This window comes from Chelonia mydas, chromosome 1 (assembly GCF_015237465.2).
Source record: "Chelonia mydas isolate rCheMyd1 chromosome 1, rCheMyd1.pri.v2, whole genome shotgun sequence".
Classification (NCBI taxonomy): Eukaryota; Metazoa; Chordata; order Testudines; family Cheloniidae; genus Chelonia; species Chelonia mydas.
In genome coordinates, this window is record NC_057849.1 from 162,380,720 (window position 1) to 162,669,077 (window position 288,358).

The 288,358-nt window shown below is 41.3% G+C and overlaps 5 protein-coding genes and 2 long non-coding RNA genes across 33 annotated transcripts in view; 5 read left to right on the top strand and 2 right to left on the bottom strand.

The window, feature by feature from the left end:
- The first annotated feature begins 469 nt into the window (after positions 1 to 469).
- On the top strand, positions 470 to 35,517 carry PAXBP1 (PAX3 and PAX7 binding protein 1). The gene is made up of 18 exons (XM_037905122.2): positions 470 to 964; positions 1,976 to 2,104; positions 4,336 to 4,512; positions 7,020 to 7,241; positions 7,882 to 7,985; positions 9,392 to 9,612; positions 10,578 to 10,767; positions 18,528 to 18,651; positions 21,502 to 21,601; positions 22,152 to 22,267; positions 24,278 to 24,477; positions 25,910 to 26,054; positions 26,206 to 26,327; positions 27,156 to 27,232; positions 27,559 to 27,625; positions 31,519 to 31,665; positions 32,165 to 32,319; positions 34,011 to 35,517. Exons 1-18 carry the CDS (start codon positions 472 to 474, stop codon positions 34,126 to 34,128), a joined length of 2,907 nt encoding a protein of 968 aa, XP_037761050.2. The 5' UTR covers positions 470 to 471; the 3' UTR covers positions 34,129 to 35,517.
- An 8,281-nt stretch (positions 35,518 to 43,798) lies between these two features.
- Positions 43,799 to 152,065, top strand: SYNJ1 (synaptojanin 1). 18 transcript variants are annotated; one of them, XM_043538277.1, is made up of 33 exons: positions 43,799 to 43,950; positions 45,450 to 45,595; positions 58,393 to 58,479; positions 59,169 to 59,436; positions 62,694 to 62,919; positions 64,212 to 64,295; positions 64,461 to 64,522; positions 65,019 to 65,115; positions 68,183 to 68,352; positions 70,165 to 70,246; positions 74,636 to 74,788; positions 77,655 to 77,820; positions 79,048 to 79,071; positions 85,303 to 85,494; positions 85,621 to 85,705; positions 88,638 to 88,778; positions 89,226 to 89,418; positions 96,091 to 96,249; positions 98,302 to 98,458; positions 98,860 to 98,977; positions 99,105 to 99,320; positions 110,683 to 110,761; positions 112,064 to 112,223; positions 115,404 to 115,616; positions 117,259 to 117,396; positions 118,031 to 118,069; positions 126,196 to 126,243; positions 127,990 to 128,028; positions 128,128 to 128,198; positions 136,143 to 136,251; positions 137,661 to 137,884; positions 146,748 to 146,771; positions 148,985 to 149,120. In XM_043538277.1, the coding sequence occupies exons 1-32, from the start codon at positions 43,856 to 43,858 to the stop codon at positions 146,766 to 146,768; spliced, it is 4,062 nt and encodes a 1,353-aa protein (XP_043394212.1). In that variant the 5' UTR covers positions 43,799 to 43,855; the 3' UTR covers positions 146,769 to 146,771; positions 148,985 to 149,120. The 18 variants fall into 18 exon arrangements, with proteins under 18 accessions (XP_043394212.1, XP_043394213.1, XP_043394214.1 ...); XM_043538278.1 differs by having other exon boundaries at positions 146,751 to 146,771; XM_043538279.1 differs by having other exon boundaries at positions 77,664 to 77,820.
- Positions 152,066 to 155,277: 3,212 nt separating this feature from the next.
- CFAP298 (cilia and flagella associated protein 298) lies at positions 155,278 to 168,608 on the top strand. 3 transcript variants are annotated; one of them, XM_037905147.2, is made up of 8 exons: positions 155,278 to 155,391; positions 155,988 to 156,171; positions 157,482 to 157,649; positions 159,164 to 159,231; positions 163,150 to 163,308; positions 163,915 to 164,046; positions 167,938 to 168,033; positions 168,160 to 168,608. In XM_037905147.2, exons 2-8 carry the CDS (start codon positions 156,033 to 156,035, stop codon positions 168,268 to 168,270), a joined length of 873 nt encoding a protein of 290 aa, XP_037761075.1. In that variant the 5' UTR covers positions 155,278 to 155,391; positions 155,988 to 156,032; the 3' UTR covers positions 168,271 to 168,608. The 3 variants fall into 3 exon arrangements, with proteins under 3 accessions (XP_037761075.1, XP_037761069.1, XP_043394217.1); XM_037905141.2 differs by having other exon boundaries at positions 155,281 to 155,527; XM_043538282.1 differs by having other exon boundaries at positions 155,281 to 155,527; positions 156,031 to 156,171.
- A 17,580-nt stretch (positions 168,609 to 186,188) lies between these two features.
- Positions 186,189 to 249,035, bottom strand: EVA1C (eva-1 homolog C). Of its 7 annotated transcripts, none has more exons than XM_043538288.1 (8): positions 248,868 to 249,035; positions 221,865 to 222,061; positions 218,405 to 218,528; positions 215,321 to 215,473; positions 202,106 to 202,249; positions 193,614 to 193,694; positions 190,997 to 191,086; positions 186,189 to 186,706 (listed from the first exon to the last, which is right to left on the bottom strand). In XM_043538288.1, exons 2-8 carry the CDS (start codon positions 221,934 to 221,936, stop codon positions 186,303 to 186,305), a joined length of 1,068 nt encoding a protein of 355 aa, XP_043394223.1. In that variant the 5' UTR covers positions 221,937 to 222,061; positions 248,868 to 249,035; the 3' UTR covers positions 186,189 to 186,302. The 7 variants fall into 7 exon arrangements, with proteins under 7 accessions (XP_043394223.1, XP_043394220.1, XP_007070773.2 ...); XM_043538285.1 differs by lacking the exon at positions 248,868 to 249,035 and adding an exon at positions 248,201 to 248,772 and having other exon boundaries at positions 193,623 to 193,694; XM_007070711.4 differs by lacking the exon at positions 248,868 to 249,035 and adding an exon at positions 248,201 to 248,772.
- On the top strand, positions 211,262 to 245,922 carry LOC114022116. The gene is made up of 5 exons (XR_005226259.2): positions 211,262 to 211,355; positions 211,766 to 211,843; positions 226,794 to 226,892; positions 237,961 to 238,044; positions 245,068 to 245,922. It is a non-coding gene; the product is annotated as an uncharacterized LOC114022116 (long non-coding RNA).
- Positions 249,036 to 255,135: 6,100 nt separating the features above from the next.
- Positions 255,136 to 261,261, bottom strand: LOC122464088. Its single transcript, XR_006287956.1, has 2 exons — positions 261,160 to 261,261; positions 255,136 to 256,769 (listed from the first exon to the last, which is right to left on the bottom strand). It is a non-coding gene; the product is annotated as an uncharacterized LOC122464088 (long non-coding RNA).
- A 439-nt stretch (positions 261,262 to 261,700) lies between these two features.
- Positions 261,701 to 288,358, top strand: part of URB1 (URB1 ribosome biogenesis homolog) — a 70,628-nt gene continuing 43,970 nt past the window's right edge. For both annotated transcript variants that reach the window (XR_005226260.2, XM_037905183.2), the window contains exons 1-15: positions 261,701 to 261,932; positions 263,574 to 263,713; positions 265,476 to 265,627; positions 268,875 to 269,007; positions 271,170 to 271,266; positions 272,436 to 272,521; positions 274,457 to 274,582; positions 276,481 to 276,611; positions 278,061 to 278,256; positions 279,689 to 279,826; positions 280,247 to 280,420; positions 281,102 to 281,246; positions 283,097 to 283,219; positions 286,921 to 287,033; positions 288,283 to 288,358. The exon at positions 288,283 to 288,358 is cut by the window's right edge and continues 44 nt beyond it. Coding sequence is in view for 1 of the 2 variants with exons in the window: in XM_037905183.2 (XP_037761111.1) it covers positions 261,803 to 261,932; positions 263,574 to 263,713; positions 265,476 to 265,627; positions 268,875 to 269,007; positions 271,170 to 271,266; positions 272,436 to 272,521; positions 274,457 to 274,582; positions 276,481 to 276,611; positions 278,061 to 278,256; positions 279,689 to 279,826; positions 280,247 to 280,420; positions 281,102 to 281,246; positions 283,097 to 283,219; positions 286,921 to 287,033; positions 288,283 to 288,358 (1,960 nt within the window). In the remaining variant the exon portion in view is untranslated. The remainder of the gene's footprint in view (positions 261,933 to 263,573; positions 263,714 to 265,475; positions 265,628 to 268,874; positions 269,008 to 271,169; positions 271,267 to 272,435; positions 272,522 to 274,456; positions 274,583 to 276,480; positions 276,612 to 278,060; positions 278,257 to 279,688; positions 279,827 to 280,246; positions 280,421 to 281,101; positions 281,247 to 283,096; positions 283,220 to 286,920; positions 287,034 to 288,282) is intronic.

The window sequence follows — 288,358 nt, forward strand, 5'->3', positions numbered from 1 at the left end:
TGACCCCCACCACCACCTACCACTATGCAGCCAGAGGCCCCAGTGCTCCCTACCGCCATGCTGGCGCCTCCACCAGCCCCTCAGTGACACAAACCCGCAGAGGTCAGTCCCCTCCCCCACCCCTAACGCCCTAGCCAAGTCATGGGCAGCGCCGAGCGCCGCGGGAGTGAAGTTTCCACTGTTCTCAACAGCGCTTCCGTCGCGCCGCCCGCCCAGCCTCCCGAAGCAACGGCAGCCGGGCCGCCACTGCCGTCACGTGATCGCTCCCCCCTTCCCTTGTTTCCCCGCTCACACAAGATGGCGGCGGCTGTGCAGTCGCGGGTGGGCGCTCTAGTCCCCCGCTCTCTATGGTTGCGCGAGGCACGCTAGCCCGGCGCGGCTCTCTATGGTGCGGCGCGTCGTCGCTTCCCCTGGCAGCCGCTGGGGGCGGCTGGGCGGGCCAGCAGGTGGCGCTGTGACTGCCCGGTTATCATGCTCCGGGGAGGGGGAGCTGGGGCTGGGCCGCGGCGCGCTGCTGCGGGGCGAGTGTCTGGGCTGCGCGCTGCCGGGCCCGGCGGGATGTTCCGCAAGGCGCGGCGGGTGAACGTGCGGAAGCGGAACGACTCCGAGGAGGAGGACGACGAGCGGGAGCGGGACGAGGAGCCGCCGGAGCCGCTGGGGGCGGACGGGCCCGGCGAAGCCGCCATGGCCCAGGCGGCCCCGCTTCTGCCGCTCCCCACCGGCTGCGTCCCCCTCGCCGTCCCCGCCCTGACGGGCTGCGGGGCGGGCAGCGGCCTAGGCCCGGGCTTCGCTCCCGGCCTGGCCGCGCTTCTGCCGCCGCCGCCGCTGCCGCCGCCGCCCCAGCAGGGGAACGGGCTGCCGGGGGCCGGGCGGGCGCGGGAGCGGGAGCGGAAGCGGCTGCGGGAGAACAAAGAGGCGCCGGCGCCGCGGGCCAGTCTGCTCAGCTTCCAGGACGAGGAGGAGGGTGAGTGAGTGGGGCCGGGCGGCGGCGGGCGGGCGGGCCCCCCTAGCTGCGCCTAGCCAGCCCCTGGGAGGCCGGGTCCCCGTCGGGAGCTCGCAGCTGCATGACGGCGTGTGCTCGCGCGGGCCCCGGTCCCCCAGCGTCGCTGCAAGTCAGGAGAGTCGGTGTTAGGGGGGAGGGGAAGAGGCCTATCGGGCCATCGGGTCAAATCTCTTTCCCCCCGATATAGGCCCTGGTTCTTCCTTCCCGGGGCCACGTGTGACTCGCAACTTACCTGCTGCGGTTTATATTAAGGCAAAATGTTGAATGTGTGGTTTCCCCCAATAAGGACTAAGTGGAGAGGAAAACTAGCACTTAAAGAGGGGCTATCACAGCGATTCACAGTATATTGTTTGGGTAATAAAATGAATAAGGTGTCTTCAATTTTTGATTTAAAAATGGTATAAAAAGTGCACGTCCGTTCTTTTTTTTATTCGTTTGCCTTCTGTTTTTGAGCCTTTAAGATGCAACGAGGGGCTTATTTTTATATTTTAATCTGCAACCGGGATAGTTAGGTATGTTTTTTTAAAATGAAAGATGAGATTCTCATATATTGGTAAAAAGAAAAGGAGTACTTGTGGCACCTTAGAGACTAACACATTTCTTTGAGCATAAGCTTTCGTGAGCTACAGCTCACTTCATACAGACTAACACGGCTGCTACTATGAAACCTGTCATATCTTGATGTGATTCCCGGAGTTTGGGCTTCAAGAAGAACACCTGTTATCACAAGGCTTATGATAAAATTATGAGCGTTTATAGCACTGAAAACATGCAATTGCAGTGCCTACTTGTCAAAACTTGTATGTTAAATTTTGAATTTAGATTTCTGGGATACTTTTGTTAGTAACTCTACTATGAAGTTGTGCTGTGCACCACGTGAAAAGACTTGACAGATGGAAACTGTTGTTGTGAGTTGTAGCTGACCAATCTATTCCCAGGTCACTTAATGTTTTTTGATTTTCTTTGTTAAAGAAGCTGAAGAAGTTTTTAAAGTGAAAAAATCAAGTTACAGCAAAAAGATAGTAAAACTACTGAAGAAAGAATACAAAGAAGATCTCGAAAAATCAAAAGTTAAACCAGAAGTCAATTCTCCAGCAGATGGTAATTGCAAAACTACTACTAGTAGTAACTTGTATTAACTGAAAGATTAAATACTGTTCATAAAAATGAGTTGTGTTAAAGATGCAGTGTCAATTCTGTAGGGAGATTGAGCATTTTAATACTTAGATTGCTCTACGTATTCATAGCGGTCTGTATAAGCATTAAGTTAATCCTCATAAGCACCCTTCTGGCGTAGATGGAATTTATCCCCATTTTATGGTTATGGAAATAGATATGGAGAGGTGGGGACAGTTACTAGAAAGCTACACAGTGAATCCTCATTAGAGTTGGGATTAAAGCTGACTAGTTCTTGACTCTCAAGCCTAGGCTCATTTCTTTAAATCACGCTGTACTTCTGCTTTCTAACAGCTAGAGTTTGGATCTGCATCTAGCACACTCCTCTGCCAGGATGCCCACTCAACACAGGTGTTAAAAGGAGAGCATTAAAGTGAGGGAGAAAATTATTGAGGGGATTGGTAGAGTTGAATTCCATATGTTGAGATCCTGTGTTAGAAGAAGTGACCTACATCTGTGTGTTCCAAACTAAGGACTGGATCAATGAGCATGGGGAGGTGAGGCAGAGACTGAGATGAGAACAGGCTGGAAGAGTGGTGGGCAAAAAGCTCTCTAACCATTTGAGTACACATCCGTAGAACCTGGAATAGAGCCTAGGGGTCCTGAGTTTCACCATTCCTGCTGTCAGCGAATAACTGAAGCTTACTGGCAAAGTGTGTGCTTCATCTCCCTCTAACAGCTGGACCACATATAGGATGGCAACCTACTACTGCTATCAGTTACTGTTAGCTTAGATGGAGCGTCTGTGTTGTGAAGGTTCATGGCAAGCTGATGAATAATGTGAGACTCAGTATGGTTTCAAATGATGGCATTTCTATTTTTTTCTGTTTGCTATTTTAAAAAAAACCTAGGAAATTATATAAAAAATTCCATTAAAGGAATGTTAGTTATAAAGTCAAGCACTCAAAAGTGAGAAAATGCCAGAATGAAGGTTGCATGTATAACCTTCATTTGGCCACTGTATGTATCTTGTTATGATCGTTTATGATCATGTAATTAAAGACTAACTTTGCCCTCTGGGATCCCTGCCTCTCTCAGTGCACAAAATGTATGTTGCTCAGGGAGTCAGTCATGGTTGTGTAGGACCCCTGTTGTCTTTAGGACCCCTGCCTCACTTGTGGCAGAAAATCTGGGCCGGCCCAGGGATGGGATGTAGAGAATGAGGCAGAGGACTGCAGGAAATAAAAGGATGGTTTTGTAGTTGAATAGAACTGTGAAGAACTGGATTCTATCCCTGCCTCTGCCATAGAGTACCTATGTGATGCTGGGCAAGTAATCTAAATCAGACTTTTCACAGGTGGCTACTGTATGTTCCTCCTTTTTTTCTTGGTATCCATCTTGTGGCAGTTGGGGTTGGATTTGCAGAAATGCTGAGTGCGCTTAACTGCAACTGAAGTCAATGAGATCTGTGCTCTGAACAAATAAAGAGCTATGAAATGTTAAATTCTTGGAAAATTCAGGACGTGGGCATCTCACATTGGGCACCCAAAATTAGTGTGCATTTCTGATAATGCCTCTGTGCCTGTTCCCCTTTTGTAGAATGGAAATAATGTTGCCTTACAGGAGTATTTTGCAGATGAATGTAAGTTTGTGAAGCACTCAGATGTTACAATGGTGATTGTCATAGAAAAGCCTCTGTTGAAATTAATAATTGTTTTCAAAGCAGTGTTTGAGTGGTGTGCAGTAAATCAGGTCTGGGGCCACACACTGATTAATGAGAATAAAATAAAGTATTGGGTAGCTGCTCATTCAGTGGGTACTGTCCATCTTGTGCAATGAGTGAGGCAGGGTTCCGGGGGGGGAAGGAGTGTGTTCAGTCATTGAAGACTGTCATAATGCATATGTATGCAGGGCTACAATAAGGTTGCATAGGCAGCCTTAATTCTGGCATTTCCTGACTCTCAAATGCTTGACTGTGTGAACTTAATATTTAATGTTTTCTTGGGTGCATTAGTCTTCCTATCTGAGACTGGTCAGACTGTATAGTGTGAACTTGAGAAGATTTCAATGTTTTTTATTGAAGCCACAACATGTGTTCTTCTCCTTGTAAGTTCAGTAATTAAAAATTAATGAGATTGCTGTCTTAAACGTAAGCATATCTAGTGCTTTTAAAAAATGTTCACAGAAAGAAACAGATATAGACTTTTCTCTTACAGCTGAACAGGCCATAGAGAAAACAGGACAGGTTAAGGAAGCAAACCAAGAAGATGGGACTGCGAACAGTGAACAAGGTGAAGAAGAGATGGAAGTCGAAAGTGAGAAGGAAGAAGAAAAACCTAAAACCGGGGGAACTTTTTCAAGTGCTTTATCATCTCTGAATGTTCTCCGTCCAGGTTTGTACTTTATAGTAAATCTAGTTTAGTGGGTTTGGAAATGCTGTCTCTAACATTTGTAATGTAAGTACTGATATCCAGTCAGCTGTATGCACTCTTCCCAAGCTTAACACCTACACACCCTCGAACAGTGACTAGAAATGAAAATTTTAAAAGTAAATGGAAATGTCCACTTTCCAAGGTTCATCCATATTCTGCTGGCCTGTGGAAGAGTATAATTGCACACTGTTTTTGAAGAACTAGGAAAACTGAACTGATTCATTTAAGAACTAAAATAGGACCATTTAATTACCACAGTATCAAATAGCAGAGTTTAATATGCTGAAAACAAAGGCTGTAACAAAATGTTTTGGTTTTTTTAAGTTAGGTATTTATATGAATTCCTTCAGGTGCCAAGTTCGTGGGGTGATATTTCAAAATGAAGCATAACTCAAACTGGAGTCTCTGGTCTTTAAAAAACTAAATAAACACCCCTTCTAGTTACAGCATTGGTTTTTCTAAAACTCTGAAATATTGAATGTCCTCAAAACCCACCTCTATTTTTGATATTCTGGTAATTCTCCAAGTAACCTATCTTGTGGTGCAGGTTGGCATTTATCCTTAATTTAGGCACCAGAAAATGTTCTTACACTTTTGACCCCCTATTTGAGTGTCTTGAATGCTGTTAACTTGGTTAAATAGACTAAGAAATATTTTCTTCAGACCCTAAGGGCCAAACAAATTAGTTTGAAATATTATTCTTCATGAATTTAATAACTAGCAAATTTGCACATAAGGAAGCTTTTTGTCTGGGGAATAAGGTTGTTGCCTTCATGCTCACAATCCACAGAAAACCATGGATCCATCTTAATTCCCTCTTAAAATAATGTAACTTGGGTACATAAAGCAGACAGACTGCTTGTACAGATTTTTCAGACATGTCTGCCACCTTGTTTCCCTTATTCACCCATCTTTCCTTACTATCTTTGTCTTACTCTGTCAAGTTCTATGGTAATCTCTCTTTCTGAAGGGACTAAACTTTGAGCAAAATGAGAGAAGAGCTGCTCTCAGTTCTTACCTTCTCACACAGCTCCAGACTCTATTAAGAAGCTACCCTTTCTCTGGGAGCACCTCCCTAGGGGAATCACCCTCCCTCCCAGCTAAATGGGCTGAGGGTAGCAGAGCAGGTACTTTGTTCTGCTGCTGCTGGCTGTTACTGGGGGAGAGATGTCCAACCGGGACTTCTGGCTCCATACCAGTGACTCCAGGAGGGAACCCCCAAGTGCTTACCACAGAGGCTGAGGGAAGCAGAACAGAACCTCTTATGTTAAAGATATTCAAGGCACTGTCATCAGGGATGGACTATGGGAAGTTATCTTTTGGAGGGGAACTTGATGGATTTGGCCTGCATCCAATTTATTTTTTAACATTTATTATCTGCATTGATAACTGCACTATGAGATGCCTTTTCAGAAAATGTAAATTAAAAAAGAATCATGCAGGAAGGGCTTTCTGCAGCATATACTGTTCACTAATTTCTGAACATGATGTAAAGGTAGGAGCATTACATTTAATGACTCTAAATCATTAAATGTGTGCATTGACTATATATTGCTGGTTCAAAACTGTATTTCTTACATGCTACCAGAGATTTTTAGCTTCATGAACTTTGAGAGTATCTGAAACATAACAAAAATCATGTGAGATGATGATATTCCATTTAAATAGTGCACTGCTTACTCAGAAACAAAAAATACGTTAGTAATTGTATTGTGCCTACACAGCCTCCAGAGTCCCAATCTTGTTTAGCACTACTGTAATACAAATAATAGGAATTCTAGATTGAGGAACCTTTCATTGCTGTTTTATTGGAAGATTAGTACCATTTTGGCTCCCCTAGTCATCAGGAACACATGAGAAAGGGAAAAGAGCTGCCACCAACAATAGTTTGTCTAAACTTAGACAAGAAAGAATTAAATCTAGAAAACTATCTACTTGGCTATATCTGTTATATGCAAGAGGTGACATTATGCTGTATGTATGCAGCTTGTATATACTGCTGCATTTTCTGAAAGCCTGTGAAATATCTTTCAGGGCTTGCCTATCAGAATAGTTTCTTTTGGATTTTTTTCTCTGGTTTCCTTAACAGGGAGAAAATATGTTTGCCCTTCTTGCCCCTGGAATGTATTAAATAAGGCCTGAAACATATATATTTTTAAACTTTCTTCTGTTTTTTTTTGTGTGGAATATCTTGTCTTCCCTGTCTTTGCCGGAGGACTCTTAAGTTCTTACGAGCAGAAAAGGGAGCTTTCTTAGGCCTCACTGGAAAGGGGTGAGAGTGCTTTAACCATTAAAAATCTTTTCTGCTTGGATTCCTCTGTTTTCCTTACTGATAAGAAATACTGACGGATTGATGTGTCTGCAGTACCATTTTTCTCAGCTGATATGGCAGTAGACAAGTAGCAAGGAGTCTCACTGAGTTCGGATGCAATCATTGGCTGTTTAACCTTGTAAACATATGTTTCCAGGAGAAATCCCAGATGCTGCTTTTATTCATGCCGCTAGAAAAAAGCGTCAAATGGCTCGGGAACTTGGGGACTTTACGCCTATTGACAATGAGCCGGGCAAAGGCCGCCTTGTTCGAGAAGATGAAAATGATGCCAGTGATGATGAAGATGATGATGAGAAGAGAAGAATAGTATTCTCAGTGAAGGAAAAATCCCAAAGGCAAAAGATTGCAGAGGAAATAGGTAAAATGTTTTTGGAAGGATGATAGCATATCTAATAAATATAGAAACTATTTTCATTGTAGGTTACTCACCCTGACCTTTACAAGCCCTTAAACAAAATGTTCTGCATAACTAATAGCAGTTTTGGTTTACCATAATCCACATTGTAGTTTGGTATAGAATATTTTATTTGAACTCAATGTCATAGAACTTTAATGATCCATTTTAAGGAATTATGGTAAAGTAGAATCTAGCTAATAAACACATTCAGTTTGCACACAAAAATGGCCCCTTTCTGCTTTTGAGCAAAGCTTTAATAGTATAGTGCTTTCCTGAAGTTTCATGAAAACTTAATTATACAAAATATTTGTGGTGAACTCTTAAGTATAAACTAATTAAAGCTATGCTTGTCAACTGAACAAAATGTATCGTGCCACATTATTCTTTTGATTATTTACTAGCTAATGTGTAAAATGAATTTACGGCGGATCTCTTGGTCATGGAAGATTAGCAAGGTTCTGGCTTGTAATAAGCATTAGGTGTTTTTTCTTACTCTAATGATTACGTAAATTTAACTATTGGAATTCGGAATGAAATATCCTTGATATAAATCCATTATCTCAATTTTTATCTTGTCTGCTCATTTCCTTTGGGTGCCCAGGTATTGAGGGAAGCGATGACGAAGCTCTCGTGACTGGGGAACAGGATGAAGAACTCAGTCGATGGGAACAGGAACAGATACGAAAAGGAATTAACATACCTCAGGCATGTATTCAAATAGTTCAAAAAAGATGGTATATTTTTTGGGAAAGTTATAGGATTTTTAACCTTTCAGTGCATATATTGACTAAAACTTCCCCAAACTCAAAGCAGTATTATGCTGGTTGGTATAATTTGATCTGGTGAGATTAGTGGTATAACTTTAATTTATAAAGTCCTCTCATATGGAAATAGGTGGTGTCTTGCTCCTGCTTTCCATCCATTATGGGAGAGTAATGAGCACTGTGGTAGCATTGACTAGCACTTACTAGCTAACTAGGGCCAGTAAGTAATGAAGCTTTGAAGTGAACTTTGTTTCTGTTCTTCCTGTCCAGAAGTTGTTAGGCATGTATGGCCCGATACTACTGCGACTAAAGTCAATTGGAGGTTTTTGCCACTGATTTCAGTGGGAGCGATATCAAATCCACACTGGAAAGACATGCTAATAAAATCTAAAGCCTTAATGAATGTACATGTTCATCCCAGATGTACCAATGCCTGAGCCTACTTTTGACTAGAGCTAGGGGAAATGTTTTGGCCAAAAAATGGAGATTTGGGTTGAATGAAAAAATTTTCAAATTCATGTGGGATTTACCAAACTCACTGGGGGGGGAAGGGGGAAACATGAAAAAATGTAAAGGGGGGGGAACTCCCAAAAACCTCAGAACATTTAATTTTGACACTTTTAAAAACAAAACATTTTGATTTTTTAATATTCAAATCAACTTTTCATTTCAAAACTTACTAGTTTTATTTTTTTTTAAATGACATTTCATTTTGGATTCAACGAAAACTTCGTCTGACTCAGAATTATTTTTTTTTATTAGTAAGGTCAGCAAACTGAAAACTCATTTGTACAGCTCTACCTATGATCTCTTGGGAAGACTCCGTACCTGTGTAGGATTATGCCTTGTGGTAGCTGCGATTCTTGGCTTTGAGCAATGGTGAAGTAGCTGGCCCAGAGTTGGAAGGGGACACTAGTTGGCCTTGAAAGCTGTTTTCTAAAATTAAAAAATGTTTGTAAGGGTTTTCATGGCACGTTGTTAATATGTATTAACAGCAGAGATTAGTACAGTTTAGGATATTTAGTAATTGGGTGTTGCAGGCTTGCTGCATTCAGTAGTATGCCATGAGCTATTACTACAAATAATGATAACCATGCTAAGAAATTCTCCATGGAAGAGATTGCTTCTGTTAATTACTGTAGACCATAATTCTGCGAACACATCTTCGCTCTGTTTGTTCCCATCTATCTTTCATTAGGAGGTTATGAAAAGTGATTAATTTTAATAACCATTTTGATTTGAGTAACTTCTATCTGTGCATATAAAATGTCAAAACTAAGTTACAAAGTAATGTTTATAAAAGGAGTGACATTAGCATTTTGAGTATTACATGTCGTCTTTCTATAGGTTCAAGCAAGTCAGCCTACTGAAGTGAATAATCTGTACTACCACAACTCTTACCAGACAATGTCTTATGGTTCATCGTATGGCATTCCTTACACTTACGCTGCTTATGGATCATCAGAGACCAAGTCTCAAAAAACAGATAATACACTTCCTTTCAAAACTCCCAGTAATGAGATGACTCCTGTTACTATTGATTTGGTAAAGAAACAGCTTAAAGACAGGTAGGGCAGACCATCTTTTTTAGACTTAAAAGACTTGTCCTCTAGCTTTCTATTCCCTCAGGCACCCTTTAATCTCGAGCAAATGCAGAATTTCATCGCTGGAAAACCACTGACTTGGCACATCATTTTAAAAAAAAAAACAAAATGAAGATGACATTGAAACTTTGTTCAGAAGTCTGCTTGGATTTCTTCTGTGGAAGTGAAGCTTTTAAAATGTGGCAAATTGATCTTGTTGAAGACAGATCTGAGTTGCATCTTCTGGACACTGAAAAAAATCTTGTAGTCAAGAATTGAAAGGACAGTGAGATGTTTAGCTTACGAAGTAACATAAAGTGTGTAAATCAGATTTTTTTTTCCTGAATACATAACCATCTTACATTTTAGGCTAAAATCTGAGGGTTTTTTAGGGCTTAAACATTGTAATCTCCTTGTTAGGTATCAAAAAGATCCTACTGTATGAACAATCCAATTGCAATGAGAAATATTTTAGAATGAAGAGCCCACACTTTTTGTAATGTCTTCAAAACTGGTTTGTATGCCCCTTGTTGTAAAAACTTTCCATTAGCTGAAGTGCATCTAGTCAGCGCAGTATAATAGAGGCTGTGTTATAGATTATATTTCTTGCTAGATATAGCATAATGCCTTTGCTTCTATTTTAATTTCTTAAGGCTCAGTCTTGCAAGGTTCTAAGCGCCTTCGACTCCTGTTGGGATTAACAGGAGTTGACTGTACTCAGGACCTCGCAGAGTCTAGCTCATGTAACTTAAACTACTCTCCTTGCTGATAAGAACTGGAGAAGGGAGAAAGCATTGACAAACCACAGGTAGTGAATGTACCTTGAAAATATTTTCCTTATAGAGATTTGGTACTTGTGCTCTCTCACCCTGAAACAGATTAATATCTTCAACAGTTTGCGTTATGTAGAGTTTATGATGTAAATTTGTTATCTATCCATTGTCCCTCAGGTTGGACTCAATGAAAGAATTGAACAAAGCCAATCAGCAGCAACATGAGAAACATCAGCAAAGCCGAGAGGACTCTACCAAGGCAATTGAACGATTAGAAGGGTCTTCTGGGGGTATTGGTGAACGGTATAAATTTTTGCAAGAAATGCGAGGGTATGTCCAAGACTTGCTTGAGTGTTTCAGTGAAAAGGTAAGGATGCAAAAACATTAATCTCTTTTCAATAAAACAGAAGTAGGGAAGCTTAGTACAGGCCAAACCCATGCCTCCTTGTACTTACTCCTGCGGCCCCCGCCCCCCAAAATATCAAAAAATCTGAGAGCATACTCAACAGAAGGTTTGGTTTTAGAGGTGATGAAAAGTCACTTTTTCATCATACTAAGCTTGTAAATAGAAGTCTCACTTTTACAGTATAACAGATCTCTGGTGTACTTCCAGTTGGAATGTAAGTGCTGACTTGACTGAAGTGTGTGTGTGTGTGTTTTTTTTTTTTTTTTTTTTTTTAGAATGGTTTAAGAAATTGATTGAATTTTTTTTTTTAAATATTTACTCAAACACTTCCATATACACAGATTGGATGCCATGTTAACGGATAAAGTTAGTATCCATTATTGGTGAATTGTTAGATTGCATTGAGGTAAAAAGGGTTGAGGTGCAACACTGACTTTTTCTGGAGCATTTAATGAGTGCCACATAACACACTTCTACTTTTTGCTGTAAATTTTCTGCTAGTAGCTTAAAATATTTGGCAGTGTTCTGATACCTATTTGGCTGGAAAAGTTTTAGAATCAGCATAGCTGGCTGAAGATTTCAGAATTTTTTAGCTTTTTTCTTTTTAGGCTACTCTGTTGTATACTTCTAACTTGGAAGAATTAATTTTATTTCCCATTTAAGATAATTGAAATATCCTTTATACTTCAATTCTGTAAACATTAGTATTAGTTAATTTGTATGGTAATCTAATCCAATTTACTGTAGTTAAATTTGGTGAAAAGATAAGATGCTAACAATCTTATGGGTGATGCGTACATTACACAAGTAAATTGCAATACAGAGGAGAGAGCATTGATGTAGGATTTCATATGGAGTATTTAGGATGGGGAAAGTGGCAGCTTTTACTTTTCTATCTGTAGGCTTCCCTTCACACCTACCACACGTTCAGGTTGATAAAGCAATTGATTCTTACTATAATGAGATTAGCTGCTGTCTGTTGCTAGTGGAGCTTTCAGAAAATCCCCCATCTGTACTCTGAATCTTCACCACTACGTATCAAGCAGAATGCCTCTGAACAACCTCTGTGTAAGCACTTGAAACACGTTACTCTCGCTAACTTTTTCTCTGAACAGAACAATGCCAGTTGAGACTTCATCTGATCTTTTTAATGTTAACAGTCAAACCAGTGATCAACCATTTAGGAAAAAATTTGGGAATAAATAACTACCATGGTTCTCAAAACTGAGCTGTGTGGAAGGTGGACTGTGTTTTTCATTTGATCCACTAGCCATACTAAATGCTGCTTAACTGAAGAAGCAAAATTTTTGAACCTGTAGCATTGTTAGCTGACTATATAGGTAATGAAGTTGACAATTTATTACTGCCTCATTTTGTTGTGTGTCTAAAGTACAATCCAGATAAATTATGAGCTTGGCTTCTTTTCTCAGACCTTGTCTGTATTCAAAAATGCACCAGTTTAAAGGTGTGACTTTTTTTTAAACAACTGCAAAACAGTGTGGACATTTAAATTGTTTTAAACCAGGTTTATTAAAAAAAATAGTGTCCACACTGGTTTGCAGTTTAAATCAGTCTTAAAAATCACACCTTTACATTGGTGCAGTTCTGAATATGTAAAAGACACTGGTCTACACTAAAAAACTGACTGACCAGTAGTGGACCAAAACCAGTTCTGATACTAACAGTTCAGTTATTTTCAACATTGGTTTAGGGGATCTGTTGCTGACAATCACTGGCAAAAACTGGTCAGTTTCCTCTATAGATGGAGGTACTTGAGACTTGAATTTGTTAAATCTGCCTTCCTTTAATATGTCATTGTCTGCTCTAATCTCTCTCTGGATGTTCTATAGATGACTTATTAGGGGGGAAAAAAGGCCTTGTGCCTATATAAAGAAATACTTTCAATAAGTTGCCAAAAAATTACTTGTAAACTAAGCCCTTGATTCTACAATTGACTGCACCCAAGCATACTCCTGTATCCATACAGAGCGACTTTGGCTTCAGTTGAAGTCCACAGAGATACACATACACAAAGTAAACTGTAAAATTGGGGCCTAATACAGACAATTTGACTGTAATATTTAAATACAGCATGAAATCTTAAGTATTCTCAAGGTTCTATGTATTCCCTAATTCTGTGGCCACAGAATTTGCACTGAAATCCACTGCCTGTTTTTTAGAAATCTGTAATGTGTTACTACAAAGATCTGTAACCCCTCAAAAGGTAAAACTGTGGGGCAGCATAAAATAACATAGAGGCAGCCACACTGCAGAATTTTCATATTAGGTCGTTAAAACCTCTTTCATTTTATTTTCATGAAATTGCAGCAGTAGAATTTCCTGTCTGAATTTAGAGATGCAGAATTTAGATTCAGGTTGCTCTGGGCCTTGGGTATCTCATGTTGGCTTTAGTTTGTTTTAAATTTACAATAATGCAGTTCATTTACCACTCCCCTGTAGAAAACTTCAGACTAAAAATTTTATTAAAGCAAATGTTAAAAAAATTATATAGTGCACAAGTTAAGAAAATAGCATCTGTACATCTGGTTATAGTGCTTAGATTATCCACAAATACAAAGTTTGTCTTAAAAGTCATACATATAATGCATAATCAGCAATAACCCAAATTTAGGTGAATAAATTTAACAATACAGTTTAGATACTAGAATCCGAATACTTGGGTACATCATTCATGAAAAGTTGTACAGAGAGATGGTTGTGGAAAGCAAAATTATATCAGTGAGTGAACATTGTCCCTCAGTAATTGAGATATTAGGGTAGGTTTACTGCTGATGCATTTTGTTCTATAACACTGAAACTGGTGAGGATTGTGGTTAGTCATTTTCACAATGCTGGCACTAGGGGGAAACTTTGCATGAATGAGCACAAATGCGTTCATGACAATACATTTTTCTTCAGAAAGAGATTGAGCAGAGGGATGTGGAAGTTCTAGTGGTGTATAGACTTACTCCTGGAATAACGAGAACGTTTTAGTTCTATAAAATCTTGTCTCCCTGCTATCCCTGTACCTCTCCCCTTTCTGAATTTAGTTTTTTTTACTTAGCATATTTTTAAGTATCAAACAGGTTTAGATGTGTGAAATACAATTCTTTCATAACACTGAGTTGCAACCTATACTGTAGTAACTGTTATATAGGTTTTAGAATAAAGTAGAATTGTAGGACTGGAAGGGACCTTGAGAGGTCATCTAGTCCAGTCCCCTGCACTCATGGCAGGACTAAATATTACCTAGACTGTCCATGTCAGGTGTCTGTCTAACCTGCTCTTAAAAATTTCCAATAATGGAGATTCAACAGCCTCGCTAGGCAGTTTATTCCAGTGCTTAACCACCCTGACAGGAAGTTTTTTTTTCCCTAAGTCCAACCTAAATTGCCATTGCTGCAATTTGAGCCCATTGCTTCTTGTCCTATCCTCAGAGATTAAGGAGAACAATTTTTCTCCCTTCTCCTAGTAACAACCTTTTATGTACTTGAAAACTGTTATCATGATCCCTCTGTCTTCTCCTCTCCAGACTAAACAAACCCAATTTTTTTCAATCTTCTCTAATAGATCTTAGATAATTTTAGTTGCTCTTTTCTGGCCCCTCTCCAGTTTTTCTACATCTTTCCTGAAATGCGGCACCCAGAACTGCGGCATCCAGAACACTGCACACAATTCTCCAGTTGAGGCCTTATCAGTGCAGAATAGAGCGAAGAAGTATTTCTCATGTCTTGCTTACAGCACTCCTGCTAATACACCCTGGAATGATAGATAGATATTATTTTATTTTTGTAACAGCATTGCACTGTTGACTCATATTTGGATTGTGATCCACTATGACCCCTAGATCCCTTTCTGCTGTACTCCTTCCTAGGCAGTCCTTTCCCATTTTGTATGTGTGCAACTGATTGTTCCTTCCTAAGTGGAGTACTTTGTATTTGTCCTTATTGAGTTTCATCCTATTTACTTGAGACCATTTCTCCAGTTTGTCCAGATCATTTTGAATTTTAATCCTATCCTCCAAAGCACTTGCAACCCCTCCCAGCTTGGTATTGTTCTCAGACTTTAAGTGTACTCTCTATGCCATTATCTAAATCATTGATAATGATATTGAACAGAACTGGACCCAGAACTGATCCCTGCAGGACCCACTTGTTATGCCCTTCCCGCTTGACTGTGAACCACTGAAAGCTACTCTCTGGGAACAGTTTTCCAACCAATTATGAACCCACCTTATAGTAGCTCCATCTTGGTTGTATTTCCCTAGTTTGTTTATGATAAGATCATGCAAGACTGTATCAAAAGCATTACTAAATTCAAAATATACCACATCTACTGCTTCCTCCCTATCCATCAGGCTTGTTACCCTGTCAAAGATAGCTATTAGGTTGGTTTGACATGATTTGTTCTTGACAAATCCATGCTGACTGTTACTTATCACCTTATTATCTTCTAGGTGTTGGCAGATTGATTGCTTAATTATTTGCTCCATTATCTTTCTGGGTACTGAAGTTAAACTGCCTGGTCTATAATTCCCAGGTTGTCCTTATTTCCTTTTTATAGATTGGCACTATATTTGCCCTTTTCCAGTCCTCTGGAATGTCTCCTGTCTTCCATAATTTTCAAAGATAATTGTTAATGGTTCAGATATCTCCTCAGTCAGCTCTTTGAGCATTCTAGGATGTATATCATCAAGCCCTGTTGTCCTGAGGACATCTAACTTGTCTAAGTAATTTTTAACTTGTTCTTTCCCTATTTTAGCCTCTCCTACTTCCATTTTCCCTAACATTCACTGTTAGACGTCCAATTGCTACTAACCTTTTCGATGAAAACTGAAACAAAGTCATTTAGCACTTCTGCCATTTCCACATTTTCTGTTGTTCTCTCTCCCCTCCCACCCCCCCAGTTGAGTAACAGGCCTACCCTGTCCTTGGTCATTCTCTTGCTTCTAATGTATTTAGACTGTTTTCTTGTTACCTTTTATGTCTCTAGCTAGTTTAATCTCATTTTTGTGCCTTGGCCTTTCTAATTTGGTCCCTACATACTTGTGGTGTTTCTTTATATTAATCCTTTGTAATTTGATCTAGTTTCTACTTTTTGTAGGACTTTTTTTTGTGTGGGGGAATTTCAGATCATTGACTTAACCAGGAGATCTTCAATGTTAAGGGCCAAATCCTGCATTGTCTTCCATGGATAATTACATTGATTTCGCTGAATCTACTTGCATAACTAATGCTCACACAACTAAAAGTTTGCAGAATCATGCCTTAATACTATTTTGGTTTAAAGCACAGGGAGAGTTTTAGGCAGAATGTAACAATTCCTTGTCCTAGCTAACCGTCAATTCAAGTTAACACCTCTTGTGTTACATGCAGTGCTATAAAATCTGGAATGATCACAGATGATCAGAATCCTGACACTGCATCTCATCCAAGTGAAGGCAACTCCCACAGCAGAGTGCCCCACAACGCCATGCTGTCATTGGGATTTAACTGACTAAGTTGGGTTGAAGAGTGCCACCTGCTGATTTGGTGCAATCACTTCTTGCAGGAGCTAGGTGGTCTTTTATTCTAAGACTGTTGCCTTCATGCTGCTTAGTTTGTGAGACTTTAGAGGATCACAAAACAAGGTATGGCTTTCAGCCGTCCTACTACCACAATTAACACAACACTGTTTTTGGCTCTCTTAGAAGGTAAAGATATTGGCCATCATACCTTGCTTTTATTGTATAGATATAGAAAAGATGTGGGAGGGTGAGACTATTCGTGGACGTCCAACTGTATAGTTAGTTAAATTGTATTGTAATCTTAATAATCCCAGTATTGATATATCACCAAACCACACTTTGGAAATGTAGGTTAAAAACTGATGCAAATGGAGTGAGATACTGTGCAGAAATCTCTGCACATTGATTTTTTTCCTGTTTTATTTTTTTGAGAAAAGCGTGTAACAATTAACCAAATGTTAATGGATTAAAGGATTAAATACATATGATTTTTAAAACTATAACAATGTAATAGGTAGTGAGAGCCATCAAGGTTGATCACCAGCTGCAATATTGTGGATGTAAAGAGTACTAACTCCTAAATTTAGTTGGTCTCCAGAAGGAATCTATTTTGAATGTATTCAAACACTCATGCACAAGTTTAGCTTTTCTTTTGATGTTCAGACACTGATTGGAGGAAACCTATGGGGACATTTTAAAACATTCTTTCAACTCTTTAGTTAAAATTTGTAGAATAAACTGCTCACAGGAAGAAGCTATTCTCTTTATGAACAGAAACAACAATAATGCTAGGATATGTACTTTACCCTTCAGTTAACACTACTGTTTGGTTGCATCCATTTTTGAAAAGGAGTCTTGTAAATCTGAGTTCAGAATTTATTTAATTCTAGAAAATCTTTAAACTTTTTTGTATCCATTTGCAATTAGTTCAAGAAGCTGTTCTGACCTGTTGGTGCTGATGTTCTCAGGCCAAGAATGCTAACATGAAGAGCTGGCACTTTTTTCCCTTGCTATCAAAGAAAACCTGACTTGTAGTTCCTTTGGGTACCTGCAGTGGCCATTTCAGCTACAGTACCTTTAGTGTTAAGCTTTGTTGGAGGAGTTTTCCAAATACTGACTCCAGTCCTAGGTTAGTTCAGAAAACATTTTTCTGAAGCCTTTCTTTATTTAAAAAAACAACAAAACCTTGGATTTTAGGTAGCAGTAAAATGTTAAAGAGCTGAAAGATTTTGGACTAGACATATCTCAGAGGTAAGGAGGCCATATCATAAGTGTTTTAATGCCAGATATGAATAAATTACAGGAGGTGTCTTGCCAAATAAACTGAGAATTACTGTCTATTGTATTTGAATAGAAATATGGCCAGTTTTAATTCCTTGGTGCCAGGAACTGGGATCACCCAACATAAGCTATGATGCTGCTGTCCAACACAGTAAATTCTAGTTGCTGTAACATACCTTTACTTCTAAAGTAATTGTACAACTGAAATACATCAGTCATATTAAAAAGTGAGTAGCAGATCATCACTGACTTAAACTCCAGTCCTGCAAAGATTTACCCAAGTGCATAGTTTTCCTCACATGTCTCATACCACTGAAGTGAAAATTATGCTCTTGAGTAAATTTTTTCGGGTTTGGAGCATCAGTTGGCATACACAGTAGCATGTGAATGATGTTTCAGTGATAAAATTCAGTAATAGTAAGTGCGCTATCAATCATTGGCATTGATTTAGTAAGTTCAGTATATGTTTTGTTTCTGTACTGCTTATTGTCAATAGCATACTTTCTCAGTAAATTAATTTTGAATCAGCATCTAGTATCTACTGTTGTAAAAGTGAGTTCTGTTAATTGTAAACAGTAGCACAAAACATTGCTTACAAGTACATACAGTGAAGACAATCCCATGGAATACATTTGTGGCATTTATACTCTAGTTCTGCATCTCTTTAAATCAGCCATTAACTTACTGTTCAGGCTTTTCACACTGCTGCTCATCAATGAAACTACTTGTACAACTTTTGTACTATAACTGAAGGCCATTATCATAAACTCTGTCAAATGCATGTATTGGCTCCAAAGATATCAGCTGGTAAAAGAAAACAACTGATGTATCTAAAAACCGCAACAGCCTACATTGCACCTTGGAATAGTATGGTACCCCAGACAATTAGGCACCTGAAGAGTTTGATATTACGTAGTGTGTTATATTTTTACAGGTGCCCCTGATTAATGAACTCGAGTCAGCAATGCATCAGCTGTACAAACAGCGAGCTTCCCGCCTTGTCCAAAGACGACAAGATGATATTAAAGATGAATCTTCGGAGTTTTCAAGCCATTCAAGTCAGTCCATCTTGAAGGTTTTTATTATTCATTAAACAACCTTGTTTACTTAGTATGGTTTAATTTAAAAATAAATACTGCAGAGCATGATTGACTTAAAACTTATCTTTTGTGATGACTAGAAGCAAATTCAGGTTTAAAGTATTCTGATCTGTTTTGTTTAAATACTGAGTCATTCTTACTCTCGAGACTTCATCTCTCCTATCTGCTAGTCTTAACTATATATATGTGTGTTTTCTCTCTTTCCTAGCATTCAGGATATTTGAGAGTAGTGATGTTTGGCATGAAACTATTTCCCTATGTCAGGCTCTCTTTTGACCTACTTACGTTAATGTAGATACAAAATTCATGATACATCTACTGTTGATTTCCAAACAGGACTTTTTAAATGTTGATACTCTGAAGACTTAAAGTACAGTTTATTCTGTTAGCAATAAGTGTTACATTTCAACAGTGTAAGTTTCAGACTCTTAGAAAAGAAAAAGCATTTCAAAGCTAGGGAGGCTTTCTTCTCTTAGCCAGATTTAAGTTGTAATATTCAGATACTAACTCTATAATATTATAAATACTTTATACACAATAGAAAGCCTCCTTTTGAGACCACTGCTCCAGAAGTGGAAATCAATTTAAAAAAAATTGGTCAGTATCTCCGTTCTGGTGATCAGTGTTAAATGTGTAAAATAAGTTCTGCAAAAAAACCAGATATTCATATTATCTATATTTTATTCTACACACTAATGATATCATGTAAAATTTCACTCAGGTGCTTTTGAAAACTTTCCTGAAATTGGTAGATCTGGTTTCCTGCTTTTAAGGAGATTTCCATTTAAAAAGTTTTCATTGCCCTCAGTTTTTTTTTTTGAATATGTAGAAAACATGTCCTGTGGGCAATCAAAAGTCACCTTCGTCCCCGCTTTCTGGTATCCACATCTATACCCATTACCCATTTGTCTATTTAAGAACTATCGAAAATGGATTTTGTACCTAGTTACAAAACTACATTCTCCTGCCCACTGCAAGTCCCTTTTGAAATAATATTCAGCATGTGAGCACAGCCTAATTAATTCTAAAGTTAAAATCACTCGCCCTCTTTTGAGAGCTTAGTTGAGCATAGACCTTGTGCTGGCTCTCCCATTTACCCTGGGTGCATTGCTTTGAGGCTTAGGATATGCCAAGTATACTCTGAGCAAATTACTTAGGGAGCCTATAGTGGGGCATGTTGGATTAGAATGTTGTTTTGGGGATGGGAAGAGTCCAGATACTATCATAAAGGGAACGCTTTATCTGAAGCATGGGAGCCCTGAGGATATATTCTGGTAAATAGATATATTCCTGAAATGTTTCAGTCCTGTCGTCCTCTCCGCTGGGACTGGTAATGTGGTCAGTCAGTTTCTCGGTCAGAGGTGCACAAACACATTAACTTGACAATCAGCTCACTTTACTACTTAAACCAAAAAATTATTACCTTTGGAAAGGACTTAAACACATTCCCCAAATGGTTACTTTACTCTCTCTTGTTACAGTCTGTAACATAACCTTGACAGATGTAACATATTGAACAAGTTACAACTTCTCCTATGCTCTAAAGCAGCTGTTCTCAAACTATGGGTCGGGACCCCAGAGAGGTTTGCAACCCTGTTTTACAGGGGTCGCCAGGGCTGGCTTGGACTTTCTGGGGCCCAGGGCCAAAGCCCGAGTCTCAACACTGGGGCTGAAGCCTGAGGACTCCAGCCCTGGGTGGCAGGGCTTAGGTTACAGGCCCCCTGCCTGGGGCTGAAGCCCTTGGGCTTCAGCTTTGGCCCTCCCACCTGAGGCAGTGGAGTTTGGGTTTTGGTTATTGGCCGTTCCCCTGGGGAGGCAGCAGGGCTCAGGCTTCGGTCCCTCGTCCTGGGGTCATGAAGTAATTTTTGTTGTCAGAAGGGGGTTGCGGTGCAATGAAGTTTGAGAACCCCTGCTCTAAAGCTTTCCTTTTCTGAAAGGATTTACCGTTTCTTAAATAGGAACACTAAGACAAATCATCATTAACATTCTTAAATGATGAATGATTTGATAACCTGGTTTGGTAAGAATGCATAACTTTATTTTTGTGTAGTTTGAGGCTATTGTTGAAATCTTGTGATGTTTATTCTAGTGGGTGGATCTGGTATCAAGTAATACTTGTGAGAATTTTATCGCAAAGGTTAGACAAACTGGAGACTTGTGTTAATTTCAGTCAATGGCTTATCACCGGCTTCACTGATTAAGAGCAGAATTTAATGTAGCTAATCAGAATGATCTATCATGGAATTGCTGTTTTTAAAAAAAAAAATGGAAAAAATGTAGGCTTTATTTCCTAGGAGTTTCAGATATATATCAAAACCTACACGTAACTTAGTGAACTTGATTTTGTTCCAGGGAGCAAGACTAGATGAATAGGAGTCAGATACTGAATCTTTGTTACAGGGCTGCCTTTCTCTTCCCTCCCCCTCTTCTCTGTTCACTCACTGTGTTTTTAAAATGTTGCATGCTGAATGCTATATTTATAGCAGCAGTACAGTTTTTTTCCATTTTTGTTGGTACCAAGCAGTTTAAACATTTGCTGCTTTAGGCCATGGAGTGTTGATAACTTGTGAGTACCAGTATTAGAGGGGAAGACTGAAGTGTGATGAAGCCAAATTCGTATTTGAATAAATTTGGAGTATCTTCAATTTGAGATTCCAACTTCCATCACTACTTCTCTCAACCTCTAGTAGCTACAGATTCAAACATTTGGGTTTGTCTGTTTTTAGCTGCTTCAAAATACTGGACAACACATTATTCCCTGTTACTGTAGATGGAAGTGTTTTAATTTCAACCAATGTAATCTTGCAGGTAAAGCACTGATGGCACCGAATCTTGATTCTTTTGGACGAGACAGAGCACTCTATCAAGAGCATGTAAAACGGCGGACTGCGGAAAGGGAAGCTAGAAGGTACAGTACTAAGATTTCCTGAATGTATTGGGGTAGCACCCAAAGGCTCCATGCAGTATCATTACATCACGCAGGGATTTCCATAACATGTAGGAAAGCGCTGTCCCCACCCTGGGCAACTTAGAGACTATTTGCTTTGTGCAGTAATGGAGAGAACATTTCAGTTAAATGACAAAAGTACATATCTGGTTAGTTACAGTTCTCCTTCCAACAAAACTTGCTCCTTTCGTCCTAATCCCTCTGTCCAGGTGCCTCAGGCCTCAGCCCACGTGCTTGCCAAGGATATCCTCAAAGAAATATTTAGGCTTAGTATGTGGAAGCAGCCAATCAGATGGTGCTTGCTAAAGTTACTGAAAATGCCTATAAGCCACTCCAGTCTTGCTGCAGTCCTTACTGCTTTCTCCTAGCTCCCATGGTGAGGGATGGAGAGACTATCTTTACTTTGGCTCTCCTGGGGTCAGGGGTAGGACCAGCATGGCTAAAACTGTTGTTCATTTGTACAAAGATCTTAATGATTGGTTTATACTGTAATTGTATTGCTGCCTTATAGAGCCCGTCGTAGGCAAGCAAGAGAACAAACTGGGAAGATGGCAGATCACTTTGAAGGCCTTTCTAGTGATGATGAAGAAACTTCAACAGATATTACTAATTTCAACATGGAACGAGGTTAGAAAAGTCACTCACTTATTAACTGAACATGGAAATCCTAAAAAAAAAAAAAATGTATATTACACAATATGGATTTTTTTCTAGACTCAGAATGACAAGATAACAGAATCACAACAGTGACTTGAAGTTGTTTTTTTAAAAAGCATTTAATAAGAATATGGAACTTGATGGGGACAATATCAACTCTTAAAACCAAGTTTAACAGACCTGTTCTAAAATCATGTACAAATTCAATTTATTCTATGGAGATAGTCTAGCTAAAATAGAGGAATTGCTCTTCCTCCCTTCTTGCAGAACAAACTTGCATAGTAAAGTGTAACAACATGCCTCCTTCCCCACGCCACCATACAGTTTTGCACAGATTCAGTGCTTTATTTTCTTTGCAAGTCTGAGTGGTTTCTGTTGCATTATGAAACACATGCTCCCTCTAATGACAGAGTTAAACATTTAAGTTTGTGTGGATTTTGGCAATTCTTTGTTCAGTGGGACACACTTGAACTCTATCTTCTAAAAAAAAAAAATATATATTTTGGGGTGATTTTTGGCAAGATATTCTATTATCCCCAAGAATTCTGAAGTCGCAGACTTTGGTAGGTGAAAGACAATGTCTTTTCTGAAGTTCTGCATAAGTGTCTATAAGCTTATTGACAATTTGTATGGAGCTATGTTGCACTAACAATTTGAAATTTAATATTTTTTTCCTTGCATACGTGTAACTAAATGGGCTGTGTAGTGACTTAGCCCTGTAAGCCTATAACCCTAAAATTTCCATTGTTTTAATTGGCTGTGGTTTCACGAAAACTGCTATCCGTGCATAAGAATAATCTGTTTGAGTTTTGTGAAGCGTCTGTTTAGGTTTTTTTGCAGGTACAGTAAAACTTTTGTTAAAAACAATATTAACCTCAACTATCTAGTTTAAAAACTTAGAACCTGAACTGCTGTTTTAACGTGGCTTCTTGTGCATATATGAGATTTAGAAACAGATACTATGCCTGCTCAGTATCTATTAAAGACTTTTAGTATATTCATATCATACACACCATTGATTCATTTTGGATTGCAAGATGCACAGATGGCATACATATAACTGGGATATAATGGCAGTTAAAGATTGCTGGGACAATTTAATATGTTCTTAGTTTAGGTATCACTGTTGTGGGAGACCAGTATAAAAGATACAGTTATATGATGCTCCACTTTGTAACGCCTCCCATTTGTTTCTCTTTTGGAACTGAAAAGCTATAGGAAGGGCCCTTTGAAGTTTGTCTCTTTATATTCTTGATGCTCTAACTCTAAACATTGTTTACAACAAAGAGAACTAGAGCTGCAGGAAGAAGGAATGACTAAAATGAAGAGAACGTAATTGTGTAAGAAAAGGGGTGAGAGGGAGTAAAAGGATAAAGCAGGAACTTAAACAGCTGCTAGGCTAGTAAACTATTAGTACAGTAAAAAGTTCCTGGTAATTGTAATGTTCACTAAATGTGATTGATTGATTGATTGATTGATTTTTATATATATATATATATATAAAATAAAATTTTCACATTATCAACAGTTCAATACGCTCTAAGATCCACATGTCCAAATCCACACTTTCTGGAACCCTCATTTGACTGGCTAGTGTTAAGGATGCCCCATCACACTTAGAACGTGGCCCTTAGTTCTTCATTTTCACCCTTATTTATCATTATTGATACAGTCCCACTTCTGGCTACTACTGGAACAAAACTGGTGGTGCTACAAAAGCTTACTAGATCTTAATATAAAACATATTTGCATGATAAAACAGTATACCAAATAGACACTTACAGCACCCAGGCACTGTTTGTGTTGCAGAGTGAGGGAAGAACAGAGGACAAGAAACTAGAAAACTGAATTTTTTTGTTGCTTTTGTCAGTTTCTAAGCTGAATCTCATTTAATTTGCTTGGGTAAACCACCTTATGGGAGCTCTTGTAGACAATAGAACATCAGCTTGTTACCTAGTTCTCTAAACTTTTTCCCCCTAGATCGCATTTTGAAGGAATCCAGCAAAGTTTTTGAAGATGTACTAGAAAGTTTCTACTCAATTGACTGCATTAAATCACAGTTTGAAGCCTGGCGTTCCAAGTATTTCTCCTCTTATAAAGATGCTTATATTGGCCTCTGTTTACCAAAGCTGTTTAATCCTTTAATAAGACTTCAGCTCCTTACCTGGGCTCCTTTGGAGGTAAGATACTGTTACTCAAATTAAGTGAACTGTTGTGCAGTAGAGCATCATTTTTTCAAAACAAGGTGAACTACCCTTCGGTTCTTTTCGAGTATGCCACTCTCAGGTCTTGGGCCTCAAGCTCTCAAGATTATAAGGGTGTAAGCTCTTTAGGGCAGGGACCTTGTTTTTGTTCTGTATGTACCACATCTAGCACAATGTGGTCCTAGTCCATGGTTAGGGCTCCCAGGAGGTATGGAAATATAATTAATAACCTTTTTTTTTTTTAAATGGAATCATATGATTCTTCCATGCTCAGACTGGGCTTTGGGCTGCTGTCCCCTGTGGTTAGCACAGCAGGTCTGACTTAAGTTCAACACCTGCAGTTCTCTTTTCTTTGGGAGCAATGACAGTGGTATCCAGTAACCACTTCTTAAAGAAGTAAACTTCTTAAAGCAAAGTATTTATTTAGAACAAAAGTACTTAAGGGAAAACAGATCTTAAAACAATTTAAACTTGTTTATTGTTGAGTGTACCTTCAGAATAAAATGAGCTATTTTATTTCCCAGTTAAGCATATAGGTATGTTGAAAACATGCCAAATAGCTTTCCACTTACTATTTTTAATGATTTGGCTATTCATTTCACTTACGTTGGAATATAGAAACAGGGCTGATGCCAGGAAGGGGATAGGTTATAAATAATGTTAATAGAGGTCTCCCAATATCTGTCTATGTGGAGTAGAATTACAAATATAATAGTGTGTGGACACATGAGACATTTTGGTGCTCGCAGGTTTAACCATTTATGTTTCATAGGCTACAAAATGGGCATATAAGAAAACCACATTTATATAAAATAGGCCTTTTTCATCAGGATTCTGTAGTTAGTGTGGTATCACTAGTGTATTCATGCTGGGGTTTTGTACAGAGTGGTAGTCAATGATTTGTATGCCACCAGTGTAAGAAAAGAAAATACTTTACATCGCTCTGAAGTAAGTGAATACTATCCCCATTTTGTTAATAGGGAAATTAAGGCAGAGTGGCTTACCCTCAGTCATGCAGAATCAGTTGCAGAAATGAATAGGCCCTAAGTGATTTGTGCTTAACTAAGGTATTTTGGGCCAGATAAAAATGCAGACAAGTCTGCATTGAATTCCGTGTGGTTAAGCGCCTTTTGAAAATCCCATTAGGCACCTAAACGCCTCTTAAAAATCTGGCCCTTTTTCTAATGGCTAATGTGCCTAATACTTTTAGGATGTCTAGGATACTTGGCTCATAATTCCAAAGCTATTGTTTTCTTTTTAAAAGGAGGGAAAAAAACTTTGGCCTTCAAGTGTATTATGCTGATGTTTTAGGATGGCTAAATAAGTTGTTCAGGCTCTTTAAAACCCTGTTGGCTTCAAACAAGGTTTAAATGTATGGGACTAACATCTGTCCTATTAATTTTAATAGGGCAAGTGTCAAGATTTTGAGAGCATGTTGTGGTTTGAATCGTTGCTATTTTACGGCTGTGAAGAACAGGAGCAAGAGAAGGATGATGCTGATATTTCACTATTACCTACCATTGTGGAAAGAGTTGTTCTCCCTAAACTAACAGGTATGACTTAAATGCTATTTTGTAACTTTTACAAATATTAAACCATAGTAAATACAGAAGAACAACTTTCATGTGATTTAACTGTCTTAATACCTACTTTTTGAGCACCTGCAAAGAAAACTGTGTAGTAATTCTTAATTATTTTTACTAGTACTTGCTGAAAGTATGTGGGACCCTTTTTCTACAACACAGACATCTAGGATGGTAGCAGTTACACAGAAACTAGTAAATGGATACCCTTCAGTGGTAAACGCAGAAAACAAAAACACACAGGTAACATTTTTTTTCCTCAGTCATACTAGTTTGGAAATCTATTTTATAGAATTTCTGCAGCATAATGAGAAACATTACACACATTGGAACAAGAAAGAGAATCTTACAACTAATGGATGTGCCAGTGCCCAGTTCCGTAGTGCTAAAGATCCACTGGAGCAGCTGGGGGAAGTAAACTAGGAAGGATGCTAAGCCATTTGAGTCTGTACAAAATGTACAATAGGATTTGAACAGAGTGATTCAAAATGTACCAAACTTAGTTATGGGGCTATAATTTCACTTTAAGGTTCAGTTGGAAACGCCATTGCTTCTGTTTTCATAGCATATTGTATTGCTAGAACCTCTAGATTGAGTGCCACGTAATTCATTTGCTTGTCTTTTATGACAAAAGAATGTCTTTGACAACTTACTGATATTTTGCAGTGTCGTAGCTGTATACTTACAGTATAGAAGTTAACGGAGTATGAATGCAAACCTTAAAATAGGCGATAACTCCCAGCAGAGTTGATAGATTAAGACTGTGTAAGACCCTGATCCTGCAAATTGTTAAAAATTTGTTTAAAGTTAAGCACAGGAATAGCTAAATTGACTTATGTTCCCTTTAAACTGAAGTCCAGTATTTTTACTGACTTGTTAATTGTAGCTATTCCCAATATTTGACTTCAGTAGGACTACTCGCATACTTGAAGTTAAGCATGTTTATGTACTTTGCTGAATTGGGGCTTAAAGCACTTTGCATTTTTAACTTCTAAAGAGGTCTTTAATTTAGCTGACAACCAAAGCAGGACTGCAAAAATTTTTAGCATTTTCATCTCTTAACTTTTTCAGACACTGTTGAAGGCCCTGTTACTAAGAATGAGAAGAACGCTAGATGACGATGTGTTCATGCCGTTGTACCCCAAAAAGTAAGTTGCTTGTTTAAATGTGCAAAACAGCCATAAACATCTTGATTGGCAATACCAGTTGCCTTTTTGTCTCGCATATGGTAGCTGAGGCTTTTTATAGCTCTGGGCTCATTCTTGGGTTTGGGTTTTAGCGATTTTTTTTCAGGTTTAATAATATACTATAAGAATGTAATGAGGCGAAAATGATGAAAAAAGTTATTTGAAACTTTGGAATTTTACTGTAGTCTGCCTTCCATTCATGAAAATAAGAATAATCCACAACCTTCAGACTGAAGTTTTTATGGTTACCTATTAAACAAGTTTAGAGAAATCCTTTTATTTTCCAGCGTCTTAGAAAACAAGAACTCTGGTCCTTATTTGTTTTTCCAACGCCAGTTTTGGTCCTCAGTGAAGGTAAGCCAACAAAAATATCTGATGAGGCCTCAAGCCAGGTACTGCTACAATAAAATACACTTAAATATTTTAGAGAATTATTTAAAAATGCATATGGTGGAAGGGAGGTTGTGGGAAACTTTTGAAAAAAATTTAGCTCTGTAGACTAATGAAATTACTATATTCAGTACTTTGAGTGGGGTATATAAGTACAGATATAGTGAACATTTGTAATTTTAAGATAAATTTTAATTTTAAGTTAAAGTAGCACTGTAAGGTTTAAAGGAAATTCTCTTCTGACAAAATTTCATCCCCTTTTAAAACCATCTCTTATACAAAGAACAGAGAGCTTGGACAGATCACTTTGTAAATGACAACTATTTTAAAATTATGCATTACATATTTATTTGACATACAAAGCAGATCAGTCTTGATAGTCCAAATGACCAAAAAATAAAATCTGACAAAGTCTAAAAGTGTGCAGGCAAAATATAAACAGGGTAGCTGAAATGAAAGGTCTTGGTTGGGGACAAAGGACAGAACAGCAACTTCGGTTGTTTATTTTTAACTTTTAAAAAAAGTAGGAAACATCATACTCATTGTGCACAAGTGACACATTTATTTATCCCTTCGGCTTTCAGTCACTGCTTGCTCCAGAGTTCTAGAACAATTGTAATTTTGGTCTACTTGAGGCAAGGGGGTAGAAAGAAGATGGAGGAAACACCTTATCTTCACATATGCATAGTCAGAAAGTGGCCCTCTTTTTTTTTTTTTAATCTTTAGCGACTGTTGAAATTAGACACAATGGTCGCTTGCCCTTTCATTTGAAATAAAGTATATGAACTCAACAAATACCAAACTTTACAGACTTCTGCAAACAGTAGTAGATCTAGGATTTTCCAGTGGTGGGTGTAGGGACTGAATTGGGGAGAAATGGGATTGTTTCTCCAACTTCTGGATACATTTGAAAATCTGTTCATATACATAACAATACTTGTAACATTTTGGCAACAAACATTTCAATTTAAAAGTGTACAATTGGCCACCCTTAAACCTTTCTTTCCTTTTTAATTTTTTTCTTGGGTGTGAGTGGGTGTGTGTTCTAGAGGAAAAACTGGGCATGGCTCTCAGTTCTCAAACATTAAAATGAAAGTGATTTGTAGAAGACCAAAATTGGTCATATGTTCATGACCTTGCTTTTTTTTTTTTTAAATAAAGTAAATTCAGCTGCATCTTGAAAGCAGTTTTCATAAATAACCCCCTCACTTCATTATGATATAGTAGGAAAATGTCATTTTACAGATGGGGAAAATGGCACAGAGTAATTTTGACTCAACAAAGCCATAGAAGTCTGCGAGAGTCAGGATTAGTATTGAGTTCCTGGCCTTTCCAGTTCTGTGCTAAACCAGGAGACCAATGGTGTCCAACCTGTGGTCTAGGGCGGTGGTTTTCAAACTCTTTCTGGGGACCCAGTTGAAGAAAATTGTTGATGCTCCTAACCCAACGAAGCTGGGAATGAGGGGTTTGGGGTGTGGGAGGGGCAGAGGGTTGGGGAGTGGGGGTGAGGGCTGCAGGGTGTGACCAGGAATGAGGGGTTCAGGGTGTGGGAGGGGGCCCTGGGCTGAGGCAGGGGGTTGGGGTGCAGGAGGGGGTCAGGGCTCTGGGGTGGGGCCAGGGATGAGGGGTTTGGGGTTCAGGAAAGGGTTCTGGGTTTGTGGGGGGGCTCAGGGCTGGGGCAGGGGATTGGGGCGCGGACTTACCTCCGGCAGCTCCCAGTCAGGGACGCAGCTGGGGTGCAGAGGCAGGCTTCCCGCCTGTCCTAGCATCGCAGACCATGCTGTGCCCCAGAAACAGCCAGCAGCAGGCGTGGCTCTGGTGTGTAGGCATTCTTCCCACCCCCCCCACCCCCCAGCTCCCATTGGCTGGTACCCGGCCATTGGGAGTGCGGAGCTGGTGCTCGGGGCGGGGGCAGTATGCAGAACCTTGTGGGCCCCCTGCCTAGAAGCCGGACCCGCAGCTGGCTGCTTCCGGGGCACAGCGCGGTGTTGGAACAAGGAGGCACTAGCCTGCCTTAGCTGGGCAGCACTGCTGATGGGACTTCTAACATTCTGGTCGGTGGTGCTGACCAAAGCCACTAGGGTCCCTGGGTGCTGAGCAAGGCAACCCAGTGCCTTACATGCCACGACCCAATACTGGATTGCGACCCGAACTTGGAAAAACACTGGTCTAGGGGCTCTGAGGCTGAGCCCTGAGTCCTGACTGACAGCCTTGACAAAGGGTCACACACCTTGCATGATACTTCCATTTGACAGCCGTGTTACTTATTCTGTACAACCTGTGAGAAATCTTAGCAAACTGCGGAAGTGACTTGTAATATTGGTGCCACTGGTTGCCAGGAGTTACTGTGGCACCTGCTGAGCAGGCAGCCAGGCCTCAGTGCTTCCCCTGCTGGACCAAAGTAGGGAAGGAGCATAGTAGTGGCAGCAATGGCAGCACATCGAGGCAACAGAGAGAAGGTGAGGGGCCTACCACTGATCCCAAGCTCTAACAGCTATCTGCACCAGCTTTCCCCAGGTACTCCTGCAGAGCTTTCCACCCAGACAGCCCCAAGTCACCTACCACTGAAACCATCCCATACACACACTCCAGCACCCATTTATCTCCCCACAGCAATAGCTGTCAAGTTTAGTGGAGCTGCATGTCCTCTCCTTTCACTCTTTGGGACAGATTGTGTTGACTGTAAGTTGAAGTGTCTGGTTATGTTAAAATTTGCAAACATGCAAAATAGCTTATTAAATCTACATAAAATGTCTCACACTGAGCAGCACAATTTGACAGCTATGCTGTTAAGAAAACTGGTATTTTTATACCAAGAAAATTGATATAAAATGTTGCTCCCTGTAACCTTTTCAATGAAATGTTTTGCATCATCCTGCTGCTACAGGGAGGAAGTAGGAGCAGGCACATCCTCCCAAACTGCCTTCCACTACTTTCTTTGAAGCCCCAGCTGGAGCTTTTGCATGAATTGGGAGTGCTCTGAACTGCTGCTCTCACGCTGCAGGGTAGGGTGGGGAGAGTAGCCCTGCTTTCTTGCCAGGCTATGGGAGCTCCAGAGAACAGGATCTGGAGATTCACTAGCTCTGCCTGTGCTTAGGGGAGTACCTATCAAAAAACATCTCTTAAACCCCACACAGCCACTGACTGCAGCACAGGAGACTAGAAATCAAGGAGAAGCTGAGAACCAACAGCTCCCTTATTCTTTGCGTCAGCACTAGTCTGCAAGATGCTTTAATTTGTACCAGCTGGCATTGGTTCCCTGTGGTCCATATTCCAGTTGGAGATAAAACACTTAGCCACTCTCCCCTGCACAACATGCCTTCTGCACCAATGGCTGATGGGAGTCAAGTGTAGGCACTACCCATGCTGTCTGTACGATAACGGGATTTTTCCCATGCCAGGGTTGTTTGCAGGTGGTACAAAGGAAGCAAGAACAGGGCAGCGTCTGCCCCAAAGTACTGATTGTGGTTTGGTTTGGTTTTGTTGTTCAGCCCTCAGACTGAAAAGTTCGGACATCACTGCACTAGACAACACTTAATGGACTTTATACAACAAATTTTGGCTGTAAAAACCTTGATTTGTTCTTGTTTCTTTGTATATATTTTCCATAGAATGCTCTGTAATCATCATCTTTGTACAAATCCAATGTTGTCATTCTTCCCAGTGTTATAACATCTCACTGATTCTATTTAGTCATGTAACTGATCTAGAAGTTATCTTCTTTACCTCACTCTGATGAGTACATTTAAACATGTCTTTTTACCTTCTTAAAAATTAATTTTTTTTCTAGTTTATCAATAGTTGCTTATGTTTTGCCTTCAAATATTCAACACTTCCATTGTCTCTGGTGTCTTTAGTTACTAGGAAACTTTCTCCAGTGGTATGGAATCCTTTCAAACAAAACTCTACAGGAGTTATCGATAGATGGCCTGCTAAATAGATATATCCTTATGGCTTTTCAGAATTCTGAGTGTGGAGATGACAGCATTAAAAAAGCTCAAAGTGTAAGTAAAATGGAACAAAATATACTTAGAAAATATTATACATAAAAACATCTTCTAACTCTTGAATTTCCAGTCAAGTAAAACGTATATTTGGAGCCCTAGTGGGAGACTCTTCAGTTTCCTGTGTTTAGCCTAAGATTTCAAGTGTTGCCCATATCTCTTTACGAATAAAACAGTTACTATGTTTTCATAGCAGATAACTTTTTTTTAATAAAAGATACATTATATGAAATTAGAAATTCTGCTTATTGCTATCCTTGATATTGCTGGTGATTTTTTTAAAGATATTGATTAGTATGTGTTGCTAGCATCTTAATTCTCACATTGGTCTTTAATATGTTGTTATAGTACCCTCACAGTGTATGCCTTATTTTTCTTAGGCCTTACCATTGCCAATACTGGCATCTTGATGGCTTTCTAAAACATATTAGACCGTAGGTATTAGTCATTTTTCTTGCCTTTTTGCTGTTAACACATTTTCTTCTTCCCTCATCTCTAGGTAATTGCTTGCTTTCCTAAACAGTGGTTCACTAATCTAAAAGGGGACAAGACTATTTCCCAGCTAGAAAACTTGTGTAGATACCTTGTTCATCTGGCTGATACAATTTACAGAAATAGCATTGGATGCTCTGATGTGGAGAAAAGAAATGCAAGGTAATTTTATTTTGAATCATGTACTGCAATAGTATCTCATGCTGCTGATATATACAACACAAAAGCACATGTGCCAACAGACATACGTACGTACGTGTGTATGTGTGTATATATAAAATTTTTGAGGCGTTCCCCCTTTTTTAAAGTTTAAATAGGATTTTTAATATGGTATCAATGGCTTTTGGGGATGGCTAGTGTATTGTATAAAGGTTACATTTAATCTGCTCCCATTGTGTAGTTCTGCTCTAAACAATTACTTGAAAAGTGGCATTTTGGGATTTTGTTTGGTTTTGCTGGTTTCTTTACAAATTTGCTGATGCAGCTAATTACTTGCCATGCAAATTCCCGCCACTGTCTGCAATAAAGATTTCTGTAATCCAAATTGTGCTCTTGTCTTAAACACACCTGGACAACCCACTGGAGAAATTCCTTACGTTCTGAGATAACATTGTTTAATCCCTGCTCATGAGAATCACCACATCTAAAAGCATAAATGGGATTAGACACTTAAATACTCACATGTGGCTACTAGAGGTGAATTGGAGGAGGTGAGGAGAGAGATTCCAGTAGAAAATGAAAGTCTTTCGATAGTCATCCTAGTTTATAAATTGGTATTTTCTTTCTAAACTAGCTGTTTGTCTGGCACACTCAAACTGGAACTGTGGATTAATACTGAAAGGGTAGATGGATATTGAGCCAAAAAGATTTCTTCCTGATATTGTAGTTCCAATTAATTTAGTCATCTTTGCTCTGTGCTGATAATAGTTCCAATTAATTTAGTCTTCTTTGCTCTGTGCCGATAACTTTTATTAAGTATATGGAAGTATACAATAAATCCCAAACTTTCCTGGTAACAATTGTGCAATTGGCCACTGATCTATATTAACTTCATTTTACAAAATTACATAAATGTCCTTACTTCCCTTTGCAACACAGCTATTCATCTAGGCTCCTCCATCCCATAGTCACTGGGGAAATATTACTCTAGTACATTGTTTTTGCTTTGAAATAGAATCATCAATTACTTGTGCCAAGAGGGAAACAAAACATCATAACCCATGTTTGCATCTGTTTGTCGGACACCACTTCATAGTTCAATTTGATAGTCCCGTTTAGGGTAGATTTTGGATTTCTGTAGTCATGAACATTTCTTTGGATAGTTAAATTTCTTTTGTGGGACTTTTAAAATTTTCCTACCAGACTTGTACCTCCTGGATTGCTAGGATTTTGTTTACTGTGAATCTGTTGTTCCTACCCAATCCAGATCAATCTATTATAAATGTGTAACAGTATTTTTATCTCTTGAGGCATGCACAAAAACTGCTCATTTTTTAGATGTTTTGGTTCAAGCTGTGTGTGTGTGTGTTAGTTAAAGGGAGCTGCGACTGACTTCCTAACACCACGTGACCCAGTAGTTTTTCCTGAGACTATGTCCAAATAAGCCAAACATAGGCATCTTGTCTTTCCTTCCTGTTTCTAGGATTGCTGTCACCAAAAGAGACTTTTTTGTTTTCATATTCAGAAACACACTACTTTCAATGAGCCATATTTAAAAAAAAAAAAGTTATCCACAAGCTGGCTCACTTGCTGTGAGAAAAAAGAATAAGTAGTGAAACATTTCTAAAATATTATTTGACTTGTGCAAGGTTTTGATTTCTAGTTTTATTAACTTATTTTTTCCCTTCATTTAGGGAGCATATAAAACAGACAGTAAAGCTTCTAGCAAGTATTCGAGCGCTGGATCATGCTGTGACAGTTGCAAATGACCATAATGTGAAAGAGTTAAAGGTTTTAATTGAAGGGAAATAACTCTTAGATGACTCCTTTTGAGCTTTAAAACCATTCCTGATGTGTAATTTATGTACATATGTAAAGTTTTCTTAAACTGTAAAATATTGATCCTTGTTTTAATACAAAGTGCATTGTTACATACATCATCCTTAATAAGTATTGATTTCTTTAAAAAAAGAAAAGGAATCCAGGAAGACCATCTTTCCAGCAGTCAGACTTCCCTTAAAATCTCTCAACACATTGTTTACAAAAATATTTTGTACCCCATGATAGCTAGTCATCTACTCAGTTAATCGTCCCATGGTTAACTGGAGTATGTGTAAATATATAATGTGTAATATACAGTATGCTTATATTTATACCACCGTGTTACTTTCACACTGGATATAGTGGTTTTCTGCTGTTGAAATAACTGTTTCAGTTGCTGAAATTCACTTCAATAAACTGACTGCATTATTGGTCAAAAGGGCTGGCAAAATATACGAGAATCATTTGACCTAAATAGTAAAGAAGCTTTCACATAGCACCTAACATTACAAAGTAGCTGTGCTTCACTCAGACTGAAATAGCTTAACTTTACATCTTGTATTCAGAGTTAATATGGATCTTCCTTCAGACTTTTTTAAAAATCATCATTAGCATAGTTTTTGATGCAAACAGTAGTCTGACTTAAACATGTGGTAACTTATGTTTTTTAAGGTAAATGGCAACACTGTGTGATGGTGTGTGCCTCCTTCTCTCCCCCCCCCCACCCCTACTCATCTTGAAGGGGGCAGCATTTCAGTCATGGATCCTGGACTCTCATCCCTTGAACAACTCTGCTAAATCTACTATTTGTGTTCTGTTGCACAATTTATAATATCTTTGATGTAGATGTCAAATATAGTTGCTCACACATGGATATTTCTAGAGGTGTAAAAGCCAAACAAAGGAAACAAAGATTTGTCTTATGAGTCAATATAAATATCACACAGTGAATATTCAAACAACTTTAAATTTAACACTTCCTGTCAAGTAAGACCATTTTAAAAAATGGACTAGCTTACAAAACAAAATGGCCTTTTAGGTATAAGAGCTGTTTTTTGTCAGAACACTAGTGACATCTTAGAGTCCCAGGAGCACTAACTTGCAGTCACTGGCTTGGACAAGCTATTTCCAGGTGTGCCCTATGTTAGTTGGGAATTGTAGCAATAAATTGGCATACTGAGTAACATTATAATCGTATTTTATGCTCATGTCATGTGGTATAAATGAGGATATTAAAAATGTACAATTTGTAACATGCACACATCATTTGGAAACCAAACAATTTGTTTTCTGAACTTGGGCTGATGGAGCACATTCTGAGTATCTGCTTTTAAGAATCCTTCCAATAAACTTGTCTGTCATGGAGCTGTCCCAGTGAAACCTGTGAAGCTTATTTTGTTTGTTCTTTGGGAGTGAGTTAAAGGAAGAAATCTGCATGCTTGTTGACTAATTCTTTAAAAATGGAGGAAAAACTTGAATTGGAAGGAGGATTTTGAAATATACCAAAGCCATATTGTTTTGGGATGGGATCTCTTTATATTATTAGGATCCAAATCCACCTTTTATAGTGGAATTCTGGTTGCAGTCTTCGTTATGGAGAGGCTATACCTCTTAATTACACACACCTGCGGAGCTACAGCAAGAACCCTGGTCCTGAAGTTCCTAAATTCAGAGTTTTATGACTACGGTTATTGCTAGTTAAAAGCAACAGCCATGAATATTCAATGGTACTTTATTTGCTATTGAGTGTAAATAGCTAACATTTTTCATTACTGCAACTGCAGAAAACATACTTGACTCCTTTTTAAAATCTTGTAAAACTGAGTGCTTCGAATTCCATTTTAATCAAAGGGGTTTAAAGACCTTACCAGTGTAAGTATATTATTTTATAGTACATTAGGATAAAACTATTAAGTACTCAGTCAGCTCCAGTTGAGGTAGAGCACTTATCCCCAGGAGCAAGACTTCCTGGATAATTGAATTGTGGGGTTTAACAGGCATTATATGAATGTTATCCAATTTTCTGTGGCCAGAACAATGGCTGCAATTTAATACCTTATCTGGAAAAGGAATTCTTGCAAATTCAAACACCTCCACTGTGGGCTAGAATGTACTGTGGTGGGGGCAACGTGGGGAAATGTAGACAATTATTTGATATGGCCTCCATGAATATAATAAAACCCACAAACAAACCCAAATAGCTGTATGAGCTATGGCTGATGCACTACTATATTATCTTGTGAAGGAGGCAGCGAGAAGCAGAGTGGAACCCCACCAGTGTGTCTGGCTGGTACTTCTAATGGAAGACAAGATCTGTAGGAACAGCTGATTCTATTATGCCCTATGAGGCTGTACTCTGTTTTGGCCTTGCTCTGCTGTCCAACTGTGTCCACCTCCACGGTATAAATGTTGCAGAGGGGAATTTTGACTCCTAAGGGAAGCAATATCTCACTATGCTCTTTACACTTAACTTTCCCTGACAGGGCACATGCTTCACAGAGCAACTACACTCCCAAACTCTAACCTTCTGGTTGTCTTTACCCTCCCTGGAGCTAAGTTTCTATTGAGGGAGTGGCCACTTTTCCTCTTCTCTCCACCCACTTACTCCCGACTGTACCAAGTAGCAGTAGGAGGTGTTATGCCCCTTAAAAAATAAAAATGCAGGCTTGCTGCTGACCACATTAATATAGTACACAGATTTAACCAGTGAAATAATCAGGCTGAACATTTGCAAGACAACTTTATTAGAAAGCTGCTGCTACTTACAAAGCTACAAGTTACAGTATCTTACATCAATTTGGGTTGTCAACAGCCCTGTAAATATATTAAAAGAATAACTTGTTTGGGTATGACACACACACACCTGCTTTTTCATTACAGTAGAGTGATTTTTCTTAATAGATTGTCAATTATAAAATGGCACTTTATCCATATGAAGTTAACTATAGCTAACTTACATCTTTAATGAACATCAGTTTGTGCTGGCATGCTAAAACGGCAAAACAAAAGGAGTAAAGGTCATTCTAACCTCCTTTCTTAAGATGCACGTAGGAATGAAATATTTGAAACTTTGCCAAACTTTTAAGTTTAGTTAGTGAAGGATGTAGAAACAAGTACTATGTTCAATTTCTGTTGCTGGAGGATGCAGTGAAACAACTGTATACTTTTATACTTTTTTTTTTCCCCCCATAATGTATGTGGCAATTTTAAGAAAATCATAGAATTTGACAAATGCAAAACACTGAAATCCAGCTATTTATCATTTAAGGGGCTGCTTGATAACAGGATTATCCATCTGCCCCATGTTGGTAGTGATCAAGTTGCTACATTCTGATGGTTTTCACTGCCAGCTGATGGCCTATATGAAATGAATTCTAGGGTCTCAATCCAGTTTCCTGTTATCCATATTACACTTGCCACCTTCGTTGTTGTAGCAGAGAGAGCAAGGACTGAATGCAGATTGAGATGGAACTTTTTCATATCTTCAGGAGGACCTTTTGAGATTAAGATCGCTGTATTTGGAGGATAAGTGCAGAAGCTCTGATAGTGCTGATTTTCTGTTGACAAATAGGGAATTTAAATTTGTACTGCAGTCACCTTTACAGAACTGCAAATAATTTGAGCTTTATAAATACTTGAGCACACAATTCAGCTAGAGAGAACCTTATTTGTTTAAAAGTGTTGCATCTTTAGTGATAAATTAACATTTCATTCATGTAGCATTTATCTCAACGCACTTCATAAACTACGTATCTTTATGCAAGAATCATTTACTCAGCAATTCTATACAGCTATCTCTAGGGTGGGATATAATTGCACAGCACCATAGTTTAGGACATGAAATAGGACAGTATTCAATTAAAATCGCTAGCTGGATTTAAGAAAGTCCCAAGTAAATAAATACCAAATTGGCATTTGGCCAGAAAAACCTGCACAGCCTAAATTTTCCAGTAAATGTTATGGGGTCTCTAGTGACCACAGGTCATTAGACCCTAAATTTTAAATTAACTGGAGGACTGTCAGGGCTGCTGGACTATTAAATCAGTAATGACTTGGGGCTAGGGGGAGATGATGTCCTGTTGAATTACTAATTCAAGCCCTTGAGCGATTATTCGATTATTCTGAAAAGGAGCCTTTTTGTAAGATTAGAGCAAAGACATTAGCAATAAGAAAAGGACCTAGCACCCAAATAACATAAAGGGAAGTGAAATTTGACATTGAAAAGTTGGGGGGCGGGGGGTGGAATTTAGCATATGATCTTTTCTCTCCTTCAGGTACCATTCTTTGCATGAGTTCTTAATCTGAGATTTCTCTCTCATTTACCCCAAAACTCATTCCACTAAATCTTTCAGAATGTTAGAGCCTCAAAATTATTTTAGGGAACCTGCATGGAAACATGCTGCTATGATGTAACAATGCTTTTGTATAAAGACTTTAACCTCATTTAGCTACATAATGTTGCAGTGTGCCACTACTGCATGATATAAATTTTGAAGTTATATTTTTTTTCTTGAAAGGCAAACAATTAAATGTGGCAACCATACCTGTCCATTTCATAGTCACTCAAGTGGAAATTAAATATCCCATGATCACGTTTCTAAAAAATGGGGAATAAACCCAGTGTCTAAGATGGCAATCTGGTTTTAAATTTAAGTGCACAAAGTAGTCATCATTCTATTTTAGAGTTAATAGTTGAGCCATAGGAGCCTGAGAGAAATGAGAACTATGACTAGGAGGCTCCATAAATTTGTAGCTGCAGATAGAGGGATAGTCATGTTTTACCCGAAACTGAGCCTCATGCTAGTCTAGTAAAATGGATGTTTTGTTACGAGAGTTGAGCATCTTTCTGCATCTAGCACACCTCAAAAATAAATTCTGCAGTGGCATTAGCTGTGTTAGTCGCATTAGTGTGTTTCCATTAGATTGTTTAATGGCATTTAAACATTTCTGTATTTATAATTTTAAACCTATCATTTAGAGTAAAGATGTACAAAATACATTAATCAAAGTAGAATAATAGCAGAGGGGCAAAATGAATAATAATAAAAAAGTTGACAAATTAAAAACCTGATCCAACAAATCACATAAGAATATACTCTGACTTCAGTAGGACTACTTATCTGCTTACAAATGTGTGCTTAGATGCTTTGCTGGATTCATGCCTGTGAAATCTGGTAGGGCACTCTCCATTTTGACTAGTGTTTGATGTATTACCATAGCTGCACAGAGATGCCCCAGCTAGGATTGCACACCATCTAGCTCAGTGGCAGTTCAAACACTGAGGGCTTGGCTACACTTGTGAGTTAGAGCATATTAAAGCAGCCCTGGGTGTCCACACTGGCAAGGCACATAGAGCGCACTGACTCCGTGGCTAGAGCGCTCCTGGTAATCCACCTCGGCGAGTGGAATAACATTTGATGCGCCCTGGCTGGAGCGCCGCAGCGCCATTGTGGACACCCTAGCCTGTTAATGCGCTCTGATTGGCCTCCTGAAGTAACCCACAATGCCTGTTCTAGCCACTCTGGTCATCACTTTGAACTCTTCTGCCCTGCCCTCAGGTTACCAACCGTCAGACCCTTTAAATTCTCTGAGAATTTTGAAAATCCCCTTCCTGTTTGTTCAGCCAGGTGTGGAGTGCTCTCAGTGAATCTTTCCAGGTGACCATGCCTCCACGCGCCAGGCGATTCCCAGTATGGAGCAATGGCGAGGTGCTGGACCTCATCAGTGTTTGGGGGAGAAAGCTGTCCAGCCCCAGCTGCACTCCAGCCATAGGAATTATTATACCTTCAGGCAGATATCAAGGGACATGATGGAAAGGGGCCATGAGCGGGATGCACTGCAGTGCAGGATTAAAGTGAAGGAGCTGCAGAATGCCTACCGCAAAGCCCGCGAGGCAAACAGCTGCTCCGGTGCTGCCCCCACGACCTACCATTTTTACAAAGAGCTGGATGCGATACTTGGGGGCGACCCCACCTCCACTCCAAGCACCACCATGGACACCTCAGAGTCCAGTGCAACAAGGCAGGAGGAGGAGGAGCAAAGCAGGAGCCAGGGTGCTGAGGAGGAGGGAGACACCCAGGCATCCCTAGATGCATGCAGCCAGGAGCTGTTCTCAAGCCAGGAGGAAGGTAGCCGGTCGGAGCAGCCGGTGCTTGTGGAAGGACAAACACCAGAGGAGGTTCCCGGTAAGCGGCTTTTATTTTGGGAATGAAATTATTCGGTGCAGGCTCTTGGGGCGAGAAGGGCTAGGGCATGCATGCTTAGATGCAGAATAGGGTGTTGATGTGCTCTCACATATCGCAGTAATTGCTCTCAGTGATCTCTTCAAAGGTCTCATCCAGAAGTTGGGCAATGTGCTTGCACAGGTTTCTTCGCAGAAACCTGGTCCTTGTCCCAGTCAGGCTAACATGTCCGCGCCACTGTGCTGTGAGGGGCGGGGGGACCATTGCTGCACATAGGCAAGCTTCATATGGGCCAGGGCGGAAGCCACATTGTATTAGAAGACTGTCCCTTGCTTCCCAGGTCACCCTCCGCAGCGAGATATCTTCCAGGATGAACTCCTGTGGTAAATGTGGGGAGAGTGTTCAGTATAGGGGCCCCTGCAGCTGTTGGCTCTCCCCAAGGCACAGAAACCTAGAGGACAGTACGACCATGAAATAATCAGTCCCCCTTGACCCAGTGCTTACTCACCATTTTGGGGCTCCCATGGGTTATGTTCGCTCGCTTGGGGACGGGCAAATTGTTATTGTGTAGACTGTGCTTGCCCTTAGGTACTGGGAAATCATAGCTCTGTCTGGTGTGAACAATGCTCCCTCTGTTAAGTGTTGCATTTTGCCCAGATGCAACCTTGAGATCTCAACCGTCCGTGTTATCACCGGCTGAAAGACTCCAACGAATTAGGAAGAAGCCATGTAAAAGCAAAGAAGACATGCTACATGAAGTCATGCAGCAGTCCCTTAACGAGAATAAAAAATTGCAGGAGTGGAGGAAAAGCGAAAGGAGGATCCGCCAGCAGAATGAGGAGCGCTGGCACAAAAGCACAGAGCTCCGGCAGCAAAGCACAGAGCAGGGGGTCTGAAAAATCACCCCCCTGAGCACGGCAAGTCTGAGCGCTTTAAAGCGCTAGTGTAGACAGGCTCCCAGCGCTCAGAGCTAATCCCCTTGTGGAGGCGGATTACCAGGATTGCTGGGAGAGCTCTCTCCGAATGCTCACATGCGATCACACTTGCACTTCAAAGAGCTGCCGTGAGAGCGTTCCCGTGGCAGCGCTTTGAAGTTTCCAGTGTAGACATACCCTGAGTCCTTTGAGTTTAACAGGATTACTCATGTGTAAATGTTTGCAGAAGAAGGGCTTGAGAACAGTGATAAATGATGGAAGGGCACCCAACAGACTTCTAATTTATAGTGGTAATAAATTTTTTTAATAAAGTGCATGCCAACCTTCCCTAGCCACATATCACACCACCAACAGACCTTGAGGAAGACAGGTCTTAAAGGACATTGTAAATGTGGTTGGACGTGGCCTGACCCAAAGCCCACTGAAATAACTGGGAGTCTTTCCCTTGACTTCAGCATGCTTTGAAGCAGACTCTGGGAGGCCACTCTGGACATGAGGGCATCATCCCATTAGGGGGCAGAGGACAAACTTTCCATCACCCATGAGTAAGGATAAGATTATACCATGGAGGTCACAGAATCCATGACTTCCAGAGACCTCTGTGACATTTTCTGCTTCAGTCCCAGGGTGGCATGGCTGGAGCTCCCAGCTGCTGCGGGCGGTGGTGAGTGCTGGACCCCCGTCCCCATTTTGTCAGTTATTTTTAGTAAAAGTCAGGGACAGGTCATGGGTGTCCCTGAATTCTTGTTTTATTGCCCATGGCCTGTCCTATCCTTGACTTTTAGTAAAAAGTTACTGCCCAAGTTTTCTCAGCAACCACCGGGCCAGACAGCTGTGGTGGGTTTTTAAGAAAAGCAGATTCTCCCCTGATCCCGGGACTCCAGGAGACAAGGTTTTAAAATGGGAAGAGCTGTCAACACTGCTGTAGGCTCCCCTTGATCAGGCTGGTTTCCCAGGCCCCTCAGGCCTCAACCCCCAATCCAAGGCTGGGCTAATACCACCCAGCCCTGACCACTCCCAGTCACCTCAGGGCTCAGCCGGCCTGAGGGGGCGGGTTCCTGGCACAGTCGCTCATTTTAGACACAAATTTACCTCATATTCCCCTCCCCCCACGGCGACCACCCCAGCCCCCTGAGTGTCCCCGCGAGAGCTGTGGGGCGGCGCTGACACTCTACCCCCCAGGTCCTGCAGGCAGGGGCGGCAAGTTATATGGGCTCATGGTGCCCGGGCTCCACCAATATTCAGGGCCCGGCTCCACCAGTGTTTGGGGCCAGGTCTCTCCCCCGGCCCCGCCTGCCGCTGCCATGCACCTCCCCCGAGTGTTCCCCGGCCCCCACTTGCTGCCCCCGCTCACCGCTCCAGAGCCTGCAGCTCATTCTGACTCTGCTCTGCTGGCTTCCAGCATCAACTGCTGCTGCAGGGATCTAGTGCCCCCGTCCACTGGGGCCAGGGCAGGCTGCCGTTCCGCCCTAGCCCTGAGCCTCTCCAATGCCCCAAACCCCTCATCCCCAGCCCCAGACTGAGCCCTCACATCCCCCCGCACCCAAACCCTCTGCCCCAGCCCTGAACCCCTCCCACACCCCAAACCCCTCATCCTCAGCCCTCACCCCTGCACCCCCTCCTATCCCTAAACTCCATCCCAGAGCCTGCACCCCTCACCCCCACCCCTTGCCCCAGCCCAGAGCCTGCACCCAAACTCCATCCCAGTGCCTGCACCCCTCACCTCCCCTGCACACCCACCCTCTGCCCCAGCCAGGAGCCTGCACCCAAACTCCCTCCCAGAGCCCGCATCCAGCACTCAAACTCCATCCCAGAGCCTGCACCCTGGACCCTTCCTCCACCCTAATCCCCAGCCCAGGGCCTGCACCCCAGACCCCCTCCCCCACCCTAATCCCCAGCCCAGGGCCTGCACCCCAGACCCCCTCCCCCACCCAAACTCCCTCCCAGAGCCTGCATCCAGCACTCAAACTCCATCCCAGAGCCTGCACCCCTCACCCCCACCCCTTGCCCCAGCCCAGAGCCTGCACCCAAACTCCATCCCAGTGCCTGCACCCCTCACCTCCCCTGCACACCCACCCTCTGCCCCAGCCAGGAGCCTGCACCCAAACTCCCGCCCAGAGCCTGCACCCCTCACCCCTTCCTGCACCCCAGACCCCCTCCCCCACCCAAACTCCCTCCCAGAGCCCGCACCCAGCACCCAAACTCCATCCCAGAGCCTGCACCCTGGACCCCTCCTCCACCCTAATCCCCAGCCCAGGGCCTGCACCCCAGACCCCCTCCCCCACCCAAACTCCATCCCAGAGCCTTAGGCAGGTGGGGAGGCGGAGTTTGGGAGAAGGGCGGATGGGTGCTGGGCACCACCAAAATTTCTACAAATCTGCCACCCCTACCTGCAGACTGAGGCGCGGTGGGTGGGGGGGCACCACACCCCGCAGGGATGTGAGGGGGGGTGTCTCGCGCGCCCCTCCACGTGGAAGCTCGTGAGCGCCTACATACGTGACAGCGAGGCAACGGCCCCAGCTCCCCGCCTCGAGCACCCACCGCCACGCGCAGCTCAGCTCTCCCTCGCTCCCCCCCCCACTTCCGGTCCCGGGCGGCGCAATGCGGAAGAGCTGGTCGGGCCAGAGCGGAAGTGAGGCAGCCGCTGTCGCCGGCAGCCGCAGCAGGAGGCGCCCCTGGAGGTGGCGGCGAAGCCGGTGAGGGGCTGGGGCCTGCGGGGGACGGGGACGGGGACGGGGACGCTGTCGCCCGGGGCAGGGGCAGGGGCGAGGCTGCGCGGCTCAGCCCCCGGTGCGACCGGCGCGGGGCTGAGGGAAGTGGCGCCGCAGCAGCTGCACAAGATGGAGGATCCTTGAGCATCAGCGCCACCCGCTCGGCCTGTCTGTCTGTCTGTCCGGCGGGGGAGGTGTTTGGGTCTGTCCGGGTCCGTCCGTCCCCGGGGGAGGGGCAGGGCCGCTTGTCTCCCAGCTCTCGGGTTTGCTTGTCCCTGCCTTGGGGGCTCTGCGTCCCTCCCCCGCGTGAGGGACGCATTATCCCAGGGAGCCCCGAGGGGGCCGGCCCGGGGTGAGCTCGCCCGTGTCTCGTCCCTTCCCCTCCCCGCCGCTCCGGCCCTGCCGCTCTCCCTCCGCGGCCCTGGGAGGGGAATAATCCGAGCTTGGGCTGCCGCTGCTGCCCGGCGTCCCATCCGAGCATGGCAGCGTGCTCTGTGCCCGCTGGCCCCCTGTGAGGAGACAGGTAAATATCGGGCCCTTTCGAGAGAAGGGAATTGAGAAATGGAGAGGCCCAGGCGGTACTGCTAGGATAAAAGGTAACCCAGATGTTTTTAAAAGGCCTTATCCTTGTTACTAACAAGACCTTAGATTACTAAAATAGAGTGTTCTTTATTTGCTTTTCCCCTTTTGTACTTTTCCCCCTTTCCTTTTTGTTTTGTGTGATTAAAATTAGCCTAATGACTCTGAGTTCACTTTTATTTATAGTCTCATCTTCTGGTTTCTAGTCAATTTCACTAGCCCAGTGTCATAGTGATTGAGTCATAGTAAATACTGTTGGGGAAGGTTTAAATCCAAACAAGCAACAACAAAAACCTGCATCCGTTAAAACGACAGTAGTACCAAAAACATGTCTGTCATCACTAAGTTTTGTAAAAATAAACAGCTTTTGGCCTTAAACTACTGGCAGAGTCCCTTTGGTCAGAGTCACTAATAGAGCTAAAAATTGAACCTGTCTGGGCTCCTGGTCGCCCACTTTCATCATTAGGTAGTTGTCACTCTTTTTGTTCAGTGTGGTATGTTTGTCAATGACTCCCTCTTATCCAAGAAATCATAGTCTGTTAAATAAATGTTTGTGAAATGGTTTTTGTTAACCTGGTGAAATCTGCAAATGAGCTCTTTTAAAAGTTGCTTATTTAGGTGCTTGTGTTCTAAAAGCCAACTCATTGTAATGCTTGTCTATAAATTATCCCTTGAATACATTTTTCTGAGCAAACTGAGCTTTAGCCGAAATCATTCAGTCCTTGTGTGGGTTCTGTCTGTCTTCCTCATGACATGACACGTCTTCACCCTTCTTCTCCACACCACCCCCAATTAGATACTCACTCTCTTAAAATACCTGAGTGAGGCTAAGAATTGGGACTGCTTTCCAGTGAGAACACTGAAGGTACAGGAAGCTTTCACTAAGATGGTCTTGTATTGGACAGGGCTGCCTCTGATAAAGGAAAAATGGCTTTCAGCAAAGGATATCGTGTCTATCACAAACTGGATCCACCTCCATTCAGTGTGATAGTGGAAACCAGAAATAAGGAAGAGTGCCTCATGTTTGAGTCTGGAGCTGTGGCTGTCCTCTGTAAGTCAATATGTTTTATTAAGTACAATGTGAAAAGTTGACTGACATGAAAATGCATTCTATCAAGTATATTTTTATTTTTACTTAACTCACAGAAGATGACTTGTTACATCACATAGTCTGTTCTTTTCCCAGTGTTAGATGATTCTCTTTTATACAGGAACTAGTGTTCAGTCTGCTTTAAAATGAGTAAAATGGCAAGGTTTTTCTACCTGCTTAAGAGAGAATTCTACAGTTTAAATGACTTTACTGTCAGTTTGTGTTGCCTGACATTTATCCTACATTTTTCCTGTATTAATTTAATCCCACTACTCCTAGTTATATTTTGTTCATCATAATACAAATTCCTCTTCCTCTGAGAGTATGACATGCTGTTATTTTTCCAACTAATCAGCTGTATTTCCTCACAAAAATTCCATATTTCTCATTTCTATTTATTTTCTAAATTTATTTGTTCTCTCTGATCTCTGATGGTTTTCATTTCTTCATCTTCAGTTTTGTTTGTATTATTGCTTTGTCTTGTTACATTCTATAATAATATATTGTCCATTTCCATTTCTGAGCCCTGTTAAGAAATCACAAACTTGCATATATGCAGTACATCTTAGATTACTAGTAAGTAAAATTTTTTTGAAGAAAGCTATTTTTACAAAGCAGTTGCTTTTATAAATATTCAGTGAAGACCATATAAAATGATCAGTGTAATTTTCACATGAAAATATTCACTGATTAAATGATTCAAAAACAATCTCTTATGAGTGTTTGGCATCTGCAGAATGACTTTCAGTAGATGCAGTTGTAGGTCTATAAGCCATTTCAAGGCCTCTTTTGTGGTATGCCGAGTATCATCCATTTCACTTTTGAATCCATGTTTGGGGCACTGAATTATGATGTGTGTGATGCTTTGGATGTTCTCATGTTGGATGTTGCATGAAAGTGAGTCTTTGATTTTACACTTGTGCACCAAGTAGTTGTGTCTTCCATGGTTTGTTCAGATGCAGCTCGGTGTGGTCCAAAGTCTGCATGGCAGGTTGAAACCGGGAGGGCGGCTTGTTGAGTCATTAATAATAAGCTTGGTTGGAATGGTAGATGGGGTCCAGATGCTTTGTCGTTCCCAGGCCGGATCCCTAGACATGAGGTGGTCATGAGTTTTCATGATTTCAGGCATTGTTGGGGCATGTTATCCATAATCTGCCAGATGGGAACGTCTGGGTAGTTTTTGGTGCATTTAAGTTCTTGTGCTGTGGCTATGTCTCAATGGATAACTCAATGGATGTTTGCTAAATACAAAGCCATGGTAGAGGTTTTGATTTTGGAGTTCCCGTGATGATTCACATGGTCTGATTCAGCTGCCTGTCCACAAGTTGGGTATGGAAGCTTCTCGTCCACACTGGTGCACAGTACTCTGCAACTGAGTATGCCAGGGCCCAGGCCAATGTTTGTTGTACTGGGGCAGCTGATCCCCAGCTTGTTCTCACTAACTTCTGAATAATGTTGATGTGAGTCTTGGCTTTAGTGTAGAGGCTACTTTTTAAAGATAGTCATGAAAGGTGAGTGTGTGGTCAAGAATGACACTGAGATATGTTTCAGAGTAACAGCCGTGTTAGTCTGTATTCGTAAAAAGAAAAGGAGTACTTGTGGCACCTTAGAGACTAACCAGTTTATTTGAGCATGAGCTTTCGTGAGCTACAGCTCACTTCATCGGATGCATCGGATGCTTGGCTTTTCTCCACACACGGGGGAATTCACTGGTCTTCAGGATGTTGGTGAACAGTTGCATCATCTATTTCCGTGCCAGTGGACTCAGGATGGATACCGTCTTTTCCTGTTGCTTTTCCCAATTTCTTGGCTGTATCGATCTCCTTACTTGTGAATGGTCCAGACCATTGGAATGCTGGAGGGCATGTGGATGTCATCTGCCAAAGTCAATGCTGGACTTGTCTGCAATACTGTTTGTTCACTGGGTGTTTTGATGTCCACAAAAGTTGAGCAGTGAGGGCACTGGTTTTTCATCTGCAGCCTAGTGGCATGTGGGAATTTGCAGCCCCCAGGTGTCTCAGCAAGTACTAGGCATGTCTGCTCGAGCGTGTGAAGTTTAGACCTATGCATTCAAGCCATTGTTTCTGCCTTGCTGGATCCAGTGATGCCAGGAGGACTTTTCCAATTTCTAGGTCTCTACAGTCATCATAATTGTGGCGGAGCTTGTGATGCTGTGTATCTCAGGGGAACACCCTGTACCCCCATGTTCATCCCTATAATATGGTTGTGTGGTATCCAATGCAGTTTGTCATGTCAGGTGTCTTCGGAAGGCTCATGATGCACTGAGCATTGTTGTTACAGTAATGTTATAGGTTGTAATTTTATGTATATAGTTCTGAGACTGAAAATGTGTCTTCATAACTTAAAACAAGCCCAGGCAAAAACTCTCCAGGGGCATTTCACGCCTCATCAGGACATGTATGGGACAAACCCAGCCCAGCCTCAAAGGAACAAAGGACACTGGCCTAGGCAGCAACAAAGGATCTGTTGGACTCTTGAGTGAGTCACCCCCCGCCCCCCACTTCCCTTGGTCAATTTGGGACTAAGATGAGGTAATGCTCACCTGAGCCTGAAGGGGGGGGGGGCACAAAGCCAAGAGGGAAGAAAGGACATGATAAAAGGGAGAGAGGTTTGCCATGCTCTCTCTCTCTCTCTTTCTCTCCCACCTCCATCTACAAACACCACCACCAAGCGACTGAAGCACTGATCAAAGGGGAGAGCCTGGATGAAGAGCAACGAGCCAGCCTGTGGTGAGAAGCATCTAAGTTTGTAAGGGTTAAGATCAGCTTAGAATGCATTTGCTTTTATTTCATTTGACCAAATCTGACTTGTTGTACTTTGACTTATAATCACTTAAAATCTGTCTTTGTAGTTAATAAATTTGTTTTTTTATTCTACCTGAAGCAGTGCATTTGGTTTCAAGCATGTCAGAGATTCCCCTTGGGATAACAAGCCTGGTGCATATCAATTTCTTTGTTAAATTGACGAACTCATATAAGCTTGCAGCGTCCAGCGGGCATAACTGGACAGTACAAGATGGAGGTTCCTAGGATTGTGTCTGGGACCGGAACTATTGGCTAGTGTCATTCGGTTGCACAATCCAAGCAACGGCTGGCCAAAAGCGCACATTCGCGTAGCTGGGAGCAGTTCGCATGCTAGAGGCTGTGTGTGAACAGCCCGGGAGTGGGGGTTCTCACAGCAGAGCAAGGTAAGGCTGGCTCCCAGAGTCGAGGATTGGAGTGACCTAGCAGATCACTGGTCCAGATAACACCAGGAGAACATCACAGAGCTCCTGGCTCTCTGCAGTCCAGCATGGAGTGTACGATGATTTGAGTCCCTGGGGGATGTTCTTCTTTGCGGTGGAGATTAAGAGTGCAGTAAAATGGTCAAAAGTCTTCAGCGTTGGGAACTGTGGGAGATTGTGTTGTCCAAGGTCATAGTAAGAGCGGCCCAGTCTGCTTCTTTGGCGTTCAGGCACAGTGCTGGTTTTGAGTAGAGAACATGCCAATATGGTTCAGTATTGGTCAGGGCTGGCTGTTCTGGAATTCACTGAAGATCATCTGTGATGCAGGTATCGATGTGCCTGTATCATCTTTAGAGATGAATGACAGGTCAGGGCAATATCGTCTACCCCAGGGATCTCAAACTCAAATGACCATGAGGACCACTTGAGGACTAGTACGTTGGCCCGAGGGCTGCATCACTGACCCCCCCCCACCCCCGCTGCCCGGCCCCGCCCCCACTCCACCCCTTCCATGAGGCCCCATCTCTTCCCACCCCTTCCCTGCCCCCATTCCAACCCCTTCCCCGAAATCAATGTTTTGTTGCATGGCTGGAGTCTGCCCGGGAGCTGCAGCTCTGGGCGTGAAACTGACACCGCAAGGAACTGAGTTCTCAGAAGCTGCCCTTAAATCCCAGATGCTGGCCCTTCTCCCCAAACGCTTGCGCTCCCTCATGGCCCTAGTCCCCTGAAACCCTCTCCCCACACCTGTTGGTCTCTTACCTCCAGTGGCTGCATGTAGCTCAGTCATGCAGCCTGCCCTGCCCACCTGCCACCGCGGTCCTAGTGCTGGAGAGAGCCTGGATTCCGTGTTGTTGTTTTGATTCTGTGATTCCATCCGTGTTCACGTGAATGAGGATTTTATAGAGCCCCACCATGGTAGAAAGTCCTCCTTTGCTCATTGCAGGCAACTGAAGAGTGGAGACAGCCTTCCACTCACTTCCCTTGTTGATTCACTAGAGCGGTGCAGGGAGGGAAGTCATCTTCCTGATCAGATTGCTGCTCTCACTATAATGCAAAAATATTTCATGAGAACTCTTATTTTAAAAAATTGAAATGTATAAGTGCTTTTGTTTACTAAATGGGATATAATTATATGGCAGCCTCCAACTAAACTCTGAACACAGGAGCTGTAGATATGCTGATGTTTACTGCTAAAGCTCTGAGAGCAGTGGTTTTCAACCTGTGGTTCACAGACCTCTGGGGGTCTGCAGACTATGCCTCAGATTTCCAAAAGGTCCACGCCTCCATTTGAAATTTTTTAAGGGTTCCCAAATAAAAAAAAGGTTGAAAACACTGTCATAGAGCAGCAGTTCTCAACCAGGGGTCCACAGCTGGAGTCCTGGCGCTCCCCCCGCTGGGCCCTGGAGTTTTTATAGTATGCTGGAGGTGGGGCCTCCGAAATAAAAATGTTGAGAACCTCTGGTTTTGGGAACCTTAGAGAGAGCATGTTTGTGGGCTCCCTGCAGAGCAATACAAGAGAGTGTGATAGCTTCATGGTAATGAATGATTAGAACAGGGGTTCTCAAACTAGGGGCCGGGACCCCTCAGGGGGTCGCAATGTTATTACATGGGGAGTCGCGAGCTGTCAGCCTCCACCCCAAACCCCGCTTTGCCTCCATCATTTATAATGGTGTTAAATATACAAAAAAGTGTTTTTAATCTATAAGGGGGGTTACACTCAGAGGCTTGCGATGTGAAAGGGGTCCAACTGAAAAGCCTCTGAGTCTTTTAAACCCTTTCAGGTGGCATTTTAAAGGTAAATTGGATGGAGAAGGTTAATACTTTTATCCCTTCCTTTCTAACTGGGAGGGTGATGGGCTTCTGCTAAGATGGCATTTAAAGGTGTCCAGTAGGTTTGCATACCTTTCTTCTGGTCCAAGTTCAAATCCTATTTCAAAACCTGTGTGTTCTGGAAGGTGCAGTGTACTGTGAGGCTGGCAGTCCTGGAGCTTGTAAATTTCTTCTAATGCTCAGTACATTTCATTTGAATGTGTAGTGCAGGGGTCGGCAAACTTTCAGAAGTGGGGTGCCGAGTCTTCATTTATTCACTCTAATTTAAGGTTTCGCATGCCAGTAATACATTTAAACGTTTTTAGGTCTCTTTCTATCAGTCTTTAATCTGTAACTAAACTATTGTTTCAGAGTAACAGCCGTGTTAGTCTGTATTCGTAAAAAGAAAAGGAGTACTTGTGGCACCTTAGAGACTAACCAGTTTATTTGAGCATGAGCTTTCGTGAGCTACAGCTCACTTCATCGGATGCATAGCATCCATCTATGCATCCGATGAAGTGAGCTGTAGCTCACGAAAGCTCATGCTCAAATAAACTGGTTAGTCTCTAAGGTGCCACAAGTACTCCTTTTCTTTAAACTATTGTTGTATGTAAAGTAAATAAGGGTTTTAAAATGTTTAAGAAGCTTCATTTAAAATTAAATTAAAATGCAGAGCCCCCCGGACTGGTGGCCAGGACCTGGGCAGTGTGAGTGCCACTGAAAATCAGCTCACGTGCCGCAGGTATGCTACACCAGGGGTAGGCAATCATTGACACTACACATGCCCAAAAGTTATGGTTATTAATGGAGTTGTGGAGAACATAAAACTGCATTTCCTATTGCTGTGCATTTTAAATCCAAGCCACAACCATGTATTCATGTTTAATGTATCATAATTTGGGATTATGAGGGAAAAATCCTTTTCTACAGTTTATTCTGCAGTGCTGCCTGCTATGAATTCTACAAAAAGTTACTTTGTCAGTAGCACCCAGCAAAAGTATAGTGTGTGCTTTCTGTAGTTTGAGCTGATGCTATACTGGATTTAAATGGGAATGTGCTTTTGATTTGGCTACACCTGCTAGTTGTTTCAGCTACGCTTTCCAGTTGTTTAGGCAGCTTTTCTGTAGACACTCTTGCAATGAAAAAGACTGTCCTTTCTTCTGTTTCCCTTGCTTGCATGGTGTGTGGAACATCTGGAGGCTTCTGGATTGGAATGGAGAGCTTTTGCTTATTTCCTTTCTTGTGACTGGAGATTTGGAGTAGTAGTGCATTCCATAACTTCCCCCAAACATAAAGAGCGCACAATTGCTGCTATTTCTGAAAAATTAAAAAAATATACATTTTGAGGAACTGCTGACTTGTGGATAAGAAGAAGCCTTCAAAAGAGAGAAAAAAAAATGAAGGTTGAGGTCTGGAATTGGATTCTAGTTCTCTTCTGTTTTCAGTTCAAGGCTCACCTCCAAAGCTTCAAAAGATTTTGATCCAGCAACTTCAGTGACCATCTCTATTCATGACTAGTCATGACAGCTACACTTTCCTTGGACAGAGCTGCTTGCAAAGCCCACGACAAAGAGCTTGAAAGATAAAACATTCTCAGTTAAGAGGATTCACCTATAGAATAATTTTCTGGAAGATATCTGATTGATACTCTTCACAATATGCTGCAAGATGGTTCTTTTTGACAAAGCATTTGCACCATAACCAGGATAATAATTATAGATGACTTCTAGAAATTTTATTTTCCCAATAGATGTTCTGTTAATCAGGAAGGGAAGAAGAGTAGAAAACTCCAGTAGGTCTGCTAAGTAACTAATCATGCAGTTTTATTTTTGGAGGGAAGGGCTCAGATCTGTGTTGTACGCTATACAAAACAAGAAGAAGAAAGATGGGGTTAGTTCTTAAATTGAGACATAGTTTCAAATTCTTAGGAATCAAACAAGACTATTTAACATTAGGTCACTTGTTCTGATTAAATAATGAAACAGTGATAACTTATAGATTTTGAATCTGTAGTTATTTTCTTTATCTGGAAGCTTCATGAATCCAGATTCATTTCGTATCTACAGTTTAGAGGGATTAAATTATAGATGCAGCCAAGAGGAAGAGAAATACTTTGCATTAATGGATTTTCCCCCTCGGACTTAAATGTAACTATTCAGAACGAAGAAAAATGTTTCTTTGAGGGATGAATTAAATAAGTAATATAGGTGATGAGTCTATGCACTGTGAAGTTATGGATGACATAAATATATTTTTTCATGTGATTTTGATAGCTCATTTTAAAGAGCTCCTAAATCAGTTAGTTCAGGGGTGGCCAACCTGTGGCTCCAGAGCCACATGCGGCTCTTCAGAGGTTAATACGTGGCTCTTTACCTAGGCACTGATTCTGGGGCTGGAGCTATAGATGCAAACTTTCCAGTGTGCTGGGGGATGCTCGCTGCTCAGGCCCCTGCCCCTTCCCCCGAGCCTTGCATGCCCTCGCTTCTCTTCTCTTTCCCCCAAATAGCCTCCTGCGCATCTGAAACAGCTGATTGATTTTGGGGGGGCAGGGGGAGTAGGCGCTGATTGGTGGGGGCTGCCGGCAGGCAGGAGGCACTGGGGGCTGGGGAGCGGATGGGGGGCTGCTGACCTATTACTGTGGCTCTTTGGCAATGTACATTGGTAAATTCTGGCTCCTTCTCAGGCTTAGGTTGGCCACCGCTGAGTTAGTTAATGGATTCTGATGTTGGTCTGCTTGAGATTGGTGCTTAAAGTTAGAATCTCTTGCTCATTTTATATAAATTTAATTCAAAATTTGGGAATATTTGCTTGAGTAAGATCCTTTGGTCCATTTCGTCTTTGCTCTTGTTTTTCCTGGTATTTTTGTCTAATGAAAAGAGCTTAAAACAAAAACAAATCAGTAGTAAGTGTGGAACTGTATGTAGCTTTCTCAACTGTGGTTTTTTTAATTGAATAAAATGCTAATATGCGGTAGTAGTTACTCTTCCCGTCTCTTTCCAGTTATTTGTCTTAAGCTATTCCTTACATACATTATGGTAATTCTAAGAAAAAAATTGTAAATATCTGATTGTATCTTATGCACAATCTATCGTTGTATCACCTTTAAAACTTTTTTGTGAATGCTTTTCTCTTCTTCACTGTACGATGTCTCTGCACCATTGTTTTCTCTAAATTTATACCATATACAGAGTTTGCTTTTTTACTTGTACAAAGCATTTTAAATACAGGCTGTATGAAAGATACTAAAATCCAGAGGGATGAAAATTATATTAAGAGTTAAGGTTGCATGGCTAAACTCCCCAGTCAGAAAATGACAGTTAAGGTTGTATACTGAACTTCAATCTTTCCCCTTGTGTGGATTCATTATGGTTAGGTTTGGAAGAATTCAATTTTTATTTTTTTAATAATTTTGATGGATATCAATATTTGTTTTTAAGCATTTTTTTCAATTTTAAATTTTCACAGGTGTGCAAAACTATGGGGGGGGGGTCAGAATATTTAATGATTGTAGATGTTAAAGTTAAAACTTTATAGCTGTTGAATTGTCATGTCAGAATATACAAAATAAACAACATTAAATCAAACTCTGAATTCTCAAACAGCATTTTTCTTACTTTACCTATCTGTAAATTTTGATGGTCATTGGTGGAAATTTTTTTTCCGTTGGTTTGTATGTGTACCATGAAACTGACATTTACCAATTAAAATCTAATCCCTTCCAAGCCTGATTATGGTGCAGTATTACATGATCCTGTGTTAGGTTTGAAATAACACAATATAAAAGTTTGTTTATAATTCGTTAGATACAAAATGTGCAGCGTCTCTTAATATTTTCTTATGGTTTTCTACTTAGATTATATTTGTCATAATGTTTCAGCGTATTTGTATTATCTTAAACGTTTTATATAAATTCCTTTTTATTTAAGGTATGTGTTCTAACTTTATAAGAATCCATGTGATAATACACTTTTCAACCAGCCATTCAAATTTGCTTAGGTACAATGCAGAGGATAAGGCATTTAACAATAAAAGTAATTTTGGTGGCCTGTATGTTTCATCATGTAATCTGACAACTAGACCAAGAAATCAAAATTGCTGAAGAGGTGGTTTTTGTTGATTGTGATAATATAAAGTAAAAACCATGTGGTTGATCTGCATATTCACTTGTCTGATTGTGGTTTTGTTTCCACTGTAGTGCACAGTAGTTGAAATAATTTAAATTTTCCAGATTAATGAACTGTAAACTTGAAGTGGTATTATTCAAACAGGTATCTTTTTATGCACTTGTCTCCGATGTATCTTTATTCAGAACTCAGTGTTTTTACTGGTTTTCAGTATTAAAATGTAATGGCTAGGACCTGAAAATATTTGGGGTTTTTTTTTATTTTATTTTTTTATTACTGCATTGAGATCTTTTTCCTATTTGACTCACTCCTCCTCCCCACAATCTCGAAATGTGTGTGGGCTGTTCTATCATTTAAATGTCTCCGCAATGAATAATACCACCACAATGTACTGAACTATGAAAGTGAAACTAAAAATCATGCCTAATTAGTTCCAGAGTGAAGATACAAACTACGCTCCAAATTGCTCAATCTGTTATTTCACTCTTTTAAGCAAAGCATTAAAGATAACCTGCAGATGTATTCCTTAATGAAACCCATCCTGCTCCCATTGAAGAGGAGCAACGTTGCCAACTCTAATGACATTTTTTCTAAAGCCTCAGCTCCTTGAGTCACTTAATTATGTTAGAACCTATGCTGTAATTCAAAAACAAGTGTTTCTAGTCCTCATAATTACAAAGACAAGCTTGAAAACATAAATCCTAAAGGCTCAAAAACCTGAAGATGCACAAAATGAACTCTAAAATTATTAAAGCTCTCATGATTTTTTTGTAGTTCCACACGTAATTTTTTAAACCTTTTGAGGTAGTAATACTGTGAGATTTGCCATTGACGTAAACAGGAACAGTACTTGGTCCTAAATGAACTAGATGCAAGGGTAAGAGTTACACTTTTTAAGGCCACCAAAGTATCTATCTTCAGAAACTGTCAGCCCCTTGCTACATAAATGTAATGCTTCTTACCTAATTTACTATAGACCTCTTTCATCCTCTCCACGCCCAACAAATTGCATGGAAATAAGTTGTGTATTTGTAAACTGCAATAGGCTGCTCTGTGGGCCCAGTGGCCTACTGCTTAGCACACATGATATCCAGCCCCTTGGTTCCCTGACCAGGCAATTGTGGTTCCTGGTTCCTGATCTTTGGCCAGGAATCTTCTGGCGTCCACTTGCATCTGGGCTTCAGCCCTGAAGGGGATGTGGTAAGGGGACCCCGGCCCTCCCTCTCAACTGGGTCCCAGCCCAAGATCCTGTATGAAGCAACTACCACAGGGTCCTTCCAGCACAGTTGAAGTTTACTGCTCCGCGATATTTCCTACTTACATCCCTTCATAGAATATCAGGATTGGAAGGGACCTCAGGAGGTCATCTAGTTCAACCCCCTGCTCAAAGCAGGACCAATCCCCAATTTTTGCCCCAGATCCCTAAATGGCTCCCTCAAGGATTGAACTCACAACCCTGGGTTTAGCAGGCCAATGCTCAAACCACTGAGCTATCTCTCCCCCTTCCCTTCAATTTGGGGTAGTCCATACAGTCTGTAGAATTATATAAACTTGTTTTGAGGTCCAGAAGGAGGTAAGAGGCAAACCAGTTGAAAGTCTCTGGGTGAAGATGAAAGGGGGATGAGGGTGGAAAACATAGGTGGCATGATGGTAAGGGTCTACCATAGCCCACCAAGTCAGGAGAAGGAGGTGGATGAGGCATTTCTAAAACAAATAATAGAAATATCCCAAATAAGAGACCTGGTAGCGATGAGGGACTCTAACTACCCAGACATCTGTTGGTTAGGTAATACTGCAAAACATAAAGTCTCCAATACATTCTTTGAATGCTTTTTGTATCAGAAGGTAGAGGAATAACCAGGGGGACAGTCATTTTACACTTGATTCTGGCTAACAGGGAGGAACTGGTTGCGACACTGAACGTAGGATGCAATTTGGATGAAAACTATAATTAAATGATGGATTTCATGATTCTAAGGAAAGGAAAGTGTGAGAGCAGCAAAATAAGGACAATGATCTGGATAATGGTGTAGAAAGAATGCTTATGTAACCTGCGAATGACACACAGCTGGGGCGGGGGCAGGTTACAAACACTTTGGAGCACAAGATTAAAATTCAAAACAACCTCCACAAATCTGAAATCAACAAGATGAAATTCACTAAAGACAAGTGCAAAGTACTACACTTGAAGGAAAAATCAAATGCACAAATACAAAATCAGGACTAACTAGTTAGGCATCAGTCTAGCTGAAAAGAATCTGAGGGTGGTAGTGAACCACAGATTAACTGAGTCAGCAATTTGAAGCAGTTGCAAAAAAGGTAATATTCTGGGGTGTATTAGCCGGAGTGTCATATGTAAGACACGGGAGGTAATTGTTCCACTCTACTTGGCACTGGTGAGGTCTCAGCTGGAGTAGTGTGTCCAATTTTGGGCACCGCACTTTAAGAAAGATGTTGCCAAATTGGAGAGAGTCCAGAGGAAAGCAACAGAAATGATAAAAGGTTTAGAAAACCTGACCTATGAGAAAAGGTTAAAAAAAACTAGGTATGTTTAGTCTTGAGAGAAGAACGAGGTAAGTCTTCAAATATGGTAAGGGATGTTTTAAAGAGGACAGTGATGAATTGTTCTCCATATCCACTGAAGGCAGGACAAGAAGTAATCGGCATAATCTGCAGCATGGGAGATTTAGGTTACCTATTAGGAAAAATTTTCTAACTGCAGTTAAGTACTGGAATAGCTTATCAAGGGAGGTTCTGGAATCCCGGTGATTAGAGATTTTTAAAGAACAGGTTAGACATCTGTCAGAGATGGTGTAGGTATACTTTGTCCTGTCTCGGGGAGGGGTCTGGACTAGATGACCTCTCAAGGTCCCTTCCATCCCTTCGTTTCTGTGAGTCTGTGATTATGGGGTTGAGTGTGTTTGAAACTTCTTCAGGGTGCGACTGCTGCTTTGATGGCAGCGAAGTGACGGTGGTGTATTGTTGAAGAAATTCATTGTCTTGAATCTAGTGGCCTGTTTTTTCTGCCACTGTGCTAGTTCTGTTTCTTCCCGCTTTTTCTGTTGTAGGTCATCAGAAAACAGCAGCAGTTTGTTTAGGTGATAGGATGGGAAAGGGTGCTTTGGTCTGGTGCTTGAGTAACACCAGTAACTGAAAAACTGTAGTACTTCACTAGTTCTATTCCCCCCCGCCTTTTGTGTCTTGGTTCAAGGTTGACTTTTCTATAAGTAAGTCTTAAAATTTGGCAGTGTTCGCTATTTTAAGCACTGACTTGCTAAAGCTTAGCAAAGATAGAAGGCATGTTGTTCATCTTCACATAGCAACACAAGTAAAATATATTTTAATCCCCAGAAGACAGAGTGGCTGTTGTTTTAAAATGTCACTAAATGCTGTTAGGAGTCCTTAGGAATAGTGATATAATTGAATGTTGTAACTTTCTAAGAGCTTCAGATACCTTAAGCATTATTGCTGTATTTTCTTAAATTTCCAGTTCAGAGTGGAACTGTTTTCCGAGCTACATTGTTAAGTCAAAAGGGTTTGTTTTTTTTTTAGAATAGTGACTTTATCTTCTTTTTTTATAGTATCTGCAGAGAAAGAGGCAATCAAGAGCACATACTCCAAAGTAATGGATGCATATGGACTTTTAGGTGTATTAAGGTTAAATCTGGGTGAGTTTAAAAAAAACAATGAAAAAAGTGATTATTTATTACTTGGAGAGAGCCTCTTTGTCTCTGTAAGAAACCTTAGTGTAATATCTTCAGGACAAGCATTATGCCTCCTTTAGTGTTTGTACTGTGCCTAGCATGTTGTGAGTATTACCAGAAACAAAGAGTAAACAAAAATAACTTCCACTTTCACAACCCTTCTTGCTTTCAATAATACCCTCCCCCTGTTTGCAATCCCTTGACTTCCATAGGGGAAGTTGAGAGCTCACAAATTAGGGGTGCATGTGTATACTTGTTCAAGAAGAGAACACCAGTATCTTCCAACATCACCCACATGGCAAGGTTCACTGTACTGCCTCTGAGTTCAATTTTCACTGTTTAATGAACAAAGTTAATCTTAACCCAAAACTAGATATAGTACTATGTATAGTTGTTTTATGACTTGTAAAATTATCATATTGCTATGTCAAAATATTCATGCAAAATAGAATACCAAAAGAAATGGCCTTGGTTAAAAATTAAGAGTAAGTAAATTTTCCCGAGCTATGGAACGAAGCTTGGTGGATGTAACCATTGGCTATATTGAAATGGTAAATAGGGTTTAGGACGGGGGAAAAGGCTGAAAATCACTAGTTGTCTTTAAAACATTTGTAATTAGAATTCATCACTCAACTATATTTTTGGTTTTACAGGAGACACTTTGTTACATTATCTGGTTCTAGTCACAGGATGTATGTCTGTGGGAAAGATTCAAGAATCTGAAGTTTTTCGAGTTATTTCCACTGAATTCATATCATTACGAAGTGACCCTTCAGATGAAGATCGTATTTCAGAAGTGCGCAAAGTTTTGAACTCGGGGAATTTTTATTTTGCATGGTCTGCTACTGGGGTCAGTTTAGATCTTAGTCTTAATGCTCATCGTAGCATGCAAGAACACACCACTGACAATAGATTTTTCTGGTGAGTTGATAATGCATTTTGCCAGACCTGACATAATGTAATGCATGTAAAGTGTGTGTACATGTTGATCTACGGCAAGTTTTGATCATTGACTCTGTCCTGAAAATCTTGATTGTTAAAATGGGCTCATATATAATTCCATGTTATTTTATTTCAGACTCCTATAAAAGTGAGTTTGAACATTTTCTACAGTAAAAATCCGACACAGTTTGGCGTGTCGTCTTCACTAAAAGATCAAGTTGTGAAAACTCACAATACTGTACTTTGATCAAAACGCTTGTTACGATGTAACATTTTGCTTTTTTTGTTGCCTGAAGAAACTGATTGAACCTCTGTAAAATGTATCATTGCTTTTCTATCGAAAACTGGTATTGGATGGGAGATTCCAAAGGGCATTTCTTACTTCTGAGCACTGTTTCTAAAACTGTGATACTCCCTCTGTCGTTTGGAAGCTACATGTTGCTTTCACTCTTCGTTTGCAGCTCTTTATTACACAGTTTACTACATTGTGTTCTTCCTTGTAGAAGGAAGTTTTAAATAAAAGGTATGTGGCTTTTTATATATGTAATTCTTGATAAAACAAGTACTATTGCTTTCATTTCTGCTGCGACTGCAAACCAATGGGTCAGTTAGTGCCAATGATGAGAAATTATGGACAGTATTACAACTCTTAAGAGTAAATCTTAGAATTTTTGAACGTTAGTATACTTGTTCTTATGATTCTTAGGTGAGGTTCTGCTTCAGTTTCTATTCTCCCCTGCCTTTAGCCTTCCTTTCTTCCATTTCTGATGCTGCATGAATATAGGTAACCCTCCTACAGCTACTGAAAGACTCAACACTGCCCCATTGACGTATGTGCACATTAGAAGAGGTGAAAAGCTACTTGTTTCCCACCTGCTGTAACTTTTCCACTGATGTGGCACCTTCAGCTGAGAGCAGCTCTGTTTCTGTGTCAGTTCTGTCCTACCCTTTGCCACTCCTTGGGAACTGGGGATAGAGGGATGACAAGGAAGAGCTGTAGTATGAGGTCAAGCATAGAAAACATGGGGCGGGGGGGAATCGGGGCTTTGGGGAGATGGGTCAGGCCAGGAGTGTCTCCACACACACATTCCAGTAGAATTCTTATCTTTGCGTGCCAATACCCCAGGAAATTGGCTTTGGCTATATGAATAGGCTAGTAATTTAAGGCTTAAGATCACCATGCTAGAGGACCATCAAGGTAGTTGATATTATTCAAATCACCTTGGTTTTAAATTTTCTGTGCATCCTTAACTTTCTTTTTTTTATTTAAATCACCTGCTTTTTGTGCCTTCAGTAGCTAGCCAGTAAATCACTAGTTACAATGTGAAATAGATTAAATGACCCAGATTTGCATATCCAGAAAATTAAACGCTAAAAATCAGTTTTAAAAAGTACTATTCTGTATACACATTTTAATCTTGCCAAGAGTTTTGTATATAAAATCCATTTGTCAGATTCCCCGAAGAAAAATGTTGTTTACGTTCCCAATCTCCTGTTTCAACAGAGCATATCTTTGTACTGTATTGCAAAATAATACATACCCAACCCACAGAATTTTTGAGGTTTCATTAATAAATACTTGTAAATTTCTCTGGAATGCTTGCTAAAAGCCAGGTATGCATTTTGAAAAACAATGGTGACACTATTAAAATAAACAACTAAACTAAAAATAAACCACTAATGCATTGAGAGTGTTAAGAGAAAAGTTCTTAAGAAATTAGTTGTGGTTACAATAAAATATTCTGAGAACCATCTCTCTTACTGACCATATCTTTTTGTGCTATTCAGTAAACTTTCTCTCTCTTGTTATAAGTGAATCTCTCACTCCAAAGGAGTACAAAAGCCAAACACTAGCTGCAAACTATAATCTTATTTACCAGATACTGACAATTTATTTTTTTTTTAAAGTGCTTCCTGTTGGCTCACAGACCTATCCAGTTTATGATTTTTTCATTTGAGTTGTACTTAATTTTAGAACATTGTGAATGTGATGTTACAACATGTCAGCACTCTGCATTATTACCCCTCTTTACCTTTTCTCTCCTCTCGTCCCCTATCCCCACTTATACAAACCCTGCTTCAGTGTTTAGAAAAGTTGTTTGAATTAACTAATGAAATGCTGCTATTACCATTGTGACTGTCATATTAGTAATTTAAAATACTACTTTAGATATTTTGTTTTATGAGAATTCTTATAGTGTCTATACTATTGCTTATAAAACACTTACTACTGTAATTACATTGTTTTTGTTACCTGTAGTTAACACTGAACATTACCTGGAGTATGACTAAGTGAATTCATTTTTTGTTACTCCTTTAGTTTTATACTTCATACATTAACACAGTAATAACACCAAAGTTATAGTTTTTGACTTGTATATCTATTACAAAATCCCATAACCAGTAGTTTAACAACCTGGATTCACTTCATAATCACCTATCCCGTTGTTTGGATCAATGAATTTCATCATTAGGTTGTAGTGTTGACTAACTGGCGGTAAACTGACAACGTCATAGGGTGCTTCAAAGAAAACAAGCACTGTTAGCTTAAGCGAACATCATTTGAACAAAACTGAGATGCCCCAAAGCCTGTTGAATTATTCTTTCATTTCAGGATCTCTGACATGGTAACATGTTCCACGGTTTTAAAATAAGCTTTTTGGGGGTGGGAAATTGTCTCAAGAAATTGTTAAAGGAGTACACGCAGATTTTTCAGTTTGTAGCCAGTCCAAATTCTGTCGTGGTTAGCAGTGTACCAATTGGTTATTGGGTGGCCTATATGAAATGAGTTGGTGGGTCACACATGACACACAAAATAGCCCCACAGTTGGCATTCTGGTTTTATTTCTCTGAGACTGACTGAATGACCATGAAAACTCTACTTGCTAATCCATGGTTTACTAGGAAAGGATAATCACATTACTAGGAAAGGATAGGAGAATCTGCAGTATTAACCGAAGATTCTGGGTTGTCAGTTTTTATGTCCATTAAAATTCACTATGCACAATTTTGTCCTACAGACATCTCAGCTACTTTCTCGAAGGTTTTGGTATGTCAAGTATGTTTAAATAGAAGTTGTGGATGAAACTGTGCATCTTATGGAAAGCTTTCCTCTTTACGTTCCTTATACTGAGTGTGGAATTTCAGAAATAAGACAGCAGTTGCCTAAACAAAATGAGCCATTTTTTTATTTCTCTCTCATTGTCATTAATTTGAGTCCCTTCTATTTCTGATAGGAACCAATCACTGCATTTGCCTCTTAAGCATTATGGTGTGAACTGTGATGACTGGCTATTGCGTCTCATGTGTGGAGGAGTAGAGATTAGAACAATTTATGCAGCTCACAAACAGGCAAAGGCTTGCCTCATTTCACGACTAAGCTGTGAACGAGCTGGGACCAGGTTTAATGTACGGGGAACAAATGATGATGGTCATGTTGCTAATTTTGTTGAAACAGAACAGGTATGCTATATTATTTTAACTATATTGCCCATCTGTCAGTACTCAATGTGATAGTAAACAACTTATGGCTTTTTGCTCCAGGGCAGTAGATTGTGGGCCAGATTCATAGCTAATATATGTTGGTGTTCTTCCTTTGAAGTGAATGAAACTAAGTCAATTTACACTGAGGATTTTGCCCTAAATTTGGAACTATTACTATACTGTAATTCATGACAATTATAGATTATTCTGTGGTAGAAACTTTTGATTGCATTGTTATGAAGAGTCTGATCCTGCAGTTGTATACATGTGGGTAGGTCATAGCTGGGTGAATCTCTGTGCGTGCTTGTGCAGAGTCCCATTGGCTTTGACACCCAGGTGCAGGATTGGGGTCAGTATGCAGTCAAGTTTCTTGAACCATATTTTTCCAATAAGCTACTTATTAGATGATAAATCGCCGTTTATTTTTATAACATTTGAAATTTATTGCTTTTAACCTAAGGCTAAATATTAACACTTCGGGGAAATCTTGGAGTTAAATTAACTCATTACTTGACAATGTCATTTTAAAAACATGCATCTCATAATGGAAATAAAGTAACTAAACCATCGTAAGTCCCAAATTTAACTCTTGTGTTCTAAGAACTTACAGAAATAAGGAAACGTTCAGTTATGTAATAAGAGTGAATATTGAATACTGGAAGAGAAATCAAAGCTTCTTCACAAACTTTAAAAGAGCCTTATGGGATGTTTTAAAGATGAATGTGAAATGGCTCCTAGAAACTAAATTACGATAATCAGGTTAAATATTTTTGTCTGTTTTTCCAAGATTCTTACATAGGATTGTGTGTAAGAGAAATAAAATGGAAAACTTAAGTCTTATGTATGCTTTTTGTCTAAATGTTACCAAAATATATATTAAAAAGTGGTGTGAAATTAAAAAGTTGTAAATATACTCCGCCTTGCTGTCTTAAAAAAATCTTTACAGAGAAACACTTTTTATGAGAACTTGGAGCAGGATTTAATTTAAAAAGAAAAATACCCTCTTTCTAAAACCACATTAAACTTGTCCCTGTGGAATAGTCTATCTTCTTACTATTGAATACTTATTTATTCAAGTTGTGCATTCTGAGGCATCAGACACATAGGTCATTTAATATGAATTTTTTAAAATAACAAGTATTGTTACTCCTGCTTATACTATGACATATGCAACGTGTTTAGACGTATTTTATTCACTGTGTTTAGATAATGCAAAAAAGACTGCTTTGTTTCTGCAATTCCCCAGTAAAATTACTGCTTTTTCTCAACAGGTGATATTCCTAGATGACAGTGTGTCTTCCTTCATACAAATTCGTGGATCTGTCCCATTATTTTGGGAGCAGCCTGGTCTGCAGGTAAGTAGTTACAAACATTAATGAACCAATAGAAAGAAGCACATATTATGGAAGGAATAATGTATGACAGAAATAGGATTAAAAGGGATTTTGGAGAGCAGATAGCTGAACACACACACACACACAAATTCAAGTATGTAAGTAAACGTACTCTTCTTGTCAAAGGTGGGATCCCATCGTGTCAGAATGTCAAGGGGATTTGAAGCAAATGCACCGGCTTTTGACAGGTGAAATAGTGGCTTGCATTTTTCTTAATATGCTGTTCTGATCAGGTAGTTTGACTGATTTAAAGCTGTAATTCAGCAAAGCATGTGAGTAGTCCTTTTGAAATTCAGTGGGCTACTCCTGTGCTTAACAGTTCATCTTGTAATCTTTATTTGGCAACTTCTATATTAAAATTGGAGTTTAGAATTTCATTTCATACTTGTATATAACAATGTTTGGTTAAACCCCATGTAACTTGTTGGTATTGGCCAAATGTTTCCTCTTAAGTAGAATATTTGCTACCATTGAACTACATAAATAGCAGTCAATTGTCACTTGGTATCAGGGGGCTGGATCACTTCCGTGAGAGAAATTCTAATAAAAATGGCTGCCATAATAAAAGTACACTGTACTCTAGACCTTTATTCAGAAAGGGTTGATTAAGAGAAGATGATGATTTATATTACCTTCTTACTAGCCAAAAGGTGAGTAAGGATTTTTTTTTTCTTCTGTTAACAGGCATTTCCGAACACTTAAAAATGTATATGGCAAGCAAATTATTGTAAATTTACTTGGGGCAAAAGAAGGGGAGCACATGCTTAGCAAAGCCTTCCAGGTAAGTATTATGATTATCGCATGCCCTGTATGTTCTCAGAATTGGCTTATGCCTTAGGCGGGTGTTAAATAGTCATTAGAGAATAAAACAGATGTATTATACAGTAGAGTAACTGCTTATTGTTAAAATAAATCTGTTCCCATTTTGCTCAGTTCAGGATCCTAAAAGCTCACAGAGGCATTTCTTAGGATATATACAATTAAATGGATTTTAAAATAGTTTTAATGACAATCAATATGTCTGAGCATGTTAGCCAAAATAAGCATTCTTTTAAAAAATTATAACAGCAATATGGCAGCCTGTTGATAAGAAATTGTAAATTATCTTCCCTTAATACTTGTTTATGTCTAAAGGAAATAACTTCTGTATTCTAATGTTAGTATATAGGCAACAGACATTTTGGTATTTAATACTGAGTGTGCTTCAAGTAAACAATTTTTTCTCCAAATACTGCTCTAGTAATTCCTGGATGTATTTTTAGACTATCGAGAAAAGGACTTCTTGAACTTCAAATGACTACATCACTTGAGGCTTAAAAATAATTTCATAGTTTAATTGAACTTTAAACTTTTAGCACTTATTCAGAAGACCAGCATTTTGGTTGTAACTGGCCAGTCTCAAGATTTCTTGCTGCCGATTTATATAGTTGAATAAGATTCTCCTGGATTCCAATTAATTAGAGAATAGCCTGTAATATCAGTCCAGTTTCTCTCATATTATCTTTTTTTCACAGCAGAGATAATTTTCATTTCAGTAATTATCTTTATAATTACTTACAATTAATTTGTAAATAAATTTTATATTACCAATTTAGACTATGAAATCACCTGTAAGATGCTCAGTTATATCTATAAAATATATTTAACCTTAAAATAATACCAAGAAAGAAATTCCAATAGAAAGAAAACTAAGCTGAAGATGACAGTATTGTGTGTCTGGGGTACAGAAAATTTTATTTCATTGTAAATGTCAGTTGAGTTATTTTTTTTAATCTAATTTTAATATAGGATGCTGTTAATACAGTATAAAAGTTTATTTTGATCATCCTTTTTTACATAGTACTCTTAGAGAGAATTGTAAGGAATGTAGGAGCTGCCTTAGTGGAACAGAAAAATGGTTAGTTTAGTCTATTTAACAGTATCAATGCCATGTTTCAGGGAGCAGCATAAAACTTTGAAGTCCACCTCAGTAGTGTGCTGTGGGGAAATGTTTTCTTGGACTCAACTGTTGTTCTGTAGATACCCTACATAAGAAGAATTTTGCTAGTCTTTATTTTTATTCTACCTAGGTTTCTCCTAACTACAGATGCTCTTCATTTAAATGTCTATTGCTTCTTTTTTGTTTGTTCCCCAGTATTACCAGGATACATTTATATTGATTTAAGAATAATAGGCATTGAATTTTGAATAAGTTTAAAAAGGAAACACAATTTTTCTTCTTATAAAAGCCATTATTTACGTACGATGACAACTATAGTATTCGTTCACTGCTTCTACCGTTGGACTTGCATATTAATAGTGCTGGAAATGATGTCCCATTTAATTGGTATACTGTCACCAGCTGTGATCTCAAAATGGGCATTTTTAGTTAAAAGTGTTGCAAGTGTATTTTCACTTCTGAAAAAATTGCATTTATCTTTGACTACTTAATGAGCACGACTTTTAACATTCCAGACTTCTGAACAACTTCACACAGACAACTTAGTTGTCTCTTTTCCGAGCTGAACAATCCCAGTCTCTTTACTCTCTCCTCATATAGAAGCTGTTCCGTACTCCTAATGATTTTTGTTGCCCTTCTCTGTACTTTTTCCAATTCTAATATATCATTTTTGAGATGCGGGACCAGAACTACATACAGTATACAAGGGGTGGGTGTGCCCTGGATTTATATGGTGGCATTATGATATTTTCTGTCTTATTATCTATCCCTTTCCTAATGGTTCCTAACATTCTGTTTTCTTTTTTGACTGCCACTGCATGTTCTTGGCTAATATTATTAACTAAGTTCCAATGGCAAAGTTAAAATTTGCTCTTGGTTAAACTTCTAAACTCCATTAGAACAGTAGAGTTGTCCAAATGTGACTGAGATCACAATTTGGTTTGCAGACTCTTTTATTCTTTAGTGGTGATGTGTGGGCAGGAAAGAACCCAGGATGACTTTCAGATTTTAGGACGAATTTTCAGTCTGGTACATTTAAAAAAAAAAAGCCATTGTTTTACTTGTAAAGAGAGCAAATTTGCTCAGAAGGCATTGAGACAAAAACATGGAACTCCCCCTCAGTGCCACTTATACAAAGTCACTTTTCAGAGCAGATTGGCAATTTAAGATCACAAATAAGCTATGTGTAGAATTAAGCTGCAAAGAAACAGTCTATGGCCTGGGATCTCAAACTTTTTCAGTATCGGTCACATGGGTGCATCTCTTGGAGTCACTCTCACATTTGCAATCCTGCAGGCTTCCTCCCCATCTTTTTGTGATCACATAACATGTGGCAACTACAGCAATTGTTTACGTGCAAAAATAATATTAGGAAATCAGTTACTGTACTTTAGCTGGATTTTTTTAAATGTAATTTAACAGCTGAAAACAAGGAGAGTAGGCATTATGTGACCAACCAGCTCCCCGCAGACTGTCACTCGTCCATGGGCCACTGTTTGCAAACCTCAGTTCTAAAACCAGACAACTTGTCAACATATGGTTTTTTTTCCCTGCCGTGGTTGATGAGCTTACTAATACCTTAACTTGTGGAAGAAGCTGCAATACTTACACTGCTTTAATGATGTTAAAGTAGAAGGTAGAATCTAAATCTGATTTTGGTTTTGGAAATTAAAACACAAAAATTCAGTTGTAATCATTTAGAGTCTTGGTTTATATTTTATTAGAATGATTTGGGTTAGTATATCATAAAGTGTCTCATTTTATTAGAAAAAGTGATAATGTAAAGATACTGAACAAATGGAGTTAATAACTTCCTTAACATTGGTGGCATATTTGGCTTATACTAATCCAACACCCTGTTTGTTGCTTGGTATATTTATACTTTTTCCTCTCTCTTTCCTGATATCAGAGCCACTTGAAAGCCTCTGAACATGCTATTGATATCAAAATGGTGAACTTTGACTATCATCAAATGGTTAAAGGCGGAAAGGCAGAAAAACTACACAGCGTGCTTAAACCTCAAGTCCAAAAATTCTTAGAATGTGGATTTTTTTATTTCGATGGAAAGGAAGTTCAAAGGTTTGACTATATGACTTCTGTAACTTTCCTACAATCAGAATATGATCGTAATTTAATTTTTCACTTTTAGCCACAAATATAGAAGAAAAATATTTCTGGTTGTTTGTGTGAAGACACTGTTTTTATTTATCTAGGATGGTGACCTAAAACTGAAATATGAACCAGTTATTTTGTGTTTATATGTCAATGTATGCCATGTTTTCTTGTTTCTGAATAGTTTCTAAAAGTCCAGGGTGATACTAAATTCATACTAGTATTAATGGAGGCTTACTTCAGATTCAAGTCTTTGTTTTGAACTCAACCATTTTGGCTTATTTAATGCAATCATCCTTGTTCCTTTTTAGGATAAGGAAGTAACTTTTGACAGGGAGAGCAGAACCAGTTTTCCCTGTTCTTGGTACTAACACTGTCTAAATTATCTTTGGTGATGGAGCATAGCACTTAGACTTAATGACTGACAGCTGTTTGCCAATGGAACTAATTCCCTTAAATTGTTTCTGCGCCTGGGTTTCCCATGTGGTTGCGGAGGGCTGTCCACAAAAATTGACTTTTTTTTTTCTACTGAATAATAAAATATCCTAAAATCTACTCCAACACACGATCACATTTTAATATCTTATTAGCCTTAAAGCCATATCAGTTTGAGAGTTTTTTTCTTTTTAAAAAAACTATAATTTTTGACATTGAGAGAACTAGAATTAGAAGTCTGTCTTAATTGTGATGTGTGGGTAAAAATGATTTATTAGGTTGTCCTCTTGGAAAAACAAACAGCCCTGTTTTTTTCTCTCTTTCTGTCTTGTCAAATTAGATTTACTACTACCCTCTTTATTTTGACCAGTGCAGTCTTTTTTGTTTACTACAGTAGAAGTAAATATGTATTGTCACAATAAGTGTCCATTCTAGCATAATTAGGAGATGGAAAACAAAATAAAACCCAATTTAGAGAGGTTTGTTCTTGGAGGATTATAGATATTTAATTGTCTCCTAAGATACATTTTTCCAGTTTTACCAAAATATTGTTTGTTTTAAGCTTTATTAAAGATAAACAAAATGATTGACAACACACATTTTTTTTAAAATACCTTCTATATTTGTCAGCTTCTTAATAGTTAAGGGAGTACAACAGAGCTAAGACATGTTAAGTTATGACTTGCAGTAGGTATACAAAATTTTTTAAGTTTTGCTATAACTTTTTAAAATCTGTTCATCCTATTTGTTTTATCTCTTCTCAGTAGGTAAATTGTTAATCTAATATAGACAATAAGTCTCTTCATTTTTCTTTCTTCTTTTATTGTGTCAACCAGATTTCTATAGTTGTTTTTTTTCCCCAAAGATAGTGTTGAAATAATGTATTGGATGCAGTTTTATTACATTTACAGTTTACTACAGTCTTACTTTAATTTCAGCAAATCAGGGCACTTTCCTAATGCTTTGTTTTCTAATGTTTGTTTTGTTTTAACTAGAAGTGAGTACCCCTGAAATACTTAGAAAATGCATGTTGTATTTCCTGGGTTGTTTAGAAAGAGAGTTCATTCCAGCATTACACTTCAGAAAACAAGAACCGCACCAAAAAATTGAAGGAAGACTTTGTTTTATTTGCTGGAGATAAATTGCTCTTGTCTAAAGAGGTGTCAGTCTTGTTACTGTTGGTGGAGCTATAGCTGCCAACGTTATAAATGTATTTTTATAACAATAACATTGCAATTACAGTGCCTTGATTTACTCGTCTCTTAAGACCTTGGTGTCCTTTGATGTTCTTTTTCTTACTGAGTTATTTCAGTGTTTCTCTTTATTTTGTTGTACTTGGCACAGATATCAAAGTGGTACTATCAGAACAAACTGCTTGGACTGTCTGGATAGAACAAACAGTGTGCAGGCTTTCTTTGGCTTAGAGGTAGGAAAATAATGTAGATTTCTTGATGTAGAACTTGTAACCACTGATTGATTCTGATGCTTCTGTAATACTTGAATGATAAAATTGCCATAATTGTCAATAGGCAAGATTAATTACAATATGCTCAAGTTATGAGTTAAAATCTGATTTGTAGCATGGCCCTGTAGTTCAGTGGGCTAACATATCTTGGTAGCTCACAATTCTTAGTACAAAAATTGTGGTATACCAGTTTTAAGGAAAGTATATTTTGGACCACTACCACTGATGTATTCCCCTTTCTTTGTATGTCCATCTGTTTTTCCTTTCAGTTTCAGGCTTTCAATTCCAAAGGAGGAGTACCGCAACAATCCCACACAAAAGCACTTTATTACCCATAGCACTTGCTGTGAGTTCAGCTAAGATTCCTCAAATTGAACTTATAGTAAGCGCTGTGGATAAAGGTCTTTGGTGCACATGCTACTGTCCTAAATGGTTACCAGTACTGCTGTCAAGGAAACATCATTAGTCCATGAGTTTTGGATTACATAGAGAATGTTACGGTTGGGCCCCCAGCAGGGTGGATTTGATTTAAATCACTAGTCGGGAAGACTCTATTTAATCATGGATTTCTACATAAAAGTGCATTCTTGTTGGTTGTTATAACCTTAATACATATTCTTCACAACTCCGAGAGATGAGACCCAAATTGGATCTCTTTTACGGCCTGCTGCCGTTATGGGTTTTCCCTTCTAGTGAGAGAATGGTATGGTAGATCTCAAATCAGTGAAGGCTACACTCAGAAAGACCTCAAGACTTCTGGAATATGCTGCTCAAACAGTTTCACTTTTGTTTCTACTATCTGTCCCTCCCTTCTCACATTTATCTCCAGACTTCTCCTTGTCCAGATCTATTCCACCCACAACAATCTTCTATTCATTGAACTTTTTGAAACTTTGCAATTTTAGAGAGAGGTAAAGGACTGACTGTGTACACAGCGGGACAATAGGGTTGAAGTCTTTTTTGCTGTTAACAAGCATGTTATCTCTGGAGACACAAATCCACAGTTTGAGAACTGCAAAACTAAACATCTCTGATGGTATCTTCTAGACTTAGCACTGAGTCCCACTGGGTAGATAGAAAGATTAACCTAAATAATCTATACGGAAGCCCCTGGAATCCCATAAGATTGGGTCTGTAATCCATGAACTATTGGAACTCATTTACAAAATTTTTCTTAAACATTACATGAATATATTGTTTCATACTATAGAATTAGAATTTATAATCCCTATTCCATGATGAGATATCTTTGAGCTATAATGTATCTTAATTAAAATAATCTTTAGATAGGTTTTTTCCTCAACAAGCATTTTATCAAAAAATCCGATTTAAATAAAAAAAAATCTGATTTTTTTTAATTTTTTTTTTTTTTAAATAATTGATTTTTATCCACCCTGGCCCCAAATCTGTGGTTGTGAATTCACTCTAGAATTCAGTATTTTCTGAATTGTGCTCCAGGATATCAGCTTTAATATTTAAAAAAAAAAAAAAATTTCTCGTGTTCAAGGTTATAAAGCAAAGCTTGAAAACATGAACTGAATGTAAACTGATGCAGTGATGCTTGAGTTTGTAGACAGCCTGAAATGATAGCTTTGAGAGATTTGCCGTGCTCCGCTCATCTTAATAAATGGTTAATTCTGAAACCTAAACATGAAAACCTGCAACATATTTAAAAATAGAAATGTGTGGACACTGAAACTAAATTAATATAAAAATAAACAAGACTACTGTACTTAAGATATTTTTTTTTCTTCTAATTTAATAAAACCCTCCGATTTTAACATCTATATGAAAATTCTGCAGAATTTTGAATGGAAAGCTGTAGAATCCAGTGACTTTGAAGCAAAATTTAAGTTGAATTGTCTGCCAAATACATAGAGCTTTGATTATAGTAGTTTGCCTGTACAATGATGTTCTAGTCAAATAGTCCACTGAATTGAAACTTTATCTGATTTTTTGTTTTCTTCACTGTTAACGTGTCCCGTCCATAGGTAGATGGTGGATCTAACCAAAGCTTGAAAGATCTAAGGTTTTGTAGTGTTTCAGCTGCCTGTACTGCAGGGAATTATTACAATGTTCATGTTATAGAACTCTGAGAAATAAAGGGAAAAACATGCCAGTTGGGGTCTGTTATTAATATATATTAATCTTGGTTGGTTTTGAAATTCTTCTCTTTCTGTATGACTTAATTCACAGTGTGTACTGTAAAAAAGAATTTGATTACTTTAAGTATTCGTTCATCCATATATCTATCCCATATTGATCTTGTCATGGAAAAGATGCAGAGATTGTAACCTTAAAGAAGATCATTTTTGATCCTAAATCTGTGTCCATCATAGTTTTGAGCTTGACAGTTCATGGTAGACGGATACTCAGGTTCTGAAGTAGTCCAGCTGGGTGAGCTAGGAAGACCTGTATGGAATAATCCTTTCTCATGTTTTATATGCATTTCAGTTGTCTGTTTTGTAGAAAACAGACACCTGACACTCACTTGAATCAAAATATATAGCAATTTTATATTTATAGGTCTACGTTTTGTTCTCTTGTACCAGTGTAAATCTGGAATAAAGTCACTAATTTCATTACAGCAGAAATGTCCAACTCATTCTTGTTGAGGGCCACATTACCTTTTCAGTTAAAATTCATGAGCTGGGAATATAAAGCTCACCAGCAAGTGGCAATTTTTTCAGTCTTCTCCAACTGTTGAATGAGCCTCTTTAATTGTATTTAAATGAAATACTTTTAAAAAAAATCTTTATTTAAGGAAAATTTAAAAAGACAGTGCATGCAGGAAGCCTGTTCTTCTCTTCCAATTAGCTTACCTCTAGTTCCCGCTGTGTTTCCATAGCCACATTGTGGTTTTTTTCCTCCAACCGCTGCCCCACTTTGGACATTTCTCTTCTCCCTTCACCCTAACTATACCACTTTAGGATTCTTCCCCAAATCTCTTTTCTATTTGCATCCTTCACAGCATTGCCAACCCCAGGTGTTCAAAAATCATGATTACTTTAAAAATCACAACATTTAAAAAAAAATCCTATTTGCCTTCTGTTTTTTGAACATTTAATGTTTGTTTTCAAGCTTATATCCATATCCATAACCATAAGGGCTAGAATCTTTCTTTTCCTTTCTTTTTTTAATGAAAGAAATTCCCATGTGATTGCATGACTCGAGAAACTGGGACTTTTATAAAAATACCAGATGTCATGAGACTCACGATAAAATTGCAAGAGTTGGCATAATTCTTTCCCTTCTTCTGGGGATTTGTCCTATCCCATTTGCTGCTCTCCCTGCTTCTTTGGGAATTTTTCTCTACTCTCTTTTCTCAACCTCCTTTCCTTCCCCCACCCCCTTTTCCTATCTCCATGAGTTCTTTCTCCCCCACAATTTGGAAAATGTCCCCCCTTCTCCTTTTTGGTATAGGCAGCGAGTGAGGAGAGAGAACATAAAAGAAGCTGCTTCCCCAAACCTGATATTGGGTAACAGCAGCTGGGTACAAGAGGAAGTAGATATCCAGCTGAGTCTGTTGCAGTAGGGTTCAGTGATTACATCAGGGATTGGACAGCAAAAGAAATATCTGTTCCTCTGAACTTTTATGTGTGGCATTGTGGAGGTGGCAGTGGCGTCTATAAAAATTGCTGCTAGGGCCCAGTCAGGCAGATCTCCTCCCACTTTATCTCCAAATCCTTCCCAGACCTTTTCAGCTATACCTGGCAGGTAGACACCTTTGAGAAGGCTGTCTAGATGGAAAGATCCTAGGAGCTAGATCTGCCTGTGGGACATATATGTCTGACACGGTTTTAAACTAGTGCAACTGTAACTTATAAAGCTTACTTGATAAATTAACATCCTGCCTACAGTGAATATAAGAATAGTGATTTGAAGTTTGCTTCTTGACTCTTAATAGAAATTTGAGGGAAGATAAAGTGAACCACAAAAGACATTGCTGTCTTACTCATTTTAGTATCACAGAGCTCTACATCCATTGCATTCTGTTAGGAAAGGTCAGTGATACTCTGAGACTTAGCTGTGGCTCTGATAGGAAGAATGTAGAGTAAACTCCATTTGGATACTAATGCAGAATTAAACACCTGGAAATAAAAGGTAAGGTTATGATATTACCGTGACATTTTTAGATTAAAACATTGGAAGACCACCTATATCTAACTAGCTTTTTCTGGTTTGACTTTTTTTAATATGTTATGCTGCTGTGAAAGACTTTAACATGACATAGTGTCATTTTCTCCTGAATGCAGAGTTAAAGTAAATGCTTTTTTTTTTTAAAGGGAGAATTTGACAATATATATTTTAATGTATTCACTTCATGAGCCTTCTCTTGAACTGTTGCAGATGCTAACAAAGCAACTGGAGGTTTTAGGGTTAGCTGAGAAGCCTCAATTGGTTACTCGCTTCCAGGAAGTTTTCCGGTCCATGTGGTCTGTGAATGGTGATTCCGTCAGTAAAATATATGCAGGAACTGGAGCTCTTGAAGGAAAGGCTAAGGTAAAAGCACTTTTTAATAATAAACATTTTAGCAGTATTTCAAGTGAGTGTTTCTTTTTACCATAAATGCCATTACTGTGAGGGTTTTCCTTTTTTAAATGTACTTTTGTAAAAAGTAATGGTGTAATCAAAAAAAGATAAAATTGCATTAAAATAAAAAATAAGTCCTACTTAACAAACAAATAATGTTTCAGTAACATCTTTCTCAGTTTGAATTTTCCCCCTATTCCTGGTTAGTACTCTCTTTAGAGAGTGGAGAGGCTTAGAGAAGACGCCCAGGTCAATTGACATTGCAGCATCAGAAGATATATGTTCAATCCACACTAGTTTCTTTGCATAGTTTGTTTCCTCTCTGGGCCCTTTCCTTCAACTGCATTAATTTCATCCGACATATCAACTTTCAGTTGAACATATTGTGAAATAAAGTAATAATTCTTGCATTTACTCTGGTTGGTCTTTTCTTATCTCTTCTATTCACCATGTTAATTTGACTAGATCATGGTTTGTGTTCCTTCAGCTGTACCTTTTCTAGTTTTCTGGTTACTGGGAGGAAAAAAAACAGTTCCTTTTCTAGTTTTCTTTGTCTCGTAATGTGCAATTTTGTGCTGTTTCCCCGCGTATGGTTCATTTTATTTCTTCAGCCTATTTTGTCCCAGTTAACACACAAGTTGTTCAAATCACCAAATGCTATTTTTTTCTTTTCACAAATGTTTTTTCTTTCTTTTTCTTATCAGGTGATATATAGCAAATGTTGAACCATAACAGTTATACCCCTCTCTTAATTCCTCCAATGTGTCCTTTTTCACTCTCATGCAATTCTTCATGTACAAGAATACTCTTCTTTGCAGTCTCTCAGATTTGCATTTCTATCTTCATTGTGTCATTAATATTTAGACCTTATTTAACTATTTTGTTTTTCCACCATACTTCAATTAATCCTCCATAATGTCAGAAATCCTGTGTACATGTAGCTATCAATAGCAATAGGCTGCATAAAAATTAGTTAACTGATAGATCAGATTCTGCCTTTTAGATTGATACATGCAAGTCCCCTTGATTTGATAATTGTTTATGTTCCTCTGAGGGTAGAATTTGGCCCAGTATTTTTAATTCTATTTTCTGTGCTAGCAGTGTGACCCAAAACCTGGAAACTTAAGGGTTTCTCCCCGTTTCCTGACTTTTTTCTCCTTAGGCCTTATATGTTTGTTTGTTCAATTAAATTAATGCTTCTCTGTCATGCTTCTGATTATTTAGCATTTCATTCACTTTGCTGGTTTCTGTATAGGCACGCTATATCTTGTTCCTGTTTGCAAGTTATAAATATTCCTTGTACAACGTTACCTTCTTTGCTAGTTCAAAAGTACTCTTTGGTCAGGTACAGCTCATTCTGCCTGGTAAAGGTCCATCTGTTCTAAAAGAAACAGTAACACTCACAAAGCACTGCAATATATGACATTTTTGGTAACACATCTCAATCACGCGTGAACTATCATCTGCTTCAGTGGTGTGTTGTTAATATACATAAAAATATTGCTGGTAAGTTTCTATCCTGACTTCTCAAAGCTTGTTTGTAATCTGTATAGTTGTCATTTGTATGTAATTTTGATTCTTCAAGGTCCAAGAGTGCTTAAAAGTTTAAAAAAAAAAAAAAAACCCACCACATTTTAAGATATGAAAAGATTCTACCTTTAAATTGAAATGTATAAATATACGATAGATAGAAGAATCTCACTTTAAGGACTATTATATTCATTTAAATCTAACACCTTAACTACTCTTTCTTTTGCTTTCTCTGGGTTCCTTTCAATTAATTGCCTGAAATGTGAATGGTGAGTGTTTTTTTAGATCATGTCATACATTCTGTACATTGTCTGATAGAGAGGAAACAGCCTCTTATTATTAAAAAAAAAAAAAAAAAAAGTTATAGTAAAATAGTGAAACAACTTTACCACAAGAACACTTCATCCATAAGTTTTTAAAAACCATGATGCCAGTTCACTTCCTTTTAACCTTGACAACAGAATAGCTTCTTTTGCTATTCTATATTAAGCTCCACAGACCTAAATAGTGGGATGATTTTGAGCTTTCTTAAAACTTTGTTTTTAAGTATAGTATGCTCTGAAGTGTCCTCTGCAAATAATGCAAGCCATAAATTTACAGTTCTGTAGAGAATATAATCCCATGCAACATCCGTAAAGGAGTATAGTCTACATGCAGTACTGACTGTGCGTACACCACTGAATGAAATGTCAGGCATGTGACATCCTCTCATGTCAGCTGACTCGGGCTTGGGCTATTTAATTGGCGCTGTTTAATTGTGTTGTAGATGTTCAGGCTCCAGCCTGTGCCAGATGTGTCTGCTGCAGTTAAACAGCCCCATAGTTAAACATAGATATTTCATAACATTAATTGTGAATGCATACATCCCTATATATATATATATATAAATAAATACAGTATTTATAAGAATGTTTTGGTTTCATGTGCTTGTTCATCTCCCATTATTTGGGGAAAAGCCCAAAATTCCATCGCATGGTCTAAACATTGCACTGTGTGAATTTATTTTGAAGACCAAGAACTTAGGTAAAACTAATATTCTTCTCCCCTCTTTTACTGGAATAATTTGGTTTTTAAATGTGCCTTGACATCTCAGAATTGTTGTGTGACTTTTGCGGAAGGAAAAAATTACATAATGCAGACATATTACGGTAAAGCCGGAAGTTGGAGTTATTTTAGCATTTAAAGTAAATCAACTCACTAATGGTAAAAATTAGAAATTGAAATTTCAAAATATGTGAATGAATATTGCCAGTGTTTTAGGAGTTATTTCCAGTGTAAAATATTTTGTAATCTTCCTCCCTAACAGGCTGGAAAGCTGAAGGATGGTGCTCGTTCTGTGACCAGAACAATTCAAAATAACTTTTTTGATAGCTCCAAGCAGGAGGCCATTGATGTTTTGTTATTGGGGAATACCCTAAATAGTGATTTAGCAGATAAAGCACGGGCTCTCTTAACCACCAGCAGTTTACGTGGTATGTGCATTTCAGGATTTTACTTTGATAACTCTTGATGCTAATAAAATTACGCAGATTCTGTTTCTAAGCATTATTTAAAAGTATAAATGTCAAATAATCTGTTTATTTAAAAGTATAGATTCTTATGTTTTCCTAATATTGCCAGGCTAACTTGCAGTGATGGTTTCTGTGGCTAGTTGTAGAGGTGGGATGGTACAAGGGATAAATATTTGTAAACTACATTTTTTAGAAAGTAACTAGGTTTGTCGGACAAGTACTGTACTTTTAATAAACAGCTTATAGATTTAATTATTTTTCTCAGACTTTGTTTTATAACAATTAAAAACCCAAGTAACTACATATCTAATTTGAGAAACCAAAATTCCTGGTTTATTAAAACTTTCTACCTTTTTTTTTCCGGTTGGGAGCTGGATGTCTTCATCTATCATGTCATATTCATAGAGAAGGGAATTCCCAGTTGGAAAATATATTCCCAATAAATTTTGTTAAATTGTTTGGAAAACACCTCTTTTTACAGTCAAGTTTTATTTCAGAATACTAGTGTTTATTGCAATGTCAGTTTTCTAAGGCATTTAACTGAACAGTTAAAGTAGTGCATTGATTAGGGGAAAAATAAAGTTATAACTCTGGATGGTTTATTTGCTGCTTGAATCCCTGAAAGTCTGCACCCCTTGGCCCCCTCTTTTTTTGCCCTGGTTGATACACAGCAAGACTCCGTATCATTACAATCTTATGTGCAGCTGAGGAGTGTTAGATGAGTCTCCTAGAGCAATTCAGTGTCACCCTGAAACTGACTGAATGTTGTTCTGGATTGACTCTGGTCGTTTCTCCTCAATCCTACTGCTGAATGCAAGCTGTCTGTTCAGTGCACACAGATGCTGTTAGCCCAAGGAACAAGAGAGTCTGTTCAGAAAATGTGGATTTTTTTTTTTTCACATGATCATATGGCCTATTAACAATAGGGTTACCTGGCCATCATGCAAATCATTTTAAATTAAAGGGTTCACCAGAATAGGAATATTAGTTAATGACCATTGTGGAGCTTTTTAAACATCGAGATGCAAGTGTTGGGATTTTTTAGCACACATAAATATATGTTTGAACTGATAAAGCCAAAAAATTGTTACAGAAGTTATATTTCAGAATATATTCTCATAGCACTACAGTTTTTAAAGCATAATTGTTTACTAATTTCTTCTTGTTTTCTTCTTGCTGCATCCATAGTTTCAGAGCAGTCATTGCAATCAGGTATAGTATAGTAAATTTAAGCCAGAAACATCTGAGCAATTATTGTTCTTCCCTAGCTTCTTCTTGGGTTCCTGATTAAGAATTCGCTCGTTCTCTGTTTGTGTAATCTTAGGCAAGAAACCAAATCTGCTTTGCCTTCAGATTTTCTGGACTCTGCACTTATGTACCTACCAGAAAGTTGGGGATGGTTGTGTAATATGGGGAAAAGGGAAATAAAACACATTTAGTTTGTGTGGGAGTGTAATGACAAATTTAATGGCTATTTTTCAGAGACTGCTTCATTCAAGTTGCAAAGGAAACTTTTGTTTTTAGTCAAAACCAATATTTCAGCTAGGATAAGGAGTAATATACAATAGCAATATCTTTAGAACAGTCACAGTTTTAAGTACTGTTAACGTCGGCTAACTTGCTTTTAAAGAATATCTCTTACTGGTTTTGTGTTCTTGCACACAATTAACTAAGTTCAGAATATGTCACAGGTAAAGATCTAATTGGTTACCCACTCTCTCCACTGTGAGATATGTGATGTATTGTTCAGGCACAACTTTCAGTTATACATTACACTTAAAGCTTAGAACCCTACTATTTAACAATAATACATTGTAATTAGATATATGATTTCTTCTATCTGAAGGATAAAACACAAAACATTTTACAAACATTAATTAACATTAAGCCTCACAACTCCCTACAGTATTATTCTTGCTTTACTGATGGGAAATCTGAGGCACAAGAGACCTTCAACATGTCCATACAGAGACTTAGCATACAGCAAGCTGGGAGGTAAACTTAGAGCGCGCTAGCCTGCTGTGGATCCTGTTGCCATGTGGACCTTGCTGTCGTGCACTAAAAGTTCCCTAGTGCACGTGACCAGGGTTCACATGGCCAGTGATGTGCAGCAGGCTAGTGTGCTGTAAATTCATACCCTAGCTGGCTGTACACTGAGTCTCCGTGTGGACAAGCCCTAAGTGACTTGCATAGTTTTACACATTGAATCATCTGCAGAATATAAGAGAGAGGCAGAAAATATGGTATGGAAACTGAAGGCTTCAATGGGTCTTGTAACTCTGCCCAGCCTCAAGAACCTGACCCCGGAGGTGGAAGTGTACATACAGTCATCTTGTTCATTAACTACCTAAATGCAGTCATCATATTAGTAAGTTGTGCAAGACATGTTGCTGACTTGGTAGGATTATCCTGTAAAGTGCTTACATATATCTACCACAGTACTGTTTCTGCATGGGAGAAATATTGTGAATTCACTTGAGTATGCAGCCTCTGAAATGGGGCTACTCCTGAATATGTAAACAGGTGATGTCTATACTTCAATGAAACATCCCTGGCTGGCCCATGTCAGCTGATTCTGGCTCATGAGGCTTGGGCTATAAAATTGCAGTATAAACATTCATGCTTGGGCTGGACCCTGGGCTCTGGGACACTATAAGATGGTAGGGTTCCAGACCCAGGGTTCCAGACCCTGGGCTCCAGCCCAAGCCCAATTGTCCACTCTACAATTTTATAGCCCTGCAGCCCGAACCCTGTGAGCCCAAGTCATCTGACACAGGCCAGCTGTGGGTATTTTATTGCAGTGTAGACATACCCTTAATGTTTAGTAGCCATCAGTATTCTCGAGTGCTTGATACACAGACAACAGCCTACTGCTGTTCCAAAGCTAATCCGGCTACTCCTGTAGCTCATTTGCATTGATAATGCGTGGCAGGGGTCATTGTAGTTGCACGTGCCTTTTTTTCCCTCTTTTTAAGAACTCAGAAATTACATATTAAAAATCCACATTAAAAGAATGTTAAGATTGCAAAATCAAGCACTCAGCATTTAGGAAATGCAATAATTAATGGATAGTAATGTAAAATGCTACTGTATGTAAAGTACAGAATAAAGACCTGGTGCTGCAGCCGTGTTATTGTCAAAACTCCCACTGACTTGGCTTGAGAGAGAACTACATAATCAAGCTGACGTCTTATAATTTAAATCACCAAAATACCTTGACTCATGGGTGTGATGGTTTGCCTGTAAATTAACAGATCCTAATGTTATTAAAATGTCCTTGTGGATTATGAAAGTAAGACACTTTTGCAACATTCTGAGGAGAAGGAAGAGGGAATACACAGTAGTATATTTGATTGGGTAGGTGCAGGGAATAAAAAGGTTGGATTTTATCTTTAACTTTTTAAAAATCCTTAGATTGTAATTGTTTTGAATGATTTGCTAGTATACTCATTTTTATCTGAAAGCCACTTTCTACTGTTGTGCAAGCAATATAAATATAATAAAGTTGTGCCGTTCTTAATCTGTTTTATATATTAGGGGACAATTTAGAGCACTTGCTATCTGCCTCTTGTGCAATGCACCATCTCCCTCTTCCAGAAACCCTTCTTTAAAACAAATTACTCACCTGTAGAGATGTTAAACTTTTGTTGGACATCTAAAAAGTTTGTACAACTGTTTCTGGGCCTTAATCTTACAGGACTTGATCCAACACCAGTTGAAGTCAGTGGCTTCAGTGGAGCATCCAGCTCCACATGCCCTTAGTCCCTGGGTGAGGAGAGATTGTAGACTTAACCAGTGAGAGAGTCCATAGTATTGTTCAGCAGAGACCTTTTGACCACCTTTGGGGCATTGATAGGTAGAGCTGGGCAAAAAAGTTTTATCAAACTTTTTCTGCAAAAAATGTAGATTGGGTGATATCAAAACATTCTGAACGCTCAAGTTGGTTTTGTCAAATTGTTTGGTTGGAGGGGAGGAGGGGGACCTAAAAAAAAAAAGGTCCAACAAGTAAAAATGTTTTGTTTACTTTTTGTAAATGAAAGGTTTCCATTTTTTGACTCAAAATGACTTTTTATTAGTTTCAAAAAATCTTTTAATTTTAAGTCAAAGTTTTAAAATCGTTTTTCAGTTTTGTCCAAGTGAAAGTTTAGTTTGACCCAAACTAATTTTTTTATTTTTCGTAATTGCCGGCAAACCATTTGTTCACACAGACCTCTCGACAGATTCTGCAAGGCATCCTATTGAACGCTTTGCCTAAAGCAGTGGTTCCCAAACTTGTTCTGCTGCTTGTGCAGGGAAAGCCTCTGGCAGGCCGGGCCGGTTTGTTTACCTGCCACGTCCGGGTGATTGCAGCTTCCACTGGCCGTGGTTCGCTGCTCCAGGCCAATGGGGGCTGCTGGAAGCGGATGTTATAAACATGCATATTGAGAATAAACATACACAGTAATTTTACTTTGAAGCAAGATATTTGAAGTATCTTAAATATTTTTTGTAAAAATAGTCTAAAATGTCTCCAGAATGTACACTGCAGTTAAATTACTTTTTTTTTTCCTGAGATATAATTTGAAAGGTTTGTGGAGTGATGGAATAAAAGACATTTTTATTAAAAGAAGAAAAAATGGAGGAGATATAAATGTTGATAGGGAGCTATGAAAGAAAATGGGTTCATTAAATGTTTTGGGAATGAGAGGCACAATCTCACATTTTTTATTTGTTTTCCTTTTCATATATTTTAATTTAGAACAATAGTCATGTGGTTTAGAAATCTTTCTGGTTTAAAACATTGTTGATTTGATTTCTGTATTAAGCATGCTGCTAGCAATCCCCTGAAAAATTAAACCCCAGTCCTGTAAAAAGATATACCAAAACGGGCTCCTTGCAAAATCAAGGGCTAAGTGATCAAATATTTAATTTTGTGACACTTTTAAAAAGCTATGTGGTATCAGAGCACTGCTTTTTAAATCTAAAATAGCCACTGTAAATAAGGATGCAAATTTGAGTTGAATAGATGAGAGAATTGTGGTACTTTTCCAAAATATGGCTACTTGTTACCACTTGCAGTAGATTGTGCAGATGTTCAGAATATGACCGTGCATAAGTTGATGGGTTCCTTTGGTCCGTCTCACCCTCTTTGGGGTTTGGATGGTCTCATTGGCTCTACCAGTCTTCTTGGGCTTGGTTTCCCTTCAGAAAGGCTCAGATACTTTGCTTGGCTTCCCTTCAGTGGGATTTGGGTACTTCTCTGGCATCTGTTGGGCTCCTTGACTTGGCTTTCCCTTAATGGGGTGTGGATTTTCCACTAGTCTCTGTTTGGCTCCCCCTAGGTGGGCTCAGATACCTTAAGCTCTATTCCTCCCTCTGGTTTGTTGGCCCCCACAGCCCAGGTTGGGGGAAGGAAATCGGAGGTGTTCTCCCAAGTACCACCCATTTGTGGTACTCGGAGGAGATGTCAGTTAAGTACTTTGGGCACATCTTGCATAATGGTAATCATCCCTCTCCTTTCTTAATGTTTTAATCATCAGTGAAATAGTTAAACTCAGATAAACTATATTGGTTTACGCTCAGTTGACATTTTGAAGATTTTCTTCCAAACCATAAGGGCTAGAAATTTACTGAGGGTTTTTTCTCTCCCCATTTGAAAGCTGAGATTCTGGAACAAAGATGGTAGCTTAAAAAATAAGTACTAGCTCGCCAAACTGCCATGAGTTGACTCAGTCCGATCTCTGAATAAATGGATTGTGATCGGTTGCCCACTGTTTCTCAATGGGGAGTACAAGGCTAAGGGAAAAATACAATCAGGCTGTTTGCTTTTTGTAATTTCGACAGCACACATGCGCCAGGATAGTGGTGTTACAAATATGTAAAATAACTATTAATTGGTAAAGCATAATGCACATAAGACTTACTATTAATCTGTTGCATTTTTTTCTCACTTTGGTTAAAGGAAAACTGCTATGTTAATATAAAAGTATCTGGATCTTTAATCTAATTAATCTAATTAGGGAGAGGTATTGTTCACTCTAAAAGAGTGTCTTCATATATAATACAATTAATCTAACAGGAAGATGTCACATTACTGATGTATCTAAGAAACTTAGTCCCCCAATACCATGGCATCAGAGCATCTCGCTGTCAGGAGTGGCTCACGACCATGAGTGCCAACCTCAGGGAGACTGTCAAAAAGTAGAGCAGACACCCCAAACTGGCTCTTATGTTCTATAATTAGATTTCCCCAATCCAATAACAAGTGTGAATTCCTAAACCATGCAGTCACAGACAGTCCCCATGGGCATTTGAGTATATCTTGCCACCCAGGGAAGCTGGACTATGTGATAGATGGTCACTTTACACCAAAAATCACAGTAGTGTTCTAGTTACTCCCAGTCCCAAAGGACTCCAGGTTGTTTGTACTTGGATCTCTCCCCAAAGACAATGTCTATTGCCAATCCTGTTATAAATTAAGTAAAGGTTTATTAACTAAGAAAAGAAAAGTTATTTACAAGGTTAAAACAGGAAACATACACACAAATAAGTTAGTCTTAGATTTTAAAAGATAATATGAGCTTCTGTAATAAGCAGCTCCATATGTCCTTTAGGGCTGACCCATGCTAAGCACCATGGGGGGGTCTCTTGATTATGTTTAGGAATCTTTGCCACTCAGAGTCCAGACAGCGTGAAGATCTGTTTCTCCAAGTCCTAGGCTAGTGCCCTACCCATTGGTGAATCTTTCCTCGTCTGATATGGAGTTGGATTTTGGGAATTCATCTCCCATTATACACACACACACACACAAAATCAGATTTGTAAATTTCTATTATTGTAAATTAGTATGATTAAGTTATAAGTGCCTAACCAAAATAAATAATTCTATTAAAATGATAGGGAAGGTAAACTATTTGTATAGATGTATTTATTTAAACTCTCCACATTTAATCAAGGTAGTTTTAAGTGATACACATTAACAAACCTGAAAGTCATCTTTTGTGTGCATTTAAACGGGAACTGAATTTCATTTATTAATCAACATAATCAGAGAGGACTTCATTTTGGGATGAATCATTGAAAATGGTGATTTCCATTGAGAGAAATCATTCACAGATTAGAGACAGTGCAACAGTGATAATTTTCTAAACAGTTTTAGAAATATCTTATATTTTCTGTCTTAGAAAAATTAAGAATTTAACTCTAAAACATTACAAATTACTCCAGTTTTGCTTTATCAGCATCCTGCCCACCCAAGTAACATTCTTATTTTCCATTGTGAAGTGCATCACTCTTTTTCAATACACTGCAATTTGCTTTCAAAGCTGTTAATTTTCTGTATGCATGTGCATGGATTAGTTGAGTTTTCTTTATGAAGAGAAATGTGTCTTCTAGGATCTTGTTCTGTTGAATTTGTTAAAGTCTTCTTATGCCGGCTAATGCATTTTAAACCGTTTTTTACAGCATCTGTAAAAGCACTAAAGGGTATGTGTGAAAATTTTTATAAGTATTCAAAGCCAAAAAAAATTCGAGTATGTGTTGGAACATGGAATGTCAATGGTGGGAAGCAATTTCGAAGCATTGCTTTTAAAAATCAGACACTCACTGACTGGCTTCTAGATGCACCAAAGTTAGCTGGTATCCATGAATTCCAAGGTAGGATATATATTCTCTTGATTTGATTAAAACCTTGGATCATTAGAAATAAAAATTGGTATATAAGGTCTTCGTTATAAAGATAATTGTAAAGAACAAATAGCATCTTTTTATACTTAAATGCAGATCGAAGAAGTAAACCTATTGACATATTTGCCATTGGATTTGAAGAAATGGTTGAGTTAAATGCAGGAAACATTGTGAATGCAAGGTAAGTGGTATCATTATATACAAATATTGTTCATCTGGTACAAGTATAAAGTTTCAAGTTTTAGTAAATATTACATTACATTTTAGGAAAATTATAGCATTTTAAAACACTTGTGATTCATTTAAATAACTTTTGGAAGAGGCAACTGGTACCGTGACATTCTTCCAAGAGGCATGTACCTTTCCCCAGAAAAAACTGGAAAGCAGTGACCACTGGGGCCAAATGCAATATGCTCTCACAGATCCAAATAGTCAATACAAGTACATATCTAGAATTGTACCCTCACCAGCCCTAAGACCTTGTTTCTTCCTATAGTGCTGTTGAGCCAGTTTTATCCCAGAAAAATTCTTCTTCTTTCAGAGTCTTTGTACATCCCCACTTCTGGGATAGCAGCTTCTAATGTGAGCATGTGGAACCCTCTTTCGAAGCGTTGTCGGAGGGGGTATGAGGACACTAGGCAAGGATGTATGTCAGATGCCCTATTTTATATAAGGAAACACATTCCTCCAGCCTCACTGTTTCTTCACCACTGCAGAGAGCGGAAGGAACTCTTGGTCATGTCCTGGGCTAGTCCTAGTTTGCATTTAGCTGTTTTATTCCTTGTATATAGTTTTCCTAGTTAGGTTAGTAGGGAGTTATATTTTTTCCCAAGTTCTTTCAGAGTTCCCCCCAGCACTGGGACCACAGTCATCAGCATGGACGTTAAAAAGAGTTTTAAGAAGTGCACGTTATGTCCACCTTCAATCCCAGAATCAGATGCACATGTTCACTGCCTTGGATGCTTGGGCAAGTCATACTCTATTGTGTGATAGGTTGATAAGTAAAGTCAGAACTGGGATTGATAGCAGCCATCACCACCATCTACAATCGCCTGTTCTCTTCTCTAGGTCTTCCGGTGAACTGGAAGAAATTCCTCTTTGACTCACTCTCTGAGGATGTTTCTTGGTGCAATGCTGGCCTTATCACAAGCCAGAACATTCCTTCTGGAAACAGATTCCTCTGCATCCAGCAGGCCCCTGTCATTCTAAAAAGGTTTCCAAAGCAGACCACTTGCTTCTTTCGGAGACTCCTGGAGCTTGTGGCATTGACACACACCATTTCTATCACTGTCTGCATGTGAGACTTCCGCAGCATTGGGTAACTCAACTCCATGCCCCAAATAGAGACAGGCTGCAAAGGACTGTCTTGATTCAAGTGTTGCTGCAGTTGAACTGGTGGGAGTCCAGGGATGGTATTCTCTGAGGATTGTCTTCCTGTTCCCACCTGTGATTCTAGATTATCTGCTTCACCTAAAGTCTGACGGACTCTGCCTGTTCCTTGAAAGTCCATCAAACAACTATATATACCACCAGCATGTTAAAAAGAAGATTGAGTTTCTCACCTTACAGCTGTCAGATTCTTAGTTGCCTTTCCTCCTACAAAGGAATCTTCCACTTCCTGGGACTAGAATCTAGTTCTATCAAGGCGATGGAGCCTCCCAAGAACAACTTTTCTTAAAGACAGCTTTCATTTATTGCCATTACCTCAGCAAGGAGAGTTAGTGAGCTAAGAGCTCTGATGGCCAGTCTACTATATGAAATAGTCTACAAAAATTAAGTGGTATCTACCCTTCACCTTTCTCAAAGTTCTTCCCATCCTGTGTTCTTCCTTAGACTCCATTCGCAGCTTTTATCTTGAGAACACAAAATCCTTTGGAAAGTCAAACAGGTTGCTTTCAGCAGATGAGGAAAGATGCCAGGGAGAACTTACCTCAATCCAGAAACTGTTTTAGTGAATTAGGAAGCACAAAAATGCTTTTACAATATAAATGGAGTGCCAGTGCCTGCAGGATTAAGAGTCCTCTGCATATGGCCACTGCTGCCTCCAGGGCTTTTTTAGGCATCTTCCAACATTGGAGGTTGGTAGGGCAGCAACTTGGAGTTTAGTCTGTACCTTCAACATGTATTATTCCACAGACTAGACATCACGCTCCAGTGCCCATTTTGGGATAGTGGTGCTACAGTCCATATTTCACTAAGAACTCCTTGCTCACTGTTCATCAGAGAGTGCACAGCCTAGAAGTTTAAAAAAAACCAGTTATTTACCGGTAACTCCTGCTCTTTGACAGCTGCCTCTGCGCATTCGCATTTCCTGCCCATCTTTACCTCTAGCTTGGATTTCTACATGTTATCACTAGTTGTAGTTCAGGAGAAGGAACTGAGGCAGTTTGGGGGTGGGTTGTGTGTGACTAGGATATCTGATGTAAGATGCCATGCAAGAGTGATTGGTCCCTCCTCGATGGGTATGGCTTTAAAAGAGGGTTCCGCGTGATCTCTTCCAGAAGTATTATAATCTCTATTTCTGTTCAGCTGGCTACTACAGCACTGATTTTGTGTTACAACTGGAATGAGAGCTGAGGCTTTTGGTTGCATAAAGAAAAAGCTTTCCAGTCATTGCCTCGAGGGGGAAAGCAGTTCAACTGAAGTAAATGGAGTGACAGCACATTTACACTGGTGTAGCTGAGTTCAGAACTGGACATGGTGCTCTGTACTCACTGTTGCAAATTGTTAAGCAGTGATTGCCCAGTAAAATTCCTGTGCCTGGGATTTGTTTGATCCTTTCTTGACCCATTTGGTTGCTGACAAAAAGACAGCGACATCATTCTGCAGATTCAATTCTGTTTAGGCAATGTGAGATACAAGTCTGATCAGTAACAATCACTGTTACACTGTGACCCTAGAGCCCCCTTCATTATTTCCCCTCATTTCCACATCAAGTTAAATGTCTTGTCCTGCCCTTGAAGACCACTGGCAATCTCACTTTTGTCTACTTCATTATTGTGTTTTTGTTTTTTCAAGGATATTGTATGAAATATTATTTAAATGCAACACGCTGTAGATACGTAGGTGTCCTTTTTTTTTTTTTTACACTGCCTTTTTTATCTCACTGGTAGCACAACCAATCAGAAGCTGTGGGCTGCTGAACTGCAGAAGACCATCTCAAGAGATTACAAATATGTGCTGCTGGCTTCTGAGCAATTGGTGGGCGTCTGTCTCTTTGTGTTCATCAGACCCCAGCATGCTCCTTTTATCAGGTGAGTGAACAGACAGCTGTACTAAAATTGGTATGCTCGCCAGACTGCTTTATGCTGCAAAATAAAACTCAGCACAAGTGGTTTGCAAAGTGTGCATATGGCTTGACACCAGCACTTAAGAAAAGCTGTTACGTTTCCTGTTAAAGACAGTTGCTTAAATTCTGTAATCTTAGATATGGAAATCTTGTACCTTGCCTGCAAGACTTGGAAAGCATCCATATGTCCTTATCTGCTCAAAAACAGTTGATGTCTTTAAAACACTGTGTTGCAATGTGATGTTCATATTACTGATGATGAAACAATGTAAACATCCAACACCCTGTCATTATTTTGTACTTCTCCAATTTCATTCAGTGACCGTTAGAACTCTGTTTGAATGTCACTTATTGCTGCTAAATTTTGTCATTGATTTAAGGTTTAATAGTAAATATTTAAATTATTTTTTAGGGATGTTGCTGTTGATACTGTAAAGACTGGTATGGGAGGAGCTACTGGTAATAAAGGTGCAGTAGCAATTCGAATGTTGTTTCACACGTCCAGTCTTTGCTTTGTCTGCAGTCACTTTGCTGCAGGGCAATCACAAGTCAAAGAGAGAAACGAAGACTACATAGAAATAGCCCGAAAACTCAGTTTCCCAATGGTAAGCAACAATGCTGTTCAGATTCCATAATAAAAGAAAAATTAAATCCTTAAAGCCATTAGGGCAGCTGCTGAGTATGTGATACTTCAATTTTTAAAATGAGTCTAACAAAGATAATCTGTTAACAATCAAGAGCTTTACTCCTAAAACTTTAATATGGTGTACTCTGCCTTGCATCCTATAGAAATTTTAAACACAAAGTAAATATTTGCAAATTTGAACAAATTGAAAAATGTTTTCTTGAATTCTAAGCTGTAAAAAAAAAAAAAAAATCCAAGCTGTTCTCTCGGGAGGAGTTTCCTGCTGAGGTAGAGGATTGGGTGTTCTTCATCTCCGACCATCTGCGATAGGACAGCTCCCAATCCTACTTCAGATGCATCTGTTTGTAAAATGAATTCTTAGCTGAAGTCTGGGGCTATAAGCACGGGGTTACTGCAGAGGGCTGTCCATAGATCCGTGAATGCTTTTTCTGCGGCATCTGTCCACTTCACCATGTCTGGACCCTGGGCTTTTATCAGGTCTGTCAGGGGACTCGCTCTGGTAGCAAAATGGGGAATAAATCATCAGTAGTACCCCACCACACCTAGGAATGCCCGGACCTGCTTTTTCCGATTCGTCCGGGGCCAATTTTGGATAGCCTCTAGTTTGTTTAGTTGGGGCTTGACCATGCCCCTTCCTACAATGTAGCCAAGGTATTTAGCCTCGGCTAGCCCTAGAGCACACTTGGCTGTGAGGCCAGCCTGTCTTAGCGTGTCCAGAACCGCTTTCACCTTTCCTAAGTGGGTTTCCCAGTCGGGGTTGTGAATAATCACATCATCCAGGTATGCCACTGCATAACTGGTATGGGGCCGTAGGCGCTTGTCCATAAGACGCTGGAAGGTGGCAGTGCCCCGTGCAGTCCAAAAGGAAGAACAGTATATTGAAACAGACCCGCTGGTGTAGAGAGTGCCATCTTTTCTTTCGCATCTTTGGCAAGGGGAATCTGCCAGTATCCCTTTGTTAAATCAAGGGTGGTCAAAAATCGGGCATTGCCCAGGTGGTCAACTAACTCATTGATTATGGGGTATGGATCGAATTTGGATATCTCATTCAGCCGGCGAAAGTCATTAGAAAACCTAGTGGTGCCATCAGGTTTGGGCACCAACACAATCAGGCTTGACCACTAACTGTGGGACTCTTCGATGACTCCCAGCTCCAACATCCTTTTTACCTCTGCCTTGATCTCCTCCCTTTTTGCTGCTGGGACCCGATAGGGCCTTAAAGTTATCTTTGTCCCAGGGTCTGTGATAATGTGGTGTTATGCTTCGGTGATCCAGCCTGATTTGGTTGAAAACACATCCTGGTATCGGTTGATGATCTCGGTTACCTCCTTCTGGTTTGGTGTCAGATCAGTGGATATCCTGATCTGCTCCTGCATATTATTTCCCTGGATCAGGGTCTCTTGGGCCACTACACATGCCTCTCGTTGGTGCCAAGGCTTTAAGAGGTTAATGTGATAAATTTGTTCTTGTTTCCGGTGTCCTGGCTGCCATGCTCCGTAGGTTACTTCCCCCACGGGTTCAACCACCTCACAGGGCCCCTGCCATTGGGCCAAAAGCTTGCTTTCTGCTGTGGGTACCAACACCATCACCTGATCCCCTGGTTGGAACTGTCGGACTTTTGCCTGGCGATTGTAATGGGTTCACTGGGCCTCCTGCGCCTTTTCCAAATGTTCACGTACAATAGGGGTGACCCGGGCTATCCGTTCTCGCATCTGCAACACATGGTCAATTATATTTCTCCCCTCATTGGGTTCCTCTTCCCAGATTTCTTTTGCAATATCTAGTATGCGACGGGGGTGGCGTCCGTATAATAATTCAAAGGGGGAAAACCCAGTTGAGGCCTGAGGTACCTCCCGGATTGCAAACATAAGGTAAGGTAGTAGGGTGTCCCAATCCTTCCCATCTCGACTTACCACTTTCCTTATCATTGCCTTGAGGGTTCGGTTAAACCTTTCTACCAGCCCATCGGTCTGCGGATGATAGACTGAAGTTCTCAGGGTATGTATATGGAGTAGCGTACAGCGGTCCTTCATTAGCTTCGACATAAATGGGGTACCTTGGTCTGTTAATATCTCCTTTGGTAGCCCCACTCGGGCAAAGATCCCCACCAACTCTTTAGCTATCGTTTTAGAGGCCGTGTTCCGCAGGGGGACGGCTCCTGGGTAGCAAGTAGCATAATCCAGAACAACAAGTATATATTGGTGGCCCCGGGCTGTCTTCTCCAGGGGTCCCACTAGGTCCATGGCTGTTTGCTCGAGGGGGACCTCTATGGTGGGAAGGGGTACTAAAGGTGCCCTCAAGTGGAGACGGGGACTGTGTAGCTGACACTCCAGGCAGGACGCTCTGTACCTCCGCACTTCATGTACTCTGGGCCAGAAGAATCGTTGCAGGACCCGTGCCAGGGTCTTCTCTACCCCCAAATGCCCCCCAAAAAGATGACTATGGGCCAGACTTAATACAGCATTCTGGTGTTTTTGAGGTACTAGGATCTGCTGTACCTTCTGCCCCTGTACTGGTGCAATCTGGTATAAGAGGAGATTCTTCATTATGCAGTAGGGTCCTGGTCCCTGGGTTTTCCCTTCCCTGGGGACCCCATGTATTTCGGTCACCTCCTTCCTAATAAGAAAAGGAGTACTAATGGCACCATAGAGACTAACCAATTTATTTGAGCATAAGCTTTCGTGAGCTACAGCTCACTTCATCGGATGCATTCAGTGGAAAATACAGTAAGGAGATTTATATACACACAGAACATGAAAAAATGGGTGTTTTCATACACACTGTAAGAGAGTGATCACTTAAGATGAGCTATTACCAGCAAGAGAGCGGGGGGGAGAAAATCTTTTGTAATGATAATCAAGGTGGGCCATTTCCAGCAGTTAACAGGAACGTCCGAGGAGCAGTGTGGGAAATAAACATGGGGAAATAGTTTTACTTTGTGTAATGACACATCCACTCCCAGTCTCTATTCAAGCCTAAGTTAATTGTATCCAGTTTGCAAATTAATTCCAATTCAGCAGTCTCTCATTGGAGTCTATTTTTGAAGTCTTTTTGTTCTAATATTGCAACCTTTAGGTCTGAAATCAAGTGACCAGAGAGATTGAAGTGTTCTCCGACTGGTTTATGAATGTTATAATTCTTGACATCTGATTTGTGTCCATTTATTCTTTTACGTAGAGACTGTCCAGTTTGACCAGTGTACATGGCAGAGGGGCATTGCTGGCACATATCACATTGGTAGATGTGCGTGTTAACGAACCTCTGATGGTGTGGCTGATGTGATTAGGCCCTATGATGGTGTCCCCTGAATAGATATATGGACACAGTTGGCAACGGCCTTTGTTGCAAGGATAGGTTCCTGGGTTAGTGGTTCTATTGTGTGGTGTGTGGTTGCTGGTGAGTATTTCCTTCAGGCTGGGGGGGCTGTCTGTAGGCAAGGACTGGCCTGTCTCCCAAGATTTGTGAGAGTGATGGGTCGTCCTTCAGGATAGGTTGTAGATCCTTGATGCGTTGGAGAGGTTTTAGTTGGGGGCTGAAGGTGATGGCTAGTGGCGTTCTGTTATTATCTTTGTTGGGCCTGTCCTGTAGTAGGTGACTTCTGGGTACTCTTCTGGCTCTGTCAGTTTGTTTCTTCACTTCAGCAGGTGGGTATTGTAGTTGTAAGAATGCTTGATAGAGATCTTGTAGGTGTTTGTTTCTGTCTGAGAGGTTGGAGCAAATGCGGTTGTATCGTAGAGCTTGGCTGGAGACGATGGATCATGTGGTGTGGTCTGGGTGAAAGGCTGGAAGCATGTAGGTAGGAATAGCGGTCAGTAGGTTTCCGGTATAGGGTGGTGTTTATGTGACCATCGCTTATTAGCACCGTAGTGTCCAAGAAGTGGATCTCTTGTGTGGACTGGTCCAGGCTGAGGTTGATGTTGGGATGGAAATTGTTGAAATCATCGTGGAATACTGTAGCTCGCGAAAGCTTATGCTCAAATAAATTGGTTAAGGTGCTACTAGTACGCCTTTTCTTTTTGCGAATACAGACTAACACGGCTGCTACTCTGAAACCTCCTTCCTAATGTTGTCGTACCTTGGGTCTTCAGCCTGGTTCCGTCCAAAATTTCCTCTCCCGGGGCTAATCTGCCCAAGATCTAGGGGGCCAGTCTCTGTTACCTCTACTGGTTCAGAGGCGTTAGGGTGTGGGTCGGACTCGGGTGCTTCTCCCTCCTAGGTGGCCTCCTTTTCAGCTTCTTGGGTCCTCCTACCTATGAGAGCGACCAGTATTCGGGTTCCCAAGGCCTTAGCTGCCCTTCTCTCCCTTTTCGTCTTTCTACGCTGTCTGGGAGTGGAGAACAAATCTGGGGATATTTCAGAGAAGGTTGGGGGTTGACAGTCTACTGTGGATGCCTCACTACTTTCAGGGCTTCCCCCTTTCTTCAATTCCCCTACTGGGAGTAAGTCTCCAAACCCTGGGAAGTCCCTCCCTATGAGCACTGGGTATGGGAGTTTAGGGACTACACCTGCTGCTACCTCAGTAGTGTTCCCCTGAATCTCGATTTTTACTGGGATGGTGGGGTAATAACCAACTGTCCCATGGACGCATGTTATCCCCATACGCTTAGCCCACAGCAGCTGACTACGCTTCACGAGCTTCCCCGAGACCAGTGTGATAGCACTCCCCAAATCAACCAGTGCTGTGGTCTCTACCCCATTTAGCTTCACTGGTCTAGTGTACATATGTGGGGTTAGTGAGACCCCCACAAGGTGGATTAGGGAGCATGGGTCTGCCCAGTTCCCCAGGTTACACTGCATAGGCTCCTCGGCATTGGGACACTGTGCAGCTATATGTCCCCACTCCCTGCAGGTGTAACATCTGTATGGAGCCCTAGGCGTTCCCCGGTCTCTGGGTTTGGGTAGTCTAACATCACGATCCTCTTCCCCCTCAGTGCTCCGACTCTTTGTGGCTTCTGGTGAGCCTTCAGCCCCTCTCTTTATCCACCTGGGTTCTCCTGGTGGCCCAGTCACCCGCGCTCTAGGGCTTGGTGCTTCTAGTTTAACCCAGGGTGCTTCTTCCTTAACTGGTCGGGTCAGCTCCCTCGCCGTCCTTCGCCTTTCTACCAGCGCGACAACCTCATCGTAGGTGGAGGGTTCGTTCTGGCTTGCCCAGGCGCGAAGATCTGGCGGTAGTCCTCTCATGTACCGGTCGATGACCAGAACCTCTAATATCTCCTCCAGACTCCGGGACTCAGTTCGTAACCACTTTCGTGCGAGATGGATGAGGTCACATAATTGGGACCGCGGGGTTTTGTTTTCCTGGTACCTCCACTCATGATATCGCGGGGCCCATACTGTGGTCGTTACCCCAGATCTGGCCAGGATCTCTGCTTTCAGCTGGGGATAATCTGCTGCAGCCTCTTCAGTCAAATCATAGTAGGCCTTCTGGGCCTCCCCACACAGGAATGGAGCGAGGATGCCAGACCACTGTTCTTGGGGCCAAGCCTCCCGCAGGGCTGTCCTCTCAAAAGCCAGGAGGTATGCCTCTACATCATCCTACCGCGTCATTTCCTGCAGCCAATTGCTGGCCCGCATGATCTGTGTCCCATCATGGCCTCGGTTCAGCTCTGCAAAGGCCTTTACCTGGTTTACCAGTTCCCGCAACATAGCCCGGTCTTGAGCAGCCTGGTCCATCAGCAGGCGATTAGTCTCTTGCTGCAGCCGCACTGCCTCCTGTTGGGCGGCTGCCTAGACACGATGGGCAGCCGTGGCTTGTATCAGTGCCTGCACTACCTCCTCCATTGTGGTGAAAAAAATAAAAATAGACCCTCTTCTCTTTTTTTTTTTTTTTTTTTCCCCCCCCTTCCAAACACCCTCCTTCTGCTGCTGCGCTGTGGACACCAGATCCCACTTCCGACACCAGTTGTGACAAAGTTCCTCCTCTGCCTTGGTGGGTCTTGCGCTTATTGGCGGATTTGCTTGCCTTGGAGCTTCACAGCCGCCCTCAGTTTGGCCATTTTCATGAACCCACAGTCCAGGACAACTCCTCCTGTGTCTGACCAGGAGTTGGGAGGTTTGGGGGGAACCCAGGCCCGCCCTCTACTCCGGGTTCCACCCCAGGGCCCTGTGGTATTCAGCTGTTTAGAGTGCCTCCTGGAACAGCTGTGCAACAGCTACAACTCCCTGGGCTACTTCCCCATGGCCTCCTCCCAACACCTTCTTTATCCTCACCATAGGACCTTCCTCCTGGTGTCTGATGATGCTTGTACTCCTCAGTCCTCCAACTGTCCATGTTCTTACTCTCAGCTCTTAGTGCCTCTTGCTCCCAGCTCCTCACACATGCACACCACAAACTGAAGTGAGCTCCTTTTTAAAACCCAGGTGCCCTGATTAGCCTGCCTTAATTGATTCTAGCAGCTTCTTGATTGGCTGCAGGTGTTCTAATCAGCCTGTCTTAATTGTCTCCAGAAGGTTCCTGATTGTTCTGGAACCTTCCATGTTACCTTACCCAGGGAAAAGGGACCTACTTAGCCTGGGGCTAATATGTCTGCCTTCTATTACTCTCCTATAGCCATCTGGCCTGACCCTATCACAATATATAGATTTCTGTCACAAGGTTGTTTTTAATTTCAACATGTGTATTGTTTTTCAGGGAAGACTCCTCTTTTCCCATGACTATATATTTTGGTGCGGCGATTTTAATTATCGTATAGATCTTCCTAATGAGGAAGTGAAGGAGTTAATTCGCCAGCAGAATTGGGATTCCCTTATTGCAGGAGATCAACTTGTCAACCAGAAAAATGCTGGACAGGTAACTCTTTAGAAAATGGTGCATTTAATAGTCCTTTATTTTTCATACTGTAACTCTTATTAAAGCTACTTCATGGGGGTGCTTGTGCAAGATTGTTTCTGCATTGCATTGTTAACTTGTCACTTTTGTCAAGTCACCAGTCTGGAATAGGGTGGAGTGGAAAAACAGTCAATCAGATGCTTGTATCAGTTGCTCTGAAGAAATTGTTAGTAGTGCAACTACAATGACTAGCTTTGAGAATGAGATTTTTGATGTCCCTTATAAAAGAGAAACTGCATTGTCATCCTGCTAATAGTGTTTGGAGCATATTAAAGAGAAAACAGTAATGGTTATCAAATGCAGTTGTCACAGCACAGGATTTTTAAGAGAGCATAGTAAAGTCTTTTTTGGTAACACCACTTGTCTCATTCAAATTATGTAAAAAGAATGAATGTATTTGCTGTCTCCTACTTCGTGACAAGAGCAAATAGACAACTGATAGCAGCTGCAAATCAAATTATGGCTTTTTTAAGGAACACAAAGATTTTAGGGGGTTTATTGTAGCAAGGCTTCTGACATCAACTTTTTTTTAGCAGGTCGTAGTTAAAGGGACACTGGCAATGTAAAAATCATACTCCTGTGTGAAAGTGTTTTATCCCAATTGTTAAAGTATCAACGCATACTATAGTTGAAACATTAGACACACATATTTTTTTCTGGTTTTTTTTTAGTTTATTTTGTGCGCTTGGCAACACTTTATTTATAGGTAGTGTCTACTTTATTGGAGTTAGCTTTCTCTTATTTGTGTAGGTCTTTTGCACAGCAAGAGTGGAGAGAGAAACATTTTATAAAGTGTTTTTTATTCTTTAATAAAGGAATATTATAAAAACAAAAATTGCCCACCTCTGAATTTCCCTGACAAAGTAGCAGAAACTACTTAAATTGGGTTTTGTTTTGTTTTTTTAAATTAACTAGATTTCAAGTTGATTGTGTCCCTTCAAAACAAGAAAAGCCGACAAATACTCTATTTATGAGGTCAGCCTTTGGCTAGGGGATCAAAGTTAAATTCATATCTCAGGGTTCCTCTAACGTTACTGAGACTGCCAAACGCAAAACCAAGTTCAAAGTAGCAGTTGACTCAGTTCTTGCTTATGTAGCATACATTTCACCAGTGAGAGAGCTTCTCTGCCTTTTAGGGAAGTAGACTAATTGGTCTTTGTTATTGGGGAGAATTTCAAAAGTGCCTAAGAGATTTAGTGATGCTTAATAGGACCTATGCTCCTAAATTCTATAGGCATTCTTGACAGATTTCAAAGAAATCTCAGAATTTTCCTTTTCTCGTATTTTTGTGCGTTGATCAAGAATACAACAGTATTATCTTTTTGCACTTATTATACTTCTTCTGCTCTTCTGTGTCTCTTCCCTTAAGACATTAAGACATTTTTGGTTTTAGTAACTTGTTGGGAGACATTGATGGGATGCATCTTCTGTTCAGGCAAGCACCTCTCGTGTAAACATTTCTGCTTAGAAATATAGATGTTGCTATAATGGGATAGACCACTCTATGTAGATCGGTATCTAATCCTAGTATTTGTTCACACAGAGCCAGCAAAGTGCACCACAAGGATGTGATTTGTAGAATGCGCTTAGCAAGTTGTGTTCTAATTGTCCCATATAGACCCTGCTGGCGCACTCTAAAAGGTACCTAGTTCATGCTGAGGTAATTCTATTTCATACAGGACTACATTAATGCGAACTACGTACCTTTTTAGATGGTGCCAACAGAGTCTACCTGGGCAGTTAAAGCGCAGCACATTAGTGGCTTTATGAATCACACCAGTCTGGTATGCTTTGCTGTGCCATATAGACAAGTTCTTAGACTATTGCTGATGCAGGATGCATTCAAAAGTTAGAATAGGAAGATGGATTCACATTCTTCTGAGACACGTGCTTGGGCTCAGTCTTTTCCTCCAATTGAAAGAAGACAGAGTTTTGATTAATTTCCTTAAGTTTTCCACAATGATTTCCCATCTTTGTCTTTTAGTATGACTCAAAATGTCTTTGTTTATGCAGATCTTTAGGGGATTTTTAGAGGGAAAGATAACTTTTGCACCTACATACAAATATGACTTGTTTTCTGATGACTATGACACCAGTGAAAAATGTCGCACGCCAGCATGGACAGATCGTATTCTCTGGAGAAGAAGAAAATGGCCATTTGACCGATCAGGTTTGAGAGTTTACTTAATTTTAATTCAATATCAATTTAAATTATAGTAGCTTTCCAGCAGTATTCATAATTCCTAAAATGTTTCAGGATTACTACTGAATTGACACCAGAAAAAAGTAATTGTTCATTTTGTTAGATCATTTGAACAAGAAAGTATATATAGCCCTCGTTCTTCTTTATATGCCTGCCTTTGTTTTTGTGTGCAATGTTGTAACGTTGCATGGCAGTAGCCAGAGTTCAATATCAGTTACTGGCATTTGTGTAAAGTAAAAGAGCCTCCAATTTCCCCCATCCTGTTTTCAGTTTGGTTTAATATCTAGATTTTTTTTTTTTTTTTTTTAGCCTGTCCATACAGTCACTCTTTTTTTCTTTTTTTTTTTTTTCTTTTATGCTTATTATAGCTGAAGACCTGGATCTTCTGAATGCTAGTTTTCAGGATGAAAGTAATATCCTTTACACATGGAATCCTGGTACTTTGTTGCACTATGGAAAAGCAGAGCTGAAAACGTCTGATCATAGGTTTAAACTTTACTTTCCGTATTACTGTTAACCATTTAAAATGTAATGCTTTTGCTTTATTATTGTATTCCTCAGTCACTCTGATGTTTTCTAACTTTTCATATATATGTATGTATATTTCTTTAAGGCCTGTTGTTGCACTGATTGACATAGATATATTTGAAGTTGAGGCAGAAGAAAGACAGAAAATTTATAAGGAGGTGATTGCTGTGCAGGGACCACCTGATGGTACTGTAATGGTCTCCATCAAAAGCTCTTCACCAGAAGAAAACTATTTTGATGATATTTTGATTGATGAACTTCTTCAAAAGTTTGCAACCTATGGTGATGTTATACTTATAAGGTTAGAACAGTTCTATTTACCATTTAAACAATACTCTTTATTATTATTTATCAACTTTCCTATAAACTTTCTGAACTGATGTTCTTAGGATGCATTTGTGTTTTTATTTACTTCATTGTTAGAATTGAGAAAATGTCTAAATTCAGTCTGTTTAAATTGTGGCCAATGATGAGAGCAATCAGTATTAGTGGGTTGGTTTATTTTAAAGGGCCTTATTCCATCCTCCATCCAAAAGAGATGAAAAGAAAAATAAAGCCAAAAATTGGTGGTGGGTTCTATTTCTACCCCTCCCGTAAACTTAATTTCAAAATATTAACCTTTGGAAACTAATTCCTAGTTGCATTTCCCACGGAAACTTATTTGGTATCTATTTGGCCAGTGGAGGGTGGGCCATATCATGGGTTGGGAGAGAAGTGTAATCTAAATATGCGCTTAGATAGGCTCTGTGCAGGAAAACTTCCCAGCAACCAAGGGGAAATAGATGGGGACATTGGTGGGCATAGAAGGACCTGAGAGGAGAAAAGAGCTTGTGCTGAGTAGCATGGAAGAAGGAAGAGAGACTTGTTGTGATATTATTGCATTATGCTAAGAACAGTTCCATTCATCTTCAGTGTTCAAAGGGTTGAAAAGATACTATTTTAAAATAGGATCTAGCAGAAGTCACTAATGAAACACTGGTTTCAGAGTAACAGCCGTGTTAGTCTGTATTCGCAAAAAGAAAAGGAGTACTTGTGGCACCTTAGAGACTAACCAATTTATTTGAGCATAAGCTTTCGTGAGCTACAGCTCACTTCATCGGATGCATACTGTGGAAACTGCAGAAGACATTATATACACAGAGACCATGAAACAATACCTCCTCCCATCCCACTCTCCTGCTGGTAATAGCTTATCTAAAGTGATCACTCTCCTTACAGTGTGTATGGGGACAAATGTGGTGAAAACTGATAAGCAACTAAGTCCATCTGTAGTCTCTGGGTTAGGTGGCAGATGATAAAAACAGCAATTCTTACAAAACTGAATATAAGGGGAAATAGAAGATACAGAGTAGAAAAAAGTCAGTTTGTACTTTAATCTTGTTAAATAATGAGTACTCAAACAGGTCAGTTTGACTTCAGGTGGCATCTTGACAAACCTGAAGAAGGAAACCAAAATCATGGTTGTTGGCAGGGAAGTGAGACTTAAAAGATTTAGAGGAGTCCCTATATCTAACTTTTCTCTTGTCTTCTGTTTTGCTTCCTCCTTTTCGCTCCCATCCGCTACCCACTGGCTGGTGGAGGGTGGATTTGTCATGTTCCCTGCTTAATTATCTGTTGGCAACCTGGATGCATCTTTGGTGGCAACTAATTTATCAGTTACCAAAGAAGCTGTCCAGCTTAGTAGTAATGCTTTATCAATGGAGACAGCTGAAAAGGGAAATCATGAGGCTCACGTAACCTAGTCTTGTGATCATTTCCTTTTGTAGGCTTACCATGTATATATTGATCTGGATACATCAGTGAATGAGGACAGACATGGATGGATTTTAAGCTGCAGGCTGCAACTTTATTAATCTCAATGCTGGGAAGGGTTGCGCACCACCCTGTCACCCATACTTTCACATACCAGAAATTTTAAGTGGCTCTAGGGCAGCACCTAGCATATGACCTGTAACTCCGGATAAACTCTTCAGCCTACCCCAGAGTGGATAAAAATACATGATTGTTTTAATTTTAATAGATATTTTATTTAAAACACTTTTCTTTTTAAAAATAAACCTTTAAATCTGAAATTATGAAAACCTATGTTAAGACCTAAATTTACTATAATCTATTAAAATAATTTAAATTAATTAAAAAATATTATTAAGCAGAATGTGTTTGTTGCCCAAGTTTTAAAGCAAGTCAAGCTATTGAACTGGTGGAAGTCATTGGATAAGCACCTGGAACCAAGAGCTAAGTCCATTTTTGACACCAGTAGCCTCTTCTACAGGTACAAAGAGATTATTGTCTTCATTTCAGTTTATTCAGTTAGTACAGTTCAATGGCTAGTTCACTGAAAGTTGAGATAATTAGGAGTTATAAAAAGCAGGAAACCTTGTTCTTCTTCGAGTGCTTGTTCATGTCCATTCCACATTAGGGTGCGCGCGTCGCATGCACGAGCGTCGGAAACTTTTTCCCTTAGCGGCTCCCGGTGGGGCCCCTGCACCATGCATATATACCCCTGCCGCCCGACCACCCTCCAGTTCCTTCTTACTGTCCGTGGCGGCGTTGGAACAACCTCTCTCTCTTGTATGAGAGCAGTCCCTTAGCCTTTCTCATAGATAGCTGTTATCAGTGACTTAGCATACCTTTGTTGTGGACACTTAAGTGATTAGGTGCTTGGAGGCTTCCAGCACCCGCTTCGGGCCACAGGGCATGCTGCAGGCCCACAGGTTTAAGGCTTGTGCCACGTGCTGCAAGCCTATGCCAGTTAGTGACCCCCACGGCTCGTGTCTATGTTGCCTGGGGGAAGAACATCAAACTGAGCGGTGTAAGATTTGCAAGGCATTCAAGCCAAGAACAAAGAAAGAAAGAGACTTTTGTTTGAAGCAATTGTTGATGGAAGCTCCATTGTAGCCACCGGGCCCGGAGCACCCGACGTTGGCTCCGGCTTCCTCGGTGCATAGTGCCCTGGAGTTGTTGGGAGACCCGGCACCGGATAAACACCGAAAGCTGTCAGCCCCAGAGCACCAGACTAGGCCCCAGCATGGCTCATCCTCCCCGATGCGGCCCATGGCGCAGCCAAAAGGAAGGTGCGAACGTTCCCCGCATAGGAGGCCGGTGCCTTCGAAGGCCCCGAGCACAGATAAGAGTGGGAAGGCCGCTGTCCTGGCGCTGGCACCAGTGGCTTCAGCACCACAAGTCCCACCGAGCCCAGGCCTAAGAGAGCTCAGTGCAGACGATGGGCTCAAGGACTTAATGGATCAGCCCTCCACGCCTGGCATCTTTGAGGCGGCAAAGGACCTCATTCAGCTGTCGGCGACGAGCCCCCTCCCATACAGGGAGAATCCTGGGTGCCATCGACGGGTAAGCCGGCAATGGTGTGCCGTTCGAGGACACCGCCCAGGCATCGCTCCCGGAGTTGGTCCCGGTCGAGCTCCACATCTGCGGACTCCCAGTTACCTGCGGCTCAGAAGGAAGTCGCGGTACCGGGAGTGGGTCGGCTCGAGGAAGTAACGGAAGAGGGACGACGCTCTGCGGCACCGATTAGAGACTGGCACTGGGAGGAGTCGAGACAGCCCTCACTGGAGGTCTCCCTCAGATGCCGATGCCGATCCTGGTCCCGAAAACGCCAGCGCAGTTCCCTGTCCCAGGTATATCGGTACCGGTCTCGCTCCCATTCCATTAGGAGCCACTCGTCGACCTCCCGCTGGCAGAGATCATCGGCACTGCCGTGGCCTTCACGGTCAACGTCGCTGCAGTCCGGCGCCGACTCTGGCCGTTACAGTTACTCGCACCGTGCTCCAGACAGCAAGGACCCTTAGACGGGGTGGCACCCCCAATGGGGGCCACCAGGTCATTGGCCCTTCTGGACTCCTTCGACCTATCAACAGCGCCAATGGGCCCTGTCCAGGGTGAGCTACTCGGTGCAGTGGTCCTGGTCCCCGCACCGATGCCCGATGGCATCGGAAGCTACAGTATCCAGGCCTCCAGCATCCCCTCAGATAAACCGGAGAGACCAGCACCGAGTCCGGTGCCGCCCCAAGGTTTCCCGCCCTGGCTCAAGCCGGAGGCCCTCCCATGGAAGAAGGGGAGCAGGAGGACCAGCCAGAGGGGGTTGAGCAGCTGCTAACCTCCTCGTCATCCCCAGATGAGGCGGTGGCGGGAACAGCGGTGTCCGGTCCTCCACCCATAGACCACAGAGCCCACCAGGAGCTACTGCGTAGGGTTGCCCAGAACTTGGGGTTGCAGGCTGAGGAGACGGTTGAGCAGGAGGACCCCATTGTGGACATTTTGAACCCCGAAGGTCCATGTAGAATGGTGCTCCCGCTCATTAAGACCATCCAATCGAATTATAAGACTATGTGGCAGACCTTGGCCTCCAGCTCTTCAACGGCCAAAGGTGTGGAGCGCAAGTACTTTGCCCCATCAAAGGGCTACGAATTCTTGTTCTGCCACCCAAGTCTGTGCTCCCTGGTGGTCTCGGCAGTGAACGAAAGGGAGTGCCATGGACAACAGGCCCCGACACCTAAGGCCAAGGAGGCAAAACGCCTGGACTTTTTTGGCAGAAAGGTGTACTCTTCAGGGGGCCTTCAGTTGAGGATTGCTAACCAGCAGGCCATCCTCAACATAATTTTAACTCCTGGGCAGCAGTGGGGAAGTTTAAGGACAACCTCCCACAAGGTTCCCAACAGGAGTTTACGGCCCTGGTGGACAAGGGCAAGGCAGCAGCTAAGACCTCTCTCCAGGCCTCCCTGGATTCAGCAGACGTGGCGGCCAGAAAAATTACGTTGGGGATGGTCATGAGGTGCTCGGCTTGGCTGCAGGAGCCAGGCCTGCTGCCTGAGATCCAGAGTACAGTTCAGGACCTCCCCTTTGAAGGGTCCAGGCTCTTTTCGGACCAGACAGACACGAGGCTGCATAGCCTCAAGGACTCAAGGGCTACACTTAAGTCACTGGCTATGCACACCCCGGTGGTGCAGAGGAAGCCCTTTAAGCTGCAGCCTCCCCCTCGGCACCAGTACCAGCCTCGTCATAGGCATGAGCCTTACCGTAGGCGAGGCAGGGGTAACAGGATGGCGCAATAACAACAATAATAATGCGCCAGGTCAGAACCAAGGTCAGCACAAATCCCAGCCGGGCACTAAGCCAGGGTTTTGAAGGTGCACTTGAGGACAGCATACCAGAACAGTCACCGGATCCGTCCCCTTGTTTCCTGAATCTCCTGGCCCGTTTCTCCCATGCCTGGTCCAGCATTACGTCAGACCGTTGGGTCTTACGCATGGTACGAAATGGGTACTCGCTGCAATTCTCTTCCCACCCTCCTTCCCCGTCCCTCCTCAGGGACCCCTTTCACGAGCATCTCCTAGAGAAGGAGGTTGGCTCACTGCTAGAGGTGGGGGCGGTAGTGATGGTGCTGCACAGCCTAGGGGGGAAAGGTTTCTACTCCCGGTACTTCCTCATCCCCAAGGCCAAAGGGGGCCTTCGTCCCATTTTAGACCTGTGCGGGCTCAACAAGTTCCTGGTCAAGGCAGGGTTCCTCATGGTCTTTCTGGGCACCATCATCCCTTCCCTGGATCCGGGAGACTGGTACGCCGCTTTCGACATGAAAGACGCATACTTTCATATCGCCATCCACCCAGCACATCGGCAGTTCCTGCGCTTTACCATGGGCCTAGAACATTACCAGTTTGTGGTTCTCCCGTTCGGTCTAGCCACGGACCCACAGGTGTTCACGAAATGCATGGCGGTGATGGCGGCCTTCTTACGGAGGCAGAGGGTCCAGGTTTACCCGTACCTTGACAACCGGCTCCTGCCGGGTCGATCCAAAGCGGAAGTGCGGGGCCACATGGAGGTGGCCCTGAGATTGTTCTGCGAGCTGGGGCTCCTGGTCAATGTCCCCAAGTCCACTCTTGTGCCCACGCAGAGAGTAGAATTCATAGGAGCAGTCCTGGACACGGTGCAGGCCAGGGCAAGCCTTACAGTATCCCGATTCCGGGCCACCCAGCAAGCGGTGGCCTCCCTGCGCTAGTTTCCAACAACAACGGCCAGGTGCTGCCTGCGGCTGCTGGGCCACATGGCAGCATGCACGCACGTGGTCAGGCATGCCAGACTGAGACTCAGGACTCTGCAGGCGTGGTTCGCTCGGGTGTACCGCCCAGGCAGGGACCCCCTGGACTTGGTACTGACAGCTCCAAGGGATGTGCTGGACTCCTTGCTGTGGTGGCAGTCCCAGCCTGTGGTTTGCGAAGGCATCCCCTTTGCCACCCCACAACCGGACCTGACGCTGGTGACGGACGCGTCAGACCACGGATGGGGGGCTCACCTTGGGGACCTCAGGACTCAGGGCTTGTGGTCTGGAGCAGAGCGGTCGCTCCATATCAATGTGAAGGAGCTCAGGGCGGTTCGCCTAGCCTGCCAGACCATTCACGCCACTCTGACTGGTCGCAGCATGACCTTTCTGACAGACAACACTACTGCCACGTTTTATATAAACAAGCAGGGTGGGTCCCTTTCCTCGTCGCTCTGTCATGAGGCTCTCCTCCTCTGGGACTTTTGTATAGCCCACGCCATTCACCTCGAGGTGTGGTATCTCCCGGGGGTGCAAAACAAGCTGGCCGACTACCTCAGCAGGTCGTATCGCATGCACAAGTGGACGCTCTGACCGGACATTGTGCTTTTGCTCTTCCGCAGACGGGGGTTTCCCCGGGTAGACCTGTTTTCCCCCAGGGCCAACGCCCAGTGCCCATGGTTCTGCTCGTTCCAGGGCCACAGCCCGGGCTCAGTCGCAGACGCGTTTGTGATCCCTTGAGGAGGAGGCTTGATGTATGCTTTTCCCCCGCTCCCCTTGGTACACAAGGTCCTGCTCAAGGTACACAGGGACAGGGCAGCGGTGGTCCTCATCGCCCCGGCGTGGCCCCACCAGCACTGGTACACAATGCTCCTAGAGCTGTCAGTGGAGGCCCCGGTAGTCCTGCCCCCTATACCGGGACCTCATCACACAGGACAACGGGCGGCTTCTCCACCCCGACCTGCAATCACTACACGTGACGGTGTGGAAGCTCTGTGGCTAAATGCCTTGGAGAGCCAGTGCTCCATTCCTGTGCAGCAGATTCTGCTTGGCAGGAGGAAGCCATCTACCAGGGCTACCTATGTGGCCAAGTGGAAAAGGTTCTCGTGTGGGTGTGAGCCCCGACAGGTGCGGCCGTGCCAGGCTCTGGTGCAGGCCATTCTGGAGTACCTCCTGCACCTCAAGCAGCAAGGGCTAGCTCCGTCCTCACTCAGAGTGTACCTGGTGGCCATCTCTGCCTTCCATCTGGGGTTTTCAGGGGGCTCGGTGTTTTCCCACCCAGTGGTGGGACGGTTCCTTAAAGGATTGGAGAGGATGTTTCCGTACTCGCCCCCCCCCCCCCCCCCAGTCCCTCCTTGGAACCTTAACTTGGTCCTCTCTAAGCTCATGGGACCCCCATTCGAGCCCCTCGCTACGTGCTCCCTCCTCCACCTTTCCTGGAAGATGGCATTTCTGGTGGCCATTACCTTCAGCCAGAAGGGTGTCTGAGCTGAGGGCTCTCACCTCTGAGCCACTGTAGACAGTATTTCACAAGGATAAGGTGCAACTCTGACCGCACCCCAAGTTTCTTCCTAAGGTGGTCTCGCAATTCCATTTGGGCCAGGACATTTGTCGGCTCGTGTTTTTTCCCAAAATTCCATACGGACCCGAGTCACCGCAGCCTACACACCCTGGATGTCCATTGAGTGCTGGCGTCGATTTGGAGCGCACCAAGCCCTTTCATAAATCCACGCAGCTGTTCGTGGCCGTAGCCAAGAGGATGAAAGGCCTCCCGGTGTCGGCGCAGCAGATCTCTTCTTGGATTACAAGCTGCATTCAGGCGTGCTATGAGCTTGCATGTGTTCCGGCCCCAGCGGTTATGGCCCACTCGACCAAGGCGCAAGCGACTTCCACGGCTTTCCTGGCACAAGTCCTGATCCAAGAGATCTGCAGAGCAGCCACCTGGTCCTCAGTGCACACCTTCACGACCCACTACAAGGTCAACCAGCAGGCCAGAGAGGATGAGGCAGTTGGCAGAGCGGTCCTCCAATCAGTTGTTCTGTGACTCCTACCCTCCTCCAGAGGTAAGCTTGTGATTCACCTAATGTGGAATGGACATGAACAAGCACTCAAAGAAAAAACAGTTACTTACCTTCTCATAACTGTTGTTTTTTGAGATGTGTTGTTCACGTCCATTCCACCACCGCCCTCCTATCCCTCTGTCGGAGTCGCCAGCAAGAAGGAACCGGAGGGGGTCGGGTGGCAGGGGTATATATGCACAGCATAGTGACGTCACTCAGGGGACCCCGACAGGAGCCGCTAAGGGGAAAAGTTTGACGCTCATGTACATGACACGCGCACACCCAATGTGGAATGGACGTGAACACCACATCTCGAAGAACAACAGTTACGAGAAGGTAAGTAACCTTTTTTTTCTTCTTTTTCCAGTCTACTAGAGATTGAGATCTACTAGTATTAAAATCTTGAAGGTGACTAGAAGCAATCTGTTCAACTCACTACCTACAGATTCCTTTGTTTAATAAGTCAGTTAAGTTTTAAATACAAAAATGCAAAACTTCTTTTTTTCTTCCACATTTAAGATAATTTTATTTAACTAGTTAAAAAAGTTTTAAAGTGACATTTTTATGAATTTTTAATAAAATTCTAATTTACATCCAAACAGCTTATAACAAATCAAGTAAAAAAATATTAATCTGTTAAAGAAATCCATCGTTTACCATTTTCTAAAAATATAAAGAAGTAAAAATTAAGACTATGAATAAATTGTTAAGCTATACAACTGCTTAAATTGATATATGTATACCAAACTTAGTGTAAAGGCAATATTTAGTTGCAAAACAACTTGTTTTAATTGCCAAACAATGAGAATAGTTAATTTTTAAAGAAAGATTTAAAGTACCAATGCAAAGCATGATTAAAATCAATTATTTAAATCAGTCTCCTGCTTGCTGATTGAAATCATGATTAAAAGTGGTGATTTAAATCGCTTTGATTTAAATCAATCCACCCTGCAGCCAGGTGTAAGATTCTGTTTGCACAGATGAACCTGGATCAGAGCTTTATATAGTGAAAGTCTGGGGTGAAATCTTGGCCCCAGTGAGTCAGTGGGAGTTTTGTCCTTGACCTCAATGGGGCCATGATTGTTTCTTCTGCTAAGTTCTTACGAAAGGGTAGGGGTAAATCTCACTCGTACAATAATGGTACATGGAAATACTGAAGAAAGTATATTGAAATGTGGTGAGGAGATTCCCCAATTAATATTAAATACAGTACTCCCCCCAGGCCCTACACACATTTTCTGGCTTAGTTATCAGGGTTGACCAATAGTAACCTAGTACATTACCAAAAATACAAGGGTTTTTTTTTTTTTTCCCCCAAGCTTGATCTTATCAGAATCAGCAGCCCTACCTACCACCCACCCAGCTCAATAGGGGGAAAACTTGATGGGAATGGTGGTGTTTGAGAAAGCCCCAATAGAAGGGGGGAGGGAGAGGGAAGAGAACACATGTTGGGGGAAGGGGGTTGCAGGAAAATGCAGGGGTGACTCCTCTTTCCCCTTTCATTAATTTAAACCCTAGCCTAGGCCATGTGGGGCCTCTTCTTGCTGTTTTAGCAGCCCTACCCCCTCTCCCCGTAACTGTAGTTTTGGAACTGTGTTCTGCAAGTGCTGTGGGTCTTCCCATTTTGGGGTTCAGGAAGGAATTTTTTCTTCTCTTGGGGCCAAATCGGCAGAAGCCTTGTGAGTTTATTCACCTTCCTCGCAGCATCATGGAAGCACAGTTAAGTAGTTTTAGTAATAATATGTGGTAGGGATCTCAGTTCATCACAACTTTCAGTTGGATCCATTGTAATTAAAGGCTAAAAGGGATCATTCCAACATTTTTTTACTTCTGGGATTTTGCTGATGGGCCTTGTGCCCATGGGATAGGGGGAGACCTTGTGGCTTTCAAATGCCAGCATCCCCCTTTGGCACCTCTGTCCCCCTTGTAGGGTGAGGGGGGAGAAGGATGTTAAAAGGATTCAAAGGAGTGAGCTGAGTCCTAGGGCCAGGATGGTGTCCCCATTAGATTTGCCAAATTTCTACTTGCACAAAACTGAACACCCTCGCCCCACTCCTGCCCGGCCCCTTCTCCAAGGCCCCGTCATGCCCCCCATTCACTCCATCCCTCTGTCGCTCACTCTCCCCACCCTCACTCACTCACCCATTTTCACTGGGCTGGCTCAGGGGGCTGGGGTGCAGGCTCCGGGGTAAGGGCCAGAAATGAGGAGTTCAGAGTGAGGAAGGGATTCCAGGCTGAGGCAGTGGATTGGGATGCGAGAGTGGTGAGGTCAGGGATGAGGGGTTTGGGGTGCAGGAGGGTGCTCTGGGCTGGGACCAAGGGGTTTGGAGGGTGGAAGGGGGATATGGGCTGGGAGGGGGTGAGGGTTCCAGCTGGGGGTGCGGGCTCTGGGGTAAGGCTAGGAATGAGGGGGTTGGGGTACAGGAAGGTGCTCCGGGCTGGGATCGAGGGGTTCAGAGGGCAGGCGGGGGAATCGGGGCTGGGCCCAGGTTGGGGTGCAGGCTCCGGGCGGTGTTTACCTCAAGCAGCTCCCAGAAGTAGCCTCTGCGCTGCATGGCTCCTGGGAAGTCCCAGCCACCATGTCCCCGCTCCGGCTCCTACGCAGAGACATGGCCAGGTGACTCTGGACGCTGCCCTGTCCACAGGTGCACCCCTGCAGCTCCCATTGGCCAATGGGAGATGTGGGGGCAGCGCTTGGGGCAGGGGCAGTGTGTGAACAGCTGCTGGAGGGGGGACGTGGCGGCTGCTTCCCAGGAGCCACACGGCGTAGAGGCTAGCAGGGAACCTGCTAGCCCCTCTGCGCAGCGCCAACAACTGGACAGTCAGCGGCCCGGTCAGCACTTCTAACCAGAGCTGCCAGGATCCCTTTTCAACTGCATGTTCCAGTTGAAAACCACACACCTCGTCACCCTAGTCTCCATTGAAATCACAGGGAGCAGCTTGTAGGACCAGAGCTGTAGTCAGATCCTGCAAGGTGTTGAGAGCCCTTCCATTAATCCAGTAGGAGGAGTTTAGGGAAGTCAACAACTTGCAGGTTCAAGCCCTCCCTCCTTTCTTATAGGTTCTTATTTGTTCTCACATGCCATAAAGCCCAAGACATATGTAAGGAAAAGGCTTTGATGATTTGATAGTAAAATCAAACTCTCTCTATAAGATAAAAATAAAGCAAAGAAAATTGCATCTAATGTATTGTACTCATACAGACAGATAATACGATTTAAATATGCCACAATATGATTTAACTTTGAGTACTTTAGGCAGATATCTAATAATGTGCCACTATAGTGTTTCCTAAGAGGGAAATAATAATTGTACTGTATGATTTTCATTTTTACTCTGTTTTGTCTTCTGGTTTATAGTAATGACAGATTATGGAAACTATGAACTAAATCAGTAGGCTTATTTTTAAAATGGAAAATTTTAATTTATTTTTACCTTGATTTTTTTTATTGCTTCATTTAGAAAGGTTTATAAGATAGTCAATAGATGATAGATAACAAAGTTGTTCAATCATATTTTGTCATTTCAACATTTGTCAATGTATTTTGAAGGTTTGTAGAAGACAAAATGTGGGTAACATTTTTGGAAGGAAGCTCTGCTTTGAGTGCTCTGAACCTGAATGGTACTGAGGTAAAGTACAAATTACTGAAATTATCTGTAGTATGCTTAAATGTAATTCTTTAAGTACGATGTGGTTTTCAGCTGCTATACCAGTTGTAAAAGCGCCTATATCTAAGTAGATCCCAGGCCAAATGGATGAGGTTCTTTGGCTTGTGACAGAGGAGGTCAGACTAGATGATCATTTAGATCCCTCTGGCCTTAAAATCTATGGTATCTTCACTTCTATTATTTTTTCTCTGCCAATGAGCTCACTTTTTTATAGTTATAAGAATGCAAAAAAGAATGAGCTTTTTTTTAACTGGTTTATGATACTTTTCTTTGTGATTATTTGCCTAAAAAACAAACAAGTGTCCTGAGACTACAATGTGGACTAGGGTCTCATTTTTATGGTAGAGTATATTATTAATCCAAAATTTAGCACTCCTGTGCATAGGTGTTGGAACTAGGTGTTCAGGGGGTGCTACAGTACCCCTTGGCTTGAAATGGTTTCCATTATATACAGGGTTTACAGTTTGGTTCAATGGCTCTCAGCAGTCCCACTATGCAAATTGTTCCAGCACCCCTGCTCCCATGGTGCAATCCTGACCCTATTGAAGTTGTTGGGAATTTTGCCATTGATTTCACTGGAACGAGGATTTCACTTGTGGTACATAGTAACATCTATGCAGGTTTGTAATTAGCTAGATCCCTAATAAGACTTTGATCTTGTAATGTGATCTTCACAGGTAGACTCCTAGACCTTTTTGAAGTCACTGAGTCTCCACACAGGGAGTAGGAGTTCAGTTCATGGGTCGGACTGCAGGATTGAATCCTAACATTGTGTCAGTACATATTACAGAATTGTCATGATTTGCTTAGCTCATAAGTAAGGCTGACTGTCATGACAAAAAAGGGAAAATAATGCTTTTGTCAGAGTAAAGAATGCAAAAGTCGTTTTAATTTTTTTTAAATGCACACAATAGTTTTACATTTATTTTTCATTAGAAAAGCATTATGTAGTTGTAATTAATAGTTAAAAAGCAAGTGAAGATGTCAAAAAAGAAACAAATGGGTCAAAACTCTTGGAACACACTTGCTGTGTAGAAGGAAGATTAGAATGAAAAAGATCATGCCTTTTCATAAAAAGCCCCCAAAAATCATTGTTTTGTCACAAAAATCCTGAAAAACATAGAACCTTGTTCATAATATTCTGTATAGCAGATTGTACTTTCTGTGGGTTTTTTTTTTTAAATTTAGATCCCTGATTTTTAGTGCTTAGTTTTTAATTTTTGTACTTTGCATGCGTCTTTTTTTAATCATGTGGAAATTCAGGTTTTAGGAAGGATCATAAACATTAACTTGAAAAACTCAGACTGGATAAGAAGTTTGGAAGAGGAGATGAATCTAGAGAAGATGGTTGGATTGCCTTCATCAACCAGCTCCACTTTGCTTTGTGAAGATGCTGAGGTTTCTGCAGACTATGATATGGAAGGTCTGTTGAATCAAATTAACTTCTTTACATCCTAGATATATTACTTAATTAAATCTATATATCTCTTAAACAATTTATTTTAACTTTATGCCAAACAATCCAAAGATGATAAATTTAAAAATCAGAGACTCTCCAGCAACATATGCACAGCTTGCAGAGCAACATTAGTTTTGGTTTCAGTTTGCGCTGTATCTGTGCTGGTGGCTTTGATAAATTTGCCACCATATTTTTTCTAGATTTCCTGGGTATTGTTCAGAGGCATAGGAGGCACTGGGAATAAAAGCTGAGGTTTTCAAATGGTTTTAGTTAGGGTTATCGATTAATCGCAGTTAACTGATGTGATTAACTCAAATTAATTGCAATTAAAAATTAATCACTATTAATTGCATTCTTAAACAATAGAATACCAACTGACATTTATTAAATATTTTTGATGTTTTTTTACATTTTCAAATATATTAATTTCTATTACAACACAGAATACAAAGTGTACAGTGCTCACTTTACATTATTTTTATTACAAATATTTGCACTGTAAAAATGATAAAAGAAATAGTATTTTCCAATTCACCTCATACAAGTACTGTAGTGCAATCTCTTTATCGTGAAAGTGTAACTTAGAAATCTAGATTTTTTTTTTTTGTTACATAACTGCACTCAAAAACAAAACAATGTAAAACTTTAGGGCCTACGAGGCCACTCAGTCCTACTTCTTGTTCAGCCAATTGCGAAGACAAACAAGTTTGTTTACATTTACGGGAGATACTGCTGCCTGCTTATTTACATTGTCACCTGAAAGTGAGAACAGGCGTTGACGTGGCACTTTTGTAGTTGGAGTTGCAAGTTATTTACATATCAGATATGCTAAACATTCATATATCCCTTCATACTTCAGCCACCGTACCAGAGGACGTTCTTCCATACTGATGATGCTTAAAATAATGCGTTAGTTAAAAGAGCTACAGCACTCAACCCAAGGTTTAAGAATCTGAAGTTCTGTCCAAAATCTGAGAGGGATGAGGTGTGGAGCATTCAGAAGTCTTGAAAAAGCAACACTCAGATGCAGAAACTACAGAACCCGAACCACCAAACAAGAAAAACAACGTTCTGCTGGTGGTGTCTGACTCAGATGATGAAAATGAACATGCGTCGGTCCGCTCTGCTTTGGATAGTTATCAAGCAGAACCCGTCATCAGCATGGATGCATGTCCTCGGAAGGTGGTTGAAGCATGAAGGGACATATGAATCTTTAGCATATCTGGCACGTAAATGTCTTTTGAAAGTATGCAACCATTCACTGGAACACATGCAAAATCACATACTGGTTCCAATTCAGTTAAATGTTTTAACTGGTTTTCCTCCTTTCCTATAGCTTTGATAAAATGTTAAAAGGATGAATTTTGTTTAAAACTGTTTAATGGTGGACCGTGATTAGATTATGTAAACACCGTTGACACCTTTGGGTCCATTTATTCCATCTACATTAATATAACCTGCCTCACGGGAGATCATCATCCCATCATTACGTCCAAAGCCAAAGATCCCCACAGAAGATCTGTGGCACACTTTGGCTGTTTGAAGAGCACTAAAGATGTCTTTCAGGTACACAGAATTGACAAGAATATTGGGCTCCTTGTTCATCTGTTTTCATCCAAAGTGCTAAGGACTCAGAGTATCCAAACTATCCCTGGCCAGATGGATCCAGTGCTCTTGTTCCATTTGGAATCAAGGCACACTCCACAAAATCTGTGGTGACTTCACGGGGAAGGGTGTGTGGCAGCACAGATTGTGCTGCAGCTTAGAACTGCCTCTGGAAATAGGAGGGGAATAGTCCGTCTGTAGCAGCACCTTCCACAATTCTGATAGCAGAAAGAAAATGCTCAGGTAAAAGATTTACCAATCCTCAATACAGAAGATTTTACTTTCCGAGTCATACCCAAATTACACTTCATTTAACATCACATGGTCCCTTTAACAGGAAAAACACCATAAAAAATAATGCCCCACAACTACCTCAGAATCCCTCACTCACCTTTCTATGAAACATCTTAAAGGATAGATGAGCCTTAAAGCAAGTTATAAAGATTAAAAAAAAATCCAGGTCTTGACAAGCCAAGGAGGTAATGGGGTCAAGGACTTCTAACTGAGAATGCTCTGTCTGGTGTTTCCTCGTTTAAAACTAGTTAACTGTTGAATTAAGCACCTTGGCAGATTGCAGTTGCTATAGTATCACACATGGTACTGTGCCCAAACTATTTACAGTTTTATAGATTAAAAATACCATCTTAAATTCCACCTTGAAATTAATGAAGAACAAGTGCAGATCTCTGAGTACTGGTATGAATTCTCTGCTTGAAGCACTGTTGTGTAAGTAGTCAGCTGTGTTCTACACTATTTAAGTGTCCTAATTAATGTAAAGTTCTATGCAGAACATACTATTGAAAAGATTCATACACTTCAAAAAGAAAAAAAAAAAGTTTAAGACCTCAGACACCTGTTGCAATATCCCACAGGGACATGAAGGCACTCCAAAGTCTATCATGAATGATGGAAGGAGTGAAGGGACCTATGTTATCTAGCAATACCTTCAGAACAAAAAATCATAGCTATATAGTTTTTTCCCCTTATCTTTGACGTATGACTAATATATCTGGTGAAAATATTTCCCAGAATTCAGCAAGCTTTTCTCATTCCCAGCTCGGCTTTTTCTCATTCCCAGCTCATTTGATATATTTTTCTAAGTGGGAATTATTCATTTGTTCTGGGACATGGGCTCCTATTTTTAGTAACCTTTGGGTTATAGAATTACTTATTCCCCAGTTAGATAGATGTTTCACAATTAGCTTCTGGGTCCTTTAAGTACATACCTAATTAAATTTCTATTAAAGAAATCTTTATTTGCATTTTATGAACAGAACCTGGTCTTCTCTGGTGGCCATCTGAAAGGATAGGCTTTGTATACAATCAAGATTTTAGATAGTGTGATTTTCCTTTTGTACTTGGCATTTTCAATATGCACAGAGTTTGAGTATTTCCAGCTGCTCGTGAAACGTAGGATTTTTATGATTTCATTGTGAAAAGTAGACATCACAATAAATAACTTCCATGCTTGGAGACAGTGTGGATGGGACTAACATTTGTAGATCCCTTTACTTTATAAACTTTTTTCTGTTTTTCTAGGTGATATTGATGACTATAGTACTGAAGTGGAAGAAATTTTTCCTCAACATCTACAGCCAGGTACAAGTTCTAGTCTTCGAACCTCACCAGGCTCTTCACCTCGTTCCAGTCCCTGCCAGTCACCCACATTGTCAGATGGACCACTACCCACCCTTCCAGTGAGACCAAGTCGAGCACCTACAAGAACTCCTGGACCACCTATATCCTCAAAATGTATGTATTATATTACATAAGTCAGACAACTACATCTCATTCTAGTTACCTACAATTTGACCTTGAAGAATATAGTAAATATTAAACTAGTTAATAGGTATTTTATCAGGGTTACATATTATTCAAGGTCAAGTTGTAGGTAACTAGAATAAGTGAAGTAATCTGTTTTATACCTCCAGTGAATAACCCTGTGACATGGTGTATCAATATGTTCCTCATTTATTTTAACCACACTGATTAGATAAGTGTTTCTCAAATGCAGCCACAGCCTCCTGGCTGTCATTGAGGGACAGCAAAGCAGCAGCTCCTCCCCCAGGGCTGCCTGCAGGGGTTGGTCCCTACCCTCTTCCAGAGCCACAGACACTGTAGGAGCAGGCAACCAGTGTGAGTTCCCCACCTTCCCGAGTGCAGTGGGGCTCAGGCTTCAGGCATCTGCCCTGGGATGGTGGGCTGTAGGCTCGGTCCCCCAGCCGCAGGGTTTTAGATTCCATCCCTGGACTCACCCCCTGCCATCACCTCAACCCCCGCTGTCTCCTCTCGCCCCCTCCCCCCCCCTTACCCACCTCATCATCCGGGACTTAATTTGTCCCCCAGCATGCCAGAGCTGACTAAGTCTGCTGTGAAAAGTGATATTAACAAATATACAAATACCACTTTTCACAGTAGCGGACTTACTAACTAGCAATCTTAAAATTAAAATAATAATAATAATCAAAACATGCAGAGCACCTTATTTTTGTTTCTATTCTGTTTAGGTCCAGTAAAGCATAGAGACAACTGTACATTATTTTTATTACTGAGTCTGCAAAAAAACCCCTATATAAATAAATTACAATGATTTGGGACATGTATATGTGTATATTTATTTGTTTTTCCTAAAGTTAATTAAGTTACTTTAGGAAAAATTCTCAGAGCAGCCACCAGCAAGAGTTGGTGGCAGCACTCTGAGGCCGCCAAAAAATATGTTGAGAACCCCTGGATTAGATACACCTCAATTTAGTGAAAAGTAGATTTATACCAGTATAAGGCAAGATTGTTGCATGACTAACTTCAGCTTGTAGGAGAAAGAGCTTTGTGTATATGATTTTCAGTTTAAACAGCTTTGTCTTAGTGATAAGAATGGGAACAGGGAACTGTAATGATATTTTGGCACTTTAAAAAACATTGCCACACCAATTCATTTTTAAACTGTTTGTTTCTTTGTGTCACTGTAATGGGAAGTAGTTTTACAGTGATCATGCTTATCTGACAGAACACCCTCCAAATTTCCCTTTCTTAAAGGAAATAAGCAAATAAATAAAGCCTGGGTTGAAATAGAATGGAAAAGTATTTGATGAAATGTGGTTTATAAGAATCCTTAAGGTACCCAGAAAATACTTAATGATCAAACTTTTTGGCAGATATCATTCCTAATCAACATGTGAATTAATTCACACTCTCATCAAAGTCCATTCCTCTTATTCTTGCTCCCTGGAAACTTCAGTGCCACACGACAATGCAACGCGACCACAGTGTGTATATCCACAGTTGGTGGTATTGACAGAAACCTTTACAAAAAAACTTTTCAATAGAAAATCTTTAGCACTTCACTTGATATTTTTTTTAACAAGGTCGTTAAATATATGCTGATTTTCTTGATCAGGTTCTCCAGTTGATTTTCAGCCAATTACACAACAGAAAGAGTCTACTCAGAGCTTAGAGCCTAAACGTCTTCCTCCCCCTCGCCCAGTGGCTCCACCTACACGGCCTGCTCCACCACAGAGACCACCCCCACCGTCAGGTAATGTAGTGATGTATACCACATAATGGACGATCTTTTGATGTACAGTTTTATTTAAGTCTGTTTGATTTTATTTATTTATTTATTTATTTTGGCCAGGTGACTTACTGACTTTTTCTTTCCAAAGTGTGTTCGATCCACTTAACTAATTTTAAAAATTGAATTTTTTGACTAGATTTTACATATCACAGCTACTTTTTATGATTACTTTTTAATACACAATTGTGCTAATTTTTTTGAGTTAGGAATATCGGCTTCCTATGGATGTTTGTATTTAACATTTTCATTATTTACAGCATTTTAATGTTTCTTAAGAACTAGTTCTTAATGTTTTGATTTTACTAATTTAATTCAAATGTTAATGATATTCCTGTTAACTTTTGAGTAAGTACAGATTGCATATGTATGTTTAATATGGTAAAGCTAATCACTTTAGGGAAAAGTATATTTAGATAAATTGGAAGTGTAAGCAGTAGAGCATTAAGAGAAACTGGATGTTGAGAGACCATATATGAGCCATGTAACAACTAACCAAAGTGACTTGTGATGCTTGTAACTTTCTCATTCTTTTTTCTCCCCTTTTTTTATACTGATGCTTTTTCTTTAATGCTGCGTACATTTCTTATACTTCAAGGGGGTAGGAGTCCTGCACCTGCTAGAAAAGAATTTGGAGGTAATAATTTAATTTGGTTTTCAAACATGACTAATAAATAGCACAACTTCTATGGCTATTAATATAACAGTATATTTATCCTGAGAATATTTAATCTGTTGCTTCCCAAAGGCAGAAGTTGATGATGTGTTGTGGCATATATTCAGTTACTTCAAAAAAAAATTCCTTTAAAAAGCAATATATCTTTTTTTCTGAGAGCCCGTAAAATCTATCCTCTCTAGAATTACAGTTTAATCTTAGTGGGCAGTAAGTTCTGGACAGCAGCTACTACTACTTGATGAGTAAATAAGGAGCATGACAGTATTTTTCAACAGTTATCGACATGCCATAGTCCTGTCAGTTAAAACTGGTCCTGGTCTTCATAATTTAAACTTAGTCAATATGCACAACACACTTTTAAAAAAATAAAAGCTGTCTTAACTTCAGACTAGCTTTTTTTTTCTCCATGAGGAGCGTTGTAAAAAGGAGGACTGTGGTCAACTGATAGTCATGCAGGCAGGTAGTAACATTTCACAGATTAAGACTAGTTCATCCACAATACCTTCTTTTTGTGGTTTAAGGTAGAAAAACCAGTAGAGAAAATTATTTACTTTTATATTTGAAAAATTTTACTGTAAAAAACAAAGTTAAATGGAAATTAAAAGAAACCGTTACAAGAGTGAAATGCATGCAAATTGCATGAAAACTAAAAAAAAAAAAAAAAATTATAGAGGCTCAAACTAAATGTATACCCCAAATAAGAAAGGGGGGGGAGGGGAAAGTACGAGGGCCAAAAAAAGGCACCATAGCTAAATAACTGACTGAAAGAGGCAGAGAGAGTGAGAGAAATCTTTTAAAAATTGGAAGTCACGTCTTACTGAGGAAAATAGAAAGGAGTATAAACTCTTGCAAGTCAAGTGTAAAAATATAATTAGGCAGGCCAAAAAAGAATTTGAAGAGCAACTAGCAAAAGACACACAAACTAACAGCAAAATATTTTTAAGTAGATCAGATGCAGGAAGCCTGCCAAGCGATCGGTGAGGCCACTGGATGATCAAGGTGCTTAAGGAGCACTTAAGGTAGCAAAGCCGTTGCAGAGAAGCTAAATGAATTCTTTGCATTGGTCTTCACTGCAGAGGATGTGAGAGCGATTCCCACACCTGAGCCATTCTTTTTTGGTAACAAAAAGGGAACTGTCCCAGATTGAGATGTCAATAGAGGAGGTTTTGGTACAAATGGATAAATTAAACAGTAATAAGTCACCAGGACCAGATGGTATTCACCCAAGAGTTCTGAAGGAACTAAAATATGAAATTGCAAAGCTACTAACTGTGGTATGTAACATATTGTTTAAATCAGCCCCTGTACCAGATGACTGGAGGATAGCTTATGTAATGCCAATTTTTAAAAAAGGCTCCAGAGGTAATCCTGGCAGTTACATGCCAGTAAGCCTAACTTCAATACCAAGTAAATTGGTGGAAACTGTGGTAAAGAACAGAAATATCAGACACCTAAATGAACACGATATGTTGGGGAAAAGTCAACATGGCTTTTGTAAATGGAAATCGTGCCTCACCAATATATTAAAATTCTTTGAGGGTGTCAAAAAGCGTGTGGATAAGGACGATCCAGTGGATTTAGTATACTTGAACTTTCGGAAAGCCTTTGACAAGGTCCCTCATCTAAGGCTCTGAAGCAAAGTAAGCAATCCTGGGATAAAAAGGAAGGTCGTCTCATGGATCTGTAACTGGTTAAAAGATAGGAAACAAAGGGTAGGAATAAATAGTCAACTTTCACAGTGCAGAGAGGTAAATAGCGGGGTCCCCCAAGACTCTGTATTGGGACAAGTGCTGTTCAATATATTTATAAATGATCCTGAAAAACAGGTAAACGGTGAGGTAGCAAAGTTTCCAGATGATACAAAATTACTCAAGATAGTTAGGTCCAAAGCAGACTGTGAAAAATTACAAAGGGAGCTCACTATAACCAGGGTGACTGGGCCAACAAAATGGTAGATGGAATTCAGTATAGATAAATACAAAGTAATGCACATTGAAAAACATAATCCCAACTATACATATAAAATGATGAGGTCTAAATTAGCTGTTACCACTAAAGAAAGAGATCTTGGAGTCGTTTTGGATAGTACTCTGAAAACATCCACTCAATGTGCAGCAGCAGTCAAAAAAGTGAACAGAATGTTGGGAATCATTAGGAAAGAGATAAGACTGCAAATATCAAAATTCCACTGCATAAATCTATGGTACACCCACAACTTTGAATACTGTGTGTAATTTTGGTCACCCCATCTGAAAAAAAAGATATATTAGAGTTGGAAAGAGTACAGAGAAGCGCATCAATATAAGCTTCCGTATGAGGAGAGGTTAAAAAGTCTGGGACAGTTCAACTTAGAAAAGAGATGACAAAGGGGGGATATGATAAGAGGTCTATAAAATCATGGTGTGGAGAAAGCGAATAAGGAAGTGTTATTTACCCCTTCACATAACACAAGAACCAGGGGTCACTCAATGAAATGAATTGGCAGCAGGTTTAAAACAAACAAAAGAAAATACTTCTTCACACAAGGCACATTCAACCCTTTGGAACTCATTGCCAGGGGATGTTGTGAGGGCCAAAAATATAACTGGTTTCAGAAAAGAATTAGACACGTTCACGGGGGAATAGATCCATCAGGGCTAATAGGCAGGATGGTCAGGGACGCAACCCCGTGCTCTGCGTGTCGCTACCCTCTGACTACCGGAAGTTGGGATTGGATGACAGGGATGGATCACCTGATAATTGTTCTGTTCATTCCCTCTGAAGCATCTGATACTGGCCACTTTTGGAAGACAGGATACTGGGCTAGATGGACTATTGGTCTGACATATTATGACCATTCTTATGTTCTTATGAAGATGGCTATGTATACATAAGTATTCCTAAATAAATTTGATTTCAGAACTTCAGGTATAAAATAGCTGAATTGGAAGATAATTCTGGATATTCATATATGCGTGAACATACTGTGTGTCACGCTCATTTTCAAATTTCCCGTTACTTCCACAAGAGATTCTTGAGTGAGAGTTAGTTAACATGTATCTGCTTGCAAGAAAGCACATGTTCCAGAAAAGTAAAACTACAGACTTTTGGTGAGTCTTACAAAACAGGATAAATGTTGTACACAGTACATAAGTTAACAACTCGTATTTTTATTGTATTGAGCCATAGATGTACATAGCACTTAAATACATTTGAGGGGAGAGGATGAGGAAACATTTCTGTGGCAATTTTGATTTTTTTTATTTTATTTTTTTTAAATGGCAGCTGTTTGAAACTTTTCCTGGATTTGGAATGTTAGAATAAATAATGGGGGAATGGATTATAGAACAGGTGGGAGGTGGCTAAAGGCATATTAAAATTGCATTGGCTGTGCAATTCATCACATGGCTATAATTTATATATGCACACACAACTTTTGTGTGTGTGTGTGTGTTTACAGATCTATTATTCACATTTATCTCTAAATGTATATTTTAAGGTAGAACATTGTAGAACATAAATCCTTTCACTCAATTTCTCAAGTTTAGATAGGTATAAGAAAGAGTGTTTATGGTGCATCAATCAAGCTGTCAAAATCCAGTTTTGCTCTCATTTGGTAATCTGTAGTTTAAGATGAACCATTCTGGTTTTAGTTTAAAATAATTACAATTTTAGAAAGCAGCTAATACATGTTGCACTTTCTGCATATTATTATATGGTTCGCTTGTATCATAGGTCATTGCCAAGTATTTTTCTGTACAATGACAGAATCCTGTCTATCCTAGCTTCAGCTTAAACTGTGAAAAAACTAGTATCACTCAATGAGCATTGCAAATTATTATTTTATTCATATGTAACTAGTAAATAAAATTGTCATGCCGTCTTTCATTTCTCATCCTGGCCATACATTCATCCCATTCTTTCTACCTTACTCGTCCCTTCTCTACTTCCCACGCACAGCTTCATGCCTTCTGCCTTGCTGCTCCATACACTTGGAATAGACATCCTCTGTATCTTCCTTCCAATCCTTCATAAAGCCCTTTCTTCAAGCAATTCCTCCTTTCTTCCATCATTGTCCAATCCTGTGACACCTCTCCTTGAACTGTTGTCCTGTGTCTCATGTTGTTTCTTTCATCTTATTTAGAGTGTGAGCTGTTTGGATCTGATCTATATTTATAATGCATGGTGTAGGTGGTACTACATACTGTAAAAAATGTTGCAGCACATGGTATACAATAAATATCGTTCATAGACCCATGCAACACATACACTGACAAGAGTTAAGGATTGCTTTCATGTCCTCTCTAATTATAAATTGATGTACTGGTATGCATGTAAGTTGAATCCTTAACATAATTTTAAACATAGACACCTTATGTGATAGTTTTGCCCATAATAATGTTGTTTTTTTAACCTTTTATCTCAGGCACTTTACCTCTTCAGGGTCTGTGGCACTCCTCCTTGTGCCCCTGTATGCTTTGAAGACTCCTAGTGGGACTCTAAGCTTTCCCACAGTGTAATTATGTCTTGCATCTTTATTAGGAGTAGGCTAGAACTCAAGGGGTTTTTTTTGTCTTCAGCTTTTAGATATTTGCAAATGAATAATGCTTTTGCCTGGTGGTTCAAGCTATGATTGTCATTGAGTACTTTATAATAAGAATTTAATAAATAAAATTAGCTTTTAAATCTTTGGAGTTCAGGGTTCAGTTAGCATATTTTGTAGTGCCTTACATATTTATGATTTAGAAAAACATCAAAGTAATATCTTACAGAATATGAAGAAAGTTAATGATTGTGACTTGTCACCATTGTATAATATTTTTTTCCATTAGCAATACCAAGTTCTGTACAGAGAATATTTCTGTTTAACAGTATAAAGGGCTAAAAGTTGTCTTTGTCAGTTTAAAAACTATTGTTAAGATGGAGTTAAGTTTGAGGGTATGTACCAGTAATGTAGAGTGAATACATTACAGGGACGTTGCCATTATCCCAAAAACAAATATTATAAAACCAGGAAATTCATAGTTAAGGTTTATCTTAAAAGAAATACAAACACATTAAGGTATGGAGAAGCACAGTTTTATATACCCACACAACCTTTACTCCACCCTGTGATGATGTCATGAAATAACCAGACAGTTAAGATCAGTGCATAATGTTTGTACTCCTAGATTAGGTTAAACAGATTTCAAAGACCCATTCCATTTTTTAACTTTTTCCCCTTCTGGTGTGTCTATGGGGCAGAGTTAAGGTTGTCTGGATGCATTAGGATATGGCAATCATTTTGAAAATAGGTAATTCTTTGTGGAATTCTGTTTAAAACAAAAAACAAAATTCTGCATCCTTTACTGAAGAAATTTTCAGTAATGAAGAAAAATAGCAAAAAAGACTTAAAAAATAACCAAAAAACTTTGACATAGGGTGCTGAATTTCTGAAAGGAACACTTTTTTTAAATTTTCACTCAAACTAATTAACAGATTTACTTGTTAAGTCTCAGAAAATTCATTCAGTACTCAAGAGTAAGTGCTGTAATTTGGAGAGGATATACTGAATTCTTCATATATAACCAAGTGGCTACACTTTTAAGAGAAAACTTAACTCAGCCTTAACTATAGACTAGGGACTGGCACTTCCATAATTTGGCTGTATCTGCTGTTGCTGTGCTAGGATACTAGCGCTCTCAATGCTATTTCCAGAGTGTTGGGACTGCTGCTATGCTAGTAGGCTCACACTGGGGGCAAATATATAATGAAGGAATTTTGGGGGCAGCCAGTCTGGTAACTGGAAGAGAGAAAGATGGGGAGAGTAATTTTGACACTAGACAAAATATGTTTTTAAAATGTTAGGAAACAAACTTAAACAAACCCCAAAAACCCTCTTCTTAAGAACTAGTGGAAAGTGGACATTGACTAATGTGGCACCAAGATACTGTCCTTAATCAAAACGGTAATTTATGTTTGTTGTGAAAAATAAACCCACAAATTTCAACATTCTATCAGTAATAATTAAAGTGGTGGTGTTCCTTGGAAACAGGGCTGTGAAGGAAATGTGAGATACTAGAAGAATTTCAGTCATAAGGCTCTTTTTAAGATAGTCAAAACAAATGTCAAATGGTATTTTCCTCCACACTGCTATAAAACAAAATCAAGAGGTGCACAAACTACAATAAAAGTGAAAAGTGATACTTTAACCCAAAAGACCGATTTTTTTTTTTAAGAGCTTTTTCACCACTGTTAAAATAGAAATCCTGGTGTAACCTTAATTATTAACATCAAGGGTAGCATTAGTGGTGGAGTTGGAGTCGTCTGATCCAGGGGTTCCCCGTATATGGTTCCCCACATTATGATCTTTTAATTTTCAGTGTTTTAAAATCCATGTGTCTATTGGTATGCCACCACAGAGTCAGGGGTGTACTTGCTGTACATTTGGAGTTATTTAGTCCAAAGATTTCTCAAATTCAACCTCCCACAGGGAGCTGATTTTAATTCAGATTGCTCTAAAACTCACATGCACAGTGAGATTGTTTTGAAAACTTGTATTCCACACTAGGAGCGGAGGTAAACATTGGGAGAAGGGGGAGGAGAACACAAGTAGATGAACAAGTCAGTTCACACCTCTGCAGAGTGCAAAGTCCCTTCCTCCTGCACTAGCCCCTGAAGTTGAGTATGGAGTCCGGGGCTTTCCTCCACTTCTCCTTTCTGCCTCCAAATGGTAGATGTGTTCACAGCCCATCAGTTACTGCCTTCCTCGCTCCCTTGCTGAAGGCGAGGAGGGGACAGGGGAAGAACAGAATTGGTAGCTGCATGGCACTCAGGTGTTCCCAGAAAGCCTTCTTTTGCTCCCCAATCATGCCCTCTTCTCTACCACACCCTTCTCAAAAAACTAAGGGAAATTCACTTCCTTAACACAGAATTATGGTTGGTAGCAGTGCCCTGTCCCCTTCCAGAATACTGAGTGCACCTATACTTAAACCTCTGAAAACCAGGAAATACAGGATTAAGTTACACACCAGTCCCACCCACGACGTTAACAATGCTCACTTTTAGTGAGCCTCCAACCTGCTCCTGGCAGACTTTTGTAGCACTCTGTCTTTCCAGATACTATGGAACACTCTGGGAATACAGCATCTGGGTACAGAGGAGAAACCATCAGTGTGTGTCTTCACTAAGGCAAAAGTTGCATTTAACGCAGTCTTAGTGAAGACTAGCTGGCTCTGCCTGTCCTCCACTTGACCACTGAGATCTACTAATGAAAGGGACTATATAAGAGCTAGATGGTAATAATATAATATTTACTCTGCACAAATCACTCTACAGGTCCCAGATGTAACCATCCCTTGATCCATATCCTAAGGATTACCTCTGGAACATCACCTGCAGTTGGGTCTGTCTTGTAGTGCAGTGTTGTGTGCCACCAGACTACTATTTTCACAATCCAAATAACTCAGAAGAGAAACAAGAGTTCCTCATGCCTTTGGGCACAGCCACACCTCTCCTCATATTTTAGTGTGAACTGTGGGAATCTACTACAAAATATAGCTGCCCCGAATACAGCGAAGGGCAGTTGGTGTGCATACAAATGAATGAAATAATACAGTTTTGAAGAACACCATATACCTGGTAAAATATCACATGTACTTTAGTCATCTACATAGAGAAATTGACTGGCAGAACTAACCCCCTGTGTGGACACTTTATTCCAGAGTAAAAGTGACTTTATTACGGTATAATTACTCCCACATAACTATAGCAGCATAATATAATTAAGATATTTTGGAAGAGTGCAAGGCGCTGCCAGTCAACTTTAATTGTGCCTTAACAAAATTTTTAGGCCGTGAATATAGCAGAAATTTAAATTCTCTTTTAACAAAAATGTTAAACTGAAGCCATGTAATATTTCTAAACATTAACTGAATTGTTGAGTTATTACCAACTAGTGTGGCTTTCTTGTGCTGCTGCAAGTGGTAAGAGTGCAGTACGGTTAGGCCATTTAAAAATTCCTTAAATATGAAAGCTCTTTTGTATGTTATGTCCTGTACGTTTCTGCCTCTTTTCAGTCTGCTGCTTATCCTTATGCAATATACAGCTTCTCTTCTTTCTCTGAAAAGGTCTTGGAGCTCCTCCTAGTCCTGGGGTAGCAAGGAGAGAAATAGAAGGTAACATAATGATTTTTGCGTGGTAGAAATGAATCTTTAAATTAATATATGAATGACATTAGTGTCCTCACTGCTTAAAGACATTCTTGCTGTTTAAGGCCATCAATTTGTTGTGTAACTCCTAAACTTTTATGCTTCTATAGTATATTTTTCCAGACTGTCTTCTATTTAATTACTTGCATTTGTTGGTTGCTTGCAACTTTATGTTGTGAATCAAAATTCACTTATGAAAGATTAAGTGAAAAAATTAAACCGTGGTACTGAAAACTTTCAAGATTTAATCTCAGAATTGTTTAAAATAATTCAGAAGGGTGTGTGTATGTGTCGGGGGTGGGTTAAGGTGAAATCTTTTAAATAAGTGCTTATAGGTATCTGTTCTAGGCAGAAGACTTAGGAATAAAGAATATTTTATCTGACTAAAGCAGGGCTCTAGCAAGTTTGGTTTTTTTTTTCTTTTAAACAAAGAACTGAATGTCATACGTACTTTCAAGGTCATAATTTCCACTAAAATATTTTAGCACACTGACAATAAGTATTGCCACAGTGGGAGGGGCTAACTACCCTGAGTACATGCCCGTTGTCTCGAATGGGACCCTACTCAGGACAGCTAGCCCCTCCCCTGCTTGTGCCACCATGGCTACGCTCAATCTTTAGCTTGCTAGCTTAATTAGAGTTCGCATGGGCATGTCTACTCAAACTGGAAGTTATACCTTCCAGCTCTGATGTCGACATACCTGAAGGCCGTGTCAACACAAGAAAGCTTACAGCAGCATAGCTGTACCGCTGCAGCTGTACTGCTGTAAGATCTCCTGTGTAGCCGCTCTGTGCTGATGGGAGAGAGCTTCCTGTCCACATAATTAAACCACCCCCAACAGTGGCGGTAGCATGTCTCCCAGCAACGTAGTGCTGTCCACACTGGCGCTTCTGTCAGTGTAACTTACGAAGTTCAGAGGGTTATTTTTCCCCAAACCCCAGAGCAGCATCTGTTGGTACAACTTAAGTGCTAGTGTAGACATAGCCTTTGAGAGCAGAATTTATCTGTCAATTAGAGCAAATTTAACCAATTAAGAGCTGTCTGTTTTGAGATTAGACACACCCATTATTGGGAATCCTTCAAGTTACCACAGCTGACATTCTAACTGGGACCTTCATGATTGATAGGCAGTAGATCTGTCACTAGTGAGCCTCTCTCTCTTCCGGAATTCAGAGGTAGGGGTGGGTGGGTGGGTGTCAGTTGGAAGTAAATTTTTTTTTTTTTAACATATTTTGCACTTCATAGTTTAAGTGCGGCATTCAAGGCTGATAATCAGAATCATCATTCAAATGTTGACCTCATTGTCAAAATGTTGTGTCCAATAAGAGGAGGAGGTTAGATCCAGGAATCTGTACATAAATTCTTTAACTCACTGAACAATGTACAGCTACAGACAGACTTTGAGACCATGTTTTTGAATCAGATCCTCTTCCTGAAACTCATCCTTTTTGAAGACATAGCTGCCAGAGTTGCTGCATAATATGTTATACAGTACAGCAACTTCCCTCTAACAGAGGCAGTCTTAACCCTAATATCAATAACATAGGCAATATCTGCAAAAAGAGATCTCACACACACAGGTTTTTTCATCACTAATGCAATCCTGTTGTTCCCATTTCTGTTATAACATACCATTATTGCATAATATCAGTTTGCACCTGATCTGTCAATGAAAATCTCTTTTGTGACTGATTTTTCTTCATGCTTCAAAGTTCAAAAAAGCCCTGGAACACAAAGAAAAGATAATTTAGGTAATACAGATAAATGTTTGTTTTGCATTAATTATATTACAGAAAATTTCAACTTAGAAATATGTCCTAAATCAATGGTCTCTAATGGCTTTGTTACAGTTCGTAGTCAGCCTCCACCTTCAGCTGGATTCACAAGCACAGGAACTGTTGGATATAGTGCAGCCAGACCGGTAGGCATTCAAACTTTAAAGAATTTTCCTTTTGAAGTTTTTACACTGTATTAGTTTGTTGAGAGGTTTTCTTATGAATGGTGGTATGGACGAGAGATATGTAAAATTGAGTCGATATCTTGCAAGTTGTGTGAGGAGACAAAATCTTAAATCATATTCCTACTGTGTTCAGACTGTAAATACACCAATAAAGATTTTGAGCTGACTGTTTATTGCCTTGGACCTTATATAGTAATTTACACATGCAAAGTATATGTAAAACTTTATCAAATAAGAGTGATTGCATTTTATGGCCACTTTTAAATAACGACACAATGTGTGAAGCAGAATCAGACACTTTATAGTTATTTTGTATGTTTTATACTCTTGTTTAAAATGAGATGATTTGGAAGGATAGGATTTATCAGGGCTTATGTGCATTCTGAAGTCTACAATTAATTGATGTATAATGGTTGTTGTACCTTGATTTTAATCAATCTTAACACTTTGCCTGGGATCTTTGTATTACTGTGAAGGACTTGGTTGAATGAACAGTAGCCTTTAGTTCCTCTTTGTGTGGTGTTAGTGTGACCAAATTGAAATACTGCATACAGTTTTCAGTAGTTCGGTTACTTCTCTACAAGTAAGAAATAAAAAAGAAATAGAGGGTCAAGAAAAGCGCAATAAATATGATCAAAATTGGATGGAATGACCTATGAGCAGGAAAGCTTGAGAGCTAGTAGTCAAAGGCCTAAACTTGCTAACCAAAGGCTGATATGAAAAATTGTTGTTGGAGCAACAACTGACATTCAAGGTTGAAGCTCAGCCCATAGCTGGTGGCAGGTTTCAGATAAATTTGAAGCAACCCGCATCTCTGGCTCCTAGAAGGGAAAATGAATACTTGCAAATTCTTCATTTCTTCACATCTGCCTCAGAAGCCACCTAACTGTGAGAGGGACTTGACTGCTCTGTCCCATTCACCAGCAGTGAGTTGGCAAATACTTTTTCCAAGAGTTGCCTATGGGGAAAAATTAAAAGGCTTTAGATATTGTGGCAAAGTCAGACTGCACAGCGGTAAGAGTGGTGGAATCCGTACTAGAATGGTAAAAGCCCTTTTCTCCATGAGCTGAAAAGAGGCTGCCTCAGGTCAACTAGGGATGCCTGAGTCCAGTTAAGGGCTGCCTGTGACCTTTAAAAACCCTTCTTCTGGTGAGAAAGAGGTGAAGAGATGAGACACAATCTGCAGCAGGGAGAAAAGGCTTCTCCTGGGTGGAAAGCGTCTCTCCTCCCAGCAAGCAAGCTAACTGCCTGTTTGGGGAAGAACTGGCACTAGCATCACAAGGCAACGTCCCAGAGAGGGGACAGGAAAAGGTATTCCCTTGTTTTAGTGTGAATTTTTCTTTGATTTGGCTGAAGAGTACTACTCCCATGGCCTACTCTGAAGCCTACGTTGTAAATATTGGAGGGGGGGGGAATACCCAAGTGAAGAATAAAATCTCTCCTTAGTGAAACTGATTTACTCCAAGTCCTTCCACCACAACCATCCCACCCTGACAAAGGGGGAAAATGCTGAGCCCAACAAGGCAAAGGAGATGCCTTGTCACAACATATACATTTTGTTAAAAAGACTGCTAAGAGGTGATAACTGTCTACAAATATTGGAAATAATTGTTTAAAGCTTTGCTGATGCGTCTCACAATGCTTTGCAAAATATCCTAGGAAGAACCTATATAGTATTTACTGGGTTGCGGAAGGTTTGTATTTATTAGGACATTTGCATGAAAAATGGGAGCTCTGTTGCTTAGGAGATCTCTGCTCCTTCTGTTTGTTCCTCACTGCAATCACAACAATAGCAGTTTCAGAGGAAAATAAACTGCAGTAGCATATTCTAGATAGAATATTTTCATGTGCGTTTGAGGCATTAAGTGTCCATCAATTTGTGAAAGAAAGAAGTTATGGAATGAACTTGTTAAAGGGAATTTAGGCTAGATATAAAGAAATATTTTTGCAAATAAAAATCACTTAGGCTATATTTTGGTCTTCTAAAGGAAGTTGTAGGGAATTCCACCAAAAGAGCCGTTTACAAAATGCTTGGAGATAAACGGGGGTTAAGATGTTTTTTTCTGTATCGGTGTCTGCCAATACATTCTATTTCCTAGTGAACTGATGAGGAGGGAGGCAGATCCAGACCAATCACTTTTTGGCTTTGGAGTTAAGCTCTGTCTCCTTAGATTCTTGGATACTTACAGCACTTTATCTAAACAAAATGAAAGGCAGCAAAATTGAAAATGTACTTACATGTCTAAATTGACTCCTTGGGCTTTCGCTGTCTATTAGAGAATGTTGTCTCCCTTCTCTAAGGTACCTCAGCAGTGCTCCTCCTTGGATAGGCCCCCAAAATGACTGACAAGACAGAGGCCAAAGCTAACAGTCCTGAGAAATTGCTTAGGGCATGTCTGCATGGTAGGACAATGCACGCTGTGGGAGTGTGACTTCTAAAGCACTCTCACATGTTGTGCATTAATTGGTCCACATAGACTACTGGTGCGCACTAGGGAATTTTTAGGTAGTATTGTTTGAAACAGCACTATGTTAAAGAGCGCTAGAGAACTATTAGTGCATACCTGCAGAGTTTACATGGAACAATTAAGGTTTAATATGTTAATGCACTTTAGAAATCACACCCCTGTAGTGCACATTACCCTACTGTGTAGACATGACCTTAGCCTGCATAGATCTCCTCTAAAGAGGTACTGAAGGGAATTTTTGCCTTTGCTGCAAATAACTCCAAAGTTTTCTTCCATTATCAATACAGCACAAGAACTCAATAGCCTACCACCAAGTCAGAACTTAGGTTAGATCCCCATGTCCTAGGCAGGAAATAATCAGTTCTGAGATCTCTTCAATCCACATAGATTCATAGATACTAAGGTCAGAAGGGACCATTATGATCCTCTAGTCTGATCTTCTGCACAACACAGGCCACAGAATCTCACCCACCAACTCCTGAAAAACCTTACCTATGTCTGAGCTATTGAAGTCCTCAAATCGTGGTTTAAAGACTTCGAGGAGCAGAGAATCCTCCAGCAAGTGACCTGTGCCCCATGCTACAGAGGAAGGCGAAAAACCTCCAGGGCCTCTTCCAATCTGCCCTGGAGGAAAATTCCTTCCTGACACCAAATATGGCGATCAGCTAAACCCTGAGCATATGGGCAAGATTCACCAGCCAGATACTACAGAAAATTCTTTCCTGGGTAACTCAGATCCCACCCCATCTAACATCCTATCACAGGCCATTGGGCCTATTTACCATGAATATTTAAAGATCAATTAATTACCAAAATCATGTTATCCCATCATACCATCTCCTCCATAAACTTAACAAGTTTAATCTTAAAGCCAGCTTTTGCCCCCACTGCTTCCCTTGAAGGCTATTCCAAAACTTCACTCCTCTGATGGTTAGAAACCTTCGTCTAATTTCAAGTCTAAACTTCCCAATGACCAGTTTATATCCATTTGTTCTTGTGTCCACATTGGTACTGAGCTTAAATAATTCCTCTCCCTCTCCGGTATTTATCCCTCTGATATATTTATAGAGAGCAATCATATCTCCCCTCAACCTTCTTTTAGTTAGGCTAAACAAGCCAAGCTCCTTGAGTCTCCTTTCATAAGACAGGTTTTCCATTCCTCGGATCATCCTAGTAGCCCTTCTCTGTACCTGTTCCAGTTTGAATTCATCCTTCTTAAACATGGGAGACCAGAACTGCACACAGTATTCCAGGTGAGGTCTCACCAGTGCCTTGTATAACGGTACTAACACCTCCTTATCTCTACTGGAAATACCTCTCCTGATGCATCCCAAGACCGTATTAGCTTTTTTCACGGCCATATCACATTGGCGGCTCATAGTCATCCTATGATCAACCAATACTCCAAGGTCCTTCTCCTCCTCCGTTACTTCTAATTGATGCGTCTCCAGCTTATTACTAAAATTGTTGTTATTAATTCCTAAATGCATAACCTTACACTTCTCACTATTAAATTTCATCCTATTACTATTACTCCAGTTTACAAGGTCATCCAGATCTTCCTGTATGATATCCTGGTCCTTCTCTAAATTGACAATGCCTCCCAGCTTTGTATTATCCGCAAACTTTATTAGCACACTCCCACTTTTTGGGCCACGGTCAGTAATAAAAAGATTAAATAAGATTGGTCCCAAAACTGATCCTTGAGGAACTCCACTGGTAACCTCCCTCCAACCTGACAGTTCACCTTTCAGTAGGACCTGTTGTAGTCTCCCCTTTAACCAATTCCTTATCCACCTTTCAGTTTTCATATTGATCCCCATCTTTTCCAATTTAACTAATAATTCCCCATGTGGCATGGTATCAAACGCCTTACTGAAATCTAGGTAAATTAGATCCACTGCGTTTCCTTTGTCTAAAAAATCTGTTACTTTCTCAAAGGAGGAGATCAGGTTGGGTTTGGCACGATCTATCTTTTGTAAAACCATGTTGTATTTTGTCCCATTTACCATTGACTTCAATGTCCTTAACTACTTTCTCCTTCAAAATTTTTTCCAAGACCTTGCATACTACAGATGTCAAACTAACATGCCTGTAGTTACCTGGATCATGTTTTTTCCCTTTCTTAAAAATAGGAACTATGTTAGCAATTCTCCAATCATACGGTACAACTCCTGAGTTTACAGATTCATTAAAAATTCTTGCTAATGGACTTGCAATTTCGGGTGCCAATTCCTTTAATATTCTTGGATGAAGATTATCTGGGCCCCCGATTTAGTCCCATTAAGCTGTTTGAGTTTCGCGTCTACCTCAGATATGGTAATATCTACCTCCATATCCTCATTCCCATTTGTCATGCTACCATTATCCCTAAGATCCTCATTAGCCTTATTAAAGACTGAGGCAAAGTATTTGTTTAGATATTGGGCCATGCCTAGATTATCCTTAACCTCCACTCCATCCTCAGTGTTTAGCGGTCCCAGTTCTTTCTTTGTTTTCTTCTTATTTATATGGCTATAGAACCTTTTACTATTGATTTTAATTCCCTTTGCAAGGTCCAACTCTACTTGACTTTTAGCCTGTCTCACTTTATCCCTACATGTTCTGACCTCAATAAGGTAGCTTTCCTTGCTGATCCCTCCCATCTTCCACTCCCTGTATGCTTTCTGCTTTTTCTTAATCACCTCTCTGAGATGTTTGCTCATCCAGCTTGGTCTACAACTCCTGCCTATGAATTTTTTCCCCTTTCTCGGGATGCAGGCTTCCGATAGCTTCTGCAGCTTTGATTTAAAGTAATCCCAGGCCTCCTCTACCTTTAGATCCATAAGTTCTTCAGTCCAATCCACTTTCCTAACTAATTTCCTTAATTTTTGAAAGTCAGCCCTTTTGAAATCAAAAACCCTAGTTGCAGATTTATTTTTGTTAATCCTTCCCTTCGGTTTGAACTGAATTAGCTCATGATCACTTGAACCAAGATTGTCCCTTACAACCATTTCTTCTATGAGGTCCTCGCTACTCACCAAAACCGAATCTAAAATGGCATCCCCTCTAGTCGGTTCAGCAACTACTTGATGAAGGCATCCATCAGCTATCGCATCTAGGAAAATCTGGCCTAGCTACTGACCAGAAGGAAGATGTGTTGGGGAGAAACCATTGAGGCAAAGTCCTTGCTAGTCATAAAGTTGAATCTGAGTCATCTATCCTCCACAAAACCAGAAATGTAGATACCTCATTGTGGATGCCCTTCATACCACATTAGCTAGTGAGAAAGCAAAGACCCTGCCAAGAGAAAGCAGAGGTTATTTTCAATCTTCAGTTGTTGTTTTTCCTGGACAACTACTACTGAAACAACCTTCCTGCTGCCCCAGACCTGACTAGTGCAAGGATCTTGAGGTAATTTTTCAACAATCTGGCCTTCATTGTTCCACCAGAAGTGTTAAACTGGCTGTTTCCATTTCTGAGGAAACAGACACAGTTTGAGCCATGGGAGAAATGTTTTCCTGTCCCTTTTCTGGCGCTGACATGAGACTGTTGCCATTACTAACCAAAAAGGGATACTCCAAAGAAGTTGTTAAAACTGGCTGGCACCCAGCAAAGATTCCACCAATGGTTCCTATTCCAGGAAATGGCTTTAATTCAACCATTGCTGTTTACATGAATAAATCAGATCAAAATTAACATTTTGTACCACTTTTTCAAAAAGAATTAAATTTGGGGCTAAAGGCCAATTCCTGGAAGGTCCACATCTTGGCAATTGCCGGCATAATTCAGTAAAACAAACCAAATCTCATCCCTTCCTATCTGTATGTGAAGGATTTCTTAAAGACCACCATCTGAACTTCAGTCCAAAACTATTTGGTTCTTAGAGCCCTAACCCATTAATCATTCAAATCTCAGAGCTCAATTTCCTTATTTTTCTTGATTTACACGGCCTTTCTGGCAGCAGTTATTTCTGCTATAAGACTTTCAGAATTAGAGACAGCCACCGTGTTCTATTATTGCTTATTTCATGAATACTGTGTGGTTTTAAGGACGGCTTCAGCCTTTATTTCTATTCTGTTCCGATTCAGAGGAGCCTATATAGGTTTCCTAAGGAAAACAACTTCTTTTATAGATCTTGGAATATCATCCTAAATATCCAGTTCCTAAACATCCAAAGGAAAAGAAGTGGGCATGTTTCTTGGGATGAGTTTTATTCTAACAAAACTTGTTTCTAAAAACTACTTTGGGTTTTTTGGGTGTGGGTTTTGGGTTTTTGTTGTTTTTGTTTTTTTTGCCACTTGGCAGTCAAAAGGAAGAAAGCTATACGTGTTTTTGATTTTTTGATGCTTGGTGGCTTAAAGCATTTAAAAGTCAGATGGACTTAACCCAGGTATACTGGACCAGGGCCATTAAACATTGTCTTCTAAATCTAGTAAATGTATTAGGCCAGATCAAGGTTGATATCATCTTCTTCTTCTTCTTTTTAAGACACAGTTTGTATGAGGAATTATGTGTATAAGTTTTGTTCCAAAAACATCCCTGGGACATTCTCACTGTTGTTAAATCTCACAGGAGGATTGGCAACCATGGATAAATTGGGGACAGAAAACATTTGCTTTACGTGATCATTCATTTTCTTCTGGTATCCATTCTTGGTAGCATGACTCACACCACATGCAGTTTATAGGCATGTGTGTTCTTTCAAATTAAATTCCTCTTTGGAATAGTTTCATATTTCTCCTTTAATGCTCTGCTCTACAAGTTCATCAAAAAAGGATATCCAATAGCCTACATATTTACTGGCGCTCTTTGGTTAGGCAGAATGTCCCCATCCTTCCTGGAGACACTGTACCTACATGTAAGATTTGCAAAAATGGGTTCTAAAGAATAAGTCCCATGTCAAGCATAACATTTTCTGCACTGCACATCACAGGTCTTCGGGGCATGGAATGCATTATTACTGGGGTTTGTAAAGGGCTCGGTAAACTTTTATAGTGCTGTATAAATGGTTTACAATGATTGCTTGTTAGGTCTTTTCTATCCCAGAGTATCTCTGATTCCGGAAAATGGTGATTCTTCATTTCCCATCCTGCAGTACTCCTTCGCTTCTGTTTAGAAATGACCTCTGAGTGGTTTTCAACTCCACCAAATTTTTATTAGCAATTTACCAATTCTGACAAAACTACTACTACTTTCAGAATGACATGAACATATATTTCTTGAGACAGAAGAACAAAGGTTTTAAGCCACCTATGTGACGCCGACTTCTCTGGGTAAAAGACTGTCTTTTTGTTACGTGTTTGTACAGTTCTGAGAACAGTAGGGCTTCTAGTCTATGACTGGGGGCCCTTGGCATGGCTGCAATACAAAAAAAATCATCAGTCATTCAGCAGGAGATCACGTTAGTTCCAGAAGTATAGCTAAAGTATTTTATTTTTACCAATTATTATTTCAGACTGTTCCACCCCGAGCTGGAGTTATTAGTGCACCACAAAGCCATGTCCGTCCATCTGTGGGGAGGCCAACACCTGAAACCCAAACCAAGCCAGCTGAACCACCAAGAGGTAATGCTATACTTTAGAAGAAAAGGAAATGTAATGTACTGTTTAATGGCAAATCTAGGTTGGCTGCCTTATTTACCCTATCCAAACCTGTCCCACCCTTACCTTTGATTTGCTTCCAACTGAAAAAGCCATCAGTTTTCTGTGAAACAAGACGATTCTTTCATGTAATAATGTATGGCCATTCCTCATAATTAAGGCTGTGAGTTTTTCACGAAGATCACGGATTCCGTGACTTTCCATGACCTCCATGATTTCTGCAGCAGCCAGTGCGCCTGGCTCAAAGGCAACTCAGGCAGCCCCTGCGCCAGTCACACCGGCCGCTGCTGGAGCAGTCTCGAGCCCCAGTGTCCCCCTTCCCAGTAGCAGAGTTGGGGGGGAAGGGGCATGGGACAGGGTGAGGCGGGCTCTGGGCAGCACTTACCTGGGGGGCTCTCTGGAAGCGGTGACATCCCCCTCACTCAGCTCCATCCTAGATGGAGGCATGGCCAGGCAACTCCGTGCACTACCTCCGCCCAGAGCACTGGCTTCACAGCTCCTGTTGGCCGGGAACCAGGGCCAATGGGAGCTGCGGGGGCAGTGCCTGCAGGTGGAAGCAGTGTGCAGAGCTTCCTGGCCATGCCTTCGCCTAGGATGGAGCTGAGCAAGGGAAATGTCACCACTTCTGGGGTGCAGGAGTCCCAGGTTGCGCGCCGCCCTCCCCCAGCACCCGTGGGGCCCCCAGGAAGGCCATTGTCTGCCACCCCCACCCCCCAATTTTTAATCATGGGTATTTTTAGTAAATATCATGGACAGGTCACAGGAGCCGTGAATTTTTGTTCACTGTCCATGACTTTTACTAAAAATATCCATGACTAAAACTTAGCCTTACTCATAATGCATGGAATAATGTAAGTTAGCAGCTAATGCCTTAAACTGCACTTAGAAATAAACTAGCAGCCAGTGTAGATCATGGTGCCTCAAGTGTAATGTGCTTTTAGAGGGAAAATACTTAAGAAGTGTGCTGCCTCATTTTGCCCTGGAAACAGTACTACCTCCTACCTTAGATGTATTTCACAAGTAACTTTTAATGTGCCAAGAGGAATATGTAACACATTGTGTGTTGTGGTAGTCTGGTGCTCCTGATGCCTGCACCACTGGTGTCATCTTGGGATATTCAAAAGCACCTAAGTGATTTAGGAGCACACGACCAATTGACTTTCAATGGGACCACCTTCAGCCTCCATCCTAAACTGACTGATAAAACTGTCTTAAATATGTATTGTTCAGAGTGTACATCTGTACAACAGTGATTTTCAAAATACATTTTATGTTTGACCTTAGTTATCTAGATACCTATTTTATTAATCATTTTTATGGAGAAAACATCCAGAATATATTTCTAATAAAATGCATTGTAAATGTATTTGTAGTGTCACCTTTGCTTCCTGAACCACTTAAACCTCAGGCCGTAGTTCCTCTTCAACCCACCATTCAGCCACCATCTGTTCAAAAAATGCAGGAGCCTCTTATGCCTATGATGATGCATACATCTCAGACAACTCCTCCACAGAATCTGGAAGCACCACCGCAACCACCTCCCCGGAGCAGGTCATCCCACAGCTTGCCTTCAGAATCAGTTCCTTCACAACAGCAAGTAAGTGTACAACTGAATATTTTAGTGTTGTGCCTTAACACAGCCTACCTTGACTTAACATCACAGGTCACAGAAAAGCCCCAGAACAAAAAAAAAAGTACCATTAATGATTAAACTTCTGATACCTAAGCACAGCAGGATAACAGCACAGCAGTAAGATAACACTTAGGTGATTCTATATTGTCCTTGTATACTGAAAATGTAAACCCTGAATATTATTTTTTTAATTTCTTGAGAATTTTTAACTTTGATAGTTACCTAAAATATAAATTACGTATTCTTACATCTTGTCATGTAACAATAGAATTGTAATCTTGTACCTTTAAATGAAAAAATGTTTTCTGAAATTGAATACATTTCACAATAACACAAATCTGTACCTTACAGACTGGGCAACTTAATAGATACTTTTTCTTAAGAGATCTCTCTAAATCTTGCACAGAAATACTTGGAGCTTCATACTGGAACTAATTCATTTCAAGGTGGGAAAGCTGAGTCCTAATTTTAACTTAAAGTACATTTATTCTGTTTAATTCATGGTGTTCATTAAAATATACAATACTCCAAAATAATTTGACATTTTAATTCAGTAACATTGAATGCTCTGTTCTGTGTACTAGCTAAAGTATCATTTAAAAACAAACCCTTTGTTTAAGAAAAGCAATAATTCTTCGAGTACTGTCCCTATGGGTGCTGCACTTTAGATATTGTGGCACCCTGCGCTTCTAGTTGGAGACTTTTGGTAGCAGTGCCCTGGTTGGCCGCACCCTTATCTACTTTCATATTGCTTTTATTCTCTGCCCTTTTCTCAGTTTAATTTCCCTCATTGCTAATCTCCCTTCATTTTTCTTTCGTTTCCCATTTAAAAAAAAAAAAAACCTCTCCGTTTTTCTCCCCGCCTCAGGCGGATAGTCCCTGAAGAGGAATTAGACTGGGACTATTCCCATTCTTTATTCAGCTAGCCTCGGACATGCCTGGCTCGCCAGGTTTCAAGTGCTGTCTGACATGCAGACTCTCAATACCAGTGACAGATGGCCACTCGCAGTGTGTCCGTTGCCTGGGAGAGAGAGACTTTACTCATAGATTCACAGATATTAAGGTCAGAAGTCACCTTTATGATCATCTAGTCTGACCTGCACAACGCAGGCCACAGAATCTCACCCACCCACTCCTGCGAAAAACCTCTCACCTATGTCTGAGCTATTGAAGTCCTCAAAACGTGGTTTAAAGACTTCAAGGAGCAGAGAATCCTCCAGCAAGTGACCCGTGCCCCATGCTACAGAGGAAGGTGAAAACCCCCCAGGGCCTCTTCCAGTCTGCCCTGGAGGAAAATTCCTTCCAACCCCAAATATGGCGATCAGCTGAACCATGAGCATATGGGCAGGATTCACCAGCCAGATACCCAGGAAAGAATTCTCTGTAGTAACTCAGATCCCACCCCATCTAACATCCCATCACAATCCATTGGGCCTATTTATCATGAATAGTTAAAGATCAATTAATTGCCAAAATCATGTTATCCCATCATACCATCTCCTCCATAAACTTATTAAGTTTAATCTTAAAGCCAGATAGGTAGAGTCCCCACTGCAAGAAACTCACAGCATGGACAAGAAAGGCCAGGGACCTCCAATTAAAACTTCTAATGATGGAGAGATCTCTCTGACCTGCCTCTGACCCTGAGTCCAGGACACCACCTCTCCAGTCGTCACCTGCAGCTGCCTCAGATATGGGGTCCTTTTCAAAAATGGCTGCTAAGGACCCTGGTCCTAGCAAAGCCACAAAAAAGCCTCTCACTCCTCACCACACCAGAATTCGCCTTTTTAAAAAAAAAAAAAAAAAAACTGCCACGGTAAAACTAAGCCTTATAGCTCAGTGTGAAGGGAACAGAAACCTCAGCCACAGAGCAGCGCTAAGGCGCCACCTGCTGCACCAATACAATATGACAGGTCTGCGGCACCGACAACACTGGTTCCTAGCCTGAGCTTGCCTGCGCTGTCAGCACTGAGTATCCTGGTACTGCAGCAGTTTGTCAGCCCTTCAGACCTCCTTATTGCTTCCACCCCGGGAGCTCCACTCTTTGGCACCGACGGCACCCCGGCCAGGTCGGCGCCAAGTGTCATCAATATACCTGCTGGCTCGGCCCCTCCTCTCTCCAGTGATGAAGAGGAGGAAGTGGAGACAGGAGTGGACACATCTCACCACTCCTCTCCTAAACCTGGACCTGCTCAGCCACAGGGCGTGGATAGGCAACCCCCACAATGGGTGCCCCCTCCCATGGCCTTCCTGCCGCTGTGGGCATACTGGAACCCCTGGGCATTATACAGAGCCCAAAAAACCCAGTCATCCAATCCATCCAGATCCAGGACACAGCAATCGTGTCTGCCATCTGCTCCGGCTTCCCAGAACTGCTGGAGGAGGAAGTTGAGGAATCTGCAGACAGGCCAGAGGGTGTTCCCCTCCCACCTACTCAAATCCTCACTTCGTCTCCGGCCGACACAATAATGCCACCACCCCCCCCCACATTGGGAGATGACTTTAAATACTTTCAGGATTTGTTTAAAAAAGTAGCAGATTCATTAGACATCCCACTGGCTGAGTTACCAGAGACTCAGCACAAGCTGACAGATATATTGCAAGCTTCTCCATCAGCCAAGTTAGCACTACCCATTAATGCTGCCATCATGGACCCAGCAAAAACTGTAGGACAGACTCCAGCCACAGCCCCACCTTTGTGTAAGCGATCTGACAAGAAGTACTACATGCCAGCTAAAGGAACTGAGTTCTTGTTTACCCACCCTACTTCAAACTCATTGGTGGTAGAGGCAGTTAATCAAAGGGGGAAGCAATATCAAACCAAAACCAACCCTATGATAAAGATTGGAAATGCCTAGACCTCTTCGGCAAGAAAGGCTATTCATCAGTGACCCTCCGGTTTCGCATAGCAAACTACTCTGCATTACTGGTTAAGTACACACACATTTTTTCTTAGATGTCATCTTTTATTGAGCACATCCCATCTGACAAAAAAGAACTATATAAAGCCGATATAGCAAAAAGCTTCCTCATCGCCAGAACTGCCCTGCAGCCTTCTCTGGATTCTGCTGACACGGCGGTTCGCTCCATCACCACATCTGTTGTCATGTGGAGGGCTTCATGGCTCCATCTCTGTGGCTTCCCCAAGGTGGTCCAGGCGACAGTAGAGGACTTACTTTTGAGGGGCAAAAATTGTTTGCAGAGCACGGACATCTCCTTACACACCCTGAAGGACCTTCGTACAACATTACAGATGCTTGGTATCTATATCCCTGTGAACAAAAAGAAACACAGCAGATTCTACAACCAGCGATTCCGTCCTGACCCATACGCTCAGCCTCAACAACATTATGATCAATTCTGCAAGCAGCGCCCAACGAGACACCGTCAGACGCGGGACCAGTCATCTACTTCTCAGCCATCCACTTCTAGGCAATTGTTTTGAAGTGTTGGTCAAGGACACGATAGCCCCATATTCTCCAATCCCAGAGTCACCTCTAATCCCCAGCCCATTTGGGGACTGCCTTACATTCTTTTACCCAGTCTGGAGAACCATCATTACAGACAAGTGGGTTCTGGAGATTATACAGAAGGGCTATTCATAGAATCATAGAAGGTTAGGGTTGGAAGGGACCTCAGGAGGTCATCTAGTCCAACCCCCTGCTCAAAGCAGGACCAATCCCCAATTTTTGCCCCAGATCCCTAAATGGCCCCCTCAAGGATTGAACTCACAACCCTGGGTTTAGCAGGCCAATGCTCAAACCACTGAGCTATTCCATCCCCTTTCTTTCCATTCCATCTACCCACCCCCGTTCCTCTTCAGGGACCGATCTCACAAGCACCTCTTACAGCAGGAAATACACCATCTCCTGCAATTAGGTGCTGTGGAACCAGTACCGGTTCAGCACAGGGCTCGGGGGTTTTACTCACATTACTTTCTCACTCCGAAGAAAACAGGTGGAGGGAGGCCCATTCTGCACCGACGCAAACTAAACAAGTTTGTGAGAACACAGCGCTTCAAGATGGTAACCCTAGCAACCATAATTCCGGCATTGGAGAAAGGAGATTGGCTCTCAGCCCTCGGCCTGCAGGATGCTTATTTTCACGTCAATATCCACCCGACGCACAGAAGATTCTTACGATTCACTCTTGGCAACCTACACTATCAATACAAAGTACTTCCCTTTGGCCTCTCTACGGCTCCCAAGGGTTTTTTCCAAAGTACTGGCTGTGGCAGCAGCACATCTTCACACGCAGGTTGTGACCATATTCCCCGATGTAGACGACTGCCTGTTAAAAGCACCGACTTACAACGAGGCAGTTCACGCCACTCTAACCCTATTTACAAACTTAGGGTGACAAATCAACCTACAGAAATCCACCCTGACCCCAACCCAACAATTGGACTTTATAGGGGTATACCTCAACTGTGTCATGGCATCAGCATGGCTACCCCAACAATGGTTTCTTGCCTTAACAAACCTAATCACAACAGTAAGACACAGTCCACAAATGTCCGCCAGAACATGCCTACAACTTCTAGGACACATGTCGGCTACAACGTTTGTCGTGAAACATGCCAGCCTGCATATGAGAAGTCTACAAACCTGGCAACGCACTGTATACATTCCTCACAGACATTTGATCAACAGATGGCTTACAATGCCCAGCAGAGTGAAAGACTTGCTCACATGGTGGACAAAACAAACAAATGTCCGCTCAGGCGTTCCCTTCCAAAGGTAAACCCCATCAGTCACTATCACCACGGATGCCTCTCTGGTAGGATGAGGTCACACTTGGCCCACAACACCATCCAGGCCCGATGGTCCTTACAGGAGTCAAATCTCCACATAAATATACTGGAGCTCTGACCAGTTCGAAATGCCTATCATCACTTTCTCCCCCGATCCACAACAAAACTGTCCAGATTCTCATGGACAACTTGGCGACTGTTTTATATACATCGCCAAGGAGGGGCCCTCTCTTATCTGTTCTGCACAGAAGCAGTCCACCTCTGGAAATGGTGCATTTTCAACAACGTAGACATCACGGCATCCTACCTACCTGGAAACCAGAATGCCACAGCAGATGACCACAGCAGGAACTTCTCACAGATGCTCAAGTGGGAACTGGACCCACAAATTCTGCAAACTATATTCCGACAATGGGGATTTCCCTCAATAGACCTCTTCTCCACGACCCACAATGCCAAATTCCCACAATACTGCCTCCAAGCAGGACTGGGACATAACTCTCTCTGAGACACCTTCCTCCTCAAATGGGAAGCCCCACTCCTGTACGCCTTACCCCCGATCTCCCTGTTGAGTCGTATCCTACACAAGATCAGACCAGACAAATCCAGGGTCATCTTGATTACACCAACATGGCCTAGACAAACATAGTTCTCTTACCTGACCCAGATGTCTGTCAGATCATGAATCCTTCCCCTCCTGCCTCACCTACTGACACAGGATGCAGGATGCCTGCATCACCCTAACATTCCAACACTTCGTCTCAAGGCATGGCTAATCAATGGATGACAGAACTCAAAACAAACTGCTCCAAGGAGGTCCAAGACATTCTACTTAACAACCGACGTCACTCCACATGAGAAACATATGCACACAAGTGGCAAAGATTCTCCATTTGGTGATGAGACAAGCAAATCATTCCACAATCTGCCCTGTTACCCACTATCCTTGAGTACATATTGACACTCAAATCAGGCCTCTCGACTAGCTCACTCAGAGTGCACTTATCAGCCATCACCACCTTTCACAACAAGGTAGATGGACTAATCATTTTCACCCATCCACTGACTAAGCCCTTTCTCAAGAGTATTGAGAACACTTATCCTACATTAAGGGACCCGACCCCCTATGTGGGACCTCAACCTGGTTCTCCATGCCCCCATGGGCAAACCCTTTGAACCGCTAGTGACCTGCTCGTTCCTACACTTATCCATGAAGGTCGCCTTTTTAGTAGCTATCACATCAGTATGAAGGGTGGGAGAGTTGGGTGCCCTAATGGCTCAGCCACCTTATACCACATTCCTCAAGGACAAAGTAATCCTATGCTCACACACTAAATTCATACCCAAGGTTGCCTCTCTCTTCCATCTCAACAAACCCATTTACTTAGCTGTATTCTTCCCCAAGCCACATGCCAACAATAGGGAGGCATCCCTTTACATGCTAGACGTCCACAGAGTGCTTGTGTTCTATGTAGAGAGAACAAAAACATTCAGAAAATCGTCCAGGCTATTCGTATCCACAACAGAACGATCAAGAGGCCAAACCATTTCCAAACAGAGACTTTCTAAATGGATCTTTAATTGTATCAAGCGATGTTATCAAAATTACAATTTGAAAGCTCCTTCTGGACTTCGCACACACTCCACTAGAGCTATGTCCACATCCATAGCCTTTCTCAAACATGTATCCATCACTGATATTTGTAAAGCAGCTACCTGAGCATTGCCCCATACTTTCACCAAACATTATGCCCTGGAACAGCAGTCAGCTACAGATGCTCACTTCAGTCTATCGGTGCTGTACATACATAGGCTCCGAAGCCCCTCCTCTCCACCAAGGGGCACTGATCTTCAGTCACCTAAAGTGGAACACACTTCGAAGAAGAAGAGAAGGTTACTCACCTTGTGCAGTAATTGAGGTTCTTCGAGATGGTTGTCCCTGTGGGTGCTGTACTACCCACCCTCCTCCCCTCTGGTTTGGAGGTTCAACTCGATCCTCTGGGGGTAGAGAAGGAACTGGGTAGCTGTTGGCTGCGCGCCTGGGGTAGCTGCTCGGAGCAGCATGAGCACGGCCAACCTGGGCACTGCTACCAAAAGTCTCCAACAAGAAGCGCAGGGCACCAAGACAGCTAAAGTGGGGCACCCACAGGGACAACCATCAAGAAGAACCTCAGTTACTGCACAAGGTGAGTAACCCTCTCTTTTTAAACATTTATTTAAAAAAAATTAAAAGCACATTTGCAGTACACTGTGTATGCACAAAAGGCTGAAATTCTTCCCCAAGCTATAAAATACTAAAGATCAATGTTAGCAATTAGGGACTTCGCTTCCAAGTAATCAGATACTGAACCAAATTCTCCACTACCTTAAAAAAGCATCAGTGTACTTGTGCCCACTTATACCAGCAGTGAATTTGGTCTCTTAAATGTACAGTAATTCTCAGTTGTTGGACTGCTTACTTTGACTGAAAATCAACAAATAGGCATTGAAACATTTTTTTAGAAGAAATTTTCTATGGAACAGGAAATTAATGCTTTGTGTTTTATGTCAACATTCTAGATATTTTTTCACATCAAAGAATGTGTCAACCTTAAAAGCAGTTGCACCAAAGCACTTAAGCATGTGCTTAAATTGATCCCTATTCAGCACAGTGCTTAAGCATGCTTAGGATTAGGGCTGAATGGGTCTTTGATGGGTTAAAGATTTTAAATTCTAGTTGAAAGCCTATAAATATCACCTTTCCTCTTCCTTCTCCTGCACTTCTCCCTGCCTCTGAATCACTCCCTGCATTGTGCACCTTTGGCTGCTAATTTTTTTCTTCTCTGATGGAAACTTACAACAAAAAAATAGTTTTAAAAATAACCAAAACTTGATTATCACACTTTTTGGAGGGTTTTTTTTTACATAGTAGTTATGACAGTTTATCTCCATTTCACAGTATGAATGGACTCTACAAATATACTTAAATGGTTAAACAAATGTCTCAGAACATCAGAGCTTCTGCAATTCTGTATTCAGAAGTAGATATGAGTCTGCTGATAGAGGCACCTTAGCTGCCACAAGAAGTACTGCAGAATGTATTAAATATTCTGATTAAATATTGATTCTGAAGTGTCATTTTCAAAAGCCTTATTTTTAACCTTTCTGATGTAGTTTAAAACTTGAAATTTTTTGTGAAATATGTGCAGTGAATGTCCTCACCAAATGTTGTTCTAAAATTATCTGTATTAATCACAACGGAAATTTCAGATGTCTATTTTGATCTTAAAGTATTGTTCTCATCTTTCATTTGTCTTCTCTTTGTAGAATTTAATTATAGAGTGGAAACCATGACTACTTCATTTATTTAGTATTATTTGTCAACATACAGTCTTCTGAAAGGAGTTTTGGATTGAAAATATTAAGTTGACGTTCGTCTTTTGGAAGTTTATGGGTCCAGATCCCACTCTCTGATTAAAGATTACTGAATTTTTGTGCATTTGAAAACCTTAAAACTCTTGTTGTCTGTCTTTATAAAATTAACTACTGTAAAAATATGAATTGCATGGGTTCTATAACTAGAGGGGTAATCAAAATGTTGCAATATAAAAAAGTACCTTTAAAACTAAGGTGAAACTGATCATTTTAAATGTAAAATGACATTTTCTGATAGAATGTGAGATTTAACTGTAATAGGCCCTCTTTTGCTAAATGAACTACGTGGACTAAGTGCTTGGAAAAAGTATTTTAAAATAATCATAGACTGCTCCATAGGATGTGATAACGTCAAAGTAATATCTGACTTAAATTAACCAGGTAGTATGTTGTTGAGTCTTCATGATCAAATTTATAAAATCTTATGCTCCAGCTGAAATTCTACTTCAACAAAATTTTAAAATTCAATATACAGGGTATTAAGTCCACTGATATTCTCATCTCGTATCTGTTGTATACATAACATCAGACATTTTTCTTCACACGTAATATAGTATTTAAAACATTTTGGATAATAAGAATTATTGAGGTTGGTGAGGTACCTTGGATTTTTCCTCTAATTTTTTCCTTTGATGTCTTTTTTTTTTTTTCTTTCACAAGCAGGAGCAACCATCAGGGTAACAGGTACCTGATTACTTACCAATCTTGTATGTGATCTCCATCTCTTCTAGCAGAAAAGATGTATGAGTCTTTTTTTTGCTTCATACATCTGCAGTCTCATCCACATTAAAAACCACTTGTCCACATACTAAAACAACTGTCATGCCATAAAGTTTGCTTTTTCCTTTCTTAATAGATGAATATTGACAGAAGGAGTCTCTTAGCTTTATTTGCTAGCACTATAGTGAAAAATTGACTTCATCATCTTTTATGAACCAATTAAAGCCTTACACAGCTTGTTTATTTTGTAGAGAAAAATAGAGCTTTGAAGTAACATGAACCATTACCTCAAATTTAATCTTGATGAAGCTTTCAGAAAGTTTTTTTCGTGAGAAACAGATTTTACCTTTTCAAAGTCTAAACAATAGAATAGCTGCTATCCTGGGAAGTAAAATATACTCATATAAAAAATTCAGTTCTTATATGTGAATCAGTGAAAGACAAGAATTTGTTTTGAAGACTTCTGACCAACATTACTTCAATATTTCTAGTTAAAATTAAAGAATAATTGTGTTGTAGTTGATCTTGGACATCATAAAATTAAATTACTTGCCTGATCAACATGGGACTCAAGCAGACTCTGTGGACCTGTAGTTGACTTACATTCATCTTATAGTTAGCTTTACCATTTTTTTTACATTCCCCATGAAAATTAGTAAATGTATGTAGTCTAATGCGATTTTTTCCCCCAAATTACTCCTGCAATTTATGTAGTGTAGTTCAAGATGCATTATTTTTTAATTACAAATTTATATCTGTATTAGGCCAGATCTACAATAGAAACATTTGCAGGCAGAGCAGTGTCAGCTGAGGTGTGATTTGTCTGGAAAATTTCTATGCTGGCAAAAGCTCTAGTCTAAAAGTGCTTTTGCTGGTATAGCTTCTTTTGCTTGCCTAAATGGAATAAGCTATACCAGCAGAAGCTGCTGGTGTAGCTATACCGGCAAAACTTTTAATAGTAGAGTAGGCCTTAGACTTATAAAGCACATGATCCAGTAATTGTGCATTGCTGCCTACTGAGTGTGTTGCTTTATAAAACAATTCTCAGGAGTCAGAACAGCCTGAAAGTAATTATAGTAAATAAATAACACTGAGATTGTGAGATAAACAAATGTAGATTTTTTTGTAAGCTAAATTTTAGTTGATGATTGCAGTTAGTGTCGTAGTTCAACAAAACTTTCACTAACAAAATAATTTTCATGTTAAAAATTCCAAATTGAGGCTGACATAGCTATATTAAAAGTTTGAGTTGCCTATGAATTAGAGAATCAAGAACCTTGAACATAATTCCTTCACTTTAGTTAATTATGGAGCATAAAACTATCCATAATAATAGGATTAATGTAACAAATCTCATATTTGAGCTTTTTTAGATAGTGTTAGAGAGAATGTGACAGTTATACTGTACACACTTGGTCACACAAGGAAATTATAAAAGAAGGAATGTTTTTTCATAAGTTTTTAAAAGATGAGGAAGTTGCATGGAGAAAATTATTATTATTCTCATTTGGTCATATTCTAAACAATGATAACTTGCTATTTAAAATACATTTTCTTTTTCTTTTTTTTTTTAAAGGCTGGTGATCATCACTTCATGTGCAGAGAAATGAGTGCCTTAATTTAGGCTTTTTTTTAAAGTAAAATATGTACTAATACTAATTTTCCATTCATTGTGATACTTAAATATTAATAACATCACCCTTTTTATAAATTGTGAATAAACAATGACCCCATAGCACTTAAAACGTTTTCTGTGCTGTGTTATCACTTGTTTAGAATATACCATATTTACCCCAGTTCTTCAAATGGTGAAGTGTAATTTTTATAATTTATTAAATGTGGTGTACAGTAGTGCTTTGATTCAGATAGTTGCATGAAATGTATTCAAATTGTATCAGCAAATAAGAGTAACATTTTTATATTATTTACAAGAACTAAGGAGGTATTTGTCTTTGTGCACTTAGCAAATGGGATTTTTAAAAGAATGTTGCCTAGAAAACAAATAATCATTATTACTATGTGTACACTGTATACATTATAACTAAACTGCATTGAGGCTTCTGTTTAAGTCCCAAAGCTTGTATTCTTGCCACAATGGAACAATGAGAAATGGGAGATAGTAAGGATCTTAAAAGCAAACTGAAATGCTACTACTGAACACCTTGTTTTCTTTACAGATTAAAGCAAATGGAGTCTATGGCATTAAACTTGAAACACAGTTAAACAACGACCCTTTTGAAGATCTGTCATTTAATCTGCTTACTGCATCAAAGGTTCAGACATCTGTTCGAATATCACCTGTTCCAACTGTAAACCAAAAGGAGTTGACTTGGTTGCCTTCTGCAACACAAAGCAATGTTAACAGTTTGGATACTGTAAACTGCATGCCAGCAATGCCTCCTAATCCAGCCTATAGCAAATCCCAGGAACATGTACGCAGTTCTCCAAATTTATTGGTTACCAGACTGAACAGCACAAATCCTTTCACTGAAAGAACAGTTAATGCTGGAAACCCGTTTAGAACTGAAATGCAAGAACCTGAAGTAACTTCACAGCTTTTAATAGAAGGACCTGCTGCTTGTAACCCTTTCCCCTCTCTAAATCATCCAAATCCTAGTAAAGGCAAGCCTATGTTCTCTATCAGTGCTTTTGAAGACAATTTTTATTTGCAAAGTAAATCTTCTATCGTGAAAAATACAAAACCTAAAGGATGGGTAACATTTGAGGAAGAGGAGGATTCCAGTGTAAAACTGAAGACGTCCTCTGAATGTGTTACAGAATTCAAGAGAGTCCGTTCCAGGAAACCTACTGGTTTTCCAGATTTAGTGGGCACTGAACCAAATATATTTCCTGGCTCAGACTTTACCTTTGAAAATGACTGGAATTCTGCTGATTCCTTCTATATGCTGCCAGCAAGAAGACCACCTGCACCTCCTGTACCATCAAGAATAAACCAGACTATATCCCCTACAGATCCTTTTGCCTTGTTGGCACCTAAAGTGTCACCAACACAAGATTTTACAGAAAGATAGACATTCTAAAATAAGAGAGATTTTAAGTTTGTTGCTAGGTGTATCCAAAAGAATAATTGGGCATTGAGGTTATTCTATGTGCAATAATTTATTGTCAAATGCACTGAACCTTAACTCTATTCATAGCAACCACTGTTTGTGTACAAATTTTGAATATGTATATATGGTAGTGCACAAATGAATTGTCCACAATTAGTATAAATTTAGATATAGTCATATTGAAAGGATTAGTCGTTAATCCTCACAGAATGTACAACACTCTTGGAAATTTACTTTTTGTTTATGAAGCACTTTCATTTCTGTTCTTCTCAGAGGAATTTCAAAATGCTCAAGAGACTTCCAGCTGTTAGACCCCTCCAGTCCCTTTTTACTGTTTGGTAACTGATATTTATAAATATTTACCAAAGAGCAGCAAAGTTTAATCAAAATATTGAATGTGGACAGGTACTATTTAGAAAGTAATTTATAACAGAGGTTATGTAGATTAGTAAGGCTTAATTATATTTAAATTTGAGGCACAAACTAAAATAGTTACTTTCAAAATACAAATAAGACCTCATATACTAATATAGTAAATATTAAATTTATTGACTTTTTTGTCTAGTAATTTCCACCATTTGTTGATGTAAACTTAGAATAGCTATTTAGTATTCAGTTTTATTCATTTATTCATCATTCTCTTAAAGGCTTTTTTTCCCCAGAAATTGGAAACTATTACAAAATTACAATATTACAAAAGTCTTTCTCTTCACCCTTTAAAAAATAAATCCCATTTTTCATCTTTTGCTTTGATGTTTAAAACCAGGCTCCCGCTGTAAAGATGTGGGTGAGGAAATAAGCAATTATGCAGTGACTTCAGGAGTGTGTTTTGGGCACCATTTTGCCCAGTTTCATCCCTCTCTACTAACTGCTATATTTTCAAAACCTTGCCTTTAGCAGAGAAAGCAGGAGAGCAGCAGCCCTCTGAGCTGAACAGTACTGTTCTATCAGCCTTCTGTTTGTGATAAATCAGCATTCTTCCCTCCCCCAGAGGTTGTAAACACCATATTTGTGGTCCTGCTTTGAAGTCAGTGGAGGCTACATCTTTTCACATAGGATACTGTAAACATGCAACTGGTCCTGTTTCTATAGTTTTCTGAAGTTCACGGTATTTGCATAAAATGTGGTATTTTGGTATCTTGAAGGAATTTAAAATAACAAGTGTTGCTAAAGAAATCTTTATGTATGCTAAAGAAATGGTAATGTTCCTTACCATTCACCGTATCTTTTATAACATGACTTTTATATAAAAAGTTGTGTACATTCATCAAAAATGGAATGCATCAAAATTTTGTTATGAGATGTATTGGGGGTGAGCCACCATACACACCTGCACTTATTGGCTTAGCAAACAATTTATGCTAATTTTGCAACATTTGTAAGTGAATCATAGTTACTAGCATTACATTTATAGCAGCAAAAGAATATGACAATACTACTTCTAAATTCTCCAATACTATCAAAATATTCCATTCAGAAATAATCCACTCGTCCTTTAACAGTATAATTAGGAGATGCTGTTGGATAGAAGTTACAGTAGTGATTTTTATATTGTGCTTTTTTTCTGTTCAGGTCATTAAAAAGTTCTTGTAAATTTTAAACACAGTACCTGTGATAAACTTTGTGCTTCAATATGTGAGTTAACTAGTTTAAACTGTGGCTATTAATATCTATGTGATTGGTGGGTTTGGTGTACAGTCTTACATTAGCAAAACAATTTTGTTTTGGAAACTTTGCTTGTGCAAATTGCAGCTTTGTGATAAATATGTTCCTTGATGAATATTTAATTACAGTGCTTACAAACTGCTGTCTAAAATGTACTTAATATGCAGCACCTCAACACTTACATGGGATTAAGGAGTTTGACAAAATACTGCACAAAAAGATGCTAAAATATATAATACAAATAGCTAACCACTCTAATGTGTATTACTGGAAATAATTACTACCAAAAGTACTAAAATACTGAGAAGTAAAATTAGAAATGCTAAACGTATTTTCATGAATTGTGTTCCCCGTAGTAAATTGCTCTGTTAATGTGTAACAATTTTATTGCTTGTGGCACACAACATTTATGATGGTATACTTTATAAAACTGCAGTATTAAAACTCGGTGGCATACAACATTCCATACCTATCCTGTGAAATGCAGTAATGTATTATTGAAGTAAATATATCTGTCTTTAAGAAGTTTATCTTTATTCTCTTTTATTTTTGGTACTTACATGGCCCCTATTACCATGGTATGTGAGTGCCACACATATATGGTATATGACCACCATGGTATATGATCTATAATGCATTTATTCTCACAGTACCCCTGTGAGGTAGGAAAGTACTGTTATCTCCATTTCACAATGGGAGAACAGAGGCACAGAGAATAAGTGACTCAACCAAGGTCACAGGCAAAGCAGACAGTTGGATCTCAGGCCAGGGGTGCAAATTCCACACCCCTGGGTGGCATACTTATCTCGACCTAACCCTCTGTGTGGACAGCAGTATGTTGACAAGGGAGCTTCTATCAGCATAACCACCATCTCTTAGGAAGGTGGATTAACTACCCCAGTGGGAGAAGCTCTCCCGTTGGCATAATAGCATCTTCACTAAAGCACTATTGTGGCACAGCTGTGGTGCAGTAGCGTTGTACATGAAGACCAGTCTCCAAAGTCCGAGGTTAAAACCCTAACCACAGGACTGCCCTTCCTCTTCTAAATTAAAGGGTAATGTCGACCGCAAATAGAGACCCACACAGGGATCCCTCCTGCTGCTGCTTTTCAGCCGGGCCAGAGGACAAGCAGCTTCCATTGCTGCTATTGCCTCTACTTCTGAATGAGGAACAGCCACTGCCCTCACTAAACGGCCCCTTCACCATCAAATCATTCTTCCATTCTCTTACATTTCCGATTCACCTTGAATTGATAACTTTAAAATCTACTTTTCTGAATTAGTAGCGTCCTTTTAAAACATATGGTCATTTTCTGATAATCTTAGTCACAAGACTTTTTACCCATGGATAATTAATTTTCACAGTAACGTGGTGAACTGCTTTACATTACGTATATTAACAGATCTGGAAGTATAAAGTAAGTGCCCAAATTTGCAATGATCTTGGATCAGATAGGCACCCCCTCTCAGCTTTTGTAAATTATCTTAGAGGTGCAACTATTTTAGTTTGGAGTGTAGATATTTTTCCCACCAGGATCCTGTCTATTCACAGTTAATGGGCATTGATCCCTTTCATAGCCAGACTGAGACTGGCCGCTGTGCAATCACTTTGGATGGCTGCAGCCACCACTGGTGTGTTGAGGGCACTAGGAGATGTGCTATTTCTTTACGGTTATATTCCTTTCTATGTTCTGAGGTAACTCCCCACCCCTGCCCACTGTAGGCAGGGTAACTCTTGCCTTACAATACATGCCTGGAAAAAGAGAAACCCCTGAAATTACCCTCTTGACTGTTACCAGTACCATGCTGTTTGGGCTTCCTTCTGCCATTTTAAAAAGTATTGACATCTTTTATTAAAAATCAAGAAAAAATATCGCAAAAGGCTTTATATTCACACTTGTCTTATTGCTGGCCTGCTGCAGTGGCACCTTTACTAGTAAAAGTGCTACTGTAGCCGGGACTCCAGTGTTTCTTCACCACATCATCACATGCGGCACAGAGAAATAAAAATGTCAGTGGCCTGGTCTACACCACTCATTCCACTATTAGTAGCGCTGCTATTAAACTAGCAGCAGCCAAAGAGCTGTCAATTCCCAGGACAGGATGTGCAGCCAAAGGCTCTTTCGCTTCCCTTGCTGTGGTCCCAGCACCCTGGGCCTTTAAGCTAAACACCAGCTACCACAAAACCCCTGATAAAATCCTGAGAGTTGGTAACACAGCCAAGGTTAGCAACAGAGGCAACTTCTAGACAATGTGTCTGTTCTAGCCTGGGCCGCTGGGACCCCTGTCCTGTTGGGGCAGTTTGTGGCTGGGGTGCTTGGGGCCTCATCCCCCTCAAAGTATGCAAGAACATATATAATCTACATACACAGTAAATACCAATTGTGAACACAGCAGCTCCATATGGATTTCCTGTGCTGCTTGTGGTTGGTATTTAGCAGTAGGGCAGTGCTTCCATCTCTACTCCTCTGTAACACCTGCCCAAGCTGTGGCTTGAGCAATGGCCATGATCACAGCGCCCCCCAACCGCACTGACAATCATCATGACTTTGGCCACCTCTTAGGTAGATCTCCACAGGTGCCACAGGGCAGTGGTTCTGAACCAGGGGTAGGTGTACTCCTGGAGGTTCGCAGAGGTCTGCTGGGGGTACACCAACTGATTTCGTATTTGCCTAGTTTTACAACAGGCTACACGCAGTGGTTCTCAAATGTTTGTACTGGTGACCCCTTTCACACAGCAAGCCTCTGAGTGAGACTCCCTTTCTAAATTAAAAACACTTTTTTATATTTAACACTATTATAAATGCTGGAGGTGAATTTAGGTTTGGGGGCGGGGGCTGAGGCTGAGTGCTCATGACCCCTCCCACCCCATGTAATAACCTCCTGACGCCCAGTTTGCGAACCCGGGGGGGGGGGGCTACAGGAATAGACTCAAGGGGGAGAAAAACTTAATTGTTGCTCTTGCTTCACTGCTTCCCCGAACGACAAGGCTCACACTGAAATGGAAGTACAATATTTATATTCCAATTGATCCTTTTTCATTTTTGCCATACAGTTATAAACTATAAGCAACTTGCCAGCAACAGCGGGCTCTGACACTTTCGTACGTTTATGTCTGATTTTGTAAGCAAGCAGTTTTTAAGTGAGGTGAAACTTGGGGGTGCGCAAGGCGAGTCGGTCTCTGAAAGGGGCACGGGAGTCTGGGAAGAGTGAGAGCCCCTTCCTCAGGGGCTGGGGCGGGCAGGGCCGAGAGCGGGCAGGCGCTGGGCAGCTCAAAGCTGCAAGAGCGGCGGGGGCCCGCTAGGTTTGGGGAGACGCCAGAGCTCCGGGGTGCGGGGGGGGGGGGGATCTTTCGGGCTCCGTCCCCGGGGCGCGGCGGCGGAGTGCGGGGGCGTGGCCGGGGTCTGGGATAAGGGACAGCCCGCGGGAGCCAGGGGTAGCTGGGCGCGGGGCAGAGGACACAGGCGCCTGGGCTGGGGGAGCTGCTCGGCCCGGCCCGTGGCTGCTGCAGCGGGAGGTCGCTGGGCCCGGGCCTGGCGGGTATCTGGGCCGGGGCCGCCCCTGTCCTAGGCCGAGGCGCCTCGCCGCCCCGGCGGGCGGGGCTGGCTCCTACTGCAGCCCCGGGGCTGCTGCCGACTGACGCCGCCGGGGCTGGCCCTTTAAAAACCGGCTCTGCTCCGCCTCGCGCCCCGGCCCCGCCTCCAGGCGGTGGAGGTCCCGGGGCGGGCGCGCTCCCCTGGCGCATGCGCTGAGGTGTGGAGTCGGCCCGGCCCCACAGTTCGCGGAGGCTCCTGAGCTGCGGCCCGGCGGGGTCAAAGCACCGCCTCGCCCCCGCCTCCTTCCTGGCGGTTGGTTTCCAGGGACGCGGCGGTTGCTGCGGCTGAGAGGCGGCGCGTGAGGGGGCTCTGGCCCTTCCGGGGAGCGGCGGATCGGACACGCGGCCGGCTCGTGCCAGTGCGGAGCGAATCCCGGGCCCCGGGGCGGGTGAGAGACTGGGGAGGAGCCAGGCCGGGGGGAAGCCCCGTCCCGTGCACCGCAAAGTGCGCACACCGCCCGCTCCACACACCCTCCCGCCGCAGCACAGCTCCCTCCCCCCACGCACCCGTATGCCCCCCACCACTGCCCTCACACAGCAGCCCCCGTGCGCCCCACATACAGACCCCTCATCCCCTCTACACCCCACAGGCCCCCAGAGAGCCCTCTCACCTCTACGCACCGTCCCGTCCCCCCGCACATAGAGCATTTCTTAGTTGTGACAGGAACATTTTTGTTTAATCATAAACGCATAGATCTCCCTGTCTCTCGTCCTCCTTCCCACTCCTGTCTGCAGCTAACAGGGAAGTTACTTGTCCCTTGTTAAAATGTTGGTAGCACACCATTGCCTGGTTCTCAATGCTTTTGCCCTGAGATTTTTCTCTCCCTCTCTCTCTCTTTGATCTGACAGGAAATTGGAGCGAACAACTCCCATCTCCTTTCGGTCTCTGCAGAAATGGTTCAGCTCCATGTGAAGCGTGGCGACGACAGCCAATTCCTGTTGGAAACAACATGCGGCATCTCCATAGAAGACTTAACACAGCAAGTCACCAGGATCTACAATCGCAGGCTCAAAGTGCAGCGTATTTGCTCAGGTACTAGCCAAACCCATACACCACACAAGCGACCAGGGAATTCTATCTCTTGTACTTACGTAGCCCCATAACCACATCTGAAAGCCTCATAGCTATTCATGTGTAGTAGGCAAGTACTGCTATGCTCATGTCACAGTTGGGGAACTGAGGCGCAGAGAGAGTAAATAAGTTGGCCAGGGTCATACCGGAAGCCAGTGGCAGAACTGGGAACAGAGTAGAGCTGAGGGAAAATCATTCCGATTAAAATTTTTGAACAAAAAAATATGCTTTTGTAAAAATGAAATTTTTGGCAGGAAAATGTTGGTTTTGCTGAAAATCAAAATGAGGGGCTCTGTTTCCCCCCGTAGCTTTGGGAGCTGGAGAGGCAGCTTCTTTGACCCCAGAGCTTGTAGGGAGGGCTGAACTCCCTGGCTCCCCTGAAATGAAATTTAAACCTATCCTGGAAATTTTTTTGCATTTTTGATGTTTCATCCTGATTCAGGGCAATGTTTTGTTTTGTTTTAAATATTTTTCATAGAAAGGGATTTATATTTTTCAGGCAGCTCAAAAATTAACCATGGAAAGGGACCCTCATGGTAGTCGCTGATGATGATACTTTAGCGAGGCCAGAGGAACAAGCAGCCTCCATTTATCTTTGCCACCAGTGCTCCTGAATGAGTAGGAAACAGCAGCCATGTGCTGTCCTCACATCTAGCTTCTGGATCAGCACTTGTACCCATTTGTATGCATTTCTCTTAGCTGGCATAATTCTGTTGTCACTCATGGGTTCTGTGTTGCTTTTTGCGTATTTCAAAGTAGGGTTAAAACCCATTTCTTTATTTTAACGTATACTATTTTGATGCCTCGTGTTACTTTACAGTCATTAAAACAGTTCTTAAAACCTCTCAGGCCTGCCTTAACGTAGAGACAGCATTTCAGTATAAAAATCAGGATATCCTAATGTAACTACATTTTCCAGAAGCATGAAGTCTAAAAGTTGGCAAAGCCAAATTTCAATACTTTGGTGTTTTAGGTTCTTTTCCCACATCAGATTTTTAAAAAATTATTATGAAACTGTATATCATAATAAAGTATAGTTGTGCCGTTTTTCAAATTTGTTCGTTTAGTCAAAAGTGAAATTAAACAAAGGAGAGTTAGGAATTATCGCTAGAAAAAGGTGGTGGCAGTAAAACAGCAGGTGGCACTAGTGTACACGTGCTTACAAAAGTTCCTCTTTGCAGCTCTTTAAAAGCAGAAACTTAGCCTGTTCAAATAAGTGCCTTTGACGTAACATTGTTTTCTGCTTCTAAACTCTGACCTTGTTTTTTAAGAAATGGAGGAGCTGGCAGAACATGGTGTCTTCTTGCCTCCTAATATGCAAGGACTGACAGATGAACAGATTGAAGATTTGAAATTAAAGGATGAATGGGCAGATAAATGTGTACCAAGTGGTGGAAGTGTCTTTAAAAAGGATGAAATTGGACGAAGAAATGGACATGGTAAATGCATCTTAAACATGCATATCTCTGTATGAGCATAACTAAGATATAGCTGTATGAGGAATTTAAAATTATTTGATATTTTGACTAAATGCTGTTGAATTTCATAACAACAAACCTCTAATTTAATCTCAGAACTCTTAAACGAGAAATCAAGTAGATGTAAGTGTATAGTTAAAATTATCCCAATTGGAATATCTGTCAGCCAGTCCATTTCCTGTAAAGTACATAAGTATAAAGTTATTTATAAAAGGAGATTTTTTTAAAGGCAGTTCTAGTAGTATTGAGCAGCAATTAAACTCATAGAAACTGCTTGCTTGGCTGCAATCTCACAAGAAATGAGACTTGCCACATCAGTCTTGGATTTAGACTTGACTTAATGTTGATATTAATTATTCAAGAGTGAATAACACTATACTGCTTTTCCTCAACATGTATTTTAGATTACATAAAAAAAAATGTGTTAAAAGAACAATAAGGTTGCAAAGTCAGGTTTCAGAGTAACAGCCGTGTTAGTCTGTATCCGCAAAAAGAAAAGGAGTACTTGTGGCACCTTAGAGACTAACCAATTTATAGTCTCTAAGGTGCCACAAGTACTCCTTTTCTTGTTGCAAAGTCAAGTACTCAGAAATTAGGAAATTTCAGAATTAAGGTTGCCTGTGCAACCATTATTCAGCCCCTAGATATAGTTATTAATAACATGACCACATACTATTTTTTCCACAGGACCCCAGCCTCATTTAGTGAATGGGTAGTTAGTTAAGATTTCTTTTTCTCCTCTGTCATAAGATGGCCTTAGGCCTTATTTAACATAGGTTTCCCCCTCTGTTTCTTTTCTCTCCTTTTCCCTCATCTCTCTCCGTTGAAATCAGGCAGCTTCCTCCTTGTTCTCACTGCCACGGTGCCAGCAGTGTAATCATTGAGATCACAGAAGAGACAGTTTCCTTGTTCTCAGTTTCTGTGCCCCACACCATAAATGACCTTTAGCAGAAGGAAGGAGCAATGACCCTTTTGTTTTTAATTTTATTTTCTTCTTTTTCTATTTTTTAAAGTTACGTTCATGTAACCACATTTTACATTAAAGGTCAAGAAATTCAAAGCTCTAGTTCCCATAAAAGCGTAGCTCAGAATTTTTTCACAGTATAGAATGAAGAAAATAATATATACAATATGAGCCAGAGCTAATACAGGAGAGTCAAGCTTTATATGTTTCAGTATAACAAGACCATTTAAAAGGCAAAGCCCAATCAAAGTGACCTTCTGGGTGCATGTCATAAATCTTACCCTCGATTGTAAAATAGTTTTTGTTTCTTGTTTAGAGTACAATCAAGAAACTTGATTATGAATTTGTAGACTTATAAATAGTGAAACTAAGTAGCATGCCTTCTGGGTTTGTGATTTAGTAGTGTTTAAATTAACTTGCTTACAGTAGATTATATATGGCATATGTAGGCAGATTTTTATAGCAAGAAATATTAATGTATTTTATTAAAGATGCATCTATTGTTTTTAAGCTCCAAATGAAAAAATGAAAGAAGTTTTAAAAAAGACAGTAGAGGAAGCTAAAGCACAAATATCTAAGGTAAGATTTTAAAGTGACGCTGAATCTTTCAACAGTGTTATGGATGCTACATAGCTCTCCTGTTTTTCAAAAATAACAGATTAATTTTTCACTTGAGTGCAAAGGACAGTAATTTCAAGTAGCAATGTAAAATAATTTGAATAGTCTGATAAAAACTGTGAAACACCTATTCATCATTTTCTTAATGACTTGTGGCAAGATTTTTTCAGTGAGTTGCAGAATCAGATATTAAACTCTGAGTGAATGCTGGCATCACAAATTTTGCATTAAATAATTAAACCACATTTCATTCCACTCACATGCTCTTCATTTTTTATTTGTTATTGATACATTCTTTGAGTGAATGCTTGTCAGGTTTTCTAGTGGAAAAATTAACTACATTCAGAAATTTGTAGATTAATATTTACTCAATTATATGTAAAACTACAGCACACTATATTAATGAGCAATCAGTATTTTACAGTAATTGAAATGAGGTGGTCTGCAATAACAGGGGACTAGACTCGATGACCCAGGGGTTCCTTCCAGTCTTGTTATCACTTTTTCATAGCCTAGATGATTTAAGCCCCGATCCTTCCAAAGCTTATCCACATGCTTTAATTTAACCACGTGTAGTTACATTGAATTCAATGGAATTAGGCATGTGCATATGTCTTTGCAGGATTGAAGCCTAAATTATTCAATTCCACTTTAAGAATAGCTGTATATTTTATGTTGACACACTACTTGTTTATGACATAGAAGCACAAATGCAGTAATGACTTTTTATTCATATACTTTTCCTTATAAACCATGGCTCTTTGAAATTCCTCTAAAGTACATAAGTTGACAGAGAAATGTTGCAAACAATGGGGATTTATATTACTGTTTTTTAGTCCCATTAGATTTAAAATGAACATGCTAATTTTTTAGGTTGGGGGCTATTCTACACCTATAGTGGCATTATAGTGGCGACCCCCCCCCCCCCCCCGTCGCTCACTCTTCCCCGCCCTTACTCACTTCCACTGGGCTGGGGTAGGGGATTGGGGTTTGGGTGGGGGTGCAGGCTCTGGGCTGGGGCTGAGGGGTTTGCAGTGTGGGAGGGGGCTCTGGGCTGAGCCTGGGGCAGGGGGTTAGGGTGCAGGAGGGCGTGAGTGCTGCAAGCTCTAGGAGGGAGTTTGGGTACAGTAGGGGACTCCGGGCTGAGGCAGTGTGTTGGAGTTCAGGAGGGGGGTGCTGGATCTGGCAGGGGGCATGGGGTGCAGGACGGGTTATGGGGTGCAAGAGGGGATATAGGGTGCTGGCTCCAGGAGGGAGCTCAGGGCTGGGGGTTGGGGTGTGGCCTCCTGCCGGGCAGCACTTGCCAACCGGGAGCCGTCGGAGGTGGCAGAGCGTGGCTGCCACTCCCGGAAGGGGCCAATGGACCCCTGGGGGGCACATGGCTCTGCGTGCTGTCCCTCTCGGCAAGCACCGCCCCCACAGTTGTCCCGGCCAATGGGAGCTGTGAGGACGGTGCTTGCAGGCAGGAGCAGCGTGCAGAGGGAGACCCCTGGCACACACACCTTAGTGACAGCCACGCTGTGCCACCGGAGACCGCGATCGACCTGAAGAGCCTTTAGGATCAACCGGAAGAGCCTCTAGGATCGACTGGTTGGTGACCACTGTGCTGGAGCATGCTTGCAACTTGCTTACTGTATACTCTTTGCGTCGTGTTCCCAGATGCCATAATGATTTCTCAGGAACCTATAGGATTTTTGGCACAGATTGGAGAGAAGATGGCTGGAGAGCCGTCTGTAACCTGATAGTCATTGCACAGAAGACATTATGAAGGCACACTATTGCACTGACTTAGGCAGAGAAATAGTTTATCCTTGTCCATGGACATTGCCAGGTACCTTCCAGCTGAAATATTTGTTAGTGAGCAGTTTGATTAATCATGATTGACTCTTCACCCATCCCTCTCCCTGTTTGTTCCTTCAGCTTGTTGATGTAACTTTTTTATTTGTAGTATTAAACTAGAACTCAGAATTGGTCTCGGAGTCTATGACTAAGAGAGTCAGGGGTTCCTGACTTCCTATCATGTTCAGTTCATTTTCTTATTTTGATGTCTCTAGTGTTTTGGGTTCCACATCTGCATCACTTGGCTCTGATTCATTTTGGTTGGTTAAAGCAGGTGATGTAGCTATAATGTCATCGCTGACAGGGATTATCAGTGTTCCACTTAGTAAGGATGTTGACCATTTTCAAACATGCAGATCTTGTCCTCAAGGATTTGCCACTTGATAGTAGGTTTTTGCCAGTTGTTGTCCAGTCTCCTACCTCCCCATTTTCCATGATGTGATTTGAAAAACAGTGACCATTCTGTACAAGGTTTAAGCACTACTGACAGCTTACATGCATTCCAGTTTGGGTTCAGCAATCCCCTTGTAGTGACCGTGCTTACGAGAGCCATGAATTATGATCTCCTCATTTTAGTTTACTGCTGTTTGGCCATTCTGGTCGTGCTGGACATCTCAGCAGCTCATATATATGAGGCCTCTTGGCAATATGATTTCTAAGTATGAGGTAGATTATTAGTATAGTGCTGAGATGCAATTCTGTGTCCCTTGCTAAATTGAATCCTGCAGATTTGGTCTCTGCTCTAGAGGAATGCCTGCATGAAATTTGCAGCTAGAGACTGTATTTTAATTTCCTGACCATAACTATTACATAGCATTGCTGTGTTTCACCATGGAGGATGCTGCATGTAAGTAGTGGATTGAAATTATTCATATATTGTATTTTTGTGAAGTGCCTTGGGTTGCTTTTGGATGAAAGGTGAAAACATGTTTTTTATTTGTATATACATTATTTATAGTTAAGAGCCTTAAAATATGGTCAATTTACTTGGGTTTGGAGGTTAATTTGTTTTCAAATTATCAGTCCATAATGATGAGAATGAACACACACACTACTTTTCTTGCCAAGTTTGATCTTACAGATTGGGTGGGGAGCAATATATTGTACTTCCCAGCTAATGAGGCTAGTAACGGCCACAAGGAGGCATCATTCTTTTAGTCTCCTTTTTATAACTCCCTGTATTGAAAACTTTGGCGAGGCAAAATTCATTAGTGAAATATAAAAGTTTGTTTCAGCTGCTTCTTGTTTCTTCTAATCTGTGCAGTGTTGGAGCTGTGACAGTCCCAGGATATTAGAAAGACAAGGTGGATGAGGTAATATCTTTTACTTAACTAACTTCTGTTGGTGAGAGAGACGAGCTTACACAGAGCTCTTCTTCAGGGCACCAACAGAAGTTGGTCCAATAAAAGATATTATCTCATCTACCTTGTCTCTCTGTTCAGGTCATACAGCAATTAAGTGTCTGTGCTGCTACAGATCTCCGTATGAGCTGCTCAGAGTGCTAAGCATTGCCTTAAGAGCAGATCCCATTTGTGTTTTGCTCATTCTTGACTTTCATTTGCAGGTGCTCTTTTATCTGAAGTCTCAGGTCTATACGACCCCTTCTCTAACCCTCATTTGACTTTTACTACTTTTTAACTTTTGTCCATGAATCACAAATAGTCAAAATAAGAAATTTCCCCCTCCAGTTTGTGCAGTCATCGGCACGCTTATTTGAATGCCTGTGTTCAATAGACACCTACAGCACAAATTTTATTAAGTTGTGTAGCAGGCATTTAATGGATATTTGAGATTTCATTCCTTTGCCAATAAAAGCAAATAGAATAACAAGACAAAAGTTTACTGCTATATGCAGCTGTTTTATGAATCAGGATAAAGAGAACTGAGAGTGATTTGCTCTGACATAAATATCTGTTTAGCCAGTTGGCTTCATTTAAATATCACACTGTTTAACATTGTGAACTGATTGCAAAACAGATGCTTTCCTCCTAACTTAATTACTTTTTTAAATTTTAACAATGGCTCCTGTCTGTATCTCAGAAACAAGTTCAAGCTAATGTATGTGTTAATATGGAGATGGTGAAAGATGCACTGGACCAGCTCCGTGGAGCTGTAATGATTGTTTATCCGATGGGATTGCCGCCACATGATCCAATTAGAATGGAGTTTGAAGATAAAGAAGACTTGTCCGGAACTCATGTATGTAGTAACATATTTGGGTTACATACAGTGATTGGGTTCAATTTATGCTCTCCTAGGAAAGGAAGGAGAAATTCTTCATTTTTATGTGACAGTAATTATTTGATTTCTTGTACATATTCTGATTTCTTGTTGGTTTCTAAATATTTTTGTCTCTAATGGTTTTTAAAAATACATGAAGTGTCAATAAATTAATTTAAAAATAAGATGAACAAACATATATTCAGTTAAAGTGCACCATACTAATGTGAGTTCATGTAGTTTTATTTGGTTGTCCACTTGAAATAGCTGGTATCTTTATAACACCACCTGTGAGAATTAAACATTTAGAGTGATAAAACTGGAGTCAGAATTGAGGAGAATAATACTGTATTGGAGGGACCAAGACAATACAGATTAAGATCAGAGGAAGAAAGATATAGCGGTAACCCTTTTTTAATAAGGATAGAGGGTAAAACCAAGGGAATTTTAAATGTTAACTGAGCTTGTTGTTGTTACTCCCAGAGGAATCATCTTATAAACTGACTATGGAAGGTTGCTGCAAGACTCTGTTTCTGCAAAAATTACTAGTGTTGTATTTTTTCTTGCAAATTATAATTGTCACAGGCTGGACTTGAGGTTATTGAAGAGTCTGAAGCACAATTGTGGTGGGCAGCAAAGGAGTTAAAAAGAACAAACAAACTTTCAGACTTTGTGGGCAAAAATGAAAAAACTAAAATCATTGTCAAGCTACAGAAAGTGAGTATTACTGTCAATCTCTACTTATGATTCAGTGCTGACTTTTTTTACAGCAGAGAATTTCTAATTGATTTAGAAAATGAAGCTGGTTAATTTCAGCTTGGGTCTCTCAAGGTTATAAAACCAAGACTGACTTAAAGGCTTCAAATACTGTAAGTCTTCTGTTTTTATTAATTCCTTTAGTCAGCAGTGAAATCCTGCCCATACCCCCAGAATATACTTTTGAAAGAACAACCAAAAATTGCAGATATTAAGGTTTGCATTAGACTAAAAATTAAATAAAAATGCCATTTGATGGAAGTTGAGACAGAACATTTGTTCTTCAAGTGATTGTCCTCATGGATTCTCTTTCTGATACATGTGCATCCTATGTGCAAGATCAGATTCTTTTGGCCACAAGTGTCCGTTGGGGTTGCATCTGCACCTTGGATGCCCTCACCGCATCCGCTCACAGCTGAAGTCATAAAGGATGGAGTGTGCCCAACCATTCCTCCATTCCTTCTTACTGACTGTGGCTGCTAGACAGAACCCCTGGAGTGTCTGCTTCCTTGTCTGTTGTGTGATTTTCCTAGTCTCTGTGGGTGTGGGTGGGTGGGTGGGTGTGAAGGTAGGTAATGTGGTAAGCTGAATTTTTCCTCTTTTTATACCCATTGGCCCTCTTTTTTTCTTTTTTCTTTTTTTTTTTTTAAGTGAAACTTTATTTGTGCTAGGGACTTCCCTAGTACCAGGATGTAGCTAGGATTATGGCTGAAACAAAGCCCAGAGGGTTCAAAACTTGCCTCTCCTTTGATGAGGCTTTTCTGCTCAATGACAGCCACTCAGGCTGCCTTTTTTGTCTTGGTGAGGGGCACATCATCCCTAATAGATGCTCAGTGTGTTGCTTCTTCACCAAGAGGACACACGAGGTGAGAGAGGCCTGTCTTAAACTCTTCCAGAGTACTCAGTGAGAGCTTCCTCAGAAACAGAGAAAAAAGGGCTTGAACATTCTTCCTCAGATAACGATCCTCTGAGCTGTGGCTCTACTCCAACCTCGCTTCAAAGAGATCAAACCCTTCAATGACCAAGACTGTCAGCTAAGTCCTCCTCCTCCACCCAGTCATGTGAAAGGCATAGGCAGGAACATTGTTCCCACAGTGAGCACAGGCCTAGGTCACCTTTCCCAGGGCCTAGTAAAGTGAGGCAAAGATCTTTTCAGGTCACTCACCCTAAAGGCACTTTACAGCCCAGGTTGAGTCCTTAGATGTCTTAGCAAAACCTGGTAACGAAGTGCACGTGGTACCCTCTGATACAGCTGTCCACAGTTCACTTGGTACCAACTTCTCAGTACCAAACTGTATGAGTATTGGCACATGTGGTCCCGGCACCATGACTGAGGAGCTGACCCCTGTGGTGCATATGCTCCTGGTACCAGCTTTCTTGGTACTAAGTATCAGAGGGGTAGCCATGTTAGTCTGGATCTGTAAAAGCGTCAAAGAGTCTTGTGGAACCTTATAGACTAACAGACGTATTGGAGCATAAGCTTTCGTGGGTGAATACCCACTTCGTCGGATGCATGTAGTGGAAATTTCCAGAGGCAGGTATAAATATGCGAGCAAGAATCGGGCTAGGGATAACGAGGTTAGTTCAGTCAGGGAGGATGAGGCCCTCTTCTAGCAGCTGAGGTGTGAACACCAAGGGAGGAGAAACTGCTTTTGTAGTTGGCTAGCCATTCACAGTCTTTGTTTAATCCTGAGCTCAGACTAACAGTTCCCCCACCACTCAGGGTTAAACAAAGACTGTTAATGGCTAGCCAACTACAAAAGCAGTTTCTCCTCCCTTGGTGTTCACACCTCAGCCGCTAGAAGAGGGCCTCATTCTCCCTGATTGAACTAACCTCTTTATCCCTAGCCTGATTCTTGCTTGCATATTTATACCTGCCTCCTGGAAATTTCCACTACATGCATCCGACGAAGTGGGTATTCACCCACGAAAGCTTATGCTCCAATACGTCTGTTAGTCTATAAGGTGCCACAAGACTGTTTGCCGCTTTCTTGGTACTGAAGTTCTTCTCAGTACCAAGTGATCTTGCAGTGACTACACAACATGAGTCACCATTGCTCTTCTCAGCCAATAGAACATCTTTTGCTTCATTGTTTAGTAGTACTACTACAGTACGAATCAGCTCTTCAGCTCCAGTAGTGGGGGAGCTCAAGATCACCAGAATAGGGTAGCTCAAGTCAGCTCCAAGAGATCTAAATGATTTTTACACATACCCAGATCCTGGATCACTGGGAGTGACATCAGCAGAGACCCACAAAGATGATGATGGAAAACAAAGATCCCAAAAAGCTAAATTTATTTGGCAAAATGATTTATTCATTATCAAGTCTGTAGATGTGCATCTCAAATTACCAGGAGCTTCTGTCAAAATCTGGTTACCTTAATTTGGAAAAGGTAACACAATTTATAGAGAAACTCCCTCAAGAACATAGGGAGGAACTGAAATTTATTGTCTGAAGGACAGTTCGTAGCTTGAACATCAGTATAGGTTGCATTAACTGCTTATAATCTGGCAGAACTCTGAGTAGCCACTTCCATTGCCATGTGCAGGGCTTCATGGCTCCAGTCTTCAGGACTACCAAAAGAAGTCCAGATGAAGATAAGGGATCTCCCTTTTGAAGACTGTGATCTGTTCAGTGTGCATATCGCAGTCACATTCCTTGCCCTGGAACAGTCTGCATAGTGGAGCTGCCAGCCCCAGAACCGCAAACCGCTAGGAACAGCAGCACAGTGAAACTGAGTAGAATGTCAATTTCATATATTTGGTTTTGGAAACGCCATGTTTTGGTGTTTCCTAAATGAAATTTTTGATTCACCAAGAAATTTTGTCAACTTGGTTTCATTCCAATGAGGAACAAACCCAGATTTCTGGTCATATTTGTGGATATTATACCTTAAGTATTCTACACTTTAACATCCTGGGCCAAGATTTTCAAAAATAAGTACCTAAATTTAGGCGCACAAAGCCATATTTAGGCACTTTAGTAAGCAACCTGTCTTTTGAAAGTGCTGAGCAGTCATCTGCTGTCATTGAAGTAGCCTATTTTATCATTTGTTATGTAGGCCTGTTTCTGGGATGTGCAGAGATATTTATCAATACTATTTAATTTCATACATACATGTTACACTAGCATTTGTACCATCCTTAGTATCCAAGATTAAAGATGAAATCTAAGTATACTTCTGTTAAAATGTAAATTTTAATTGCTTCTCATAGATTAAACTGTTTGTGTCATGAATACAGTGTACATAGACAAACTGGTTGAACATGGATAAAACTGTTCTTTGAATTTAAAATTCAACATAATTGGGGGGAAAAGCACATCATGTGCTTCACAAATTTAGATACTAAGATTGTTATGCATATGAGGACAATAGTGAGACATCTTTGAGAATCTTAGAATTGTGGAAAAATAGAATTTAAACAAGACATTTTAAAAAATGTTTTATTATTGGGTTTGTTTTGTAACCTTAAGAATTGCACCATTAAAGCCAATGACAACTTTGCCATTGACGTCAGTGAGTACAAGCTAAAGCTTTCTGAAACATTTTGTTAATTACTTTTATAGTAGAAATTTCAATATTTTTAAGTTCATAAATAAAATAGACAGAGGCCACATCATCAAGCTCACAACTCCCTTGACTTTAATATAACTGATTGGGCCCAAAAGTGGAGGAATATTTCTCAGTTAAATTAAACCTTAATGTTGATTCTTCTGTCTTATAGAAAGCCATGAAACTTGACGACTTACTGTTTGAGGAAATATTTGTTTAGCACCTTAAGCTTCTTGTGTACTTATTTTTTTGTACTGAACGTACCATCATGAATAAATTTTATCAATTTACTTTCAGAAAGGACAAGGTGCCCCATCACGTGAACCTGTGATAAGTAATGAAGAGCAAAAACAGATGATGCTGTATTATCACAGGAAGCAGGAGGAACTCAAGGTAACAAGTGATTCTACTGTGTTACATGGCACAACAAATAGAGTGAAGCAAATATAACTAAATCTCTTTTCAGTTATTTCATAAAAGCTTCTTTGTTAATTTTATTTGAAACAATTTTATTTGCAGAAATTAGAAGAAAATGATGACGACTCCTATTTAAATTCAGAATGGGCAGACAGTCATGCTTTGAAAAGACAGTTTCATGGTGTAAAAGATATTAAGTGGGGACCAAGATGAAGCTCTCCAAACAGACTTTTTATCTTAGAAATAAATAAATAATTGACCCACCCTTGTTTTGGAAATGACAAGCACATTAGTAAACCTCAGTTAGCATTTGTGGCAAATGTTGAAATTTCCAGTTTCTTAGTAGAGGTTCATTTTAAGCTTGAGTTTTTCAATGAAAATGTCACATTTCTATTAACTGTCTGTAGCAGGACTCTTCTGTAGTATGACTATGTAGATTACACATTGTAAATTTTCATAATTCTGTTTTTACAAATGTTTGTAACTGGAATAATTAAATCTTAAATTATTTTGCGGACAGCATTCATAGCTAATAAAAATAATTAAATGGTTGTGCTGGTAGCCTTAAAGTTCTCCTTTATTTTGAAAATCAGTTTTCATGTGTACCATCTTGAATCAATGCAAATTCAGTGGTGTTCGCTATTTGTTTGTATCTTAACCCCCAGGTTCATTTAAAAACTGACAGTTTAAAATTAATGGATTTTTGTTAGCAATTATTTAAACAAAGTAGTTTTGTTCGAACACCGATAAAATGAAACTTTTTTGGTATGCCTCAGTTTCACTCCACATTTTCCTTATTTTTCACTTATTTTTCTTTTAAAACTGAAAGCAAGGAACTGAGCGCAGTTAATAGTATCTTGTTTTCATATATCATCTTCATGTGTAGACTAAAGTAAATCCAGTTGTAAATGATTAGCATCATTTCTGAATAGGATTGAGACAATGCAATAGCTGTGTCTATGTGAAGGTGAAATTTTTAAGATTGTAAAACAAGTTAGGCTTTGGAAAAAGTTACAGCGGTTGTATCAACATCACATTTTCTTTCAAACAGATACTTTTTATTTTAACATTTATTATAAAAGTGGCCAGTTATAATTGAGTTTCCATTATAAGCTTGATTTTGGCCCCTCTCTGAAATCCCCACAAATACTTATATCGCTCTCAAAGTTTATAGCAGTAAGTCTGGGATCAAGATACAGGGTGGTTGGGTTTTTTTTCGTTTTTTGTTTTTTTTTAATCAGATTTAAAGTGAACTGGACATGGGGCTTCTGAATTATGGCACCCTTCAAATAGGGATGTTCACGAGAGTTCACTTGTTGCCAAGTGGTAGAAGAAAAGGAAGATTCTGTTAGCTGAAATCCAGTGCACAGTACCAAAGACTATTTGATTACAATCAAATTTGAAAATGTAATAACTTTTTCAGTAGGCAAATTGCTGTGGATCATTGGCTGACAAATGTAGGTGTCAAATGATGGCTGGAGAGCTGTTCTTTCATTTGTTTAACTAAAATGTAAAAGGAAGTCTAGCCCTTCTTAACTTTCAGTAGATAACTCAAGTCATTTAGGGAGGCTTACCAATGGGAGAAGAATATTTTTCACCAAAACTGAAGTTAAGACAACCTGTTTGTTAATTAACCCACTTTAAAGGAAAGTAGTCTCCACAGTAACCAATTTTTATTGAGGAATCTTATGTATTTAAATATGCCAGCAAAAAGAATAGAGTACGTCTTTACAATAGTAACAAAAATTGTAGATTCTCAATTCCTTGTTCTTTTTTTGTAAAACAAAATAATATAGTGACGAAACTAGAACATTTAATTCTTGAGTGATGGAGTCTGTGTTACTGGTAGGCATTCTTTATCAAAATCAAAATTGCATAACTTTCTAGCTTTAGAACAAAATGAGACACAAAATCAGATTAACTAGGTTAATCTACTCAATGGGAAATAGGTAAAGTATGACTCCCTTCTATGATGTGTCTCTCTCTCCCTCTCCAGTTCCCTGCTAGCCTTAGTTCTCTTCTCCTGCACAGCTTCCTAAAATGCTCATTTCCCCTGGCTCTTAGTGGTTCTGTATGAGGTGTGTTAGGGGAGGAGAGCAGCTGGCAAGGGCTTGGAGGCATTGAGGATTCCAGCAGAGCAGAGGGAATATAAAAAGGGACATGGGGGGCAGCAGAATGGGGGACATTCATAGAAAATCAGGGTTGGAAGGGACCTCAGGTGATCATCTAGTTCAACCCCCTGCTCAAAGCAGGACCAATCTGCAATTTTTGCCCCAGATCCCAAAATGGCCCCCTCAAGGATTGAACTCACAAACCTGGGTTTAGCAGGCCAATGCTCAAACCACTGAGCTATCCCTCCACTATTCTTGCAAACTTTAGGAGGTTCCCCCATCTTCATGATCCTTACAACCCCATCAAATTCTATCCTTCCCCCACACACACCAGAAGTTTTAATATTTATTTAGACTTGTGCATACTAAAAATGGTCCCGTCCATACACTCTAGGTGCCCTTGACATATTTTAAGAAATACAACAAAATTATTATCCAGGTGTAACTACACTGCAGCAGTACAATTAAATATAATCCAGTACCAGCAAACCAACACAAAAGCTTACCCTCTATCAATTCCCCACCCTTATCATTTTCCATTGATTTCAAATGCCTGGGGAAAGGATGAGCTTTGCAGCATGTGCTGATCTTTGTTATTCATGCTGTTTCAGACTTAAGGAAATTAAATACCTCTTCATCACTCAACGTGCTTGGGAGCTTTATTAGGCCCAGCAATCCCCTTAGAAGCCTAAATAGGGGCACTGGGAGACTGATAAGATTGCACATGCTCATGTGTCTAATCATCCATTTTAGCTTGTTGGAGGCTAACTGGTCTCCTAAGGCTTGCAGTAGTTGGGGGCTCTCCAACTACTCCTCCAGGAATTATCCCAAAATCTGTGAGGTTGTGGAGGCATGCATCTTCTAGTTTATAAATTACAGATTACAAAGCCAGAAAAGACTACAAACTTGTCAAATGGCTGCTGAATTTGCTTGGGTGGAGCCCTGTTTCAGTATGCACCACCTAAGGTCTCAAGGAGTAGGTTTCCCCTCATGCATGTCAAGATATCCATAGGAAAGCAGGGCAATGCATGTCATTTTGAAGACATCAAGGTCCCCGGAAGGAGAGCCCTCACTCTTGTGCACCTCCTAAGGGAGGGTCTTCACACAAAATTTGCACCAAATTAATTTAAATGGGGTTAGTTAAACTGGTGCAACTTCTTGTGCATGGGCCCTTATATCAGATTAGCTTGCATCTGTACATTCACCAAGGCATACTAAACTGCTACAAACCAGGTTTAAAAAGGCAGGAATGTCCACACACAGTTGTATTAGTTTTTAATTAATTGGTATAAAATCACACCTTTAAGCTAACCAATTTATTTGAGCATAAGCTTTCGTAAGCTACAGCTCACTTCATCGGATGTAGCTCACGAAAGCTTATGCTCAGATAAATTGGTTAGTCTCTAAGGTGCCACAAGAACTCCTTTTCTTTTTGCGAATACAGACTAACACGGCTGTTACTCTGAAATCTTTAAGTTGTTACCACTTTGATTTAAGCCTGGTGTGTATACAGTTATTGACTTATAGGGGAGCCAGGGTTGATCAGCAACTTTTGAAAACCAGGCCAGTTTTATTTAGGTGTCTGTGTTCCCAGGTTTGACATATTGGGCCACAGTCAACATATGGTACCACTGTCATATTCTGCATTCCCTTCTCCCCCAGATGATATGATGTGCGTGTCACTGGTTTAGGTACATGGACATGGAATGGCAGAATAGAGGGAGGCAAATAGAGGGAGTTTGCCTGCGAGGAGTTTCCACAGAGTTGTTTTGCCTTTCAGGCTTTGTGAGTGGTAAATACAACATCTGAAGAGGCTGTTAGAAGGAAGACATTATGCATAGGGAGCAATCAGCTGTTGTGACCTGCACAGGCTATGCCATGTTTGTCTTTCTCTATCAGAGAATAGATATAGATATATCAGAGGATAGATGCAACTTCGTCTGTACGAAGTGCAAGCTGGTCTCCATAGTGGAAGAGAAGGTTAAAGGACTAGAGACCCAAGTATCAATGCTGCATTGCATCAGAGGAAAGGAAGATTTTCTGGATAGAAGTCAGCGTTTGGTACTGCAGGCACAGCATGCTGAAGAATCAGAGAGGGCAGTGCGGAATGGGGAAGAATATTGGCAGCATGTGACCTCCAGAAGAAGAAAGAGGAGAACCCAGATAACCCCAGTGCAGATAGAGGTAAGAAACCGTTTTCAGACTCTCTGCATGAGTACTACGGCAGAAAATGGTTTGGAAGAGTTATCTGAGGGAAAGGATCAGAGGGAGACCCCATCGACTGGAAGGCATGGGATGCATTGTCCGAGGGAAGGGGTTTCCATGACCACCACTCCCAAGAGGAGGAGACAAGTGGTGGTGGTCGGGGACTTCCTCCTAAGGGGGACGGAGTCATCCATCTGCTGTCCCGACCGGGAAATTCGAGAAATTTGCTGCTTGCCTGGAGCTAGAATTCAGGATGTGACGGAGTGTCTGCCGAGGCTGATCAAGCCCTGGGACCGCTACCCCTTCCTACTTCTCCACGTGGGCAACAATGATGCTGCTAAGAATGACCTTGAGCGGGTCACTGCAGACTACGTGGCTCTGGGAAGAAGGATAAAGGAGTTTGAGATGCAAGTCGTGTTCTTGTCCATCCTCCCTGTTGAAGGAAAAGACCCAGGTAGGGACCATCGAATTGTTGCGGTAAATGCGTGGTTATACAGGTGGTGTCGAAGAGAGGGCTTTGGATTCTTCAACCATGCGATGTTGTTCCAGGAAGAAGGATTGCTAGGAAGAGATGGGACCCACCTAATGAAGTGAAGGAAGAGTATCTTCGCAGACAGGCTTGCTAACCTAGTGAGGAGGGCTTTAAACGAGGTTCGCTGGGGAATGGTGACCTAAGCCCTGAGGTAAGTGGGATACCGGGAAGAAACACAAGGAGGAGGGTGCAACAGGGGAGGCCTCCTGATTCATACTGAGAAAGTGGGGCAATCGACTAGATATCTCAGGTGCCTGTACATGAACGCAAGGAGCCTGGGAAACAAACAGGACGAATTGGAAGTTCTGGCACAGTCAAGGAATTATGATGTGATTGGAATAACAGAGACTTCGTGGGATAACTCACATGACTGGAGCACTGTCATAGATGGGTATAAACTGTTCAGGAAGGACAGGCAGAGGAGAAAAGTTGAAGGAATTGCAGTGTATGTAAAAGTGCAGTATGATTGCTAGGAGCTGCAGTATGAAACTGGAGAAAAGCCTGTTGAGAGTCTTTGGGTTAAGTTTAGAGGCGAAAGCAACAAGGGTGATGTTGTGGTGGCTGTCTGCTATAGACCAGGAGGATGAGGTAGTTGTCCAAAGAAAGCCTCGTCTAACAGAAGTTTCCAGATCACAGGCCCTGGTTCTCATGGGGGACTTCAATCACCCTGACATCTGCTGGTAGAGCAATACAGCAGTGCACCTGATTGAATAGTTGTAATATGACACAAAGAGAAGGGATTTTCCGCATATTTCTACATTATCGTTTAAGTATTCCATTATATATAGGACCCTTGATTTTTGTTTTTTATTTTATTTAATTTTTCCTGGGAATTTATCAGTGTTTATTACCACAACAACAAAAACAGGTGAAAATCAGTCCAAAAAACTATTAATAGTTTTTCTGGGTAAATATCTGGGTTTATTTTGGTGGCTGGAAAGACAGGAAAAAAGCATTCAGTAGATTAATGCTTTAATTAATGAAATTCGCCGTGGTTTGCTGAAGAACTAAAACAGAACTCAAAACACAATGCCACCTCTGAATTTAAGAAAACAATATCTCTAATCCCCAAATAAAACTTTTCATTTGAATAAACAGTTTACTGCTGTAGACGTAGAACTATTAGCCTATAAATACTTACATTTAATAATTGGGCCACACCATTTGCAGTGCATATCTTCAGCTTCATCCTTTTCTCCTGTTCTTGTTTTTTAACCCTTTTTAGAATACTTCCTTGTGTTCTGAAACGTATTCAGATACAGATTTTTGGTTTCTTCGTATTTTAGTTTGTCAAATCTTTAAACAGCATCTGCTAACAGCTTGAAATGTGTACGCGGTGGGCGTGAGATAAATCACTACATTCAGATGCGCCCGCACTTCAGAGCTTGCGTGCTTGCTTGTTTGTGTATCGTGTGTATCTTCTAGACGAGTGGTTCCCAAACTTGTTCCACCGCTTGTGCAGGGAAAGCCCCTGGCGAGCCAGGCCGGTTTGTTTACCTGCCACATCCGCAGGTTCGGCCGATCGCAGCTCCCAGTGGCTGCGGTTTGCTACTCCAGGCGCATGGGAGCTGCTGGAAGGGGCGGCCAGTACGTCCCTCGGCCCGCACCGCTTCCAGCAGCTCCCATGGGCCTGGAGCAGTGAACCGCGGCCACTGGGAGCTGCAATCGGCCAAACCTGCGGACATGGCAGGTAAACAAACCGGCCCGGCCCGCCAGGGGCTTTCACTGCACAAGCGGCGGAACAAGTTTGGGAACCACTGGTCTAGACTGATACATAGCCTTATTTCAACAGGCAGCTTTGCATATACACACAGACTAATGTATTATCATAATACATATAGCTTATACAATTTATTGTATTTTCCTAATGAAAAGTTATTTTTTATATTTGAATTATACAAAAGTAGGGTGAAAATTGGAAAAAATTGAATAATACTTTTTGTAGAATCCAGGCATTTTTCAATAAAAATCGGTTTAAGCTGAAAAGGAAGGGGCTTAAGAGTTTTACCCAATGATAATATATAATTATCAGGCTACATCAAAATGTTGATTGAGCTCACATAGCTGGAACACAACACAGTACTTGTGCTACTTAATAGATTGTTAATGGTCTTTCTACTTTGACCATCAATCAGTAGTTGTATTTTTAAAAATAGTTCTTCAGTCTCACATATAAAGTTCAATTGAACATTAATGGAAGTTGTTTGTCTCAAGAATACACTATGTAGACCCTATGGTCTTCAAGTCAGAATGAAAAATGTATTGTCTTAATTGTTTAAGAAAAACTAATTTGGAATTATTTTAATACATTCAAAGAATACAGCAGGTTATAAAAGAGTTGCTAATATCTCATTTCTTCAGATGAACAGCTGCGACTTGTGATAACCCGTTCACATAGATCATAAAAAGTCTTCATACTAGAAACATAAAATCCATACTTGGTGTTACTTGCAAGGGTGTAGTGCAGGAAAGCTAGAAGTTCAAAAGGTGTAGCCATATTTGGTTCCTTGGTGCCAACAGGATCACAAGCTACAATGGTTTGGGAACATTCATGTTCCATAGCGTCAATTATTGCATGAGATAGTTTTAATCTGAAGTACGTTTTCTAAAACTTCAGATAATTGAATTTGCAAATGAATAATTCACCATCGCTGCACATAGATCTATTTTTGCCTTTTTTCTAACAATATTTTAGATCTACGCAATGTACTGGGGGGGGAATTGAAATTATTTGTTTCTTTTTTTGAGTCAGAAAAAAACACATGAATTGCAGTCCCATTACAGTTGATGTTTTTAAAGTATTTTGTAATTTGAGAGTTCTATAAAGTTTTAGGCACAGTGTACCATGTATCCAGAAGAACGTTATAGCCCAAAGGCAATGCCTTTGTACGGCTCTACGCTAAAATAATTCCTCAAAGGGATTGTCTGTGCTTCATGGTTTAAAAGGAACTTTCTTTAGTTCTGTTGTCATAACTGCCTTGAGATCAGTGTCCCTGGCAAGATGTTTCACAAATGTTTTGGATCAGTCTTAATGGATGCCTGAAAATAGCCCAATGACTCCATTCTTACAAATAGGACTTTCATCTTAGATCAACATTCTTTTGAATAGTTTGTGCTGTTAGTTTCCAGGCCTATAAATAACTGAAGTCATTGTTGGCTTATAGCCATTTCACTCATTTCTATGATACTGTGAAAGTATAAGGGAGGAAGAGGCGACATCACGAAAAAGTCAAAATATGAATAACCGTACAATAAAATGGTATCTGCACGCTACTCATTTCTGCATTTAAACTCGAGAAGATTGTACAACTACTTTGTCTGCTTATGATGGCAGTTTTTCATTAGCCATGCTAGGGTCCTTTTTGCCAAGAACACTCCTCATTACACTTGGCAAACTTATCAAAGAAGTCGAAGAAGCTCTGCTATAGTTCCATGTCTCATTGAGAGTTGTCACTTCAGTGGAACCCTGACAGAGATGTTTTAATTACCATTGTATGCTAGGAGCTCAGGGAGCACTTGAAATGATGCCTTTGATTCTGTTGTTTACAATATACTATAATTAATTTTTTTTTTTTAAGAAAAAGCAAACAGTCATTGAGCTTATGGAATAAAAGTGTGAATGATTTGGGGGTGGGGCTAAAGGGTTACTGTCAACTTGCAATCTAATGATGTTTTAAAAATGAGTTAAGCGATTTCAGGCAATATACTTGCCCTTGCATCCCCTTGCTAATTTTTATGATTTTACAAGCAGATTTTCTCTTTTGTTGTGTTAGTGTGTCTGATCTTTCACTGTTGCTGGGTGCAAAACTCACAAAAATAACAGGGGAAATTGACAGTTGGCACAATGGAAGGCTACACCGCAGTCAGCCTTGCTAAAAATAAATGTAATCCAACCGGTGCATTAAAATAAATTAGGTTAATTTTTTGGTTTAGCTGCTTTCTCTAACCACTCTTCCTCTCAAATAGTTGAGTTTAATTGTGGGTTTGCTCAGTGACCTAATGGAATGCACTGCCATTTGGGAGACCTGGATTTGATTATTTCCAGTCTCTTATTCCTTGAGCCAGCAAGAACTGGAAGCATGGCAAAGATGATTAATTCAGCCCCTAAGGAGATGGGCTCTAGTGAGCAATGGCTCTACTTACTGAATGGGGCTGACAAACTCTGAAGGGACCTCTGCCAAGTTCTACTTGCCCAGAAAATTGTGGAGATAATGCTAGGCCATGAAGGTTGGTATGAAATGGGAAGAAATGAGCAGATCTTCAGGATCCTTACGAGGGCATGAGGGACTCAAGAAGAATCAAAATGCAGGAGTTTTATCTGCTTTGTTTTACACACAGTATTTCAGGATCAGTTTAACTTGCCACTCTATTGACTGACAGATAATTGCCATTCATTCAGTCAGAAACTGGGTGAAAACAAAGGGTCCGAGTCTCATCTCATACTAGTTTATAATGATGTAAGTGAGAAGAGAATTAGGCACAAAGTCTCTGAGTGTGCAGCGTTCCCACCTCCGTGAAATATTTTCGGAAGCTGTAAATAGCAATATGTCTCTCTCTGGGATCTCCAAGAGTAGAAATGAAGACTTGTATTCCTAAAGCTCCTGCTTCCTGTCCCCATCAGGATGCTGCAGGACATAATAAATGGGCTAAAACGTAATAAAAAACCCCTTTCCTCAATAAAGTTAAACAAAATTAGTGTGCGGGGAGGGTTCCTGTGTTTTTACCATAAAACACCTACCTGTCTCCTTCAAGGACTTGACTTGTTCTCACGTTGTACTGAAACAAGTACATACTGTACAGCAGTTAAAATGTTTTGGACTTAGAGGAAGTATATAGCAAAAATAGGAAATTTGGCACTTCCTTAAAAAACTGTAGCGATTTTTTTTATATATATATTCCAAGAATCATGAGAGAGATTTTCAAGAGAGGGTAAGTAATAAAAGCCACGTATAATTATATACTATACTTAAATTATGCATTTAAAAATTCCTAGTTGCAACATTTTAGTGGGGTCTTATGAGTTTTCTTCAACACAAAAATGCTACTCGTTACTAGTTTTGAGTCTTTTGTAGGGCATTGTCTCTTCTGATAAGTGTTTTGGTACCTCAATGTGTTATGCTGGATTGGTTGGAAACATAACCCATAACATTTAAGAATTAATCCAACAGTTTTTCCATACTGCAGTAATCGCTTTTGGTACCCTCCGCTTTCCTGTCTTTCCCTCAGCACCACTTTGCCTCCCATTCAGAGCAAGAATGGCTTCCTCTTCGTTTATCAATTCTGAATAAAGTTAGTCCTGATTTTGAGAGGGTGGGGAAAAAACACAGGGTAAGGGGAACTCCTTACGGACCTCAGCTGACCTGAGGCATATTTATTTTCTTCCCCAGAATGCTCTGCTTATCTCACAGTAGTAACTGCAAAAAAAAGAAATATGGGAGAAATGGATAGAACTTAAAGGTTTCAAAAAATACAGCGGCAATTAATTAAAATCTCTCCAGCTTGGAGGGTGAATGATTTAGGATTATCTTCATCATTAGCATATCATGGCTTTGAGGGGCCATCACTGTCAAGTTTAAAAAAAAATACATAACAGAAGTCTTTGGTGGTGACTAACAAACACTTTCAGTTTCTCCCTGCTCTGTGATTTTAATAAATTCTGTATAACCTTTGTTCTGTGATAAGAATTGTTAACAGATATTTGCTATTGCATTTAATCTGAAACCATAGCTTTGTTGGGTAGTGTGAATGTCAACTTGAATTCTTAGGATCGAATTCTGCCCTATTTCATAGTCTGAACAAGCCTACTGGAGTCACGGGGACTGCATCGGCTGTAACTCAAATCAGAATTTGGCTCATAGTCTATAAAGAGTTGAATATTCTGCCATTCTCTCTGCGCTTATCTCCATTTTTTTATCCTTAGGGAATTCCTTGTTTCCTAAGGATTAAGGAGGAGTTGCCAGGAGCTCTGTGCTGGGGGGTTGGAGGGTGTCTGATGCCAAGAGTCTGGCCCAGATCAGGACTTGAATGAATCCCAACCCCCATTTCCTCATCCACTACAAAGCCGCCTTTCCTCTGAATTTCCTTTTGGTACAAGCTAGCTCACACTCGCTGTCCCTCTCGACCCTTTCCGCCCATGCTGGGAAACTAGCAGTGGGGTGGAGAGCACAAAGTCAAACAGCGCAGAAAAGAATCAGCACATTCTTGGTGGGTGGTGTGTACCTTTAAAAAAACAAAAACGAGCTGCCATACTAAACTGAAATTAAATTAGTGTGAATGAACCGTTTTGCATGTGCAGTATTTCAGATATTCATGAGTGTACAGGTATTAAGATCAACTAGCCAGAGGTGTGTATATCAGAAGGTACAATCATTCACATACACCTGTGGTGGTTACAACTGAACGTATGTACATTCATTTCTTGTAGCAACAGGTATAAGCATCGGAAGGTGCAGCCATCATGATATACACACCTGTCGTAAGTATGTGCATTAGGTTGGTAGCATAATCAAATATAGTCATCAGTGGTTGCTGGCAGGGTTAGTTAATATACTTTATTTTAATTAGGTAGCCTTCTCACAGGGCAACACAGGTCAGTGTAAACAGGGTCATGGATACTAGGATAGTAGCGGACCTTGTCTCCTAGGGTTCTGTGCGTATCAAAGAACACGGAACCCACCTCTTGTAAGGGTTATATGGCGTTTTAATGGTTTAACTTTAGGTTGCTAATATTTGCAAAGCCTCAAAAAAAAAAAATACTCTTTGCTCCTGAGTTAGAATTTCAGCTTGATGGCAGTTGTGCTATTGATGTGGTGGTTGATGTGGAAAAGCAGCAGTCATGTTACTGTTTACAAAGAACCTTAGAGCTCAATCCAAAATTCACTAAAGGCAGTGGGCAGATTCCCGTTGCCATCAATGGGCTTTGGAGGGGGGCCTGTGAGAGCCCTAGAAAATCTACGCTACAAAGACGTCTGCTTCACAAACGTTGCAAAACTGCTTTCATTGTGTGGTTGAACTGATCACTTCCAAGCTTGTCTGTGCTCAGCCATGTGACTATGAGAAAGGTTACACAAGGTTTCTACGGGTTTGATTTTTAAGCTTCACAATGTTTATACTGAAGTCAAGTCAGTTGAGTGGTTTCTAAACCTCTCTGTTTTCATTCCCTACCTCCCAGGCACTCAGATTTTTATGCTTTCTTAAGTGCTTCAGGTTCTCACTTGAGAATAAGGAAAAGCTCTAAACTATTTTAATGCTGCACCACACCTTCTGTATTGTCTTCTTCTTCATGACACCTTTCAAGCGGCAATGCACAGCTCAGCTGATCACAATAGTGTCTTGAAAACCACTGCAGTGCAGCTTCGTGCTTTTGGCTTCAGTGTCAGACAACTGTTGTACACGCACCAGCTGAATGGATTTTGATGAAAAGCCTGGGTTTCAAAAGGATTCATTTTCAATCTCTTTCAAGCCTGGCACAGGGATTTCTGATAATAAACTTTGGGCTCCTGGGTGGCCTAGTTATTTCAAAAGAGCAAATTATAGATTTAAAACAGATCCCTGCAAACTTTGAACAAAACCTTTCCACTAACTTAATATTTCATGTTTGTTGTAATTGAATGCAGTGTTTTCAAATGTAAATGTCATTCACATAGACAGGCATGTAATATAACCCTAATATGTAATGCCTTCAAGACACACAAAGTCAATCAAGTAACTTGCAAGCTCTCCTTTGTAATATTTTCTTCTTATGCAGTTCCACTGAGTAGCAGCATAGATTGTACGGCTGAGGCTTCATCTTGTTATTAACGCTGGACCATCCCTCCTGTAGTGATGCTGGTGACCTATGCCACATGGGTTAATTGTGTCTTTGCCTTTAGCCTGCAAACAAAGTAGATATGGGCTATATTTCTACTAAATTTTTCAGCTTATGCATCCTCCTGCTAGTTAACGAGTCAATTGCTTTTTCACATTGCTCCTGCAATGGTAAAACAGGATAGGAATGGTACTGAAAGTGGCTCTCTCAGTACAAACCATTTTATGTTTAATTACCCTACATTGTTATTTGCTATAAAAATTGTAAGTCATTTGTTATAGTATCTGTCAGGGTTCCCTCCCCACTCTGAACTCTAGGGTACAGATGTGGGGACCCGCATGAAAGACCCCCTAAGCTTATTTCTACCAGCTTAGGTTAAGACTTCCCCAAGGCACAAATTCTTTGCCCTTGGAGGGTACGCTGCAAGTGATTTAACAAAAAATCAGGGAAAGGACCACTTGGAGTTCCTATTCCCACAAAATATCCCCCCAACCCCTTGCACCCCCTTTCCTGGGGGGGCTTGAGAATAATATCCTAACCAATTGGTTACAAAGCGATCACAGACCCAAACCCCTGGGTCTTAGGACAATAGAGAAATCAGTCAGGTTCTTAAAAGAAGGATTTTATTTTAAAAAAAGGTAAAAATCACCTCTGTAAAATCAGGATGGAAAATAACTTTACAGGGTAACAAAAGATTCAAAAACACAGCAGAACTTCCTCTAGGCTTAGTTTCAAAGTTACAGAAAACAGGAATAAACCTCCCTCCAGCAAAGGAAAAATTCACAAGCAGAACAAAAGATAATCTAACTGGCCTGGCTTTTACTTACAATTTTTGCAATATGAGAGACTTTTGGGATGGTTTATAGGAGAAGGAGTTTTCTGACCTGATGCTCTCTGCTTCCCAAGAGAACACACAAAACAAAGCCTCCCCCCAAGATTTGAAAGTATCTTCTTTCCCCATTGGTCCTTTTGGTCAGGTGCCAACCAGGTTATTTGAGCTTCTTAACCTCTTACACGTAAGGAGGAATTCTAGGCTACCCTTAGCTGTCTGGTTATGACAGTATCTGTTACAATTGTTCCTCATTTATTTTCAGTTTCTTACACCAAATTTTGTTTTCAGCATGAGCTATAACATCAATGAAACTGAAATGATCTACTCACTGCATCTTAGTTCTACCAAAAACAATCAGGAAAAAGCAATGAACTCAAAGGTGTTGTGAAGCTTATGCTCAGATAAATTGGTTAGTCTCTAAGGTGCCACAAGTACTCCTTTTCTTTAAACAACAAACAATACAGTACTGGGAAGCAAATGAGAGACTTACTGAAACTTCATCCAATCTACTGGCTGTGAAGATTTAGATTTTAAAGAAAAATGGAGTAGCAAGTTGAACTCAACTTGTAAACAAGAAAGGAAAACTTCCCCCAAGCAGGAGTGAGTCATGGTTTCCAATCTTATGCAAAACAGTCCTTCCTTTTCTACACCAGGCAACCCTGATTTTCCTTCCCTCATCATCACATGTCACACTGACTTCAAACAAATGTATCCCTCTAATGTTTCATTTAAATACTCACACCTTAAATACTTGTATGTAAGCACATTTTCAGGGTGCAGCTCAACAGAGACAGCGGTGGATTGTGGAACAGCTGCCCTTTGTGATCCATAGAAGTGCTTTTACCCAGTTGAGGCCTTTGGATGTTATCATAATTTAAATATTTACACTTGATCTAAGAATCTGATATGGCCCCTGCCACCATCAGATCTGAGCCACCTCACAACCTCCCTGTGCGTGGGAGTGTGCTGTTATCCTCATTTTGTTGATGGTAACCTGGGGCACAAAGAGGCAGAACTTGTCCATGTCACACAGGACGTGTGACAGAGCAGAGAGTTGAACCCAACCCTTCCAAGCTCTAGGCTAAGGTCATAACAACTGGATGATCCTTCTAGTCCCACTAATACCACCAATACTGTCTCCAAGGAAATACCAGGTCCTGTAGTGTTCCCTCACATGTTAAATAGACTTTGCTGAAATCCATGCTTATATGCACAGCTGAACAAACCATACCCATCTGCCAATGCACAAGGCCAGAATTTAAAGCAGCAATACTTACCCTTTGACTCCCAAATCACATAGCTCTCCCTACGTCCTACATTCAGCAATGTTCTTAGGTGTCAGGATCCTTGGTGGTTGCCATAAGGAAGATAGAGCAGTTTAAAGCACATGCAGTCAATAGTGTTCAACATACAAAATATCTTTGAATAGGAAAACGTGTGGTCAAAAGTCAAATGCTTATGGAAGAAGTAAAAGGGACACCAGTCAGTAGTGTCAGCAGGGCTCCTTCATCTATGCTGATGCTAAGTAAAAATCTGGGCTGAAGGACTAAGCCCTGAGCTTTGGAATGATGTCGAATGCAGTCACATACAGGGCCAAACAAAGGAAGAGACACCGAAAGGTTGGGAAGTAAAAAGGTTTGAAGAATGTTCAACTGTCATGGAAAAGGTGATGGGCTGAGGGGGTTTCATTTCTAAAGTAGCCTAAATCAGTGGTTCTCAAAGCCGGTCTGCTGCTTGTGCAGGGAAAGCCCCTGGCGAGCCGGACCGGTTTGTTTACCTGCCGCATCCACAGGTTCAGCCGATCATGGCTCCCACTGGCTGCGGTTCGCCGCTCCAGGCCAATGGGGGCTGCGGGAAGCGGTGCGGGCCGAGGGACGTGCTGGCCGCCCTTCCCGCAGCCCCCATTGGCCTGGAGCAGCGAACCGAGGCCAGTGGGAGCCGCGATCGGCCGAACCTGCAGATGCGGCAGGTAAACAAACCGGCCCGGCCCGGCCGGGGCTTTCCCTGAACAAGCGGCAGATCGGCTTTGAGAACCACTGGCCTAAATTACATGTGTTAAGGAAGTGTGGGGTGCCGAAACTCTTCAGTGGGATAAGGGCCCCAAAAGACGCTGGGGCTGCTCTGAGGCAGTCTTTATGCATTGCAATACAGCAGAAAAGGACAAGGTAAGCACACTGGCCAGATCCTCAGCTGGTATAAATCAGCATAGCTCTACTGACGTCAATGAAGTTGCACTGATATATATAGCAGCTGAGGATCTGGCCTCCTGTCTTTAGTCCAAACTTTAAGCTGTTCCTGGGAACTGGTTTTAGGGCTGACTCAACTAACAACAATGAAAACGTAAACCTGGGTCCAAGCTCTCTCCTTCCGCTTGGCTGCCTGCAGGATTTCCCTGCACACTCATCTCTCTCTTAGGCCAGGTCTGCACCTGAAACTGTTATTGCTAGAATATTGTCTCTTAATGGGGATGATACGTAGAGACATTTTTATACTGGCAAAACCATTAGTGCTGACACAGGTATGCTGGCATAAAATGCTTTTGCTGGTACAGCTTATTTAGTGTGAGAAATTGGTATAAGCTGTACTGCCAAAAGCACTTTTTTGCCAGCATTGTGTGCCTCTGCACTAGGAAGTTTTGCTGGTATAGCTATACCAGAATAGCTGGCGCCAGGTATCTTTCCTAGCGTGGTGCAGGGTAGGCCTTAATCTGGTCAAAGAACTACTCCCATCTCTTCATAGGCAGGGTGAAGTTAATGAACCACAGCTGCCTCCCTGAGTCAGCTGGAATCAGTCAGCATTTCCCTGTGGGATAACACCTACTCGCAGGGTCGGTCAACAGAAAAACCTGGCCTTATTAGGCTAAAAAAAAAAGTCTTTCACTTTGCAGTGCACATTGAAAAGATCAAGTAATTCACTAAATCTTTTCCAAACCAAACCCTGTGAAAGGAATGCATTAACCATAATAACTCTGCTGTGGAAAGGGGGCTCTCCCATCCCAGCGAATGAAAAACTAGTCCTATCTCAAATTTACACCGTATTGCATGTTTAACACAACGTGCATAATTTGGAAAAGTGGCCTAGCTAAATGAAGTAGGCTAATGTCATCCTTTCCCATCTCCTTAATCTGTGTTCCTTCCCTTAACAGGACACTAATCAGTGTTCAGATTTTCCAGTTCAGCATCTGATTGCTGCTAAGCCAGCTGAGCAAGTCCCGCTTCTCTTTTCCAATTTTTTTCCCAAACTCAATTTTGAGTTTAAAACAATCCCTATTTTTTTCTTTCAGAGGATTCATACAACTACATTGTACATGGGGGCTGAACAGGGACAGCACAGTGATCTCATAAGTATTACGACTAGGAAGTGACATTTTTCCTCCTTTTGTTCTGCTAGGTCCCTACAGACTGCCGTTCAATTATTGGAGACATTCTACTTAAAGGCAGGAAGGCTGCATTTTCAATGTAGATAAATTTCTGATTTAATTTTCTGTGTGACTGAACTAAATCAAACATGATTAGTCCATGAACACTCTTGAAGTGAAGATTATGACCCTTATCAAAGAGCCTCACGGAGAATAACTTGAAATCAGATCAGCAGGCTCTAAAAATATACTTTGATATAAACATTAGCAAAAATGGCCACAATACTCACAAAAATACTTGTCTAACATGCTACCAATCCTAAAGTGGGGTGGGGGTGGGATTTATTTTGGCTCCTACAGAATTAAAAGGTTGCTAAACTCAAGGACAGACATACGTAACAACTGAATATGCCTCAGGTAAGTGTTTTATTGCACTTTTATTTTTAATCCTTTTTTCAGCAGTACATGCCACTGAAGGTCCTGATGCCAGTTTACACTTCTTACCCAGGCATATCTTCCCTGCAAGTGAATTTTTTTTTCCATGGTGAGGGCATATGTTCCTGCTACCTGCATACAGAAAAAAGAGCCCAACTGTGAAGCTCCTACTCATACTGAATAGCACCTTACTCTTGCTCTTGAAATCAATGGGACTACTTGTGGAGTAAAGCTTCAGCATACATTAGGGACTTGTCACCTAGGCCTGTGTGCATTCTGCATGAGCGTTAAGGTGGGGTTTGGCTAACCATGGTTCTGAGCGAATACACACACTTTTGAGAAAAAATGTGACTTCACTGTGGCTTAACTTCAAGGGGTCCCACACTTTTTACCTCTTTTGCATACAACCCTAAAGAACCAGACCTGTTAACCTGCCTAATGCTAGCAGGATTTTAGCTCCAGCTATACTGAGCTCAATTATATAGTGGTTTACTGGGGGGGAAGGTTGAGTTGGGATGGGTTGGAGCAATAGCAGAAGGGCCTCAGGGAGCCCTGGATGGTTTTGTCTAGCTCCACCTGCCTTATTAATAATACAAATATTTTACATTGCTTTAGCACATGGCAGTTCCAAAGTACTGTAGAAGCCTGTCCTAATTAACCTGTTAACTAATAAATGCCATGTCCTTATGGAACACAAATACCTAATCCTGTATTATGCTGCTTTATTACTTTTCTTTCTGCAAAGGTGTATGTTTTTCACTTATGTATAGGAATTCATCTTCAACTAGTCAATAAAGAACAACAACGAACTATAAATACTTGCAGAATTTGTTCCACACTGGGTTATGTAGTTAAGGGTTTGAAACAGTCCTTTTATTATTGATATATTTTTTTACTTTACAAATAATTATATATAGTTACACGTGTCCCTTCACAGAAGGTACATTAAAAACAAAAAGCTTGGATCATCCAAAATAAACACTTTGTTGTTCATTAATATAAAACGGACTGATATTTCTAGTAAGAGACATATCCAAACCACTGTTCATCCAAATTTCTTGCATTATCTGTTCTCGACGCTCTATCCTTTCAGCCAGTTCAGCTGCTTCTGTTGAATTATAACCAGAGTAAGAAGTCCTATGAAACCCTGTTAGCTCATTTGGCAAGTCTGAATCCAAAGAATCTTCCTCTTCTTCATCATCACTGTGATCATCTGCTTTGTCACTTTCCAGCACTGAATGGTCTTTCATTCTGTGCAGTTTTGGGAAGTCGTTAGTGCACGACACATGTATCACCAAAGCGCACAGTGTGAAGACCAAGCCAATACACACACTAGACATGAACAGGAGAGCAGCTCTTTCAGGGTGATCTAAAATTCAAAACAAAAAGCCAGACTTAAAACATCTGTAAACAAAAGCTGAGAAGGGATACAAAAGTCAGCGGTCATTTCCAAAGAGCCCTACGTGATGTTGGGTAAGTTTGGCACTTCTTTAGCCTTATCTGCCGTGCAACAAAAAGTCTGTATACATGTAATCTAAATCCTGTCTAGTCAATTTCTTTAATTACTGTGCAAAAAGACTTGCCCCTAAAAGTATTAGGCTGTGTGTTATGAATAGTTTACTAGCACTCTTAACAACTGGCTGGTGGCCATGCCACCTTTTCTAGCCCTCTTGCCATAGTGGGCATGGCCTGGGAAAAAGGGGGCATGGGCAGAGAGCTCCTGTGTTCTGGTGAACTCTGGTTGCCAGAATAGTCCCTCAGGCTGTTGCAGCCTTCATGACAAAGGGTACATCTACATTTGAGCTGGGAGGTGTGATTCCTAGCTAGCGTAGGCTACTCTGCTCTAGCTAGCATGCTAAAAATAGCAGTACAACCAGGGTAGCCAGGGCAGTGGCTCTGGCTCGCTGCCTGAGTACATACCTGCCCAGCCCCCCTGGATACATTTGGGGGTTAGCCCCCAGATACATGGCTGCTATCCCCAGATACACGGCTATATTTAGTGCTCTAGCATAAGCAGCACTCATGTGGGTACATCTATCTCAGCTGAGAATAGCACCTGTGAGCTCAAATGTAGATGCATTTGTAAAGCAGTCCTGAGACTGCTCTAAGTTGCCACTCAGGACCAGACCAACACATGCAGTCTGAGTATCAGGGAAACCCAAAGGTATCTTACCCATTTGCAGTTTTCCCGTCCCCCAAGCTGTCATATGCCAAATGGCAAGTCCTGAGGATCTGAGCCATAATCTGCAGTCACTCCATCTCGGGCTGTGCTCTTGTCAAATGTCATAAGTAAAAGCCAGGTGTGAGTCGAGAATGCCAATGTACAAGGGGGTGCAGAGGGGCTACCCGAACCTCCTGATTCTGGTATGTCCATTCTGGTTCACCAAAGAATGTCATGTGAGGTCTCAAATAAAAGCTGGTGTCACATTGGTCAGCAACAGCATTGTGAAATGAATGTACAGATAATATGTAAGGAGTTATGCATAGATACTAAAAATATGTTCTTGAGTTTGTGTCGAGAGACTAGTCACCAGCATAGGTGAAAAACAGGTTCTCTCCAGAAAGGTTTATCTATCTGACTGTTCTCATGTAAATTAAGTGTTGCATGTTTCACAGTGGGTCTCCTATAACCAGTCTCGCCTGAAGGCAAATGAAGGATTGCAAGAATTTTAAAAAGAAACTAAGCAGAAAGGAAAAGCAGTGGGGGGAGGAGTGGAGCACAGAGAACTCCATCTGCAGGTACACATCAAATGTTTACTCTACTATATTTGGGAGGGAAAGAAGACAGCTGGGCACCCTTTACTGAGGAAGAAAAGGATAGCACTTTTGCTTCATGAAAAAAAGGGGCCTCAATCAGACTAAGTTGAAAATGCTGGAGTGAATTTTGGGTGAGATAAGCTTCTTTAGATAGAAGGTTAAGTTTAGTCTCTAGAAAGTGTGTTATGATTTTGTTTTATATGTAACCGTTTGTTTCTGCTACCCATTATCACCTAAATCTCTGGTTTTTTTATAACAAACATTCTTATTTTCACTGTACCTACATCTAAGTGCTAGAGTGTAAAGAAAAATGCTTTCTTAATTGAATCTTACAGGCTGGTGTGTACTGTTCCTTCGGGAACAGCAGGCCTGGTAATGCTGCGAGTGTTCCGTGAATAAGGGGCTGGACACTGCTGGGAACGCTCTGAGAACTCAGGAAACTGGTGTGTGCCTGTCCCTACATGTACAACCAGACTAAGACCTGTTGAGGCCTGGAAGGCAGTGCTTGTGCTGCCAGAGGCTGTTGGTTTCAGGGAGCTGATGCACATCAGGCAGAGACGCTGCTTCATGGTGAAGGGCAAGTGATGGCAAGGTGCCTCACAACCCTGGTGTAATGGGGTTGACATCTACCTCTCACAAATGCCTTCTTTTGGTATGGTATGTCTGCAGTCTTTCCATTTATGGTGACCCATCAGTAGTGTCTCAGGTGGTTTTTTAGTGACTCAGCCCTCCGGCTGAGTCACACACACTGTCTGTATGTGAAAGAGAACAAACCCTTTCCAGAGTATACAGTCTTTAACTTGCCCCGGGCATGGTATAGGCCATACCCTCAAGGCTTCTTCGCTGGAGACAATGTCTTCCTGCGGCCCTCCCTGGGCTTAGTCCTTACTCAGTCCTAGCAGTCATCCAGGAGATCCTTCTTTGCTCCCCCGGTCCCAGCCTGCAGACTATCTTAGGCTCAGTCCCAGCAGCGAGCCAGGAGCTCTCTCTTGCTCCCCTGGTCCCTTCCCACACTGAGCTGTCCGTGGTCCTACTTCTCTTTCAGACAGTCAGGAACACAGTCCTCCCTCCTCCAACTCTAGGCAGTAACTGACTGATGCTCTGTTCTGCAGCTCCTTTTATATGGTCCTGCTGGGCCCTGATTGACTGCTCCCTGCAGCCTCTCTCATTGTTGGCTCTTTCTCCGCAATCACTCTTGGCCGCTTGGAGGACTTCTCTTCTGCTCCTCTCTGAGATGGAGTGTGGCAGGACCCTGAGGCTTCCAGTCACACCCGGGTACCCTTGAGGAGCATCACATCAGGTCAGTATTTGTACGAGAGACCTCTAAAGCAAAGGTATGCTACAGGAAGGTGTGATGGTGACTCAGTAGGGAATACTCTTGTATCTGATTCAGTAGTAAATGTCTTTCCCAGTACAGTGCTAGGGGACACTGTGTTGCAGCGGTGTCATATTTCAAATGTTATGTAAAACTAAAACTGTAATTGCTTGTGCTCATTTACAGATCCCATGACCTCTTCTGAAAGAGTAGAAATGTTGGCTCCAGGGCTGCTCCCAAATTTCAGCTTGTGGTGTTATAGTCTGTCTACCTACATTTTTTTCTCAGTTTTCAGTTAGCTGGTGATATTATTGATACGAGCTGGGTGATACCTTGTTATGGGTTGAGTTGAAAGCCCATTGAGAGTGGTAGGTGTGAACTCATCCTTCATTTAATATAACTGTACGCATAAGCCCCACCGAAGGCAAAAAGTGTGTGTGAACCCATTCAGGAGTTTTTGGCTGAATGCTGTTTTGGGTAGGGGTGTGTGTGTGTGTGTGAGAAGAGAGTCGCTGTAGTTAATCCACCTCCCTGAGAGGCAGTAGCTAAATCAATGGAAGAATTCTTTTGTCCTAGCACTGTCTACACTGAGGTTTAGGTCAGTGCTAAGTTTAACTACGTCACTCAAGGTTGTGGATTTTTCACACCTCTGAGTGATGTAGCTAGGTCAACCTAACTTTTCAGCGTAGACCAGTCCTGAGAATGAGAGACAACCTAAAGGAGCAGCTGAAAGCTGAAGGTGGCTGACTCTGGAAGAACGCTGGGAAGAGATTTTTGGGTTATGGGTGCAGGCTAAAAGAGTGCTCTTGGTGCTGGGAGCAAAAGAAGCTGTTTCTTGCTATTTGATCCCCTTTGCATTCAGAGACACAGGATTTTGTACATTCTTTGTAAATAAACAAAACTGGATCAAAAAAACTCCTATTACCAATTTCTATTTCTAACTGGAATATCTATAGGGCCCCAAACTTTGATTAGCCACTCAGGTCTAAAAGGGGCAACATTATCTTATATTTATTTTCCTAAATCCTGCTTTGTAGGGTTGCTGGGTCAGAATTCCCACATCGCCAATAGTGGACACAGACCGAACATCCAACTAGACCATCTTAAAGATCTAGCTAGAGGTTGATCTGGGTGGCACTTACTCTGCAACAAGGCCACGTCCCTTTGGGATTTGCCTTGATGATTGGTAGGGGTGGGGGTGGTGGCGGCAATGGGTCAGAATTCCTGTCATGTGCCATCCCAGAGGTGGCTGAATTTTAATTGTGCTTCAGTGATCCTTATATACACGGACCAAAACTTCCAGAAATGGATTCCTAAAGATAGGCTCCTACATAAGTGCCTAATTTTCAAAAGTGCTGAGCACACAGCGGCTCCCATTGAAATCACTCATTTTAAAAATCTTGGCTGCAGCCTCTAAAAGAGTTTGGGATCCTTCGGGATGGAACATATTACATAAATGTCAGTTGCTATGTTATGATCGTCTCATCCTCCCGGCAGCGTGGTAATGCTCTACCAGCACAATTACTAGAAGTAACAGGATTACCAAACACAGTACAAGGAGGGGGAAAAAACCCAACGTTTTCCTACCTCTAACGTAAGCAAATGTAGCCAAAGAGTTGCTAATAATAATTCCATCTTTCTTTGGAAGCCTTGATTCCCTGGGGTCAGTGTTTATATCTGTAATGTGAAAATACAAGACAAATTCAATTAGAGTATGTTACGCTTAGTAATGCTACTAAATTCTAATTTTTCTTTCAAGTTCTTTAAATCCAACAGGTCATCTAACTGAACTCGTGGAAAAATTTAGGACTGACAGTGTTATAGTTTCAGGGACTTTGCAAAACATTAGACCAAACCCGTGATCTACAAACAAAACATAACGGATAGTTAGAAAACTACAAAGTTGTTATTAAACAGCAGCTATGACCAATCCCATTTAGTGCCTGAACCAAAGCCCAATGAGGCCAAAGGAAAGATTCCCAATTACTTCACTGAGCTTTCGATCAGACCCTAAATGAATCACTTCCCAAAACAATCTCTGCAGTATCCTAGAAATGGTGGCAATAGAGCAGAGGTGGGCAAACCACGGCCCGCGGGCCACATCCGGCCTGTGGGATCCTCCTGCCCGGCCCCTGAGCTCCTGCCCCAAGAGGCTAGGCCCCGGCCCCTCACCCGCAGCCTCAGCTCACTGCTCCATCGGCGCAGTGCTCTGGGCGGCAGGGCAGCGAGCTCCTGCGGCAGTGCAGCTGCAGAGCCCGGCCTGACCCAGTGCTCTGTGCTGCGTGGTGGTGGCGGTGGCATGGCCTGGCTCCAGCCGGGCAGCATGGCTGTAGCGCTGCCAGCCACCGGTGCTCCAGGCAGTGCGGTAAGGGAGCAGGGAGTGGGGGGGTTGGATAGAGGGCAGGGGAGTTCAGGGTGGTGGTCAGAGGGCAGAGGTGTGGATAGGGGTCAGGGCAGGAACAGGGGGTTGAATGGGGGCAGGAGTCCCTGGGGGGGCAGTAAGGAAGGAGAGCGGGGGTTGGATGGGGTGACGGGGGGCAGTTGGGGCAGGGGTTCCAGGGCAGTCAGGGGACAGGGAGAAGGGGTGGTTGGATAGGGCAGGGGTCCCGGGGGGAAGTCAGGAATGAGAGGAGGGGTTGGATGGGGCGGCGGGGGGCAGTTAGGGGCAGGGGTCCGGGGGGGGTCAGGGGACAGGGAGTGGGGGTTTATGGATGAGGCAGGGGTCCCGGGGGGGTCGTCAGGGAACAGGGGGGGTTGGATGAGGCAGGAGTCCCGGGGGGGGGGGGGAAGCAGATAGGAGGTGGGGGCCGGGCTATGACCCCCCTCCCCTAACTGGCCCTCCATACAATTTCCGAAACCCGATGCGGCCCTCAGGCCAAAAAGTTTGCCCGCCCTTGCAATAGAGGATGTGTGCTAGCCACACCATTCATTTTCTCCGCTGTTCACAAAATTACATTTCAGCCTTACTCATACATGGTTATCCAGTCTGAAACAATCATATACTCACTGTTACTGTTCACATCTCTTGACCACAGTTAAGAAAGATGTACAATAGTTATGGATAACCACAATGTGCCCATGTCCCAGTGATGGAAATTTCAAAATGCAATATGTTTAAAGTTCTGTTTAAAGTGACTTCAGCGGCTTAATTAAAGATCATAGCTCATAGTATGTAGTGTAAGGGGATGGTTAGAAGATAACTTGTTTTTTATGTGCAGTTTCCCCTCTACCTTATTCCAATCTAAATTTAATAAATTAATAGACAAGAATGAAATATGCTAAGACATTAATAAGATTATACTGTGCATGGCTACTTCCCAGGGAATGAAAGTGACCAGACTGAGAAGCAGCTGAGGAGAACAGCGATGAAAATGAACAGTACAAGTGTTGCCACTCTGATTCTTGAGGAAATCTTGTGTATATAAACACATTGTTGATCAAGGTTGCTTTTTTCAGAAAATCTTTAGCTCTGTGGACAAACAACCACATCATGTAGCTTGTTTGGTTTGAACATGCAGTTTCAGGCAAATGACTTCTCCACACTTTAAGGCACCCCTTTAAATATTCAGAAGCGCTGACAGTGAACTACAGCACACATTGGGCATGTGCGTTCTGGAGCAGAGACAGAATTCCAGGCTGTGCCTCCTTAAAAGGTGGACATAACGAGGCAGCGATTGGCACACTCGGGTCCTGGAGAAAATGGGTAGCTCCTCACTTACCAGAGCCACTGAACATCTATTGAGTCAACAGGTTCTTCCACAGGAATAGGTGTGGGAAGCATGTCCTCACCCCTAAGCTGCAAGCTTACCAGCTTCACCTCTCAAATTTAGGACCAAATCTTGCAATCCTGGCTCGAGCCAACATCTTATATATTTTTACAGGCATTTGGACTGCTGGATTTGGCCCACAATAACTTATTTAATATCAGACCCTAGAATTTTGCCTTTGTTCCTGAATGGATTTCTCATTGTGAAATTCCCACATTACAGTATCATCAGAATCTAATTGTGTAGAACTCATTCTGTTGATGATAAAACATCATTTTTTTTTTTTTTTGGCAACTTTCAGCGGTCAGAGCCAGTTTTAACACATGATTTTACTATTTCTCCCTCTTTATTCTAATACAGCTATGTCCATCTGTGATCAAACATATTTCCTATTTTGACTTAAAGACAAATGATGGTAATAAAACTATAAAAATTACCATATTCACCATCGTTCTGCTTCAGAGAAGGATTTAGATTAGAAATCATTGGATCAACTGCTGTAAATATGATTTTGGGAACTAAAAAGAAAAAAGAAAAATTGTGCACTGTCAATTTTAAGAACATTACGCTGTCTGAGCTGTTATCTTAATCACACTGCAAATAAGGAAAATTCACTATAAACTATGGCCCAGAATAATAATCAAACCCATTATTAATCCATTTTAAATGTGCAGAGTCAACACCTTTATGATCACTGTAACACAAAAGACCAGGGCTGTAATTTTCTGCGGGCCTCGTCCACTAAAGAACATTCATACAAAGGCTCTAGTCCTGCAACTGGATTCGCACAGGCAGACCCTTGTGTCTGCATGCAGCTCAAGTGCAGCCAATGTGGCTGCATGAGGGTGGTAGGGTCTGCTCTTCTGGGTTGGACTAAAGGAATAGGGCCAGAGTTTGTGCTCCCAGAGCCACAGTTACCGAAAGAGCTAAATTTCTCCTGTTAATAACAAAAGATGAATCAAATGGAGAGCAGTTTTCTTTCTTTCAGGGGCAAGATCTTTCTTTTTCTGCTGCTCTTCTTATGTTCCTACTTGTAGTCAAAAGTAATAGATGGTAAAAGAAACAAGTTCTTGTTAAATCCCTTAGCTCCAGGTGAGAGCAAGGGTCTGGACTGCTGCCAAAGATCTGTCTCACAGCGCATGGTTTCCATAAGACATAACTATCCAATAGCTAGATCCAGCTTTCGGGACCAAAAGGAAATGCCAATGAACAGGAAATAATGAGGCATACTTTTGATAGACCTTAAATTGTGCCAACCACTGCTTTTGATGAGGAGAATAGATCAAGTCTGTAACGGTCAGTAAAGAAATGTTTGAAGCTCTGTGTGATGTGCTCTGTGACTTTCCTGACGAGAAGTTTTTGTTCTACTTCAAGTGGTGGACCCTACTAGTATTCCGTTGTGGGTGTGCATGCACTCCATGTGCTAGAGAGCCTGCAGTGGAATATAGAGACCACACAACTTGAAGAACTCCAGTTACGGTAAGGTAAGTAACCGGAGAGTTTTCCGGATGGAATGAGCTCTTAGGCCATGTCTACACGATGGTGCTGCAACTGTGTTGTTGTAGTGTAGATGCTTTGTACAGCGACAGAAGGAGTTTTTCCATCACTGCAGTTAATCCACCTCTCTGAGTGCCGGTGGCTACATCGAAGGAAGAATTCTTCCATTGACTTAGCCAGAGCTACACCGGGAGCTATTTCAGCTTAACTACAGCCCTCTGGGGTATGAACTTTTCACTGGAGTGACGCAGCTAGGTTGATCGAAATTTTAAGTGTAGACTAAGCATTGGTCTGAGTGGCCAGAGAACTGTTTCCTTTTAATTAACTTATTGTTCTTCTGCATTTTAGTGGATTTAATTTGGAAGCTTTCACACTCTTCTTACAGGGATTAAAATGATCTCAAAGGAAGGCACATTGTGTACATGTTAAGAGCTCACAAATCCTGTGTCAGATGAATGGGTCCTTCAGTTATACTGATCTTGGCACCTATTCACTGTACTATACAAAGACAGACTGATGGAGTTTCACACGCATTTGGAAAATGGAAGACATTTCAGGTATGAAACAAATGTTTGCCAATAAACTGTGTAAAAGAAGATTGACAGGAACAGAGTGAAGTCCAGTCCAAGGGGTTGAAGTGCAGTTTTACTCTGAAAAATCTGAAAGATCTGAAAGAGGACAGAGTTGCAGCTAGCCCTGAAACTGGGACAGATATTGTCTATGTTAAAATCCAAATCTCGAGTGAGGAGAAACCACCAGCTCAGAGAGGAGGAGGTGAGAAGAAATTCTGAGGCAAAATCAGGAACATCTCTCAAAGTACATAGTTAGTGGATTTACAATTGAGAAAGCCATCTATTTCTGAACATAGGCATTCCTTACCACTGTGATGTGCTATCAATTCAGTTCAGTTTGGCTGCAACAGGCAAATTGCTTTAGCAAAGTAAAACTTGATATACTGCCATAATCAGAAATTTCTATGGAGAGGTTTGCTTTAAAAACATACTACTGTACCTATACACTGGGAGTCTTTTATCAACAGGAGCTCCCACCCTGTGTGTGGAATTTCAAGAATTCAAAACTCTTCTTTTCTCATGGCTACTAGATGATCTGTAAAATAGTTAGAGCTGCAAATCACTTGCTAATGCTTCAGATTGCACAGTTTAGTAGTGTTTGGCAGAAAAAACCTGCAAAATGTGCCAGCAACACAGAAGAATGTTATCTACTACCTGGTTTATGTGTCTTTGCAAAACCACTACAATGATTAATATTATGAGTTATCTTACCACATACATACCCCTCAGCCCACAAATAAAGAACAAGGTGTCATAATTATTGTTAGAGTAATTAAAGGGAATTCCAGTAACTCACTTTTATAAAAGGACCAACAATACAGAATTTACTGTCTAAGCATATTATGTATTAGCTCCATGGCAAGCCTCCAGCTCCTTCTTCATAAAAATAAACATCAATCTTCGTAATTCCTCTCACCTGAAGGCTAACATATGAGGGTAGATTCTTAAAAGCTCTAAAACATACCTTTAAAAATCCCCTATTGTGCTTGCAAGGAACCTGCCTTCTAGATAATCCATAGATGATCATTGTTTTCTCTGATCTTCAGATATATAACACTGTACAACTGAAATAAGAATCAATCCCAAAATGGCTACTTATTGCCAACCATGCAAGTAAACTCTGAGTACTGCTTATTTGGGCCTCTCCAATGGGAAGACCTGCCAGAGGTAGACTCAGAAAACTCCACAGTGTTTCCCCATAGAGTTAATTTGGCATATTCCCCACAGGGAGGGGAGGAGATTGCAGCTGCAGAGGGGAAGGGGCAGGGTGCACAGCTTTCAAACCTATGAAGTCCAAAGATCTCTGGTGATATTGCCAAGAGTTAACACCTCCTTTCAGCTGGCAGCACAGATTGCTGCTTTTGGCTTTACCAGTTATACCAGTGTCTTACCTCAGTGCTCAGGCCAGGGGGTAAGAAAAAGCAGGAATGGGGGGAGTTAATGATATTATTGCAGTTTCTGTAGTGTAGCAGTAGGGGCCTGATCCAAAGCCCTCTGAAGAAGTTATTGGAAAGACTTGGATCAGGCTATATGTAAGCTGCCTACAGGAGCTAGCTACTTCCCTTCTGGCTAGATACCACCCTTACCCGGCTGCCAAAAATGCAGAGCCCCAGCTATTTGGCGCTCAGGTGCAATGACATGTGCAGGCTTCTAGGGGGCACAGAGCATGCTCCCTCTCTGGTCTGGGGGCTTTTTTGCCCCGCACACCGACCAACTGTTGGGAGCCTCTGGTGTTTTTTGAGCAGAACCATTAAAACAAACCCACTACTGGGCAAGAGCAGTTATTGATCAGGACATACAGGAGAATGAAAACACAGACACAGGGATGGAATTTAAAGTGGAAGGATGTTACGTTATTCATTTTTAACTTTAATGGAGCGGGTTAACTCTCCCCACCCCCAATACCAAAAACATATTTGGGTTCAATGTGGGTGTTAACTGACCTCTATGCCAAATATCTAGTGTTCAGGGTTGGACCTCTTCAGCCTCTCCCCTAGGATTCACCTCTCCCCCAATCCTCTGGCTCTCCTCCCTTTGAGGGAGAATGAGGGTACAAATGGGAGCACCTCTCTGTGAAGACTTATGGTCTCCCCAGTTTTCACCAGCATACTCTTATTCTTATACTTTGGGAACTGGCCCCTCTGAGACTCTCACCCACACTGGCCACTGGTTGCAAGCTGTGTCAAAATTACAAACTAATTTATAAACCTACAACTTTTAAATCTTGTCTTTGCTCTCTATTTACCTAAAACTAGGCCTCCAGGATGCTGCTAAGAAGGTGGAAAAACCCACCAGGAACCTTGTCAATCTTGCCCTGAGGGAAAAATTCCTTCCTAATCCCAAAACCCGGCAAACAGTTCAACAATTCAAACTATACCTCCACAACAGAACAGGAAGCAGCAACCACAGCAGAATTGCTACTGCATACTGTGGCCTTGGCTACACTTGCGAGTTACAGCGCAAATTCCCCGTCCACACTGGCAAGGCACGTAGAGCGCTCTGACTCCGCGGCTACAGCGCTCCTGGTAATCCACCTCGGCGAGTGGAATACCGTTTGCTGCGCCATTGCTGGAGGGCTGCGGTACCAGTGTGGATGCCCTGGCCCTATACTGCGCTCTGATGGGCCTCCAGAGGTGTCCCACAACGCCTATTCTAGCCACTCTGGTCATCACTTTGAATTCTACTGCCCTGCCCTCAGGTGACCAACCGTCAGACCCGCCCTTTAAATTCTCTGAGAATTTTGAAAATCCCCTTCCTGTTTGCTCAGCCAGGCGTGGAGTGCTCTCAGCAAATCTTTCCAGGTGACCATGCCTCCACGTGCCAGGCGATCCCCAGTATGGAGCAATGGTGAGTTGCTGGACCCCATCAGTGTTTGGGGGAGGAAGCTGTCCAGTCCCAGCTGCACTCCAGCCATAGGAATGACTATACCTTTGGGCAGATATCAAGGGACATGATGGAAAGGGGCCATGAGCGGGATGCACTGCAGTGCAGGATTAAAGTGAAGGAGCTGCAGAATGCCTACCGCAAAGCCCGCGAGGCAAACAGCTGCTCTGGTGCTGCCCCCGCGACCTGCCATTTTTACAAAGAGCTGGACACAACACTTTGTGGCGACCCCACCTCCACTCCGAGTACCACCATGTACACCTCAGAGGCCAGTGCAACAAGGCAGGAGGAGGAGGAGCAAAGCAGGAGTGAGGGTGCTGAGGCGGAGGAAGACACCCCAGAATCCCTAGATGCATGCAGCCAGGAGCTGTTCTCAAGCCAGCTGTTCTCAAGCCAGTCGCGGCGGCCGGTGCTTGGGGAAGGACAAACATCAGAGGAGGTTCCCGGTAAGCGGCTTTTATTTTGGGAAGGAAGTTATTTGGTGCGGGCTCTTGGGGCGAGGAAGGTTAGGGCTGCATGCATGCCTAGATGCGGAATAGGGCCCTGATGTGCTCTCTCACATTGCGGTAATCAGCCTCAGTGATCTCTTCAAAGGTCTCAGCCAGAACTTGGGCAATGCGCTTGCGCAGGTTTCTTGGGAGAGCCACTGTGGTCCTTGTCCCAGTAAGGCTAACGTGTCCACGCCACTGTGCCATGAGGGGCAGGGGGACCATTGCTGCACACAGGCAAGCTGCATATGGGCCAGGGCAGAATCCACATTGCAGTAGAAGACCCTCCCTTGCTTCCCACGTCACCCTCAGCAGCGAGATATCTTCCAGGACGAACTCCTGTGGAAAATGTGGGGAGAGTGTTCAGTATAGGGGCCCCCTGCTGCTGTTGGCTCTCCCCAAGGCACAGAAACTTAGAGGAAAGTACGACCATGAAACAATCAGTCACGCTTGACCCTGTGCTTACTCACCATTTTGGGGCTCCCGCGGGTTATGTGCGCTCACTTTGGGAAGGCCAAATTATACTATTGTGGACTGTGCTTGCCCTTAAGTACGGGGGAATCATTGCTCTGACTGGTGTGAACAATGCTGCCTCTGTTAAGTGTTGCATTTTGCCTTTACAGATGCAACCTTGAGATCTCAGCCGTCCTTGTTTTCACTGGCCGAAAGACTCCAAAGAATCAGAAAGAGGCCATGTAAAAGCAAGGAAGACATGTTGCATGAAGTAATGCAGCATTCAAGTAATGAAAATCGAAAAGTGCAGGAGGGGCGGGAGAGTGAAAGGAGGATCCGCCAGCAGAATGAGGAGCGCTGGCACAAAAGCGCGGATCGCTGGCACCAAAGCACGGAGCGGCTGATAAGCATAATGGAGCGCCAAGCGGACTCTATCCAGGTGCTCATAGCCATGCAGGTGGAGCACTACCATGCTGGCCCCCCCGCCCCCGCAGCCCTTGTCCCAATACTCTTTCCCTTGTGCCCCCATGTCACCTCCAACCCACTTTCCCCAACATCCAGGTTCTTACCGCCACCAGCTGCCTCCAACACCTGTAGCTTCAGCACCCAGCCCTGCAAACTACGACCCTTACCCAGTGCACTCACCCCCCATCACCATGCAGTATAGCCAGCCTGAAGTGCAGCATTCATTGCACAGCACTCCAGACAGGACATATGCAAATCTGTGATTTTACCGTTCACCACCCCACCCCCTTACCCTTTCTGTTTCCCAAGCAGTTGTGTTTCTTTTCAATAAATGGATTTTTTGGCTTTGAAAACATTCTTTATTATTGCATAAAGTAAAAGATACCTTAGCCCAGGAAAGAAATAGGCACTGCAAGTCAGCTTAGCAAACACAGATTCCTACTAACATTGGAACCACTGCACTTCACTCCTGTGCAGGGCACCAGACATTACTGGTGGCTTCAGCCTCAAATTGCTCCCTCAAGGCATCCCTAATCCTTGCGGCCCTGCGCTGGGCCCCTCTAATAGCCCTGCTCTCTGGCTGTTCACATTCAGCCTCCAGGTGTTGAACCTCCGAGTTCCATGCCTGAGTGAATCGTTCACCCTTCCCTTCACAAATGTTATGGAGGGTACAGCACGCGGATATAACCGTGGGGATGCTGTCATCGGCCAAGTCCAGCTTCCCATACAAACAGCACCAGCGGCCCTTTAAACGGCCAAAAGCACACTCCACAGTCATTCTGCACTGGCTCAGCCTGTTGTTGAACCGCTCCTTGCTGCTGTCAAGGCTCCCTGCAAACTCGTGTCGTATGCGTTACTCGCGTTGATATCGTCAGAGTCCTCACTGTCAGTTTGTAGCTTAAGGAGTAACTTGACTGCCAAACGTGATTCACTGGCGAGACTCGTCAGCATATTCCTCAGCAGTTCAGGCTCCATTCCCACAGACCAAAAGGGAAGACAGAGCGCGCAGTACAAAAAACATTGAAAGATGGCGCCAAATGTGGATGGAAACACAGGGATTGCTGGGATGCGAACTGATGCATAATGGGGCATTGGCCCTGCCCGCCCCCTTCCCACAAGCCACAGCGCCAGAATGGGAAGAGGTGCTCTGTGGGATAGCTGCCCATAATGCACCGCTCCCAATGCCACTGCAAATGCTGCAACTGTGGCCATGCCAGTGCGCTGTCAGCTGTCAGTGTGGACAGACTGCAGCGCTTTCCCTGCTGCGCTCTCCGAAGGCAGGTTTAACTCACAGCACTCTACATCTGCAAGTGTAGCCATGCCCTGTGAGGGTGAAGGGGAGAGGTAAAAAAGACAATGCCCATGAGCAGCCCCGGCCTGTGTTCCCGCCTCCTTGGGCAAGTGGAGGGTCCAAGGCTCCCCACAGCAGCCCAGCCCCCCTGGGTGGCTCTTACCACAGCCCAGCTCTGGCTTCTGGCCTCGGGGCGGGGGGAGAGGAGGAGCAGGGGGTCCCATTGCAGGTGGGAGGTGTGGGGGCCCAAAAGTTCTTTGTGCCGAGGGCCCCAATAAATCTTAATCCACCTCTGGCTGCAGGGGTGCAGCTGCACTGGTGCTCCACTGTAGTGCTTTAGTGGAGATGCTACTTCTCCGACAGGAGAGCTTAGTTAATCCACCTCTGAGGGCATGGCTACACTGAAAACTTCAAAGCGCTGTCACGGCAGTGCTTTGAAGTGCGCGTGTGGTTGCATGCGAGCACTGGGAAAGAGCTCTCCCAGTGCTCCTGGTAATCCACTTCCACGAGGGGATTAGCTCCGAGCACCAGGAGCGCGGCTCCCAGCGCGCTGAGCCTGTCTACACTAGCGCTTTAAAGCACTCTGACTTGCTGTGCTCCGGGGGGTGATTTTTCACACCCCTGAGCCAGCAAGTTAGAGTGCTATAAAATGTAAGTGTAGACAAGCCCTGAGAGAGGCAGTAGCTATGTTGGCAGGAGAAGCTCTCTGGTCAACATCACTCTGTCTACACCGGGGGTTAGATTGGTATAACTCTGTCATTCAGGGGGTGGATTTTTCACACACTTGAGCAACGTAGTTATACCAATGTAAGTCTGTAGTGTAGACCTGGCCTGAGACTTTACCCAGAGTAAGGAAATCCTCTGTAGGGGGAGGAACTTAGGTATACCCATGTGGATCATATTTCAGGATCAGAGCCTTTATACAGTGCTTTGATTATGCTGAAGTGCTTTATAAAGGCTAACACAATACAATAGTGGATTTTCTGTACTTAGCTCTGCTGTAGATGAATTATGTGGAGCACAATTTAATATCTAGTGCATTTGTCAAGCACATATTTTAATTATTGCAATTTATGTTCTGTAGATCTCTAGCTGTGTGATTGTACCTACATCTCAGGTATTTTGACATGTAGCTATAACAGGTTACAGATACTAACAGGAAGGCCAGGTTTAAGAATCCAGCTCTGGGCATGTGCGCTCATATATATATACACAACTTTGCATTATTATGCTCTGTAAGTAGAATGAGGTCTTCAAAATTATCACATATTTGCTCTTACCACATGCATAGCTGACATTAAGATATTTTTTCACTCCAGGCAGGCACGGACTTCCAAAATGGTTGTTGTTGACAATAATTTTACAGCTTTGTTTCCCATAACACCTCTTTGATAATACTTCTAAAGCTGTATAGGAGAAACAGTCTGAAAGAAAAAAATTTGAAATGTTGGTTATATACATATACTTATGTTATCAGAGACAATATCTACTACATGTGTACTTATGAACCTGAACCTGTCATCCATATTCAGTCAAAACTCCCATTGATTTCCCTGAGTAGGACTGCAAAATTAGATCTTAGGTTCATTCATTGAATATAAACCTACGTTGCTAACTTCTACATTTGCCTTGCATTTGTTAGGAAATGGGATTTGTATATTTCTGTTGCAGGTCAAAAATGTGCTCCCAGTTTCAATAACATGCCATGTGCATTAATTTTATAAAAATAAACTCATCCACCTGGATTTTACATTGAAGGTGAAATGAACTGAATAGGAAAGTTTATGTACTGTACTTACCTGCTTTAATCTACTTCAGAAAAAGCAGAATATCTTTAAATGCTATTAATTTCTCACATGCACTAAACACAAATCCAACAGGAAAAATGCATTTTTGTCTTGTTTTTTAAATACGAAACCTTCTGAAATTGCAAGTGAGGAGAAGGTCATTGTTTTCTGGAGCTCTCTGCTCCTAACCAATATTATTTCATTTCCTTTGTGGCTTTCTATGAATGATGGGTGCTTTCTTTTTGGAGTCTCCAGCTGGGGACTTTTAAGAGGTAAGAAATATATTTCACTCCTTTTGACCACAAATGTCAGACAAAGAAGGCAGCTCATTATCTTCTTCCTCTTCATTTCCATCTGGGTTGGCTAGTGCTACTTTAGAAGAAACATGCTAATGATCACAAGGAGTTAAAATAGGATTCACAATAGATTTAACACAAAGCAAAAATCAGTCACCTTTGAAAAGAAAACAGAGATTTCATATTGAGGTTTTTGACAAAAATAAAAATTCAAAATTTGAAGTCCAGAGATAGAACAAATCTGTAATGTATCGATTTAATTCTTTTAAATGCAGACCAGACTTAAGCAACTATGAGTAACTTGTAAACCTGAGTAGCTAGTCTGCGGACACTGCATTGTTTGTTTGTTTTTGGTAAATGACTTAATGACTGGTAATCTTGAGACACATATTCCCTTGAAAGCAATTCTTAGCTATAAGAAAAAGCTGGTGACTCTTAACTCCAGCACTTTTGATGCGAGTCAGAAAACTATAAGAAACAAAATACTTTAGTTTGCAAAGTCTTCTGACCACATTACATATGAAGTCTGTCATAGTGGAATTTTATAAACTCAAAGCTGACAAAGAGAAGGAAGAGTTTTGATTCAATGACTCAGCTGTTTTAGTCTCCCTTTGGTGAGCTTGAACGCTGGAAGACAGAGTAGATTAGGTGGACATTTTTAGGACTCTTTAGGCAGCAAAATAGTTTATCTTGGCAAGTAAGAAAGAAACTAAAGAACGTTCTGTAGAGGAACTATCAGATGATCCATACAGGAACTGCTCATGATAATAATATTGTTCTTGCAAGTTTAATTATATTTTCTACAACCTATCTTGCTCTGCTGTTAATTTTATTTATATGAATGGTGTCTTATATGAGGCTCAAGCCATTGGCCTGCTTATTTCATTCAAGTACAATGATATAATGAGAACATGTTTTATTTCAGTGTTTTTAGGTGTTGGTTCATGTTGCTGTTCAAGTTAATAACTCCTTTTAGTCCATATTCATGTTGACTTTGGGTTAGGCTCCTCTACCTGAGCCATTCTTGGCACATCACATAGATTGATAGGCTCTTGGCATCTAAATGTTTTGGAGGAAATTCCAGAATCTGCCTGGTTTCATGTTGGGTGGATCCATTCGAACCTTTCATGCTAATTATTTGTCCTTTTTTTTCTTTTACAGGAAGGGGTAGTTTTTCTAGGCTTTACATGCAAAGTTTTATGACTAAAGAAAACTATTTAATTGTTCCCTGTAGGCTAGCCAATGTTTAACAGCTAAACAATTCAGTTCAAAATGTTCTACAACTTCATGCATACTTTTTGTGTGTGCTTGTTATCTTTCCAGTAATTCCCCACAGCTAGAATGCTGGCAAACATGTGGTTCAGTTGGCAGGAAGTCTGTATACTTAACATTAAAGAGTACATTTTCAAGAACAGGCTCAAAATGTGCCCCTGCAATTTTGCTCATGCAAACCTCCCCAAGCAGAAATTACACAGATAAATCAAAGAGATGCCTAACCAGGTGAGCTGCATATGCTATTCTCACATTCAAATTCAGGTTTTTGAATACACAGAATAGCAGGTGCAACTTATGGGACTGGATTGAAATATCTTTGACAATTTGGCCCAAGTGAGTGAGTCCATCCTTTTCTTGATTGAAGAGCCAACTTGTAGTAGTTGGTGCCTAGTTATTCTTCTTCCGCCATGTCACACTGTATTTTGGTTGTCTCACCTATTTCCTCTCTCTCTCCACTGTCCATTCTGAGCCTTTTTCTCTCTGTGTTCTTTTTCCCTCCTGTAGATTTCTAGTAGTTTTGCCTTCTATCCTTCATTCTCGTTTTTGTTCTTTACCTCGTTTTCTCATGCTAGCCCTTTCATTCCACTCTGTCCTCCTCTTGCCTCCAAATTGCCCCACTTCGGTCTGCCATTTTTCCTCTCTCTCTCTCTGCTGCCACGGCTATATGTTCTCTCTCAGGCCTCATTTCACTGCTAAAAAAGGTATACTTTTTACCTCAGGGTAGCTAACATGTATGAGCTATCCTAAAGTAAAAGCACAGAGACTAGCCACTTTAGCTTTACTGTGCAGTGAACTAGATGAAGTCAATTCTATATCCCCAGTGGGGTAGGACCTCAACTAGTTTACCTCATGGTAAAACTAAAGTACCTTGTCTTCACTGTACATTTACTGCAGGGTTGCTCCTATCAGCATTTCTCAAACGAGGCCACTGTGGCTGCATGCAGCTACCAGCAGATTTTTTTGCGGCCTACAACAGCCTCCAAAGCCTGGGCAGAGATTGGGGGCAAAGCAACAGCCTCTCCCTGCAGCACCCAGCTGTTGCTCCGGAATAGCTGTTAGCAATGGCAGCGAGATGCACTGCCTTGGTGTTTGTGCTGGCATCGCCAGCAGGGATTGGAGCCCTGCACCGCGCAGCCTCCTCGGGGGCTCCAGGCAGCACGTCTGGAAACACGTGGGGCTGGTGTGCACAGCGCTGGCAGCGGCTATGGTGTTTGGTTGCTGGGACGCTCCCTAGGCAGCTCACCCACTCCCACCTGGCCATGGCCTGGGGAGCCTGGGATTCCACAGGCAGCCGGTGAGTTCCCGACTCACCTTCCCCAGGGTGGGCTCTTGCTGAAGGGTCACAGGAGGCAAGGACAGAGAGACGGGTTTGTCAGCCACCTGCATGAAGTGATGGCCACACTCTGAGGCCACCACAAAATTTGTTGTGGGAACCCCTGGCTCATATGCATTTGTGACCCTAGATCCCCCTTGTTTTCACACCCTACACACCTACTGCAATAATATTTGTGCAAAATATGCCTTGTGAGGTGCAATATGAAAGCTAAGAACATGCTGGTTATTAATATAATTTTACAAAGCATATGTTAACATTATATGTAAAGTTAAGAATTCCATCTGCATGATGTTACTAGAACATGTTTAAGACCAGACAGCATAGCCTAGGTAAAAGGTGATAAACTGGTCTGTCCTAGACAAAGGAATGTGGGTTTACCTCAATTTACATATTAGCAATAAACAAAGCCATTGAGCTAAACTCAAGAGAGAGAGAATGAACATAGCTTGTGCACCCCAGAGAGACGCAGGAGACTGAATCCCCAGTATGACAAAGGCATCTTTTTTGGGATATAAGGAACAGAGGGAGACTCCATCTTGATCCTTCACCTTCGGAGACAATGAAACCAAAAATTTGATCTCTGTGATGGATCCTGGCCAGTAAAAGTCTGGAAAGGAGATTGTGGGTGAGAGAAACCGTCATGAACAAAGATTATCTTGCTAGATTAAGTTTTAGTCTTCTATATAAAAAGAAAAGGAGTACTTGTGGCACCTTAGAGACTAACCAATTTATTTGAGCATAAGCTTTCGTGAGCTACAGCTGTTACCAGCAGGAGAGTGGGATGGGAGGAGGTATTTTTTCCTGCTTTATATGTATATAATAAGATCTTCTACACTTTCCACAGTATGCATCCGATGAAGTGAGCTGTAGCTCACGAAAGCTTATGCTCAAATAAATTGGTTAGTCTCTAAGGTGCCACAAGTACTCCTTTTCTTTTTGCGAATACAGACTAACACGGCTGTTACTCTGAAACCAGTCTTCTATATGTGTGTTTTCACTTTTATTTGCTTGTAACCATTTCTACCTTTCCCACTTGTACTTGGCGTCACTTAATACAAGCTCTTTTGTTAATAAACTTGTTTTGCTTTCATTATCAATCATCAGTGCTGGGTAAGTTCAGTGAGGTGTGTGCTTTCAGAAAGCTAACAGGCTGGACTGTTTTACTGTCTCTGTAAAGGCAGCAAACCCAAGGCTTTCTCTGTGAGGGTCCACTGAGAGGGACTGGTTCCTGCAGAAGGACAATTTTGGGGCAAATTTGGGGCTGGAAGGGTACTAAGGTCGGCCTGCAAGGAGTAACCAAGTTGGAAAAAGTCCAGGTGAGGCTTGTGGGCTGCTGGCAGACTGATGGGGTCAGAGTGCTGGACCAAAGCTGCCCAGCCACAAGGTACCCAGGATTACAAGGCAAACGGTGACCAAACCCCTCCCTGGCCTGTGTGAACTCCCAAATGTCACAGCGTTAGCTATCCCGAGGTAAAAAGCACACCTTTGTAAGGAGTGAAAACAAGGCCTCTCTTTCCCTGAATCGCTAGTGCTACAGGGCTCTTTGCAGTATGTCTCTTGTCACAAAGACTAGAGGGATCACCCTCATCTAGCACCACTCAAGGGAGGGGAAGAATAAGCGTAGCTTAAAGGAGGTCTGGAATAAGAGAAGTATTCCTAGGGGAGAAGGGTTAGTGGGCAATGTGCAGGTGAGTCAGTCAAAGATACATAATAAATGCAATGTATCATATTACCACATCTGTGATGGGTAGATGTATGTATAAATAAATATGTTCACTTGTTGTTCAAAGGGAAAATTTAATAAAGTCAAAAACAGTCTAAAATATATCTGCCTCATCTGACCTGTATATTATATTATATTTGAAAAATTCATTTTTATGTCCATGTTATTTAATAAGAAAAATAAATCAACTTTCCTTCAATAATGGAAAGCAGAGAATAACACACCCTTCAGATGAGAGAGATTAATTCAAGATTGTGCAACCTTATGATATTTCTGGCAACAATGCTTTAAACACAGTAGGTAGACTGTATTCTGCAAACAGGATCTGTTTTCCAGCTAAAGAGCATTACTTCAAAAAGAGTTTTTCTTTGAGGTCCCAGTTCAGCATGGAATTTAAATAAGTGCTTAACTTTAAGCATATGAGTGAATAGTCCCATGAACTCAATGGAACTAAAGTCTGTACATAAAGCTAAGCACATGTGTAAGAGTTTTACTGAACAGAGTTGAATTTAAGCATGGACTAAGGTTTGAAGGTAAGTACATACTATTCTTTTTTTCTGGAATGCCTTAATGCTTAAATTAGATATGTGCTCGCATAGGTTGCTGAACCGTTACTTAAATGTTTGAAATGAATTGCTTGTGAAAGGTGGCTGATCGATGGAGCTGGAGGCTGAAGTCTTCCATCCACAGAACACGTATGATATAGAAAGTAGCAGTATAATCGTCTCCACACTGCCAGTTTACCTCACCCTTCTCTGAAGGGAGCCTCTCTCTCGAGAGAAGACAGTTAATTCTCCAGGCCTCTCTGCTGAGATTGCCAACTAGGTGCCAACAGTGTTGGGTGGTGGGTTTTGTGAAGCGGACATTTAGCTGAGTGGAACTGAGGAATATGGGGCCTCAAAAAGGGGGTTTAATACAGCAGGAAAATATCGGCTCTGACCTCAGTTATTTAACGAATTAGAAAGTCTTGTTTCCGGAGGAAGGGCTCTTTCAGCTCGTAATTAGCTTTAGTCAGAAATGTTTTGGCATGCAAATTACACCTAGCTGCTGTAGGCATAAATCGTTCAGGATTTAATTAGTAGCAATTCTTCTGATTTCTTAAGGCTTCTCACATTTCAGCCCGTACTCTCTTTTCCCTTGCACACAAACCCTGGAATTCCATGGAATGGCCAGAGCTGGCTGAAGCAGCAATTTTAGCCAAGCCTGTGAAACAATGTTCCGTCACTCCTTACTAATTGCTGTCCAGTACTATCCCACTGCTATGCACAGAGCCGGCCTAGCAATTGTGGGGTGGGGTTAATGAGATGCTTTTTTGGGATGCACCTCAAAATTAGACCAATTTTACTTAGATTGTAAGCTTTTTGCAGGCAGGGACTGTCTTTTTTTGGTCTGTGTTTGTACAGCCCCTAGCACAATAGGTTCCTGGTTCATGACTGAGGGTGCTAAGTGCTACGATAATACAAATAATAATAATTAATACATGTGTGAATGGGAAGAGGAGGTCCTTGCCAACTTCCAACCACAGAAGTAGAGCCCAGCTGCTTGTTCCTTTCATCCCTGATCACTGGTTTTCATGACTTTATGTTTTCAAGGGTGTCTCCTCAATAAAAAAGAGCTAGTCAGGACTTGCATTTTAAATAGTGTGAAATCTCTGCTTTCAGTTTATCAAACCAGGCTGGCTCATGCTTTGCAGAGCCCAAGGTCACTCTGGGGATAGGAATTGACTGAGGGAAACAATGCAATTCTGGATCACATTAATGCTGGAAATTCAAAAAGAAGGACAATAACATGGCAATTTATTCAGGAGCATATTACATGGGGCCCAGCTTGTGCATCAGAAGACACTCAGTAATATTGTTAACTGTAGCAAATACATGGAATACATTGTGACAGGTTTCAGAGTAGCAGCCATGTTAGTCTGTATTCAAAAAAGAAAAGGTGCCACAAGTACTCCTTTTCTTTTTGGGAATACATTGTGTTCATGAAACATATTCCTGATACCTTTCAGTTTCAGATCAAAGTATGTGAGTAAACAAAGCACTAGATCGGGTTAAAAATACCACTTATGACTGAAACCATTCCTTGGATGTAAGTACAATAATGAAAGACTGATCTCTCTCTTTGCAGAGAAACCGTTTATGTGATTGTGCAGACAGCATCGGTCTCCAACAGGATTATCTCATGTTTTGGTCCTATGTTGAAGTGGACCCGAGTTCAGAATCCAGCCCTTATGGATTTAGCAAAATTTTTATCTATCTGACACACAGAAACTTGCCAGCACAAGCGTGCAGGACAGACACGTGGAGTTCCTTATTCTTTGTGGGGTGATAACAGAGTACTGATAAACTAGAATTTGTTGCTGCAAACTTCTTAAATGTTTATCACTGCACTTTGCAGAAATCAGCTACATATGTATATAGATTGGTTAAAGGGACTTCTTATTTTATTTTAAACTACAGTACCCAGAATACATTTTCAAATAGTTCAGAAATCTAAGCTTCCATTTAAAAAAAACCCAAACCAACCTAAGTTGTTAACCTTTATGGTTGCAAGGATGTGGACATTACCTGATACAACTGTGTCTGCAAGAGTCTGCAGACAACTTGAAACAAATCACTCTGAGGGATGCGATCTGCCCATCCAACTCTGGAGGTCAATTCTGAAGCCTAATGAGAAGTTTTAAATATTATCATTGTTAACTATTTTACTGCTAATCATTTAGTTGGGAATTGGTCCTGCCTTGAGCAGGGGGTTGGACTAGATGACCTCCTGAGGTCCCTTCCAACCCTGAGATTCTATGATTCTATGATTTCAGCAGAAACTTCTCCACAGTGGTTGGATGTAGCAACAGGCATTTGGGCAAGGTGCTGTGGGACACGCTATGAATAGCTGCTGGGGTGGGAAGTGAAAAAATCAATGCATTCCCCTTCTCTGCAACTTAACAAATGTCAAGTCAACTCCAGTAGCCAAAAGAGGAAGGGAAAGAGAAGATGTATCCTGTCCCCATATCAAAAGCCTCTCCTGCCTTTTGGTGGCAAATTTACATTTAATGTACTGCATGAGCCACACAAAACAGCATAGGCAATAGGAAGCTGTTTTTATATTTCTGATCTCATACATCTCTGAGAGTGCTGCAATTCAAATGCAAAATACAGCACTCTGAGATATGGTGCAGATTTGTGCTAGTCCCAAGGCCTAACCTTCATCAGCTGCCTTCAGCAAAATCAGCATCAAGATTGATTCCAGCTGCTGGAGATAGCAAACAACAGTGCTGATGCTGCAAGAAAGTTCTTTTCCTATCTCTGTCTGCTGCTAGGAGGAGGCATAAACCAAGGCACCTAGGCTAGTACAGGAGGCCATTGAAGGAAACCACTCCTTTAAATTTTTAGTCACTGGAGGAAGTAGGTGTAACCCCACAAAATCTCAAGCTGTTGTCCTCCTAGTGAAAGCCTTTATATATTAATGAAACACAATACTGCACAGCTAGCATCCACAGAGTTGAGTTGTAACCTGGGTTTACAGCAAGAGCAGTTAACCAGGTGCTCTCACCTCAGAAAGTGTGAATCCTAACTTCATAATTAAATTCAGGGGGAGAAGAGATCAAAGAGGAACTGTCTGGAAAATAAATACGTAGGAGTGTGGATTGGATTTCCTCCTCTCAGTAGTTCTGCTTGGATTGCAATGACAGTATTTTTTGAAGGGAAACATAGTGAAATACATGTATAACCAACTGAAAACAAGAAACAATATCTCTTTTAGAACTAGGGCTATGCAAACTGATTCACATAAAAGGAAAACTGGCCCCCAATTTTTGCCCATCTCTCAAACTGTTTTTGAGGTTCAAAAAGTTTGGTTAATAACTCCTCATCTCTTTCCCTCTCCAACTCCCAGCACTGAGAGGGGCGGGAGGGGATTCCAAAATGGCTGCTGCTCTCTTCCTGCCTTTGAATAACACCACTAATCTCCCTCGGGTATTGTGGAGCTCTCTCTCCCCACAACTTTCTTAATCTCTTTCCCTTTTTACAGCTTTCCCATGATTGTGGGTATGCAGCAGTTCCTGGCAGTCTCTAGACTAGGCCCTGCGCATTAAGTATTTTCCGCACTTCGTTCATGGTGAGAAATGCTACAAGAATGCTCCATGTCTATGTGTATGTAAATAATTACTTAATACATAAATTACTAGTAGATGGCACTCAAAAATAGGTTGCATGGTCCCTGGGTTTTGTAGGAGCAATAAGACTTGTGTACTGTAATTTGCTTCCCTTTACATAGCTCTGTACATCAGCTCTTGACAAGAAGTGCTTTTGAATTTGCAGCAAAACGGTTGAAGGTTTCCTTTAATACATTGAATAATCCCTGAATTGCTGGTATTTAAATGTCTAGCAATTTCCTAGATTTTGGTTGGATTAAACTGTTCATGATTTCTGGAAATTAAAAGTGTGTAGTTAATAATGGGTATAATTACAACGGTGTATGTGTATTCCTTGAGCTGCCTGCGGTGATTTGTACTTTTACTTTTTTAGGAGGTGTTCTCATCTCAGTGCACAGAGGGTTACACGTGGAAATCCCTCACACCAAGAGGACAACATACCTCTTACTATGTAAGCCGCAAGCTTTTTGACGATTATTAATGAATAAACGATTCAGGGCCAAGTTCTTCCCTTAGCAACATACACACAACGCCCACTTACCTCAGGGGGAATTGAGCACACATATCCAAGGTCATAATTAGGCCGTTAGTGCTTCAGGAAATGTATGTGTATGATCAATAAGGGAGAATAGATGTAATCTGTGTAAAAGTACATTTTAGTATCTTACCTTGAACATTTCAGCTAGGGGCTATCTATTATGCACCAACCCTTCTTTCAAGTACTTTCATGTGTTAATAAGAGTAATTTATGAATTTAGGAGTGTTTGTTGACCTGAAGCTTCCTTGCACTCTCTATGGTAACCTATGCTTTGGCACAATGCTTTATTTTCCTTTGGCTAATAAATTTTCTCTATTACATCTTGTTCCCATTCACATGTTACTAGGAATTTTAAAAAAAAGAAAAGAACAGAACATGTTAGAAAAGACAATGCTGTACACGGAAACAAACTGCTACAAACTCCCGTACTGGCTGATCCCAGTTACAGTATCTTAAAAATATCGGGCACCATGAAGGCACCTCGAGGCTTGGCAGTTCAGAGCCCTGGCATTTCTGGGCTTGCTGCATCAGTTATGAATGCAAAAAAAATTGCTTGAGCTCTGGCACCTTCTTCATTACAAGTTAAGCACTGCTTTCCTCCCTCATTTTTGAACTGACTCTACTCCTGGAACACATGAAGGGTAAGATTTTCAAAAGCACTCAGCGCTAGCTTAACTCTGCTCCTATTGAAGTCAGTGGGCCATGACCTTCAAGAGGCAGAGTTCAGCCAATGCTTCTGATGTCCCACTGAAGATGTATGGGGTATAAACACTCAGGCTTCCAGGCATAAGCCAACATCTGATTAATGGAAGCTAGGAAGAAACTTTTACTATGGGCAGGTTATTCCATAATGGCCTTCTGCAGGGTTTCTTGCACCTTCCTTTGAAGCAATTGGTGCTGGCCAATGTTGGAGACAGAATACTGGACTAGAAGGACCAGTGGTCTGACCCAATATGGCAATTCCTACATTCCCTTGTTAAAGGCATAGGAAACTAAGCTGCACTGGTAAGCATGACTTGGAGCATTCCCATCAACTCAGCTGGCCCCAAATCCTCAGAGGTCCTGACCACCTGCCATTCCTGCTCAAGTAGTGCCTTTGGAGTTGGCCCTGAGGGGGGCTCATTCCAAGAAGCAGAAGTGGCAATGGAGAATCAATAAAGGGGCTCAGCAACTCAAAGAATCAGGGCAATAACATCTCAGACTTTGGAACAAGAACAACTTTAGATCTCATTTTCATCCTTCAGGGCTGGGGAAACTAAACAATAACAGAACATTCAGCATGGCCTAGAGGATTCTTATCTTGTATTTATGTATGAGAGAGTACACTTTTTGCATCTGTTTTTAATTCTTAAAGCTTTATGTACTTTATCTGGGCCCCATTTGAATCAAGCCTCTGAAAATCAGTCAATCGGCTTTACAAGTTTAGGGAGAATTTAGAATAGTTCCATAATAGTGTCAGCTCTAAGCTGCGTCTTGTAATGAGTTACTTATCAACTCTATTCAATGGGATGCAAGGTCACCAAAACCTAGATTCTAATTAATTCAGTACCCAACACCACTGGCAGTTTGACCCAGTACTGAACAGGGGTGAAATCCTGGCTCCACTGGAATCAACTGGAGTTTTGCCATTGACTTCAGTGGGGGCAGCATTTCACCTCAGGTAATTTCTTCCCTGATGTAAACTAAAAAGTTCTCATGTCTGCACTATGAGGCAAAGAAAGTAATTGTAGGACTAAAGGTCTTAGGGCTGATCTGCACACAAACGCGTACAGAGATAACAACAGATGTCAATTAAAACTAATTTAATTATAGTGATGCAAGTCAGTGTGCAGGCACTCTTATTTTCTAATAAAAACAGCAAAAATTAATTGAGCCAAAATCATTTTGTTATCGACTTTAGCTAAATTGACTGTAGCCTTTTTTGTTCTGCCATTAGCGTAGCCACACACAGATGTGCACTGACACAACAAAATCAGTTTTAGGAAATCAATTTCATTACCTCAGTGCAAGTTTGCATGTAGACCGGGGTTCCCAGACTTTTTGCTGGCATGACACTATTTTAATGAATTATTTCCTCCCAGAATCCCAGACAGCATGGAAGATGCCATTTTGAAGAGCAAAATGGCATCCTCCACACAACATGACCTCGCTTGCACTGTCGATTTGTAGTACCACCAGAGGATCTGATCCATTTGCATAAAAATAATCATAAGCTTTTATTTGTTTTATTGGTATTGATCTTTTTACTGAGTTTTTGTATAAGCACTGAATATAATTTTCAGCTAATACACTTTTTAATAGTACATATAAAGCTAAATAGAAATATTGGCTTGCAGACAAATGGTTTTGTAGACTAATTATTGATCCCCTCTTCACGTTGTAAGTATCATATTTCTCACTCTTGGATGAAATACACCTCTGTGCAGAGGGCCAGCACGAATTCTATGCATCAGTTAAATCACACTGAACCCCTCAATACAGGGCTTCAGTGGGACTTGAGTGGTGCACAGATCTTGTGCTGGTCCTCAGAGTGAAATTCTCTCCAAACATCTTGAATGTCATCCACTGAATAGCTTTCATTTATTCAGTGGCTTGTACTCACCTTAAGCACTCACATCACTACAGTTTAAGGTTATCTAACTTAAAGGCAGCTGCAGTAATATACTTTAAATGGTCTATTTCCTGCCATGCATCAGCTGAGTTTATGCATTTGTTATTGACCGGTTATTATTTATTATTTACAGTAGCACCCACAGCTGGCCTTCTTTCTATACATTTGAAAGGGGTATAGTCACTGCCTGAAGTACTTCACAGTCTAAGGACAAATATTATTATTTATTTGTATTACAGTAGCATCTATAGGCCCCTATTATGGACCAGGACTCAGTTTTGCTAGGAGCTATACAAACACCGAACAAAGAGACGGACCATGCCCAAAAGACATTACAGTCAAAGTATAAGACAAGAGCCAACAGTGAATACAGACAGACAGGGAGCACAGGGCAAGCATAAGACAAGCATTATAAGCAGCTGTCACAGCACATTGGCTGCCTAACCATTGTCAGAAGCAGACAGAGGTTAGGGGAAAAGGGAAAGCAAACAGGGATATTTACTACAAGTTAATTAGATTCACAACAGACATCAGGAGTAGAACTTTTAAAACTATTGCTGGACCATTTTCTAGACTGCAATTATTATATCTCAGCTACACTTCTGATCTCATTTTTATTCTTCAGCCTGGACACTGTGTTTTAAAAATACTAGTTCTCATTAACAGCTGAGTCAGATGCTATTCCAAAGAACAGTGGATCTTGCATATCAACTTTTCTATCTGTTTTCTAAATTTCCACATTTCTTTTAAGAAGGCTGCATAAACACACTAAAACTTACCAAACTGAGGGGCATGGCCCACTTCCGTAGAGCAGATGTCCTTCTCATGTGCTAATCTGCCATATGTGGCAGAATAGATGTTAAGAAACTTTGACTCTTTACAGTGGAGTTTCAGTTCTTCATTTTCACACGCTGATTTGGTTTTATGTTCAGCTAAAATAGAAACCAATAACAATGTTATATTACGAGGTGGACCGTTGGACTGTTAATGGTTAATTAATGAAATGTGGCATACCTACAAGGAGGAACTCAACCAAACAGCAGAGGGGAAAGTTAACTCCTCCTAGATGGTTCCCTCATTTTAAATTAATTAAAAAATAATTTTCCCAGTCTTCTCTCCCACTGGCTCATCTTCTATGATCTGCTTTATAAAAATACTCATTAAAATAAATCTAATCTCTCTTTGCTTCTCCAGAGGACATGGCCACATTCTCCACTGCTTCACTGTTAAGTGGCTCAGCCCACACATTAATAATATAGATGGTCTGCATCACTTAGTGCCACAGCATACAGCTGAAGTGAGCGCCAAAGAATTTGAGGCACTATCGTATAAGAATGGTTCGATTTCAAATGTTGGTCTCAGCCATAACCATTTAACTCCAGTGAAGGCAATGGGTTTGCACAGATATGACTGAGCGTGGAGGTTAGCCCATTCTGTTGAACATCTTTTAAAATGAGTCATGAAAACAGGAAAAGGGGGTTACACAGCTGAAAAGGGGCGAAGGGAAACCTTATTGTTATCAGGGATGTTGACATGAAGTACTAAGATCAGACTGGAGAGAGGAAAACTTCATATCTATTCATAAAACGAACTTAATTGTTTCATCTGAAATACAAGAGACATAAATAGCTTTGATTTCCTCGGGAATAATCCAGTTCCCCACACAAGAGCAGACAGAAAGTAGTCACTTTTAAACATTCTTCGTATTGGCTCACTGATTATTAGTTGTGTAGAAGTGCAAACGGTGCTGCACAATAGGTAAGTTGTGTGAAACAAACAAAAAAAGTTCTGATCTGGGGGGCTAACAGCCTAAAACTATGTTCTGTGTTTGTACAGCACCTAGCACAATGGGATCCTGGTCCATGACTGAGGTTCCTAGAGGCAACTGCAATGCAAATAATAAAGAAACCAGAAGCTGTTATACTACAGGACAAGCCAAACCAGTTGCCTAGGATAAGAATATAATGAAGATTTTTTTGTAGCTATACCATACTAATAAAGAAAAAATAACATTCCTAAAGAGACTAAAAACTACATAAAGCTGACCTCTAAGAATCTGGAAAAGTACTTAAGCACATGCTTGAAGACAACGGGTACATCTACACAGGGATAAAAGACTCCTGGCATGGCTATGGTTGGCCCAAGTCAGCTGACTTGGGCTGTGAGGCTAAAAAGTGCTGTGTAGACATTTGGGTTCAAGCTGGAGTTTGAAGTCTAGGACCTTCCACCCTTGCAGTTTCCCAGAGCTCGGTTTCCAGTCTGAGCCCGAACAGCTACACAGCAATTCTTCAGCCCCAGTGCCGGAGTCAGCTGACCTGGGCTAGATGGAGGTTATTTATCCCTGTGTAGACAAAGGGGCTTGATATTATGCATATGCACAAGAGTTTTCCTGAATATAGGGATGTTTTCAAAAATCAGGCCTAACTAAGAATGTTAATATCATACTGAGAAATATAAATCTTATGTTGAGATAGATTAGATTGTTTGCACTCACCTTGAAACCTATTACTTAAAGTAATTCTGCAGACAGGAAACTCCATTAAATATACATTTAGGTAGCTTTTGTAAAAGTCAAATCACAAAGTCAATCATACATATGAAATATCTGTGCTACAGTAAATGAAAAATATCTAGTGACTTTAAAAAAACAAAGAAAATCCCAATCCACTGAGATCCATAAAATGAAAGAGCTTTTTAATGACATAGACTTTAATATAATATCCAGGATACATACAAATATAACAGATAGAAATCCTGGAAAGTAAGTATGCAGGCACATATTTATTTTTCTGAAGACAGGTTCACCTATTAATATCGGTGATGGGAGTCAATGTGTTGGTGCTATTTCAAAGTTAGTGATTCCTTATCTGAGCTTCCTGTCCTTGACTTTGAGGTCCTACACAATTCAGTCTCCCTTCACCTATTTGTTTCTTGTGTCACCCCGTCCCTCCCCTCTCCTGTTCCTTATTGCCAGTCTTGATGCCCTGTTTCCTTGCTCCTTTCACAATCCCCCTTGTGCTTCGATGATGCTCCCCCTATACACGGAATATCTTCTCTGTGCGGCAAAGTCACTACTCTCTGAAAATCCAAATACCTTCTTGAAGACCCATTTCCACTATACAAAAAATTAGCCAGCAAATAATGGCTCGGTGCTGGGGAGTTGGAATTCACTCTTATATTTAATAAGACAAAACTTAAAAAAAAAAAAAAAATCCAGCCTCTTGATTGTTGTTTCCCTGTTCTCCACCTTCCTATTTTTCTCTCGTATTTGTACAATGAGTGCCCATTGAGGCAATGACTGTCTCTTTACATTTGTTGTCAGAACCTACCCTCATTCGAGGTTCTACTGAAGTATAAATACTTTATCATGTATATTTATTCTTTCAGTTTTTTGTGTATATTTATTCTTACATGTTCACTGAAAAAAATCTCTGTTATGCACAATAACTGGTTATGGCTGAACTTCAAAAGATTCTGAGATTTTGTTCCAGCTATCTAGGCATTTTTTCCCACACTCATCACCATGGTATCTAGCCTTTTGGCATTTGTATGCTTTTAATACAAACCACTTTTTGTGAAAAATGGCATAATATTCCTCTCTAAAGTATGAGCTTTTCCACCTTTTTTTTTTTAACTTTGTCTTAGATTCTGACAAACTGTACAAGCAGTTACATTGGTAGCAAGCATGTGAATATTGCAGACAAGATGGAAAGCTAAGATAAAGTAGAAATACAATTTGCTATTAATCTTAAAATCTGAAAACTTCACGTAGATTTATGCAAAGCTTTCTGCACTGGCATTATAACCAAAACAAATGTAACACACACACAAAAATGAACTTGCCTGTTGTAGAAATTACTTACTAGGTTTGCATTTAAAGGAGACAAGGAGGTATTTAGTGGTTCCTGGACATAGATCAGGTCCAAAAACCCGACTATTGACAAGGAGTTGGCAGGCTCTCTGGTTCTGGCATTCATCCAGTACTTTCTAGAACAACGGGCAAAAAGGATAGTCTTGAAAACAAGATATGAAGCTATACAGCAACCAAAACTCTTAGCTGCATTTTGCTCTATACATGAAAGAAATTATTCAGTGGCACTGGTTTTTTTGGTCATAGATGCATTTAAAAAAAAAAAAAGATATATGACAGGAATAAGACCATGTCTATGCTGAGCTTTGATTGGTGGCTGAAAATCCTGGGTGAGTTCATTTGAAACACAGTTCAAACTAAGGACTTGATGCAGCAAGGTACTTAAGCACATGAGTAAACTCAATAGGGACTACTCGTGTCCTTAGAGTTAGGCACATGCTGAAATACCTTCCTCAATTAGGGCCTAAATCCATTTCAGACATAATTTGGTTAGCCGATGTAGATGTGACCAAACTACTTAAAATCTATTTTTAAAAAAGTCAGACCTTGATCAACATCAGTTTGTTTTTCTAATAATATCCTGCTATTCCTATTGTGCTGCTCCAGCAAGTAATCAGTAATTGTAAGGGTGAGAAGAGTAGAGCAGAAAGGCTTCCAACGTTATAACCATGTTGTCAACTAGAGCTGCTCTGAGCAGGGTGAAAGAACATGGTGATTGGCAGGCCAGAAGCTATTTACAGCAGCACTTACACTTTGCTTCTGCTGCTGGAGCTGTACCAGTGGTAGCGATGGTGGGAAATCTTAAGGAAAAAAGGATAGTGTAAACCAGGGATCGGCAACCTTTGGCACGCGGCCGACCAGGGAAAGCCGCTGGCAGGCTGGGATGGTTTGTTTACCTGCTGCATCCACTGATTTGGCTGATCACAGCTCCCACTGGCTGCGGTTTGCCGCTCCAGGCCAATGGGGGCTGTGGGAAGTGGCACGGTCTGAGGGATGTGCTGGCCTAGGGGAGCAGGCTCTGGGGTGGGGCTGGGGATGAGAAGTTTGGGGTGCAGGAGGGTGCTCCAGGCTGGAATCGAGGGGTTTAGAGAGCGGGAGGGGGATCAGGGCTGGGGCAGAGCGTTGGGACGTGGGGAGAGGCTCAGGGATGTGGCCCCCGACGCAGCACTCCCTGGAGCGGGGCACACCACGCGGCTCAGCCCCCGACGCAGCGCCCTGGCTGGAGGGGGGCTGAGCCACTTGGTGTGGCTCAGGGGCTGGCTTAAAAAGGCTCGCGGGCCATAGTTTGCCCACCCCTGGTCTATTTTCTAGTCAGAAGGAGCTAAATTCATCCTTGGCATAGCTCTACCAACTTCAGTGGATTTACACCAGGGATGAATTTAAACCAGGTGTTCAAATCACAACAATAGCACTAATTGACACTTCCGTTTCCACCTTCAGAAAAGATGTCAATAGCTGAACTATCATAATCCTTGGACACAGTCCCTCCAGAACAGAAATGATGCACATTGGCAGCACATCACAACGATCCTATAAAGTTCTGGCCCCTTTTTTCTTTTTTGTGGCGAAAAAGGACTTAAATCCAACACTTTTTGTGAACATTACATTCCTATTAAATTGTTTAAAAGGGAAGACAGGACTGAGAATTCAGTTTGGTCACTCAATTCTTCTTTTAAAATGTTTCAAGTCAAATCAATAATCTCTACCACCCTGGCACATCTTCATTGGAATTGCTCAGGAAAGAGTCAGTTAAACAAAATCAGGACAAATTTAGCTCTTGAACAAGTGGGCATAACTGACTCCCATTGAGTTCAATGAACATTGCATCTATTTACACCTGAGCTGAACCATCATCTGTAAATCTCATCTCTTTATACAAAGAGTGCACACATTTTGCACTGACTCAGCTGTGCAAAAACATTCAGCTACTTATATTATCATAATTAGATTGCATTATTAGTCAGGTTATTAACATATTGCGACAGATCTAACTTTGCCTTTATCCTTTCACTAGGAGGCTACTGTATAAAATGCCAGCTATTCTTTCTCCTTTCTGTAAGATAATACTGTGCTTGATTATGCAGATCTCAGACTCTGTTCCACAGAGAGGGACAGAATGAGATCATCAGAGTTCTTTTCCAAGAATTCAGTTTACAGTATGTGTCTTTTCTATTTGACAGAGTCAGAGCTTTCTGGGATGCAAAAGCCAGACACTTATCTTTCATATCTGTAGTTTTAAACAGTGAAAAAAGGAAAATATCTGTCAAAGTTTATATTATTTTACAATGCAGTTGTCAGCTGAGATGTGTAGTGTACTCAAGAAAAATTGTCCATGGAAACCTCACAGAGACCCTCAGGACTCAAGAACTCAAAGTAATGATGGGTGTCACTCCACTGAAGTCAATGAAATGACATCAAGGATGCATTTGGCCCCCACATTTTTTTAGTGGACAGCTGCACTTTCACATGGCCCCAAGGTCATTCATGGAATGCCTTTAGATATTAGTTGCAGTACGGCATGGACAAGCCACGTTTTTAAAAACTCTGTCACAACACTGTTTTTATGAAAGGATGTTATACTAAATCACTTATTAATACTATTATTAATGGATGGAATGGAAATTCCCTGCTGACATGAAGCAATGGAACAGCTGTAAGCACTAAGGCCTTGATTCTGCAAAGCACCCCTGTTCTGTAGAACTCTTAAATGCATCTTTACTTTAAGCATATGTTTAAATCCCATTGATTATGCTTTGCTGAAGCATAGCCTAACAGCGGAACTCTAGACCTCTTTCCTGTGATGAAACAAGCTCCTGACTATACTCGAAGGGTGGGCTTCCTCCACTGATGTAAAGAAATTCCCATGACAGCAAGTAATGAACTGCAGTGTAAGCCATACTCTAGTCTGTATGTAAAGCAACTCTTAGGATATTACTGGTAAACTTCAATATTCCTGTCAAATTTATGATAAAGTAGGTTGCTGTGGCCAGAGGGATTTGCTCAGTCTTGCCATGCGGGTTATCCAGGTTCAAGTCCTGTTATCTGACACTCTGGGTGATTAATTTGGCTCAGTGTGTTCAACTGCTGGGGTAAGGAGTGCCTCATGTCAGGGGTCCTTGAGACTGATTAAGGCTATTCTGACCCGATCTGCTTGGCTAAAAGGATGGGTGTTGTAGGACCTCGAAAATGGGGGTTAGATGTGGAGATTAGTGTAGAAGGAACCCTGAAAATCTTTTACAAGCCTACAGGAATAATAAAACCTATTCACCTGATATTTCTGCTGGTCTAATTAGTGCTTCCAAGTGTGCCATTTTGTGTTATATACCAGCTGAAACATTGTGGAATTCACTTAACATTGCGAATACTCGGCATTTTCATAGAATATGGGTCACAAAATTGAAATCCGATCTAAAACATTCTGCTTTTTAAAAAACATCTACAATATGTGTTACCTGCAAAGTGGTAGACGCCACACAGTTTAAGGGGTCTTTCATCGCGGTTTCAGGCTGCTGTGTACTACACATTTGGTAATCTTGCCCGTAAAATGCTGATTGGACACTTATTGTTGAATGTCGAGGACACTGCAGGCTCAAACGATCGCCATCACAGGCATACACAGAGTGATTTTGCAGAAGTTTGGTTAGGTAACCTAGAAAATATTTAGCTATGTTACAGTTAGTACAGGCAATGATAAACTCTTTAGGTAATATGAAAACCGTGGTCATCTTCTGGAAAGGGCATAAAAATCAGGATTGTAAGCATGGCCATACCACATGACACTATGAGCTTATCAGCCTTTACAACCTAGTCAGGATCAGGTCTCAAAAATATTCAGATGCTACAGGCAATCTTGTTGGTGATCCAATAGGTGACACCCTTCCCACTGAGTCAGTACTAAACCAGTGCTCCAGTAGGGGGCACTGTGCTGCTAGAGATGCCATTTTTCAGATGAGGCCTGAAGCTAGGTTATGGCAACTTGTGGTCATTAAAGATCCCAAGGCACTTTCTCAAAAGTCCAAGGTGTTATTCCTCAGTTTTCTGGTCTATTTCCCCCTGCAGTCTCAGTTGGATAAGGTATTCTTTATTTCCTGTCCTAAACTGAGGTGTAATCTTACTGTACTGTTAAATGGTTGCTCTGTTTCATCCAAGTGATGGATAAAGTGATTCTCTCTGTATAATTTGCATATCAGAGTCTAAAGTAGTTCAGGATCCTTCCTGATGAGAGATACTGTGTAACTGTTAGACATTATTAATTGTTTGCAGTGCTGTAGCAGTGTTGGTCCCAATATAATGAGAGACAAGGGTGGGTGAGGCAATATCTCTTATTGGACCAACTCCTGCTGGTGAAAGGTACACATTTTCAAGCTACATAGAACTCTTCTTCAGGTCCTTCCACCATTAGAACTTGGTCCAGTAAAAGATATTACCTCACCTAACTTCTCTCAGACATTATTAATAAAAGTTGGATATACTAGTCTGATGTGCATGTAGTTTTGTGTTTGCTAGCATATAACTACCACAGATGAAGAGGTGGAAATTCATATGCTGCTGTCATAACTACAGTTGCCAACTTTCTATTCACACAAAACCAAACACCCTTGCCCCGCCCCTTCTCTGAGGCCCCGCCCCCCTCACTCCATCCCCCCCTCCTTCTGTCGCTTGCTCTCCCTACCCTCACTTGCTCATTTTCACCGCACTGGCTCAGGGGGTTGGGGTGCAGGTGGGGGTTAGGGCTCCGACTGGGGGTGTGGGCTCTGGGGTGGTGTCAGGGATGAGGGGTTTAGGATGCAGGAGGGGGCGCCAAGCTGGGGGGGGTGGTTCAGAGTATTGGGGTGGGGCGCCGGGATGAGGCAGTGGGTTGGGATGCAGAAGGGAGTGAGGGCTCCGGCTGGGGGTGCAGACTCTGGGGTGCAGCTGGGGATTAGGGATTTGGCTGTAGGAGGGTACTCCAGGCTCGGACCGAGGGATTTGGAGAGTGGGAGGGAGATCAGGCCTGGGGTGGCGGGGTGAGGGCTCCAGCTAGGGGTGCAGGCTCTGGGGTGGGGCTGGGGATTGAGTATAGGAGGGTGCTCTGGGCTGGGAGAGAGGGCTTCGGAGGGTGTTCAGGGCTGGGGCAGACGGTTGGGGCATGGTGGTGGGTGAGGGCTCCGGCTGGGAGTACGATCTCTCGTGTGGGGCTGGGGAGGAGGGTTTTGAGGTGCGGGAGGGGTCAGAGGTGTAGACTCTGGGCGGCACTGACCTCAGGCTTCTCTCAGAAGCAGCGGCATGTCCCCCATCTGGCTTGTCCCCCATCTGGCTCCTACACATAGGGGCAGCCAGGGAGGCTCTGCGTGCTGCCTCGTCCGCAGGCACCACCCCTGCAGCTCCCATTGGCCGTGGTTCCCAGCCAATGGGAGCTGCGGAGCCAGCGCTTGGGGTGGGGGCAGTGTGCGGAGCCCCCAGGCTGTCCCTATGCATAGGAGCCGGAGGAGGGACATGACACTGCTTCCAGGAGCCACACAGAACCACAGCAGGCAGGGAGCCTGCCTTAGCCCCGCTGTGCCACCCTCCAGACTTTTAACGGCCCAGTCGGTGGTGCTGACCGGAGTTGCCAGGGTCCCTGTTCGAGTGGGCGTTCCGGTCAAAAACTGGACACCTGGCAACCCTAGTCATAACAGCTGCATTTATCATGTGATTTCAGGTAATATGCATGACCATGTTCCCTACTGTCTTAAAATGCAGCAAACTCCTGCATTTTTAAACCTTCAGCATCACACATTTGAAAGTTAATGCATGTTCAGTACTCAGCATCCCTAAGTATTTTTCTTCTCACATTTAAATTTAAAAAAGAAAATGTTATAAAATAAAATTAGGGGAATAATTCAATGAAATGGCCAAGAAATCAGAACCACAGTTGTTTTTTTAAGAAGAGTTGTTTGACTAATGCCCCATTTGCTACATTTAAAATTTATCTCTAATTATCTTCTGTTTTAATTATCCAGTCTTAACACACCCTTATGTTGATGTGTATACAACAATGGTATTTAAAGGAGCACTTGGAAGGTTGTAAGCCTAACATTTGAACTTTTATCTTGAGATGGCCATGACATTCTATATATTTGCTCCCTAAAAAAATCAAAACCTACAATCCTATAGCAACAAAATAGTACATATTCTTGACAAAAACATCCACAACATTTTTAATAATGAGTGACCTCTTCCAGTGAGTTATTTGTTTTAAACTGGGAGAAACAGAATTTTTAAAATCAAGCTAAATAGCACAACAGAGTCATTTTAATTCATCAGTACACAATTCAATTCTCTACAAACAACTTTTAAGACATTTCAGGGGAAAAACAGGAAATCCCTTACCATAATAACAGTTGAATACTCTATGTTAGTACAGTCTGATATTTTTTTCCACATTTAGATTTTTTGTTGTTAAAATTAAGGTTGGTTGTTCATATATGGTACACAGATTTGGTGAGTTTAGGCCACATCTAGCAGCTAACCCCACTTTTTATGTTCTGACCTACTTGGGAAATTTGAGAAGGCCAGAAAGTAACTGTTACAAAAAAAACTACTACAATTCTGAATCTGCACCATTAAAGTTAGTGGGAGCTTTGTCACTGATGTCAGTGAATTTAGGATTTAAATCCTTACAGAGCTCCACTTGCAGCACTAAATTTGGAGTGAGAAGAAGGAAGTTTAATTATTAGCCCATTTTTTCACATGCTTATAAATCTGAAAATAATTACCCTTTGGGTTAAAAATATTCATTTGTGTTACTAACTCAAAAGCATTTCTTTCTGTCTTCTTTCTTTCTGTAAGTTTGGGAAAATTCAGTTTGGCCATTTTTGAGTTACCAGAGCACAACAAATGGTGGATTTTACACATTAAGAAAGTTACTCAGAAGCCTTCTGTGCTCTTATATCTCAAAAACAGCTTTATTTTAAAAGTTCCCATTTGTCATGGCTCTAGATGTCAATAAGCACACACGCCTAAGACATGATTAAAGAAGTCTGGTTTAGGAATAATCAAACTGTAAGTCTCAACAGAATGTGTTGAACATGCACAATATATTATTTTGCCACTGTTTTTTTTTTAGGCATGCACACTGAGGTGTGAAACTGTGTAGATAAGTGGTTCTCTGCATGTTGAGACCTCTCTCCTGTTTAGCAACATAAGAAGGGCAGGGTGGTGACGAACCCCAGGTAGATATCCCCTGCTTTTAATTACCAAACTTACTTTTACCAAAATTTAATTTTGTCATTTTTCATCAAAATTTGAAATGAAAAAAAATTGGGGGGATGATGATTATTATTATTTTTGGTGTATTTTTCGACCAACTCTTAGCTAGTCAAATTCTTTTTAGTGTCAAATTTCATCAACATTTTTCATTTCCATGACCATTTTTTTCAAAATGTGCATGAATTATTTTAAAACATTTTTTAATCATCCCTGTTTGCCTGATTTTCAAAAATGCTGACTCCAATTCACCAGAGGCTCCTCTAAGGAAGGGAGGCCTGCGTGATGTTTGAGCCTGTTCATTTGTTTTTCCTTTCCTCCTAAACCCTGGAAGGAGCAAGCTCCAGCGGACCCCAACCAGAGGGCTGAGTTTCCATTCCCAGACCTGGGTAACAAGAGGCTGAGTACAGGACACCATCAAATCCCAGGGAGGTGTGGTGGAGGGACTATGCCCATGAGAGTCCCACGGACTTTCAGTGAGGTTTAGGCTCTTCAGTGCTTTGATCACTTTTGTAAATGAGAGTTAGGTTTCAAAGGCACAAAAGCGCTTCTGAAAATATTAACCTATATTTATGTAGGGATTCACCTTACTACTGAAATGCAGCCACCCCTGAGACACATGAGAAAAGTTACTGACTATGACAATTGCACCTCTAGAAAGACAGGAATTATAATATTAAAGAGTGTTACACACACACAAGGATATTCTCATATGCTGAAAACTTCTAAGTCATCAAGTTTCCTTGATTTGTTATCTCTTTACCCACTAAAAATAGCCAACAGTCTTGCTTTGGTATTTCCTGAAGTTTTATTCCCCTAGTCTTGTTAATTTTGACTTTTTTTTTCACCCTTAGAACTCACTAAGGGCCTAATTTTGCTTCCATTGAAAGCTCCATTGACTTCAGTGAGAGTAGAATCAGAGCCTGTGGTAGAAAACCCCTGGGTAGAAACAAATCAAACCTCTATATTTAATTGCCCTAGGGATAGATTTCATAAAGGAATAGATGGCTTATAGATGGAGATATGGGACCCTTCACATCTAGGTGACTGCATCAAATCTAATATAGGTTAATAGCCGGTAAAAGCCACTGCTATCTGCTGGCTGTGTGGTGGCTTATGTGAAATGATTTGGCATTCTTCATCTAATTCCTAAGGACAGACATCTGAACTGACACCTTCGTTGGCAATCTCACCATACCGGCCAAGGGCTGTATGGACATGAAGACTCAACTATCTTCTCATGCCTAGAGTTGGTAAGTCCAGAAAAAGTCTGAGGCATGGGGGAGGAGGGAGGAGAAAGTTTGTACTGTCTTTACTGTAAGGTAAACAGAGGGCATAAGGCTGCCAGGCTCTCAGTCTGGCATCTCCCATAGCATCAAAGACATGGGGTGAAATCCTGACCCTGTTGAAGTCAGGAGCTCAGGCATTACTTCAGGAAGCCTAGGATTTCACCACAACCTTGCAGTCCCTCACTCGTGTGAGTTGTCCTATTGAGGTCAGCGAGGCCACTGACACGAAAAAGTGTTTTCAGGATCAGGCTCTACATTCCTTTTTAAAACGTTCTCATTAAACAAGAGCTTTTCTCTACTCAAACTGTACAGAAATAAAGTACCTTCCCTGCCAGAGACATTTCTCTGTGGACCCAATGCCAAAAGGTGCTGAGGCCCCCTGAATGGTGCTGGGCTTGTACTGAGGATAGGCCAAATTCCCATTTACACTGTAAAAAGAAAAGGAGTGCTTGTGGCACTTTAGAGACTAACAAATTTATTTGAGCATAAGCTTTCGTGAGCTACAGCTCACTTCATTGGATGCATGCAGAGCTGTAGCTCACGAAAGCTTATGCTCAAATAAATTTGTTAGTTTCTAAGGTGCCACAAGTACTCCTTTTCTTTTTGCGGATACAGACTAACACGGCTGCTACTCTGAAACCTGTCATTTACACTGTGGCTTCTTTGCACCACTCTAACATTGTAAAGGGGCCTTAAATGTAATTTACTGCTACTTTAATGACTTTTTACACTACCAGAGTGGTGTAAAGGAGCCATAGTGTAAACGAGTATCTGCCCAACATGCATCGTGGATGCTCAACACCATGAAAGATTTGGTCCCATAGCTGTAATCATTTCAATCCTTTAGGTTTTAAGTTACTTGGAACCAAATGTGCTGTGTACAAAAAACAGCCCAGTATTCCCTAAAGAATATCAGTGATGGTGTGATTTGGATGAGTTCCCTGGCATCTTAACTGCAACTTTGATCCTGAAAATTCCTAATCCAGGATCTAAGCACCTTTCTGCAACAACCACTACTATTCAGTTCTAAAAATGCTTTTTAAAAAATCTGCTCTGATTTTATATAAGCAGGTGCATTTCTCTCTCAAAATAATGGTAAAGGGACTGACACAAAAAGAAATCATGCTCTCCAGCCTTCAAAGTGGCATTTAAAATGCTTGTATATTTGCACACAATAAAGGATAAAAATAGTCATGGAAATTGGCTGCTAACCTTTGATAAGAAAAGTGGTGACGTACTGGTATCTGGATTGTTTCACTCACATGGTACTATGTAGACGTGCATTTTTATTATTACACAGAGTGCTACACACACAGCCTTGCACCTCTTGAAGGGCTATATTGAGACTGAATGTCTCGCCTTGTGGAACGGGTGGTGCACACAGCAGCCCTGGGAAGGGATGGTGCCTCAGAAAGCCACAATTATCTGCCTCCTTCTCCTTAGCTCAAAGAGGAAATAAGTCACTGCAGTCCTTTACAAAATGCACCGTACCTCCCGCTCGTGCTGACTCAGTTCCACTGATTTGTGCCTGGGCGGCATGGCTCTGCACACTCGCTCATGGAGGGGAATAACATTCCCAGGAGAGCTGCTGTCTCCCAGGTGGGCCATGCAGACAGTCGCAGTTTCCAATTGCTTCCTTCAACGTCCCCAGGGAGTGTGACTTCATAACACCTCTAATGCAGGCCTGTGCCTTAGTGACACAATGTCCTTCTATATTGTTTACATAATCCCGTGCAGAGACCAATTTTCCTAAAGGCAACTACTCCAACCAAAGGGCAATGTCAGGTTAGAAAAAATGTCCTTATCTCTCTAACTAATAACAGCTGGGATTATTTAGAGAGAGAACGTTTTAGCAATTGAACGGACTTGCCAATATTTATGATGTCTGTTTACTTTTCTGCAGTTCTCTGGGCTGGGACAATGAAGGTAGGCAACTGGTCAGTTTCATGTTGCTTTACAGTCAAGTTGTTTCACTTTGGGTTCTGATACACTCTCTGCAGCATTGTCTGTATTATTACAAACATTACAGGGGAATGTTTATTTGTGTTACAAGATGTCTCTTTTTTGTTTAATATGATGGAAGTATTTCTATTGGTCGTATGTTCTATAAAAGTATATTTTAAAAACACATCTAAACTGGGAGCCATAGCTAATCTGACAGGGATAGTATTGCAGAACCCGAGTATACAAAACTCACAAGTCAGGCCCCCCAAAATCATGAGATATGCTTAAAAAAAATCAAGATTTTAAAAAATAATAAATGTTGGGTTCTTTTAATTTGTCTTCTGGTTTTTGAGCCTTCAAGGGTTCACATTTTCAAGGTTTTTTCTGAAACATGAGAGCTAGAAACTTCCTTTCCCTGCCTTCCCGCCCCCCACAAATGAAAGTAGAGATTCCTTTGTAATGACATGACTCCAGCAGCTGGGGCTTTAAGGAAAATGACTTTTCCCATTGGCTCAAAGCATATAGTTATAAGCATTATATGGGCTACACTGTGAACAAAGTAACCTAAAAACCTGTACCACCCTACTCAGAAGTTAAGCCTGAATCACAGCATCATAAATTGATTTATAGGTTCAAAGATTTTTAAGATCAGAAGGAATCATTGTGATCACCTAGTGTGACCTACTGTGTAACACAAGTCAGGAACTCAATGCAACTTTTTACTAGGACTCAAAAGACACATGAAATCCAAGCTGAATCCTTTCTTCCAGAATTGACCGGCTTAGTTACAGTGTCCACTGTGCTGACAAAGAACTCTGACTAAAATTCACTACACAGATAAAGCAAGAAATACATGCAGATTGAGCTACAGTATTATGTTGTTATTATTATTATTATAGTATTATTATTAATTATTATTACCATAGCGCGTAGGAGCTCTAGTCATGAACCATGACCCCATTGTGCTAGGCTCTGTAGAAACAGAACAAAAAGATATCCGTGCCCCATAGAGTTTACAGTCTAAGTATATGATTAGAGACAACAGCTGGATGCAGACAGATGAGGGAGCACAAATTCATAATGACACTGTATTGGCCAGCATGATACAGTGTGGTCTCAGCACACCAGCAACCTAACCATTGTCTAGTTTTTTGTAGGCATCACGGCAAAGGAGAGTTTTAAGGAGGAATTTGAAGGGGGACAACAAGGTAGCTTTGTGGATATTTATGGCGAGCACCTCCCAAGCAAGAAGGGCAGCATGGGAGAAAGCACAAAGGTGCTTGTTTGACAATGTAACAAGTCAGCAGTGAAGGCTGCTATTATGGGGCGAGTGGAGGCAAGCATCAACACCATGATGATGGATGAGATGATGGGTAGGGGTGATTGACTGTGAAGGGCCTTGAAAAAGACAACAAGCAGCTTATGTCTGATGCAGTTGAGAAGGGGGGAGCCAATGGAGGGATTCAAAGAAGCGTGAGACATGGTCAAAGCAATGGACTAGGAAAACCATCCAAAAGTGGCAGAAGGTCGCTTTGAAAGGGAGGGGTGGAGGCGCTCATGGAAACCGAAATGTACTAACATGGGGAGCGGAGAGACTTAGAGGGAGCGGGAGGAAGTTGGGATGTCAGGGAAAGTTAGGATGGGTGCTCCGTGTGGGGAGAAGGGGACAGTCGGGGTGCCAGGGAAAGGAGGGGAGCAGGGTGGTGCTCTGCATGGCATGTGAAGGGAGCTACTGAAGATTTCGAGGCACCAAGTTGGGAAGAAGGGTCTTGGTGATTTGGGCCTGGGGTAGTTGCTCCCAGCCCTGGCCTGATTACCCCGGTTCCTACCTGCTCCCCAGGCCGAGCCCGGGTGCTGCAACAGCTGCTGTAGCCCCCCAGTCACATGCTTGCATCTACACCCAGCAGTCTCAGAGCTCCACCTGACCTGAGCCATGTTGAGCTTGAGCTGACAGCTAGACATCCACGAGGGGATGTCTGAGAGAGAGGCCTCTGGTGTATTGAGGACTGTGTTGCAATTGCAAGCTATCACTGTAAGAGTGTCAGGAATGAGTGAAGGGTTCCTGGTCCTGCTTGCAGGCTAGGGAACTGTGTAGTGAAGTGTGTGATCTGGGAGCAGCAATCAGTCTGCAGCCAGACAGCCTAGAGGAAGGTGGCTGAGTTGGTTTAGGGAGCAGCCTGCTTTGTCACTCTGTTTTTTGGTTCTCATATGTTATCTGCATTCTAAGAAATAAAGCAGTGTTACACTTTTGTAAGCAATATTTTGTTTGTTTGACTTTTCTGTGCGTATGCTGTGAACGTAACTAGGCCAAGATTTTAGTTTGGACAGAAGGAGACAATTCTGGAGTAGAGAGGTAGATCTACAAGTTAGTATAGAGATGGTAGTTAAATTTGTGTTTACAAATAAAATGACCAGAGATAAGGTTTGGAGGAAGAAGAAAAGAGGACCAAGATCAGAGCCTGTGGAATCCCCTCAGACAACTGGAGGGTAGATGAGGAGGATCCTCCAAAGGACATGCTGAATGAGTGACTAGAGAGGTGAAAGGAGGATCAGGAAAGGACAGAGTTATACAAGCCAAGAGAACAAGACCTCAAGAAGAGCATGGTTGATGATGTCAAAGGCGGCTGGCATGTCAAGGAGAATGAAGGTGGGGTACTAGATCTGAGCTTTAGCTAGGAAGAGATCATTAGAGATTTGGCAAGTTGGCCCCTCACTGTCACTTCTTAATGCAAAGAGGACATGGCACTCATCAACCATAAAGACAATCCCAGCCCCAAAACCCCAACCTTGATTAAATAGAGTTAAGATTGTAAATAGATCTCTCAATTTAAAATAACATTCTTTGAATGCTGTAGCAGTTAATTAAAAAAAACTTTGAAAGTCAGGAAATTCAGGGAGAATTTTATTTTTAAGTTTGAAAGTCTGGAAATGGAATGTTGTAGTTTACAAATGTAAACATCAGAAAGTCTGGAAGTACTCAGTTAGGACTCCAGTGCATCATAAAATAGCACAAATACTGTAATTGACAATACATTGGAATTCATTAGTTTGTTCTTATCCAGAACAATATCATTTCATTTGGGATTAATTCATCTCTATGTAGGTGGCCAGCATAAGACCTGTGCACCACTTATCTCTTTCGAAATAAGGTTAAAGTGATGCATAAGCTTTGTGCAGGCCCACTGCACTGGGGTGCATTTCACCCTTAGTGAAGAATGGCACTGTCAGAACATAATCATGAGTTCTGAGGATAATACCTGGCACATATTAAAAGCAATCTAACTGTTTACTAATAGAATGCCTTTTTATGAAGAATGCATTCTGCAAACATTTATTTTTAGAGCCTGAATACGAAAGGCCCACAGAACTTAGCAGCTCTCTGAATCAGGCCTTTATATAAGTTTATTATATTGGTTATAGTTCATAGTTCAATTTAGCTTGATTAGCGTAGTAATTTGTTCTCAGTTTTTTAAGAGATGCTAATTCATTTCAGATGAAAATAGACTGAAATACCACACATATTATTACTGGAGTCCCCAAAAGCTAATCCATTTTATAAATCTCCATCAACCCCTGCAGTTTTTCCAAGAATTGTGCCAACAGCCAGTAAAAATTGTATGGGCAGGATTGACAGACTCAGAAGAGGAGAACTCTCCCAGTGATGACTAGGCCACTGATAAACTTTACTACAACTGAGATATTAGTCAGTTCTTGAAGAATTATCTCTGGATACTTGCTGTTCCATGGGTGAATTTTTAGCACTAGCTACCCAGCAACACTTCCTTTATTGATATGTAGAGAGACAGGGTGAAATCCTGGCCCCATTGAAGTCAACGGCAAAACTCCCATTGACTTCAAAGGGGCCAGGATTTCTCCCACTAAGTTACCAGCAAGTGACTGATTCTCAGCTGGTCTGCAGTTATAACTGCTGCCCCACAAGGACACTGTGCAGGGCTATTTAGCAGTGTTAGATAATCGATTAATATTGCTCCAAGAATTATAATTTCTGTACAGGCGGCTTGACCATTTCTTATGGCTCTATCCAGCTAACACCACAGACGATGTACTGCAGCTTCATCGCTTTGCAGTGATGAAATGAAAGTGGCTAAGGTTTACTCGGCTCGGTTTCACTATGCTACAATACAGTACTATTGTAGCATACAGTGATCTCCACTCATGATGTCACAAAACAGTTTTCAGAGAAAGATAATCTTCATTACCATAAAACAAAGGATTTAAGGTGAAATTTGAAGTGGGGAAGTCATTCAAGGGGATAAATGAGGGGGAAAGGGCCATAAAAGGGGCAGCACAAATGAATGAGTGATTCCCTACATGTGGAGGTAAGAGAGAGGAAGACAATAGTGGAGGAGATGAGTGAAATAAACAGGAAATAGGCAAGCAAACATAGAGAGGTAGCATGAAACATGTCCATGGAGAGGCAATATGAATTGGATTTAGAAAAAACTATGAAGCCATCAGAAATGACAGAGGGTTAGTTTGTTACACAATGTTTCTGCTTCCTGGAGTGAGAAAGTCATTTGGCTGCAGAGTTCTGGACAGGAGGGAGGGATAGCTCAGTGGTTTGAGCATTGGCCTGCTAAACCTAAGGTTGTGAGTTCAATCCTTGGGGGGGGGCATTTAGGGATCTGGGGCAAAAATTGGGGATTGGCCCTGCTTTAAGCAGGGGGTTGGACTAGATGATCTCCTGAGGTCCCTTCCAACCCTGATGTTCTATGATACACCTGAAGTTTGAAGAAGAGGCATTTAGGAAGAATGTAAAAGAAGGAACTATCATACTCAAGACATTAGAGGACTGATTTTCAGACTGAGATTATATGTTCAAGTGCGTGACAGTTTACTGCAGGAACTACCACATACACTTGTGTAAATCAAAGACTTGAGTGTGTGCACTGGATAGCTATATGGATAGTTGCCATCTAACTCTGTGAGCATGAAAATCCCTGCTTTTGTGCATGCACATGCTTGTTGTACATATGCAAAGTAGGTGGCAATTGAGCAGGCTGAAACTGGCATGCAATCTTGGTCTGAAAATCAAGAGGGAAAGAAAGTTTGGGGTTAGAGACAGCTTCAAGATTTCTGCCCATCAAAGCAAAGTTAAGGTTCTGATTAAGGACAGTGATGTCTTCATATTGGTCTAGATAGAGCCTAGCATGTTGTAGGCACTGCTGCAATACAAATAATATATATTAATAACAATAATGAATGATAACAGTCAGGCATATAGAGGAACTGAGTGTACAGTGTAAAACCTCCCCCCAGAATAAAAGAGAACCAGTTATAGAAGTAGGCTTTATGCAAGAAGAGAGTGCTGGAGATGGCAGCAGTGTGTCCAGTGATAAAAGAAAGCTTTGTCTAGTACAGGTTTGGCAGGTAAAATGGGACTGCTCCTCTCATCAGCTTCTGTTTCCAGGAAAAAAAATTAGTAGTGGCAGACATAAAGGGCCTGATTCATCTCTCACTTATGCCAGAGTAGATCAGTTTTACACTGGTACACGTGGAAAAGTGAGAGGAGAATCAGGATCGATATGTGTACATTAACTCTTTTGATTGTGATGTATGCAGCGAGGGACCGTCCTTCCCATTGCCTATAAGTTAGGTAATATTCTTCACAAAGGGGCCTCTCACCTAGCAAAGAGTCAATGTAACTCTTATTAGTCCATCACCCTGGAGTTCTTTAAGCTCTTTCTATAGGTATAGAGGGTTCTTTTTAATATTAAATCTTAGGACAGAGGGGGAAGTCCTCCGTGAAAAAACATTACGTCAAAGAATTCAGAGCAATCCAATTCATCTGTTCCATAATTTGCTTCTTTCTTCCCCCACGTTCCCCAAAGTTTTCCAGGATGCATAGTTCAAGTCACCCTAAAAAGTCTTAGTCTAATAGTCTTATTCAATGGTAATCATCTTTGGAAAGGGACCTTGGGCCGACTCCACACCCTGAGCATAATGCCAGAGTGTCCACTTTGCTAGATTTTATTTTGACATATACTCATTAGCTTCACTTAAATTTTCCCATTTCCTTAGTTTTTCAGATATGATTCTTTCCCCCTTCTCCCCCCCCCCCCCCACCTCTCCACAGCTTGCAACATGGAGCTATAACTCTATCATTTTGTTTTCACTGTGGATTGTAACCATTTCTGGAATCCCTATGGAGTCCCCCAGAGCAGCGTGGGTTGGAGATTCCCATTCCCACAGTGGCAGCATGAGAGGCTGTGCTGTCATGCAAGGGAAAGAATGCTTGTATAATCATCTTATTTTTAATTTTAGACATTGTGCCAGCAGTTGGTGTTATCTTAACCCTTTGTAATGGGCAGATGTTTGCTTTGAAAGCACAATGGTAAACTGGCGACCTTAGAATTCTCTGTTCTCAGATGTCTAGTCCAGAACTCAGCAAAGTTGCAACCAGCAAATGCTAGTTCCAGATCTTAAGTTCTGACTGTGTTGCTTTGTTAGGACCAGATCCTGAGTGTTTTGCCATTGACCTCAATGAGAGCTGGAGCAGCAGGCCCTTCACAAGCAAATATTAAAAATAAGTGTTTTTAATACCAGCACTGTTTGGACACTAATTTAGAATTAATACCATAGGTGCAGCAATCCAGGTAGACTCTAGTGATGAAGATTATAGTCACTAGCTACAGTAAAATATTTTATCAACATGCATTTTCCTAAAGGAAAACACTTCTTTTCCTTTATTTCATGAACATGTCTTATGGACCATAATTATCTGACATATCATAACTCTGATTACATATCAAACTTCAATGGCCAAATTCATCATGGGTGTGACTCCACTGAAGCCAAAATAGAGGATCCAATGGAGTTACATCAGGATTGAACTTGCCTCAAGACATCAATCTTACCCTCAAGTATATGAAGGCAGTAGCTCTGGCTAGAACCCTGGTAAATAAAAGATGAAAGAAATACACAGCTGGTGACATCATCTTCTGAAGATTGAGGAAGGGGGCAACCATGCCCAGGAGATAGCAGGAAACCACTACACCCAAAGATTTTAAGTAGGTGGATCCTGGAGTCTGGAGAAAAATATTCCTTTAAAAATTTGGGTTTGTGAACTTGAATCTCCATGCAATCTTGCGGGGGTCAATCCCTCAAGAAACACAATGCAAGGTTCAGTTTGCAAACACCATTGTGACCGAAACCCTGCGGGGTTTAAACAGTCCTAGTTTATTCACATGACATAGGATCACATGAGTTAGAGGTGAGGAATGGGATCACTTAATCCATTCCCTTGCAAGAGTGGCCTACAGTCCCCCCAGCAGAGGAGATGTCAGTTAACAGTACAGTAGATCAAGGCCAAAAAGCTATCTTCATGGCTGGATTACTTTCATTAGCGCAGCAATTGGCTTCACATTTTTTTACTCAATTCAACTTTAGGTTGGATAAACTGAAAGACCAAAAATTCTGCTGCAGTCCAAAAATGCAAAGTGATTCTGAAAATCTAACTCGTGTCTTCTAGCATGTGAACAAAGAAAAGAGAGATAAATAAATAAAAAAAAAATATTCTACAGTTCTTTAGGGCCCTGATCCAAAGCCCACTGAAATCCTTGGGAATTGTTCCACTGACTTCAATGGATTTTGCACCAGGCCTTATGTTACAACTTATGTTTTAAAATTAATTCTAAATTAGTGTCCAAACAGTGCTGGTATTCTTTTTGTTGCCAAAAGCCACACAATGGATCTTTTAAACAACTCTCTTAAAATGCACAGAAATTCAGATGAAGTGACTCACAATGCTGAACAAATAAGGCACCACCATGCCTAGTTGTGCCTCTCTAGTTCTCTCTAAGACAATAGAATATTTTTTCTATGTTTGGTGACAAAGAAAAATATTTTAATTATAATTGTTGATTGGCTGGAAGATTAAAAAAGTCTGATAGTTGGTGACTGATTAAAGTGGTTGGTTATAAACCTAGAGAACGTTACTGAGAAATGTGAAACATATTGCATAAAAAATGGGATCAGTATTTCTTTGGAATTAGTACCCACTTTCCTTAATAAAGCTGAGGTCACCTGAAAGTCCTATCCCACTGAGAAGTTTATCAGTTTGAATTGTAGTATAAAGGCAGGAGGACCTAATCAACAAATTTGTTTTATTAAATTTGTTTTTCCTTTGACATACAGAATATACAATTTGTTATGTGCCAACAATATGCTCAATGCATTAGAAGACACAAAAATAAAGCAAGTTCCTGCCTCAAGGAGTTAACAGTCTAAAAGGCAGACTCAAAAAATACAGAGATGGGCCTGACACAAAACACCCACATCTAACTAAACCCTCACATTGGGTGTATACCTCTATTTCACAGAACCAAATCCCAGATCCTTAACCTCAGACCAGCTCAGACCAGAACTCTGAAGTTTGCATCCCTTTCTTATTGACATGGAACAAATGTTTTCCTTTAAATATAGCAACCAACATTTGCACCTAACCTTTTCAAACAATATCAAGAAATTACATCTCTTACCATCTCTCTTAATATTTTGGTGAGTTCCAACCATCACTTACCACAACACGTCAATAGAATTTACTCAATGGATTTATACAGGATTCAATCTCCTGCTAATGTGGTAAGTCGACAAAACAAATGCTGCATCACTATGGCCATCACAATTCTTACCACTTTATTAAAAGCCCCAAATGAAATGGCATTCACTTGCTTTCTTTGTGTTTAGGAGAATCTGGATTGTGTTAATTAATGGAAATTAATGGAAACTTATTGTGCAGGAGGATTGCATGGTCAGCTGATGTTTCTTGAGTGTTTTTGTCTACTTTTCATTGACTCCATTTGCTCTCTATTATTGGGGTAGAAGGCCAAGCCTGATTTGTTAAAGCAGTGATTATTTCTGCCTGAACTGTTCTTGAAAAAACAGATGTCTTTGTGAGTGGACTAAGACAAAAAGGGTTGGAGCTATCAAAACTATGGACTGCTTCTTTTGCCTCTTCAACCCCCAAAATAATTCTCCAACCCAGGTATAAGATCCCATGATTACTCCCTTTTGATGTGTACACATCTTGAGGTTCCATTAAGATTCTTTTGGTTTTCTATTACAGGCTTACTTCTTGGAGGTTACACAGAAGAAATGGGTTTTCAGAAGAGATCTGGATCAAAAGAGGGTGGTTGATTGATGAACTGGGGTAAGTAGGTCATTCCATATATAAGGGTCAGATGACCACAACCTCCATGAAACCCTTGTGACCCACCACAATTCCAGCATTCTGTAATGAGCAAAGAACTAAGTATTTGTGATGGTGGCTCTCAAAAATGGGATGATTTAGCATAATAGAAAGTCTTCGCTTTTCTATGTGGATTTTGACCCATTCTCAAATATGAAAGTTGCAAGTTACCACTGAAGAAATAATATGCATTTAGGCCAATGGTCCCCAAACTCTTCACAGTCACGCTCCCCTTTTCCCTGTCTGCACCCCCCACAGGGAGCCGGGCAGGGAGCAGGGCCATAGCTCCTGATCGGGGGGGACAGGGGTACGGGGGCTGAGGCTGGGGCTACAGATGGGGGGTGGGGCTGGGGCTGGGAGCATGGCTGCGACTGGATGTAGGGCTGGAGGAGGGCTGGGGGCAGAGTGGGGCTGGGTGGTGCTCCCTCCCCTCATGGGGGCTGGCCCAGGTCCTGCCGTGCCCCCAAATATTGCTCTGTGTCCCTCTAAGGGGGTGTGCCCCACAGTTTGGGGACCTCTGATTTAGGCCCTGATTCAGCAAACCATCCCTATTCAGCAAAGCATTTAAGCATAGGCTTAAAGATAAACCTATGCTTAAGTGTTTTGCTGAATAGGGATGAATTTGTGTATGTGCTTAAATGCTTTGCAGAACTGGGGCCTTAGCTATTCACCAGAGGAAGTCTAAGAGGGAAGAAAAGAGCTCTCTAGCCATGGGCCCAATCTGGTTCCCATGGAAGTCAATGGAAAGGAAGAGTCCCATTAACTTTACTGGGCACTGGATCAGACCCTACATTTGTTTCTCAAGCCCTTGGCATTCAGTTCCCAGTGTTTAAATATATGGATGGGATTTCACTAAAAAAAATGGCATTAGGATAGCAGACATCAGAACAAATATTCTCTATTCTGCAGTTCACGGTACATACAGGATGCAGCATGTTTGCATCAAACAATTGTTAAAGAAGTACAGACTATGTACATCTTTAAACCAATGTATCTTACATCTCCATGTGGACAATTTCTACATGAGATATGTCCTGTTTCCAAAATGTGACATTAAATTTTTTGATACTCAGCCTTCTCTACCCAATTAAGTGGTTTAGAACCCTGACATTGGGGGCATGGATTTTCATGACATATATTGTTCAGATAACACTGTTCACAAAATTAAGAGATACCTAGAAAAACCCTATTTCTGTATTTGAAAGCCAGACTAAGGAATACTGTGGGAACAAGCATATGTGACTACATAACCCTAGAGGGCTTACAGAAAAGGCAAAAACATGTCTAAACTTGATTTGTGGTAACAAAATGCGTGGAGATTGAAAATTCCACCCACAGCCATAGATGACAATGTAACTCTTATGAAAAGGAAAGGGACAAATCCTGTGTACATTATATTGCCTTCATACTGTGAGGTGATCCAGCAAAAATATTACATGAACAGAATTTGGGAGAAGAGAATTGTGAATGGGTTCACTGTCCACCACCTAGGGGTTGCCGCCGCTGGCAGCCACTCCACCTAGTGGTTGCAATAGGATGGGTCAGGGAACCCACTCCCTCCTGCTCCACCAAGTGTCAACTCAGGACCCTGTGAGGCCTGTCCAGCGTCTTTCACCTTGAGGTGCCTTAAGTTAGCCTTCCTGGGCCACCTCCTACCTCCCTCTTTCCCAGGGCATGTGGCAGTTTGTCCCTGCAAGTGCTACCTTGAGGCTTGCCTACCCGCCTCCGACCCATAAAAGATGCCGCTCATCAACATGCCTTCTCCCGGTCTGGATCTGGCTATGTCGTCCTCCTCCACAACTCACAGAGTGGGTCCTTCTCCCTGCCCTGTCTACGCCCAGTTGAGCTGTCTGGCTCCCTTTTAAACCCCACCTCCAGGGGAGCATTCTCAGCAAAGGTGGAGGGGCAGCGCCTCCTGAGCTCAGAGCTGCTCTTTAACCCTTTTCTGCCCAGAGAGGGGTTTATACACACTATCACACAGCCTCCCCTCTCAGATCTAGTGCTGGGGTATTGTCTTGCAGACCTTGCACATCCCCCCCACCCTCCCTCACCTCTTGAAAAAAAAGTCTGTTTTTATGGCCCTTCCTAGCCCTGCAACATATCTGGAAGCTGTAAGGTTGAAAGGAGAGGTACCGATGCATGATCCTGGGGTTGGCAACCCTCGCAGAGTGTAGCCGCCATAGCAGTGCAGGGTCCATCACTAGGAGACAGGGGTTCCCCCACAAATAATATCTTAAGGTGTCCACAGTCCATTTGACTGCCAGGGCTTCCTCCTCAGTGACCGAGTAGGATGTTTTTTGTAGGAACAGTTTCTGGCTGAGGTACAGTATGGGGTGCTCCTCTCCATCAATGTCCTGGGAAAGAACTGCTCCTAGCCCTACCTCAGAGGCGTCCATTTGTAGCCTAAACCTCTTGATGAAGTCAGAGTGTGCGAGCACTGGCTCTTGGCTCAGCTGCTCTTTTAGCTCACAGAATGCCTTATTTCAGGTCATGGACCATCTCATCTTCAGGCTGGTGTCCTTTATTAGATCGGTTGGGGTGCTGCAGTGGTGGCAAAATTGGGCACAAAGAATCTGTAGTACTCAGCAAGTCCTCAGCCTAGGAAGCGATGCACCTGCTTTTTTGTGAATGGTATTGCACATTGCTCTAGGGCCTGCATTTTGCTGACTAGCTGCCTTAGACGCCTGCCCCCAACTAGGTAGCTCTGATATGTCATCTCCCAGCTGGCCAGCTTGCACTTGGCTGGGTTAGATATTAACCCTGCCTCCTGGAGGGCCTGCAAAATTACCATCACATGCCTTAGATGGTCATTCCAGTCCTGACTATAAATGTTGATTTTGTCAATGTGTGCAGTAGCGTACTGCCCGTGATCCATTAGGCACTGAAAGGTGGCCGCAGCCCACGTAGGCCAAAGGGCATGATCTTAAATTGGTATAATCCAAACAGTGTGGAGAAGGTGGCCTTCTCTTGTGACTTGGCAGTTAGGGGAATCTGCCAGTAACCCTTTTTTGGTCAAGGGTAAAATATGCCCGATGCCAACTCTGTCCACATATTTATTCAAGTGACATCATCATAGGACCTAATCACATTAGCCACGCCATCAGGGGCTCATTCACCTGCACATCTACCAATGTGATATATGCCATCATGTGCCAGCAATGCCCCTCTGCCATGTACCTTGGCCAAACCAGACAGTCTTTACGCAAAAGAATAAATGGACACAAATCTGACATCAGGAATCATACCATTCCAAAACTGGTAGGAGAACACTTCAACCTCTCTGGCCACTCAGTAAAAGATTTAAGGGTGGCAATTTTGCAACAGAAAAGCTTCAAAAACAGACTCCAACGAGAAACTGCTGAGCTTGAATTAATACGCAAACTAGATACCATTAACTTGGGTTTGAATAGGTACTGGGAGTGGCTGGGTCATTACACATATTGAATCTATTTCCTTAAGTTAAGTATCCTCACACCTTCTTGTCAACTGTCTAAATGGGCTATCTTGATTATCACTACAAAAGTTTTTTTTCTCCTGCTGATAATAGCTCATCTTAATTAATTAGCCTCTTACAGTTTGCATGGCAACTTCCACCTTCTCTGTATGTGTGTGTATATATATATACATATCTTCTTACTATATGTTCCATTCTATGCATCCGATGAAGTGGGCTGTAGCCCACGAAAGCTTATGCTCTAATAAATTTGTTAGTCTCTAAGATGCCACAAGTACTCCTGTTCTTTTTGCAGATACAGACTAATACGGCTGCTACTCTGAAACCTGTCATATATACTTGGGGGTCCGCAGTCTGTCTAGTAGCTCATTGACCTGGGCCATAGAGTACGCATCATACTTTGATATAGCATTCATGCTCCAGAAATCTATGCAGAAGCAGATTGACCAGTTGGTATTCAGTACCAGCACAATGGGGTTCCTCCACTCATATGGGACTCCTCGACTACCTCAACTTCAACATTATCTGCAGTTCCTAGTGGACTACCTCCCATATCTTTCTTGGCATGAGTCAGGGGTTCTCCCGGACCTTTTTCCCTGGCTGGTGTCTATGTGACGTGCCAGGTGCATACGCCCCGGCAGCGTAGTGAACACCGCGGGAAAGGCTTCCACCAACTGCTGTAGCTGGCACTCTTGCTCTGGCTGAAAGTCTTCTCCTGGTGGAATCAGTCCAGTGTCTTGTCCTGGGGGCATGTGTGAACCGAGTTCCAGCTCGGGCAGAGATGGTGCTATGAGGAGGCTCTCCCACTCACACCAGACTTTTAGCAGGTTGACATGGTAAATTTGTATCACCTGTCATTTTCTGGGCTGACGTAGCTCATAATTAACTGCCCCTACCTTCCTCAGCACCTCAAATGGGCTTTGCCATTGAGCCATCAGTTTTGACTCTGAGGTCAGAAGGAGCAGCAGGGCCCTATCCATGGGCCTGAACTCTCTCATCCAGGCCCCTCTATTTTAGGCTCATTCTTGGTCCTCATGGTCCTGCAGCAGGTTTTCCCAGGGAAAATGCCCCTAACCTCTCCAAATCCTCTTGCAGGCAGATTATGTGTTGGACCACACTGGGTTTAAGTGGTGGCTGCTCATCCCACATCCCCTAGAGGAGGTCTAGCACCCCATGGGGTAGTCTCCCGTACAGAAGCTCAAATGATGAGAACCCCATGGAAGCTTGAGGCACCTCACGGATAGTAAAAAGGAGGGGTGGGAGTAACTGATCGCAATGCCGTGGGTCATGGGCGATGAACTTCCTCAGCATCCTTTTTAGGGCGTTATTGAAGCACTCCACTAGCCTGTCTGTCTGAGGGTGATAAAGATTAAGGCCCTAAAGATGTCAGTCTAAGAGATTACATAGCTCTTTCATCTATTTTGATGTCATGTTGCTCCCCTGATTGGTTAAGATCTCCTTTGGTACCCTGACCCGGGTGAATAGCTTCAGTAGCTCAGGGATGATGTGAGTGGCTGTGCTAGCTCAAAGGAGGATGGCCTCGGCATAGACCACTATCACTTGAATGTACTGGTACCCGGTTGTCATCTTCTCCAGCAGTCCCACCAGACCCATGCCGATTCTTTTGAAGTTGGTCCCAACCACCAGGAGGGTGACGAGCGGGGCTTTCAGGGGTATCATGGACCTGGTCAGGTGGCACTCGGGGCATGACACACAATAATCTTTGACATCTCCATGTATCCCCAGTAAAACCTAAGGGTTACCTAGTTGAAGGTTTTCTCTTGCCCAATCGGACCCCCACAGGGTATTGTATGTGACGGCTCTAGCAGCAGTATTTCTCCTGTTTGGGCATCCTTGGCCATCCAGTACATTCTCGCCTCCCATAGCTCAAAGTGAGGGCATAGTTGCAGCAGCCTTGGGTCTGCCACTTTCCGGTTCACGCCTGTGAGGTGCTCATATGCCCGGCTCAGAGTCAGGTCCTCCTTCTGAGCACTTATAAAATCTATTTTGGCCATCAGCAAATCCCATTCTTCAGTTTGGGGGGCCTTCTGCCTCCCTGTTGGTGGTTCCTGTTGGGACAGGCTCTCTTTGGAGTCCTCTTCATCCCTGACTCAAGCTAGGTTTCCTGACCCCAGGGACTCGGGGGTCCCTCCCTGGGGGTATTCTTCCCTCAGCAGGTCATTAGCCCAAGATTTTATAATCTCCTTAAAATCTTCCAGGTCTTGACCCAGAATCACCGGGTAAGCCAGTGCAGGGACTACCCTGACCCACACTTTCCTCAAGTGTTCACTTATTGTGAGCTGCACTTCCCTAGTGGGGCACGGGGGTAATGAAAGACTTTCATCTTCATGGACATACTGTAGACAGATGGTGTATAGGTGGTCTCCCAGCCTGGCTAGGTGTACTCGGACCATTGTCTGGCTACACCTAGAACCTATCAATGCCAGCGTGGCCACCCCATTAACCTGCATTTTGTCTGGTCCTTTCTTTCTGGCCTGGGTATCCGCCATCCGGACCTGCCCATAGGAGTAGTCCATGTAGGGGAACTCTTGACAGAAATGGGCTGGCCGTTCGCATGAGAAGCAGGGTTTGGTCAGGGGACTCACTCTATCCCTTCCCAGCATTGGCCGTGGGGTGTCCCCGTGGGTTCCCCCATCAGGGCTGGGTTTCTCCTTGGGGTGCTTGGCCCCCTGGGCCCGGACTCCCAGGGTCCCATCCAAGCTGCAGCTGGGTTGCAGGTCAGGGTAGAATCCCGCCTTCACAGGGGCATGCTGCCCTCAGTAGTCTCTGGGTCTCCGGGGCAGGGACACCCTGTGTCTAGGGCCTTCTGATCACCACCCAGTTCTTGTGGTGCCACCTGCCCCCAGAAAGTTTTCCACCAACCTAATTGCATTGGCCAAGGCCCCGCTGGTGTCTTAACACCCATTCCCAGCTGCTGGCAGGGAGAATCTGTGTAAATTGCTCCAACTCTACTGGTTCGGTGATCTGCTTCCTGGTTTGCTCTTCGAGTTGAAGCCACCTCCAGCAGTGTTCCTTAAGGTGCTGGGCCAGAGCCTGCAGCTGGGCACCCTGGGAAAAATCTTTCCCAGAAGAAACATTGCCAGTGGATTTCAGTGGTGATATCAAAAACATGTGAGATGGCTGCCTTGACCTTGGTATAAGTCTTGGGCCTCCACCGCGTTAAGGCTGTGGTAAGCAGCTTGGACGGGCCCTGTAAGGTACGGAGAGAGCAGGATAGGCCAGTGTTCTGGAGGCCATTGAGCTATGGTAGGGACTCTCTCAAAAATGACCAGGAACACTTTAAAAACAAACAAACAAACCCTACCCTCCCTGTTCTACCTAAAATGTCATTGTTCTTTTGTGCATCTTTCCATTGTAAAAGCCCAATTCTGTGCTCCAAACCTTTGCATATGCGGGGAGAATTAGGTCCTGTGACTAACAAAGTACTGAACAATTTCCAGGTTAGTATTGACAGCACAATTTAATGTATTTAAAAAGGGAAAGGGTAAATGTACTGTTGTTTCATGCAGGCTCTCACAGCAGGCTTGGAAGTGATTAGAGGAAGTCACCAGAATGCCAGGAGAAGGAGGAGAGAGACACAGTCCAGTTTGGGGCTGCTGAGGTAGAGATCTGATGCTAGAATCATGTAGAGCGAAAAGATCAGTGAACCAAGAAAGTATGCCACCTGATAATCTTAGTATAAAAGCTCAGGATCTGTGAAGAGGAGAAAAAGCTTAAGCAACTTTCCTTCCAACTCCGTGTGCATCACTAATCTCTCACTACTGGATCCAACTGTACGTAACACTTAAATGACCCGTTGACTCTTTCCATTTATTTTGCTGTGACATGGTTTTCAAAAGGAAATGCACACCAGGCCATATGGAGATTTTGCTGTTAGATTCACCTTTTCCAAAAAGTGAACATGCATGTGGATTACAAAACATGGAGAGCCAGCTCCTCAGCTGATGTAAATCAGCACAGCTTCTTTTAACATCTGTCCTTGAGAGCAGAGGGGATACGTGGGCGGGGTGGGGGGGCATCAGCAAGTACAGGTCACCTCTGCCAGAGAGAGATTGTTTTGTTTATTACGAGTCTTTGTGCCAATAGTGTACTGTCTCTTTAAAAGAGGCAGATTTGTTTTCACAAACTCAACAAGGCTTAAGAAAATCAATTGTGTGCTTTTGTTGAGGAAGGAAGGGAAAGTATAAGGAAAGTCAGCAACTTTAGAAGCTCAGTACTCATTTTTGCTGTTGCATAGCCTGTAGCCCTTAACAGGTATATTAGTTTTAAGCAGACTCAAAATGGCATTTACAGGTTTCATCTTACTTCTTGAGAATTTTCTGACAGCTTTTGGCCTGCATTACCTGTTGTAAGTTTCACTAATTCGGAACTAGTGAAAAACCTGCTTGGATTGTTCTGGATAGCATTCTTTTTTCCCTAAAGGGATCAGTAACATTTTGATTTTTTTCTTTATCACTACGGATTACATCCCTGCATTAAGAAAAAAATGTGTGAGCAGATTGTAATGCCTACAAATGTCACCAGTTCCTGCTGGCAATAGATTGGAATTTAAGAGGCTCTTCTACATTTTACTTACACAGTTGTCTGTATGGAATATTTTTAATGCTGGATTCTGGGTTGGGAGGGGAGGTAACAGTCTTGATTCATTTAATTTATTTGGATAGCTCTATGAACAATGAAATACTGAATACATAAGTACTTTTGAAATTTATCTTGGATTTCCTTATCTAAATAACTTAATTTCAACTTTGAATAGTCTTTTGTGAGAGAGGATCTTGGGATATTTTTAATTCAGTTGCTATTAGAAATGAAAATGTGAACTCTTATTATTTTTTCTTACTTATAGACAGTTACATTAGTAACTCCAATACTACTAAAATAACTGGGAGTCAAGCCACAAAACACCTAAGAGTAAGATAACAAAGTATTTAAAAGCCTTTTACATGTGAAAAGGAATCTAAGGGTAGTAATGTAATATATACATCTGTACTTTTGTTCTCTCTACAATTTAGGTATGCTTGTTCAGGAATATGATTTTGACATTTGAAACAATAGCACAAACAATTTTTTCTACATTTGAGAAAATAAACATGTCTGCACAACCACCCACCAACATTTTAAAGAGTATTAACATTAACTGTGTTAATATTTATAATAATGTATTAATATTATTTATGATGTATTAACTTTGCCCCAGTGCACTTGATTAGGATTTGGAAAGTTACACTCTGCTTTTTACTTGTGAGGTTTACCTTTTGCCATTGGAGAAAACATTGGCTTACAGTTTGGTAAGGTTGCAACTATGAGGGGAATACTAAGCATATTATTAAACACACAAAGGCAAACAGCTGATCTTCTAAGTACTTTCATAACAACAAAGAAATGTCCTATGTCATGTAACAAACAGAAATAGTAATCTTCAATAGAAATGTTGTCCCTTCTTTCTGCTGAAAATAATCAGCAGCATCTGTACAATTTCCAAAGCTATTTAAATTTTGCATTATGAAATAGTTGCCTTGCATTATCAGCCACATGTCATTTTGATGGGGGACTGGTATGTCCACTGGTCTCAGAACTGATCTTGTATGATCTCTCCACTTAGGGCCTGATCCGAAGTCAATGAGACTCTTTCCACTGACTCCCATAGAGTTTGGCACAGGCTCTTATTTACTACCGAAATTGTGTTCTCACAGTTTTATTTGAAAAGAGATTGATAGTACTGAATGGTTAAAGTTGTCACACTGCTTCCCATGCCACTTCCCTGGAACCCTTAACCCCCTCTTCCTATGTACTCCTCTTTAAGTAATTCTACAGCACCAGAAGGTCTGAATCATGCTCTTATTAACTTTTGTGGTGTAGGCCTAACAACCTGTCAGGACTGGCATGATCTTGCTTGATGCTATAGAGTTAATGGGTCTCTCCTTTTAACTAATCTGTGTTGGAGAGGAAGCCAGTGTTCTCCCTTTGACTAATCTTTGCCCTGGGTCTAAATGTGGGCTTTGTACAGCTAACACCTATGCCCAATGCAGGCCCAAACGCTAAAACTAAACCCCTAATTGTGATTTCCAAAGCAATGGTACCAGTTAGAAGTTTCACTGATTCCAAAATCGTCCTTTATGACCTGAATCGCTCAAATGGAAAAATGTAAATCAGACAATTTAGCCAAAGTGAAATGTCCCAGTCTTTTCATCTATCTATCTATCATTATACCTTTATACCAGAGCATGCACCCTAATCCCCAGCATGCACCCTAGTGAGGAACCACTCCAGGATGCACCATAACCCTGCCCCTGGGCATATGTTCTACTCATGAGCCCCTCCCAGACATTCCCCTAACTACTCCTAGACACACACATCCTCGCTGGGCACACACCCTGCCTAGCCCTGTGCACATATCCCGCTGAGCTGAAAGCTGGGCACCCTAATCCTGGCCATGCACCCTGCTGATGAGCCGGTGCTGGGCACGCACTGTATAGAGGAGCCCCTCCTAGGCACACCCCCTGATCCTGGCCACGCACCCTGCTTGTTGGGCGGGCAGGCACGCTACCCCCTTTCCCCCCACAGTGCAGGCTAGTGAGGTGCCCGCCTGTTACTGAGGGTCCCTGTCTCCTCCCAGCCCTGGGCATGGCCATGCTGCCTTACCTGAGAAGTCTGTCAGAGCCTCGATTTCTTTGGTCCCCACCAGGAACACGCAGTAGAGGAGATTGAGAAGCAGCCCGGGCTCTACCTGTCTCCGGCTTGGATGCTGCCCTGCATCCAGTTCACTCATGGTGCGGGGAGGAGCGGGCGGGGGGTGGTCGGTCTCTGCCGCCCGCGAGAGTCACATGATGGACCCGGCCCCCAGCTGGCAGCGCATCCTCCCCGGCGGCCACCTCCCCTGCGAGCTCCGCCGTCCTTCCCGGGACCAGAGCGCGCTGCCCCAGCGCCAGCGGGGCGGAGGGAGCCGAGAGCCGCCGCGACCCAGCCCGCGCCGCCGCGCAGTTTCCCCCAAGAGGAAGTCCCAGCGATTACTGGTCCCTGGCACAGCGCTTTGCCTGCGTGTGTGTGAGGGGAAGGGAAGAGCCTTTCCCCAAGGCACGGCTACCGTGAGAGCCTGCGGGAGTCAATCCCGAAGTGCCCCCCCCCGCCCTTCTCTCCACCCCCGGCTGGGCATTTCTAGGGCCCGGCACCTCCCTCCTGGTCCACACACATCGCGTCTTCCTCAGCGCTGCTTCCTAGTCACGCTGCGGCGGGCCGGCTAACCCACCCGTGCCCCGCGTCCCCGCCCGTCTGACAGGAGAGCCCCTTCCCTCACCCGCCCACGCTTTACCTGGCGTGGGTACATGCCCCCCTGGTGTCTCCCCCGCGGTCAGTCACGCCTTCCCCGAGCCCGCCTTGGCACCGGAGCAGGCGACACACTTTTCTTCCTTCTCTCCTTCAGACTTTTTGACACGATCATTAGCAAAGCAGAAGCCGCCAAGTCCGTTGGTCTAACCCAGCAGATCGCGGCTTTTCAGCCTGTTTTATGGGTCTCTGAGGAAAACCCAACCAATCTACAGATTTCCTCCCGGGGTCAAAACTCAGGATGTGAGGATGTCAGCTGAAGTGTATCTGTTTAAAGAAACAATACCAACACATGTATCAAAACAATCTTGTTTCCCTGATTTCTCTCCTAATTTAGAGATCCTTCTCTTAGCAAATATTTTATTGCTTCATTTAACTTCCAGTTTCGCAGATAGAGCCCTCCCGCACGCTTTTTGTCCCATTAAAGTTTTAAATGTGCTTTGGGGACATATTAGGGGGACTGCAGTCTCTTTTGCAGGAATAAAAAAAAACTAGTGGAAAGTAAGGGATCCAAAAACTGCCCTTACAGTTCTATACTGCCTTCAGATGTTCTTTCCAGTTCTTTTAAGCCCATCAGTAGGGAATTGCTGAAAATGGCTTAGCCTGTGTGCATCTCCTTTTGACATTAATGGGACTAATTAAGTAATAGTTAAGCTAGGGCACTAGTTCTCCAGTCCCTTTAAGGCTTGTCACCATGAAGGAGGATAGAAGCAATATTGGAAATACAAGGACGGATCTGCAATCAATTCCCTGCACTGGAGCTGTGTTCAGAGATAAATGTGAAAGTGGGAAAGCATGAGCATTTAACAGTTTGTAGCTTAGTATGCACAGTCACTTTCTACAACTTATTTGTTAGATGACATTGGTGAGTATGTAATAGGAGATGGGACCAAACTAGCGCTGCAGATCATATTCCAATCCCACACCTCAATCTTTGCAGGGGTTTAGACCAGATCCAGATTGAATTTCTCAGCTCTGGCATATCTCTGAAGTGGGCCAAACTGGAACATCATATCTGATCAGTTTGAACTTTGTAAGAGTTTGTATTTGGCTCTGAATACATATCCTAATCTCAGGCCCATCTCTAACAGAAATTTTTCTTTCTTTCTCTCACACACATATAGAGTACACCAGCTGATTACCACATACATAATATTCATGCTTCCCTGGTCTTGGGCAGATAAAAGCAAATTAAATTTTGCAGTAACCTGCCTGTGGTTGTGAGCACTCCACTAATTTTTACTGAATTCAGATAAAAAAAGATAAAAATATGTTAGTGCTAGCCTTGCATGAAAAGCGTTAATGGTGGTTGGTTGGTTCTGAAGCAACTACCTGTAACTGAACCAGTGCGTTTTGGAATTTGCCTGACTCCCTACCTTTCTTTCAGTTGACTGACTGACTCAACAACCTTGTCTACACTGGGATTTTTTCCTACAATTTTGCACTGTGGATAGCACTGGTTCAGCTCTGCTGCGGTTAGCAATGAAGGGAGTGAGAAGATAGGCGAGGCATGGGTGGACATTGATGTTTTAAGTACCATTTTTTTTTTATCCCTCCGCCTGTTAAGCCAGGTGCTTCAGCAATCATGAGTCCAATGTACAAGACTCAGAGGGAGACATTAAAATGTCTAAAATAACCTAAAATAGCTTTTCTATATTTAACAATTTACATTTTTTATGGTTTAATATGTAGGGACCTTCCTGGGCTGTATGTCTCATTGGGAAACTGTGAATCTTCCCTTTCCTTTGAGATAAAACTCATATTCTAGCCCTATAAGCGGGGCTTAAATTCAGCTGGCGGTGCCTGGAGCAGAGCTTGAGTAAATATTTTCAACCCACCTTGAGTTTTTATATCATGTTGGGGGGGGGGGGAAGCATGGGGGGCTCCAGGAAATACTTTGAGAATGTAAGCCCTGCCTATAAAGTTATGAGAAAAAGGACCTTAAATTTATCAGTGGTTCAGGATTGAATCTGGTGCACACTAGCTCTCAGGCAGACAAAATTTTGGGGAGAAGATCCACATGTATGAGGGGAGAAAGAAACACTTCTCTGAAAAGTTGCTTTTTAAATATGGCAGCTGTTTGAAACTGCTAAGAGGTTTCAAATATTGCAAGTAATCTCAGAGAAGATGGATGAGTGGGCAGAGGGCAAGGTGAGGTAGTCAAAGATGTATAACTTCAGATCTATGTTATAGCTGTGCAAGTTATCATATGCATATCACCACCAGATGTGTTTGGGGGAAATCTATCTGCCTATCTATCTGTCTGGATAGACAGGCATATACATATATCAGCCCCAGGTCAGGAAAGCATCCCCATTCTAGAAAGCATTTTAGGACTTGAAGTCAATGGGACTTAAACACATGCTTAACTTTTTTAAGCATGTGCTTAAGTCTCTTTCCTGAATCAGGGCCATAGTTTGTTAGAGTTTCTCTCTAATCTTTTTAGTGGGACTTCATTATTGCTATTGATTTTATGTTGAAGGAGTTCAGATCCTACATTGATTGGTGACAATATAAAACCCTAACATAGATAGTTAGAAAGTAATATTTACAGAATGTATTTTCTCCTTTCACTTCTGGTAAATGCTTTGCCTATGAAAGCAGTTTTTGCCAGCTGACAATATCTACTAGTCAGAGGGAGAACACAGCTTATGTGTTTGTTTACACACTTCCCAAACCCATGATGCTGTAATCCAGACACATACAAGTGGAATGACATCATCTTTTGCTCTCCTAAGTGATTCCTTGAGTCCATTTATTCCTGAGGACAGAAGTTAGTATCTTCTGAGCTGGGTACTCTGTCTGCTCAAATCAGTTTACTCTCTTTTGCTCTGGGGAGAACAGAAATAATTTCATAATGTCAGAAATGTGGAAAACTTGCTGTTTGTATGAAGTTACCATTGGAAGTCTCAGAATAGCAAGGCAAGAAACATACCAAACCATAGCTATGCTTTATTCATTTTCTCTGAACCTCTGCCAGTCTGCCAATTTGAAACTCATATCACAGTTTACTGTATGGAAACTCAAATAAAATTAGTGTTGTCAGTTAGAAAATAAGCCAGCAGTGTGGAATAATAGAAGAATCTTGAGTCGGTTAGTAAATATTAGACTATTAGTAAAAAGTTCACAACCAGGCAGATTTATAGCACCATGACACTACAGTTACTGCACTGGAGATGTTTTAGTTCTAAAATCCCTATTTTCAGGCACATACAACTCTTCCCCTCAAAACAATTCTCTTAGAGCTGAATCTTTTCATGCTCATTCTCAGCTGCAAAAGTGAGGTTTTTGAAATGCTTAGTAAAATTCTGTTATTTTAGAAAATTCTGAGCATGAAAAATTAAAAAAAAGATTTCCCCCACCACTTAGGACATTTTTAAACACTTTGTTTTCTTGCACTCTGACACAGATGAAATCTACAAGAGAGTTCTAACAACTGGACTGCCATAGTCTGTTGGGTTTCTATGGCAATGAATGTCAGACCAGTTAAAATAAAGTGCTTTAAAATAATTACTATATGGTGGTTATTTAAAATAACGTGTCCCATATTTACTGATTCATCCTCCATTTCTGTGGAAACAAGAATAAAAAAGGTAACCAGTAACAGAGAACTCTCTTTTGTATATTTCAGCTGTGGCTGTTTTCTGAATGCTGCAAGTTCTACTTTTCATATAGTACTAAAAACTGCAGGATCTAACAAGGTCTTCAAGTCTGCAATAGTTTGACTTTGAAAACAACAGGCCAAATCCTGCATGCTCTAGTCAAGAAAAATTCTTATTGACTTCAGTGAATCTTGACCCAGAGGTTTTTTTTAAAAGGAGGGGAAACATCTTAGCATCCCCCCACCACACCTCCTTCACAGAAGTAATGATCTCTGATGTGACAGAGAAGACAAAGTTATCTAACACAGTGGTTTTCAACCTGTGATTCACAGACTCCTGGGGGGTCTGCAAACTATGTCTAAGATATCAAAGGGATCTGCACCTTTATTCAAAAAATTTTAGGGGCCCCCAAATGGAAAAAAAAAAAAAAGACTGAAAACCACTGATCTAAAAAGTTCTGCGCTTTGTGGTTAAAGCAGTTCCCTGCACTGTCAGCTTCTTGCCCAGCTAATCATAACTTTCTAATGACCATGCCCATTCTGTAAGAAAACAGTAAAACAGAACAGGGTGTGCGTTCATATCAGTTAGTTAAACCAATCACCTTCTCTTTGGTTCCCCTCTAAATCCCATCTTTACTCCCTCATTGTAGGGAACTTCCCCACCCTCCCATCATACTGCCACCAGCACTGGCACCTCTCCTGTAATCGGATTTTTTTTTTTCTGATAGCACCCACAGCATGCAAGGCACTATACAAATAGAAAGAAAGGCACAACCACTGTCCCAAAGAGCTTACAATCTAAAAGAACAAAACAAAAAGGAAGACAGAAAGGGGTAAAACATAGATAGAGAGGTCAAAGTTTTGATTGTCCATATCTCAATAATTCAGAGCATTGATGGTGTAGATCATCCCCAATTGCTCCTCATTCTAGCTATTATTAGTCAAAGCATCTCTTGTGCCACCGTAGCAGTTCAGGAGGGATCAGAATGCAGGGAAAGTAGGTGCCTTGCAGACCAGCTCGGAAGGACATCAATAGGAGCTGCTGGGACCCAGCACATTTGAAAATCTGCCTACTCGTTGGTGCTCATTGTGTCATTGCTTGTACGTGCACTGATGCTCTTTCCCTCTGGACTGCAAGGGTTCAATGATGAATTTTGAGGAGATAATCAGTTTACAAAGTCAAAGTGGCTAAGGCTTCATGGTAATTTAATATTATTCTATTAAAATAAAGTGGGTGAGATTTTGGTATTTGTGTAAGCTACCCTTTCTCCTTTTCCTTTGTAACCCAACTACTGTGCGGAAGATGCCAGTGGGCAGAGGGGCTTATTCTATTAATTACAAGTGATTACAATTGCTTCATCTTATACTGCTCCCTGCTCTTCCAGGTTTGCTCACTTCGTTTGCTGGTCCCCTGTCATCTTCTTCTCCTGTCCTGATCTTCCCCCCAGTTTTTGTTTTCTGGGCAAGCAGCCCAATTCCCAAACCATTCTGAGTCCTGGCTTGAAATCCTAGCATGTCCACTGCTGCTGACACTACAGCTAGGTTGGTTGCTTTGATATTGATATGGTTCAAGTGTGACAGTGAGGAAGATAAACCCCCATAAGTCATATTTTAAAATGCAGTTCTTTAGCTATTTAGAAAAGTGCTGCTCCATTTGAAACAGCTAAAAGACTGATTATATTATATTTAAGATTAAAACAAGTGGTGGTTTACCTAAATTGCTGCAGCTGCTAATCCTTGTCAATAACAGAAAACCCAGCTTGGCTGCATTGGCTCAGCAGTGGAGACACATTAAGAATGTAATCACAGGCTGGCACTCCCAAAGGGTGAAATTTACCCCAGTTCCTGGGCCCACACAAGACCCATGCACTTCTTAAGCCCTGTGTCAAAGCCAATGTTTTCAGAAATGACTTCTAACTGGGTGCGGGGCAGGGCTAAAATCATCTCAGGCATGATGCTCAGAAGTGCTGAGCACCTACAGCTCTTCTTGGAAATGTAGGTGCTCAGTACCTCTGAAAATCTGCACCTAGGTGACTATGTGGGCATCCAGAATTAGTGGGCACTTTAAAAAATGTCAGCTTTAACATAGGGCTTATCCGATGTCTGTGTAGGGCCTCTTCATGGGGGTGAATTTCACCCAGTATGCTACAGGAGCTGGAGAGCTTACCCCAAAGTACAGATGGGAGTGGTGGAAAAGAGGATAGTGTAGGTGTGAGTGGAGAAAACCAGTGACAGAGGAACAAGAGAGCAGCAAAGGAAAAGGAGGTCTGGGTTGAAAACAACTCTTACAGTTAACAGCATCTGCCTTGCCCCCGTTCTCAGTGACTGCAGCAGCTGCTCAGGCACTCGGGGAAAGATTAGCTGAATTAAAAACTATTTTGAATAATATATTTTATAAAATCACACATTTAGTAGCAGAAATTTTGTAGAATTGTGCACTGATCTAGTGGCGAGGTGATGAGGGCTTATAATTGTGATGTAATGTGAGCTTTTCTTGGAGATACTGTAATGAGGTGGGGTTTGAGCCATCCTAAGACAATTGTTAACTTAAAGTTGAAAGTGTCTCATCTCATCCAAAACACCTTAAAAGAATATTATCTATTTTCCACATTGTTTACCGCTAAAGCTTTTTTGAGTTAAAATATTTTTTTGAAAATATACTTTCAATTTACTTACAACAAAACTTTAAGGTGGCATTAAGGTTGTTGCCACCCAAAAGAGAGTATTAGCACCAGCTGTTTTACTAAAGAACTGAACAATATACCTTTGAGTAAATATTTGCTCTGCTGCTTCAAATCCTGAATAAAACTGCAAAATATTTTATAAAAACAAACAGAAAGGGAGGACCGCAAGAGCTCCAGAGCTGCAACTCGGGGGTTTTTGGTAATATTATGACAGTAGAGTTTGAATGGAGAATGAAGGTAAGCATAAGACACAGGATGCCACTTTAGCCTTGTTTTGCAAAGTTCCTTTTTTTTTTTTTTTAAAGTACATAGACCTAACATTTTAATTTCTTATTACCCTACATATTTCCTCTTCTTTTCCCATCCCAAACCTTTCCTTTTTCCTCCTCTTTTCTTCTTTTCTTATTCCACCTTGTTCCTTCTTATTTTGCCCCACCAACCATTTTTCAAAATGTTACCAGGCTGTCCTCTATGGAAATTAACCCATATCTCCATCCTAAAATTAAATTTCACTTAAGTAGCTGTTGACATTGCTCTCTTCGTGACCAAATATTTATTTTATGGGATTGTCTAAGGATGACACGACTGGCACAGAAATAAAAAAATATTAGTGCTTTTGATTTTTATTAGTTACTTTTAAATATAAATCCCCCCATTTTGGACAGAAATGTAACTTAATTTTTGTTTTCGCTACAATCATAATGCAACATCACGTCTTCTATATATCTCACCCTTGGTTTAGCTCCCTGTGTTTTATATCGACAGTATATTGAACCAGATCTTTCTGTAAAATGGGAGAGCAAAAGCAATAGCTCTCTCAGCAGAAGAAGTGAGAGCAACTGAGAGGGAGTGTCAATGTAAGAGAAATAGAAATATATCCCTACAAGTGGTATGATCAAAAATAATAAATGCCTAGAACTAGAAAATTAAAAATTACCTAAGAACAAATGTCTTATAAAAAAAGACCAAAGCCACATAGTTATAGTCTATCATGAATTATGTCACTTATCCCATGAACCAAACTCTCACAATTTCCACCTTCTTTAAGACTGAAGAAATAGGAAGCTCTTTCTTATTTTTTTTATTGTTTCAATTAAGAGATAATTTTTTCCCCCTACACTGCATCCCAGTATCTATAATAATCCCTTGGGGCCTACTCCTGCAGTCCTTGGACAGTCATAACTCCTACTGACTAAGCCACAGAACCTTCAAACAAAAATATGCTTAACTTTAAGCACTAGAAGTGAGTGAGATTTACTGACATGACTGGAGTTAACCACAAGCCTAAGTATTTGCAGGGTTGGGGCCTTAAACAGGAGTTTTGACTACCTCAGCACTACAAGATCTGGCTCCTAATCGTCACTCAAAAGCCAGAACACTGGAAGAAGGTTACAATTATTTTAGTCAAAATCTTGGCACGTCAAACAGTCATGTGTAACTTGGCACATCAAACAAATAGTCTCTACTTGTGTAAAATGTTGTTTTATTGAAGCCAATGGAGTTATGGCAATTTACACCCATTGAGGATCTCCGTTGCAGTCCTGTACCCACTGGAGACAATGGGACTTCAATCAACCTCAGTGGGAGCAAGCTTGGGATCTATCTGGAACAGAGGAATAAAAATACTGTCATTTTGCTTGAGGTATTCCTGAAGCAAATATATATGGATAACCGAGTCAGCATGGGGAGGGGAAACAGAGTAGAGAAGCAAAGAGTGAGTTGACTCTTATTTATAGATAAGTCCATGGTCTATATTTCTACATTCTAATGTATTGTGGCCACAGTAGGAATTTACAAAGCCTCCCTTTGAAGTAATTTTGTGTTCTGAACACCATGCAGGCATGATAATTTAACCTTTTCAACCTTAATAAATTTCAAAGAAACAGGTTTGCCATTAAAGAGATTAAAATTTGTGCCAAAATGGCAAAAGGCCCTCCTAGATGTATTTCTTGGAGTAATCCATTGCTTTTAATTGTATTTTAGTCCTGCTGATGTACTGTGGAGGGAACTATAAGGGCATGTATTGTGTATATGACAATGTGTTCTTTACACATGTTAAAATTCTTAATACTTTAATAATAAAGTTTATCAGAGCATTTCTACCAAGCACACATAACCCATTTTTTAGATTAACTATAGAAGAAGGAACGTTGAAAGGGGTATTCCTAATTGATTCACAGTATGAATGAACCAAGTAGTCCTTCACAGACTTTTCAGGATTATAAAATCATACCTTTTAGCACAGGTTTCTAAAGTTGGGTGCAATAGCCCAAGTTTTTAATGTGATACGGTGGCTATTTTTAAGCAATGAGCACTTATGGCCTTGCAGTGTTATATTCTGGGAACTGTGTAGTTCTGCCAGTCTCTGCTTTTATAAAATGCCTAGGACACGTGCTATAAAAATGTTTCTTTGTTTTCTGACTGGATGTGGATTATTTTAAAAAATTAACATTCCAATTATTATTATTATTACCGTAGTGTCCAGGAGCCCCAGTCAGAGGCCAGCACCCCATAGCGTTTGGTGCTGGACAAATATAGAACAAAAAAGTGATCCCTGTCCCAAAGAGTTTACAGTCTCAGTATAAGACCATAGATAACAGATTGACACAGACCGATAGGGGAGTACAAGGAAACAATGAGACGATATTAGTCAACATGATCAGAAGCGGTATCTGAATCTAGAAGACGTCCTGAAACAATGTTTTAAGGGAGTATCCTCACCTGTATTTCTTCATAACAGACAATAGTACATTTTTTGCCATCAGATCTTGTATGTTTCTTGATCCTGGACATATGCTGATGACTCACTGACATTTTTGTTCTCTCCCCTGCAGAGCTCCCAAGCTCCCAACCCTAGCAGCTCAAAAATAATCTTTGGGTGATAACCCAGCACTGGAAATTTCAGGTGCTGCCCTTGCACCCCTCCACCCCCTCGAAAAAAGTAGAGCGTAAGGGGAAAGAGAAGGTGTATTGGAATAGAAATAGATCATCCATTTTAATAGGTTGCTCAGTAGCTTTTATATTCCTTAAAGCAGGGTTCTCAAACTTTTTTTTCCCCACAGACCACTTGAAATTTGCTGAGGGTCTCAGCAGACCCCTCAATGATTTTTCCAAATGTTGTTTGTACCATTAGCTAACTATTGTAAAGTGCTTTGGATAAAAGCGCTATATAAAAAAAACCTTAATAATAATTAGCATTTTTTTGTTCTACAAAAAAAAAAAAAAAAGCACACAACTCATATTTTAATATCAGTAGTCTTACCTGTCTAATGCGATGGATGTGCCCTCTCTCCCCCGCCATGGCAGCCCCTGAGCTGGGACTGGGAAGGAGGAGGGTTTCTCCCCCACCACAGCAGCCAGAGAGCCGAGGCTGGGAAGGAGAGCCGTCTCTCCCTAGCAGCCGCAGCCCTGGAGCTGGGGAAAGTTGCCTCTTTTTCTGGCCAGTGCAGCCTTGCACGTCCAAAATTTCTTCTCATCCCACTGCCCCCTCCCACCTACCCTCTATTCCCCTCAAGGCCACCACCTCACCTTACATGTGTGTCTTCTCCAGTGTCCAGGCACTTAATTAGTGGAGCCACACCTGCACAGCTCCACTAATTAAGTGGGTGGCCCTTCAGTCTCTTGTGTGCGGCCTCCCAGGTGCGTATCTTAGAGGGAACTATCCATGGACCACCTGAATGGAGCTCGTTGAGAACCTCTGCCTTAAAGTAACAGTTGGTGTATGTATGGATGCAGTGTGTATACGAACAGGTTGTATGAACAGAGCCTGAACAAAAGTTATCTACAGACAAAAGTGAAGCCCTTACTTATGAGTCAGAAGTCTTTTTTTTTTTTTGCCAAGGGCAGCATGCTACCATATACTCTTGTATAGTGTATAACCCTGGGGGGAAATCAATGTTTGGAAGAATCTAATTTGTGCTGCTAATGTTGTTTAACTTATTTATCCTGTAAAGAAGAGAAATGTAAGTATTCTACATTTATCTTGCCAAATTATTATTCCAGACTCACATTCCTTCAGACTGCTCTGATTCATGCTGGCATAACCTGTAGTCCCATATTCTTGACCAGGGGTTATCAAACTGGGGGTTGGGACCCCTTGGGGGTCATGAGTTTATTACATGGGGGGAGGGGTCGTGAGCTGTTAGCCTCCACCCCAAACCCCACTTTACATCCAACATTTATAATGTTGTTAAATATATTAAAAAGTGTTTTTAATTTATAAGGGGGGTCACACTCAGAGGCTTGCTAAGTGAAAGGGATCACCAGCACAAAAGTATGAGAACTACCGTTCTTGATGAAACCAAGACAAAACCCTGGTTTCAGTATAATTCTGGGAAACAAAGAAATCAAGTCACTCTAATTATGGTGTTTCCCATGTTTGACAGGCTCTAAGAACACAACTGGTATAACTGACTTATTATTAGAATAACATCTTACATTTGTAATCATTTTCATTTTTATAATGGCTTCTATGCAGAAAGATCTGAAAGTGTGTTACAGACATTAACAAACTGATATGCATACTATGCAAAGAGATCACTGCAAGCAGTACTGATATGGTTGATCTCTGGGATTGAATGTGGTGACTGACTGACACCAAGCAGTAACTATATACAATAGTCCATGACAGGAAGTAAACAGTATATCTAACTGAGCTGCAGGGGCAATGTTAGTAACAGCAGCAGCATCACCAGTGGTGGACACCTAACTGGGAGGTGGGAGAAGGACGCTGAGATGGGGGAATTCCAGGGTGGGGGGAATCCTCAAAAGATAGGAAAGGGGGTTGGAGATCCAGGGATATGGGAAATACAAGGAGAGAGAAGACCAAAGGGATAGAGAATTTGGGAGGAAAGGGAAGTAAGAGTGGAGTTTACAGTGGTTCTCAACCAGGAGTACTGCGTATCCCTGGGGGTACGCAGAGGTCTTCCAGGGGGTACATCAACTCATCTAGATATTTTCCTAGTTTTACAACAGGCTACTCAAAAAGCACTAGCAAAGTTAGTACAAACTAAAATTTCATACAGACAATGACTTGTTTATACTACTCTATATGCAAATGTACTTACTGAAATGGAAGTACAATATTCATATGCCAGTTGATGTATTATATAATTATATGGTAAAAACAAGAGTAAGCAACTTTTCGGTAACAGTAGGCAGTGACACTTTTGTATTTTTATGTCTGACTTTGTAAGCAAGTAGTTTTTAAGTGAGTGAAACTTGGGGTACATAAGACAAATTAGATTCCTTAAAGGAGTACAGTAGTCTGGGAAGGTTAAGAGCTACTGGTTTAGGAGACCACAGGGAAGAGGGATAATGAAGATGGAGAACCAAAGGTTGGGGGAGAGGAGTCCCAGAGAAACAACAGTATAAAAGAGGGAAATCCCAGGAGGGAGAGAGACTAGTAAAGATGCAGCTATGTACAATAAATTGGGATGGGGAAAACAGGAGTAGAAGTGCCTTCATCCTTCTGGTTTCTTTAGAGGCTCACATAGTACAGTGATGAGGGTTATTAAAACAAATAGATATTTACATGCCAGTGAAGTAGTGATGACAGATGGAATATGCCCCCCCACCCCCTGGTATGGTTGTACTTAAGAGAAAGAGATGTTCCATCTCCCTGATTTAGGGCCCAATTCTGCTGCCCTTCTCTTGCTGAGTTGTCCAACTGAAATTAGCAGGATTCCTTGAGGAATAAGGCAGTACTCAGTATCAACCCTGCCTTTAGGGATTAAGATTAAAGCAGCCTGTACAAGATGTCTCTCTGATGAAATACCAGACACACATTTTTGCGATAACCTTTCCTGCAAGGATGGCCCTGCACGTCTCACTGAAGAGGAATGAAACAAACAGACACCCACTGGATTCCACTGATTTTTTGCTGCTGTTGTTGGATTAGCCAATACCCAGAAAGCAGGATCTTTAGGGGAATTTCCCTTGTGTTGTCAGAGGCTTGTGGGGAACGTTTTCTAAAACTTCCTGCAATTGCTTACCCTGGTGGGAGGTGAGCCCTGGCAGGGCCAGGCCGCTGGTGTTTTAACATCATACCAGAGCTGCTCTGACTGCGAGCACACGTTGGGCTCCTGCTGGAATCACAGAATATCAGGGCTGGAAGGGACCTCAGGAGATCATCTAGTCCAACCCCCTTGCTCAAAGCAGGACCGATCCCCAATTTTTGCCCCCATCTCTAAATGGCCCCCTCAAGGACTGAGCGCAGCAACCCTGGGTTTAGCAGGCCAATGCTCAAACCACTGAGCTATCCCTCCCCCCTGTCAGGGGGCTAGGCACTGAAGACCTAACGCTGCAGTGGGGGCCTAATTCCCTGCCTCCTCCCGGGCCTAGGTAGATGTGCTTGGACGGGAGGTGGGTGGCCTAGAGGGGGCTTGGGCGTGCAGCAGGGGCATGGGGCTGGATGTCCAAGGGGGTGTAGGGAGGGCAGGGGCGCGGGCCCCCCTGGGGCTGGGAGACAGCCTGGGGCTTCGTCAGCCAGCGCTGGGCGGCTCGGGGCCCGGGCGCTGCCGGGCTGCAGTTTCCAGAGGACCGAGCAGGGAAGCGGACGCGGGCCGCTTCCGGGAGAGCACAGGCCGGGCCAGCCCGCCGCGTGTAGCCGCCGTGCGCATCCTGGAGGCGGCCGCGATGGGCGCCCCCAAGCGAAAGAGCCCCGCGCCCGGCCCGGCGGAGGCCAAGCGAGCCCGCGGCGCCGAGGGGGAATTCACGGGCACCCACTTCAAATCGCTGCTGCGGGACCCCGAGACCGCGATCCAGGGTGAGCCGGGGCGGGAGCGGGGCTTGGGCTTGCACGTGCTTCCCCAGGGGGAGCCTGCTCCCGTCGCCGCCCCCCGTGCTGCCGCCGCCGACGCCCTTGAACTGGCACTGGCTGGGCTCCAGCGTGGGGCGCCCCCAGGCTGCTCTTTGAGTTGTCCCTGGGCATCGCCCCCTCGTGCTGCTGCCTTGGCACTCTGTGCTGAGGTCCTGCTGCGCTCGCCCCCTGCCCCGCGTTATTTCCGGGGCATCGCTACTGTGTCCGCGCGCCCTGCCCTGCTCCCCATGCTGCTCCAAGCGCCTTACTATTCCCATTCATGTTGCTTTTATGCATGATGGCTCATCCCTGCGGGGAGGGGGGATTGAGACCCACACCTAGGAGCTTGTTTAGTGCAGGTGCCCCAGTGATACATGAATTATTGTTGTATTTGTACTGTGGATCGCTCGCTGTTATTGTTCTCAAAGATTTTGCATTTTCTCTCTATATATTATTTTTTCACTAGGCAGTCTTGGATGTAATTGGGTGCATTATGTGTATTTTCTTTAGTATACAAGCATTCCTGTATTTTATGCAAAAAAAAAGAGAGAGAAAAAAGGGGGGGCCTTTATTACTCTCTAAAACTATTTTGCAGTTTTTGCATGTTTAAATGAGCTTGAAATGATATGAAGTAATTCAGTGTTCAGGGTAGAAATATTCTTGGATAAATTCTGTCCTTTGTGGGGATTTATTCAGTGAAGTGTAGTTGTTTGCATTCTGCGTTTGTAACTTTCCCATTCTATATTAGTGGATGTATCTTTGGATTGGCAATAATATGCCTAGCACTCAGGTGAATATACTGCAAGAAAGAAAACGTTAACAAGTAGATGATATTGGTCTAAGTTTCTTCCCACACTGAATGTCACATACTCCGTATCAGGTTTCAGAGTAACAGCCCTGTTAGTCTGTATTCACAAAAAGAAAAGGAATACTTGTGGCACCTTAGAGACTAACCAATTTATTTGAGCATAAGCTTTTGTGAGCTACAGCTCACTTCATCGGATGCATACTGTGGAAAGTGTAGAAGATCTTTTTATACACATAAAGCATGAAAAAATACCTCCCCCCACCCCACTATCCTGCTGGTAATAGCTTATCCAAAGTGATCACTCTCCTTACAATGTGTATGATAATCAAGTTGGGCCATTTCCAGCACAAATCCAGCAGGAGAGTGGGTTTGTGTGTGGGGGGGAGGGGGGGAAGGGGGGGTGGTGAGAAAACCTGGATTTGTGCTGGAAATGGCCCAACTTGATTATCATACACATTGTAAGGAGAGTGATCACTTTGGATAAGCTATTACCAGCAGGATAGTGGGGTGGGGGGAGGTATTTTTTCATGCTTTATGTGTATAAAAAGATCTTCTACACTTTCCACAGCATGCATCCGATGAAGTGAGCTGTAGCTCACGAAAGCTGATGCTCAAATAAATTGGTTAGTCTCTAAGGTGCCACAAGTACTTCTTTTCTTACTCCGTATCAGACACTTCTCCCATGAACCTGGGCAAATTATAATGCAATGTGCAGAGTTTGTGAAGCTGGAATAAAGGTTATATCTGTCATTTGAAAAGCATGCTTTTGATTACAGATGTAAATGCTTATTTTCTTTCAGGTTTAGAAAACTTCATCTCCACAGCTAAGACATTATCATCTACTGAACTATATGATGTAGTAGAGGGATATATAAAAATTTCTGTGGAGTGTGCTGAAATTTTCAGACTTTTGGATGGTGAAAGAAGGCCTGAAAGTGAAGTAAGTTGTCCACGTGCATTGCATTTGTAATGGACAGCAGAGTGTGCATTGAATAGAACATTTAATAATTGTAGTATAAACACAGAATAAAAGCATTTATTTGGAGATCTGAGGAGCAGAAAAATCGGTTGTTAAGTTGGCAGTGGCGTTATAACTTTGTCATAAAACATAAAGGCGTCCTGCAAAGCCTCTTACATGTGCTAAACCTAATGTATTCTGAATAGTCCCATTGAAGTCAAGCTCTGTAGTATTGGGGCCTTTGAATTTTGTTAAGAAAATCTTTTATAAAACTCAAGACCAACAGAAAAGTTTATGCACACTTGCGCACACACAAATCTAATAAAAGCATTTGTTTTTAGATAAATAAGCTTTCCTTTGTAGAGTTTGATATCCAGCTATTGCAGCATTAAGAACCAGAAGGTAAAACTTATTGTCTGAGCTGAGAGAAATGCAAAACATAAACAAGAGTGTAAATAGTGACCAATAAACTGGATTTATAGAGCTCTCTTTCCGCTAATTATCTGAGGCATTATTAGTAATTTAGGTAAAGAAGTGTTTGTTTACAACTGATTAAAGTTGATAGAGCCCCTTTTAACTTTCAATAAACAATCTCTTTAATAAAGTATCCTCTCTGTCTGCATAACAGCAAAACTACGTATACGTCGTATCTTGCTTTGTTAGCTGCTTGCTGTGTAGATATTCTTCCACTTACTAATAACACACAGAGTTTGAGATTTGTAAGGCCCTGATGCAGCAGTAGGGTTGTGTGTGTATGCAGGGTTTCACTGTGAGGAGCTCAGTGCAGTATTGGGCTTAGGTATAGTTTTTGAGCTCTGTATATAATGGCATTACAGTAGTCCTCAGAGTTACGAACACCTTGGGGGTCGAGGTTGTTTGTAACTGAACAAAACGTTATGGTTGTTCTTTCAAAAGTTTACAACTGACCATTGATTTAATATAGCTTTGAAACTTTACTATGTAGAAGAAAAATGCTGCTTGTAACCATCTTAATTTAAATGAAACAAGCCCAGAAAGAGTTTCCTTCCCTTGTCAAATTTTTTTTTTAAACTTTCCCTTTAGTTTTTAGTAGTTTACATTTAACATAGTACTGTGTTGTATGGTATTTGCCTTTTTTTTGGTCTCTGCTGCCTGATCGTGTACTTCCGATTTCAAATAAGATGTGTGGTTGACTAGTGAGTTCGTAACTCTGAGGTTCTACTGTATATTTGAGTATTATTTTCCATTCTGTCCATGTATGCATCCCAGTATCTTGTTTCCTTTATTGAATGCTGCTGCACTATGAGCAGGTGTTTTAATTGTGCTGTCCATATTGAGGCCTAGGTCTTAATCTTTACTGGTTACAACTACTTTAGAATACAGTAAGTGTGTGAGTAGTTCAAATGATTCTCTCTGATGTACTTTGTCTTGCTGTTGTCAACACTGAATTTCATGACTTTTGCAGCTGGAAACAAGGAGAAGAGTTGGTACCATGTGACCAGCCACGTCTCTGCTGCTCAGTAGTGATCCATAGACCATAATATGGAAGCCTCTGTCCAAGCATATTATTTCAGTGTTAACCATCTGGAAGAGAATCAGTGTGTGTTACCTTGAGTTTCACATTTGGAAGCATTTCCTCTTGTTGCACAGTTACTTATTATTTATTATGTTTACTGTTCTAATTTTCTAATTTATATTTGCTTGCATAGGGATATTTGAGGAAAGTAATGGCAACAATATTTTAAAATATCTCTGAACTTTGCAGATGCTGTTAATTTTTCAAGCTTTGGAAGCCATCTTATTGAGAACAGCAAGTGACCTGTCCCATTTTTCTGTTGTGGGGATGAACATAGTAAAGAAGTTGATTAATAGCTACATGAGATTAATCTATGCTGCTTTGTATTCTGAAAGTCACCGGTAAGCCTACTGCATACCAGAGGGAGAACCTGTGTTGGTTGCTCTGACACAGTCGCAATATGTTGCCTTGGGCCACCATCCTGCAAAAAGACCTAAGCATGTGCTGAACTATTTGCAATGTGCAGAGTCCCACTGACTTTAGGAGGACTGCTCACAGCGTATAAACTTAGGCACATACACATAAGTGTTCGCAGGAATGCTGCAGGGAGTAGTGCTGCACTTGACTTTAGCTGAGTCTGTAATTTTCCATTCTCTTCCTCGGCTTGCTTTGTTTACCCTAACTACGTCATTTGTGGTATGAAACTGCTTTAGGTGCCAGGGAGGCGCAGAGAGAGGTTTCCTTTTCTATTGCTCACCGAAGCTGAGCAGAATACTGTAACTCCTCGCTTAACATTGTAGTTATGTTCCTGAAAAATGTGACTTTAAGCAAAACAATGTTAAGCGAATCCAATTTCCCCATAAGAATTAATGTAAATGGGGGGGGGGTTAGGTTCCAGGGAGATTTTTTTCACCAGACAGAAGACACACACACACACACACACACACACACACACACACACACACACACACTATAAGTTTTAAACAAACAATTTAATACTGTACGCAGCAATGATGATTGTGAAGCTTGGTTGAGGTGGTGAAGTCAGAGTGTGGAAGAGGGTGGGATATTTCCGAGGGAATGTCTTACTGCTAAATGATGAACTAGAACAGCTGAGCCCTCAAGGGTTAACACATTGTTAATGTAGCCTCACGCTCTGCAAGGCAGCACAGATGGAGGGAGGGGAGCCAGCATGGCAGATAGAGACACACACCCTGTTTGTGTGAGAGAGAGATGCACATTGCCCCTTTAAGTACGCTGACTCCACTCTAAGTACATTGCCTTTTTAAGTAGATCAGCAAGTGACCCTGACCCTGACCGTAACCCTAACCTACAGCCCCTGCTGCCAGCAGGCTCCCTCCATCCTGAGCCCTGTCGTGTGTCCCCCCCACCCCCGCCCTATGGAAGATGGGGTAAGCGAGGGGCAGGAACAGGGGGGAGTGGAACACCCTGACATTAGCTCCCCTCTTCCCCAGCCCCTGCACAGCAAGCAGGAGGCTCCTGGGAGCAACACATGGCAGTGGGGGAGGGACAGCTGAACTGCCAGCAATTGATAGCCTGCTGGGTGGCTGCCGCACAGGGAACTTAGGGGAGCAGGGAGATAATAGGGGGGCTGCTGGTCCACCCTGATTCCAAGCCCCCACCAGCTAGCTCCAACGGGCTGCTCTTTCTGCAAGCAGTGGATAAAGCAGGCAGCTGCCAAACAACATTATAAGGGAGCATTGGGCAACTTTAAACGAGCATGTTCTCTAATTGATCAGCAACATAACAATGAAACAACGTTAACCGGGATGACTTTAAGTGAGGAGTTACTGTACCATGCTGATGGCAAGAAATGTTGAGTTTGATTGTTGCTTCTTTTTCCTAGTCTTTTCACAAAATATTGTCACATTTGTAATAGAATTTCTCCATCAGCCCAACTTTTCTTAGATACCTTTTCCTGTCTCTTAAATGTGACAACTAATTTTTTTGATTGAATTTATTTCTTAATTTATTTATAACCTAAGTCCACAGGAGGTACTTCAACAACCATTTCTTCTGCCTTGTCCCTCCATGGCAGTTGAGGTTTGGAGGGTGGTTCTTGCTTTACATCCCAGTATGTCATTTGGATGAGGGAAGGTGCTTATTGGTTCAGGGACCCTGTCTGTGGCATTCAGAGCTCTTTGTCAGCTCTGTGTAAGCACGAAAGCTTGTCTCTCTCACCAACCCAAGTTGATCCAATAAAAGATATTACCTCACCCACCTTGTCTCTCCAATATCCTGGGATCAACATGGCTCCAATAACAGTACCAACAAAATAATGTACCCTCATAGTAATGACCCCAAAATACAGCTATTGGAGAAATCCTTCCAGAGCTTGCCTAAGGGAAACTGCTCTGTTGAATTTCAGATCGGGTGTTTTGACTTTTAGTAGCTACATTGGCCAAATGGAAAGGCCCAGGAGTTTGGCAGTCACAAAACAATTATTTTCATGTGCCAGTTGCACCAAACGGGCATAGAATATAATGATTAGAATAATTTGCTGAGAACATGTGTTGTCCAGCTGAAGCATAAAGAGGTCATGTTGTTGTGGCATATGAAGGCAAGATCTCTGGTTCGTATGCATCTCCTCCTCAAGATTTTTTATGAATGATAACGTTTCAATATTGGAACTTTAGGGCTTGATCCTGCAGCCATTAATAATGGCATGTCTTCGCACATCAGTAAGGTCTGCAGAATCAGGCCCTTATGGCCCCAGTTTTGAAGTTAACAGCAAAATCCCGTTGACATCAGTGGATGCAGGGATTGGAGCCTTCATTTCTTGCGCTCTCCCCCTTGTTCTGGAAAATCAACATCAACCTCCCGGTATATTTGTGTGTGTAAGCTGAGTAGATAGGAACAATGTAGATGTAAATTCCTTTGTGCCTACTCCCTCTACATCAGTACCTCTGACTTTTTCCTTTCGTTACTCAGATAGACTTCCACTCGAGTGAGTGAGTAAGGACTGAATATAAAATTTAAACGAAAACTGAGTAAGGACCTCAGGGTTTGATCCAGTGACAGGAACACAGCTCTTTTTCTGCATTCTTTAACAGAAAATAATAATACAAACAATTCTGTAGGAATGAATTAAGGCCCTGATCTTATAAACAGTTACGTTGGTGCTTAACTTTCCTGCCAGGGGTAGTTCCAGTGACATTGCTCCCCAGACTAAAGTTAAGCACATGCATAAGAATTTGCAGGCTCAGGGCCTTGATCTGAGAAAAACACATTTTAAAACAGACAATATGAAAATAAGATTGGCCAGAATTCTGTGTGAATTAGGAAAAAGTCACGTGCATTTTGCCTAAATTAATAACAGTGGTTGCTTTGTAAAGATGCTGGATCTTGCATTCCTTATTGAGCCGCAGCTCCCATGGACTGTGAGAGCTTTGCATGCAGCAGGAATACAGGATCAGGTTTAGTGTGGTTAGAGCTTAGCTTTCCCCACTGTGTTTGCTTACTCACATTGGGACAGACTCAGAGTGCTGCTCTGTGCCTGCATTTCCCACTGACTTTGGTGGAAGTTGTGGCTGGATGATTTGAGAGGTATAAATTCTCACATTATAATGTCTGTGTAACCATCTTTCCTTCAATAACATGCATTTTCTCCCCTATTTATTCATGTAGGATGACTCGAGTATGCCTCACCTTGCTGTCGGCCATGGTGGCACAGGGGCCAGACTCTGCAAGGGATGTCTATAGCCATTTTGATTTTAATAATAAATTCCTGCCTGGATTAGTGAAGAAAAGAGATAAGAAGGTAAAGTGAGCAAAGTTTCTGCAGGGGTCAGATGATCTGGCATGGAGGTATCTTCGGTTTACTTTTGCAAATTTTTAAAATAAACTTGCAAATGCGACTCCACTGTATTTTCATGCACTACTGCTTCTCCACCTCTTCCTTCCCCTTTTCTGTCTGATTGTTTATAATAGGTACTAGCGCTGATCTCTGAAGAGTTTCCCATTCACTTAAATGGGAAACACCCAGGGGTCATGGATGTTTATAAGTGTCTGTCATTATGGGAGATCTTGTATAACGTAGTCCTGGCACCTGGGAGGTGCTCATTTCATTTCTATACCTGCTTGATCTCTGCTACCCTGATGAAGTGGAGTGCCTGAAGATTATAATGCCATGGGGGAAAACAGGTTGAGTTTTGCTGCCATAGTATTGGGTGGCCTAGTTTGTTATGAAACTGCATCATGGCTTATTATGTGGTTTGGTGGCCATAGGACAGAACTGCCATTAGACAAGACCTTTTAAGGCTAGAATGGAATGAAGGCAAAGGCAATGTTTTAATGCTTTTAATTTATGTTTCAGAGGGGTGTAAATTGTCCAGTTCTAAAATTAGCAGGTTAAATCCTGGCTCTGTAGAAGTCAGTGGGAGTTTTGCCATCAGTTTCAGTGGGGCCAGGATTTCACCCAATATTTATGAAAAAACTACACTCTGATTTGGAAATTGTAACTAATGGTTTTAGGGGAAAATAGGTTGGGTTTTTTTTATGTTAAATTATCAGGAGTGTCAAGTCTGGTGTTCCCTGGTTTTGCTGCCTTTGTGAACTCTCACATCTTAATTGAAGGACTTGGGTGTTAAATCTTTATCCAGGATATTCATTTAACAATGTGTTCATTAGTCATGGGAGTAAATTAGATATTATTAACCAAAACAGAGTTTCAGACATGCCTGAAAATTCCTCCTCGTCTCAGTTGTTCAGATTTCACTCCATTGTGATGTCATCATTTCACTAGTTCTCTAGTTGTAGTAGTGTCTCAGCGTAGACCAGACCTGAACTTCTAACGTAAAAATCAGGCAGAAAACCAACAAACTCCCAAAATCTTTCATGTCCCCACTGCTATTTCTTTTCTTTCCCCCTTTTTGCAAATCACTTTTAAAGGGGAAGTTCTTTCACATTGTACTCCAGTAATTATATTTTATGTGGGGATTTTTACATATAGTTTAAATGACATACACTAACGCAGTGGCTCTCAACCTTTCCAGATTACTGTACCCCTCTCAAGAGTCTGATTTGTCTTGTGTACCCCCAAGTTTTCACCTCACTTAAAAGCTTACAAAATCAGACATCAAAATACAAAAATGTCACAGCACACTGTTACAGAAAAATTGCTTACTTTCTCCTTTTTTACCATTTAATTATGAAATAAATCAATTGGAATATAAATTTTGTACTTATATTTCAGTGTATAGTATACAGAGCAGTATAAACAAATCATTGTCTATGAAATTTTAGTTTGTACTGACTTCATTAGTGCTTTTTATTTAGCCTGCTGTAAAATTAGGCAAATATCTAGATGAGTTGATGTACCCCCTGGAAGACCTCTGAGTACCCCCAAGGGTACACGTACCCCTGGTTGAGAAACACTGCACTAACAGGCTAGGGATTTCATTTTCTAGGTGGAAGTTAAATAATTAATCCTTAAAAACAATCATAATTTACAATCAGATCCTGTGGCCTTTATGGAGACAGAACTCTTGTCGGTTTCAGTAGCATTGCCAATACAAATTGGTCCTGAGCAACAGCACCCTATTAGTCAGGTCCTTGGCTTGTCTTATGAGACAGCCAGTTGTCTTGAATAGCGCAACAATCTGTGGTGGTTTGGTGATATGCGCAAATGGGGATTAGGGTCTGGCCACCAAACCACTTATCATTTGTGACCGAGCCCAGGTATTCAAAATTGAAAAATTAGTGAATCAACCAGCCTTTCTAACTAGATGCTAAGATATGAAAGGTTAATAGACTGTGATTGACAAACTCATGTCGTTTTTCAGATTAATGTACTGCGGATGTGTTTATATAAAACATATCTATACAACTTATTACATATTTTATGATAACCAACTGCTGCTGTAATAATTTTGCAATTGTGTACAAGCTATATGCTAAAAGTGTCTTTTAATTTTCTTTTAGGGGAAACCAGATGTCCGTATGGCATATATTCAGTTTGCTCTCTCCTTTTTAATTGCTGGTGACAACACAATCCTAGTACAAGTGCTAGAGTTAAAAGGTACTTCACAGTTGCTGCTTTTGTTAAAGGATTGTCTTTTAAAGGTGATGTTTAAAAATATGAACCAATTACATAGCATTGACAAGACAAAGGAAATTCATTTTTAAAAATTGACTTTAAATAAGCTTATGCTTTCCAAAACACTTGGCTGTACTGGCTGAAAATAATGGTGATGGTATTGTTTATGCTGACTGCAAAGAGACTGCATGATAAATAGGAAGGCCTAGATGACCCAGTTAATGATAAATAAACTTATACTACCTTCAGAACCACAAAGATCAGAAGACAGAGGAGACTTTATGGCTTTAAAAGTTGTTCATAATGTAATAACATTGGATGTGCTGCCTTCTTTTAAGGTTAAATATTTAAAAATCAGGCAAGATCTAGTTTTTGAACACAGTGAAATTAATTCCTGTGTAGACAGCCTGTGCAAGGCCCATGTAAGCCCTCTGAATGGATTGTTCTTGGGTCAAATGGCCACTGCTGCTGGACCCCTTAAGCCCTTCATTTGGCTTCTGCAGGGAAGTGCCATCAGAGGGTGTTTGTACAACCCCCAGATGTTGAGGAAGGGGTGGTTGTACTAGCCCCACATAGAATAGCTCACAGAACTGCAATAGAGATGGAATCAGGGTTTTTAGCTAATTTAGGGTCTACGTCTGAAAAGACTTATCTATGCACTTGACTTAACATACTAAGAACTGGATCCAATGCTCATTGAAGCTAAAGGGAATACTCCTGTTGATTTCAGTGGGCCTTGGATCAGATCCTATAATTAATCCCATTGACTTCAATGATTGTAGGTCCTTCAGGGCTGGGGCTGTCATTAACTATATATTTACACAGAGCCTAGCACAGTGGGGCTCTGACCTGGTTGAGGTCTCTAGGCGCTAGCTCAATATAAATATTGAATAATAATAACTGAGCTAACTGGCTAATAATTCTTACAATAAGTATTTCATAAAAGGCAATGTCACAGCAGTTTGTTTATCACTGTATTATCTATTCACCATGCATGCTAATACTGGTATTTTTGTTCATCTTTAAATACAACACAGAGATGAGTGACATGACATTGTAGACAAACAAGTACAAATCCCCTGAAATTAATTTCATATTCAAATGCTGCTTGTCTTCAGATCACGACTCTAACATTTGAAATATGTTCTTAGATTTCATTCCAGATATTCTTAGGACTGGATTAAAGGAAGATAAAGTTTCTGCTATCAATCTTCTGCTTTCCACGCTGGGAACAAAGGTCTGATATGCCCTTGAAATGGCTTTGTCACTTGCTTTCTGTTTCTCTTGCTAGTGAAGACAGCTTTACAATGCAATCCCAAAGAATATACACCTATTTATTACTCTGGCACTGTGCTGCAAAGGATCATCAGCATTTCTGTTGCTGAGCTTGTTCATCGGGGGTTTATATCTTGGCCATAAAATTGTCTCAGGGCTAAAGCTTGTAATGTGATATTTTTTAAGTAGAATTTTAAATGAAATAACCAAGCTGCTGAATTTAAAAGCTAATTACTGCTTGTATGTAACGTTTCTCACACATCCCATCTCATTTACCTCCTGGAGAAGTGGGGTGGCATATCCACAATAAGTTATTACTCTTACTTTGAAAATCTAGCTATTGAACACACTGCCTCACTTCCAGAAGGAGTAGAGATTTTATGTTGCTTTCATATTGGGAGCTGTTGGGGCAAATGGGGTGCAGAGAATTGTCCTTGTCTGGTGGGTGAAGCACCTTTACCATAGGTTCCAATTAAAGACATAGTCTTGATAGGGTTCTGTAGCATCCCTCATCCTGACCTCCTGACTAGAGATAACTGTTGTGGTCTGGATCTACTTGCTGTTGACACTGGGAGTCTCCTGATTTGGGGCTAGTGAAGTTGTCTGCCAGGCAAAGCTGTTTTTTGATGGAAAGAGGAAAATGGTGGTTTTTATAATGAAGGTTTCCAGTTAAAACCCAGGGCTGCATCCAGGAAAGCTGCTGCAGGGAGGACTACTTTCCATGTGCAACGTAAACCCATTGAAAGAGAAGGGAGAAGTTGGTTCTGTGATGGGGTGTCATGTTGTCTGGTTCTATCATGGGGTGGGGAAAGCAGATTTAAGTTACATCAAGGCTGCTATGGAAGCCTGATAACAGAAGTAATTGAGAATTGCTGTAGAATCAGTTGTCTTCAGCTGCTTTGGTCACATCCCCTTGTGTATCAGCAATTTCCACATTTTGAGCTCTGTTGCCCCTTCTGTCCCTTTTCCATATGGAAGAAACCTAACAGGAAAGGGTAACTGACCATATAAATGAAAACTGTGCTTTTGCTTACATTAAATTAAACTTTAAAAAAGCTAGCATCGTGATTGCAAAATCAGGACCTTAGAAATCAGGGAGTTCCAGAAATGAATTTTTCTCCTGCATTGTTAGCTTATCTGTGTTGCATATCTTATTCTGGTATGTATCATGGTTGTGTTAATAACATCATACATGAGGTTTACAATTTAACAAGGAAAACAGGAATAAAAAAATGAAGCTACAAACAAGCCTCAGCTATCCAAATCTTGCTTAACCAAAACTCTTGGTTCTCCAAAAGTCAGACGTGTCCCTGAAGGTGTGATTGAAGCTCAGGTCCTGTAGAGCTGCAGAAGAGTCTGATTCTGCAAAGCTTATGTCTTAGCCTGGAACAAACCAGTCGCCATTGCTAACATCTGCTTGGTGCATTCATTGGATTACTCTGGTAACAACTCTTGCCAGCTTCCCCCAGTGGATTTTGTCAGGTCCTATATTCAGAGTAGAGCTTCCAACAGACACAAACTCCATGTATAGCTAACACTCCCTCCTCTTCAGGTTCCATAGCTAGCAAGCTCTGCCAGTTTTTTTAACAGCTTTCCAGTTCCTTGTCTGGAGCTAATGGGGTTTTGGCATTCCAGAGGTGCAGGCAGCTTCTTAATATGCTCTGTGCTTAAAGTAGATTGTAATAGGAGAGGCTGCTCGCGGTACACTAGCCAAGAAGGAAGAGGCGCAGTGGGAGAGGGCTGCTTCCCCAAGCCAAGGAGGAAAGGGGAAACACTTTTACTCTAGTAGAGGAGAGGGAGCTGCGCAAAAGCAATACGAGTACAAGGTGTGATGGAGATGATTATTTTCCATTTTGTTGTAATTTGCAATACACGACTTTCTTTTTATTTTTTTCAGGTGGTTCAAAATAAAAGTATCAGTAAGACGCAGAAGGTGCGCTTTTTTACTGTGGAAGTGTTAAGTCACATTGCATCTCTTTACCGTTGGAATGGGATTACCGATGTCAGGACTGAGGATGTCAAGGTCTGGTAATTTCTTTTGTGAGATGTTTCTCCTGACTCCCTTTCCTGTACCTCTTTCCTCACTCTCCTTGCTCGAATCTGTGCAGCTTACAAACAGGAGAAATAGACAGGTGGGGCTAGGGCTCCCCCTATTTATGATCCCAAGAAGAGGAGAGAGAACCAGGCTATACGCTGCTTTAAAGAAACCAACAAGTGACTTCCCTGGGCTGGAGTACTAGTTCTTCAGTCCTAGGACGAGTGGCAGTAGGGCTGCCCCTTTTTTCTGATTACCTTCATGCTGCTGTGGGGGGCTCTCTTTTCTGTCTCCCAATTTCTGGAGCTCCAGAGCAGAAGTGCTGCCTTTGGGGCATGTTGATACTTCAGCATTCTTCTCTGCTTGGCTGTCAGGAAGAATTTGCTCCCTGCATTAGGGCAAGATGGAGTAGGAGAGAGCAAAGGCTAGAATGTGCAGTGCCTCTCTCAATACCCTTTCCAGGTACCCAGTCTCCATACATCAGACTGGGCTGACTCTGAAATAATGCCCCAGAATAAAGAGCAATCTCGTCTCTCGGCCTCACTCTGCTCTTGCTTCCATCAGCAAATGAAGTCACGCTTGTATAAAACTGTCTTTAATGAGTTGAGTCATTCTTCTCAAACTTAATACCTGCTAGCACTGCATTGCTGCTGCGTACGTCACTTTGTTTTTACTCTGCATAACAAGAATTGCACGTGTTGTTATCTTTTAGTTCCACTTTTGTGTAATGGAAATATCTGAGATGTGGGGTATCTAAATTGTCTTAGTGCCTTATGGGAAGCTTATGGAATGGAACGAACGACTCCCATTGCTTTTGATGGACTTTGTATCAGGCCTTTAGATCAGTATCCATAGATTTTAAAAGACCAACTCTCTCCATGAAAACTTCTACCATTAATGGGCTGTCGCTTTGTCAGCTCTTATCCTGGTACCTACTGTATATTTAGTTCAGGTTATAAGAAGCCTGTAAACTCCTGGCAAGGACCTGTTTCCGTTAAGTGTTTAGTACAGAGCCATGCACACGTATGACTCTACATGCGTTTCAGCTGTGAATTATTCATACTGTTGTTGTGTGGATCAAACTGCTGCTTTGTCAGTGATTTCCCAACAACAACTTGACAATGAATTTTGCATTTGCAGAAGTCTTAAACTCTGCCATATCAAAAGAGTTAAAGTAATCAGTCATTGACCTGGTCTGGTCTCTCATTTTTTTGCTGTATCTGTAATGGAATTCATGCTTTTTTCATCCCTGGAGAGTTAACATGTGCAGGACATTGGTAGCTATCCATCTTTCATGTGCTGTATTAAAATTGTTCTTGGTGTGGCCAACATCTTGACCCAGAATTGGTCCAAGGAACATGTTTGTTTTGTATGCTTCATGCTGATAGCGTCTGTGATTTCTATGACAGCTTTCTTGCACTGATTCTTAGTAGTAAGGCTGAAAGTAGACATTTCAAATTAATTTTGAAATCTTAATTTTTATGGTGCCAGCACATTGTTTGGCCATAATCCCTTTATAAAAGTGAGATACTTGCATCTCTATTTGCTTAATTTTTCTCTTTGTTCATCTGGCCTGGTTCTTTTTACTGTCCCTATTTCTTGCCAGAAAGCCCAAGAAATGCCCTGTGATTAATAAAAACATTCCCAAGGTATGCAATTTGAGTCCTATGAATAGAAGGAATCCTATATTATTGAATGTGTTTAATACACAGGTTAAAACTTTCCTTGTTAACTTAACCAAAAAATAAAATGAGTGAAGTAGGAGTTGTCTGTGTATAAATCAAGCTGTATAAAATACAGATAAAAGTGAATTTGTTGTAAGATTTTCTTTTCATTAAACTAACAATTAAAATGTTTGTTTTTCACAATTCTCGTGTACTTTGTAGGTTACTCAAGATCCTGAAGAGGCAGGAAAGGTCGTGGTAAGAGAACTGGTTCATAACTTCTTAATGGACCTGTGTTGTTCTCTGAAACATGGCATTAATTTCTATGATCGAAGCCTTGGCACGTCTGGCAGGTGAATTACCAGTGCTTTTTTGTCTGTATATATATTTGGGGGGTGGGGGTATTGGGTTTCCAGTCTGTATTTCATAGATTTTTAAGGCCAGAAGGGTACCATTCTAGTCATCTAGTCTGACCACATGATAACACAGGCCATAGATTTTCAGTAATTCCTGGATTGAGCTCAATAACTGGGTGGAACTAAGGGCATATGTTTTAGAATGACATCCAATTTCAATTAAAAGATTTCAAGTAATGGAGAATCCACCACATCCCTTAGGCATCTGTTCTAATAATTACCCTCCCTGTTTAAAAATGTTTTCCGTTGGAATTTTTTAAGCTTCAATTTCCAGCCATTGGATCTCATTATACTTTTGTCTGCTAAATTAGAGATCCCTCTAGAATCAGGTAAGTATAGACTGTGATTTATAGACTGCAGGGCTTCTTATAGACTCTGATTAAGTTGCCTCTTAACCATCAGGTATTTGAGAAGCTAAATAGATTAAGTACCTTAAGTCTTTCATTGTAAGGTGTTTTTTCCAGACCTCAGATCATTTATGTTAGCATAAAGTAACAAAGATGAAATTGTTAATGTAGACCTTGCCACACCGAAGTATCTGTTTTAACTTACTGCTTGTAGAACTACATATAGATATCCTTGTCCCCCTAAATTTAATGTGAGTTTTGCTGTAGACTTCGGTGGCACCGGAATTTGGTTCATAACACCTGACCAGGTTTTTCATTTGTCTCACAGTCACTGTTGGCTTACTGGATAAAATACTTATGCATCCAGTTTATGAACAACAGGGAAAATAATCTAAACTTCTGTGTTTCCATGGAGGGAGGTGGGTACAGTGATGTAGTGCTTCATTGTTAGACAAACCAGTGGCTGAAGTCCATTTATAACTCTTATATTCACGCAAATTGTTTTCTTGCTTTGGAGGAGCAAAATTTGAAGAGCTGTTCCCTTGGCATTTACAACATTCTCACTTGGCTCGGGGTCATTTAGGAGAAGCCATCTGCAATGCCACGACTGAACAGATTTTAAAATGAAAACCAGATTTTAAAAGAACCTTATCTTCATAAGGGGGTGCTACAGAAAAATATTTTCCAGTTTAATATAATGCTATAATTCTATGTTTTCAAGTTTGTGAAATTTGTTTAGAATATTTTTTGGAATGTCTCAGTGATACTGTGTTGATGAGGTTCTGTTTTAGCTACAGTACATTATGTAAGAGACCTTCAGCTATATTCTATTCTTAGTTACACCAGTATAAATCTAGAGTGACTCTATTAATGTCAGTGGAGTCACTTTGGATTTACACCAGCAAAAATGAGAGGAGAGCAGAATATGACCTCTTGCATTTTAACATTATTAATCCTGGAGTTACCGAACTAGTGGAGTACTTAAAAATATTAAAATTGTGACTTCCCCTTCTGCCCCCACCAAAATTTGTCTTTATAGAGGAGGAAATTTGGTGCTTCTGCGCTTTCTGCTGAATTTAAAAACTGCTACAGAGGATGAGATGGTTGCTGATCTTATGGTGAATATTCTTAAAGTGTGCCCAGATTTACTGAATAAATACTTTAAGGAAACCCAGTATTCCTTCATTCCCAGACTGAAGTCCACCTGGTTAGACAATATCAAATTGCTAAAAAAGGTAAGAGAGAGATGAAAAATGTGTGCTTTCTGTCTATGGAAAAGCCTGGTTTTGAGGCTTCTTTTTTTTTTTTTTTAAAGATAAAAATTTTTTGTTTAAACAAGTACTATTATTTTGTATGATTGTGGAATACAAATGACAGAAAATTCAAACACTCGTGGCCTACCAAAAGCCACTTAACAAGGAAATTCAATGCTATATTGGATAATTTGCCCTTAACTCCACCTGTTACAGCTGGGTCTTGCAGCACGTTCTAAGTACTGTACTGTTAGTCCGGTGCAAAACTTACTGCTCTTGGAGTGCCATGCAATACATGGGCCCAGTCAGTTATATTGTGGAAATAATTTTTTGTGTGTGACTTCAGATTGAAGATCTTGGCCTGAGCTGGTGTAAATTGAAGGTGGTCTGTTGACTTCAGTAAAGCTAAACTGATTTGCACCAGCTGAGGATCTAGCCTCTTATTTGAAAGAAACAGTAATTTGGTGTCAGAGGAGAACATGCCTAAGCTGAGGCTCTAGTGGATGAAGGTGTAGTGTGTTCCCAGCTGTGTACACACCCTGGTTAGTGATGTTCCCTCACCAAAAAGGCAGCAAGGCACTTCCCTTAAATAATTCATTTATTTTAAAAATCAAACCAGATCCGAAGGCCCAGCTACAGAGAAGGTAAACTTTTGTGGTTTAAATGACCTAAACAGGAAGGACAGGAGGGTTCTGAAATACCTTCAGAGATTGATGTTCTGTGAGGAAAGAAGAGGCAGGGTGCTGTAAAATAAATGTTGAAGATGGTAAAGAAAAAAGTCACACCCTGTTTTCTGTGAACGCTGAGGAAAGTGAACCGTGGCCCGGAGCCATGGCAGCTCTGAGAGGCGTAGCTGTAAAGTGAGTGAGAAGGTCGTTTGGTAAAAGGCCATTCTGGGAGTAGAAAGAGGTACAAACATTTAGCTAAACTGGGAACGAGAAGGAGTTGGCATTACAGTCTGTGAGAAAAATCCCAGTGAGGATTTTGGATTTCAAGACACAACAACAAATGGCTAGAGAATCCTTTTGTCCTTGCTGTATACTCCTATGTATTTTTTATCTTAAAATAGCTGAGTGGGGTATACAGTGCCATCTGTTGAATAGAGCAGGGCTTCCAAGGATAATAGGCAAATTTTTTGCAGGTTTCCTGTATAACTGAACATAAAGTTGATGTATTCCCTGCAGGATATACTACTACTCCTTAGTAATCCTCGTTGCAGAATGACTGTGTTTTAAGTATGTATGCTCTGTGGTTAACTTTCGAGTGCCCTTCTCTTTGTGTGGAACCTGACATTTAGTACTGTTGTTAGTAACCTTTGACAAATAATGTTGTGTTTGTAATGTGTTCTATAGAATTGGCTGCAAATCCGCACGATTACATCAGTCTTGGTTAAACTCTCTCATTTTTATTTCAGATCTATGAGGCTCAACCAGAGATTTCCAACTCTTTTAAAACTGCAGAGTTTATTCCACTCCCTAGATTGCTTTCTATGGTGATGGTAACAACAGTTCCTGTGGTGTGCAATAAAACTATGTTCACCCAAGGATTAAATGTAAGCGTTTTATTGTCTCAGGGTGGCTTTTCCCAAACAACCTCCCTAGGGTTAAGAGTGTGAAAGGTGATCATCCAAGTAACTTAAAATCAAGTAATTATCAGTTTTTATGCCAAATGCTCCAAATAGTGACCCCAATTCAAGAAAGCACTTAAACATGTATTTAAGTCGCACTGATCGTTGCTTCTGTTAACTTCTTGTAAGCTACAGCTGTGCAAATGCTCACTGGCTGTAAGGGCTGGTGTTTTTTCTTCTATCACATGCAGTGAGAATGCATGCGGTAAAAGAACCCAACCCACGTTTTAAGAAAAAATTATTTTGTTTACAAATTTCGACATATACGCCAAAATAAATAGTTTGAATACAATGCATAGGGAAGAAGCACTGTAACTTTGTTAATTCAGCTTCTCTTTCTTTTAGTTACCCAGCAAAACAGTGAAACACACCATCTTGTCCCTTATGTCAACTATTTTGAGAAGAGCCCTGAAAAATATTGAGCACTGTTTGAATGAGGAAATATGGCAAAAGTCAGAAATCTACACTCCATTGATGATGCAAGAATTTGTCCAACTGTACAGAGAAGCCCTTAGCAAGGTACAAAATAGAAAGTATTAACAACAAGGGGCCTAGAATTACACATTTGCAGCAGATAACTGCTCCAGTGCACTGGGGCACTCTGCCCCTGATTTATTGTATCCTGGGATCCAAGCACATAAAAGTTCCTAGGTATTTTATAGACATTTTTATTAAGTGTTAATAACCAGTGCTGTAGTACAGCATGGTAGCTAATAAATCTGGTCAGTGGAAATGCCAAAAAAATTCTGTTCTAAAATGAATTAATAATATTGGCAGCTGGTGTGCTAGTACTGAGGAAAACTATTAAAATTAAGAGCAGCTTTTTAATAATTTGGGGCCAAATTCTACACTCCCTTTAAGTAAATTGTAGTCAGTGGAGTTCATCCAGATTTACACCCTGGTGATCTATAGCAGAAACTGGTCCTTGGTTTGAAAATGTTTATTACATTGAAATCCAGACAGCCAAAAAATGCTAAGCACTTGGTAACTTTTCATATCTATTTTTAATACAGTGTTTTTCTTTCATATGTATGTTCTCTGCAGAGCTGAAAATAAAAATCTGATTTCAGTCTGTATTCAGATTGCATCGTGTAAGCAATTCTCCTTCTCAGTGTTAGGAATATTTGCAACATTACAGCATTGTGTAGCACTGAAGAGCTTTTGATTTTTTTCTCACATATATATATATATTGCCTTTAGCTTTTACCCGACATGAACAGCATAGTGGCGGTCTGGCAGTCACTTCTAAAACAAGAGAGAGAACAACATGATGAGGAAAGAAGGGAAGACACCATTTCCACTGAGGAGGAAATGACTGAGATCACAGAAACCAGTGAACAGCACGGTAGGAAAATATTTGTAGGCATAACATCCTATATGTATATAAACAGTTGTGGTGAAATCTTGGCCCCATTGAAGTCAATGGAAGTTTTGCCACCATTTCATTGGAGCCTGGATTTTATCCTTGGTATTTGGTATGCAGTCAGTTGGGTCTTTTCGCAAGGACCTTTGTCTATAGCTGTGTTCCAACATTTTTTAAAACTGAGTCCCTCTACAGGAAAATGAAACCAGTCGTGACCTCTGTAGCCTAGCCAAATATTGCTAATGGCCTACATGTCTTAATTGATATGTCTTCTGTGCACCCATTCTTACTTTGTGCCCTCCCAGGTGGCATGTCCCATGATGAGAGAAACGCTTGTGTAGCTCTTCACAATATGAAATGTCCTCTCCTTTCATAGCAGTTTTGTGAGCAGCGAAACAGTTAATAATATTGACACTTAAAGTATCATGACTGGCCTCTGATTTAGCACCTATCGTAACAAACTGGGCAGTTCACATCTAAAAAGCAGTTGTTTCAGGCTCTCTGCAAACTCAGACAGACTCTGCTGCATCAGTTACTCGCAGGTCACATTTTCAAGGTTTTCTTTGCAGCCATTACAGCTAGAGATTTCATTTTTTAAAAACTGTAAACTGAGAGTATAGATAACAGTTGAGAGATGTGTCCTTATCTTCCCATCTAGTCTTTCACATCTGCTTGGGGAGGGGGGAGCGAGGGGATGTTCCACATTTTGGGAAACGCTGGCCGACGGGGAAAAAAATGTTGTAAAGAATTGGTCAGCTATTTTTACTCTGTATTTATTTACTTCCACTAGCAGCTGTACAACAATTTGCCTTTATGCAGCCTCACATCAATTCAGCTGTCAATAAACCAGAAAAATAGTTTAGGCTGCTGAAATGCCTTTTGCTTTTAAGTGGATGGCTGCTGTATGTGAGTGATGGTGTTTGTTGTACCTGCTGCACATCTTACAGACACTCAGTGGTCTCCTTATAAGGCTTCATCTTTGGAGATTATTTTTTAAAAAACAACAGCTGGGGAGAGAGAAACCTTAGCTGAAATAAATAGTGATACATTTCCAGTATATACTGCATATCCAACACCAATGTACCCAATGTCAATGACAAAAAGCATTTATATTGGTTAGCTGGATTCTTTGTTTTCCTATTTCTTTCTGACATTCAACTTTAGAGATCGATGGATGGTATAGACTGTATGCTTTTTAAGGGAAGAGGTTGTATCTTCATATATGTGGGGCACTTTACAGGCAGATTTAAAAATCACAGTTCCCCATGTAAGAATTTGATAAACTAATCCAGATTTAAAAGTATAAATATTTATACAGAAAAAGAGGTATGCACCTAGTTCTGCTTCTTTTTATTAGTCAGCTGGACAGAGCCTAGCTCCTAGTGGATGCTACTGATAATACAAATAATAATTCACAGTGTGGGTTAGAGCAGTGATACTCGGACCTCTGTGGTTCAGGAGCCAAATTAGCAATCAACGTTACCCAAAAAAGCCACAGTAGTATGAATGACGGGAAATATTTAGTATGTGAGTATATTGAAATATACCATAATAAAATATATTATTCTCACAGCAAATATGTTAATAACTTAGCGCAAGTTGATAATTTAATTGGTTGATAACATAGTAAAAACCTCCTGACTGGTTAATAAATAAATCGCACAGTGTTTTAATATTGTGTGCTGCAAACAGGAGACACATTAAAGAGCCACTTGTGGCTTGAGAGCCTCAGTTGGAGTATCACTGTGTTAAAGCATTGCGAGATTGTGGGTTTCCTTTGTCTGAAGGAAAAATAAACTAATTCTAAATATATTAATTCTATCTGTGTTCAGGCTCAGATGATGCAGAGACCACTCTTCTGAAAGCTGTGTTACTTCAGGTCATATGCCTTTGTCAGAAGGTTGTTCCCCATTTGGTAGCTCAGAGCAACTTTGATTTCAGCAAACTGCTAAAAGGTATGTTAAGGGTATTTAAATGTTCTTCAGCTGGCTAATGAAAGCATTAAAAGCCTCTAGCAGGAGAGGTTGATTGCTTTTCTACTTAGTAAAAAGGAACAGAAGTGTTCTCAAAAGAGTAACCTGTTTTAGACTCTCCATTACATTACCATTTCGTTTTGCTGTTTATGCAGGGCATGGCACTTCACAAACAAATGTAAAATGACAAGATCGCTGCTCCAAGGATTTAGCTTTAAAACTATACATATTAAGGGTTACAGGGGTGTCGCTGTCTGGAGTGGTTAACGATTGTAAGTGCCAGCCAGACTGTCAGAAAAGCAGGGCAAGCTGGTGCTATGTTCTATAATTAGATTTCTCCAACCCAGTAACAAATGTGAACTCCTGTTTCACTGTAAGAGTGCTACCATGGAGTCACAGGCAGTCCCCTGGGGCACTCCAGTCTATCTAGCCACCCAGGCAAGCTGGATTTAGTGATGGATGGTCACTTACATCAAAAATCAAAACTATTCAGGTTGCTCCCAGTCTCAAGAGACCAGTCACTTACCCCAGATCAATTTGTACCTTAGATCTAACACCAAAGACAACCCTGGTAGCCAATCCTGTAATAAACTAAGGATTTATTAACTAGGGGGAAAAAAGAGAGGGTTATTTACACATTAAAGCAGGCAACTTATAAGCACAAATGAGTTACAGTCTGTGGTTCCAGAAGGTGACAGAGATGTAGTAATCTGTCCATTTATGTCTTTTAGGGCTAACCTAGGTTGACTCTGGGGAATCTCTGCTTTTGTTTCTTAGCTCCAGCCCTTGTAAGAGTCCAAACAGCAAAGAGCTAACCATTTCCTCTTGAGTAACAGCCGTGTTAGTCTGTATTCGCAAAAAGAAAAGGAGTACTTGTGGCACCTTAGAGACTAACCAATTTATTTGAGCCTAAGCTGTAGCTCACGAAAGCTTATGCTCAAATAAATTGGTTAGTCTCTAAGGTGCCACAAGTACTTCACTTCCTCTTGAGAGCATCTTTATGTGCCCTTCCCCCAGAGTTTAAACTGATGGGACAAGAGCTCCTGCATATAACTTCTTCATGGGTGGATTGGGCAATCCACAAAGTTTCTGTCCTACGATGGCCTGGATAATCCTTCTTGGTGGGTGGGGGAACCACTCTTCCTGCTGAGGCTCACACGTTCATAGCAGGCATTTTTAAAATTATAGAACAAAACTTTCATATTACCTTATAGCATGGTTACAGACATTAGAAGTAAGATCAATGCGCGGAGCAATTTATAAAGATTTTACAGAGTCTAAACAGATTCTTACAAGTCTAACACCTATCTTGAACAATACTAATATATAGGTCTGGTTTCCAGATATGAATTTGTCAGTGCTCAGCTGATGCCTTCAGACTTGGCAAGTGCTGGTACCTGGTCTGCCAGCGTCACAACAGGAAAAAGACATTTTTTTCTTAAATTCCATACATATTTTGTCACATCCACTCCTATTTTTAAATTTTAAAAATAATCTTCTAATCTACTTCTTGATGTTGTTTACAGAAAATTTACTTGCAAAAATCTGGAATTTCTAGGTGCCTAACTCATAAGAACATAACATAAGAATGGCCATACTGGGTCAGACCAAAGATCCATCTATCCCAGTATCCTGTCTTCTTACAGTGGCCAATGCGAGGTGCCCCAGAGGGAATGAACAGAACTGGTAATCATCAAGTGATCCATTTCCTGTCGCCCATTCCCAGCTTCTGGCAAATAGAGGCTAGGGACACCATCCTTGCCCACCCTGGCTAATAGCCATTGATAGATTCACTGGACCTATCCTCCATGAATCTATCTATTTCTTTTTTGAACCCTGTTATAGTCTCAGCCTTCACAACATCCTCTGGCAAAGAGTTCCACAAGTTGACTGTATATTCTGTGAAGAAATACTTCGTTTTGTTTGTTTTAAACTTGCTGTTTATTAATTCCCAGTGACTTTCAATGCGATATGGGCGTCTAACTCCCGCAGGCCCCTATGACAATCCCAACCTAAATAAATTATTTTAGAACTCTTCATATTTGCAACAACATTGCAATCTCTTAAAGTGACAGGGTAATTCATTAGAGGTTTAAAAAAATCACTTATCAATGCAGTGGTCTCTTCTGGAAGTGTCAAAAGTAACCCTTTCTTCTTCTACTGCTGTTTTTTCAATCATGCTTCCTTAAGTCCAAGGAAAGAGGGATGGAATTCTACATGGTGTTGCTTCTGAGGGAAGATCATAATAGGAGAGTTATTAACAGTAATATGAGATGGTTTGAGTTTGTCTCCTATGTAACAGTTGCCCAAGGCGTGTTTCTTTGTGCAGCAAAACTGAATAGAGAAGTATGTAAATTTTCTGTACCCCATAGAGCTAGAATAATTATCTTTACTATGTACAGTCCCTTGTTAGGTATATAAGAGTAAGAGTTACATAAATTAAAAGTTTGTCAAGAAAAGAAGAGCCAAAAGTCTTTAAAATAAACACACTAATGCATGGGCTTGCCATTCCCCTCTTCCCCCAATCAGAGCGCACTGCAATGGTCAGTGTATTCTGTGGCTGCCTCACAAAATCACGTGCCCTGTGTGTTCCAGTATTTTTTGCATCATAATGGATTGATTTTTCCAAAAAACTAAAGGAGGGACATGTATCTTGATAAGGCAATGACCCCTTGGTATTGTGTTTAGTTATAATGTGACAGAAGGAATAAAATTTTAGCACCTCACATTTCGTGGCAGCAATGTACATTTAAAAATTAGTCACAAAACTCCCATCTTCCTGCACAGAATTGAGCAGTCTGCCCGTGAGACTGAAGACAGGCAGTCTATTTTTGACTTGTAACAATCTGTATGTTTAACAGCTGATCCCACTTTATTGTTTGGTTTTGCCACTGGTGGAACTTTGGAGTTTTGTTAGTTCTGCTATCTTTTTTAAATGTGCTGTCCCATATACAAATTACACAATACAAGAAAAGAGAACACTGAGCTCACCCCATACCAGACTGGAGTTAAAATATGAGGCAGCTACCACAGTGCGGAATGTATCGCCAGTACGTCTGTGCTCAGTGAGCCAATGGTAGCATCACTAGTTTTGTGAATTATATGGGTAGAATTTGATCTCTGGTTAATTTAGGAAAATTAAGTATCCTATCTCAGTCTGTTTTTTGCTTTAGGTGAAAAATACAACTTGTTGCAAACAAATGATAAAAAGCTACTTTTGGTGAGATGTAAGCCCAGAGTTCACTTGTGGTTACTAAATATGCCACAGCACATTTTGTAACAGTACGGGTATAATTCCTCGGTCAAATTCCATATCAGAGTCTTCGCTAAATTTCCCACTGCAGTCTGAACTGCACCTGGGTTTTCTTTTTCACTTGCTGTGGAAAACTACTGTTTGCAGTTACTACGTGATAATCCGACGGGCTGTGTTTTCAGGGGTGGGCCTAATGATCCCTATAGTGTGAACTAGGTGAGGTCGTTTGGATTGTGTTACTCAGGAGGTCAGACTAGATATTAATCATGGTCCCTTCTGGCCTTAAATCTATGAATTTCTTGCTTGCTCATTTCATAAGAGTGCTTTGAGGCTTAAATAATGGATGTTTGTGAAGCTCTCTGAGGTCCTCGCATGACAGTTCCTCTAGAAATGCGAAATAATATTATTACTAACTGTTTTCCAACCCCAGGTATTGTCACTGAAAAAGGACTCCGAGAGGCGATCCCTCCTGTTCTACAGCACCATATACTGAAGGTGGCCCTGGAACTGCCGGCAAATAAATTTGCCTGGTTCAGAGTACAGGTAGGAGAATTGCAGATGTTTATCTGTTTCTTTTGCCAGTTGCCCTCATGTCTTTGTCTCTGATGCTGCATGTCTTTAGTGCCAGTCCTATCATTTCAGCATCTGTTTCTATTAGGCAAGAGCCCCTCGTTATTGCAAATAGGAATCATTGGCTCAACATCAGATATGCAGAGTCTCAGTCTAGGGCCTTTTGTCCATGGGAATAGAAATTCCCTCCTCTCCTATGAAGGGTTAAAATGGGCATCCTAAAATCTGCTGCTCCCAGAGGCAAGAGTGAGAATCTTTGTGGCTGCAAATCAAGGAGATGAGCAGGATGCTAGGGTGCTGCTTCTAAACACCTGCTGAAGAAGAACCTTACCCTAGGTGGCTCCTTGCTTATGCAAGTAGAGGCTTTCACAAACTCCCCTCTCTTCTCATTTACTCCAGGCACATATAGGAAGAGAGCCTCCTACAGCTGGCTGGAGAAAGGATTTGAACCTGCCTTGTGAGAGTTGGCAGTGGGGGAAAGAAGTAACTCAATGCTGCCCTGGTTGGAACCCCCCATGATAACAGAGTCTCCATCATATTCAGCCATATTCCCATAGAGAATAGGGAAGAGACTTAAGAGGGAGCAGGAAAGATCTTTGAAACTGGCAAAAAAAACCCGCAAAAACCCTTTACTTCTTGCCAGTTTCAACAGCAGTGTAATTTTTCTGTTTTGCACACTACTAGTGTTAGGCAAGTGCTTAAAGGAAAAGTTAGAAGGCCGCATTCAACAGTGATGCACAGGGTTTTTGTATTTTTCACATTGGGTTGGTCAGAAAAATAGAATAAGCAGTAAAGTAGTGCACATTTGTAATAATTTGGCACCTGTCAGAACAGAAGCAACTTACACTGATTTCCCTTTCTTCAGGAGCTAAATTCAGCCCTGGGATAAAAGGATTTATTTCCCCTTGAGTCAGTATTAGTGTGATGTCAGGATTATTGGTGATGAGTGAAAGTTAAAGGGTGTGGTGAAGAGACTGCTCTATTTAGACCCTTTTGTTAGTTGTTTTTCCTATTAGACACACTCTTTCCACTGCTCAAAAGCTATTACACTCCTCTTGCACACCCACTAGTTGCAGAATTTGTTCAAATCACGCTACTTCCACTTGGCCAGCCCAAAAAAGCTATGGCCTGCAAAGGAGTTTTTGCTATTCTGCTGCCTCAGTGTAACTTATTCCTGTCCGTGTTACCACACAAGGGAGTTTTAAACCCATTACTCTTTTAGGATGTCTCGGAAGCAGAAAAGGTTCGTGGTGAAAGATCAGTATTTTATTTACTGATGAAAATGTTTGTAACAAGTA

Bases quoted from the DNA above. Each gene is read 5' to 3' on its own strand.
- PAXBP1 (XM_037905122.2), top strand. From the start codon at position 472: ATGCTCCGGGGAGGGGGAGCTGGGGCTGGGCCGCGGCGCGCTGCTGCG. The intron at 965-1,975 runs GTGAGTGAGTGG...TCTTTGTTAAAG, and splicing joins CTTCCAGGACGAGGAGGAGG to AAGCTGAAGAAGTTTTTAAA. The intron at 7,242-7,881 runs GTAAAATGTTTT...TTGGGTGCCCAG, and splicing joins AAAGATTGCAGAGGAAATAG to GTATTGAGGGAAGCGATGAC.
- SYNJ1 (XM_037905050.2), top strand. From the start codon at position 43,856: ATGCGGAAGAGCTGGTCGGGCCAGAGCGGAAGTGAGGCAGCCGCTGTC. The intron at 118,070-126,195 runs GTAATAATTTAA...TTCTCTGAAAAG, and splicing joins TGCTAGAAAAGAATTTGGAG to GTCTTGGAGCTCCTCCTAGT. The intron at 136,252-137,660 runs GTAATGCTATAC...ATGTATTTGTAG, and splicing joins GCCAGCTGAACCACCAAGAG to TGTCACCTTTGCTTCCTGAA.
- CFAP298 (XM_037905147.2), top strand. From the start codon at position 156,033: ATGGTTCAGCTCCATGTGAAGCGTGGCGACGACAGCCAATTCCTGTTG. The intron at 157,650-159,163 runs GTAAATGCATCT...ATTGTTTTTAAG, and splicing joins TGGACGAAGAAATGGACATG to CTCCAAATGAAAAAATGAAA. The intron at 159,232-163,149 runs GTAAGATTTTAA...TCTGTATCTCAG, and splicing joins CTAAAGCACAAATATCTAAG to AAACAAGTTCAAGCTAATGT.
- EVA1C (XM_027832870.3), bottom strand. From the start codon at position 248,327: ATGAGTGAACTGGATGCAGGGCAGCATCCAAGCCGGAGACAGGTAGAG. The intron at 222,077-248,200 runs GTAAGGCAGCAT...ACTGTAACATAG, and splicing joins GGCTCTGACAGACTTCTCAG to CTAAATATTTTCTAGGTTAC. The intron at 193,695-202,105 runs GTAAGAGCAAAT...TTTTCTTTTTAG, and splicing joins TAATGTCAGCTATGCATGTG to TTCCCAAAATCATATTTACA.